A 288,358-nucleotide genomic window follows, 5' to 3' on the forward strand; every position below is an offset into this window, starting at 1 on the left:
CTTTTAGCCAAGTAAACATTTCCGTAGTAATCTTGGCAACGAGGAGATGAAGGAAACAAGGCAGTTATACAAATGGCCTGTCACTTCCACTTGCTTTTAAAGAATGAAATCAACGTAACCATTTTTCCAATAGGAGCTACTGGACATCAGTCATATTTTTTGTGCTAACCCCTGCTTCAAGACTGGAAGTTGTTTCTTTTGCCAAAAACGTTCATTCTTTGTAACGTTGAGTCTTGGAATCTGGAGTGTATTTCTTGATTTGCAGTTTAGCAACTTCCATCCGGGTAAAATATAGCACATTTTTCCACTTCCAAGTTCTCAGGGTTTCATAGATGTACCTATGTAGTTTTCTTGGCAACAGTACATTTAAAAAAAAACAAAAAAAAAACTTCTAGTTTAGTGTACAGCTCCTGCATTTCCAGACAATCAAATACTGAGCAGGTCCAATGTTGCTTAGCTTTTTAAAATCAGCTAAGGAGTATTTGCCTTTATCTCTTCTATTTTAAGTTGCATATCATAAAATACTGTGTTTCCCAAAAAATAAGACCCGGCCTTGTATTATTATTTTTTGCCAACAAAGGTAGCAGGTCTTATTTTCAGGGGGTTTTCACTTGTGGCGGCGGAACCCGCTCCTGGCCCACTTCTTCTGCAGCCGCTTGCCACCGCTTGCGCGTGTCACCCCAGGCCTCTGTTTAGCTTCCAGAAAGGCCTCTGCAACCAAGAAATGAGGTCTGGATTGATGAACGCGTCGCCCCCCTACCCCCGGCCTCCGTTTCGCCATCAAGAGGCCCTTCCGGAAAGCCCTCTGCAGCCAAATCCAGAGCTCTGTTATCAGCTACAGAGGGCTTTCCAGAAGGGCCTCTTGATGGCGAAATGGAGGCGGGCGGTGCGCGCGTCAATCCGAAGCCTGTTTCTCAGCTGCACAGTGAAACAGGCCAGGGGCGATACGCACAAGCGGCAGCACATGGCCTCAGAAGGCTTGGTAAGTAGGGCAGCACCACCATCCCCATCCCTATCCTAGCTTAATTTTTACCTGTGCGCCTCGCCCCACCCCCTGCACCCCAGAGTGGGCGGGGTCTTAATTAGGACTTATTTTGGGGGGTAGGGTTTATATTGGGCACACGTGTAAAAATCAAGTTAGGACTTACTTTTGGGATAGGTTGTATTTTTGGGGAAACGGTAGATTTTTATAGGTAGGAAGCTAGATATATTGTAGCAATCATAAGGTGTCTGGTTACTATATTGCTTGCCAAGGAAGTAGTGGAAAATTTCATGTGTCCAGTTAGATTTTTACATGAATCTTAAGCTTCCAAGAAAACACAAAATATCTCCAGCCCACCTCCAATGCCCACTGATGTGGTCCACCTGGGAAATATTAAGATTGTTCTGCAGTCCCGATCATGAACAAAAAAAATGTATTTTTTAAACATCCGTAGGTTAAAACCTACTTGTGCCTAGGTAACATACACACACAATAACTGCCACAGAATAAAGAGAGATAAACAAATGCTAATGTGTCAATACCAATAGGAAGAAATGCCAACGTCTCTTTATTGAAACATTTCATTAAATATTTCTATGTGTCCTGAAGCTTCATTATATACAATATTTAGCATTCTTGAGAGTTCAAATAATTTTGGTTTAATCTGCAGATCAGAACATAGTGGGCCAATTTTGAAAATTAAGGAAATTTATTTGAAAAGAATGATCAAAGTTAGTTATATAAATGATATGCATACATTACATAACATCTTGCAGGTGGGATCTTCCTAAATCAATGACATTTGTGACATGATAGTAATGGGATCCTTTCTGATGTTATCTTAGCTATTGGCCAAATGGAACTACATCCTACAGATGATCTGGAGATAGGGGATTTATTTCAGCCTGATGTTATTGGTCTCACAGAAAAACTGCTTTAATTATCCTCCTCCCTTTTGCAACAGAAAGAAAAGGTATACTGATCCTATTTTCACATTATATTGCAAGAATTATTTGGGGAAAAGTTGCTCAATTTAACAAAATAGATTGCTCACCATTAGTGTATATATGTATGTATGTATGTATGTATGTATGTATGTATGTATATGTGTGTGTGTGTGTATGTGTGTGTGTGTATATATATATATATATATATATATATATATATATATATATATATATATATATATATATATATATATATATATATATTTTCGTAGATTTTCACAGGTACAGGTATGCAAGTCTTGGTGTATTCGGGTCTTCTCCCGTGTAAGATTGAGAGCACTTTGGCAACGTTTCGGCAGAATCTCATCTGCCATCATCAGGCTTATGCAAGGGGTCTTTTGCAGCAACTGCCGTTACTATTTCAAATCTGGTGCTGGTAGTCTGCTTTGCTGGGATGGCCCCACCTCTTCATTCTGATTGGTTGGAAGTCCCAGTCTGTGTCTATTGGCTTGGCTTCGGGTGTATGGTCGGGTTTTCTCCACCAGGCGGCCGGGCTTCATCTTTGTGGCTGGCTGGAATGTGATTTGGCTGGAGGTCTCGGGGTGTGTCTGTCTGGCTTCTGGGGTGTAGATTTTTCTGTCTGTGGGTGCTGGGACTCGTTTGTTGACAAGGGCTAGTTTCCAGATGTCTGGTAGGCTGGAGGTATCGTCACTTCTCATTGATCGTGGGTCTGGTGGTCATCTTCCATGGGGTATGCTCTTCCGATGACGAAGGATCGGGTCTGCTAGCTGAGAAGCTCCTCCCTTCCTGTAGCCTCCCAGCTTTCAGACTCAATCCGATTTGGATCAAGTCACGGTTTGAGCTGCTCCTTTAAATTGGAAGATATTTTTCTAGCCTGATTGGATTTTTCTGCTAAATTGCTTCCTGCCTTCCTGCCTGGTTTCCCCTGGGGGGGAAAAATTTTTCCCAGCGAGCAAGGTTTCGTCCCGATGCCGCTGAGGACCGATTGATGTGGGAAAGGCTCCCTTTAGGTAGAGCTTTCCCTGGCAGCGAGAGGGGTTTTTCTCCCTATGCCACTGCAGCAGCCCTTAGGCAGGACTTAAGTGATTGTTTCCTCCGCCGCCGCATCGGCTTCAGAAGGGGCGGGGGAGGTCGGAGCCCTCGCTGCTCCGCTGGGCTGCATCGCGCCGGAAGGCGCAGGAGCTGTGAGCCTGTCTCTCAGGCCTGATCGCCCCATTCTCCTCCGGCTCTCCTTTCAGCTCCGACAGGACCGCGTGTAGGGCGGTTCGGCTGCCTGAGCAGCAGCGTTTTCGGCGCCTCCTGGGCTTTCGCCCACGCGCCTGGAGGGAATTTAAGGAAAGAGGCAGCAGAGCATCGGAAGTTGGAGCTCAGCGCTGGCGGCGTAAGTTTTTCCCTGCGGGGGGGGGGGGATTGTTTAAAGAATTATCCTCCCCTCCTGGCTTAATTTGCCCTGATTGCCCTAATTGCCCTTTCTTTGGCAGACGGCTGTGGTAGCCTTCCTAGGCCACTCCAGGGATCCCTCCTCTCCTCGTGGCAGCCGCCATTTTGGCCTTTCTGCTCCCTCCGCCATTTTACATTTCTGCGTGGTCTGGGCCCTTCTCCACGATGGCTTCCACCAGACAGTCCAAGCCCAAAAGACAGGGCCCTTCCTTGGACCAGCCTGGAACTTCAGCTGAGGTCCCTACAAAAAAGACAAAGAAATCCTCCTCCAAATCTTCTGAATCTAGATCAAGGGAGGAGGTGAGGCTGCACCAGGCCATTGAACGTTCAATACAAAAGGCCCTCAAGGAGACCTCCATTAAGGAAGCTGATGTTTCAATTTCTATCCCTGCTCGGGCCTCCTCCCCTGTGAGACCTGAATCTATCCCTCAGGCCCAGCTTCCAGCCTTATCCCCGGATGGGGAGGGGGTTTGTGTGCAGCCACAGCAACAGGTTAATGAATCACTTTTTGGAAATCAGGAAGGAAGGTCCCCTAGGGCTCAATCTCCTGTGGTGCCCAGCGCTTCTCCTACTCCAGCCATGCAGAGTACGGGTGACCAAGTTCAAGAGGGGCCTGTAATTTCCGCAGATTTGGTGGCTTACATACATCAGGCCATACAGCAGGGTATTCAAGCTGACAGGCAGCGAAGAACAGCCTCATGGGTCTCTGACTCACCTTCCCACATAGATGTGGAAGGTTCCTGTCTCATGTCTGACAGGGCTCAACCCTCTGCCAGAGCTCATTCATCAGCTTCTTCTGTCCAGGGTTCTCTCACTGGTGAGGATGTGAAGGATGCTGAATTGTCTGACGATGATGATTTATCCCCAGACCAACCTTCTTTCATAGGTCTATTCAAACCACAAATGTTCAGATCTTTATTGCACAAAACTAAGTTGACAACTGGTTTAGGAACACCCCACCCTAATCCGGCTGGGGAAGGGACTTCTTCTGTACCTCTGTTTGAGGAACCTCTCATTGAAACCGAAGAGATCCCAGGCCCCAAGTTGTTCAGGGATGTTCTCACTAAGCAATGGCTTGCCCCTGCATCGGGGCCTAGACCCAATGCGCTGGACAAGTGCATATATAATATGGCCCCCGAGTTTTCTTCCCCTCTACAGGTGCCCTCGGTGGATGCTCCAGTTGCCGCCCTTTCGGCCTCTTCGTATACTGTGGGCCCTCCAGAGGAGAACCTCCAGCCGGAGGAACGCCGTCTGGAGCACGTATTGGTCAAGTCTCACCAGGCGTCTGCATGGGCCGTCAGATCCACAATAGCAGCTTCTTTCTTCAACCGAGCATCCATTCTCTGGCTCAAGCAGCTGCAAGAACGTCTTCCAGTGTCTGACTCACGCTCCCATCAGGACATTAATAAGGTACTGGCGGCATTAGAGTTTTCGGCCGACGCCACCTTGAATTCATCCAGGTTCACGGCTAAGGCCATAGGGGCGACTATCACGGCCCGTAGACTTACCTGGCTTAGGCAATGGCAGGCAGACGCCAAATCTAAATGGCGTCTGGCGTCATCCCCGTTTGAAGGCTCCCTCCTATTTGGGGCTCCACTGGAACCTCTCCTAGCAGAATCCAGGGATAAACGTAAATACTTACCGGCCATGTCTCGTAGATCGGGCCAAAGATTCCCCTCCTCCTCCTCCTCCTTTTGTTCCTTTCGAGGGCCAGAAGGATCTCCTTACCCTCGTCAAGGCCAGAGGTCCTTCCCATTCAGACAATTCCGCCCCTCCGAGCGCCAGGGGTTCCAATCTCAGCCGGGCCAATCCAAACGCCCCTTCCGTGGGGATCGTAGGCGCTCTGCCCGCAGATCCCGCTGACGGTTCATCAAGCCTTCCCATCGGAGGCCGCCTGGCCCTGTTTGCCAGCCAATGGGAGGCCACGTCCTCGGACGCCTGGGTCAGGGAGACGGTCAGGGTGAGCCTCTCCCTCGAATTTCTCTCCACCCCCCCGACCCGATTTCTCAAATGCCCCTTCTCTCGGGGTCGGGATCGCCGGCTCCTGATGGTATCGGCCATTCAACATCTACTCAAAATTCAGGCCATCGAACCGGTACCTCAGGAGCTGCACGGACAAGGCTTTTACTCCTGCCTGTTCATTATCCAGAAGTCGTCGGGGGGTTGGAGGGCAATTCTAGACCTCAAATCCCTGAACCGACGGATCATATACCGTCGGTTCAAAATGCAGTCCCTCAGCTCCATCTTGGAGGGTATCAGGCCCAGGGACCTTCTGTCATCAATAGACCTGACAGAGGCTTACCTCCACGTCCCCGTCCACACGGCCTTCAGGCAGTTCCTTCGCTTCTGTTATGTGGGTCGTCATTATCAATATCGAGCCCTTCCATTCGGCCTATCCTCGGCTCCCCGAGTTTTTACAAAAATCATGGCCGCGCTAGTGGGCTACCTCCGGACTCTTCCAGTAAGGATCCAGGCCTACCTGGACGATATCCTCATCCAGTTGACTTCGGAGGATCTAGCGCGCCAGGACTTGTAAACCACCCTCCGGGTCCTGGAGAGCCACGGGTTTTCCGTCAACATGGCCAAGAGCCATTTGATACCCACAACTCGCATACAGCACCTGGGGGCCATCATAGATTCAGTGGAAGGCAGGGTTTATCTTTCCCAGGACCGCCTGTCCAGCCTGCGGTCGCTGGTCAGGTCAGTGTCGTCAGGGAGACCAGTCTCCCTGGCATCCCTGTCCAAGCTCCTGGGAAAGATGGTCTCCTGCATCATTCCTTGGGCGTGTCTCCACTGCAGGGATCTGCAGTGGTTTCTGCTCCCGTACCAAAAACGTCAACTAGGGACTTCCGACCGCAAGGTCCTCCTTCCCCACAAGGTTCTCCTCTCCCTCCAGTGGTGGTCTTCAGCAGCAGTCCTCAAGGGGAGGGAGTACAGGGTGTCCCAATACCTTATTCTGATGACAGATGCCAGTCTTCTGGGCTGGGGGGCTCACCTGTCCTCGTCCATGGCCCAGGGGCGCTGGTCCCAGTCCGACCTGACACACGATATAAACTGGTTGGAACTTCGGGCCATCCATCTGGCCCTCCGGATCTTCCAGGATCAGGTGTCAAACAAACATGTACTGGTATGGACGGACAATGTAGCCGCCAAGGCTCACGTAAACCCCCTGGGGGGGACCCGGTCTCACCACCTCATGCAGGAGGCCGAGAGTCTGGGAGCCTGGGCGGAGTCTCACCTGAGGTCCCTCCGGGCATCTCACATATCGGGCGTGACAAACACCCAGGTGGACTGGCTCAGCCGGGAGTCAGTGGACCAGGGGGAGTGGGCACTCGACCCGGACCTGTTTCGGATGATCACCGACCGCCTGGGCCTCCCGGTGGTGGACCTGTTCGCCACTCGGGCCAATCGCCAGACAGAGAGATTCTTCTCTCGCTACCCGGAATCGGGGGCGGAGGCAGTGGACGCAATACACAGCAGCTGGCCGGCCGGCCTCCTCTATGCCTTTCTGCCTCTGCCTCTCATTCCCAAAGTCATCAGAAAGATGCTGTTCCTCCGGGCGGAGCTCCTGCTGATTGCTCCGTTCTGGCCCCGTCGGCCATGGTTCGCGGACCTCCAAGCCCTGTCCGTCCGACATCCCTGGCGTCTTCCTCGCGACAAAGTGATTCTTCGTCAAGGGCCGCTGCTCCACCCGGATCCGGCATGGCTTCAGCTAACTGCCTGGCGGTTGAGCGGAGCTTGCTGAAGAAGGCCAGGGTTCCTTCTCGGGTCGCCAACACCATCCAGGCGGCTCGACGCCCTTCAACGACACGAATTTACGACTCCACCTGGTGCTCCTTTGTGTCATGGTGCAACCGTCGCTCCATCGTCCCTACGACGGCTTCCACGGTGCAGGTACTGGTGTTCTTGCAGGACGGCTTTGAAGCAGGCCTGGCCCCTAACACGCTCCGCCGACAGGTCTCCGCCCTCCACCATTTTGTGTTGTGGTTCTAAACATCCTCTCTTGAGCCGTTCCCTTATCCGCCTATTCCTCAGGGGGGCTTCTAACCTTCGCCCGGGGTCTATCCACTGATACCCTTCCTGAGATTTGCCCTTAGTGCTAGACGCCCTCACGAAGGCCCCCTTCGAGCCCCTAAGGTCCGTGGGCCTACGTTTCCTGTCTTATAAGGTCGCCTTTCTGCTGGCCATAACTTCGGCCAGGCGAATTTCAGAGTTGGCAGCCCTCTCCATCAGGGCTGATCTCTGCGTTTTTCATCCTGACCGGGTGGTGCTTAGGTTGGACCCCACGTTCCTCCCTAAGGTGAATTCCCCTTACCACAGGGCTCAGGAACTAGTCCTTCCGAATTTTTGTCCACGTCCCAGCCAGCCCTTAGAACGAGCCTGGCACTCCCTGGACGTGAGGAGAGCCCTTCGGATCTACATCTGTCGGACATCTGACTTCCGGAGATCGGAATCCCTTCTGGTCTCCTTCCAGCCATCTAGTATGGGCCAAAAAGTCTCATCCATTACAGTGGGGCGTTGGATTAGGGCTACCATAGCCACAGCATATGGGTCCCAGGCTTTGCCAGTTCCACCCAGGATTACGGCCCACTCCACCCGCAGTGCGGCCACTTCGGCTGCCTGGGCCACCCAAGCTTCCTTGGAGGAAATCTGCCGGGCTGCGGCCTGGTCGTCCCCTACCCCTTTCATTAGACATTATCGCCTAGACAAGTTCGCATCTGCGGATGCGGCATTTGGGCGTAGGGTACTCCAACAGGTCCTCCAGCGGACCAGCTCATCGGCCAGGGCAACTCCCTCCCTATAGTTCCAGGCTTTGGTATGTCCCCATGGAAGATGACCACCGGACCCACGATCAATGAGAATGGGCTTTGCCTTACCTGAAAGCCCTTTCTGATTGTGGTGGGTCCGGTGGTCAGCCCCGGCCTGTTTATGCCCAAGGCCGATTCGGCGGGGTTCTGGTGTCCTGTTTCCTTTCTTGCAGCTCACCGTGTAGGTCTGCTACAAATCGAATCTCATCAGAAAGCTGGGAGGCTACAGGAAGGGAGGAGCTTCTCAGCTAGCAGACCCGATCCTTCGTCATTGGAAGAGCATACCCCATGGAAGATGACCACCGGACCCACCACAATCAGAAAGGGCTTTCAGGTAAGGCAAAGCCCAGTTTATTCATGTTATGGGGGCGTTTTTCTAGTTCAATGGCTTCCATAATTATTCTCTTGTTGAAGTGTTCAGTTTTGGAGATTAATTTGGTTTCTTCAAAATCAATTTCATGTCCTGTTACTTTAAGGTGCTGGAAAAGGGAGGAAGTTTTTTCTTCTTTTCTGACTGCATTCTTGTGTTCTGCAATGCATGCATTTATTCTCCTATTAGTTTGTCCAATGTATGTGGCTGGGCAGATTTTGCATGGTATTTCATAGACTCCTTGGTTTTCTAGCTGGATCTTGTCTTTGGGGTTTCTTAAGATGTTGGCTATTTTTTGGTCAGTGCAGAAGGCTGTCTTGATATTGTGTTTGTGGAGAATTTTGCTGATTTTATCTGTGGTGCCTTTGATGTAAGGGAGGAGGGCGATGTCGTTGTCCTGTTCTGTGTCTTGGATCTTGGAGGGTGTCTCCCTTTGGATTAGGTTGGTGATAGTGTTTCTTTGGAATCCGTTAGAAATTAATATGTTTGTGAGAGTGTGTAATTCAGTTTTCAGGTGGTCTTTGTCGGCTAGGCGTTTGGTTCTGGAGATGAGAGTCTTGGCTACGGAGTTGATCTGTGCAGGGTGGTGATGTGATTGTGCGTTTAAGTAGCAGTTGGTGTGTGTTTTTTTCTTGTAGATGGTGTGTCCTAGGGAGCCATTGAGTTTTTTGTAGATTAGGACGTCCAGAAAGGGAAGTTTGTTGTTAGCTTCTGTTTCCATAGTAAATTGTATTTTGGGGTGTAGGTTGTTGAGATGTGTGAGGAAGTTGTCCAGTTTTTCTTTCCTGTGTGGCCAAATTACGAAAGTGTCATCTACATATCTCAGCCAAAGTTTGGGTTTGTGTTCAGATTTATCTAAGGCGATGGTTTCAAAGTGTTCCATGTATAGGTTTTCGATGACGGGTGAGAGGGGTGATCCCATAGGTGCTCCTTCTATCTGTTTGTATCTTTGTCCATTGTGGATGAAGTGTGTGTTGGTTAGGCAGTGGTTGGTCAGATCTAGGATGTGTTTAGGGGGGTTGTATTTGTTTAGGATTGCTGTCAAGGCTTCTTTAATACGCACTTGGGTGAAGAGGGATATGACATCGAAGCTCACAAGGAGGTCGCTGGATTGTAGGTTTTGTTTCTTTATTGTTTCTATGAAGTGGAATGAGTTTTGTACAGATGAGTTGATGGATTCTGCGTAGGGCTGAAGTTGTTCGGCAAGAAATTTGGCAAGATTCTGTAGAGGTGAGCCTATGGAGCTGACTATAGGTCTGAGTGGTGTTCCTTCTTTGTGTATCTTGGGGAAGCCATAGAGCTTGGGGCATCTGGATGATTTCTCTCTGGGGATGAGTCTTTACTGGATCTCTTCACTGATGGGAGAGGCTTTTATTTTGGATTTGGTGGTTTTTTCCAGGTAGGTGGTGGGGTCTGTGTTTAGAGGTTTGTAAGCGGGATCTTGGAGTAGGTTGGATAGTTTGGCTTGGTAGTCAGATGTGTTCATCACCACTGTGGCATTGCTACAGAAAAATCTACACCCCAGAAGCCAGACACACACACTCCGAGACCTCCAGCCAAATCACATTCCAGCCAGCCACAAAGATGAAGCCCGGCCACCTGGTGGAGAAAAACCGACCATACACCCGAAGCCAAGCCAATAGACAGACTGGGACTCCCAACCAATCAGAATGAAGAGGTGGGGCCATCCCAGCAAAGCAGACTACCAGCACCAGATTTGAAATAGTAACGGCAATTGCTGCAAAAGACCCCTTGCATAAGCCTGATGATGGCAGATGAGAATCTGCCGAAACGTTGCCAAAGTGCTCTCAATCTTACACGGGAGAAGACCCGAATACACCAAGACTTGCATGCATACATACATACATATAAATAAATATACACACACACATAAACACACACACATATACACACACACACATATACACACACATATATTTGTGCAAGTGACTTAGAAAACATGAATACAAAACCAGTAACCTGCTACCTCTCCTATCTACCAAGATGTGGTAGAGAATCCAGAGACAGTTTACGCAACAATATTTACTGCTATGCTATTTAATGCAAGCAGCACAATCAGAGTTCATGATTACATGAGATGCTGCATTAAATTATAGATTTGAAAATGAATTATACTGTTCGAATGACTGATTTTTGTTTTCTCAGACTCTGCTAGTGGATCAATAAATAGACAACATAAAAAGTCCAAGACACACATATTTCCCTTCCCCTCCCCCCTCACATACACACTTAAAAAGCATGTTTTTCTATACTTCTAACAGTAAACTTTCCCAATATTTTCAGGTTGTACCTCTTTGAGTAGGTAGAAATCTTAGTTTTGTTGTTTTTGTTCATCAAAAAAAAAGACAATTATAATTTAAATTAAAAATGTTTTTTCCTGAACATTGAATTCATATCCAGTTTAGACCACTTATAACACATTTAGAATATATTATTACTAAAACTGCTCTCTTCTGATTGGAATGAAGAAAGTTAAGAAAGTGCCTTTTTAAATTTTAAAATAGAATTACATATAAAATGAAATATTAGGGCTTGTAATATTTAATTCTTTTAACTACAGTTGAAATGGCATTTTAAGCCATTAGTTAAATACTGCAAAGCAATGCGCTTTTTTCTGTAATAAAATCTAGGAAAGATAACTTTGGTCTGCAACTTTATTGGACTAAAATGTATTCTGAATTAAAACCCTGATGCTGAAATCTTAAGTGCTTTCTATGCAGGCTCCAGTCTTCTCTTTTTCATTCCTTGGCCTCTTCGGTAGGGGCTACGTTCAGCTGAAATAGAAAACAGTCACTCAGAAAAGGATTTCCTTTTAAAAAATATATATTTTTCACCTAGTTTTCCTTTATCTACAATAAAATGTGTCCTCTTTCATTTTTCACCACTGCATTTTAAGCAATTTTACTGACTTGCATATAACACATAGGCTGGAATCACTGGGAAATATAAAGATTTTTTTTCTCTGCACTCTGCAGGATTTAGACATGGTGTAGATTCCTGTCCAGTTTCATGTGCTGAGCTATCCTATTTCATGTATAACATGCCTCATAGTCTAGAAGCGGCATTTTAGCTGCTTTTCACAGAGGAGACAATATGTTATTTGTTCTCCCCTATTACATGCATTCGTCATATATAGCCTAGTTCCATGATGGCGAACCTATGGCACACGTGCTACAGGTGGCACACAGAGCTCTCTGTGGGCATGTTAGCTGTCACCCCAGCCCAGCTCCACCGCGCATGCGCACGCACCTCCCACCAGCCAGTTGGTCTTTGGGTCTCTGCCGTGCATGATGGGGGATGGGGTGCATCTGGGGGACAAGTGTGTGCATGCACAGGGGGCAGGGCACAGGGGGGGTCTAGGTTGGTGCAGGAGGCTTTCCAGGGCAAAAACGGGCTGTAGGCGGGGCTCACGCAGTGACTCCACGCCCCATTTTGGCTTCCAGGTTGGTGCAGGCGGCTTTTCAGGCCCAAAAAGCCAACCCCCATTTGGACCTGGAAAGCCTCCTGCACCAACCTGAATGCCAAAATGGGGGAGCAGGGCGCATGCACAGGGGATGCATGCACATGTGTGGGGGTGGGGTGTATGCACTGGGGGTGCTTGCACTGCATTTGGGGGGTTCGGGCACGGGCACATGCATTTGTACATCCCGTGCGCGCATGCGTTGGTCACTTGGCACCAAAAAGGTTAACCATCACTGGCCTAGTTAATATAGACAAAGTTACTTGTTTTGCTATCTGTTTTACAGTTTACCTGGTAAGTAAGATTTGGGACTGGAGGCCAGGTGCCAAGATGAAGGTTTTATATTTGATTGCTGATTATTTATTCTTTGTGGGGTTCGGCTGCGAGTCATCATGGTATGCTGTCCAAGAGGTGAACGTAAGCATTGGGCTGGCACTGCTGCTGTATTTTGATCATTTGCTTCCAAAGGAAAGTCCCACAGTTCTGGATCATCTGTAATCAATCAGGTATTAAAACTAAAACCTAAACTATTGATTGTTCAATTATGCATGTGATTCTCAATAGCTCTGGATTGTAATGGAAGCCGCGATAATCAGGGTCAAGCTCAGATATGTGAATGTTGAAATCTGAGTTTTTCTAGAAAAAGGGAATGTGTCATGGCCCCGTCAGAGCCTGAGTCCGTGGAAGAGGACGAGGCGGAGCTGGGGCTGATGGAGGAAGAGGGTGCAGTCTCGTTGGCGCCGGAGGAACGACCGGAGGAGCAGGATGAGGCAGCCCCGGGTGTCTCGGGACTGGGAAGGATTGCCAGCAAGGAAGAACGGGTGCAGGACAACTGAGAGAAGGGGGAAGAGAGGGCAGGCAGTGGAGCAGAGGAATGACGGAGCTCTGGCGACGAGCAAGGAATGCTCTTCCTGATCCCCAAGCACAGAGAGTGGAGAGAAGGCAGGAGCAGTGCAGGCTGACACGACGAGTCGGGAGGAGAGCACCCTGCCCCTGGGGTTACCTGGGGACTAAAAATTAAGGAGATGCTGTTGGGAGGGGTGTTTTGTCGGGAACAAGCCTTGAATCCATGGAGCCTCGTGCGCAGTTGGCGACGTCTGGATTTTGCTGTGCTTTGTCTTGTGTGCCTTGTCTGGTTTGCCTGCCTCACTGGACTTCTTGCCTTGGTTGCTACCTTGCTAACTTTGCTTGCTGGACTACTTGCAGCCAGAGGCTGTCGGAAGTTGAGAGAGAGCTTTGCTCTAGGACTTGCAGTAAACATGGGGACGTTTGGGGGAAAGTTGGAGCAATAAAGGCGAGTTAGAACTGTTCTCTGGCTGTGTTGCTTCTGTACCTCGCCCCGGGTCATCACAGAATGTGGGTGAATAGATGGGTAACCCTTTTGCTCCCAGTAACTTTTCACTACAAATGCCCCCTGGCTGTTTCTTCCTTTCGTTACAGTCCTTCCCACAGTCTGCGTTCAGCATCAGACCAGGTGTGTTGGGGAGGAGTTGCATGAGAAAAGGATGCACATTGTACCGTAATAATTGGTGCTGTGAATACCATGAAAAAACCTTGAGCTAATCAACTTAAAGCAATTTTACACTCACCTGCAAGGAATTCATCCACAACAGATTGCGGTTGTACAGAAGAGTTGCCTTCCAAGGCAGTGGGAATGGACACCTCTGTATGCAAAGAACAGAATTGCTGAAAAAAGTGGAACAGGCTACCCGCCTTTCTAATTTGAGGCAGGGAGACAGGATCAAGGTAGGTAAAACTAAATTGGTGATGGACGAATGGCATATGGCGTCTCAGAGTCTTTTCCTTATGGCATCAAAGGAGAATCGGTGGCAACTCAACGGTGCAACGCCAAGTTGCTGCAGATCAACTTCCTACCCTTCTCTTTCTTCCCAGGAGATAACAGATTGGGAAAAGAGATTTTATTCTCTCCCTTTCCCTTCCCAGGTTCCTTTTTTCTTTTGGCACTAAAGGACTAGAGTGGAGGGTCAGTTATCACTGGCCATTCTTGCTAGTGTCTTTGTAATTTTTTTAATTTTAGTTTAATTAAAAGGCAAGACAAGAAACGATGGATGGAAACTAATCAAGGATAGAAGCAACCTGGAATTAAGGAGAAATTTCCTAACAGTGAGAACAATTAACCAGTGGAACAGTTTTGTCTTCAGGCGTTGTGGGTACTGATGTTTTTAAGAAGAGACTGGACAGCCACCTGTCTGAAATGATATAGGGCTGTGATGGAACGGGTGCCACAGGTGGCACGTGGAGCCATATCTGTGGGCACGCGAGCATTGCCCTAGCTCAGCTCCAGCACGCATGTGCGTGCCAGCCAGCTGATTTTCGGGCCTTCCGGTCCCACCGGAAGTTGGGAAATGGGCTGTTTCCGACCTCCGAAGGGCCTCCGGGGGTGTGGGGAAGGCTGTTTTTGCCCTCCTCAGGCTCCAAGAAAGCCTCTGGAGCCTCGGGAGGGTAAAAAACAGGCCTACCGGGCTGACTGTGCCATCGCACAGTGGTGTGTGTGTGTCACACACGCATTGAATTATGGGTGTGGGCACATGCTCGCACGACCCCACTATCTCCCCCCGCTTTTGGCACATGATGGCAAAAAGGTTAGCCATCACTGGGCCATCACTGATACAGGGTCTCTTGCTTGAGCAGGGGGTTGGACTAAAAGGCCTCCAAGATCCCTTCCAGCTGATGGATTGATTTTCTTTGGGGGGGGGGAATCTTCTCAATATTCCTGTTCAGGGGTGGGTTTCACAAATTGTTGCCATTGGTTTGCCTTCCACACATGCACCCGGTCTTCCGTGCATGCACTTTGCTCGCACGCGCGCCTTCTGCACATGTTACTGGCCTCGAAAATGTGCCTAAATAGGATGGCATTACATCCAAGCGGATAGGTGGGCCCACCCGCAGTTGCCGCTACCAGTTCGAGCGAACCGGTCTGAATCAGTTGAATACCACCTCTGTTCCTGTTGTAACTACAACTCCTTATAATTCTCTTGAGTTTCAAGGAAGAGCTATGATAGCCTTTCACTGCCCTCATCTCCCCGCCCCCCTCCCCATCAAATGAACTGTGTTGCCATATTTATGCTTAAATGATTTTTTTCAAGTGAAATCTAAAATCCGTTGGAATACTTTGGGATAGTCATTGTATTTTGTTGATTCCCTCCTCCGCCCCCTTGAATATTTTAATTTAAACACTTATTGGAAAAGGTGTCATATATGTGACCCAACAGCACTTGGGAAAGTTTCAGGGGCAAAAGAAGTCACTGCAACTCTCCGATTCTTTGGGTCCAAGCCTTTCCCAGCCCTCTGAGCTCCACATCATTGTATTTTCTTGCAAAACTATATCAAAATTGCTTCACAAAATCTATTTACGGCTCAACTATTCAAATTTTTGTCAATTAGAATTGCCCCTTATAATTACTTGACCACCTCGTTTAAAAATGCTGATTGTCAGAGTATATTCATCAACTGGAATAGGACATGGTAACAAGGTCAGCCAATGTATAGGCATAGCAAATAAATCAGCCAATGAGGGCTCTTTGGGAGCTGAGACAGACTGGAGCCAGGATGTATCTTAGTCTGCAGCTTCTGAGTCTGTGCAGAGAAAGTAAAACTAGTCTGCTCTGCTGAAATGAAACTAACTGTTCTCTCCTGCCTTGTGATTTGTTTGTAACTGCTACTACGTTGAAGAAGAATCTATATTGGTATTGTACATTTATCTTCATGTATTATTACCTATCTAAAGAAGTTAATGAATCCTGCTGCATCAGTCTGCCTGTGTGTGCTTTCTGGATTTGATTTTGCCACAAACTCTGACACTGATCTCTGCATTCCTAAAATTATTCCAGATTGTTTATTTCTCTACCTCTATTTTCTTTTATGATTTTCTTGTTATGGTAAAAGTGGTTGATATTAACAGGTTATGCGTTTTTGTGTAAAATAACCTTTGTTTAGCAGGTCATTTTCTCCCTCTGATGAAGGCACAATTAACATGGAAGGAATTTATTTATTTATTTAGTATATGGCACATGTTAGCCAGGGATCACCGAGGTGGCTGGCTGCCTCTGTGAAAGGATTTTTTTTGGGTGGTGTTATCTTTACCTGTGGGACATCCGAATGCCAGTGGGCAATCAGGGGAGGCTCCTTTCTTGTCCCTACGCAGTTTATTCACTCACAGGAATCGAGCTGCCTACCTCAGCGGTGCACAGGCCCAGCGTCTTAAGTGAGCCACCGCGGCCCCTATGGAAAGAATTAATCGTACTACTTACATTCTCCTCTATCCAGAGTCAATCAAAATAGAGCTGGAAGGGACCTTGGAGGTCTTCTAGTCCAATCCCCTGTTCAAGCAGGAGACCTTATACCATTCCAGACAAGAGGCTGTGCAGTCTCTTCTTAAAAGAGACCTGTGATGGAGCACCCACAATTTCTGAAGGCAAGCTGTTTGACTGGTTAATTGTTCTCACTGTTAGGAAGTTTCTCCTTAATTCCAGGTTGCTTCTCTCCTTGATTAGTTTCCATCCATTTTTTTTTTCTTGTCCCGTCTTCAAGTGCTTTGGAGAATAGGTTGACACCCCCTCCTCTTCTTTGTGGCAGTCCCTCAAATACTGGAATACTGCGATCATGTCACCCCTTAGTCCTTCTTTTCTCTAGACGAGCCACACCCAGTTCCTGCAATCCTCTTTACCTTGATCTTTAGTTCTGCAAGCTGAAACATCTGACTGGATCTGCTGTTTCTCCTGCATCTGCTGTCTGAACTGCTGTTGAAGCTGCTTCTGTCGTATCTTCCGAAGGTGAGTTGCGTCGTAATCCAAGGGCAGTGAGATCCTGTGATAACAAGAGTATAAACCAAGGGGGATTATCCCTCTAGTTCAGGGGTGTCAAACTCGATTTCATTGAGGGCTGCATCAGTGTTGTGTTTGACCTCGGGGGGGGGGGGGGGCTGGGGGGGCGTGGCCAGCTCGCCGAGGGCACCTGTGGCAGCCCAATTGCTCCGCCAGGGAAACTGGGCTCCTGAGCTCTGTTTTTGGCTGTGATGGCCTCCTGAAGCCCACGGCCCTCCTGAGCTCTGTTTTCACTGGCAGAGGCACCATGAGCCGGTCCTTCGCTGTTTCCAGGGCGGCTCCACGGGCCAGATCTAAGCACCTGGGGACAAGATCTGGCCCACGGGCCTGGACTTTGACACCCCTGCTCTAGTTCATTAATAACCTTCCTTCCTTCCTTTCTTCCTTTCTTTCTTTCTTTCTTCCTTTCTTTCTCTTTTCTTTCTTTCTTCTTCTTTCTCTTTCTTTCTTTCTTTCTTTCTTCTTTCTTTTCTTTCTTTCGTGGTTCGATTTATATGCCGCCCTTCTCTGGAGACTCAGGGCGGCTTACAATGCATTAAGCAATAGCCTTCATACTTTTGTATATACCTGCTTAGTAGGGCTTTCGCCCCCCCCCCCAAACGGTGTTCTTTTTTATACAAAGTCAGCTTATTGCTCCCACAAACCGGGTCCTCATTTTACCTACCTCGGAAGGATGGGAGGCTGAGTCAACCTTGAGCCTGGTGAGATTTGAACTTGTAGTAATTGCGGGCAGCTGGTGCTAGTTAACAGCACTTTAGTCTGCTGCGCCACCAAGGCTCTCTCATGCTGGATGGCAAGGCATGTTTATGGCATATTAAATTTCAATTCCATAATACTTATCTTCTAATAATAGCACTTAGCAATAGCACTTAGACTTATGCTTAACAGTTAACTCTAAGCAGTTTCACAGTCAGCCTGTTGCCCCCAACGATCTGGGTCTTCATTTTACCAACCTCAGAAGGATGGAAGGCTGAGTCAACCTCGATAACTTACTTAATAATTTCCTTAAAATCCAGGAATACCAGTATAAACTCACGAGAGCGGCATTCATGCTGGATAATAAATTCTGAAAGCAGAACGTTAGTACAATCAGCAGACTGAACAAAGCTGCTATAGGATATATGTGCCACTTGGATATGTACTTTGCCAATGTTGTACCCACTTAGGAAATAGGAAACATTTAGACTAACTTTTTTGTGACTGAAATCACAAAATTTTGAATTGTCAATTTAAAATCTGTCAAGATTTTGAAATCCTGACAGAATTCACAAAAGCAATCCTGTATTACTTTTTCTTTGCCTCCTGCTAGAAGAAAAGTAGAATATCTGACAACACCCAAGAATGTCTTGCTGAATTAGAAGTTCAGAATGCATTTGACAGCAACTTTCTGATGTCACGATGAAGTTTAAAATTTCAAAATGTGTGCCCGAGGAGAAAACATCTAATGAAGCTGCTCACCTGTTTTGGTTTTGTTCAATAGCGTTCATGGGAGAAACCAACTTGCAAGATTTGCTTGGGGTTGACAAGGAGAAGAACTTCTGGTCTTCACTTCCTTTTTGCAAGCAGCTATTATATCTTGCTTTCTCTATAGTAGGCTCGAAGTCCTGCCTTTTAACTTTGTCCAAATCTAAATCTGGAGGCATCTAGCAAAAGGATAAAACAAAAATAGCCATTCAAGTAGAGAAGTTCAGAAAAGAGTAGAAGCATTTCACAGAATTTATCAGGGGGAAGCTGCTCAGGAAATACCCCTCACCCCCACCCCAGTCTCCAGAGGTGAAGTTACCAGGGAAACAAGTGGTATTTTGTGCAGAATTTTCATCTTCACATCATATGTTTAGCCAATGCAACCTGAGCTAATGTGTGTCAGGGCGCTGATTAATCCCATTTTGCTTTTGGGTAATCGCACTTTGATTTAGAGACGTGAATCGTGGCATTTTCCTTGTGTATACCTTTGCAAGAAAATAAACCCCGAAGATATTTTTTCTAAGAAAAAAACTCATTTCTTTGTTATAAAGAAAGTAAAATATCTTACTAGTCTAAAAATAATTAAATTGTTACATTTTGGCAAAGTTCCTGCCAGCTACCTCTCAGCAGCCAGACTTCTTGGCAAGAGAACAAAGAAAAGTGTGAAGTAGAAAGAAAGAATGCGGACATGCGTAGTTAGCTTACTGATGACAAAATTGGCAAGCTACGGAAAGTCTGACAGTCCAGAAATAAGAGCTCATCTGGTAAATACAAAAACGCAGTGACAGTGGGTTATTTATCTGATTAAAGCAGGGGTGTCAAACTAGATTTCTTTGAGGGCCAGATCAGCATTGTAGTTCTCCCCGGGCCGGCAGAGGGAGGGACAGCAGAGGGGAGATGGGACGGCTGTCTCCTGCAGCACCCTGCCGGCCGAAAACCAGCCCTGCGTGGCCTGTTTTTGGTCCTGTTTTGGGGCCATTTTTGAGCAGTTTTCAGTTGGCAGAGTGCTGCAGGAGGCCATGGAGTTTGAAAACGAGGCGTGGGGGGCCACACATGGCCCGTTTTAGCTGCCAGAGGCACCACCGGCTGGTCCTTTGATATTTCCAGGCCAGCCCTGCAGGCTGGATTTAAGCGCCCCGCGGACTGAATCCGGTCCGTGGGCCTTGAGTTTGACACCTCTGGTTTAAAGCAAATTACAATTATTCTTAGTGCCGTGTACCCTGTAGATCACCTTTGGCTTCTTCTATTTATTTATTGATTGATTCGATTTATATGCCGCCCTTCTCCAGAGACTCAGGGCAGCTTACAATGCGTTAAGCAATAGCCTTCATACTTTTGTATATACCTGCTTAGTAGGGCTTTCGCCTCCCCCCACAAGCGGTGTTCTTTTTTATACAAAGTCAGCTTATTGCCCCCACAAACCGGGTCCTCATTTTACCTACCTCGAAAGGATGGAAGGCTGAGTCAACCTTGAGCCTGGTGAGATTTGAACTTGCAGTAATTGCAGGCAGCTGGTGCTACTTAATAGCACTTTAGTCTGCTGTGCCACCAAGGCTCTGTTTTTGATTTTTATGACAATTTATTTATTTAAAACATTTCTATAGACAGCCACCTTATAGCAAACGAAGGGCAGATCCCAATCAAAAATTAAAAACCATTAAATGAAGGAGATGCCCAGGCTGTTCCCGAGGGAGGAGTCAAGCACATCATCAGTCTAGAGTCCCTTTGCGCCCACGAGATCTAAATCCAGCCCATCTTGAATTCTGTTGACTCTTATCTACCGCCAATTTGCTTTGACCTCTTGTTGAGGGTGTTAGCATGCAATCATTTGAACCACACTGTCATGCCCCCATCGGAGTCTGAATCTGCTGGGGAAGATGAGCTGGGACAAGAACAAGACAGAGATGGAGAGGCTGGCTCCGTTGGCCTTGAAGGAAACTGGTGAAGGGCACAGTCAGTCCAGGCAAGTTTTTCTGAATTAATAAGGCCTGCAGACAGGGAAAGCTCAGGAGAAGAGCAAGGACTACCTGCTCCTGAGTGAAGAGAGATGGCAAGATCAACGCAGATTGAGGCGGCTACGAGGGAGGATAGTGCCCCGCCCCCTTTCACCAGGCGCACCTGGGGACTGAGATGTAAGGGGGTGCCAGTGGGAGGGGCATTTGTTGGGAACAAGCGTTGAATCTGTGGAGCCTTGTGTACACTTGCCATAGCCTAGAGCCACGATGGCGAACCTATGGCATGCGTGCCACAGGTGCCACACGGAGCCATATCAGTGGGCATGCAAGCATTGCCGTAGCTCAGCTCCAGCATGCAATCGTGCGTCGTCCAGCTGATTTTCGGGTCTTTCGGGCCCACCGGAAGTTGGGAAACAGGCTGTTTCCAGCCTCTAGAGGGCCTCCAGGGGAGTGGGGAAGGCTCGTTTTTCACTCTTCCCAGGCTCCAGATGCTTTCTAGGAGCCTGGGGAGGGCGAAAACGGCCTTCCCCAGCCCCCGGAGGCCCTCCAGAGGGCAAAAAACAGGCTCACTAAGCCCACCATGCCATCGCATGCTAAAAGAGTGGGGAGCGCGGGGGAGGGGTCACGTGCACATGCACAGGGGCGGGGCCCATTGAATTATGGGTGTAGGCATGTCCGTGCACAACCCCCCATGCTCCCTCCGCTTTTGGCACACGACGGCAAAAAGGTTAGCCATCACTGGCCTAGAGATTGCTGTACTGTGTCTTGTGAGGCTTGCCAGTTTGCCTGCTTCGCTGAACTTCTTGCTCTGGTTACTGTTTAGCTAACCTGGCTTATCGGACTGCTGGCCCTGGTTGCTGTTTGGTTAACCTGGCTTCCTGGACTACTTGCAGCAAATAACCTATGCCTGAACCATATAGGGCTATATAGATGCTAGCCAAGAGCTTGAATTGCACTCAGACAAAAAAAAAATTGGAAGTCAGTGCAGCTCCTTCAACAGGGGTGTTACTGGGCAGACTCAGGGACACCCATCACAATGCATCCTGCTGCGTTCTAGACCAGTTGAAGTTTCTGGGTGGTCTTCAAGGGTAGCCCTATGCAGAACACATTACAGTAATCCAAATGGAAGGGGATCAAGGCATAAGCAAGGCCTCCCAGTGAAGAAAAGGATGCAATTGGTGCACTAGACAAAACTGTGCAAAGGCTCCCAAGCTATGGTTGCCACCTGCTTCTCAAGTAGGAGTCCAGGAGACCCCCAAGTTGCACTACCACCTATCCAAAGATGAAATATCATCTGGATGTGGGGGACCAAAAACCCAGAGTCATCTCATCTCACCGGGGTGAATCAAACCCGGTTCTCCCACATCCGGACCCTTACAGCCTTCAAGTACTTGTCCAGCGCTGCCACATCATCATCGGTCTGGCTGAGGGTGGAGATATATCATTGGGTATCATCGCCATTGCAAAGCCCTAGTGCTCAATCTCTCCCCAACTGGAATCGGCCACAGAGGAAGGAGAACCATCATAACACAGTGCTTCCCACTCCCAGCTCTCAAAGCCAAGCCAGGATACCAGGTTGAAGCTATCAAAAGCCACTGAAGGCCAGAATGGTTGCACCGCTTTCATTCTGAGCCCTCCGAAGGTCATTGACTAGTGCAGGGGTCGGCAACCCGCGGCTCTGGAGCCACATGTGGCTCTTTCATCCCTCTGCTGCGGCTCCCTGTCACCGGTCAGCTCCACAAATGATAGGGCTTTCAGTTAGGGCAGGTAGAGGAAAAAGGACGCTTTGCTAGGAGGAGACTTTATGGTGGGGAAACCGGACTTCCGGTCGGCAGAGGAAAAAGGATGCCATGCTAGGAAGAAATTCTATGGTGGGGTGAACCTGACTTCCGGTTGGCTCCAGAATTGAACGGGGGGCTTCCGTTTAGGACCTTTGTGGCTTTTTGAGTGTTTAAGGTTGCCGACCCCTGGACTCCCTACACACAGTCACTCATGCCCTCGTTACCTCCCGCCTGGACTATTGTAATGCTCTCTACATGGGGCTCCCCTTGAGGAGCACCCGGAGGCTCCAACTGGCGCAGAGTGCGGCTGCGCGGGTGGTTATGGGAGCAACATGGCGCTCCCGTGTGACACCTCTCCTGCGCGAGCTGCACTGGCTCCCGGTGGTCTTCCGGGTGCGCTTCAAAGTTTTAGTTACCACTTTTAGAGCGCTCCATGGCTTAGGACCTGGCTACTTACGGGACCGCCTACTACCACAAACAGCCTCCCACCGGCCGGTACGCTCTCATAGAGTGGAGCTCCTCCAGGTGCCGTCAGCCAAACAATGTTGACTGGCGGCCCCTAGGGGGAGGGCCTTCTCTGTGGGGGCACCTACTATCTGGAACGAGCTCCCCCCGGAGATACGGAGGATCCCGGATCTGCGCACTTTCCGCCGTGCTTTATTTACTTATTTATTTATTTATTTATTTATTCAATTTATATACCGCCCTTCTCCTAGTGGACTCAGGGCGGTGCACAGCCAGAACTAAAATACATAACAATACAAAATTTAAAATTAATTAAAAGAATTATATACTTTGGCCCGAATTAAAACAATACGAATTAAAACCCATTAACAGATTAAAACTAAACAATTAATAACAATTAAAAACTAAAAAACTAAAACCTTTGAAGACACTCCTATTCCAGCAGGCCGGCCTGGCCTAATTTTCTCCCCTTCTTTTAAATTTTTAAACTGAAATTTTAATTCGTTTTAAATTATTGGGAGTTTTAAATTGTCTCGGGCAAAAATTATTTAATTGGGTTTTAATCATGTTTTAACTTTTGTATTTATGTGTTTTATTTTGTGCCTGTTCACCGCCCTGAGTCCTTCGGGAGTAGGGCGGTATACAAATTTAATACAATGAAATGAAATGAAAATGAAATGACTAGTACAACCAATGCCGTTTTAATGCTGTTTTCTGGTCCGAACCCAGATTGAAAAGGGTCCAGATAATCCACTATATGCAGGCCCATTTGTAGCTGTCAGTCAACAGCCTTCCCTAAAAGGGGAACATTTGAGACCAAGCTAAAGTTATCCAATTATAAGTTTTAAAAAGTAAATAAATCACGGTTAATGTTGTGGCAATGCTGAGGGATATTGAAAGAGGGGTCTTTAGATGTCTTTATAGAAGCTTATAGTGTAATCTTAAAAACGATTTTGCAAAAATAAATACAAGCTACATTAACCTTACTATTACGCTAAATAAATAAATGAACTGCAGGTTCAAGATCATTTATCCAAAGGGGCATAAGGTAGAAAACAATATACTTGAAGGTCCGCATAAAAATTACACGAAGGCACATGTGTTTTTGTGCAGGTTACAGAATCTTATTCAAAATAAGCCCCCCCCCCCCCCCCCGCAAAAAAAAATACTTGTTTTATAACGCTAGAATAATGACATAATACTTTTGGCTTAGTTCTGAGTAATACTGAACAAAAGAGAGAACATTTCTAATTGGAAAAAAAAAAAAGCCAAATGGTGAAATCTGGTAATTATGAAGAAGAAATGATGCAAGTTACTATTAATTTTACGATTTGTGCTCACTCCAGAATTTGGCATTTTTACTTTCTTTGAAACCTGCTCTCCTCCCCTCTCCCCCCACCACCACCCCAACATACCTGACGGGGAAGCTTATTCACTGAGCGCAAGTAGTCCTTATCCAAAATACAGTTCCCAAGAGCATTACCAAAGCACCTGAAGAGACAGATGGCTGCTTCTTAAAACACAATTCTCTATTTCACAACAACAAAGTATTGTATGCGCTGGTTACTCTTACTTGAGTGCCCTCTTCAATCCATCTGTGACAGCCTCTTTCCTTGCTTTTTCAAGGGACAGGGCCTTCGATTTCAAGCCTTCACTTACTCCATAGCCAACATCTTCATGGTAAGCCCCATCCTGCAATATGAGTAGATTATGCTACATCCCCCCTTACTATAATTACCTTAATAATTCCTTTCTTTTGAAGAAAAAAAATGGATGACTGAGGTGCATTCAGTTTTTCTGGGATCCATAGCGATTTGGATACTTAATCTGCAGTATCACCACTTCAACCTATTTTAATTCTTCAAGGCAAGTGTATCTTTGGCCTATAACCGTGATGGCGAACCTTTGGCACGTGTGCCACAGGTGGCATGCAGAGCCATCTCTGAGGGCACGCGAGCCGATGCCCAGGTCAGCTCCATCGCGCGTGCCCTCTCCCCGGCCACTGATTTTCGAGTCTTTGCCGGGAGACGCATGCGCAGGGGTGAGGAATCGTGCACGCATGTGCGGGGGTGGGGAGGTGCGGTGCCCCCCCCATGTCCCATTTTTGGTCCCAGGAGGCTTCAGGGAGGCCTGCTAGCACCAAAACGGGGATCACGCACGCATGCGCAGGGGGACGGGGGTCACGCGGGGGGCAGGGGGGGTCGCACGGACATGCACGGGGGGCAGGGTCTGTGGGGCAGCATTGCATTATGGGTGTCGGCATGCACGCGCACGCTATCACGCGCACGGACACACCTTTGGCACCCAAGAAAAAAAAGGTTCGCTATCACTGGCCTATAACAAGGGGGGAAAATATAAGTGGAATAACTTCGACAGCATTAAATAATCCCTTTCAACCAGTAACAGAACTGACAATAGTAACAGTTTTATGTAATAATAGGGTCTCTCCACTGACTATAAATAGTACCTTCAAGAGTTCTTATTCTGCACTTTTGGGTATAATTTAACTCAGTGGTCCCAACCTTTCTGGTTTAGCGGCCCAGCGGTGGGGGGGGGGGATGTTTCCATTCAAATGGCAGGCACACTCATGCACAGCTCCATTTGTGTGAGCTGCAGGTGCGCAGGGCGCCATTCGTACAAACTGAGCTGCACATCCAAGCGTGAGCACCTGCCACTCATGCAAGTGGAGCTGCGCGCATACGCTCGCCTGCTGCTTGTATGGCCCAGTTCCGAACGGGCCGTGGTACAGGGGTGAAATGTAAAATTTGTTACTACCGGTTCTGTGGGCGTGGCTTGGTGGGGGTGGGGGGGTAATGTGACTGGGTGGGCGTGGCCAACTTTTTTTTTTTTTAACTTTTCAAAGCATTTTCAGGCAACTCAGCTGGGATCGTCAGAGACTTTTCAAAGCATTTTTTTTTACTACCTCTTCGGCCAAGAGGTTGCAGAAAAAAATGCTTTGAAAAGCCTCTGACTATCCCAGCTGAGTCGTGCGATCATCAGAGGCTTTTTTTTTTACTTTTAAAAGCATTTTTTCGTCAGAAGAGGTTGTAGAAAAAATGCTTTTAAAAGTAAAAAAAAAAAGCCTCTGATGATCGTGCAGCTCAGCTGGGCATGGGGGGGGGCAGGGATTTTTGCTACCGGTTCTCCGAACCACCCGCCACCATCGCTACCGGATCGGGTGATCCGGTCCGAACCAGGAGCATTTCACCCCTGCCGTGGTAGTAGGCCACAGCCCGGGCTTGGGGACCTCTGATTTAACTGTCTGTCCCTAAAAACTCCACCTCATTAGAATCCCCACCCATATATGCGTGCTTACCTTAAGCTGAACTTTCACAAAGGCACAAACACCCACATAGAATTTGCCATTATTTAGATCAACAAAATCTGCAAAAGGAGGAAGAAAATAAAAGTTAAAGACTAAGGCAACAGGCAGTAACAGAAATATATAAAAATGCATATGAGGTTTTTTTTTTTTAATAGGACCTGTGGTAGCTTTTATTTTTGAAAAGAAAACTAAGGTCAAACACAGTATAAATTACATAAAGAGGAAGCAAGAAAACATGCATAACTAAAATTAAATTCAATGGTGTCTGATAATTTTCATTGTTTTTAATAAACAGCTATTTATAATTAGCATTTATTGATTATAATATACCATATTTGAGGTAAACAAAACCTCCATTAATATTATTCTGTGTTAATTAGAAGTACCAAAGAAACTTTACTTTGCACTGTATCATATATCAGTGTTTGACCTTTCCTAATACTGTAGCAAAAAGCAAAAAGATACATTCAGGTAAAATGATGAATACACCTTGTCTTGTACTGTTAAGACAGAGGCGTGGGGGGGAGGCAGGCGATCTGGACGTGCAGGCTGTAGGAAAGCCAAGTGGCAGTGGGCCGGAGCGGCGGGTGGCCACTCGTCTTCACGTCACTTGGGTTGCCTGCAGCCCACGCGACGCACCAGGATCGCCTGCCTTCCGCTGTGCCTTCCACTCTGCGCAGCTCCAGAGTGCGCCGACTAAGGGACCAGCGGATTGCAGCTGCTGCCAGATACCATCAGTTCCCACGCGCTTGCTGGCGCTTGTGTGTGCATCAGGGGCGGGGCACCCAGCCAGGCTGATCACCCTGAAATCTTGTTCCCCTGAAAATAAGCCCTAGTGCTTATTTTGGGGCCCAAAAGAAAATAAGACCGGGTCTTATTTTCGAGAAAACGCAGTAGTTCTTAACTTACAAACTACCAATTTCAAAAAGGGTAAAGTATTGCAGGTGACAGAGGCTGGAGGTGGAGAGAAGCAATCACAGAAGGAATGATAACCCAGGAGGCAGTGAGCACCAATGACAAAAGTGCAACAGAGGGTCAAGACTTGAGAATATTGTACAAACTGGACCTGGCCTAGAGGTGGGTTTCAGCAGGTTCTGGCCAGTTCTGGAGAACCGGTAGCGGAAATTTTGAATAGTTCGGAGAACCGGAAGTAAAAATTCTGACTGGCCCCGCCCCCATCTATTCTCTGCCTCCTGAGTCTCAGCTGATCGGGAGGAAATGGGGATTTTGCAGTAAACTTCCCCTGGATTGGGGACGGAATGGAGATTTTACAGTATTCTTCCCCTGGAGTGGGGTGGGAATGGAGATTTTACAGTATCCTTCCCCGCCACGCCCACCAAGCCACGCCCACCAAGCCATGCCACACCCACTAAGCCACACCCACAGAACCGGTAGTAAAAAAATTGGAAACCCACCACTGACCTAGCCATAGGGAACAATTTTACACATCTATCAAATTAGGAAACCAAATAATAAATAAATATGAGTGCTTGAGAGTATTAGCAAAAGACACATTAAAACTGTAACTAATAGAATAACAGGTTATTGTGGTGATTTCGCTTAAGAGGTAAGAGAACTACAACATAGATAAGCAAATCTGCTTTCTGGCTGGAAAATACAATCTAAAATGATGAATATGCATCAATTTTATTTAAGGTTTTATTTAAGGTATTTAAGCTTGACTCAGCCTTCCATCCTTCTGAGGTGGGTAAAATGAGGACCCAGATTGTTAGGGCAATAGGCTGACTCTGTAAACTGCTTAGAGAGGGCTGTAAAGCACTGTTGAAGCCATATATAAGTCTAAGTGCTATTGCTATTTTATATGCAAACTAACTCAAAGAATTCTTGGCTACCCTCGTACTTCAAGGTCTCAAGTTGCCTAAGGAAGAGAGGCAATTCTATAATTCCTCATAATATTTCTCATCCTCTTCTACAATGGATTTTTATCAGGAACACATGAGAAATAAGCAAAACTGCTTCCTAACTTTCCTCACATGAAATCTATTACCAGTTCAAAGAAGCTTCCACAAGCAGAGCAGTATTGTGAAACTCCCAGCCTTTACTTTTAGAGTTTATTAGAATTGCCTTTACGGTGGGAATACTTTTCTCACATTTTCAACCGAAACAAGTTTTTAATTGGACTCACCAACGTTCTGCTGAGTGACAGAATGAGCCCACCCATTATATCCAAACATTTCATTGGCCAGGCTGATGACTCTGTGCCCCTCTATGTAGCAAACCTGAGAGCAAAAAGAAAGGAAATAAGTTTTGCTATAGCCTATCAAAGATCCATTTTTATCTCATATTCAAGAAGGATCTAAAGCCGTGATGACGAACCAGAGGTGGCACGCAGCGCCCTCTCTGATGGCACGCGAGCCGTTGCCCCAGTTCAGCTCCGCTAAGCATGTGCGCCCGCCTCCTGCTGGCCAGCTGGTCTTCAGGTCTCTGCCATGCATGCACGGGGGGGGGGGGGATGCGTGCATGTGCAGGGCAGTGCATGCACAGGGAACACGCGCATGTAGGGGGGGCACATGTGCATGCGTGGGGGGGCGCTGCGGGAGGGCACACACCAGTGGTGGATTGCCCCCGGTTCGCACTGGTTCTATAGAACCGGTAGTAAAACTGGTGGGAGGCTCCACCCACCGACCCTGTCATCAAAACGTCAGGGTCGCTTGCGCAGAAGAGCGTGCGCGCGGCCCCGCTGCAAACCAGTAGTTAAGGTAAGTAGAACCCATCCCTGGCACACACATGCACAGGAGGCGGGACACATGCAGGGGCCATGCGCACATTGCATTTGGGGGGTTTGGGGGCACGGGGACGCTTTAGGCACTCGGTCCGGAAAAGGTTAGCCTTCACTGATTTATAGCTATGTAATATAGTTTCTAAGTGACATAGCACAGCAAAAACCATAAAGAAGCAGGTAACAATATGCATTTTAACAGGGCTTACTTTTTATGTTTACCAACTCAGAGACAGACACTGTTTTCACCTAAATAGCTCTCTACATAAGAGCTATATATAAATATTAAAGTGATCAAATGGACTCTATTTCAGGAGGAGAAAGCTGGTAGTATCTCAAAATCTAGGCCACAGTGTGGGATGGGATATGTAGGGAACAAGGGTGGGATTGAGCACATTATTTGCGTCATGCGCCTTTAAACGTGTGAAAAGCTGTTAAAAGGTTCAGCGCCACAGAACAAGAGATCCTTTGTACAGCTAGTTGGGCAAAACAGGCAGTCCTGGTCTTACAACGGTTCGCTTAGTGACTAATCAAAGTTACGACAGCACTGAAAAAAAGTGACTCGGGATCGTTTTTCACACTCACACAGCATCCCCAAGGTCACGTGATTTACATTCGGATGCTTAACTGACTCATATTTATGACCGTTGCAATGCCCTGGGGTCATGTGACCCCCTCCTCCTTTTTGTAACCTTCTGACAAAGTCAAAGCCACTTAACAACCGTGTTACTCATTTAACAACTGCCATGATTCACTTAACAAATGTGGGAAGAAAAGTCGTAAAACAGGGCAAAACTCACTGAACACACTTCTCACTTAGCAACCTGAATTTGGGGCTCAATTGTAAGTTGGTCATAAATTGAGGATTATCTGTAGGCACCAGAGGTAAAATGCACTTACTTTCGCTACCGGATCGGAAATGTGCTCATGCGCGCCTCTTCCGCGCATGCACAGAGGGTCAAAAACGGGATGTGATGGCATCCGGATGGGTGGGCGGAGCCTCCCTCCGCTGGCCCTACCGGATCGCACAAGCCGGATAAATCCGGCTGGATTTCACCATTGGTACACACAAAATATAAAATCGGAATAAAAACTGGCATTTAGAGCCATTTTGCCCAGGATTATGTTTATTTTTCCTCTTGAAATCTCTGGTCAGCGGTTCTAATTTGGCAACCTGAAGGTTAGTACTGATTTTCAACAATCTGGTCTGGTGATACTAGCTGTTGACAGCTATATAGTACATGTGTTTTTTTTTTAAAAAAAGTGTTAAAGCATCTTAACATGCTACTCCAAGCCTGCCAGGGTCACATCTCTGGAGTTAAAAGAATGCTTTTCAGTATAAAGTAAAGGAAGGCTCTAATCCAGAAGTCTTCAAATTTGGCAGCTTTAAGACTTGTGGACTTCATAGCTGGCTGGAGAATTCTGGGAGTTGAAGTCCACAAGTCTTAAAGCTGCCAAGTTTGAAGACCTCTGGGTTAAAAGGATACTTTTCAGTATAAAGGAAAGGAAAGCTCTAATCTCTAATTTGTACCTTCTGTCCTCCTCCGGCTTGTCTGCTACTGATGTATTCTGGGCCCAGCCTCTGCCTCAGAGCAGCCTGAACAGCCTGATACTCGTCTGCTGTGTACTGGCACTTCACAAACACAAAAACCAACAGATTTAAATACCTTTCTGTCTTCTTGCCTCTTCTGGTTGTTTCCATTTCAAGATTCGGTTGGCTCACACTTAAGTCTTTTTCAAGATGAAAGAATAAACTGCACTGTTATGGTACTGTCATCAATTATAAAATGATTTTTTTAAAAATAACATCTTTATAGAGTTCACTCCTGAAGTTTCGCTACCTCAATGCAAATCGAAGAGATAATTGTATCAGCATATTGCCTAGTATTCCTCACCAAGAAACAATTTATGAATTCTAACCCCCCACCCCAGAAAAAGACCCAAACGGCACTCAAACTTCAAAATTGTACAGTCTTCTTTGTAAAATAATCTCAATAATACCCGAACTTCACTTTTTCTGTACCTTTTCTGCATAGGATACAAAATACACTGAGATTATTTCAGAAAGGTTGATTAACACCAACCTGATTTTCATCCTGCTTCCATTAAAATTTCTAAATAAGTTTGCTACAGATTTGTTACGATGAAGTAGAAATCATATTCTTATCGTTCTCATCCCGGAGAATAGCTGTAGCGAGATGGGCAGCAAAATAACTAACTAACTAACTAACTAACTAACTAAAAGTAATGATATACTGACCTGTCCAAACCACGTACTGGGTGTGTCACTGGTGTTGCCACTGCCATCTCTTGCCATTTTTACCATGGACATCCCTCCAAAATAAATATATTAGAATTAGAATTAGAATATTCTTTATTGACCAAGTGTCTCTGGTTCGTAAGCTCTCAGTGTACATACAAACAACAAAATGATAGGTCTTCAACCATAAATCATAAGATGCAATCATGAATTGCAAGATACAAATAACAAGTGATAAATCATAAGATACTAATAGGAGAAGGTAAGTTCCATTAATACATTTGAACCAATATTAATCCCAAATATTGCAAAGAATTAATGGGAAGATATTTCTTCAGAATTAGCAAAGCAGGACATCAACATAGAAGCTCTGCAGAGATTTTGTTCTTTTTCCAGAACTTGATTTTTCCTAATAAATGCAAAAGAGAGCATTTTATTTCAGTAAGAGAATAGGATGCACCTGAAACTAAGAATAGCTTTCCCCTTGTACTACGGTACTATGACTCCTTGATCATTCTAATGACTGAGATGAAAGGCAGGGTGTTTTCCTGATTATAAAAATTGGATGCAAATATACAGGCATCAATTTCCATTAAACCAAAGCAACACTTATTTCAGAAAGGAGCAGACTTGCCTATTTCAACCTAAATCTGAACAGAATTACTCTGCACAAATGCTGACAGAAAGACTGCCTAAGCATAACAATCTGGTATTACTGAGTATTTGCACTACATCTGCCATAAATCCTAATAGGCACAGCCTGTCAGAAGTTCAAAAGCTTTGAAAAGCGCTAAGTTGCTTATTCTCAAATGCATGAAAATGCCGCTTTGGTTCTACATACATACATTTCTCCATCATACATACATACATACCCGTGTTTCCCGGAAAATAAGACCCTGTCTTATATTTTTTTGAACCCCGAAATAAGCGCTTGGCCTTATTTTCGGGGAGGTCTTATTATTTTGGGACGCGTGGAGCAAGATGGGGCTCCTCTTGCCATTTTACCTGATATTCAGCTCTGTGTTTAAATATTTTCAGGGAGGGCTTATTTTCGGGGGGAAGCTTATTTTAGCGCATGCACTCAAACGCCCGATTAGGCTTATTATCAGGGGATGTCTTATTTTCGGGGAAACAGGGTACATACATACACATATGCATACACATATACATATACATATGCATGCATACATACATACATACACACACAGAGTATATACTGTGTTTCCCCGAAAATAAGACCGTCATATATTTTTTTGAACCCAAAATAAATGCTTGGCCTTATTTTTGGGGAGGTCTTATTATTTTGGGGTGCATGGAGCAAGACGGGGCTCCTCTTGCCGTCTTACCTGATTTCCAGCTCTGTCTCCCTGACCCTAACCAAAGGAAATGGTGGGGACTGGCTGCGCATGTGCTTAAATATTTTCAGGGAGGGCTTATTTTCAGGGGGGGGCTTATTTTAGCGCATGCCCTCAAAAGCCTGATTGGGCTTATTATCAGGGGATGTCTTATTTTCGGGGAAACAGGATATATATCTCTGTCATGGTGTTTCCCTCCAGAATAGCCGACATTATGCAGAATGCACAAAAAGGGATAAGAAACAGTAAGTCAATTAAAGGCATGAGAAAGAAAAGGAAAGGAAATGCAGCCATCTCATATCAAGAACACGCTCCAAGAGGAACAATTTCCCACCCCAGAAGTTGTTTTTTTTAATGGATCAGAATTGCATATATTTTACAGGCATGCCTTTGATTTTAAAAAGATATGGTTTGATTGACTATCCTTTATAATAACTATGAACTTCATCTACGCATCACAGGCTTTATAAAAATAATATTATAAGGTTTTCATTGGAACTCAGCAAAACAAGCGTTCCCAAAACATGCTTCAATTTGTTTCTCCATAATAGCTTTGCCCAAAGATGCAAATACATTCTAACTGAATTGAAAATTAATCTGCTTTCATCACGTTGCTACTGAAGGACTTGGGCAGTTAAGTTCCAATAGTATTACTTTTCTCAGCATGATGTTTCCACCTTGGTGCATCTTGATCACATTTGGACTACATGTCCCACACTTCCTCTTCAGCAAGATGTCTGGCCTTCCAGCTGGGAGTGATTAATGTTTATCATACAGTGTCAAGTCAAGCTGCTTTTGCATAAAACTGACTGCCATCAAATCGGTGTGAGCTCTTAGCAACCCCACAGATTCTGTAAATATGTTTCATTTGTCTTTGAAGCAGTATAAAATAGTGTTATCATACCAGGAACAGCTAAAAGGCCCTAATTTAGGGTAAATGCTTGGAAAGGAAGCAGAGATAATGATTGTTAAAAAAAAAAGTGGTCTCTTTTACATTGAGATGGATAAAGGTCATAATACAGTTTTCTTGCTGACACTATAGAAGCGGTTAGCACAGGTAGCCCTTGACTTATAACAGTCCATTTAGTGACCAATCAAAGTGACAACAGCACTGAAAAAAATGACTTATCACCATTTTTCACACAACCTTTGTAGCATCCCCATGATCGTGTGATCAAAATTCAGATATTTGGCAACTGGTTCACACTTATGACCGTCGCTGTTTCCCAAGGTCATCTGATCCCCTTTTGCAAACTTCTGACCAGCAAAGTCAATGGGGGGAAAGCTAGATTCACTAAACAAACAGGTTGCTAACCTATCAACTGCAGCGATTCACTTAGCAACCGTGGCAAGAAAAATGGTTGTAAAATGGGGCAAAACTCACCCAAAACAAATGTCTCACTTAACTGCACAAATTCTGGGCTCAATGGTGGTCGTACTTCGAGGACTACTTGTAGTTGTCTTTTTCCATAATTATTTTTGACTTTCCAATCCATGATAATTCCTCCCTCACCCTCCCCGGGGAGGGGGGGGGGAGGATTTCCTAGTGGTCTCCCATTCTAACCATCTCTAGATCTAGATCTCCCAACTCTAGCCAGATCTGGAAAAACAACATGTCCTTAGTGGTTAGTAAGGCTCAACAGAGACTTCATTTCCTTAGAGTCCTGTGGAAAAATCAGGTGGAACAACGGCTGATGACTTCTTTCTATCGGTCTATGATAGGAAGTGTCCTCACCTACTCTATAACAGTATGGCAGGGCTGGGCAATTATGGCCCTTTTATGAACTGTGGACTTCAACTCCCAGAATTCCTGAGCCAACATGCTGGCTCAGGAATTCTGGGAGTTGAAGTCCACAGTTTATAAAAGGGCCATAATTGCCCAGCCCTGCAGTATGGTATCCTGATCTAACAGCTGCGGACAGGAAGGCACTACAGAGAGTGATCAATTCAGCACAAGAAACCATCGGTTGCCCTCTAACACCACTGGATGACATCGCCAGGTCTCCCTGTTTCAGCAGAGTAAGGAAGATCCTTAGGGATGATTGGCGAGTGTCTCTTTTTGCTTCTGTCATCGGGCAGAAGACATCGAAGCATAGCCAGCTGGACCAACAGGTTTAAAAACAGCTTCTACAATTTGGTTTAATTTTGAAGACAATTTAAATTGAGAGATGAAGTTGAAATGTTAAAAAAGTGGGATGGGGAATTTGAGGAATATATCTAGCAATGTAGAAATAAGATCATTAACTGATGTTATTGTAAGAGATTAGGAATTAAGGGCGATTAGTAATATTGTTTATGTATCAAGAAGAAAATAAGATAAAGAAAACATGGAAAGAGAATATGATGGCTGAAATTGGAAACGGAGATGTGATGTAAAATGGATTTGAAAAGAGAACAACACGGCAGAAGCTGAAATAATAAGATATGGTGAAAAATGATTAATTTGTGATAAAGGATTATGTAAAAGAGATGAATATGGAAAAAATGGGAAGATTAGAATAGATTATTATGTATAAGATGTATAAGATGTGACACGGTCAACACTCTGTTCATAAAATATGTATGATGAAAGAAAGAAAAAAAAAACAGCTTCTATCCATGGGCTGTCAGATTCTTAAACACAATCACAATACGCACATATGGAAAAGTATGACTGGTCTTTTTTTCCAAATTACTTGTATAGGGATTATTCTCTATACCAGGGGTAGGCAACTGTGGCCCTTTTACAACCTGTGGACTTCAACTCCCAGAATTCCTGTGGCCCTTTTACAACCTGTGGATTTCAGCTGTTTGTAAAAGGGCCACAGTTGCCCACCCCTGCTCTATACTATTTATGTTGATTTGTATTTTCTGTTACGGATTGCACCAGAGAGGCTAAACCAATTTCATTGTATATATAGAGCCTTGATGGTACAGTGGTCTAAGCACCCTGTTATTAACACAGCTGCCTGCAATTACTGCTGGTTCGAATCTCTCCAAGGCTCAAGGTTGACTCAGCCTTCCATCCTTTCTAAGGTAGGTGAAATGAGGACCCAGTTTGTGGGGCAATAAACTGACTTTGTATAAATATACAAAAGAATTAAGGCTATTGCTTAGTGCATTGTAAGCCGCCCTGAGTCTCCGGAGAAGGGCGGCATATAAATCAAATTTAAAAAAAAATGATGTACAATGACAATAAAGGCTATACTACTATCTGATCCTGATCAGCAGTTTATGATCAGCCTGAGGGGCCCTTGGTGCTCTCAGAGCTTCCTTATTTTCTTGCAGACGTTTCATTACCCAAACTAGGTAACATCATCCGTTACTAGTAAGGCGTGAGCTTCGCTGTCAGTTGATATTACATTCTTTCTAGCACTGATGATGTTACCTAGTTTGGGTAATGAAACGTCTGCAAGAAAACAAAACAAGCTCAGAGAGCATCAAGGACACCCTCATCATGTCACCCCTGAGCCACAAATATTCCACTTTATTACTAATTGTAACAGTAACAGAGATGAAAGGGATCTTGGAGGTCATCTAGTCCAACCCCCTGCTCACGCAGGAGAGCGGTACTAGGGATTCGAACCGCCGGACTGCCGACCTTTCTGAGCGACAAGCTCAGTGTCTTAGCCACTCAGCCACCTAGTCAGGCTATTTGTTGTCAGCCTGTTTGCTATCTAGCTGAGCAGATCGAATGTTTTATTAACTTACGTGAAAGTTGGATTCCTTGAATGCAGAGGGACGGAAGAAATTCGGAATGGCGTTGTCAGGCAGCTCAGGAGGAGGTGGAAGATCGTTGAGCCCCTTTTATCGCTCCGGACAAGGCAGCTGTTAAGGGCACCACCCTCCCGGATAAAAGATAAATCAAGCCCGAGGCCACCTCGGACTCCCCTAATATTAAAAAAAAAAAAAGCAGACGAACTTCCCGCTCGGGCTGACTGCGCTTGCGCCGGACCGCCCGGGAGGGGGAGGAGCCTGGAAGAGGACTGGCATAGGAAAAAGGGGGCATCCGGGACGTGTCTGGGTGCCGCCCAGGCCTTCTCGGAGAAGGCGGGAGAACGTTTCGGCAGGAAGCTTCTATTGGTCTAAAGGTGAGAGGGAGAAGAAGGGGGGGTAAAAGAGCGCCACGCGCCTCTCGTGATTGGCAGGCATGGATGGGTGGGGCGTTCAAGCGCTACGGTGAGCGGAGGGCCGAGGTGAGTCGACATTCGAGAAAAGGGGGAGGGCAGGGCGTGGGCTGCGCGTGCCGCCAATTGACCGTCCGGCCGATCGATTTCCGCCCCCCCCTCACACACACACACACATACTCTCGGCCGGCAGCCTCGGGGGGGGGCGTCACACGCCAGCGGGCGGGGCTGTCGGCGACGGCGGGGGTGGGGTTGAGAGTGGGCGGAGCCTGCCTGATTCCGCGGCTGGAGGCGCGGGCGGGGAGCCGCTGGCTGAGGTGAAGAAGAGGCGCTTGCTCGGGTGCAGCGGGGCGAGGAAGCGGGCTTGCTTGCTTGCTTGCTACGGGACGCCGCTGACAGGTAACGGGAGGCCATTTGGGAGCAGCCTGGGGTGGAGGGTGGGGGAGTGGAGAGAGCCGGCCTAGATCTCTCTGGGCCACGGCCGAGCGGGATCGAGCTGGGCTGTGGGGCGAGGGTTCCTGTAAGGGGGGGAGGGAGGGATGATGTGGGGAAGGGAAGGTCTGGGCGGGGCCTGCCCGCCTTGGTCGTGAGGCTCCCGGAGCCCGGGCTCAGGGAAGAGGAAGGTGGCCCCCCTCAAGGCCTGCCTGGGCATCCAGGATCCCTCGGCCGGGAGAAGGGCTCTTCGTCCTGGCTCCGTGCCTTGGAATTGAGTGGCCGAGCCTCCCCGCCCGGGAAAGAGCTTGTCCGTGTGAGCCTCCCCACCCTCCCCATATCCCACCCCCGGTCCCTTTCTTCACAATCCGTGGAATTATAGTGGACTGGACTGATGGGGTTTTTTTACGGGTTTTTAATAGTATTTGATCTAATTAGGCATTTTAACTTTGCATGATGGATTATTGTGGTTTTATTGTTGTGAGCCGCCCTGAGTCCGTTGGAGATAGGGCGGCATATAAACCTAATTTTATACACACACACACACACACACACACACACACACACACACACACACAGGAGGTGTCCAATTTTACACGGGAGAAAACCCGAATAACCAAAGACCCGCGAAAACCTCAGAAAACATATATATAAACATACATACATACATACATACATACATACATATACACATACATACATACATACATATACACATACATACATACACACACAGTCCCACCTCCTTAAAAATAAAACAACTAGTGTTTTAGGACGAAGCTGTGAGCCACAGCCCATAATTAGCCCATCCTGACAGATGATTGACACAGAGCCTCGAGTTTAAAAAATATATATATAAAAAAAATCTTGACACATCAATGTCAAACCGGCCCCTTCTTCTGTTTGTTCTCTTTGGAAGTTAATGTTGCCCACTGTGATCTCTGAAGGAGATCTGTTTGATCGATTTGAGGTAACAAGTTGTGCATCACTTGAGCAATTGGATCATTTTGGACCTTTGCAGAGATCCTAAGCAGTTAAGCTATTTGATGGGGTTATAGATTTATCCTCACTTAACAGGTACTTGACTTATTCTTTCCTCCACTAATAATAGGCACTTTGAAATAGTTGATGAGATATTAAAGTGGTGATTTTTTTTTTTAAAAAAAGTACAGATTAAGGGTACTGAAAGAGATAGGTTAGTTGGTGGGGGACCTGGACAACTCTTGTCATTTCCTACTTTTAAAAATCCGATTGAAAAGTATGCCTTGATGCCTTTTGTCAATTTAAATAGCACCCTTATAGATACAGAAGTTATCTGTTGAGAATTACTCTTACATCTCCTATTGCATAATGTGATATTAACTTTGACATATGTAGACATCATTTTAAAAACTCGCCGAAATCACTTTTCAAAATTACACAACCATTAAACTTTGAATTAAATAATTCAGAATAATGAATTTGAATGTTTTGATTTGATTAATCCAAAAGAGGTATTAGAAGTGCTTTATAGAGATGTTTGTTGTTTCACATATTTGACTTGGTTTGTAATAACTTATGTATTGTAGACCTTTGTCTCTGTTCAGATAAGATTTTGCTATTTTTGGTTAGCCATAAAGCAGAGCAAACAGTTTTCTTATTAAAAAAGCATGACTAAATGGAGTAGATCCTCTCATAAAAGGGAGATGTCTATTTTTAGTTTACCTTCTAGAAAACAATAGGCGTGGTTTGCTACTTTTAACATTGATTTAGATATCATTTGTTATATTTCAGGCCAGAGACAAAATAGGAAGGAGGGCCACCCTGAATTTAATACCTTTTTGTTCCTACTCTAGCAGCACACTTTAATATGTGATATACCCTGCTTAAGCCACTGCTTAGAACAAGGGGTAGCTGCTTTCTATTAAATGACTCACTGCACTTTATGAAATCCAATGCATTTTAGCTACACAAGAAACAATAAATGGTATTGCGTATAGTATGGAATCGGCAGCTTTCTGCTCTTTGTTCATGAGGAATTGTAGTTCTATCATATTTTGTTTGTAGTGTATTTTGTTTGTAGTGCAAAACCAATGGGGAAGCCAGATTCATTTAACAACTGTGTCAAGAAAGTTGTAAAATGGGGCAAAACTCACTCAACGTCTCACGCAAGGACTATCTGTAAGTGTGGGAAAGAAGATAGCTGTCTCTTCATTTCTTGTGAAAATCTGTCTGAAATTACCTAATGGAATGTGGATGGGTTTTGGTTCTCATTATACCACATTACTGATAGTATCAGTGGCTCTGTCAGGAGTGTATCTTTTGCTGCATAATCAGAATTTTATACCAGTTGAATATTCTATAATCATAATGGTTCTTTTTAAAAGCCTGCTTCTGCTCCCTTTCTTTCAAAGGGAGATTCAAAGAAAAAATTTCATGCAGGCTTGCTTTTTTAATATAGTAACAATTGGTATGCTTGTGTAACATTATGAGCAACTTCTTTTAATCAGTAGTAGAGTAAGTGATCTTGAGAAATCCATACAGAAAACTGGAGAAGTCAATATAGAAATGGCGGGTCAATTTAATGTAGTGTAATTCTGGTGCTGTCACTTCATAAGCTAGATAAGGGGTGTCAAACTGGTGGCCCGCAGGCCAGATGCGTCATGCGCAAACCACGCCCACCCCAGCTCCGCTAATGAGGAAAGTGTAAAGTGACGCGGCGAATTTGACATCCGTAAGCTAGATGAATAAAAATAATTAGCTGACTTGGCAACCAATGTCAAGATTTTACCCGAGTACTCCTGATCATTTCTGAATCTTGACCTAAGATTTTTTTTCCTATTTCTTGCCTTATGGATTTCTATTTCTATACATTGTATATACAATTATTGTGTATCAGTAGTTTAATGGAAATGGTTTCACAAGGTGTTGATGATCAGAACCTGAATATGATTCAGAAGAGGTATAAAGCCTGTTTATACTTTTTCACTTTTGCCTGACTTGTACCTTATATGACACAATATAATTATGAAAACTCTGATAAAAATATTACATTTTCTTGCTGTTTTAATGGATATTTCATCCCCACTTTAACATAAATCAGTTCCAAAATACCATTAATAAAAATGAAGGGCAAATAAATACAACAACAACAGCATTATAGAATTGCTGTTTTCATTTGTAGGTCATAATCTTTAGTATCTATTCAGTGATGAGAGCATACTTGCTTATGTTGTTGCTTCATGTTAGAATAAATGACACTGAATTGCCTCATACTAAATAGTTCTGTAATAAGATTTAGGGTAATCTGTGTTACCTTTACTTTGTCTGTTTCTCCATGAACTATTTGCACATAGTTTGTGTCTCTTTCCTGCTCTTCTCACTGTGTTTTTATCTGGCTCTTGCTTTGCATAGATGTGCTTTTAGCTCATCCTATTACATCAAACAATCTTGGCTTCTCCACCCACAGCAATTCTATTTTTTTAACTAGTGAGTGAGAAACAAAAATGCCTCCGTGACAACTCTAATTTGAATGTGCCTTGACAAACTGTATAATTAAGTATTTTTGTGCAGATCCTGAGAACAAACAAATCCCAGCTCCCGAGAGTTAAAGTCAGGGTCTGTTTTCCAGCACTGACTTCAAGCATGAATCCCCATCTAGAGAGGTGATACAGTGCAGCTTATCCAAAGTGGAAAGAAATAGGGATCTATCTGTAATTGAGAAGGAGGACACACGGACTATTTGAATAATGAGAACAATCTTCATTATAACCTCAGAATGGGACCTTTTAATAATACTGAGTAATTCCAATAGTCTTAGATATTATGTTACTGATATTCTGTCTTACTCTGCCAGTTTAGATTCAGATTTTTTTTTTATTTGGGCTACTGTATGAAGAAATTATGAAATTATATATTAAGTTGAGCAGGTAACATCTACTCTCACATAATCATGTACAGAATCTGCTCTGTTCTACACGGTTGAGGAATCTCTGATTTTCATTCCTACTATAGATGAAGATATTTACTGATATTATTACACCTTGCTCATCTGTATGAAGCAGACCAGTATATAGAAATCATTTTCCTCATGCTAATTTTCTGCAAACACATAGAAACAACAGATAGTTCTTTTCAGAATTCGGTAACTGGAGAAGGCAGTGTTGGATTTGATTTAATCGAGTTGATTTAAATCACAATTTAAATCATGATTTAAATCACTAGTAAAAAGGCTTGATTTAAATCAACTCAATTTAAATCATAATTTTTAAAGAGCAACTGTCATCTCTGCTACTCCTTTGACCCACTGTTGACTCACCGATAGTCCCAGTGTTGCAGAATATACAGCCTCATGCTACATAACTAAGCTCCATTTCATGCTGAATAAACTAAATTATTTATGTATCTTAAATAGAAAACTATCTTACGATAGATTTTTACCCCAAAAGTTTTTTATTAAAATAAATTCGATAAAAATCAAAAAAATCCGATTTAAATAAATAAATCTGATTTTTTTTTATTTTTTAAAAAAAATCATTGATTTTTATCCACTCTGGTTAAGACTAAGTGTTACTTTCAAGTTCAGTATAACATATTCCTATATCTTGCCTGCCAAAGTCAATTTACCAAATTGTAATGAGTAATTGCAACCAGTGCCATTATTTTTGCTTTCCATATTCTCTTGTACTCCAAATGTCCCTCAGGGATATGCAAACATTTTGATTCAAATAGAGCTATTCAAAGCAGTTTGAATCAAAATGTTCTGCACATCATTTCTTTCCCTTCTGACAGTCTAAATATATTATTTCAAGTTCTCCTTCTGTCTGAATTCCATTCTACATTCTTTCTTTAACTTCTCACCAATTAGAAATTCTACACTTTCTACACCAGGGGCATCAAACTCGACTTCATTGAGGGCCGCATCAGGGTTGTGTTTAACCTCGGGATGGGGTGGATGTGCCCAGGGTGGGCATGGCCAACTCGATGTCACTCGTGTCAGGGGCGCCTTTGGTGGCCCGAGCAGTCTGCCAGCGAAAATGGGCTCCTGGGCTCTCTTTCCAGTTGCTATAGCATCCTGCAACCCTCTGCAGCGAAAACACAGCCCGGGAGGGCTACACGCAGCCCTTGTGAGGTCCATTTTCAGCTGTGATGGCCTCCTGCAACCCTGTGCCTGGGAAAACCAAGCTCGGGAGGGCCACGTGCGGCCCTCGCGGGTCCGTTTTTACTGACAGATGCAACACAGGCCGGTCTTTCACTGTTTCCAGGGCGGCCCCACAGGCCAGATCTAAGCACCCCGCGGGCCAGATCCAGCCCCCAGCCCTTGAGTTTGACACCCCTGTTCTACACTTTCACACTTTAATTACATTTTTATACCGGTATATATTGAATAATCTGATACATTTAGTTGATTAGTAGCTTTTCGTTGAACTAAGTCTGTTGCTTTTTATCCTTAACAATGATTTCATTATTTTTTATTTATTTGATTTCTGTAGCCGCCCCTCTCAACCAGTGATTCCGGGTGACTTATATCATAAGTGACACAATGCTATTAACCATGCAGTAGTTGTGGTTTAGATGATGTTTTTAATCTGTTAAATGTTTTGATCCTTTAAAAGGAACAAATCTTTTATTTAGTGTCTTATAAACATCACTGCCATATGTCACTTCTGAGTCTGTTTTACACTATGGTGTCTGAAATATTTCTAGCAGTCTTTCTGATAGATGGATTTTTTTTTTACTTCAATTTTATAACAAAATTCTAAATTTCAGCATTAAAATCTGATGACTGATGCTTAAAAAATAGCACAAATGTTTGTACCACAATTTTTAAAGGCATGATAATTGCATTTATGCTGCTGCTTTTATTTATCATGGTCTTCATATCCGGGCTATTTTATTTTTATATATGTGCGCATAAGGAGCTAATTGATAAATGTTACAGTGCACAAGAGTAAAGACAAAGAGAAGAAAAGTAGATAAGCTTGCAAATATAATATACAGATTTTACAAATCTGTATACTCCTGAAAGAGATTCAAAATAATTTTAAAATATTAAATTTGCTTTCCTAAATAATACACCATGTATTTAAACATACCATGTATTATATATCTTAGTAATATAAGGAAATTTAAAGCATATTGAAAAATGGAATAGATTGTGGGAAATGAGATATTGATACTTTTGTTTCTGTTTCTGTTTCAGATGATTGACATCAAAAAACTATGATTTTAGGAACGAATGCTTGGACCTAATATAAAAGTAACCGGCCTTAAACGGAACCATAGGAAGAAAATTTCAGAGAATCTCAAGTCATAATCAAATTACATCAGAAATTCAATCATGTATGGAAGTGCTCGGTCAGTTGGGAAAATTGAGCCAAGTAGCCAGAGCCCTGGGCGTTCACCAAGGCTGCCACGTTCACCACGATTGGGCCACCGTCGAACCAACAGCACGGGGGGCAGCTCTGGAGGTAGTACTGGAGGTGGAAGTGGCAAGACACTTTCAATGGAAAATATTCAGTCCTTAAATGCTGCCTATGCCACGTCAGGCCCTATGTACCTAAGTGAACATGAAAATGTGGGCGCGGACACACCTAAAAGCACCATGACCCTTGGGCGATCTGGGGGTCGTTTGCCTTACGGTGTTAGGATGACTGCAATGGGCAGCAGCCCCAACATTGCCAGTAGCGGGGTTGCAAGCGATACTATTGCATTTGGAGAACATCATCTTCCTCCTGTGAGCATGGCTTCTACAGTGCCTCATTCACTACGCCAAGCTAGGGACAACACAATAATGGACCTGCAGACACAACTAAAGGAAGTGCTCCGGGAAAATGATATATTGCGGAAGGACGTAGAAGTGAAAGAAAGCAAACTTAGCTCCTCCATGAACAGCATCAAGACATTCTGGAGTCCTGAGCTGAAGAAAGAGAGGGCCCTGAGGAAAGACGAAGCATCGAAAATCACGATTTGGAAAGAACAGTATCGGGTGGTTCAGGAAGAAAATCAGGTTAGTAAACTAAAGACTTAAGCAGAAAAAAAAAAAGGGTGTGTGGGAAAATGCAGTCGTGATAGCAGGTAGATTTTGAATAATTCATTGCTGTGAAATTCCACCATGAAGACAATAATCATCTTATCCAATCGGACTGGTTTTAAAAAGAAAGATTCTGTCTTAGCTTTTTCTATATTACCTGGATAAATATTTAACTTAGGGGCAACTTCTTTCTTTCCCCATTTTCAAAGTCCCAAGCACAGGTAGTCAGCCCAAAATTTTCTGTTACTAGCCAAGACAGTTGTTAAAGTGAGTTTTGCCACATTTTATGGCCTTTCTTGCCCCAGTTGTCAAGTGAATCCCCTACAGTTAAGTTAGTAACACAATCATTACGTGAATCTGGCTTCCTCATTGATTTTGTTTGTCAGAAGATTGCAAAAGGTGATCACATGACCCCGTGAACCATGATAAATATGAGCCAATTGCCAAGCATCTGAATTTTGATCACGTGATCATGGGGTTGCTGCAATAGTTGTAAGTGTGAAAAATGGTCATAAATCATATTTTTCAGTATCCTTGTAACTTCGAATGGTCACTAAATGAATGGTTGTAAGTCAAGGGCTACTTGCAGTATAAATATATTCTCTTGATTTCTTCAGGTCAAAATTCATTGCATAATACAGAAACAGTGTAATTCATAATATTAAGTAATTATTAATTTCAAAGCACAATTAATCAACAGTACCTAATTTGAAAATGTTTAAAATTTGGTTGCTACAGATAGATAGAATCATAGAACAAATACGCATAGATCCAATTCCTACCTCAACAATGATAGAATACACTGCAAATTAGATAGGAAACTGCAAGAGTGGCAAAAACAAATGCAGGTGGTCCTCATTTAATGACCACTTATTCAGTGGCCTTCCAACTTAAAATGGCACTGAACAAGCTGTAGTTGTGACCGGCTTAGTGACCAGATTTGAAGTTCTGATGTCGTTCCCCCACCCACCACCCACCCCTGCTGCTTCTGGTCAGGTGATTTCACCTTGAGCCTTTGGCAGTTGGGTCTACATTCATGGCTGTTTGCAGCATCTCCCAATCACATGACTGCACTTTGAGACAATTTTGCCAAAAACTGGTACTTCATGTTTTCAGCAAAACCGCTCCCATAGGGAGCCATTGATTCGCTTTAATGACCATGACATTTCCTTAACAACCATGGATTCACTTAATGACTGCTGTAATTTTCTTAATGACTGTTGCAAAAATGGTCTAAAGTCGGGTTTTATTTATTTATTTATTGGTTCGATTTATATGCCGCCCTTCTCCGGAGACTCAGGGCGCCTTACAATGTGTTAAGCATTAGCCTTCATACTTTTGTATATACCTGCTTAGTAGGGCTTTTGGCCTCCCCTAAGCAGTGTTCTTTTTTTTTTATGCAAAGTCAGCTTATTGCCCCCACAATCCGGGTCCTCATTTTACCTACCTCGAAAGGATGGAAGGCTGAGTCAACCTTGAGCCTGGTGAGATTTGAACTTGCAGTAATTGCAGGCAGCTGGTGCTATTTAACAGCACTTTAGTCTGCTGCGCCACCAAGGCTCATTTTGGTCATGTGACCAGCCTTCTTTACGACCCTCACAAATTATGGCGCTGATGGGCAGGCTCCATTATGGTCAGGGACTATATGCATCATTAGAATCATGCTTGCTTGTGTTTGTAACATCCAAAAATATTCATACAGAATGGAGGGTTTTTTTAAGAATTTATTTACGGCTTTTAGAATTTTTATTAGGTAACAGTGGAGAGCTTTCCTTAATGGCCCCTAAAGAAGGTTAAAATGAAGAACGGCAAGACTTTCAAGCAGTTTTTTGGCTGCGGATCCCATATTATGGGATAGTTTTAATCTGGAAATTGAGCTAGAGTCCTCATTGCTCACTTCAGGAAACTATTTAAAATAGAGCTGTTCTAAAAGGAATCGGGAATAAATGTCACAACTATGCTTATTGTCTTAAGGTAAGCTATTTGTATATGGAATGAAAGCAATTGGGTGTTAAGTTTTTATTACGTTTTTATGATATAAACTGTCAGGAGTTTTAATTCTGACAATTTTGAATGAATGATCCTCTTATCTAAAAGTATAAGATATTTCTTTTTAATTTAAAAATGCATGAAAAGCTATGGCTTTTTGGTCAGCCAAATAATATTCAACAGCAGAAGTTACAGTGGCTTTTCTATATAATTCTGCACACCCTTTCTAATTGTTCATTTAAATCCCACTATAATTACCACTATAATGATGGGCTTGTGGAACAATGGCCAAAAAGGAAGGGTGTTATTTAAAAGCATGGTGAAATATATAATGACATGTGTAAGCTTGGTGTCCTAATTTGCCAGTTCATGTCTAATTGAATTGTTTTACACCCTCTATACCACTTGCATCTAGTGATTTCTGCCCTTTATACTGAAGATCTGAATAATGAAATTTACTTTAAAGAAATATCCCCACATAGACTTTCAATTATGGTTTATTTGGATATTTTTAGCTGAGCTCAAACCACATTTATTGCTGAAAGTAGTAGTGTAAAGTAGTGTTAAGCAGTCTTGAATCAATCACTGCCCTAAAATGAATTGAAGACAGTTTTCATTGTTTCTAATCAGTGTTGTCAATGTTGAACATGTAGGCTGTGAATTATTGAAGTTGTAATTCAACATGCCTGGTTTGGAAATTTTAGTATAAAGAGTTAATGTTTAAATATGCTAGAAACATTAGATGAGTTAGATCAGGGGTGTCAAACTCGCAGGCCAGATGCGTCACATGCTGCCCCCTCCTGGTTTAGCAAAGGGGGGGGAAAGTCCCGATACATCACGTGATGCCGCTGTGACAATGCGAGTTTGACATCCCTGAGTTAGATACTTTCTGCTAAAGAAAATGAGTTTGCTAACTTATAAGTTACTGTAGAAGTATCAACTATTTTGTATGGGATTGCATTATGATCAATGTGAAGCTCCTCATGTTTTTATACTTTATTTAAAAAGGAAAAGAAAATTATCAGACTAACTTCAGTTTCAGCTTCTTATATGAATGGCATACTTGGTATGTTCAGAAAACAGAAGTATAGGTAGTCCTCGACTTACGACCACAATTTCTGTTGCCTAAAAAGCCTAAAATTTCTGTTGCTAATTGAGACAGTTAAGTGAATTTTGACTCATTTTACAACCTTTCAACCTTGCACCGTTAAGTGAATCACTGCAGTTGTTAAATTAGTATGGTTATTAAGTGAATCTGGCTTCCCCATTCATTTTGGTTGTCAGAAGGATGCAAAAGGTAATAATATGGCCCCGGGACACTGCAACCGTCATAAATATGAAGCAGTTACTAAGCATCTGAATTTTGATCATGTTACCATGGGGTTTCTGCAATGGTCATAAGTGTGAAAAACAGTCATAAGTTACATTTTTCAGTGCCGTTGTAACTTTGAAAGGTCACTAAATGAACTGTTATAAGTTGAGGACTATCTGTACTGTAATATTAAACACTGTTTTTGCATTAGAGTTGTCCGATTTTTAAGAATTAGAACCCTACTTTCCAATGCAAGAGTTCTACATACTTGTGCACCAACAGTATTGGTGTACTGCTTTCCATAATATCATTTATACCTATATTTTATCTAATAAAACTCTTTTTCCTAAGTATCCAAGTGGTAGAATGATATACGGCACAGCTCTACTGGAAAAAAAATTAGCTACCTGACCATAATGAAGCTTTTATTTAGTGGACCTTGCTTTACCCAACTTTCCATGCAATAGACTCTATTTCTGCAGTGATTTACATAATTTGCATGATTATGTAGTGATGCAAATGACATAAATTAATGCTGGTAGGTTAAGCCATCACAGTGACCCACATCATATTTGACAATCATTTGTAAATTACAAATGTAACTTCCTCGCTTGTACACTGAAATGTCATTTCATTGTAATTCACTTTTTTGGGGAGGGCAACTTTAGTTCTTCCAAATTTACTATACAATTCTAAATTTAGTCACAGCATATTTGCTTTGGAATAAAACTAAGAAAAAAAATGGTGCATTCCAGATGATTTAGACTATAACTCATATGATCTGTTGCCAGGAATTGAGTTTTATTTATGAACCAGCTGTTATTTGGTTTGCAAGCTGACCTTTTCCTCTCCTGAGTCCATAATATAACAAAAACCCAGGTGGAATATATCAAAACATGCCTCTCCTTTCCTTGATTATATGTCATGTGCTTGGAGATAAACAAATTTTGATTCTCCATTCTGTCTAACAGTATGTGTTATCCACCTATGCAAGCCCCTTCTTCAGAATCTTCTACCGCTTGAATAGTTCTTTTGTTCATAATTTTAGTGCAGTTTTTAATAAACAGTAAAAACTAACACAAAGTAAACAAAAAGAAAAGAGAGAGAGTCCAGAAGGTTATAGGAAAAAGAAAAGAAAAAAGCAGAAAAGCAAAAGGCAACTAAGATAGTAATAAAGAAGTGGCTTCCAACTTTCATTACACGAAGCATGAACCAGTATACTAACTTTTCATTCTATCTTAAAGTTACAAATACAAAAACGCTTCTCTCCATAGCCTAAGTTTTAGCGACCTAGAAATCATATCTTTTCCATCCTAATTCAGCAAAAAGTCTGTTAGGAGTTACCAGAAATCTCAAACAAATAGTTTAGCCCTGATCAAATAGTCCAACTTTATATTCCTTATTTCTGTTGTGCTCAGTCTTGAATTTTAAATCATTTCTATGGTATTGCAGGATTTGATTTTTTATCAATCTTCGGGGTTTAAAGGGAGTCTTCAAAGCTTTCATCAACTTGTTTTTTTAAATCCCATAATCCTGGGTTTTCTTGTCACAGCTGTTCCATGTCCAGATCCTTTTCTTGATTTTCTATAATGTTTATATCAGGTGAAAGTTTTGTAAAGTTTTTCTCATCTTTTAAAAGTTTATCCACTGAAATTATCGTTACTGAAATATTAGTTATTAATATGTCAGTCAATGTTTCAAAAATCTACTCAGCTTAGCTGTGTTAACTCTTTTCTGCCTGGTCCTTTAGTTCCCTCTAGTGTCCATTTGTAACATTTATCAAGTCTCCATTCTTAATATCGGTTTAGTTTCATTTCCGTCATTTCCTGTGAGTATATTATTTAATTATATTTGTTTTTCAAATCTTACAGCAAAAATAACCAATAATCCAAATTTCTCTGGTCTCCCAATCCATTTTTTTTTTATTTGATTTATATGCCGCCCTTCTCCGAAGACTCAGAGCAGCTTACAATGTGCTCAGCAATAGCCTTCATCCTTTTGTATATTTATACAAAGCTTATTGCCCCCACAACTGGGTCCTCATTTCACCTACCTTAGAAAGGATGGAAGGCTGAGTCAACCTTGAGCCTTGGCGAGATTCGAACCCTGCAGTAATTGCAGACAGCTGGTCTTAATAACCAGCTTAATAACAGGGTGCCTTAAACTCCTGTACTACCAAGGCTCTTGTTAAATCTTTTTTGTTAAATCATTTAAATCTTTCTTAAATCAAAACCCTCTTTTTTTTTTGTTTTTGCCAAGTGTATATTATTTTAAATTCTTAAGTCTCTGTTTAAAAAATTTTAAATCCAAAGAAGGTGAAACTCACCAGATGTCAAATTAAGCTTATCGTTTTGAAGGTCTCTAATATCCACAAAATGGTTAAATTGAACATTTCTGAATGTGATTAAAAAGTGAGTTTGGCTGGCTTAGTGTTCTTATGAAAGACTGTATCTTCTGACAGCAAAGATGGCATCTCCCTTGACTCCTGGCATTCACTGGAAGCCCGGCTTGACCAAATTTTTTTAAAGAGAATTGCCATATCATCTGTTATACATACAATACTTTTGAGCACACTTATGTCAGGCTTTTCTGGTAGCTGCCTGATAGGCATGGAGCACAGGTTGCTTTTCCATGTTACTTCTCAAAACTTTCATATGATCAGTAGTGCTTGTCAACCCTTCAAAGTAGACTAGATCAGAAAACAGACTCTTTTAAGTTATGGACTACTATAATTCTGTTGTTGCTGGAACTAATAATAGAATCTCTAAAGCTTGACAGACTTTCTGCCTGCCTGCACGTATTTCAAACAAAATCAAGAGGGAATAATTTTGAGGGTGGTTTTTTTCACTTCCACTCCCACCCGCCTTTCAGAACTATGCTGATGTTTTGCTCTTCTATTCCTTCAAGAGTATCTCCTTCCTCTTCTACCTGTTCTTACCTTTGGACCAGTCTTGCAGGACAAAGTGAAATGATAGAAATGGCATTGAACTATAGAGCTGTTTTCTGAAATAGAAGCAAATTGATTCCGGTCTTTATTCCGTTTTTTTATCAGGCACATTCAACGAAAATCTCCCTGGTAACATTTTATTTCATGGTTACTGTGACAGTTGGGTATGTTCAACCTTTTGAAAATGAATGATTCATCTTGATGTTGTCACTCTTTTTGGTTGATGGAAAGTCTAACACTAGATCAATTTATTTATATTTGCTGTAATTAATGACGGATCTAACAGTTCCATTAATAAAAGTAAACAGGCATACTGTACACGATGTTTCTTTTTTCACTATGTTCATACATGTTTTTATAATCTTAATTCAAATTTAGGATTTGAATTCAAATTTTAGAATTTAGAAACATTAGAATTAGAACTTTTGAGATGCATTCATTAGATATAATTTTTAGATATTAAAAAAGCATCACATCATTTGTCATATCATCATTTTTTTAGGTTCTAGTTTAAAATCTCTGTTAGTCTTTTTATTGTGGTTTTTTTTTCTCCAAAAGTAATTAGTTCCTAATATTCGTAACAAGTTCTCAGGTTCTCTGTTTTAATTTTGTCTGATAAAAAAATATGCTGATCATGAATAAATGTGAAGTCTGCCCAAACTTCATAGTTATCTTGACTTGCAAATGACATATTCAAGAGCATTCTTGAATGAGCAATGATCAAAAATGGAAGAGAGAGGGTTCAAGCAGGGGTTGATAAAGTTGAATACTAGATTGGCTATGATCCAAGAAATTATTTTCTCAAACATCTCTTAAAAAGGGAATGGAAAATGCAAGTAGAAGCTGCCTGTAAAATAAACAGTTGATCAGTACATCCTTTTCTTAGGCAAGTAGTGGATCCAAAAACGCAGTGTAGGGATTAATTATCTCAATGGATAATTAAGTAAGCCACTTTTGGTAAACCCTTACCAGTCGAGAAGGATACAGCCAATCTGTGGATAATCACTTTTTATGTCAAAACACATTATCTAGATTGGTCATTACAGGTAAATGAAACACCATATAAACATATATCGTGAAAATCATAATATTAATATGACTGTTCATCGAAGCAGAGGTCTCCCTTGCTTTAGGAAGCCCAGAATAATCCAATCCACATAGCTGGTAGTGGAGAAGGAGAATCGAGTCTTAAAAAATCATAATTATTTTCTGATGGACAGAGAATGGGTAAGCCCCTGCAGTCCTTTTGCCAGGTCAGTCACATATCAGTTTTCCAAACATAGTAGGAATTAATCTAAACAGTTTTTCTTCGAGCCCATCAGTTCCGGCCTTCACTGGAAATCTTAATTGCAGGAAATGAGTGGGAAAGCTGTCTTTGCTTGCTGTATGTTGATATACCTCTAAAAGACACATGCACAACTACAAATAATATTGGTCATTTTATTAAAACTAGATTGCTTAGCAACGTATGAAAAGGTATACCAAGTTCTATGCTCTATGTAGCATCATATTTAAGTTCCCTTGTTATGGGTGCAGACAAAAGATAAACTGACATACTTTGTTGGTATGTGACCTCAGAACAGGAGAAGTGAACAAAGGAGTATTTACTGATTTTATCTGATTTAGAAGCTGCAGACCCAATTAACTCTGGCTCACAGCATAAAAAAACTGACAGACGGACAGACAGATCAATCTAGTATTTAGGCATGAAGCTGGAAACCAGGAGACTGCGAGTTCTGATTCTGCCTTATGTATGAAAGCCGATTGGGTAATTTTGAACCAGCTATCCTCTCTCAGCCCAACTTACTCCATGGGGGAAAATAGTAGCAGGAAGGTTTGTTAGGTATGTCCTCTGCTTTGAGTTATTTATAAAAATAACAGGCAGAATATAAATAATTTCCAACACAGAATCTATTCCCCCAACGTCCTCCCAACGGTAGATGTCCATAAAACATATACTAATAAGGGTATATTGGAGCTGCAGCCCTTTTGTTATGTATGAACATGATGTAACAATGTTCATGATCAGGGTTAGTTATTATTGTTAAACTTAAGACAAAGCAGAAAAGTGATTCCTCTTTCTGATTAACAGAACTTGACTCCCATCACCCCCCCCCTCAAAAAAAAATCTGGAAAGTTTTACCATCAGAGAGGAAACAATGAAATGTATATTCTGCATATATGCTTACATATTCTTCACTGCAAATTAGTCAAATATTAATAGAGAAATTTAAACATTGAACAACTTATAAAAATTACATTTGGCTAGATGGAATATATCCTACTGTGCATATTTGAAACAATCCCTGTAGAAGTAAAAGCCAACATTAAATGACCACCAAAGGCGGGATTGAAATGAAAAGGAATAATTTGTCATAGTTGACCTCCAACCGCCACCAGGATATACTCAGGATGTGAGTCTTCCCTGCAGGAATATGTGATCATTGAATGTGTATCTTAAATGTCAGGTCTGTAGTCTGTCTTTTATAAGGGGCAAAGGAAAACATTAGGACTATTTAATTAGTCTTTAAATAAAAATAGCCCAGAAGGAACAAGGAAAAAAATTAGACATAAACTAAACCTGATAGAACAATGGGCCATAGCCCTTAACAGGGGAGCAAATAGTGGAGAATAGAGAGCTGGTCACATTGCAAAAGAGCCCAGGAGCTAAATAGAAATCAGGGTTATAAAACTGTAACTAGAGCCGTGACGGCGAACCTATGGCATGTGTGCCACAGGTGGCACACACAGCCATATCAGTGGGCACACCAGCTCAGCTCTGGTGTGCATGCGCGCACTGGCCGGCTAATTTTCGAGCCTTCTGGGCCCACCAGAAGTAGGGAAACAGGCTGTTTCCTGCCTCTGGAGGGCCTGGGAGGGTGTGCGGAAGGCCCGTTTTTCTTTCTCACCTGGCTCCAGTTCCCCTCTATGCATCTGGGAAGGGCGAAAACAGCCTTTCCCACTCCCTCGGAGGCCCTCCGGAGGCCTGAAACGGCCCATTTCCCAACTCCCGGTGGGACAGGAAGTGATTTTTTTGTTGTCCCCAGCCTCCAGAGATTCCTAGAGAGGTTCTTAGAGACTCCTAGAGAGGCTCCTAGAGACTACTAGAGAGGCTCTGGAGGCTGGGGACAGCAAAAAAGTCACTTCCTGTCCCACCGGGAGTTGGGAAATGGGCCGTTTCAGGCCTCCGGAGGGCCTCCGAGGGAGTGGGAAAGGCTGTTTTCGCCTTCCCAGATGCATAGAGGGGAACTGGAGCCAGGTGAGAAAGAAAAACGGGCCTACTGGGCCATCGTGTGCCAGGAGCAAGGGGGGAGGGGGATTGCATGCGCAGGGCAGGGCACATAGAATTATGGGTGTGGGCACGCGCACGTGCGAACCCCTCCCACCCACCCCCTTCCTGGCACACGATGGCAAAAAGGTTAGCCATCACTGAACTAGAGCTTAGTGTTAAGCAGATGCCAAAGACAAATAAATGTTATGCTTATCAAATAAAACAAATCCTAAATCAAGACTTAAACCAGGGATTTCATAAAAGACTGCATGACTGTGGGTTCACAGAACTTTGGTTTCCATCTTTGGTTCTAAAGTTGCACTTTCCCAGACAAAACTGGATGTGCATGGGGGGGGGGGATTCCAGACACACAGATCCTGCTCAAAGAGCAAGTTGTAGGTGTGGTATTGAAGATCTTTGCCCAGATCCATCTAGTGCAGGGGTATCAAACTCAAGTGCTTAGATCTGGCCCACGGGGCTGCCCTGGAAGGACCAGCCCATGGTGCCTCTGCCAACAGAAATGGCGCTCAGGAGGCCCGTGCACAACTTTCCCAGGCCCCATTTTTGTCTGGGACAGCCTTCTGCAGCCCTCTGCCAGCTAAAATGGAGCTCAGAGGGCTGCAGGAGGCCGTCCCGGCCAAAAACAGGGTCCTGGGGGCCGCACACAGCTCCCCCAAGCTCCATTTTCGCTGGCAGAGGGCCACACCCACCTCGGCCCAGCCATGCCCCCCCTCGAGGTCAAACACAACTCTGATGCAGGCCTTAATGAAATCGAGTTTGACACCCCTCTCTAGTGCATCAATTGTACCCTTTCCTGGATTAATAGTGCTTTCTCTTGGGACACAGGAAGTGAACCTCCTGTGTTGTGGTGCCTGCCCTCCGCGATAGCATTCTGCTGGCATTTCAAACAGCCCTGATCCTATCGTCCTTTGAATGGGTCTTGAAGATCAGGGCTGCTTTTTGCCCATTCGGATTGAACTGTTATGTGTGTCTGTTTTTCTTGATATGTCTTTTTATTTCTTTTGTTGGTCCTGTCGACTATGGTTTTATTTTTAATTTGTGTTGCCCAGGGTCACTGTTGACTTGGGTGTCTATAGAAATCTAAATTAGAAGTAAACAAGCATCTAAAACCCTTGCTGAGATTTATGACTTTTGGAAAGTAATGTGATAGTGGGAACAGAGAAATTTTTCTGCGTGTCTCTGCATTGAGATCAATCTTTTCAGGAGATTCTTTCAGGTTTCTTTGACTGTTGTTCCATTGTGGTCTGTGTCTGACTTGTTTAGCTCATACTTTCTGGAGCAGATGGGGGAGAACTCAGGGTCTTCTTTTCTTTGGAAGCATATGTTTGTCTAAAACCACAGAGCAAGTTGTGAGTACATTCGTGCACATGTTTTATTTCATTGCGGTTAAAGAAAAGATGAAAATCCCAAGCTGAGAGTATTTATATCCTCCCACCTACCAAATATCTCTGTCTCCAGCCTTGATCAATATTGGGATATGAATCTGAGTGTGTTGGAAAGCTTGAATGCGGTTAAAGATAGATGGAGCCAGCAGCGCTTTGCTTTTAAGGTCATGCTTAGAGAGCAAAGAATTTTAGAGAATCAAGGGAGGAGGAAAGTATTTTAGTCATTCAGACAATACCAAAAACTATTTTTTTTAATCACACTGAACTACTTTAATAGCCATAGTGAATCATTGCATGGAAAGAAGCAACTGAAATATGTTAATATGAAAAAAATGCAAAACCCCGATACATTTGCATGAGTCACTTCACCAAAGAATGCTTTAAAAAAAAAAAAAAAAAAAGCTTGGTTTGCTTCAAAATAGTGGGAACCTCCTGTATGGAAATATTAAAGTATGCAAATTTAAAGATCATGCGGCCAGATTTCAGGGAGTTTGAGTAAAATAAATGATACCACACAAATACCTTCTGTACTTACATGCATGTCAGTGTCTGTCTCCCACTTAAGGTGTACGTCTAGTTGAAGAAAAGTAAGAGAAAGAACCATTTGTTTTTCAAAATGATATTATTATTAATATTAATGTTATTACTACTACTACTACTACAATAAGGAAATGCAAAGAAAAAAATCTCACATTGGATAGAAGAAGTTGAATAACACAAGAATTAATTATAAGTATTAATAATACATAAATAAAAACATAGGGAAACTTTCTGGTAACACATTTTCCCTTCTTTTTGGTTTATTTCTCCAGCCACTAACCACAATCTAGATAGATGGATGAATGGATGGATGGATGTTAAACATTAAACATTTATCTTAAACATTAAAAATTATTGCTACATATATTTGAATTCATATTCCAAATGTATAAATTTGCTCTGCTGTTTAACATAATATAGTGGGAAACTTTTTTTGCTGGTTAAACTTCTGTTACAGATATACTCATCAATGAAACCATTGCTTCATGTTCCCCAGTTTTGGTCCTCCAATCTGATACCATCAGCAAAGTTTCTCTTTTCCAATGTTTTATTTATTTATTTATTTATTTATTTTTATTAGTCATATTTCTTGCTGCCCATTCTCCGAGGACTCTGGGCGGCTTACACCAAAGACAGTATACTAAATAGCATATTGCCGCCTAACAATCTGGGTCCTCATTTTACCCACCTGAGTCAACCTTTAGCCAGTGAGATTTGATCCGCTGAACTGCTAAACTAGCAGTCAGCTGAAGTAGCTGCAGTACTGTACTCTAACCATTGCGCCACCTCGGCTCTTGTTGTGCCAAATTTGTCCTTGCTGCCATCAGAATATGTTTTAATAAATTCTGCTAATATTCATTTATTTTTTCTGGAATTATACTTATCCAGAGATCACATTCAGAAAGGAGAGCCAGCTGCTCCACCCCTCAGCCTCCCTATGCATTATGGCGGCTACATGACATCATCCCAGAATTGGGCATCATTTTGGAACAGCCACAATTCATTGCAGCCAGTCCCAAAATGGTGCTCAAGTCTGAGATGGTGCCACACAGGCTTGGTGTTCGGTGAATCAGCTACTTTCTGAAGGAGATCTACAGAACAGGTAAATCCCCAAGGCATGATGGAGAGGAGGAAGATGGGGGAACCAGCGTGGTGAAAAGCAGGCCCAATGCCTGGAAGAACCCAGCAGGGTGGGATGGGGGAAAGATACACAAGTGTGCTGTAGCATCCCTGCAGTTGGTCACAAAGTGGACGGATTGCCAAGTGCCTAAATTTTGTTCCTGTGACTCGAGGGGTCCTGCAGCAGCCATAATTTCCAGCAAGCCCCTCTTAAGTCTCTTTGTTCATCTCCCTCATAATTTCAAATGGTCACTGAAAGAACAGTCCTAAGTCAAAGACTAGTTGTATTTCTTTGGAAGTTTTGCATCTTATTTTATCATACCGTATTTTCTGGCGTATAAGACGACTTTTTAACACATGAAAATCTTCTCAAAAGTCGGGGGTCATCTTATACGCCGGGGGTCGTTCTCCTGTAACCAGGCAGACCAGCCCGAAAGGCTCTGACGAGCCTTAAATGGCTCTGGCGATCCAAGCTCTGACGATCCCAGCTGCGTTGCCTGCTAATCAGGCAACGCAGCTGGGATCGCCAGAGCCATGTAAAAGGAAAAAAGTTTTCCCCCTCCAACTTGCTTACCTTAGCTGCTAGTCGCAACGCTTGCCTTACTTCGCTTGCCTGAATCCACTCCCAATGTAGCAGGCAGGGAGTTGTGGACTTCAACTCCCAGAATTCCTCAGCCAGCTTTGTTTTGCTGGCTGAGGAATTCTGGGAGTTGAAGTCTACAAGTCTTAAAGTTGCCAAGGTTGGAGACTCCTGTTCTATTGGGTAAGTTTTTTTCCCCTTTGGGAGCTTTAAAAAAAATAGTTAATTGGGGTTTTTTTTAGTTGTTTTTTTTTTTAGACCTAGCCATTTAAAGTTTAGGAAGTTTTAAATTTAGCTTTCATATAAAAATAAAAATAAAATAAAATAAAATAATATTTGTGCAGCTTTCTGAGATTTAGTGTGTTTCTGTAGTGTTTCACTCTAACTACAGAAACACACAAAATCTCACAAAGCTGTATGTGGAATTTTGTGTGTGTAAAGTGTGAAAGTTGTCTTTTTGGGCTTTTTGTGGCTGTGTGAGGTTCCTGCTTGTTGCAGGGGCCATTTTGGGTCTAGCACAGCTGCTTTTACATTGTGGGTGAGCCAGTTGGTGTTTTTTTAATTTTTATTTGGTGTGCGTTGGAAGAGGGGTAGTATTACACGGCGAGTATAGCCCAACCCCTATATTTTAACAGGAAAAGTCAGGGGTCGTCTTATACGCCGGAAAATATGGTAGTTTTAACTTATTCCACCTGTTTCGTATTTCAGTCAATTTATATATACACCCTGAGAAATGATCTTGATTTTTTTTATAAATATTTCAAATTCTGTCAGTTTTCTCTGTGTCCTTTTTTGAGATGAGTTTTTATTCTTCTAATAAGCAATTCTTGCTGTGCCTTTAGCCTGTTTCAAGCAGGGTGGATAAAAACTCATGATTTTTAAAAAAAAAAATTAATGGATTTTTTTAATTTAAATCGGATTTTTTATTTAAATCAGATTTTTTTATTTTTATCAAATTTATTTTAATAAAATGCTTTTGGAGTAAAAATCTAAAGATAGTTTTCTATTTAAGTTACATTAATAGTTTAGTTTGTTCAGCATGAATTGGAGCTTAGTTATATAGCATGAGGCTGTATATTCTGCAATATTGGAACTGTCGGTGAGTCAACAGATGGTCAGAGGACAAGCTACTGAGGGACACAGATGACAGTTGCTCTTTAAAAATTATGATATAAATCGAGTTGATTTAAATCAAGCCTTTTTACTAGTGATTTAAATCATGATTTAAATTGTGATTTAAATCGACTTGATTTAAATCAAATCCACCCTAGTTTCAAGAGTCTTGATACACTATATTGGCATATGTGATTACATATTTCTTACTGTAGCTTTCTTTGAAATAAAAGGTATTTGATAGTGAAACTAATGGAGAAGTCACCAGACTTACTCTTGTTTTTAAAAACAAGAGAGAGAATTGTTTCATTTACCACATTAATATTATACATTGTCCATAAAGCATGTATGACTTCTCTCTGGATGGTACTATATTATAAATTCCTTTTTCTGGTAGACTTTGACCTGCTAAAGTTTGTTTTGTTCAGTAATTTTGTAGACTAAGAAGTTAATGCTATTACAATTTGATTACATTTTGTTGAATCTATTATTTTTTTATTTTAAACTGTTCCAAGATGCTATTCATTAGAAAGACAAGGCTCAAATTTCAATATCAGTAAAAATATTTTTTTCTTGTTTTATCAAATCATTATGTGTTTTATGGTAGGTTACATTGGAAGAAATTATATATGGTCTTGTATTTGAACAGTTCCAGCATGTGAAATTGTATTTTTATTTTTTGATAGCATTGGAATATCTTTTCCTATTTGCTTTCATAAACAAAAAAAGTTTTTCCTGTTCTAGGAATCTAATAAAATGCGTTGATGCCAAGGTGTTTCTGTTCTTTCCTATGTGGCATACTTCTGTTCCTTGGGTTTATTTTGACTATTTTCTGTTCATGTAGACATGAACAAAATGTTCTTTGCTTGACCTAATCGAGCTGAGAAATGTTCTACTGACAAGCTACTTATCTGTAAACATTTTTAATCTCTTTTCTACTCTATTGCCTTTGAGATTATTTAGCAATAGAGTACGTTTAAAATCAACTTTTTAATGTAAGATTCTATAGTATCATAGCCTTATAAGACATCTGTCCTTTTTTAGATATTCTATTCAATTGTTCAATACAATATACAATAAATTTTATTGATTAAACACCTCTCCATATCAAAAAGCTCTCCGAAGAATTCTCCAAACACAGTAAAACATATTCATACTAAATTGTTACCTGTGGTGTCAAACTCAATTTGTTTTAGGTAGGCTATCTTCTTCATAATGGTCTTTGATATGAAAATTGCAGCCTTCCTAGTAATATGCAAATTCACTCCCTATAAGAGGTATGACTCTTTATCCTGATTTTCCCAATATTTCTTAGTTTTTAAAACAAGATTCCAAGTAAACATCCATTTCCCCAGAATATAGTTTGCAGTTATACAAGATACGTTTGATACCTTTAGAAGCAAGTGCACCACCATATACTGTTCTGACCCAGCTCCCCAAACACGACAAACCCTCTGAAGTGAACTCAAAAAATTCCTTTATTAGGAGTGCCGGCAGCCCCGGCAAAAAATTTCTCTCTCAACGCAGGCTAACAAGTCCGGCTGGCTAGAAGATAAATAGTTGTCTGCCACATCTGTTCATCTCCACCCCCTGCCTTTTATCCCCAGAGCTAGGGTGGGGCTAGCAGCAGTGGCTCTTCCTTCCCAAGGATCGACCCATGGATTTCCACTGCTCTTCTCTTCTCTGCCTTCTGTGCATCTGCGCATCAGGCACTGGACCCAGCTCTTCTTCTTCATCAACCACCTCCAGACCTGGGGGCTGTTGACTCTCCATCTGAAGGCTGACGGACGGCCCAGGCTGCGCCCCTTTCTCCCTCCCTCCCTCTCTCTCTCTGTCTCTCTCTCTGCCAGCTCCATTCCCTCTTCCCCTTGAACTCTCAGGTTTCCTTGATGCTGACCCTGATTCCCATGCCACCTCCTCTGATTCGGCTGCTGGAGGGGCCGGCGGCCAACAGGCCACAACATATACAATCTTTCTGCAAATGGAACTCTATGGCAGGGGACTCCAGCCCCTGGGCTGTGGGCCATACACGGAGTGTGCGAGTGCAAGCATGAGGGCACATGCACACAGCTCCACTTCTGCGAGCAGCGGGCACTGGCTGTCACATGCAAAGCTCCATTTGTGTGAGCGTGTGCACATGCAACTCGCACAAATGGAGCCGTGTGCATGTCTACCGCTTGCACAGAACTATCCCCATCCTCCCTGCCAAGCCGGAAAGGTTGGAAACCACTGCTCTATGGAATCTGTCATATCTTAATTGTTCAAAACGTGTTCTAAATCTGTTCTAAAGAAAGCTCTTCTAAGATGTGGGGGCATATAAATGATTAAATACTCAGTCTGAAAGACTAATTTGTGCCAAACCAGCCACTTCAAGATCTTAACATTTAAAGATATGATATAGTCTTAAAGCAGTATCATCCAAACCCTTCATTTGAAATTTTTCTCAGCCTTCAGATTGGAGTGGACTAGGAATTAGACAGAGAATTCATGTTGTCATATGGTATTTATAAAGTTGGGCAGCCCAAATATGAGGAGACATACTAAGTGCCTTCAGAGTACATTTTAGCACTTATATACTGCTCCATAGTGTTTTACAGCACTATCTGAGCAATTTACAGTGTCAACATATTCCCCTGAAAATCTGGGTCCTTGTTTTTCTGATTTCAGAAAGATAGAAGGCTGAGTCCACCTTGAGCTGGTTGGCATCAAACTCCAGGCTGTGGGCAGATTTTGTCAGGGTATGTAGATTTAATAGCTGTAAGCTGATGGAAGGTTGTAAGCGGAAGCAACTATAAGCTGATGCAATGGGAATGAAGCAGCAGGGTTACTGCCACTTTAAGAAGCTGGGTAAGAAGCTGTCTATATAAAGGAAGCCATTAGAGGGCGTCTCCCTTCTCATGTTCTCTCTCGTCGTGTATCTCATTGCTCACCTTGTGTCAGTAGGTGTATTATAAGTATTTACCATGTATAAGTCTATATATATATTGCTGTATATAAACCACTGTTAATTATCTAAAAGCGCTGTGTGCTGTATTTTGGCTCCTGGGTTTATCTCATAATACTAGTCACGCTGCCTAAACTCTGGCAGATTTAGTATGCAATATTGCATTCTAACCACTGCACCCCCACAGCTCCTATGGATGAGACAGATTACTCGCCATTCTGGGTAATCTGTCACATCCAAAAATAAGTTCTTGACCCAACAGTTGGACACTTTAATTGCGTGGTGACATTGCATAGTAAACTTGGTTCAGCCATTACTGCTGGAGTTGGCATGGATTTGCCCACCCTTAAGAAGCATTTTAGGTTGATGTGTATCTGTTTCAAAAAGGGATCATTTGTCCTTATAATTCTGCATGATTTGTAATCATTTGAACTATTTTCATATTGTATACTTTGATAATTGGAATTGGGGATCCAGGGTAGTTTTGGTTGGCCGGCGCCTTCGGCCACTAAGTGTAAAGAAGCAACCTAGAACTAAGGAGAAATTTTCTGACAGAACAATTAGTCAGTGGAACAACTTGCCTCCAGAAATTGTGAATGTTCCAACACTGGAAGTTTTTAAGAAGAGATTGGATAACCATTTATTTGAAGTGGTGTAAGGTTTCCTGGTCCCTTCCATCTCTGATATTCTGTAAACTTCTGTAGCCCTTCAGTGAGTTCCTGCCTCTCATTGACCTCTTGAAATGTGGGAGCCAGGAACCTGTTTCCATGAAAATATTTATTATTTATTTATTATTAATTCAATTTGTATGCCGCCCCTCTCCGAAGACTCAGGGCAGCTCACAATGCATTTAAAATCATCATAAAAACATTCAAAAATTAAAGACATTAAAAACATTAAAACTCATTCACACCATTCATGGCCGGATCTTGCCGGATCGCAAGAGCGAGATCAATGGCCCCAGGCCTGCCGGAAAAGCCAGGTCTTCACCGCTTTTCGGAAGGCCAATAGGGTGGGGATGGTCCAGACCTCAGGAGGTAACTGGTTCCAGAGAGTTGGGCAGCCACAGAGAAGGCCCTCCCCCGCGGGCCCACCAGCCGGCATTGTTTAGCTGACGGGACCCGGAGGAGACCAACTCTGTGGGATCTTACCGGTCATTGGGAGTTATGCGGTAGAAGGCGGTCTCAAAGATACCCTGGTCCTGAGCCATGTAGGGCTTTAAAGGTAATAACCAACACCTTGAATTGTGACTGGAGATCAATAGGGAGCCAGTGCAGCTCGCGGAGAATTGGTGTAATGTGGGTGTACCTAGGTGCACCCACAACAGCTCGCGCAGCTGCGTTCTAGACTAACTGTAGTCTCCAAACACTTTTCAAGGGTAGCCCCATGTAGAGCGTGTTACAATAATCTAACTGTGAGATGACAAGGGCATGAGTGACCATGAGGAGAGCCTCCCGATCCAAGTAGGGTCGCAATTGGTACACCAGGCGAACCTGTGCAAAGGTCCCCCGAGCCACAGCTGACAGATGTTGCTCTAATCTTAGCTGTGAGTCTAGGAGGACACCCAAATTGCGAACCTGTTCTGAGGGGGACAATTTCTCCCCCCACCCCCACCCCAGAACCAAGGAACCAATTTACTAAGTATAGGTAAGACCTAACCTGGTAGAATATGAGAATAGAGTAGTAAATGGGCAATTTATTATATCTGATATATTAAGAACAAATTCTTTTTTTTAAAGAATATATAGAGTATATAATGAACAAGTTATTATTTAAAAAAAACTTTTAAACTTTGTTGAAACTGTTGGCTTTAACTTTTAATAACATTAGAAGATCCCTAATTGAACTGGATGAGTAAGGGATGCCTCCTGTACTCGGAGGTGTCCCAAAACTAGGAATGTTTTGGGACACAACATTGTATATTTATATTCTCTCTCATAAATCTGTATTGTATTCCTTCTTACTGAAATGATTATTAATTTGGATGTTTATTTCTCAGCATATGCAGATGACCATTCAAGCTCTTCAGGACGAGCTTAGGATCCAGAGGGATCTGAACCAACTTTTCCAACAAGACACCAGCAGTAGATCCAGTGAACCATTTCTGACCGAACTAACAGAAGAAAACTTCCAACGGCTTCATGCAGAGCATGAGCGTCAAGCCAAGGAACTCTTCTTGCTACGCAAAACCCTGGAAGAAATGGAGTTGCGCATCGAGACTCAAAAACAGACCTTAAATGCTCGTGATGAGTCAATTAAAAAGTTACTGGAAATGCTGCAGAGCAAGGGATTGTCTGCAAAAGCCACCGAGGAAGATCACGAACGCACAAGAAGGTTGGCAGAGGCTGAAATGCACGTTCATCACCTGGAAACCTTACTAGAGCAAAAGGAAAAGGAGAGCAGCTTGCTCAGAGAAGTGAGTTTATTCACATAATCCATCTAATCTTTCACTTTTTTTTTTCTTGTTTTATCTTTTGATAGGAACAAGCCCTTGCAGATTTTTTTCCTAAGCTGTTTAAAGCAACAAGCATCTTAGTCTGGAATCTAAACTTACCTGATTGGCAAATTGGTTTCTTATTCATAATTTATTCTGAGCTCCCATATCATTTGATAAATTCTGTATGTAGGAAGTTGGGGATGTATCTGGGAATAATATCAAAAGTATCAACAAAAAAAAAGATTGGAAGCTGAAATTTGAAATTTTGGGTTGTTAATATCCATATATGTTTAAGTCTGGATTCAGACATGGAGAGGGTATCGATCAAGAACATGTCTAAAAATAAAATAAGTAACGTATTTATGAACTTTACTTTTTTGTTCTTTAGAAATTCATTCTTGCGCAAGAAAAATACTGGGAGCAATCAGGAATTTATCCTATCCTTATACAATAGCAATTTATCCTATCCTTATACAATAGTGCTGGGACGCGGTGGCTCAGTGGCTAAGATGCTGAGCTTGTCGATCGAAAGGTCGGCAGTTTAGCAGTTCGAATTCCTAGTGCCACATAATGGGGTGAGCTCCCGTTACTTGTCCCAGCTTCTGCCAACCTAGCAGTTCGAAAGCACGTAAAAAATGCAATTAGAAAAATAGGGACCACCTTTGGTGGGAAGGTAACAGCGTTCCATACACCTAAGACTAAAATGCTTCTGACTCTTGAAAATGGCTGAACTGACTGGGTATTGCTTGTATGAGAAAAGGGGAAAGTAGAAATAGCATTCCGTGTGCCTTTGGTGTTTAGTCATGCCGGCCACATGACCACGGAGACATCTTCGGACAGCGCTGGCTCTTCAGCTTTGAAATGGAGATGAGCACCGCCCCCTAGAGTCAGGGATGACTAGCACATATGTGCGAGGGGAACCTTTACCTTTACCTTTATACAATAGCAAGTCTATTCTGTGTGTTTATAAATAGAGCCTACCTGAATCATGACAATCTGTACATTATTCTTTTATTTGATTTTAGTGGGAAGCTGTAAATGATTGTCTACTTCTATTTAGAAAACCAGAAATCTGGACAACAATAAAGAATGACAGTTCTATAGTTTCCATAGAAACAATTATTTTACTATGAAGGATGTTTGAAACCATTTGCTGTTTTGCATCATGTTTCAAGTGGAGTAAGCATTATATTCTTCACTGATTTTCATATAACTTTATGATTAAAATTTATAAATTTAAGGCAAAACAGCTGAATTATTTTGGACAGAACACATTCATATAAACAAAATCAGACATTCCATCATATAGGGCTAAGAGACTTTCTTATAGAGAAAACTTGCATTCCAGATTTCTTTTGTAGATTAAAATTGTATTTACAGCAAATAAAAGTCAAATGATGTAAGGAGACCTGACAGCTCTATGGGAGGTATACAGGTATACAGGTATGTAAGAGGGTGCTGAACACTAACAATAAAAATATTGAAGGAGATTTTTGAAGAATGGAATCAGAAAATAGATTCAATATCAACTATGTCAGTAGTGGTATCTGCCTCTGTGGACAGACTGTATCCAAAATATGTTATTGAAGAAATGTAGAAAAAACATATCTGACAAAATAGAGGTGAATATTGAAAATGGATTTACAACTTACAGTCTAAGAGAATGTTTTAGAAAAGGTTGTTTCATTGGATGTACAAAGAAATTGACTTACAATTTAAAAGGGAAATATACATTACAAACCAAGAAAGTGACTTGAATAATTTTCTACTGAAAATTACAAAATAGGTTCTTTAAGCCTTGAAGAATTCTTTGTGATAGGACAAAGAAGAAATGAAGTTAAATCAAATTGTACAACAATATTTGAATGAACTAAAGATTACAACTTCTAAAAGTAAAATGAAGGAATATAAAGTTGGTTTATTTGATCAAGAATAAAATAAGACATGTTATTTCTCCTGGCTCCTGAATGGATTTTCAGCTAACATCAGAACTGAAAGATAATGTTTTATGGATTTGTTCAGAGGTAAGAGATGATGAGATAAATGTTTGTAAGCTTAGAGGTGGTGAAAAGTTATTACACTTGTTTATACTTGTAATTATATTTGGAGGTCACTTCTTTATATATTTCTTTTTTCTCTTTTAGATTAGATTCTTTTTTTTTGCTTTTGCTTTTCTTCCCCTTGCACTTTTTACTCCTCTCTAGTTTTTTTCCCTTTAGTCTTGATGCTTACATTACACCAATATTTAATACCTTATGCTAATATTTAATGTGATTTAATATTTCCGGATGTTTCATTATGAAAATTGCTATAAAAATGGGAGGAAAATTAGTGCATGATTTGTTTGTCATTATTCTAATCCAAGATTAATTGTGGTCTATAGTGCAAAACAGTTTCTAGTGTTTTAATCCCAGGCATTTTCATTTTGCTCCTTCTTAACTACAGACCATTTATGTCAGCTGCACTTTAATTGTTTTGATGAACAGTTCCTTGTTATCACTGTGGAAAGAGCTATCGTCATTAGTAACTAGGTGGTTGCTACTCTGGGAATGTAGGAGTATCGCTGGCATAGATGCTTTATCAGCTTGTTAAGTACATAGCAGATTGTTGCTGTTATTTATTAATCCTGTTTTTTTCAAGTATTTTGTCCTTCTGGAAGACGAAAGTTTCATAAGATCATTGCTAATAGGTATTTAAATTTTTTAAAAGTTCCTTCAGCTATTACTTTTGAGTATGCTTTTTTTTGCGAAAAATCATTGATATGCAGTTCACTGTAGCTATTTCTTGTTTGTATAAAAAATAATAATAACCGTAGCTGTACCAGGAAAAAAGATGGAATCATTTAATACCTATAATACTTTTTCTATGAATCCCAGAAGTTCGATGCTGTTGTGTTTAGGTACCTACCATACTTAATATTTCTTCTTCTTAAATAGGAGATGCACCGTCGTTTTGAAAATGCTCCTGATTCTGCCAAAACTAAAGCTTTACAGACTGTTATAGAGATGAAGGTAAAAGAAACTAATTCTATCAAATGGAATAGTTTTTTCTCTTTTATATTTTGAATTTTCATCCTGACATGTTGTACAATGCACTTTTTACCATCTCTGCTATTGTCAGGAGATTTTAGAGTATTGTTGTATAAATGTGCAGGACTATTTATATCTGGTTTATATTATGTATGTGAAATGAATGTCTATTTTACCCTATTGTCATACTTGCCATCATTAATTTTTTTAATATGTGCCTATTTTGTTATATATTCTAGATAATGGTTTGTTTCATAGGAAGGACTTTAATATAAAATAGTTTCAATAACAAGGAAATAATTGTTATATTTGAAACAGGAAAAAATTATTACAGAAAAAATTAAGAAATAGTACATCTTTTTCTAGATGATATTCTAAGTGAGCAAAGCATAGCTATTTTCATTGAATGTACAGATAAATACTTCTGAGTGTGTTGCAGAAATGTATAAATGTTTTTCTATTGAAGCATTTTTTTCTTATTTGCCTCCAAGTTCTCAGTGTATTCCCAGTGTTATTTCTGGGTTTAAAATGCCGGTTTCCATTAGTGTATATCTGTTTTCTGTTTAAATTGTAGATGTCTGTGAAGATTTTCAGTCATCCAGGTCATGGTTGTCTCAAAGGTGTTTTTTTTCAAAAGGTAATTGAACTTTCTTGTTTTTCCCTTGAAGATGTTTTGCTTCTCATCCAAGAAGCTTCTTCAGTTCTGCTAATGATGGAGAAACCTTTCATTCTCCACCATTCAGTCAGGGAAAAACAAGAAAGTTCAATTACCTTTGGAAAAAGCACCTTTGGGTTAAATTGAAGATGCCTATTTAATAACTGCTACACTTAAAAATTATGTATAGCACAGTGCTACAGGGAGAGGTTTCTCGGACATAAACTCAAATGTTATTAGCAAAATATTGGCTTTTTTTTTTTTTTTTTTTTTGAGGAAACTAAACCATTGTTCCATGTATTTGAAGGATTCTAAAATTTCTTCTATGGAACGTGGACTCCGAGATTTGGAAGAAGAAATCCAAATGTTGAAATCAAATGGTGCACTCAGCACAGAGGAACGTGAAGAAGAAATTAAACAAATGGAGGTGTATCGTAGCCATTCCAAATTTATGAAAAACAAGGTAATAATTAAACAGCATATGTTAAAAAATAGCTTTCAATTCCCCCAAAAACGAATTCATCCACTGAATCACAGAATAGATAAAGGATTATAGTGATCTATTTTCTCTACTAGAATTCCTTCAAATTAAGTGAAAATGCTTAAGCAATGCTGTAAATCTGTGTAACTATAATTTAAGATTGGTGAACCAAATTTGATTTAAGATGTAGAAACCAGTTTAGGAAAATTGAATTGCGTCAGCACAATTAAATAAAACTGTGTGTTGTTCATACTCTGGTAAAATACTCAAGGGACATTTCTTGCATAAATTAATGTAAACAACTGTCCATTATATAACAAAATGTCTTGGAGAAAATGATGACTTTGAAATTTAAGATTCATCAGGGTGGAAGACCTCAGAAGGTTACAAGTGGTCATGCATTGCCCAAACTATAATCAATATACATGTTTTTAAAGTCTGCTTAATGTTAGAGAAAAAGGAGGAAACACCCTGGGCTTCCTTTGAAAAATGCTGAAATTGGGGTCTGCATTATAAATTGTTGATTATATGCTAATTAACTTTGGGCAGTAGAGTAATCAGATTAAAATGCATAGCTTGCCTTATTTATGTAGCTTCCAATCAATTCAGTATTTGATGTGGTTATGATTAAAATACTAAACTGAGCTGAAAATAGTGAAAGGAAGCCAACTAGCAAATCCAAAAAGTTTTTTTTTTTACAAGATTATTGTTTATAAGACATGGGTGAATAATATGGTTACTTGATGCCAAAAAGATATATCTAAGACTTCCGGAAGGGCCCAATTCAGTAATACTATAGCTGAGGGGCCATCATGTGCTCTCTGGAAGGTATGTGTCTCACATCACTTAATGAAAGCACAAAGAACAGGTCTTCCCAAAAACATTCTAAGCAGGGATGGTATTCACTTACCTTCACTACCAGTTCGCAAATGTGAGCGCACGCGCCACCTCCATGCATGCACAGAGCGTGAAAAATGGGACATGATGATGTCCGGGCGGGTGGGCGGAGCCTTCCACAGCTGCCGCTACCAGTTCGCCTGAACCGGGTAGAGCTGGCTGAATACCACCACTGATTCTAAGGGGTAGTTCTACATTAAATCCAGAAATGGACTGGGTACAAATGCAGCAAATAAAGTGTAATATAAATGAAAAAGCACTTCCTTATTTTGGATCAACGGCAGTTTCCAGTTAGTTTTCAAGAGCAGCAGTATTTATTTGGGTCGGTCGGGGAGGGGACGACAGGTCTGGTGATTTGGGAAGAGTTTGATCCTGTTACTCCCGAGGAAGTGGACAGGATCATGGGGAAGCTGAGCGCCACCATGTGTGTGTTGGACCCATGTCCCTCCTGGCTGGTTTATTTGGCCCGGGAGGTTACACGCGGCTGGATCCAGGCAGTGATTACAGCTTCTTTGGGTGAGGGGCACTTTCCGGCTGCCTTGAAGGAGCTGGTGGTGAGACCCCTCCTCAAGAAGCCTACCCTGGATCCAGCTACTTTGAATAACTTTCGTCCTGTCTCCAACCTTCGCTTTATGGCGAAGGTTGTTGAGAGTGTGGTGGCACATCAGCTCCCGTTGGTCCTGGATGAAACATTATATCTGGACCCGTACCAGTCGGGTTTCAGGCCCGGGTACAGCACGGAGACGGCATTGGTCACACTGGTGGATGACCTCTGGAGGGCTCAGGACAAGGGATATTCCTCTGTCTTGGTCTTATTAGACCTTTTGGCGGCTTCCGATACCATCGACCATGGTATCTTACCGTGCCTTGAGGGGTTAGGAGTGGGAGGCACCGTTCTTCGGTGGTTCACCTCTTACCTCTCGGGGTGTGCATAAGCGGTGTTGGCAGGGGAACAGAGGTCGGCCTTGAGGTCCCTCACATGTGGGGTACCTCAGGGTTTGGTCCTCTCTCCCCTTTTATTCAACATCTATATGAAGCTGCTGGGGGAGATCATCCATGGTTTTGGGGTGAGGTATCATCAGTACGCTGATGATACCCAACTGATCTGTCCCCGTCAACACACACACATAAACACAGCCAGCTGAGGGTTAAGGAAGCACTTGGCACACACCCAGGTCTTTATCTCCAACTTGGCAGCGATATACACACCGTCTGCCAAGTGCTTTATTTCCACAGAAACAGAAAGATAATATACTCAGCGTACAAGAGTCCAACAAAAATAAATATTCCTCTCAGCAGTTTCGGACGAGGCTTTAGTGACTATCCAAGGTTTATTTTTGTTCGTCACAGGGATCACTGGCCACCACCCTCTATTATATAGTCTCTGGGGTGTGGTCCAGTGACTCAGTTCTAATCCCTAGCATGCCTCCTGAGCTGCTGCAATCGTTTATCACGCCTTTGGAGGCGTGCGTCCAGGAATGCGTTCCCACAGGGAGGGCCTCCTTGGAGTGCCGTTGGCCAGGCAGTGTCATCTGGCGACTCCCAGGGAATGGGCTTTCTCTGTGGGCGCACCTACCTTATGGAATCAAATCCCCCTGGAGCTCCGGGTGGCCCCTGACCTGCCTTCTTTCCGCTGTGACCTTAAGACATGGTTATTTCGCCAGGCCGGATTGGACTGAAGGGGTTTTTAAGGGGAGTTTTAATGGTTTTTAACACTTAATATTGATTTTATCTGTTTTTATTGCTGTGAGCCGCCCCGAGTCCTTTCCAGAGAGAGGGCAGCATATAAACTTAATTAATAAATAAAATAATAAATAAATAGTTATTCTGAGAAACTGGTGTTTAATCATGGGTGGGTCTGTTAGCTGTTTATATGTTTGTGATGCTTTGCATCTCTTCAAGTAGTGGCAGGTTAAGAGGAAAACATTTTGCTCTAAATGTAAAAGAATTAACAATGTCGTGGCAGGTAGAGCAACTGAAGGAAGAGCTAAATACCAAAGAGGTTCAAGGGGAGGAACTGAAAAAAAAAGTGGCCGATCTCCAGACAGAGGTCTCTGCTGTAAGACTGAAGTTTCTTTATGCGGCGCCGCTCTGCTAGCTTTCTGGGGATGGCTTACTTTCCTTTCCTTTACCCTCTGCAACACTAAATAGCAAGAAAACTAACCCTTCTGCATCTGTCCTCATTCACACCTGGTTGATATATTACGATGTATAATCTACTCCTTTGAACACCCAATATTAGTTGCTCAGTTTAAAAGATCACTACGGTTGCATGAATTGTAATTTTAGCGCTTAGACAGAATATGAAAGAAAATTGCCACAGCATGATTTGTATCTTTGAGATGCATGTATTAAGCTTTTGAAATGAATAATTTGATCTAGCAGAGGTAATCTTGTTTTAATAAGGTTGCATAGTTTTAATGCACTGTTAGGGGCATAAATGCGAATCTTGCGTTGCTTGAACTTCCTGGAATGATGCTTTTTACATATCACGCATGGGCACATTTCATCGTTTTATGATTTATTGTATGCAGCAAATTCAATTTCTAGTTCTAGTAAAATGCAATTCCCTGATATATATTTAAAAGAGGAATTTTACCATTTGAAAATGTGTGAGTTAATCTGTGGTCTTGAATCCATTCTGGGCTCCTTTATAGGTGGAAAAAATGTTTTAGATTTTTTTTTTTATTTTATAAGTAACTCAAAGCAGCAAACATACTTAATACTCCTTCCTCTTCCTATTTTCCCCAGAACAACAACCCTGTGTTGTGTGTTGGACTGATAGAGAACAACTGGCCCAAAGTCACCCAGCTAGCTTTCATGCCTCAGGCAGGTCTGGAACTCACAGTCTTCACCACTATACCAATATTTGTGTGTTTGAGAAGCTTGATTTGTTGATTTTGAAAGTTTCTGAACTTTGTATCCTCCTATAAATGTAATCTAGTTGTCCTATTCTGTAGGAAGTAGGAAACCATTGTATTTTTCATCTTAAAAATTAGGTCTTAAGGCAAAAATGAAGTGAAGTTACACTTGTCTCTGAGGTCAGGTAGTAGATAGTATTTATAACAAAGGAAGAGGAAATACTTTTTGGCATCTTGATATTACTATTAGATCTAAAGATGTTTTTAAAGAGCTGGAAGTCTAATGAAGGATAAAAAGACTTACTATTTATTATTTAAATTCCTTCCATGGACTGGGGTCAGCAATATGATACCCACAGATATAAAAGCATATTTTGCCCTCAAAAGATTTTACCCAAAATGATGGAATGAATTGAGATTCCTAACTTTCATCAGGTTTTGACTTCGTTGCTCAGTTTTATTGCATGAAATTTCATGAGATCTTAATGTTCTTGTATGAAATCTAGCAAGATTTTGCCATTTTCACATAAGGTTTTAAAAGATGGCCAGCATATTATAAGACTTTAGTTACGCTTCAACTAGTAGCTAATTATCCCCAAGCCTTGGAAATAACCTTGGAAATGAACTAAAACTATATTTGCCCGTGTATGTTGCTCTGGTTTACATTTATATTTTATCCTGCGTCTCTTGAGGTCTGAGGAAGCAATTAAAGCTAAAGTGAAAAAAGATGTGAGGTAATAATAGTGCAGGCATGTAAAATGTTCTAGTGATAGTTTTCATCAAATCTGAATAATTTCTGCTTACTAAAAACCAGGGTATCTTTTCCTGCTGTTCACTTTTGAGTGCTTAAAAAAATACCTTATGCTACGACTGATTTCCTTGGTATTTGGGCCTTTTTCAATTTTGGCCTTCCACAATAGTGAGGCTAGTGGTTATAAGAGAAGCTGTTTACTACAACTATATAGTCTTATCGTCTTCCTATCAAGGAGCTTTCTTTTAGAAATGCTTTATTCTCTTTTCCTCAAAAACTCTTTAAACTTACACAAAAGCATGCTTTTTTCAGGTTTACTGTTCCTTTATTCAGATTTCTTGAGCTGGCTTGATGCCATTCCTTTGAGATTGCTGGAAATGTGGTACTAAACATGGAATGAAGCCATTTCCATAATGCTTCTGAATGCATTCTTGCCATTTTATAACATATATTCTCATACTTGGTTCTTCTTATAGATTGGTCAAGTGAAACAGGAACTATCCCGAAAAGATACAGAGTTGCTGGCTTTACAGACAAAATTGGAAACCCTCACAAACCAGTTTTCTGATAGCAAGCAACATATTGATGTACTCAAGGAATCCCTCACAGCAAAAGAACAGAGAGCTGCCATCCTGCAAACAGAGGTAACAAACATATCCCTAATACCGGGGAGTTCTGCACGATGATTGGGTTGGGCTGTGGAATGTGCATTCCTTCTGGGTGTTTTTTCTTCAGTTCTTCTTAAGTTAGAAGGAAAATCTGTGACTTCCTATGTTTTAAAGAGATATTCAAATTCCATACTTGAATATCTCTTTAAATCATAAGAAAGAATTGAGAAAACAAAGAATCTGGTCTATTCAGCAATGTCCACTAGTTCATCTATAAACACAGTACGAAGATAATAGTTCTCTCCCATTGTTTATCACTTGCAGCTCGTGACAAACCCTAGAAGATCTCTGTGATCCCTAAATATTGATAATTCTCATAGCTTTTGTTAAATGGAAATTCCAGTCCCAATTATTGATATTAAATGAGGAATATCTGTCATTTGTTATCATCCATAAGCTTACCTTTCCTGATGTGATCATTTAGGTCCCAATGAGAAGAAATACCATATTTTTCAGAGTATAAGACGCACCGGAGTATAAGACGCAGCTTAGTTTTTGGGGAAGAAAATGGGGAGGGGGGGATTCTGCCTACCAGGTATTCATCTGGCTAGCATCCTTAATCTGGTCAGCTTCAGCACATTAGTTTGCTGGTTTTGAGTGCACTCTCCCGCTTTTTATCTGTGCTTCTAAAGCACGGCTGAGAGGGAGCAGCAATGAGAAAAGCAGGCAAAGCACAGCAATCTCTTCACTCTAGCACCTTGTTAGGGCTGGAAAAAAAGCTTTTAAAGCACAGCTGAGAATCGAAGGGAACAGGCAAAGCAAAGCACGGAAAATCGCTTCACTTGCTAGCACCTCATTAGGGCTGGAAAAAAGCTTCGAAAAAGCTACATTCGGAGTATAAGACACACCCAAATTTGCAGCCTCTTTTGGGGGTGGGGAAGTGCGTCTTACACTCCAAAAAATACAGTAGTTTATTTTCATCCAGAGTTAAAACTGACTCTCCATTCCTACTGCATTTTGTCTTCTTTAACTAGTCTATAAGACACCCGTGTCCTGTTTATCAGCTACTAAACTTGTTTACATCTGCATCAAAATTAAACCTGATTAAAGTTAGTTTCCTCTTAATCACGTTTTGTTATCGTGTTCCAAATCCTCCTTTCAGGTTGTAGTAGAAGACAAATGGTGCTCAATTTAAATGTTCGTATAAGACATTTAGAATTGACACTGAAAGAAGTACGAGATGATTTCACATTGGAAAAGAGATCATTTTAATTGGCAACTTGCTGTCAGTCTTGTAATTAAATGTGTCAAAACCGATACAAATACAGCATTGAACATTTTTTGGGTATTGCTTTTATTTATTTATTTATTTATTTTATTATTCAAATTTCTATGCCATCCCGAGGACTCTGGGCGGCTTACACCAAATACAATATACTAAATAGCATATTGCCCCCAACAATCTGGGTCCTCATTTTACCCACCTCGGAAGGATGGAAGGCTGAGTCAACCTTGAGCCGGTGAGATTTGATCCGCTGATCTGCTGAAATAGCAGTCAGCCGAAGTAGCTGCAGTACTGCACCCTAACCACTGCGCCACCTCGGCTCTGTGTAACATTTTACATCCTGACTGTATTCTGCTTTATCTTTTATTTACAAATGCAGGAAGTGCTTGATTAATGAACACAGTTGGGACCAGAATGTGGATCATTGAGCGAAGTAGAAGTTAAGCGAGTTGACACATAACTGCTTCGCTCAACAACCACAATCCTGGCACTCTTGCTTGTAGTTGTTAAGCAATTGCACGGGTTGTTAAGCAGCAGGAATAAGAACCATGGGGTTCCTCAGGGGGATATGGGAGATCCTGTAAGGCTCCCCTCAGGAGATGAAAATCCTCCCTGCCAAAATCCAAGCAGGATTTTCAACCCATGAGCAAAGAGACACTCACGTACAGCTTGCGCCGAACCTCCCAAGGTCTCCTCTACCCCCTTACCATGCTGACACTGCTTGGATTTCATCTAACTCTTTTTTCTAGAGGCTGGATGAAAGAACTGCACGCTGAAAGAATTCAGCTTTCCTCTTTGCATGGTAAGGAATTCCTTCAATGGGATGCTGAAGGATTTCGGGCTCCATTTCTGGACTCCATTGAAGGAGTTCAGCTCCCTTCCATGCATGGAAGCAAATTCCTTCATTGGGGTGCAGGAACAGAGCCAAAATCTTCAGAATTTTGGCTCTGCTTCAGTGCCCTCCTCCCCCAAAGAGTTAAGCTCTCCTTAGGAGGTAGCTCTTTCAGCCAGCCCCAAAGATGAGAGGGGCAGCAGCTTGCAACTCTAGGCAGCAGCTTTGAATGCCAGCTTTCCCATTGGCATTCTAGGGAAGCTGGCAGAGAACATTGCAGTCACACGATCATTTGTAGCTGGTGACAAACTCTTAAAGATCTCTCTCATTCCTGAATATTGATTCTCCACCATTCAGCAAGGGCTAACAAGTTGCCAAGCACCTGGATCCTAATTACTTGATCTGTTGTGTGGATGTTTGGGTAGTTTAGGGGTGGGGAATTGTGGTGGGTGGGAGTGTGTTTGGGGATTGTTATGTGTGGACCTGGTCTTTGGGTGTTAAGTGAATCTCGTTGTATGGGTATACTGTGTATACACGTACAATGACAAAGTTATTATTATTATTATCATATGACCTCAAGGGTGGTGGTGTGACATTTTGCGATGGCCAGGAGTACTTTATAGGCTGTAAAGTACCCTTTCCAACGCCATTGTAATTCTGGACCATCATTATATAAATAATCATAAATTGAGGACTACTGGTATGAGCAAACAGTACACATAAAATTATCAATTTCATGTTAGGATTCAGATCTTTAAAAGAGTTGTTTATTTACAGAAGTCCTTTAATCTTGACATTGAAAAATGAATGACAGGAAATTGGTTATTTGGTTCTTTGTTTTAAATATACCAATATCATAAATATAAAGGGAAAAATCAAGCATTTTTGCAGCTTTTACTCTAACAGTGGTATTGCCATTGGCAAATATGTTACTTTGACATGTATTTGTGTGCCATAGATTAAATACCGTATTTTTCACTCCATAAGACGCACTCTCCCCCCCCCCCCCAAAAAAAGTGGGTGGAAATGTTTGTGCATCTTATGGAGCAAAAAATACGGGCCACCACAGTGGGGTCCTTTTACAGTGCTAAACCCCACTTCTTCTGTCTTTGTCATTGCCCATTTTCCTCCTCTAAACCTAGGTGCATTATGGTCAAGTGTGTCTTATAGTGCGAAAAAAACGATATATGCAGTGGTGGTATTCAATTTTTTTTTACTACCAGTTCTGTGGGCGTGGCTTGATGGGCATGCCAGGGGAAGAATACTGTAAAATCCCCATTTCCACCCCACTCCAGGGGAAGGATACTATAAAATCCCCATTCCCTCCCCACCCCACTAACCCGCTTTCCAGCTCCGTTCTCCTGTGCAGGGCAACAAAAGAAGACCCAGCCAATCAGCTGCGACTCCAATCAGCTGGGACTCGGGAGGTAGCGAATAGATGGAGTGGGGCCAGCCAGATATTTACCGGTTCTCCAAAATACTCAAAATTTCCGCTACCGGTTCTCCAGAACCTGTCAGAACTGGCTGAATACCAACTCTGGGTATATATTTCTAGAAGACCATGTGTACTGAAAATAATATATATAGGGGTGGGTAAAATTTCCATTACCTTTTTAACTGGGAAATGTTCAATATAAACATAAATAACTATGTATATTTGTGTGTGTGTGTGTGTGTGTGTGATTGCTTCCTTAGGGCTAACTAAAGTTATGTATATTAGCCATAAGAGGGCGCCAGTATATTAGTTATTAAAATTTGTCTTCTGTTAGAATCAGAATTACAATAAGATTAGAATAGGATTAGTTTTCCAATTAGGTTGCAAATACCTAATTGGAAAACAGTTTGTAACATATGAAATGATCATTTTCATAGCTATAAGTTGAATTCTTTCTTATCAGTTAAATAATTGTTATATTTCACTGCTTTGGTTCTGAAAGTTGAAATATCCTAAATTGACAAAATTCTAAATTTCAGGATATTTTTACACATTAACTTATATTATGACTCAAAATGCTTTTTTATCTAACATTAATTTGATTTACAAAATTTATACTGTTCTTTAAATGTTTAGCCTAACAATTTGCAGTTACCTGATTTAAAACTTCCATTTAGCAGTTTGAGGAGGGGCAAGACAATCTTTGTATAATCTCTTACTGAATATTATAACAAAGAGCCTGAAAGAGAAAACAAATTGTACAGGAAATTGTACAATGAAAGTTACATGTAGAGAACTTCTGTGAAGCATCATAATGAAAAAAAAAATGGTCTGTAATGGTATAGGAATGGAGATGACATTTCTTAAATCTTTATTATAAATTATTTTGTGATCCAAAAAAAAATTTTTTTTGGCCTTTAAAGCAGTATGGGCTTCTGTTATTTAGTACATAAATATGCATCTTCAGAGAGAACATGAATTAATAACAGCTGCCAGTATGTTTCACATTTGCCAGTGGCCAAGAAATTCAATATGTTTTCTGCATAATGAATTTCTTTGGGGTAATTAATGAATCAGTGATATGAATTACCACGGATACCATTGGATTTATACATTTACATCTTGGGTTTTTATGTGGCACATCTGTTTTGTTTTAAGTTGCGTAAAGTTGGCAGTGACTTTTGTAACAGTGGTCTGAAATGCAAAATATCTTGAGCTTCTTTATTCCAAAAGGCGAATAGGTAGAGAGGATATTATAGCAAGTTTGAATTCGAGAAAGAGGCTTTATAAATAGACCAAGGAACTTAGAATATTTTTGTAAATAAAGCAACATTTATTTTGGAATAAAATGCTTCATCTATATTTAATTTTATTACTGTGCATGTGAGCCCTTTGGCTTACAAGAATATTGTGCCATATAGTTTTCTTAAAATAATTTTTGTTTGTTTTGGATTTTTTTTTAAGTGCCAGTTATTTGGCCTACTCCTTACCAATTCAGTGTAGAAACATAAATTCAGTGCCCAAGAAATTTATTTTCTCATGTGAAAATATTTACTAATATCCCAGTTTTGTCTATTCTGCACATGTAAAGTAAATCTCTACTTCTATTTGATATTTAAATAAAATATTTAGGACACTCACTGTGATTTTAAATTTAAATTTTACACATACGTACGCACTTATGTACACATAGACAAGTATCTCTTGGTTAAAGACTTATTGTTTAGCAACCATTTGAATTTACCTGTATATCTGATCAGCTCAGATTACAGCTTTTTAATAAATCTCTTTTCCCTGTTTGCCTAAGATACACAAAAGTAATTTTAGGAAATAATAATTTAGTTATATTTCTAGGTGCCTGAACTACAGTGATAATAGAATAGTACATCAGTTTGGTAGTAAAAATTCACTATTGTACCATACAGGATAGAAAGAACATTCAAAGATATATTTTATTCCAATTTCTACTATAATAAGAGAATTTTCCCTGTTCTTACAAATTTACAAAATACAATTTGATAATTCCTTTGTCAAGTTCCTATTTTTTTAACCTTCTCCATCCCTAAATCCTTTTCTAACAGCAATTCTTCATAATTTATTATTTGTTAATCAGATTTGTAAGGCTGCCTGTCTATCCACTTTAAAACATCAAAAGTTAAAAAAAGAAAGAAATCCAAGTCAAGGACCTCTCATTAAAAACACAAAGTACCTATGCTATACATCCTCACTGATATATCCAAATTAGCAGCCTGGCCAGTACCTGGGAGAAGAAAACCCAGTAACATTGGGGTTGTCCGTGTTTCTGGAGGAAGATTTTTCCAGGAACTGCTTCCTAGGACCTATCGGGTTAATATTTCACTGAGGAACCAGGAGCATGCAGATACAATTGGAGTAAATAACCTGGCCCCATGCCATGTAGGGCTTTGAAGATGATAGCGAATACCTTGAATTGCATCCAGCAGCAACCTGATCAGCCAAAATATGATTACTGGATGGCAGTCTGCAGACACAATAAGAAATAAGTATGCCTCCCCCTCCCCCCAAATTGCCACAAGTTAGTCCTTAACACAGACTTTTATATGTGTTTAACTTGACTTGCTCCTCTTTCTCCAGTGGTTTTATGGATGGCTCTTTTGTCACTTCATTCCCCATCGTATATCTGAAAATCGGAGACTCTGTGGGTCTCTGATTCAAGGCCAACATTGTTCATTCCAAGATTGTAGCTTCAGTAGAATCATATACCATAGCTATAGACCGTGATGGCGAACCTATCACACACATGCCACAGATGGCACACAGGGCCCTCTCTGTGGGCACATGAGCCGTCGTCCCAGCTCAGCCCCACTGCACATGCGTGCACGCCTCCCACCGGCCAGCTGGTTTTTGAGTCTCTACCTTGCATGCGCAGGGGGAGGGGGCATGCGGGAGGCGCACACGCATGTGCTGGGTGCACGGGAGAGCAGGGGGGTCGCATGCGGGTGGGTGGGGTGCACGGGAGGGGGCATTGCATTATGGGTTATAAGTGCAGGGAGGCCTACTAGACCCAAAACGGGGCGCAGGGAGGGTGCGGCGCCCCCCCGCAACCCGATTTTGCTCCCAGGAGGCTGCAAGGAGGCCTATTAGGCCCAAAACGGGGCACGGGGGAGCGCAGGAGGGTCACGTGTGCATGCGCAGGGGATCGCACGAGCATTGCATTATGGGTGCAGGCGGGCGTGTGCGCGCTTTCGGCATGCAACAACAAAAAGGTTAGCCATCACTGCTATAAGAACTACTCTAAGCTGGGTCCATCAGTCGCCTGGGATAGACTGAATAAATAGATCCTTCTCCCTATAGTGGGGAACAGCAACAGAGAACCCCAAGCCCAACAAGGAGAGATCTGTGCCCTCAGTTTACTAATTCTTAGTGAGGAAGAGAAGAAGATAAATACAGTACACATGTATCGATCAATTATTTGTTAGTAGTGTTTACTTGCTTAAAAGCATTTTAGTGAAAAGAAACTGGATTTTTTTCCCCTTGTGACTGAATTCAGGTAGATGCACTTCGGTTGCGCCTGGAAGAGAAGGAGGCAATGTTGAACAAAAAGACTAAGCAAATTCAAGAGATGGCTGAGGAGAAGGGAACTCAAGCCGGAGAGATTCATGATCTCAAGGATATGCTTGATGTGAAAGAACGCAAGGTTAACATTCTTCAAAAAAAGGTAGGCTTACCAAACATTGTTTTAAAAACTGAAGTCTTTTATTTTCACCAGAATGTTATTTGTTATTTTTTTCTTGCTGCATAAATACTATAGTTTGATAGGGCCAAAGCACAGTGGCTTTCATTTTTTAAAAAAATCTATGAATTTGAATGCTTACCACATAAAGCCATAAGTAAATACTTATGGAAAGCATGAATTAAGTACAAGTTAACTACTATTCGTGTTAGACATTCAGGAAGTAATGATACTATATTTTGTGTGTGTGTGTGTGTGTGTATTATTATTATTATTATTATTATTATTATTATTATTATTATTATTATTTTGCTATATATAGAAAGAGCAACAGTTTCAATGTCTATATATACAGTGTTATCTGATTACAGTTCGTTTGAAAAAAAACTAATCAAACTAATTGCTTAAACTATATTGTATAATAATCAACCTGTTTCCTTCCAGATTATTTGGGTACAACCCCACCTTCTTCAATAATACAGGCTAAAGTAGTAAGGAATCATGAAATTATAATTCAAACGTCTGGAGAAACCTATGCTTTAAATACTTAATTGAGCAAAAAGTGAAATATAAATTGAACAAATAAATAAAGTGATCCTAGATATTTTGAGCAGCTCTCTTTCTGTAGTGCTTCTTTTATTCCAGTCTCCTCAAATAAATGGTTAGGGTTAACCAGGAGAAGTCTGGGAAAAAATGCTTTCATCAAGACATGCAAAGTCTTAGCTACAAGATCTTTAAGATTTCACCTTGAGTATCGTAACTCTTCCTTGCAGTAGAATGAAAAAGAAGTCTTAGTCACTTTACTTAATTAATTCTCATTAAATTAAAACATGATTTGAATATCAATATCTCTTTGTTGATCTTTAAGTGCCTATCAGTAATTATATTCAGTAATTAGTTTAAGTGGGCAGGATTTTGTAAGAGTGCTAAGAATTCTATATAACATGCAGAAAGTCTTTTGCTTACTGTTATTTCATCTTATTATACTTACATTCTACTATATTTTAACATATATAAGCATTACAAAACTAAATTATTATTGACATTCTTGAAAATGTGTTTTCGAGACTGTTTCACTGAAGTCTGTGAAAACTTCCTGGCTGCTATTTATGTGAACTGTTTGCTAATATTAATTGAGAGAAAATAAGCAATGTGACAGCTTGTACAAGAAATAAAATAGATTTATAGAATAAAATGTCCTACGGAGCTTGAAAGTCTATGTCACGAGCTTTACTCTAATTTTAATAGGTCCTCTTTAATCATCTTCCCAGGGTGTGTAAGAGGGAGAGAGCAGACACAATGGATTGATGAAATATGCATGTGGTCTCCATTACTTTTAGATAGCTGAGACAGTTTTACATTTTAAATTGATTTAAATAGGGTATTTCTCTTAGAAAGAGGTTGTATTTTTATGGCTGTACTGAATGGCATTTTTAGTTTGCTTTTTATTGGTTTGAATTGTACATCATAGTTCTATTGATTTTTAAAGTATACACACACACATACATATTTTCCCAGCAGTTTTTTTCCAGACATATTTAGAAGGATTATTTTTTTCCCTGATCTTTTTTGTGTAATCTTTTTGTATTTGCATTAGAACAAAGTAATTTGAGGTTCCTACACTACAACCATCAGTCCTCCATCAGTGTGTACACATTTTTCCTGTGTTTTTTAAATTTTTCTATCCGCAAGAAATTAAATAGGACAGATTAGACATTTCTCACATGCAATTACGATAAATGCCATTCACTGAAGAATTTCTCGTGTGGAATTCTGTTATGGATTTCTGAACTTTGTAATAAATCATTGACTTGGAAAAAACAATTGATATTTCAATTAAAGTCAGTTTGGGGACATGTGTTAAAATAGTAGAGATTCCCACTTACTTGCTGGTACAAATTCTAAGATTAGACTTTTTCTATATGCCTGTAAAGACCCTTCATATGTATTTTTATTGACTATGTTTCTATTTTAGGCCACCAACTGATTAAAGATACATGTCTTAACTTAGTCTTCTGCTTGTTTAGCTACTGAACTGAAAGGGATTTAGTAAGACTTAACATTAACTACAGTTGAATTAACTGTTCATTCAATTGGCTAATAAAATATTGCAGTTTCCAGGGAGATAGCTGTTGGTCACTTCAGCAAAATACCTTGGGACACTTTAAATTCTTGACAAATACATCATAAACTTTAATGGAAAGGAAATCCTCTAAATCCTAACCCTAACCCTTTCCTGAAAGCCATACTTCTGATACCATTAGTTTGTTTATTCAGAGTGAAGCAGAATAGAACAGAACAGAACAGAACAGAACAGAACAGAACAGAACAGAACAGAATTCTTTATTGGCCAAGTGTGATTGGACACACAAGGAATTTGTCTTTGGTGCATAAGCTCTCAGTGTACATAAAAGCCATAAATGATAAATCATGATCATAGACATGATAAAAATATATTTATCATAAATCATAAGATACAACACTTATGATAGTCATAGGATACTAAATAAGCAATCAACATAAATCATACTAGGAAATTAAAACAATATAAATTGTAAAGATACAAGCAACAAAGTTATAGTCATAAGTAGAAAAGGAGATAGGTAATTGGAAAGATGAGAATAATAGTAATACAGCCTTACTAAATAGTTTGACAGTGTTGTAGAAATTAGCAGAATTAGCAGATTTAGCAGAATGATGGCATTTGGGGGGGGGGACTGTCCTTGTGTCTAGCTGTTCTGGTGTGCAATGATAAGAAAGTGCTTTCTTATTCAGACAAGCATAGAGCATCCTAAGTGCTTCATGTTTTTAGAGACAGAATTGAGCTTGAGGCCAAATGACTGGATTCAGTTGCATAAAGGCAGAAGAAGCCTTAGAGCCTTGGGGGTCTTCCTGTGTTCCTCCTTGTTGCCATTCCCCCTTGTCTCTAGATTCTGCACAATAGAACCATAAAGTCTGGACTTCAAAAATCTGGATGACCACCAGTTATCAACAAGGAGAACTTTCTGTATCTAGTGGTGGTCTGGATTTTTGCTGCCCAGACATTGTGGCTGAATTGCAGGGCCATAATAAAAAAAATGGTCAAAGAGACTAGTGGCTATGACATCTTTCACTGCTACTCTCTAGTAGAGAATAGCAATTAAGATTATCGGATCCTGATAACTGTGATCCCTAACTGTGGCCCCCAAGTTTTATGTTCTGTATCCTTCCCTTAAGATTGAAAATCTTCAGGAGCAACTAAGAGACAAAGAGAAACAAATGAGCAGTTTGAAAGAAAGAGTAAAATCCCTGCAAGCTGATACCACCAACACCGATACAGCCTTGACTACACTAGAGGAAGCACTTGCAGAAAAGGTAAGTCTGAAGGAAAGGAAGTAACATTATTTAAAGATTGTGCCATCATCACTGTAGACATCTGTTTGAGAAGTAATTCTCTGTGTCCTCTTTCATTTATTTTATTGCTTGAAACAAAGAAAAATATAAATGTGTACCATGGCATTAACAATATAACATAAAGTTATTAATCCTGGTAATGATAAATAATTAAAGGAAAAGGAGAAAACGTATGAAACAAGCAGACCCCCTTCTTCTTCCAAGTTGAAAGGAACAAAAAATGAATTGAGATAAGGACATTGTCAAGGTTGCTTATTCAAGTGGAATCTTGGAGTCCCTAGAATTTTGATGGCCTTTAACATTGAATAATGAAAATAATCTTGCATGACAATTTTAGGTTCTCACTAGACCAGGAGTTGGCAACTTTAAGATTTGTAGACTTCCAGTTGCCAGAATTCCCCAGGCAGCATGGCTGGCTGGCTGAGGAATTCTGGGAGTTGAAGTCCACAAGTCTAAAAGTTGTCAAGTTTGGAGACCCCTGCATAAACAACCAGTGATCTGTTGGGTCATTGTTTAGAAATGTTTCCTTGCCAGATTCTTCAATATCATCATAAACCATGGCAGTTTTTAATGTATTGCATTCACTAGAAAAGTTCTTTAAAATTCAAGGAGACATTCAGATATGTATATATGCCTTGCAAGTTGCCGATGTTGACCACAGAAAAAGTTTATGATATTCTGTTGAAAATTATTTATGTTCATTTGATGTCATAAATGTTTTATAAAATTTGCCAAATTTCAATTCTACTGGAGTCATGGGTCCCAGATATTGGACACATTCTCTAAGTTAGTCCATTTGAAGTGCTTTGGTTCAAAAGGTTTTACCCTGATTTTGCCCAGTCAAAGGGTACAGACATGAAAGTTTTAGCAGTATATAGATTTTTCTGTAGAGAAATTATAAATATTCTATATTAGGATTCAGTCACCTATACTCCAAATTGAATTCTAACCTCTTTTGCTTTCGCTTCCCTTTACCTTGGGGAAAGAATTGCAGATATTAACATCTTAGTGTGATTACAGTCACTCTAAAGTGAATTTATAAATTTGTAAATGGCTATTTCAAAGTAATCAGTGATGTTTTTCAATTTTTTTTTAAAAAAAACCCAGAATTGTTATCTTTCCATAATTTGCTTTTTTTAATGTTTCTCATATATAACAAAGCCTGATGCCTCCATTGTGAAGTTCCTTTCTTAGTAACTTATAGCATTATGTTGCATCCTTTGTCATTTTTGTTAATGTTGGTTAATGCCTTTTTTAGAAACAATGAGTCTGCTGTCTCAGGTCTTAGTTTCTGGAAATAAAAATCCTTACAAGTTATTTAATCGTTTATTTCAAATGTTGACCATTTAATGGTTTCAAAATAAAATGATTACAAGCATTTATTTAAAATCACATTTCTCTATATCCTTTAAAATCCAGTAAATTGAATTTACCAAGGCTTGTATTCTGAGTGAGACAGGAAGTCTGGAATCAGCCATGTTTATGTGCATTAAAAGATGATATTTCTTTGACAATAATATTCTGTTTTTGCCAGGAGCGTACTATTGAGCGACTCAAGGAGCAGCGTGACAGAGATGAGCGAGAAAAACAAGAGGAGATTGACAACTATAAAAAAGATATGAAAGACCTTAAAGAGAAAGTCAGCGTCTTGCAAGCAGATCTTACAGAAAAGGAGGTTAATCTCAGAGATGCATATATACGTTTTGGAATTGCCACATTAAAATGGGCTTAGAATAGTTTCTTACCTACTGATACTGGTTAACGATAATGGTTCAACTATGAATTTAGATATTTCAAATGTAGTCTAAAGTCTATTAAGAAAATGGACAAGAGGGAGGATAAAAATACACGACTCTGAAAACAAATAAAGAGAGCATAAAATATACTGTGCTGAGAGTCCTTGGAATGCCGTTGAAATAGACTGTTCCCAGTAGCCACTGGCTGAATGGGAGGGTACCCAAACTAGGCTCTCCAAAGGTTAGCTTACTGCTCTCTTATTGTATGAGGGGGGTGGGGATCAATGGGAAGAGGCATTCCTTCAATCTATGGCGTTTGAAAACTAATTTAAGTTTCCTTGCTGAGAAAAACTTTAGAATCCGTTTGTCTGATTCTAAGCTGCCAACTAAGTTAAATGAGTAATTACATAAGCTTGTGTCAAAAGTAGGGGTGGGCAAAACATTGGCATTTGAAATATTTCAGTTGTTACATGCTCAGAATGAAATGTGCATGTTTTAAAAGTTGTTTTGAGTTCCAAACAACTCATGCTGTTTTCTTCGGTACGTGGAGCAAAACTTCAGATGGTATTTTCAGTATTTCACATGGAAACACTTTCAGTGTGTGTTGCCTGTGCCTTGTGATCTGGTATTTTTTGAAAAAGAAAATCGATCTAAGCTAACATAGTAGCTGTGACCATCCATAAGCTATAACAAAACAACAGTTGCTTAAATCTTAAATTCAGCCTTAAGGCTGAAGAGCCGTTGTGTATTTTGCACTATTGTTAGAGACAATCAGGGCTCCACAACTGAATTATTACAAAAGCTCCAGAATTGCAAGTCATAAATGCAAGGACCACTATTATTACAATACTGAGTTAGTATAGTTTAAGTTGCTCTGTTGAATTTTGGGCTATGTGTGCACTGTTGCTAATGAGTTGCAAATGGATGGATGTAAATGAATGTAAAAGCTTGAGGCATTGGTTTGTTTTGTCTTTTCCTTATTTAACATTAATGATATGCATGAAAGAGTGCAGCAGCCCACAGAAACCCAAAGTAAAACACAAATGTGGGAAGACCAGCAGACCAACTGTTTTTTGCTAGGCTTTAGCTTGTGAGACTGAAAGGTCTCTTACTGCTTGCAGTTGGATCTTATTGGAATTTTTAAAATAAAAATGATTACTTGGTGAATTTTTTCTGCAGAATGGATGACAGACTATTGGGTGGAAAAATTAGGAAAGGAAAGACTCATTCCCAAATCCCATGGTTTTCTATAGCCAGAATACATGAAACATATTCTTTTTTATTCTGTTGAAATGGTTGAATTGCTTCTATATATATTTCACTAGAAAATAATCTATTTAGAATGTTTTGGGAGAAGGCTTATTGTTCCAAAATCAAAACTAATTATGTTTCCCATTTTATACACCTTTACCCATTCTATTAGATGAAACAAACCTTTATGTTGTAAAAGAGAACAATTTCTCAAACTATTTTTTGGATTTACAGCATATTAAAACTTAAATGCATTTAATATTTTTATTAGTCTTGAAAGTTCCTCCCAAACTCCTATTGCTTATTTAAACAAATAGATAGCTATCACACTGGAAATAGTATGATAGCTATTTTTAAATCATATATCCTTTAAATGAGATTTAAACATTAGTAACTAAGTTGTAACTAAAAACACTTCAATTTTGACTCTAAAAATATGACAGTATATATGGAATGGAATGGAATAATCCATTATTGTAGTATGGTACTTAAGCCTGTGAAAGAACACAATAAATATTTGAGAATGAGAGCAATATATGTTGATGCATTTATTGTTTTGTAGACTACACTCCTGGATTTGAAGGAACACGCCTCTTCATTAGCATCAGCAGGATTGAAAAAAGACTCTAGACTGAAAACATTAGACATTGCTTTGGAGCAAAAGAAGGAAGAATGCCTGAAATTTGAATCTCAGCTGAAAAAGGTAAACATTATATTCCTGTCTCCTCATAAATGACATTTTAATTATGACTTTAACCTTATTTCATTGTATCATTGAGTTCATTGCTATGCAGAATAAGATGTAAAATTATTACTGCACTTCTGTTGGGAAGAAGTTCCTGCCCGTTTTCATATGATATTTAAAATCAGATAGCCTGCTTCCTTATAGCACACATAAGTATTCAAAAGGTTATCAACTAAATACCAATAAAGTAGAAATAAATCAGTTGAACATACATATATGTTGAATGAGTGTTGAAAGAGGTGCTGATAATTGAAAGTCTGCAAGTCAGAGTCTTAAGAAAACTCATATTAAGAACTAGGGAAGCTACTGAAAATCTTTATGGCAACACTTCCAAACTGGAATAGTGGCTTTGGGGAGGGGGGCTTTCTGAAATCACCGTATTTAAAAAAGACGAGAAATAGTCCAATTCTGTCCACAACCACAGATTTCTATATTTAGAAATTAGCCAAAAAAATGTATTATAGCTGGCAGGAGAGATGGACACCTGTCTTACTCTAACTAATTTATCAATAGTATTTCGACTCTATCCAGCCAGTAAAATTTTAAGTCAATTTTAAAGACAGTAACCTCTTGGAGAATGTTTGTGGTCAGATGTGTTTCATCCATTTGTTGTAGTTATCATGTGTCCATGCAGAGTTTATTGGGATTCCCAGGAAACTCATAAGGTATTAGGGTGAAATTGTCTGGACTAAAATCTGAGTCTCTTAAGATACCCAAACAAAAATAAAAACTGGCAGCAGCTGGAAAGAAACAAAAATGTAAAAGACGCTCCAGTAGAAAATTAAGAAATATTGTGGTATAATTTATACCAATATTTTTTTTTTTTTTTTAAAAAGACTTATGCTGTTGCTTCTAGGATAGGTAAAAATATTCAGTATAAAAATATGGCTAGTATTGGACACTCACACATTAACAAATCTAAAGAATACTTTATTATGCCACAGGGTGGATTTGATTTAAATCAAGACGATTTAAATCATCTCTGTCCCGCAGCGGCTCCTCCGCTGTTGACTCACCGACAGTCCCAATATTGCAGAATATACAGCCTCCTGCTACATAACTAAGCTCCATTTCATGCTGAATAAACTAAATTATTAATGTAAAATAGAAAGCTATCTTTAGATAGATTTTTACTCCAAAAGCATTTTATTAAAATAAATTTGATAAAAATAAAAAAAATCCAATTTAAATTTTTAAAAATCCATTTTTTCCTATTTTTTTAAAAAAATCATCGATTTTTATCCACCCTGTTATGCCGGTCTATGACTATAATAAGGATCTTATTTTATGTGAATATTATAGGAGATAAGTATAGTTTTTGTTGTTCAATAATTAATGTATCTTCATACTGGAAGAAGAACTGGGCTCCATTTTGTATGCAGTGGCTCTTCATACGTTCTTTTTTTTACTTTCAGTATAGAATATTTTGTAGCGTGGATGTGCAAAATAACTCTTAGAATGTTTTTCTTCAAAAAGGCTTACGAAGCAACCATTGAGGCCAGGGCCAATCCAGAGATGAATGATAGATTTCAGCAGTTCGAAAAAGAGGTGGCCCAGTATCGAGAAGAGTCTACCAAGGCTCAGGCTGAAGTGGATCGCTTGCTGGAAATCCTAAAAGAGATGGAAAATGAGAAGAATGATAAAGATAAGAAGATAGCTGAACTGGAAAGGTGAGAAGGGTGTAAAAGAGTGGGGAAGGAAAGGCAACTTTCATATTTATTGAGCTTCTTTTAAAAAGCTAGGCGTGGGTTATGCACTTGAAAACAATATTTTCTTCATAGTTGAGACATCTGCCATTTTTTTACTATTCTGAAAGATAAATTGAAATTTTGGGATACTGTCTAATGAAGTATTTATTTTATGAAATAAAATTCATCCTTTTTTAAAAAACTAGACTTCCTTAATTTACTTAATATAGATTTGGTGATATATTTTACTTGTGGGCACAGTTTAAGATTTGGTTATTTTTATAACTTGACTACTATCTAAGGCAGAGATCTCCAATTGTGGCAACTTTAAGACTTGTGGACTTCAACTCCCATAATTCTCCAGCCAGCTATGCTATTCTGGGAGTTGAAGTCCACAAGTCTTAAAGCTGCCAAGTTTGAAGACCTCTGGGTTAAAAGGTTAAAATGGGGGGGGGGAAATCTGCCTACCAGGTATTCATCTGGCTAGCGTCCTTAGCCTGGGCAGCTTCAGCACATTAGTTTGCTCACTGGTTTTGAGGTTGGAGCAGGTTGGGGCTAAAAAACAGCTTCTAAAGCACAGCTGATTGTCGGAGGGAGCTCCAGTGACTAAAGCAGGCGAAGCGCGGAAGGGGTAAGAGAAGGCAGCAGCTGATCCAGGTAGCCATTTTGGGCACCACATGTTGTGTTTTCAGCCTCCAAACGTGTCGCATTTTCAGGCCGGTGGAGATGTGCTTTGGTGATACCCACAGCCTTGAAGGGCTCTCAAACGGAGCGTTTAGAGGCTGAAAACACGACGCGCAGAGCCCAAAAACACAACCCATTGTCGGTGGCAATCTCTGCAGCCAGGAAGAGTACGCATGGAGGCCAAAGGGTGGGGGCCAAAGGGTGGGCGGGGCCACATTCGGAGTATAAGATGCACCCAAGTTTTCAGCCTCTTTTAGGAGGGAAAAATGTGCGTCTTATACTCTGAAAAATATGGTATTTATTTCTTAGCATTTTTTGCCTAATGAAACAGAAAAATTAAATAAAACCTATTTGCTTTCAATTTGCTTTTCCATAATCATTTTTCATTGATATTTATGTTGCATTTTTCTTTCTCTCTTTTTCCGGCTCTTGGGTTGATTTATTGTATGGTTCCTTTGGCAATGCTTTTTCTGAATACGCATATTTCATTCCCAGGGCCTGCCCCTGCATCACAGCCTGTAAGGAAAGGTTTTATGGAAGTTTGTAGGATACAGAATTTTGTTCAAGGCTAATTGTTTATTTTCTGTGAGGTGCTTGTTTTTATACTCATCGGCTATAGTTTTTCTTGGGCTTGTTGAGTAATTATTTTGTGTATATTTATTGCATCTTAACAATGCAATTTTTATAATAGTCCAGTGGCATGAAATTACAAGGTCTTCAGAGTGATTTATATGTTTTAATCTCACTCTTTATTCATTTGTGATATTGCTGTGAATTTATAATGTTGCTGTGAATAAAATTCCCAATAGTGTTTCCCCATTAATTTTGAATCCATGTGCAAATAAGTACAAACAATTGAGGAAGCTATTGTAAGAGCATAGTGAAGCTTAGAGCATTTAGGGAGGGTTTTTTTTTTTTACTATAAAAAACAAATATAAAAATAAATAAATAAATTAGGCATTGGAAATGAGAAATGGATGTCTTGAAAATGAAACATAGTTTTCAGGAAATATGAAAAAGTTAGCAAGCTTTCCATTAAATGATATAGCTTTTAGTAAAGGGAATATTATGAAGTAAAGGTTTTGCTTTATTAAAATCACTAGTTTCTATTATTGTTTTAGTTGATATATAAATTAAAATTTCATTATCAAAGTGATACATTTGTTATCTAGCTCATAAATTTCATTTATCATTTTAGAGGTTGTGATAACACAGAATCAGGAAAACTCCCTTGTACATTATGAAAAGTTCAGAGTTATATATAATACGTACTGCATATAATGCAGTACTTTGGAATATATGCACGCACAATGATAGCATATATTTGATTTTAAAAATATAAAGTCCGCATTTAACGTAGAAACGACAAACATAACATTCCTGATTGTTGCAGCCTTTTTGTCATCAGAAGCGAATGATTTATCAAACAGATTGTAAGCTGTTTTGCTATGTAATTTAACCTAATGCCATTTCTTGGCAAAGAATAAATTTAACTTTTCACAGTTTTAAAAGAATGGTCTTAGAAAGTAGATATATACATTTATATTATAATATCTTTTATTATAAGCAAGTAAGTGATGCATAAAAAGGAAACATTGACTGCTATCTCTGTTTTTAAATTCTTCTTGCTTAGATGGGGAGGGGGTAGATTAAAACCTAAGTATCCCAACTAAACTGATTTCCCATGCTGATTACAACAATATTCAGGGAAGAATTGGTGATACGAGAGCAGCTTTCCCAGCACTGAGGCCAAAAGATTGTCAGTCCAGTAATAATCTTAAGTAAAAGAAACTTGACCCATGGAGGTCAACTTGAATCAAAGCTGGAATAACATGGTCTTTTTCTGTTCTACTAGAATTAAAGTGACACTAATATACAGCTTGTCTAAATCCACAAAAAATACGAAGCATATCATCGTACACAACTGTGATAGTTCAGCCAAAAGAAATGAAAAAGAGTATATCATTTATTCAGAATAACCTTTGTGGTGTCTTATCAGAATCCGTTGACAAATTAAAACCACCCAGTCATTGCTTTTTTTTCATGTGTTCAGGAGGTTGTGCTTTAATCGTAAATCCATGGATTAATACCAAATGAGCAAAACAAACATTCAAAATTACCGCTTTGAAAATAAATGAACTAAGATATATACATTATAAATTATTTATTTGAAATGATAAAATATCCTAATTTACAGTTTTAGCTTTGTGTAAAGATAAATTTAATAGCTTCCACCTTTCATTATTATTTACAGTAATAAAAAACTTAGAAGCTTAGAAGAGGTATAACATCTAGACACTATAAAGAATCCGGAAAGCTGTAGATGCTTGAAGAAGAAAAACTTGAGAATAACATGAAATACAGTATTTCTTATGAAGTCTAATATTCATATATTACTTAAGATTTGTTTACTCATTAAATATTCTAAGTTCCTCTGAAGCTTCATGAGCAACATATGAAACCTCAGTTTCATCTAATCTCTGTCCTCTCATTAAATTTGGCTTCCTCTTTGAGATAATCTTTTCAAATAAATATTAGACTTGACTGAGGAACAGCCAAAAAAAACTTGGTATTGTCAGGATTTTAACTTTCCCACTAAGATGTTTAAGATAAGAACATTTCCTCAATGGTAAAATCTTAACTTTTCATTGTGATCCACACAGTGTACTGTGTATTCTTTCAGTGTTACTTTTGGGTGGTGAGCCCTGAAATAGTTTTTATTTATTTATTAAATTATATGCTGCCCATCTCACTGAAGGTGATTCTGGAATCACATGTTATATATGAAAATATATGATCTTAACTAGAAAGCTCTTTTGTTGATCAAGAAACTTTCTTAAATATTGAGATTTGACTGAAAATGTCTTACCTTGCTTTCTGGCTCTGCTTTCTGATGCTATGCTGCTTTTCCGTCACTCTTCTTGATGTGTCAAGTTTGGAGTGTGTTTCTCAATAAATCTTTCTCTGACTTTCTCTTTCTCATTCCCTACCCTGGACTTGCTGCTTGCTTCAGCCTCACTTCAAGGTCAGTATGTTAATTTCAAGATTTTATTAGACTGCTACGTCTGAAATTTGTGATGAAGCACTGCAGCTCTTTTTTCTTTTTTAAAAAATCTCAAACCGAGGATTTTCTGCACAACAGAGAAAAAATATGCTTTATTCATATATTAGCAGTGTTCCTATTACTGTGATAAGTAGGAAAGGATAGAACAGATAGTACATTAAGGATTAGCTTCTTCCCTCATCATCTCGTTGACGTAGTTTTCATGTCACTCACATTCATTTTTCTTCCTTTCTGATCATGGAGAAGAGAGGCCAATAACAAAACCATTTGCCAGTCACTTCAGTTTTATTATTTAGTTTGATTTCTTATTATCAATTGTTTATTATTAGCTTTTGGTTCGGTGGCTTGTACAGTTTCATTTATCATTTCAAAAGCTGTCATACTGCAAACGTTGTAACAAACCCACCCTCATCCCCCGATTTACAGTTTGCTGTGGATTATATGTGGTGTCAGGTCTTTGAAAAAACATTTGGTTTACCTTAAAAAAGAGTTATCATTTTTATTTGCTAAAATATTTGGTATGATCCGGTATCTGAGAGGAATGTTAGTTAATGGCTCTATAAGTGTAATACCACAATGTAATAAATATTTTCTAGGTCTCAATCTTTGAAAAAGCATGTGGATACAAGAAGAGAAATGCATTTATGCAGTCAATCATAACTACTCAAATCAGTTGAGCATCCTTTTAAAAAGAAAGCACGTTGGTGTAATGATGGATGTTTGCAAAATGACCCTCAAGAATATAGACTACTGAATATGATGCCACTCACATGTTTCTTCTTTGCAGGTTTCAAGAATGATTGAAAGGGTATTAATAAAATTCTAAAAATATTTGTATAAGCAGGCTTACAATAAAAGTCTGTGTTGAGCTATCGATTGGTATTAACTCCACTTACTCATATATAGGAGAGGATAAAGTTGGGAAGCAAAACTAACAGTAAAATTCCCTGTTTTCATCACATGTAGTGGGAGAAAATTTAAAAACACTGTTGTGGTAATTTCATAGGCTGCATGTGCCATAGAACTTCCAAACGTTTAGCATGTAGCTTTATTAATGCCATATGGAAGAGGATGGTGAAATATCCCAGTCTTCTGCTAGGTAGATTTGTTTCAAGTCAGATCTAAAATACTTTAAAGTAAAAGGCCGCAAAGGAGAATTTTTTAATCCAAACAAAACAGCACCTTAATTTTCTTAATTTCTGACTGGATAAGAAGCCAGCAGGAAAGAGACCTAATCACATTTCACTAGCTAAATGTGAACAATACTGAACATATATTTGTTTAAAGGCATGTGCCAGAAGTTTCCACGGAAATATAGTTGCTAGGGAATTGTTTGGTATGTAGTGCATATTGTAAAAGTTCTGCATTTTTTTAAAAAAAAAAAACAATAGCCTTATCTCTGGAAGGAAGAGTTCAGCTGATTATTTATATGTAATTATTTTGCAAACATAAAATAAATAACTTTTAAAAGTAAATTACATTTATTATAAAAGCCGTTTCACCTTCCTGGCTGGATAAATATGCTACTGTAAAAAATAAATGAATCATAGAATCAGGAATGGTCTGATATTCATACATTTATTTACTATACAGGTAATCTTTGATTTATAACTTATGTCTTGTTAAAAGGTTCTACAGATGATTCTCTTATTATAAATAGGATAATTGAGTGCCAAAGTATTGGGACATGAGAGATTTCTTTTTTCTATTAAATATACCATTTTTCCTGGTATTAAAAGAAATAGAATCTCATTGGAAAGAACTTCATTAGCTTTATTCTAGTTCTTGTACTGCTTGATGCTTCTTACTAATACTTTTAATTTTATCAATAATCCTAAACAATTGATTAGAATTATACTTTGCCTTCGGTAGCACTTTATTGAAACACCAGTATTTGATGTTCAAAGTAGGTTTCATTCTTGGATTTCTAATATCAGAATTAACTTTTCATAGCTTTGCTACTAAATAAATGTTAATAAATAAATAAAATATTTTTAATATTTTTAAAGTAACCATATTCTTAAAATAACTGTCCAAGGAAAAACCTCAGTGTAAGAAAAAAAAAGTAAGTGTAAACAGTCATTCAATTTATTTTGGTAAACAGTCCAAATTAAGAGTTTTATATCCAAAAGTATAGATTTTAAACCTTGTAAATCAGGATCTCATTTACATGTCCCATCGTGCAGAATTATAGATAGTTCTAAAAGATTTACAATCTTTTTGTCTTCTAATACTGTAATATTAATATAGTTCAGTGACTCCCTTCACATACGAAATTAAGAATTATAGAAATGAAAATGCTTCTAGATGTCTGTACCTTTGAATTTTATTACAATCTTTTTTAAGGATTAAGTGCAAAATTGTCTCCTATTCATGTCTGACCATTTTCAATTCTACTTCCTTTTTCTTTCCTGTATAGTTATCTATATATGAAATTTGTTTTTAAGATTTGAGTTTCCTGGTTTCCGGAAATAAAATCCACCCAATCTTCTCTAAAAACCCATTTGGGACTTCTTCCTGGCACACATACAACAGGCTAGTTATAGTTTTGTGACTTTTAAAGGAACAAACATTGTTTTTATTGGCATTGGATACCAAGTCTTATAAATGCAATGGAAAAAAAGAACATCAGCGTAAGAAAATGACAAGGACTTGTGGCAAAAGCTGAGAAAGAGAACTCCTGTTTGACTTACAAGTTTTCATCTTAATAGGGCCACATTAATATTTGTCCAAAGCACGGTAACTTTGTAGCATTTAAATTTTAGTCTTGGGGATAGCTGAAAAGAAACAGGAGATGGATTTTAATATTTTAACCATATTACAAAGTAGATATTGTCATAAATTCATTTTTTGATACAGGGACACAAGCAGGAAGTTGAGCAGAATTCTGTTTCACTCTTGCAGGGATGTCTTTATTGCTTTGATCTTAACAAAAATGAAGGCTTTTATCTGTCCTACTCCTGTACCTATTTAATTCCTACTTCCTTATCTGGCTTGGTTTTTTTTTTAATCTTACTCACTTATTCACAATGTGCTTGAAGTATATTTTGTTCCCATTTTGAACTTTAAATATGAAAACACAGTAAGGCAGTGGTCCCCAACCCCCGGTCCGCGGACCGGTGCCGGGCCGTGGAGTACCTGGCACCGGGCCGCGCAGCGGCCGGGGGACATGAACGCTGCAGTGCAAAGGCTCCTGGGCCGTGCGCAAAAGCTCCTGGGCCGTGCGCAAAAGCTCCTAGGCCGTGCGCAAAGGCTCCAGGGAAGAGAGCCCCGCGCAGGTACGCACGTGTGGCCCAAAGCCCCCACCCCTGCGCGCGCTCAGCGGGCCACGGTAAAATTATCAAAGGCTGATTGGTCCGCGGCGATAAAAAGGTTGGGGACCACTGCAGTAAGGTATGTCTGAAGTAAGCAGTTACATACTCTCTGCAAAAGCGGTGGTTGCCTCTGTAGATCAAACCTGTGGAATTAGTAGAAGAGCAGGAGCTCATTGATAAATTAAAAATTTTTGCAGGCCACCAAGGAATACCTGGCAAACCGATTGACTGGTAGGTAGCAGAGTGGTCGCAGGGCTGGAGGAGTTGTTGGCAGTGAGGCTTGGAGCTACTCAGCAGCATGTCTTCATATGGGAAGTGAATTAAAAATGCCAACCTTCACAGGTTTCTTGATGGTGCTGCTTGTTGTGTAGGCCTGCTTTAGATGTTGGTGGGCTCCTGTCAGCCATTCTCACTATCCGGCCTCTCCATCTTTTCCCACTGCATCTTCTCCAACAGATTATGTGCTAATCTGCTTATTAGCCTTGCAAGGTAGTCCAGACAAAAAAGCACAACCAGGAAATTACTAGCTCCATGTTTAGGCTGCATCGTGCAAAACTGAAAGTATTTCTCCCTTCCTTTTTTTTTTTTTTTTTAAATTCTCCAGAAAATTAGGGAGTCTTCCTTCTGAAACCAGTCCCATCTCCCTTTCTGTGGGCTGAGACATCCCTTCATGCTAGTTGTCTAGTCTGTGGCTTTCTCTCACTGTGGCGCTCTCTCTTTCTCTCTCAAAGCTTTTCCCAGGCTTTGTTTTTCTATTTTTGCTTTACTCGATAATGGGCTGCTTTTCTTTTTTTCTTAGTTTCCTCTCCTTTTTTTTCTGTCAGTCTTCTAAAGTTCCGGCTTCTAATGTTTCTTGCCATCTTCTTTTACTGAGCTTAAATCTTCTTTCTTCCTTTCACCAAAAACCAAAGATGCACTGTCCAAGAACAGAGATATGCCAGCATCTCTTGCTTCTGTTAGAGTCCCCTTTATGGCTTCAGTGTGTGTGTGTGTGTGTGTGTGTGTGTGTGTGTGTGTGTGTGTGTGTGTGTGTGAGAGAGAGAGAGAGAGAGAGAGAGAGAGAGAGAGAGAGAGAATAGTGTTTCATGGTGCTAAAGCATGAAAATGTGTTTAGGTTAATGAAACAAAATGAAGGAGGAAAGAACGTGCTCATTCTAGAACCATCTCGAGAGGGGGGAATCAGGAGGGGTGAAAGGGTTCCTTCACTGCAATGCATTCCTATTAAAAACAAAATGCAGAAGAGGATGTTCATATCTTCCTCACTTTTCTATCTAACCTTCCTTCCATGATACCTCTCACTTTAAAATCTGGTGCTTTTTTTATTTCTTCTTCCTTGGAACTATATATTTTCATCTCTCAGATTGTTATTGTTTTTCTATGATTGCTAGTACAGTGTCCTTGTCCTACCTTGACAGAAATTCTGCTGTTGAAGTTTGCTTTCCTGTTTTATGCATAAATGACACCCTATAACATTACAGAGCTAGACACTATCTGAAGACATTGATTGGTTATCTTTCATCCATTTGTAGTCATTTCAGTAAACCTCCATTCCTCACACATATATTTCAGGGGCTCGTTCTCCAATTTAGAGCATTTGCCTCTTTCATACTTTTACTATATGAGTACTCTCTTTGCAGCCACTTTGAGAATTCTAGTGCTGGAAGATCATTTTACTTTTGTGATAATGTAACCTCTATATTTGACAGTTCTACATGCAGAGTAAAAGGATAGAAAATTGGGGCTTCTTAAAATTGGACATATATATATCTTTTGTGAATTTGAGTGTTAAAGAACATTCCTGAAAATACACTGAATAGCTAGGAAACATGAATAAATAACGGTATAAATCAATCCAATGTTCTCCTTTGAAGCACAAATTATCATGCTTAGCCTATCATATTTTGAACATGTCCAGCTTCCTTGAAAGGTCCACAGTGCTGGGAAGAGTGGAAGGAAAGAAAAGAGGATAATTAGTAGCAATGCAAATAGGTCCACCTACCTTCCTACTGATCATCCTCTTCTTTTTCCTTCCATTTTTGTAGTCAATTTCAGCAGTAATGAATGTACCACTTAGACACCTGGAAGGTGAAGCTGAGGACTAATCATCTCAGAGAAAATGCATCTAATCAATCAATCAATCAAGCCTCGTGCAAATCTTCAAATGTTTCCTGATATGTCTTTGCCTATCTTTCCCCTATTAGGTTCAGATTTCCTAGCTAAATCTGTAGAAATGTGTGCTAAGATTGCATAATGAGATATGAAATAATCGCACTGCTGTACCTTCCATAAGAAACACGTCACTTATTTTCCTATCTCCAGAAGATCTATTTCCTACTTTCCTCTTTTTTGCTTTTAGTTCTTGGTTCCCTCCTGCAACGAGTCACAGATATTTGAGCTGTTGGAAACAAGGGAATAAAATAATAAACAATGGAAAGAGAGGAAATCCCCAACAGCTACCTTACTGAAAAGAGTAGCAAGAGGCTATGAAGATTGTAAAAATGAGTAAATTTTTAAATCACCTGCTGAAATATTTTAGTTTCCTGATTTTAAAATTTTGTATTTCTTACTAGCATATGGTTAAGACATTGAGATAAAATCATGGGGATAAATTGATTCTCTGGCCACTTTAGAGTTTTGTGCAGATGGTAAAAGTTGTGATCTAAATATGACATTACACTTCTAGTTTCCTTCCATAGATGGCATACTTGCAAAGAGAAGAGCCTTCCATATCTTATATGTCAAGAAACCTCTTCGGTTAATTGTCAAGAGAACAGATAGGATGCAGGCAAGACCGTAATCTTCTCTGGGTCATCTGCCAAAGCAAGCAAGGTCAAAACAATATCTAATCAAAGAATATCCAAATGTCTAATAATGTACATAGCGGAATAGTCATTATTTGGCTAACGGCTTTTAAAGCCTCACTTATCTTAAAACAGCAATTCCTAAATGTTGTTATACTACAGACTACTATTCTGGTTTTCGTATCCTTTGCCATGTAAGGGGCATTCAGAAAACTTCTCCATAGTAGGAGATTCATGATATAACTATAGTATGCACATGTGTGCATGCACACACACAAAGACATACACAATCACATAGACACAACCCTGGATATTCAGGGGGCCCTCCCCCATTGCTTCTCTTCATATAAAAATGTTCCATGAATAATAGTCTTAATTGATGAAAGATCTTAAGGGCCATTGGCATCAGTAAAGTAGCAAACTTACCCACTGAGTGAGAACTCTTGTCTTTACCCTGTTCATTTATTCTTATGGTCAGAAAACAATCAGGAACTCTATCACCATATGTTTGAGTGTACTGCCGAAAAGCAAATCATTTCCACATTGAATTTTATATATATATATATATCAATTTTCTTACTTCTTCGTAGGGTTTATGTGTGTTTTTCTTCTAGCCAGGTTTTCCCTACGTAGCCAAGGTTTTTTTGTAGCTCTTTTTTCTTTTCTAACACCTAGCAAGCTCTCACTGCTAGGTGGGAGACCTAAATAGATCCATTTCTAGCTCGTTAGCTGTCATCAGTAGGCCACACCCATATCCTCCCTGTAAAGGCACAGTATCAATTTTCTTACTTCTTCGTAGGGTTTATGTGTGTTTTAATTTTAATTGGGGTATTTTAAATGTTTGGGGTTTTAAATCGGCCAAATCTATGTAATTATTTTAATTTTTAATTATTGTTGTGTGTTGTGTTTTTAAATTGGCTGTACACCGCCCTGAGTCCTTCGGGAGAAGGGCGGTATAGAAATAAAATTATTTATTTATTTATTTCTTCTAGCCAGGTTTTCCCTACGTAGCCAAATATATATATATATATTTGCTTTTTTGCTTTCCTTGGTGGTCTTGCGGATTGTCTGAAAATTACTGCGATCTGCCATCTTCTTGGCTTTCAATCCAGGTTAGAGAGACCTATTATAAAGGCATTACTGTTAATGGTTATTTTATAACACATTTTTCATGTCATTCTGAAGTATTTTTTTAAAAGTGCTTGCTTTTTTTTTTCACGTTACATTTATTTAATACAGCTAGATTTCATTGTCTTTCACTCCTAACAGAGCAGAAAGTAGTTGTGTCCTGGTTTGTAGGAGTTCCATCTTCCTGACCAGAAGATCCTCCTGACAGTCTGCAAATTTTAATTACTTGCTGCTACATTTGTGTGATTGAGGCAGTGTAGGGATACAGTCAGGATACTGTACATCTTGCTTCACATAGTCACTCTTACTGAGCTAGCTGAGATGGTTTGCCTTTAAACTACATCACACTTATTATCTTTAAGTGACCCTTCTGTTGTTGCCCGATCAAGAGTGGCTCAGAACACCCATGGACCTGTCCCAGCCCCACATATACAGCGTGATAGAAGTTGTTTATGTTACTCTGTTTGGTTGTGTAAATAATATAAAAGTGGGGGAGCTATCTGTAAATCCATTGTCTTGAAAAATCGCTTTCTGGTCAGGTTTGGAATGTAAGCTGTTATGAACCTCTCCAAGGGAACACGCCAGTTAAAATGATCTAGCCAAGGTACTTGATCAATCTGGACTTTAGAATGTGCTTGAGAAATTCCCCCTTATCTGTTGGTGATATTTTCAAAGTCCTGGCTGGTTCTACGGATAGAAGAGAGATAGGCCAAGCAAATGATACTGCTGCTTTTTAAATGATCAAAGGGAATTGAGAGCAACAAAGGACATGGCAGAGGGTAAGACCACAAGTGGAGGAATTCTTGCAACAAATTGGTTCAATCAGTGATCATGGCTTTTCTTCTGGACATACAACATCCTGTGCTATAGCTGTAGATGAACAAAAGAGGTCCCATATCCATGCCTTCATTGCATCTGCAAAGAACAGACTGATGCTCCTCTACCACACTGGTTTGGTATCTTCTCCATTAAGGTTCTGCAGATGGCAGTAGGGATTAATGGAGACCTATTATGATTAATTTTATTTGCTCTTTTCAAAGTTTATCAGATTTTCCTCAATTGGGAATTCTATAACCTTAATTGAAACAAAGTACAAGAAGGTAACTTCTGTAACTTCTTGTTTCGGTGTGCCCAAAGGATCTTTCAATCATGTAAATCCTCATCTGAAAACCAAGAATTATATATTTGGGATCCAGGTTTAATATTTTTTTCCTTTGCTGGAAGAACACAAAAGAGTACAATATAATGTTGGAACTTGATTCCACACAAATACATGTTTAGATTTAAGTTATTTCCCTGTCTAGGTTTAGGGAGTTTTTTTCTTTCTCTTTCCCTGTCTCTCTCTCTCTCTCTCTCTCCTTTTAGTGCAGCTGCTAATGGATTGTGAAGATTAAAGAGTTCTGTAATTTGTGGTATAGGAGCTTTGTTCATGAAGAATTTCTATTCATTTCTCTTTCCCCTTTTAACCTATTGTTCTGTAAGGATACACAACACAGAAAATAAATTGCTGTTTCCTGACAGGTCATTAGAAGTTCTACCTCCCAAGTGCATAGATTTTTTTTAAACTTGTCTTTGATCAATATTTAAGCTCTCCTTTTTCTATTGTGAAGGGATGCACAACTTCTGTAGTTCAACTTAAAGCTCTCTGAAGTGATGGCCATATTTTTAAAAGAATTTAAAGCATCTCTGTATTAGTAAATCAACACAAGTATTCATTTTAAAAGTAAAATGCATTACATGCAACTGTTGACCTTAGCAGTCATCCTATAATTGAATACTACTAGAATTCAATATAATTAAATTCTGCAGAATCATTTAATTTTTCATCAGAGATTTAGTGTAAGACAAGTGGGTTTTCAGGAGTGAGAAGAAATATATATGCTCTGCAACATATGCACTACTCGTGTTACTAGTATGTAGTAAAACTCCAATTATTCTCATTCTTATTCAATAGTAGCACCATGCTTGGACAAATATGTTCAAATTATTTTCTTTTATTGATGCGGCTTTTTTATCCATTTCTGTATTTACTTCATGGAAAGAGTTTTCTTTTTCATTTCGCATATTTATTATGCACAGGGAGGACCCTTCAAAATTCTTGAAGCACCGCCTCATGCAAGTGCCGGTATTCTGAGGTGATTTCTGTCCCTCTGGTAGGAAAGATTTTTAAAAAATTAAAATTAAAAAAAAATACCTATTCTACCTTGGAGATTAGCATACTGTATTTAATGCCATCTGCACTGTCAGATGTTCACTAAACAGGCCAGATTAATTAGACTTTACACCTAAGAACAGTTCTCCGGGAGCAGACAACTAAGCAATTTCTCAGTTCCTCCTTATCAGTCTGGTGTCCCCATTATAAGATCATTGATTTTCCTCTTGAGAACACAAAAGTCACCCTATTTCCTTAGTGGGTCTGCATTTTTAAAATTCTGTTTTCACTTTATCATTATGGAGTACTGAATGTAGATTACTGAGGAAATGAATTTCAACAACTGTAGAATCAGGCTGCCACATAACAAAATGGACAAAAGTGAAGAGAGTCTGAATACAGTGGTGGGATTCAAATAATTTAACAACAGGTTCTCTGCCCTAATGACCGACTGGGTGGGCGTGGCCCTGGTGGGTGTGGCCAGGGGTGTGCGACAGGCAGCACTCGGCCTTCACCCCCCTGGGAGCAAAATCAGGCTGCGGAGGGGGACACGCCGTGCCCCATTTTGTACCTAGGGGGCCTCCCTGAAGCCTTCTGGGAGCGAAAATGGGTCGCAGGGGAAGGCATGCCCCCTGTGGCCCGTTTGGGGCCTGGGAGGCTCCCTGCACTTACCTAGGAACCAAAATGGGGTGTATGGGGACTCCTGGAAGGGGAGGGGAGGGGTCAGCCAGCAATTTAACTACCGGTTCGCCCAAACCAGCCCGAACCAGCTGAATCCCACCACTGTCGGAATACTTTCTGAATGTGCTATAGATCAGGCAGTTAGGCAGCCAGCAGGCCAGCAGACAGTTAAAGGCAAAAATGGTATACGCCTGAAAAGAATACACATTGTTTCCAATAATGAACTACTCTCAAGCAGAAAATTTTACATTAAAAGCTGTAATTTCCCACCGTTCCTCAGTTGATATTCATCAAATTTTATCCGGTTGCAAGATTTCCCATGCCTGTTAAACCTGATTTGGCTGCAAAGCTATCCAGTGTCAGAAGTGTGGTCTTCAGATGTGGACGATGATTAGGAAGACACATTTCAGTAATCACTTTTGTGCTGCCAGCCCCATCAGTAAAGCAACCAGCTGTACCACTCCTGCTCTGGGCCCTTCCAGACCATGAGCCTCCTCCACTCAATTCTTGAGAATATTGCATCTGAAAATAGAGCATAAACGGACAGGCATAAGAATGTTTGGCTGTACCAAGAAATGGTGGGAACTGGCGGGAATTGTTAGGATTTACTGCTGAAGGAGGCACACCATGATCAGGATTACTCAGAAGAGTGTAAAGTCTCCTGGTATTTCAGAAGCAGTCTAGAGAAGTTGCTGGTTCATTAAGGCCTCTGACGGTCCAATCTGTTTGTAGAACCTTTCTGAAACTTGACTCGGATTGTTTCTGGTTCTCTTCTCTTACTCACTCCTTTAGATGCTGTCCTCCTAGTAAGATTGTTTCTGTTTGAATGAAACTTGGATTGCATTCACAGTTTAAAGATAAACCTTATAAAATTTTAATATGATTGTAGCCCAGATAAGAGCTGCTTGTGAGGCCAGGACATCCAGGCATCTTAGGCTGCCTTATTTTTTAAGTTCTCCTCCTTTACAAGTGAGTGTTTCAGTGCCGCTCTGCATTCTCACATTTAACTCATCAAAATGGTGAATTTTGAAACCACACTACCTTAGCAGTGTAGATCAGATTCCTGGAGAGGAAGTTCTGGTAGTGGAGACTAATTCTGGTTCAGGTGCTAAACCAGATAGAGAAAGCTTGATGGCATTGCCTAACCCTCATTTAAAGAATTGCCCTCAGACAAGGTCACAAGCATTTGCTGTCTTGGAAAACTGCCTTTTTAATTTTGGTGGCCAGTTGAGCTAGCATATTATTCAATGTACAGTCTATGTCATGCATGAAGGCAAGCTAATTTTGCCTCCTGAAATCTCATTTCTACCACAGACTGTCTCTCTTTCATCTGAGCCAGGACATTCCACCCACATACAGACACACATCCTATAGCTTGGAGTAATATTTGCACTCTCTTGATGCCTTTAGAGCAGTGGCCTTTTGCTGAATAATTACCAGTTGTGGGAGAGATCAGTTCCTGTTTTGGGGACAAGAGTTATCGTTGTAGCAGTTCTTAAAAGAGTTATAACCACCATAAGGATTTGCTATGATCTAGAAAGTTAGCGGTGCCCAACTCATATTGAGGGAGATGTTTAGACACAGCTGTGACAACCCTCTGGATTTCCTTCAGTACAATCTTTGCCAAAATTGTTAAGCATGTATTTGGTCACAATATCCAAGCACTGTGGATGTCCAGAAAGATGTAACATTTGGGAGAAGGATCTTTTCTTCCCATACTTTGTGGTCACTCACCCATCTCCTAGACCAGTATTGGTGAATCTTTTCTGCACAGAGTGCCGAAATGGGAGTGTGTGCACATGCAGGGGGGGGGGAGCGCCGAAAACCGGAAGAGCAGTTCCCTGGCATGCATGCACGTGCCAGGAAGCTAAGCTTCCAGTTTCCGGTCTGTGCATGCATGCTGGTCTTCTGGTTTCTGACACACAAAGACCATCTGGCATGCGCACACCAGAAACCAGAAGCTCAGCATGCCGGGGAGCTTCTCTTCTGGGTTCCAGCGCTCCCAAACGCACAAAGACCAGCTGGCCAGCACGCATGTGCGTGCCGGAACCCGGAAGACCAACAGGCAACGGTTGGCATGCCCGGAGAGATGGCTCTGCATGCCACTTTCGGCACACATGCCATAGGTTCGCCATCATAGTCCTAGACAGTTCGCTATTCACCCATTCATGAGACTCAACTGGTGAAAGAGTTTGATGGCAGCTAGGAAGATTAGCGAAAAGTGTGCCTGAAGCATGTGGAAGATTCATCAAAATTCCTAAGCTTAGGAATGTTCCAAATGGAGTTCTGCACTGCTAGAGAGTCCATTTGTGGGAACTCATAAGTGGCTACTCAAAAAAACCATAATATTACCATAATAAGTAACCAGTTCTTCTACAAAATTTTACCTTGCTTGGAGTGTTGACAAGATTCAGATTTCTTCAATGAATAGCTTTCCTAATTAGCATCAGTTCTGAAGTATATTTTAGAGGTTCCGTACAAATGAACCATGGACTCCTTTTTTTCCTTTAAAAAAATAAGATAACTAAGTAGGATTTTCCTTTTATTAAATTACCAGTGGTTTTCAAGTAAATTATTAATGTCGCTTTGTAGTAATTCTCAGTGTTTTATCATAATGAGGGAAATTATAGTCTTTTTGCATATTAAAAAAAAATCTGTCTTGGAATCTTGACTAGGAATTAATTGTATAATGTGTTATGTGCGCATGCACGTAGATTGCAGGAGTGATCTGTTTGCATTCATTGGAATTACGATCTGGACATCTGCTGTTTGGTCAAAATCTATAAAAGATAAATTTCAAACCTTCATAGAATTGCAAACAATTGCAAAGTTTGCATTTCAGGGACCAGAATTTGTACATTCAAATGGCAATAAAAAAGAAGCATATTGCTTTCTGTTATAGGACAAATTCCACATATGTGGTTTATAATCAAACAGAATGGTAGAAATTATTAGACTTGGTTACTTCTAGAAATGAGATAGCAGAAGGAACAGTTAGTTATTTCTAAAACTGGAGAGTCAAGTATTATTTAAGTTATCTGTATTGAGTGTGAACATTCTCTTACAGTACTTGCTATTTTCAAATGTATGTGGGTCGCACACATGTTTGAATATTTGATTTCCTATTTGTAGGCAAATTAAAGATCAGAATAAGAAGGTAGCAAATTTAAAGCATAAAGAACAGGTGGAGAAGAAAAAGAGTGCACAAATGTTGGAAGAAGCAAGGAGGCGGGAAGACAATCTTAATGACAGTTCCCAGCAGTTACAGGTAACATCATATCATATATATGTAATGCATGATCATCTGAATTAAACTGCTTTGCTTTGCTTTGCTTTAAAACTTACTCTGAATGAAGGATTGTTTTATACTGAAAGATGTAACTTTGCCCTCATAATATTCTAAGCTTCTGAAAAGAACAAATCATTTGGCTTTAGCATTTGAATCTCTCTCTCTCCCTCTCTCTCCCTCTCTCTCTCTCTCTCTCTCTCTCTCTCTCTCTCTCTCTCTCTCTCACACACACACACACACAGATTATACTGTGCAGTAGTCAGTTTTTAGTTCAGTCAATAATCAGCATAAAACAAAAGCATTCAAACAAAAGTGTTAAAAATACAAAGCATTTCAGGTGACTTCTTTGGTAAAAGAGTAAAATATTGTGACAAAAAGTACTTTAAGTAAAACTTTGAGACTAGAAGTAGAAATAGTAGTAATGCTAAAATACTAAATCTAAAACTACTGCTTCTGATCAAAAGAGAAGCATAAATTTCCTTGGCACAATGAAGTATTTTTTTTTTTATGTATATCTTCTGAAACAGCCAACAATAAAACATTGAACTGAGCTAATGTTAGAGCCCTTCTCGGTTTGGAAATGGAGATAAAATTTAAACATATGGCAAAACAAAAGGAATTGTCTGCTGAGATATTGAGAGATACACAAACTTCAGTAAATATTATCAGACTTACAGAAGTATCTTTCTAAGCATCCTGACATTCCTTCATTTTTATACTTATTCAGTGTATATTTCCTTCCATTCATCACAGAATATTTACAGGTGCTATATATTGTTGTAAACATATACAAAGATGAGTTTATGTATAATAGATGTTGTGTTCCATGGCAAAAATGTAGATCTGATTGCTACTCCAGCAATAATAGTTTAGAGTAGCTCAAAATAGGTTGTCCTATATCTAGGCTTACTTCTGACTGGCTCATGCCAAATTCAGTAAGATAAGGTTTTAGGCAAAAAATCCAAACGTTTCGCCAAAAACCTAATTTAAGGAATTAATGTATAACCTAGACATATGACTGATTCTTAAGTGATGATTTATTGGTAGCTAATTGTTTTCTGATAGCAACAGTTGTCACTTGCATTTCATTAATTTTTCCAGAGGATTTGTTGAATAGTAGTGTAGGTGTTTTTGTGTGTATATTTCTGAATGTGTAATATACAGAATTTATTTAAACATCAAATTAAATGTTCATCTGATTATATTATAATATTAAGGGCCACCAATTTTATGTGAGACAAAATTACCAACGTTCTATATATTTCACATTTTTGAAAGTGGAAATTAATTGAACTAATTTTATTTACAAAAACAATTGCTCCTTTCCACCAATGCAGAGTACATGGAAATCTGTTACATAGCTCTGCTTTTTTTTATTCCTCATGTTTCTACATAATTATTCAGATGTATTGTACTTGGACAAACAATTCTTTGCAGAACTGAAGATAACAACTGACGATACTGAATGTGATAGTCTGGATTCTGATATATGGTAGACAACCTAATGAGTATTTTTCCTGTCGATGTAGTCAGAACAAACAGCATACTATAATTTTCTAGGACTGTCTTTTACAGACTGACTGAGTATAATTCTAAAGCTTTTAGCAGCTTTATAAGAATGTAGTCTAACAAAACTGCAGAAAGCATAAAAGAACTAGTATTCTTGATGCCTTACTAGTTGCTCCATGAAGGTCGTTCAGTTTATCATCTTTGTTGATAAGAGTATTCTGATACGAACACTTTTTATCTGTTAGATCCATGTTGCATTCTGCTCTTGTCTTTCTTATTACACATCCATTAGTAGAAACTAGGAAACGAACAAATCTTTCTACTTCGGTTTCACTTTTTTCATTGTATTCTACTTTCTTACTAGTTTCCCATTTTAAAAAAAAGAACCAAATAATTATATATAGGAATGCATTTCTTCTAATGTTTGGATTTTTTTATATTCAGTTTTGTGTTAATATGTATACTTTTGCCAGCTAGTTTCTCAAAGGTAATAACATTTTTATTATTTGCTGTTAATAGAGTTTAGAAACTGGTACCAGGCTTCAGTTTGCAAAATGATCAAGAATTCAGATTTGACATCCCATCATTTTCCATTTCCTTTTAATTAAAATCAAGGCTTTATGCTCCACTTTTTTCCATGCTGTGTTTTCCTATCTTAATACCATGTTTTGAACATGTATATTTCACACAGCTAACAATATCACTCTTATGGACATATTGTAGGTATCTTTCATTCAGAAAGGCCTAGCAGGCCCTGATATTAAATACCATTTGTGGTAATTACAATGCTGTGTAGGATTCTACAGTTATGGAATTTATCCTGTCATATAATTGGCAGAATCCAAAGCACTTGGTAGATGGCCATTTTATCATAACAGCAAATCAATCAAATCTTTATTACAATCATACAGCATAAGGAAGGTATAACAGCTAGGAAAGGCAACTATTTCTTGTATATAAGTTCAGAAACAGAAAATGATCCAACATTTGCTACAATGCATTTCAAGTTTTCAAGATTTGATTAATCATCTCTAGTTGGTTATATTTTCAGGCATTAAGTGAATATTTAATGTAGCATTTTGATCTGTAAACATGTGTTTTATTCTGAGAAGATTATGTTTCTAGTCATATAGTACAGGGTTTTTTTCAAATACAACTTATCTTATTCCTTTGTCTTCAGATTTTCACCTATTTTTTTTTCAGTTAGATCAACTACCGGTATCTTTATATGAAAGGGGGTTGAGAGATCTTAGTATTGTTTTTTTAAGACAGTTTTTCTTAAGTCATTTACTACATCTCATGCTTCTTCTGATTTCTTACTTTTGAACTGTCAGATTGAGGGTACCTGTGAAGGAAGGGTAATGCTTGCTGTACATCTACATCTTCTGCCTACTAACCTGAATTGCATGTGAAGATGTGCTTTTGCACAAAAAAACTACCCACCAGTCTCTAGCTGTCTTAACACTAATTGCACTGCTATTGCTCATCTCAGTTTGCTAACTTTTGTCTTGGCTATGGATTTACTCCAGCTCTTCCTTCACCTTACATCTGTGATTTTCTTCTGTATGAAAACTTAACTTTGTGGAATTCCATTGCTGGAAACTCCCTTGTGGGTGACCTGGCACTTGACTTATTTGCTCTAGAAGCTACTTCATCTGGTGTCCTATCATTTTCCAGGATAGTTTGCATAAGAAGGATGATCGAATTGAGGAGCTAGAAGAAGCACTGAGAGAGAGTGTACAAATAACTGCAGAACGGGAAATGATATTAGCTCAAGAAGAATCAGCCAGGACACAAGCTGAAAAACAGGTTTGCATGCTTATGGTCACAGGTATTGATATTTCAGGTTAATATTGGTAATACAAGTAAAGGAAATATATTAAAACATGCGATGTATAATCAATTTTTCCAAATATATAAATTGTAGGCCTCAAAATAAGCCGCCTCAGTAATGCCATCACATTTCACTACATAAGAAGCAGATAGAATCAACCTTGTTCTAAGAATGTGTTACTAGATTGTTCTTGAGCATTGTTAGACTGCAACTTTATAAATGGCTAACTGTCTTTGTTTAGAGATGTTATTGTCCAAAATATTTAAAAGCTGCCTGATTGTTCCTGAACTGAACCACATAAATAATGTTTAAGACTGTAAGGTAGAGGGAATGAGCCAAATAAATGAAGTGAAAAATATGACAGGTACAGCTAGCATGACAAATGAAGCAGAGAGGGAGGGGAGAAGAAAGGAAGACACAGAGCGTCAGGCAATTGTTTCAAAAAGATAAAATCCGAACCTTTTTCTCTTTGCTGCAGTAAAGACTAAAACCACAGTAGACCCAGGAACACAGTAGAAGTTAAGAACGGTTATGAGGTCAGATCCCTTTCATAAAGTCGTTTGAAATTTTTTTTCCAAAAACTATAGCTATCAGCTATCAAAATAAATCTCACAAAGAGCATTTTTCCACATATAAATAGAATATTGTATTCAAAGAAGAAATGAGTTTTTTTTGCTTTAATCTTGACCCCACCCCCCCACCCCCACCCCTGAAATGAAGCTGTAATCCAGAGAGGATGAGGTCAGCAACTTCCCTAGCTAGCAGCTGTGTCTTGGGCCAGCTGCAGTTTTCTGGTCATTTTTGAAAATAGCCCCATTATGTATCTCTTTGTGTTGCCGAAGGTTTTTCTTGATATGACTTTCACCTGCTGCTCCAGCAAGAGTCATAGGTCCAAGAAATACTCTTGATCACCCACTGGCTCTTTCTGGGGAAATTCAACCCCATCAAGAACTATTGATGGAATTTCCATGGAATTAGAGAGTTTCTGTACTAATGAAAGCCATTTTATTTCACCTAGTCCCTCACAGTTTCCAAGCACTGGTCAGGACTTCCTGCTCATTGCTTCTTTGGCCTGGAGACATGATATAAAGTTAGGAATCATTGGCATATTGATGTTACTGAAGCATGCTAATGTTAACGAAGCCAAAGCAACAGCTGACTTCTCCCGGTAATTTCATGTAGTTGTTAAATAAGATAGAAGAGAATGAATACCCTGAAATAAGGAGTTGGTTTGACCTTTCCTTCCCCAGTAATACTAATCAGATATGTTTTTCAAGAAGGAATGAAACCTCTGCAAAACAGTATTTTCAGTCCCCAGCCTGCACAGACAATTCAGAACAATACTATGGGCATTTGTATTGAATGTGCAACATGAAATAGGCATGGATTGGTGCTGTACTATAATGTCCTTAGATATGACCACTGTAATATAGTCAGGTCTGTGTGTGTATTTGTGTGTACAGACGCAAAAAGTATGTGCATGTATACAACACATACGAATGCAGCTAGGTCTTCCCATCAAGATGGTATCCATTTATCTATTTTTACTCACAATACTGTGTGTATGTGTATATATATGTTGTGGCCCGCCAGTGGCCTGCACAGATTGTTGCTGATTCTGACGACGAGGAGGCTGTTGTGGTGTTGCGCCAGCAGCCTGTGCAGCCGGCGCTCGAGTCGGACAGCAAGGGGGCTGAAGAAGATGTGGTGCCGGAGGCAGGGATTCAGCCAGGGCCTTCAGAACCTCCAGAGGCTCATTTAAGTGCAGAGGATGAAGTGGAGGAGCCTCTTCTCAATGCACAGGCACGCAGAGCTGCCAAAAGGCAGAAGTGGTTACTCAGGAGGTCTCCTCGAGAGTAAGGCTTGGGGCTAATTGGCCACTCCCTTAGCCTATTTAAGTTTGCACACAGCTTGTAAAAGTTGCAGAAAACAACGCATGTTCGCTCGATCATTGAATCTGGATTTTCTTTGCAAACCTTGCTTCTGGGCTTTTTGCCAACTCTCGTAAGACTTTATCTTTCTGTGGAATTTCTGGCAGGTTGTTAAGAACGTTTTAGTTAACAGCCTGCATTTGTAAAAAACTACATTTGGAAGTAAATTGAGTTTGGTTCATAGTTTGTGTGTGCTGCATTCTCTGGGATCCATAGCTGGGGCAGAACAATATATATATATACACACGTCATTCTGAAGGCCTCTAATATCTTAGAAATAATTAATGAGCAATTTCCATAAGTGATTAGAAAGTGAAGTTTGTGAATTTAGTGTCCTTCAAAAACTAATCCCACCCTTTCTTGGTGCTCAATCCTACCAAAATCTTTGTCCCACAAAGTCCTCAGCTGTCCAGAGCACGTGTGAGTGATCTCCCATCATCTTTTTATCTAGAGAAGTTCCAAGAAACTGATCTTCTCACTGGTTCCTTGGTCTCTGCTGCAGTCATTGGTCCTGCTTTCGTAGAGCCGTCTTTAGTTTGCCATACCTTTCCCAAAAGCCCCTGAAAAACATCTTCTTTAAACTTGATTATTTGTCATCAGTACTTTATTTGTTTTTTCTTTTTTTAAAACATGAGAATTTTTCCCATAGAGGACTAGAAAAGAGACACAAAATAATATTTCTGAATGTTGATCTGCACTCAGTTTTAGGAGTCTTTCCTATAAATATAGCAGCGGTGAAATCCGGCTGGATCTATCCGGCTCGCATGAACCGGTAGCGCCAGCAATGGGAGGCTCCGCCCACCCACCAGGACATTACTACGTCCCATTTTTTACCCTCTGCACTTGCGCAGAAGAGGCAGGCATGCGCGCTTCCTTTCCCGAATCAGTAGCGAAGGTAAGTGGATTTCACTGCTGAAATATAGCCCTAAGACGTGAGAGCTCATCTTCTTTGCATTTCTGGAAAAATGGAGACCCTGTCTGCAAAAGACTTTAGCAAATCTATAACTCTTCAGCTTTCTCTTCTCCATGCTATGCTTCTTTAAAAAGCTCTTGACGGCACATTCAAATTGATATGGCTGACAATACATCAGGAATAACATAAACAACTGCAACCTTTTTCATGAGTTTTGCATCAAAGTCCAGTTTTTATATTTAAGATTCTTCTAACAATTTTACTTTGAATAAGCCATAATGTAAAATTAGCTGTTTAAAAAATTGTCTTCAAACCTATCTTCGCTATTTCATTCTTCAGTGTTTAAATCCTGTTGCCCTTTTCATCACAGTTCTAGCTAAATTTTGTTCATAGATATTTTTTAAAATTATCTTCTGATATAACTCTGTCCCGAAGTTTATCTAACCAAAGTACTCCCATAGATTAATCTATTACATATGGTTTCCTCTGTCCACAGTGTACTATAGCGCTGAATAAACTCAAACGGTGTTATCAAATTATCATTGATATGTAAATTAATCATCTGATGCAAAAGAGGAGTCTACTGGCTCAGACATGGGTGAATTCTCTGGAGGAGAACACAGTAAAGAACAGGAAGTGAACAGAGACGTCTAGAGCATTCTTCATATTTTTTTGAGATGTGTTCCAACAAATTAGGCAGGCAGTGGGACTGAAATTACTGTATTTTTCAGAGTATAAGACACACTTTTTTCCCTCCTAAAAGAGGCTGAAAATTTGGGTGCATCTTATACTCCAAATGTAACCCTGCGCGTTGCCCAAAATGGCTACCCGGAACAGCTGCTGCCTTCTCTTACCCTTCTGCGCTTCGCCTGCTTTAGTCACTGGAGCTCCCTCTGAGGATCAGCTGTGCTTTTGAAGCTATTTTTCAGCCCCAACACGAGCGAAGCGATCTTCCGTGTTTTGCCTGCTTTTCTAATTGCTGCTTCCTCCGACAATCAGCTGTGCTTTGGAAGCACAGCCCCAACCAGCTCCAACCTCAAAACCAGCAAGCAAACTAATGTGCTGGGACTAGCCAGATGAATACCTGGTAGGCAGAATTCCCACCCCTCTATTTTCCTCCCAAAAAACTAAGGTGCGTTTTATACTCTGAAAAATACAGTAGTTTTGGGATGTGTTCTGCTGCTTTTGGGGGGTGTTCCTGGTGTTTTAGGCTGTTGTGTTTTGTTTTTTTTAACTGACATTTTTAAGTTGATTTAGTTCTCTAAATCGAGTTTTACTTTGAAGGACTAGCGCAAATTAAGAATAGAAAAATTTTTGAAGCTTTACAACAGCCTTTCAGCTTACCAACAAACCCATAAATCCAGTTATTGCCTTCATATCAAGCTTCTGACTTTGCATAGAGGAATTATTTTTATTTAAGTAAACGTTTCAATGTTACGAGTTAAATCAAGCATCTGCTTTAGTTAAACAGACAGATTCATTTAAATAGAGGCCCAGATGCAGAGAAGGATAGAAACCTTCTTATTGGTTATAGTATTTGGTGCCAGTTTATTGTCTTTTGCAGTTTTTTTTAATCTCTTCTTTTTTCTATTGCTTAACAAGCTGCAACTGCTATTTCTTCTCTTCAGGTCTGGGAAGGTCGATAGATTTGAAGAATGGTTTCGTTTCTTTTTTTTCAGTGAGGAAAAGATTTTAGGGTATTTTTCCCCCCATGATTCATGCCATAGTTTTGCCACCATATTATGCTATTTGGAAGATCACATTGAGTGCATACATTCTGCACACAGAGAATCAAATTCTCTCTTGCTGAGCTCTTTGAGGTAGTTCAGAAAAGAAACCAAAACCATGAGTACTATTAATACTACCTTGATTGTACGATTACAGTAATATAATCTTGGAAGTCTGAAAGCACTTACGTCCCCATCGCCTATCTTTTCTTTCCAGAGAACTAGGGAAGGTCCCTTCTGAGATGCTTTCTTCACCACCATTCCTTCTGCAAGCTGAGCTATCTCTTGTCAGACTTGGCTGCGGCTCTTCTTCCTGTCTCCCAAGCCCATTATAGCATGTCTCTTCTTAAATAAAACTGTAAGAAGTTAGGAAATGTATCTGTTGAGGTTGCAATACATATCGCATTTAGTCTGTAAACCCCAAAGATTAGTTTCAGTAGCCAAGTCAAACAATCTGTTTCCAAACAATGAAACATACATTGAAAATGAGCATCATCTTCCACTCTCAAAAATATTTTCGTAATAAAAAGCTTTCTTAAACTTTTCCAGATATTTGTACTTCAGATTAGCATATTTTTTTCATAGGAGTCCTTAGTCCCGTGATGGCGAGCTTAGGGGAGGCATGCCCGAAGTGGCGCACAGAGCCATGTCACCTGGCACGCACAGCATCGCCCGTTCCTCTTCCGGGTTTCTGGTGCGCATGTGTGCATGATGATCAGTTGGCCCTTTTCAGCACTCGGTGCCACATCCACGCACGCACACTCGCTCCATTTTCAGCACTTGGCGCCGAAAAGGTTTGCCATCACAGCCTTAGTCTATCTTTAAAAAACGTTGGATATTTATGGATTTGCATTGTTAGTTCTGTCCATGTGACTTCTACTGCATATCTGGAAGCAGGTAATGATTGACCTTAAAACCCATAACTGATATTACAACTTAAACATGTAACAGTATATTTTATGAAGATCCGAAGCAATATAATTTGATAATAACAGTATTTCAGAATATTCTCAATTTCTGTGTCTTTAGTAGTCCATTTTTATTTAAAAGAGTTTCAACACTTGGATCTTAAATCAAGAAGCATGGATTTTTTAATATATCCAGATAACATTATTCTGAAGGACTTGTATTAGATGTTACATAATCTTAAGCATATGGGAGAGAGTGTTTGGGAATTTCTTTGTCAGTTATGCTAAAAGTATCTCATTTCTACATTGTTTCCATGAAGTGTTGGTAACTTGGTGCCCTATAGATTAATGTATTTTGCAGGGTTTGTTGAATGCCCCAATATCTGTGGTTTCCCTTTTTAAACCAATGCATAAACATCTTCTACTTCTGCTGTTAACAAATGCTTTATCGTCTGAGAGATAATATTTCAACATGCTCTACTTCTTGTTGTTGAATGATTGCCATAATCTGAAACTGAGGTTTGTCTACTACCGGTATATGTTAAAGTTTGGGGGATGGCCAGAAGAGAAAACAAATACTTAGCATTGGGTTTTGAGGTTTGTAAATCTTAGTCACTCAGAACTTTTAGCAATTTTATGGGGAAATATTTTCACCAATCATTTTAAAGAAGAGAGATTTGACTTGGATGGATTCTATTTTCAATTCTATTATAGTTATAATTATAGTTCCATTCTCAATGGCTCAAAGTTGACTCAGCCTTTCATCCTTCAGAGTTGGGTAAAATGAGGACCCAGATTGTTGGGGGCAATATGCTAACTCTATAAACTGCTTAGAGAGGGCTGTAAATTATGAAGTGGTGTATAAGTCTATTGCTGTATTTGGGGGGGGGAGGGTTGGGATTGTACTGAATATTGTCATAGAGCTAGAAAGGGTTGAGTGAATTATTCAGCTGAATCCTTTATCCTGACTTGGGATATTTTGCAATAGAACTAAGTAAATGTTGGGTACTATTAAACTAAATATATCATTAGACAGACAAACCAATTTGGCATGGGGCTTAAGGCATCAGATTAGAAACTGATCACAAAGCCAGCGGGGTGCTCTGACCTAGGCTTCCTGAGACAGTAAAAAGCACACAATTAGTCCCAAAAACCCTCTTTTTATTTCAACAGCTGTGAATTCTGTTCATTCACAGCCTGTTCATTCTCATTCTGTTCATTCACAGATGAGTCACAAATAGTTGTAAAGAGTCCGACAGAAGTCTGCCAAAGTCCTTCAGGATAAGGCTGATAAGCACCCACCTTTATCTCCCTTGACACGCTGCCAAGACCTAATTGGCAATTAGTTTTGCAAGACCACACGGAACACAGAGTCAAAACGGAGCTGCAGAATTTAAACCGGCCAGACCAAACAACATTGCTTCCTGCAAAGGCTCACGTGCCTTTGTTCCTCCTTTATGCCTTATGGGAGGGGCCAATCATCTCCAAGCCCTACTCCCCAGTCATCCCTTTTGTTTTAACTGTTCTTGCCTTCTGGCAGCTTTGCACATGCGCGTACTGGGAACAGGCTCCCCCTGTTCCTCTGCCTTGCTGATGTCCGACTCTGGAGGCTCCGGAGTCTGCACATAACTCCCAGATGGCCCTGGCCCCATCTCTGCCTCTGATGCAGAACCCTCATCCGAGCCTTCCCCAGACTCCAGGACTGACCCATGTTCCTCCCCAGCCTCCTCACTGTCTGACTCTGCTGCCAGCTCACAGGCCGCCAGCGGACCACAACACAGGGTGACCTTGCACCAGTCACTTTCTCTCAAACCTAGGAAGGAGATAATGGCAAAATCTGAATTCTGAAAAATCTTGCCAAGGCATTCTCCAGAATAGGATATGATTAAATAAAATAAAAAAATATTCAACTAAATTTGTTGCTATGTGAGCAAATCTCTTGAAGGTGGAGCTCATACTTTCTTTCCTTTTCCCTGATACTGCCCCTCAAATCTATTTAAAAAGAAATCCCTCTAGAGCAGATTTGGAGGACTTCAGGAAGCCAGAGGGGGCAGAATTTAAGTCAACCATGTTACGGTTATATGTTTAATGGTTTGAGCATTTTACTGGTGTTGTAAGCCACCCATAGTTGTGTTTTAAAATGGGGGCATACAAATCTTTTAAACAATGAATGAATGAATGAATGAATGAATGAATGAATGAATGAATGAATGAATGAATTAGTAGCATGCATTTTTGGTCCGTTTTTGCCTCCCGAGGCCTTCGCGCATCCCGTTTTTGGTCTCAGCTTCCAGAAGGTGGGTGGGGGCCAGTAGGTAGGTGAGGTGATGTGGGACGGTCAGCTTTGCGGTCCCATGCGGGCTGGATTAATGGCTTCGATGGGCCCGTAGTTTGAGGATCTCTGGCATAGACAAACAAGACTGTTTGAGAGCCGTTGCTTGAGTGTGCTACAATAATGGTTCTCATTTCATCCCATCTTTACCTTTCCCAGTAGGAGATGTTATTTCACCAGAACTGTTGTTTCACGTTGCTGTCTGCAATGTGACATTAACAAGGAAGACTTCAGGGGTATCTGTGGTTCTAGCCTATTGAAATCATCCAGGCTCTAGGAAGAGCCTTGACAAATAAATTTGCCTCTGCATATCTACCTTTCTTTTATTGGTTTTAGGTTTAGTTAGATAAGAAGGGGTTGTCTTTTTGTCCTGTTTCTGATTTCTTCAGACTAACTTGTGCTGGTATCTTTCTCCTTTAGTAATCTACACTTTCTTGCAATATATTTTGAACTGTATCAGATCTGATGGTCCAGCGAGGTCCGAGATGGTTCAAGAGCTGATAGATAAATAAGATGGCTCCATCCACTGCCTTTAATCAAACCATAGAGAAAAGCAAAACGGAATAGAGTTCCAGCACAAATACAAAACTTTTCAATTAGTTAAAGAACAACCTTCACTCCATATAAACGAAATCTTTGCTCTGAGCGAGAAAGATCTATTTGAATATTCTGAATATGATAGGAGAATTACTTTAATGTATTTGAGAATGTGTTAGTACAGTTTTGTTGAGATGCTGAAATTAGGAATATTGGCTTTGTAATTAAAATTTTGTAATGTAACTTTTCTCTACATTTTAATGAAGATAGGGCATAAAAGATTTATTATCAGTGATTATAAATTAAAACCCAATATTGAATAGACATATGTGTAATAAAGAAGTGCTGCCTGTAATTTATAATAGTATCAATATATGTTATTTTAGACTAACCATGTTATTTCAACAGGGATAAATTGACCATTTGCAATATTTTTGTTCCATCACGCTATAACTCTGGTGAATGGCAAATATTGTTTCATAATCACATACTTTCTCTCTTCCTCTTTATCATTCTTAAATTCCTTAGGTAGAAGAGTTGATGATGGCTATGGAGAAAGTAAAACAAGAACTGGAATCTATGAAAGCAAAGCTGTCCTCTACTCAGCAGTCTCTGGCTGAGAAGGAAACCCATTTAACCAACTTGCGGGCTGAACGGAGGAAGCATTTGGAGGAGGTGCTAGAGATGAAGTATGTCTTTGTTTCTCTTAATATTTCATTCTGACTTCTCCTTTAAGAATGATTGGTTAACTCCTGTTCAAGTTATTGATAAAGAAAATTACTTAAATAACTGTTGTCTTCGATTGTAATGACAACTTTTTAAAAGTGGAGTTATGTATAAAAAATAGAGGTTATCCTGGTAGAAGTATATTTTTCCCGCCTGGCACCACACGCATTCTTATTCATAGATAGCATTATTTGAATTAGCCCTTATCTGAAATTCAAAATTAGAATAGTGTGTGTGTGTGTGTGTGTGTGTGTGTGTGTGTGTGTGTGTGTGTGTGTTGACGATATGATAATAATAAGAAAAAAGAATGGAAAGAATAAAAAGGAAAGGAAAAAGTAGGAATACAATGAAAGAGAAAATAAATGTATAAAGAAGTGACTTTCAACTTCCATCATAAGTATAAATAAATTTAGCAACTCTTCACTGCCTCTAAGATTATAAAGGTTTATATCTTCATCCCATATCCCAACTGTCATCTATAAACAAATCCATAAATCATCTTCTGGGTCAGCAGAAGGTCCATTAAGGATTTCCAGAAGTAAGATATCTTGCTTTAACTTTAACCAAATAAACCAACTTTATATGCTTTCCTTTTACTTCTAATAATCTTAATTTTTAGATCATTCAAATATCATTGTCCAGATTCCTATTTACCAATGGCATCTCTCTTGCCTGGATTTAATTTCTGCGTGTTCACTCTCATACAGACTATTTTTAAACTGAATGCTTTAGTCAAGAATGCTGTTCACATCGTTGGAATTAGCTGGTAAGGAACAATAGAGTTGGGAGACTTGTATACCGTTCTACAGTGCCCTCCAGCATTCTCTGAGTGATTTACAACATCAGCATATTGCCCCTAACAGTCTGGGTCCTGATTTTACCAATCTCGGAAGGATGGAAGGCTGAGTCAGCCTTAAGGTAGTCAGGATACTGATAATACCCATTCCAAACCTTAAGTCAAACTCCATTAGTTTTAAATAGATATTAAATAATATGGGGAGAAGATAGAATGGGAAACAAATGGGATTTCTTTAAAAATCTCAGTGACAATTGCATTTTTTCCCATCCCAATGTATCTTTTTTAACTTCATACCATACCTTAACATAGTTATTTTGAAACAATATACAATTCGAATTAGTCAAATAACACCCAAATATTTAACTTTTTTTGATTTTAAAACTATGTTTTTTGGTAAAATCAAATCCAAATTATCAACAAATACTCTGAATTTCAAAGTCTAATTTTTAATTTTTAGATCCACTATCTTCTCATCTTGTTTAATATCTATTCAAAATTGAAGAACCAAAATAAACAGAAAAGGGGACCAAGGACAACCTTGTCTTGTCCCCTTCTGGATATCACAATGTTTAGTCAATTCATTGAACCATTAAACACCATTTAAGATATATATACTACTTGATTCCTTGAATAAAATTATTATCAAAGCCCATATCTTCCAATGCTTCAAAGAGAAATTGCCAGTTCAAATTGTCCATAGTTTTCTCAGCATCTGAGATTAGTGCAGCTTGTTTTAATATTCCACATACTTTATACTCCCCATTTAATACGTTGTTTGTTCCATGTGATCGACGAAAAACAAATTCTTAAAAATGTGACTAGCAAGTTACGTTATAGAGATTTTTTTTTTAACATGAGTATATCTCATTATACTTTGAATTCCAAGATCCCTGAGAATCATCCTTTGGAAAAAAAATGTGCTATTCTATCTAAATGAGCCATGACAGTCTTGGAAGGAAAACCAATTGCTGAAAACAGGACCAGGGCCTTGTTCCAGTCAACAATTGCTCAAGATGTTAATGATGTTGGAAAAAGAGATTCTTTCTGCTGTTCACTTCTTAAGATTTGGCTACTACTGTACTCTTGTTTCCATTCTGTTTTCAGAGTAAACTCTTCTTACCACTGCCACTCTTCCTGAGTTTGTTTACAGAGGGAGTGTTATGAACAGTAAGATGGTGCTGTAAAAATTTAGTTCTCATTCTAAGGCAACCCCAGAAAAAGCTAGCACATCAATTCCAGTTGCAGGTTGTAGAGAATAAAATCTGTCTTATATTGTTTTAATTGAGTTAAAAGCTAAATATTTATAGTGGGATGGAGGACCCCTCTCAGGAAGCTTTTTAATCAGAACAGATGTCTGAATTCCAGACAGCTATACACAACTTTGGAGTCATTTTTCCTCTCGTATTATTAGATTATAAAATGCTTATAGAAATGTAGTTGGGGAGAAAAATCTCATGTGCTTTTGGAATGCTACATTTGGTGCTGTTGTTGGAAGTCTCAAAGGGACATTCTGGATGAGCAGAAGTTTTATTCTTTGTGGTAATTTTTGCAAGGAAAAAAAAAGCTTTGGATAGGTGTTACTTGTCTGAAAGACAGAAACTAATAAACGACATCAACTAACTAAATAATAAGATAGTGCCAAGAACCAGATTTGAAGACTGCAAAACTGTGATTCAGAGCATCTGTGGGTGTGCCCATAGCCCTTGTCAGGATCATCTGAAAGCAGCTGCATCTTCTCCTGACCTCCCACAACTGCCTTCCCTTTGAATTCAAATTGCTATGCAGCCCTGTATGTCTCTAAAGGTATTTTTGTTCATTTCTAAATACAGTAGTTGTCTTTTCTAGCAGCTTGATCATAATATGAAATTCTTACTCTGCTTCATAGGTGGCAAGGAGAGGGTTGGAGGAGTACTGAAAAAGAGAAATTTAGTTGTTGCCTAATCCTATTTTTCATGCATCCAAGTGGAATAGCCTCTGTAAAACACGAAGCATTGGAGAAGGGATGACGCAATTATATAGCTCCTGCTCAGATATGTAAACTTAGAATTTGGTCCTCCTGAGCAAATTAATGTTCTGCTATTTTTTTTCATTCCCTTCACCTACTTTCTATGTGTGTCAGTATAGCTGAAGGATGTTCTGATTAGGCTTCCCAAGAGCATGAAGCAGACTCCTTGTCCTGACAAAAACACCTTTTTATTAAGTTACTGTGAATTCCTCTCATTCACATCCAGCAAAGTCTTTCAAGGGAAAATTTACAGTCACAGACCTTATCTGGCTTGGAAAGCTGCCAGGCCAATATCTTCAAAACTTGGCAAGAAGTCTCTGAGAGTCATGAACCAATTAAGTGAACTAATTGTCTCCTGCAAACTCCCCTCCCCTTTCGCTCCTCTTTATTCCCTATGGGAGGGGCCATTCACCATCCAACTGTAGCTTTACTCCTGAGTCGACCCTTGTTCCTTAGCTGTTCCCTTTTCCTGGCAGCTCTGCGCATGGGAACAGGCTCCAACTGTTCTTCTGCCCCACTGATGTCCGACTCCGAAGGCAGCTGACAACTGTCAGGTGGCCCTGGCCCCATCTCTGCCTCCGACACAGAGCACTCATCAGAGCCTTCCCCAGACTCCAGGACTGGCCCATGTTCCTCCCCAACCTCCTCACTGTCCGAATCTGCCGCCAGACCCGCTGGCTGCTGGCTGGCCACAACAAAGGAGGCCTGGACAGGAGTTCAGCCATGACAAGAAGTTTCTCAGATGGAACCATATTTTCCAAGAGGCAAAGCAGATACCTTTTAATTAATGTTTTACTGAGGTTATTAGATCATTAGAAAAAGGAACAGGCCCTGAGCAATAGACAGCTGAAGCAATAATAAATGAATATTATTAATTTACAGGATATCCCTTTCTGAGGGGTTCGTTATTTTGATGCTAGGTTTAGAAGGGAATCAAAATTGTCCAAGAAAAACTGGATAGTGACCTACATAGGTCACTCAATCACTGGATAGAGTGATGAAATCAATCAAACTTACTCTACTGTTTATATACTGTAAATTGGTAACTTGTTTTTGCAAGTGCCCTGACAATAACATGGTGATGCCCCTTTGACAACACTTCATTTTCAGTAGCACAGTCAAGTGTCCTTCAATATTGAGTTCCACTTCTCAGTTTTTAGTATCAACTGAAGATTTATTTTTTTTAACCTAGATTTTGAATGTTTGTTGGTGTGTCAGTAACAGTTATGGATGAATTACTGTTCCTGCTTTCTTGCATAATATTTAACCATCATATGTTTTCATTGTTTTAATTTATTTCTACTCCAGCTTTGAAATTATTACAATGAAAATTGAGTTGTGCACTTCTTAAATAAGTAAAAATGGTTCATTTAAAGAAACTGCCTGGCTAATGCCAGCAAAAAAGTATAAAACACAAACGACGCATGTTCAGAGCCAAGGCATTTGACTTTGAACTCTTCAGTAACTTTCCATAGAATATGGATTAATTTCTTTGGTCTGATCCAAAGATCGTAGATCAGAAAAACATTCCGCTGTAGGCCAGCTTTCCATTTAGGTTATGTGTGAACTTTAAGTGCCAGGATCAAAGTTTGCCACGGCTGGTTGCTGTAATCTGGCCCACTAGCTGCTCCAGCATTTCAGTGTAGCTAATGAACTACAACCGGTTGTGCTGTGGTTTGTTGTATCTATCGTCCAAAACATGGAATTCTGCGGAGTTTTTTTATGTGTGTTTGGAACAAGCCTAGGAGCTGTGCCTGGTTGCAGGAGGGAATAGCGTTTGTGGTTGTAGCCACATAGACCACCAAACTGCATTCCTACATTGAGAAGCAATAATATTCCAGCTTCTGGAGCGTAAAAACAATATTGCTGCCAATTTCAGGTGATACTAATAAAGGAGAATATTTGTAAGTGCAGGGTTGAAATGAGGGGTCCTTGGTGCCCTCTGAGCTTGCTTGTTTTCTTGCATATTTACCCAAATTAGGTAATACCATTAGTGCTACTAAGGAATGCAGTTTGTTGTCAGTTTATATTCTAGTGGCTTGCCTGTCAGTGTTGGTGGGAGTGGTGTTAGAGATTTATTTTGGGGGGGGGGGCTATTTGCTTCTTGGCTTCTTCGGCAGTTTTTTGATTGGAGTATTGTTTACTTGATTGCTGGTCTAATGTTAACCTTGGAGTTAATTTGTGCTGATCTGGGTTAATGATTGCTGGTGGAGGGGTGCTTCAGTCTTTTTGTTCCTTTTTGGGCTGGGTGATAGTGTTTTTTGCATAATCTATAGATGTTGTTAATGTCCATGTGTCTCTAGTGATGGTTGATTTGTCAGAGTGCCAGGCTTCTAGAAATTCCCTAGCATTTTTTGCATTGGTCTAGGATGGTCACATTTTCCCAATTGAAACTGGTTAAATCAGTCTATATGTTGTGAAATTAAATTTCAGGTGAAGTAGCAGAGTGGGGATACAGCACAGCATAACTCATGATTGATGATTTTAAGTTAATTTGAAATATCAATGGATATGTGCTGCCAACCCTCTATTAATGAACCTCTGCCTTTGGTCTCAGTAGAAACCAATTTATTTTCATAAATATTAGACGAACATGAATTTTTAGGACATTCACAATATGTTCTTCTAATAGTGCTTCCTGGATTGGAATTCAATTTTTTTTGTCTTTTGCTTGAGAACCTTTGATTGGTTCTGGCATCTTTAGCTACTTCGAGATTTTTGTAAGAGAAGATATAGATATTTTAAATGCATGAATAAAAATTGCCAGAATTGTTTCCAACTCTTTTACAGAATCTATAGTAAAACTCTGCAAATGCAGAAGATTATGTTACTTATTCCTGATCTCTCTTTTTTTTTAAATAGACACTTTCACAAAAGATATCTAAATGCAGTATTATTTTTGTTTGTTTTATGAAGTCTGAAAATTTATGCACAGACCCTTGAGAAAACCTACCGAATGCCAAGCCTTCCTCTGGCTACTACAATGCATGAACAGAATCAGTATTATTTTTTAAAATAATCTGTATTTCATTACAGCAAATAGATGCTTTTGAAAATCACTCATAGCAAAGAGCTAGTCTTTTATCTTCTCTGTTTTGTTTTCCTCTGTGCAACAACTGAATGATTACTATGAAGCTTTCCTTACATCAACATTTCTTCAATTACTGACAGTTTCCTTCAGAGGCCTTTCAAAAGAGATTTTGCACAATATGCAGCAGCTGAAAGATAGACTAGCTGCGCTTACTGTATGCTTCCTTAACTTTTGGCAAAAGTTCTTATGTTTACTTGTGGTCCAATTTAATCAAACGGAAAAATTGCAAATCACCTTGGACTTTTGGCTGCATTTTTTGAGGAAGTACAGCATGTAGATTTAAGCCCACATCAAACTAATGCACATTTATGTAAGGACACCACAGCAGTTCCATATATTCCACATTCAGATGTCTTCACTCACAATTAAACTGGTCCTAATACTTTAGGACTTCCATAGACTTTGTGTAATTTTACCAAAGCCATACAGTAGTGGCCAAAATTGTGGAAATCTTTTTGGAAAAGTGTATTTTTGAGGTTTGATGGCTAATAACATCACTTTTTTTTGGAGTTTCAAGATAATCATATTCCACTGTGGGAATGGCCTGGGAATAGCCTACACCTTAACCCAGTTGAAAATCTATGGAGCCAACTAAAGAAACTTGTTAGTCAGAGGTGACCCGGCAATAAAACCCAGTTAATAGAAGCAATCATTCAATCTTGGTTTCACATTATAACAGCTGCAGAACTAAAGGACTTGGTTCACTCCATGGGAAGGCATTGTAAGGCCGTAATTCATGCTAAAGGTTACCCAACTAAGTATTAACTGACGTGATAATTTTTGTATATCTCATTCTTTTCCTGTGTTTCACTTTTCTTCTTTAACTGTAACTGCTACTCTAATAGCAAATCCTTCATAAAAATTACTGCATTACATTCTTGATTAAATTATCTTTCCATTAATATATAATTTTGTGGTATCACTCTAAAAAAAGTGGTGTTATTAGCTAGTTTTAGAAAATACACTTTTCCCAAAAGGTTTCCACAGTTTTGGCCACTACTGTAGGTAAAGAAAAACTACCTGTTTCCCAGGGTATCCTTCCCTTTCTCATAAATGTTCATAGCACTTACTAGTATATATGCATTGTTAATCTGCTACATATTTCATTAAGTATAGACCAGGAGTCTCCAACTTTGGAAACTTTAAGACTTTGTGGCTTCGCTGGCTGAGGAATTGTGGGAGTTGAAGTCCACAAGTCTTAAAGTTGCCAATATTGGAGACCCCTAGTATAGACCTTGCTCTATTTAACAGAATTTTCAAGTAAAATTAATTTACTGTATTAAGGTTCGTCATTATTGATTTAATATAGAATTACAATAAATACTAGCTTTTAGTAGTTGCCAATAGTTTATTTTACACATATAATTTTTTTACGGTGTTTTTTTTTTAAATGAGCAAAGTTGCAGAAAAGGGAAAATGGAAAACTACACCATATGCCCATGATGGCGAACCAATGCACACATAGCCATATTGGTGGGCAGGCAAGATCAGCTCTGGCGCACACCAGCTGATTTTCGGGCCTTCTGGGCCCACCAGAAGTAGGGAAACAGGCTGTTTCCTGCATCCGGGGGGCCTCGGGGAGGCTGGGAAAGGCCCGTTTTTCTATCTTCCCAGCCTCCAGAGCCTTTCTAGGAGTCTGGGGAGGTCGAAACAGCCTTCCCCACCCCCCGGAGGCCCTCCAGAGGCCGGAAACAGCCCATTTGCCAACTTCCGGTGGGACCAGAAGGCCCATTTTTTGCTCTCCCCAGCCTCCAGAGCCTTCCGGTGGGACCGGAAATTGGCAAACGACAGGGCACATAGAATTATGGGTGTGGGCACGCGCACACACGACTCACCTACCCCACTCCTGGCAAAAAGGTTAGCCATCACTGCCATATGCCATATCAAAATTAGCTTGCAATCTGTTTTGAGTTATATATTAAGTGTAGAAAGAATTTTCTAATTAATATCTATTTTTCCTCAGATTCTTTAAAGATATGGTGCAGTAGTTGATACAGATTTTGTAAAACAGAGGAATATTAAGCCTCTTTAATAGGAATCCACAGAAGTGTTTAATAGGGGGAAAAAACAATTTTTGGATATATTTATTTACAACTGTGTATGCCACATGCAATCACTAGGACTGGGGTAGAATACAAGGCAAAAAAAGAAATGAGAAAAATGCCATGAAATTAATCACAATCATCCTTTGGTCAAAAAGTTCATTGAATTAAAACAATCCTTTGGCCAACCGTAACTTCATGGACAGCATACTCCATTGCATGGTAGGAATAAATAATTGATATTGATACATTTTAAAAGGAAGATAAAAACTAATCCAAATTATTACAAAGTAACTAAAACAAAAATCAAAGAGAAAGCTACCAATGCAATGTTTTACTGTAATATACTATAATATATTCATCAATATTATAAATTTTTTCTGTTTTACACAAATAGTTCACAAGAGGTTTTCAGTCGTCAAATAAACATAGATCTTGTCTTTCCTCTGATCAAAGAAGCCAATTTAGCCGCCTCAGCAAGTTCTACAGTCTTCACCAAACATTCCTCCATTGTAAGAATTGCTGAGCCTTTCTATCTTTGCACATTCAATATATCTGGTTATCATACACAAAAAAAAAGTTCCATTATTTTTTTTCCAACTTTTTGTCCATCAGTCACAAAACAAAGACCTCTGATCTTAATTGTATGCTACTCTTTAAAGTCCTCTGAATTAGACATATAAAAAGTATTTAATTTTCACAGGAGAATTGACAAACCGAATAAGAAAAACAGAGAAGGCTAAACTGACTTCTTTGATCAGAGAAAAGACAAGATGATGAAGAGAATAGGTGCCAATCAAATTTTATTATTGTTGTTTAAAATAAATTTTTAAATTGTCCTCTGCATGCAATCACTTTTATGATAAGATGCATGCTGATATCTGCTGGCTCAACCAGCAAAGTACGTGTATTTATAATGAAAGAAATGTGAAATAATTATGAAACCTTCCATTTCAGCTTACTAGCTACATAATACAATGAGCCTTTAAATAAATAAAAAAATGATCTCTGGAAAAGCTGCAAGATAGTTTTATCTTGGTACAATTTTAAAGTACCTTGAATATTTTGCCTTAATTCTGAAAATAATAATCTTATCTAGGAAATGTCATGGAAATTTTGCACGCAAAAAAAAAATCATTCGCTCATTCAAGATTGAAGATCTTGACTGAGAATATTTGTGCTTCCTGTTCTATATGTTTACATGCCTAAATAAAATTTTCAAAGTGAATATGTGTTCAATGTACTCCTCACCATCTGTCTGCCTTGTCTTCAAAGAGGTGGTCTAAAGGGCTGAGTTAGAATTAAAGGCTGCGGAAAGAGAATAGTTTTAACCACTGGCATCTTCACAAACTGCACACAAAATGTGCTAATTTGGAGGTCTTGGCTTTGAAAATGGAGAGTTGGTTTGGGGTATAATTTCATAGCCTTTGTGTCAAATGAGGCATGAAACAAACTGGCAAAAAACGGTAATGGAGCCAATGGAGCTCGTTCTGTGTTTTCTGCAGACAAGTTGTCAATGAATGGTACAGCTTCAAGAACATTGGGATTAATCAGAACTGCAGTCGAGCAATATTCAATGCCTGTTTGAGCTGCAAGGCAGAATAAATAGCTCAGTGTCAAACTAAAAGTATAATAAAATCCTGTAAAAGAACCCCGAATCTCCATATATGGCTAATCAAGTAGCTCTGCATATATGACTTAGATATTTCACAGTATGATAATGTTGACCACTATAGTTTACCATTCCTTTGCAACATGGAGTGTGTAAAGTAATACATCATTTGTACAGAAAACTTAGATTTACAGTCAGCATATTTCGAAAACCATTCTTGGCTGATAATTTGTTCTTTCTTGAGAGAACAGTCACAGTGTCTGATAAACCCAGAAGAATATTTGTAGCTTACTTAATAGAAGTTGGCTGCGTATTGTTATTCTAAAAATGTATACCTGAAACATGAAAGCCACTTAAGAGATTCACAGAATCAATTTTAAAAAAAGTAATCTGCTTTTGGGCACTATTGCTATCACCACCTTGATCCTGATCCCTCATCACTTATAGAAAATAATTGTATTTTGGAAAAAAATCCCATATATTCTCTTCCAATACAATATGTTCAGAAATGAGATGTGGCCATAGCCTATACTTTAAAAACTGTTAAACTTAAAATATATCAAAACATTTGAATCAAAGATAAGATAAAAACTAACAGAAGAGTATTACTGGATCTCTTTTTTCCAGTTCTGAATCAATTGGCACCTGTTTTGGAAGGTTGTTATTTTTCCAGTTCTGTCTGTGTTCCTGTGAATCAAAACTCTTTCCTGCTATTTTTTTTACACAAATACAACCATGACCATACAGGTACGCTCCATGCTATAGGAATATACTTCCCATTCTATGGGAATGTTCAGTTTAAAGAAGGGTATGGGAAAATTTAAAGTCAGCCTGTTTATTTTCTAATGCATATCATGCAACAAAGTTTCAAGATTTAAAAACTGCAGGAAGTAATTCATCACAGTGCTGTATGCATACAGAACATTATTCTGTTAATTCTGGAATTATATGTTGCAGATTCATCAACAATGTTGTTAAAAGATATAAGAATATTATTTGTTTACTTATTAAAATTTATTAAGAGCAACTCTGGGTGGTGTACAATAATCAATAAAGCAACAAATATAAAACTACAAAAATCCACATTGAAAAATAAATATTACAACTAAAAACAAATATCTTGGTGGCGCAGCAGACTAAAGTGCTGTTAAGTAGCACCAGCTGCCTGCAATGACTGCAAGTTCGAATCTCACCAGGCTCAAGGTTGACTCAGCCTTCCATCCTTTCGAGGTAGGTAAAATGAGGACCCGGATTGTGGGAGCAATAAGCTGACTTTGTATAAAAAAGAACACCGCTTGGGGGGGCCAAAAGCCCTACTAAGCAGGTATATACAAAAGTATGAAGGTATTGCTTAACACATTGTAAGCCGCCCTGAGTCTCCGGAAAAGGGCAGCATATAAATCGAACCAATAAATAAACAAACAAACCCTAGGCAAAAAAGAGAAGAATGACCAGCCCAACAATGGAGCCATCAAAGCATATCTTTGGTTCCCAGGAGCCTCAGGCCTGATAACATAACCAGATCTTGAGGGGCTTCCGAATATCAAAAGGCATGGAACTAATCTAATCTTGGAAGTAGGTCCCATGGCAGAGAAGGCACATCTCTCTGGACTCACCAAATGCAGGTCCCTAATCCATTTACAGTAATCAATTCAGCTATCGCCACCTTTAGAATGACTGTCTCCGGAGCAGAATTGACTTCCTAATTCTGGATCTATTATGCTGCTGGGGTTTGAAAATAAAAATTTCCTACCGTCCAAGAAAACAAAATGTTTTAGGGTGGAGTGATTCATCATGGCATGTAAGCTCTTGGTTTGCTTTGAAGTTGAGCTTTTATTTTAGCCAGTCTTAAAATTATAGCTCTCTGTTTTGAAGAGAGGTACAAAACCAGGGTGGTATTCTAGTATTTTAAGTGACAGAAATGTGGAAATAGATAATGATCTGCAGAGTTGGCTGATCGGTTATAAGTGTTCACTATCATTTTATCATCTCCATATATATTAGCAACATGTACTTCGTAAGTTTTCAGATACGTCATCTATGGACACTTAAAAGTAATCGAGCTATAATGAGTATCAAGTATTTCTCCTGTGCATTGCTTGGAGAGTCCAAGCATGGGTTCAATTCTGTCTGATTGGCCAGAGACTGAGCTGTAATTTCTTTGGCCACACCTCTTCAGCCCGGCTCAGCTCCAGTTTTTCAACTCAGTCAGCCTAAAGAGACACAAAAACAGGTGCTCCTTTGAATTTAGTCTACAGGACAAGAAAAGACGGGTTAATGAAGATTGCAATTCTTTATTGTTAACTGCGGAGCGTGCAAATCATTCTCCCGCACCAATATCGGCAAAGCAACAGCTGCCATTGCCATGCCACTGGGAAGGTCAGAAAACCCAAGATCGGTCGCTCCATGCAGGTCTGTCAGCTAGGAAGAGAGCACTGGAGCTTTGAAGGACCTCAGAAGACCAAGGCTTCAGTCGGATGTGAGGGAAGGCGGCCAGGCTGTGCGCAAAGTAAAACTGTGTTGTCAGTTTTCACGCTCTTCTACTCTTTGTGGCACTTGTGACCATGTTGCCGGTTTCACACTTTTTTTTGCCTCTGCTGCATCTGCTGCTGCTACCCTATTTCCCTGAAAATAAGACATCCCGATAATAGGCCCAATCAGGCTTTTCAGCACATGCCCTAAAATAAGCCCCCCCTGAAAATAAGCCCTCCCCAAAAATATTTAAATGCCAGTCCCCGCCATTTCCTCTGATTTCCTTCATGTGCCCCAAAATAATAAGACCTCCCCAAAAATAAGGCCAAGCAGACGAAGCAGGACCATCAGATTTCGGTCCAAACTCTCCAGAACCACGGTTTCTCTGGGAGAAAAGCCAAATGACACCCTCCACCAGTCTCATACATTTAGGAGCAGTGATCAATACACACATGTCAGGTTTTCCTTTCTCAGGAGAGCCGATCCAGCATAAGAGCCATGGTGATGCAGGTCAAAACTCTAAGACTAGTACCATTGATTCTTCTTTCCCAACTATTGGGAAAGATTATCTCCTGCCTGACAATCATCCCTTGGGCTCGATTTCATACACAGACCTTACAATGGCTCCTATTGCCCAACTAGAGATCAGGGCTCAGCAATTCCAACACACGGATCCAGGTTCCTTGACGGGTGCTCCGCTTCTTGGACTGGTGGACATCGGCAGCCATGGAGAAAGGCTGTCTATTCAAAGAACCCACCCGGCTGGTCTTGACTTTTACCTTTTCGGCTGGAGTGCCCACCTGGAATCCCAAGTGACCAAGGGTCAGTGGTCACCGGAGGAACTTCCAAATGACATCAATTGGTTGGAACTAAGAGCGGTGCATCTGGCGCTATGCCATTTTCAAGAGGCATTGTCAGGTCATCACATGCTATTACTGACAGACAATGTGAAAGCCAAAATGCATGTGAACCGACAGGGAGGCACCTGTTCCAAGGTCCTGATGTGCGAGGCAAGGGAATTAAGTCTTTGGGCAGAGAGGCACCTGTTGTCATAATGAGCGGAACACATCTCCAGAGTCTCCAACACTCAAGTGGACTGGTTGAGTAGGACAACTGTTGACCAGTCCGAATGGCTACTTCACCCAGACCTATTTCACCAAATAATAGAGAAGTTCGGTCATCCAGCCGTAGAAATGAACACTCAACTTCCGAGATTTTTCTCCAGGTTCCGGACGCAAGGGGCTGAGGGCACCAATGCCCTTCCGACCTGTTATATGCCTTCCCTCTGACCCTTCTCATACCGAGAGTCATCAGAAAGATCTTGGAGGAGGAGGAGGTGCTGCTAGTGGCACCTCACTGGCCACGGCACCCGTGGTTTGTGGACCTAGTGAGACTTTCCATCTCTCGTCCATGGAGGATACCCCCACACAGGATCTCCCTCAGCCAGCGGGCTGTGAAACACCCGGACCCTCAGTGGCTCCAGTTGGCAGTTTGGCACTTGAAAGGGAGATCCTGAGGAAGGGTCAGTTTTCTGGTAAAGTAATTTTGACTATTCTATCTTCTCCACGCCCATCAACGAACAGGATATATGAAGCCACATGGACATCCTTTTGTCTCTGGTGCGCTAGGGAAAAATTAGTTCCCACATCAGCGACAGTTCCCAGGATGTTACACTTCTTTCAAGGGGGATTTGATAAAGGATTATCCATGAACACTCTCCGCAGGTAGGTGGCTGCCTTGGCCACAATCCTACCAGGCGGGAGGAATGATCCCTCTTTTCCAGCACCCCAGGGTGCGTAGTTTTTTGAAAGGGGTGTCCAACCTATTACCCCCAATGGTCCATAGATTTCCAACTTGGGACCTGTCATTCATCTTACAGGCACTCACATCGCCTCTGTTCGAGCCTTTAGGGTCCGCCAACCTCAGGCTACTGACCTTCAAGGTAGCCTTTCTGGTAGCAATCACATCTGCACACAGGATCTCGGAACGAGTGTCCCTTTCTGTACGACAAGATTTGTGCATTTTTCACCCAAATAGGGTCATGTTCCGATTAGATCTGACATTTGTCCCTAAGATTAACACCTGGTTTCACAGGGCACAAGAAGTCATTTTACTGGATTTTTGTCCAAATGCCAGACATCCAAGGGAACGACGATGGCATACCTTGGACATCCGGAGAGCTCTTCGCAAATACATCAAACGAACTGCCTCATTCAGATGGATTGAACCTCTGTTCGTTTCATTTCAACCCAGGTCTATGGGAAAGAAGGTATCCCCACCCATCATTGGACACTGGCTAAAGGCATGTATTGCATTGGCCTACGAACATCAGGCCGGGCCTACACTAGACCGTATCATGGCAGCCACCATGGCAGCTTGGGCTACGCAGGCTTTGATTCAGGATATTTGCAGGGTGGCTACCTGGGCTTCTCCTTCGCCATTTATCAGGAATTACAAATTAGACATGTTTGCCTCAGCTAAGGCGGGGTTTGGACGACGTGTGTTACAGCGGGTTCTGCCAGCTGAGGGGACCCTGAACCAGTCTGTTTCCCACCCTAGGACGATTTAGCTTGGGTATATCCCATGCTTGGACTCTCCAAGCAGCACACAGGAGAAGGAATGTTGGACTTACCTGAACGTTCTTTCTATGTGCGCTACAGAAGAGTCCAATCCCACCCTGGTACTGGAATGGTCCGGGGTCCAGGACTGATCGATTTCATCAGTTTGGCCACGTCCTCTCCAGATCCAAGTCTTCGTCAAAAAACTGGAGCTCAGCCAGGCGGAAGAGGCGTGGCCAAAGAAATTACAACTCAGTCTCTGGCCAGTCAGACAGAATTGAGCCCATGCTTGGACTCTCTTGCAGCGCACATAGAAAGAATGTCCAGGTAAGTCCAATGTTGCTTTCATTAATCAATCTTGGTCCCTACAGAAAACATGCTTAAACTTCTTAAATGGATTATTTAAACTATCAGTTTCTATCATAATCTTTGTTTTATTTCTGCTGAGAATACATACGCAGACAGATTTCATATATGCACCAGAGGAAAAACTGGCAAAGGAAATTTAGGAACAATCAAATAGATTAGGAATACTTTCCTTTTCTGTCTGTCTGTCTGTCTGTCTGTGTGTGTGTGTGTGTGTGTGTGTGTGTAAATGTAAGTGTAAGAGAAGCTCTTGGCTTTGGACATCAGAAATTGGATAAAAAAGTTAGAGCAATTCTATCAGAGAAAAGAAAAACACTAATACAGTTCAAGGAATCTGATTACAGGCCTTGGTTACAACTGGGTGGAATTGGCAAGCAGGAGGCAGGGTGATGACTCTGTTAGTAACAGTATCACTTTTGAAAAAAAATAACCTCTTAATGTGGTTACTTGCTTCTTGGCAAGAAGCCACTGCCTGTTCTTAATTTCCCTTTTTGCTTAATTTGATCCTTGAATTTCACATTTTCCTAACTGCCCATCTAGTCTTCTCCACTTCTATAATGAATGTTTAGGATTATTATTATTTTTTTTTGTAGCAATGTTTGTTTTGGGGTTGTCTTTGTTGTTATTTGTTATGGACAGCCATGCTTTATTACATAGCTCATGGATGGATGGATTTGTTTGTTTGTTTGTTTCACTTTTCCTAAATACAATTCTCTACAAAACAACAACCCTGTGAATAGGTTTGGCTGAAAGAGTAGGTTGGCCCAGAATCGACATGTGAATAGCAATCGCTGAGGATGGACTTGCATCTTGGTCTCCCCAGTCTTAGCCAGAAGTGATTCTGCTCTTCCTAAATGAAAACATAGTCTATATTAGAAGGGGAAGAGTGATCTGGGCCATCGTGATTCTAGTATACAATACCTTCAGCCCTTTTCTGTATTAACATTTACATTATTTTCAATCCATCCTCTCCTAAAAGATAAAAGACGTGGGAACTCAGAAACAAAACTTCTTGGTAGCTGCCCTGGCCTTCTGGAAGAAACTCTCTCCCCTAAGATCAATGCTGTCTTTTAGAATGCTATAAAGTCTTGACTTTTCCAGAAAATATTTGGGGGCTAAATATCTTGGAATTTACATTGCTATTTTAACCTAGAGCAAAGTTTCTGATAGGTGGCACACAAGTAAAACAGTACAGTAATAAGTGACCCAAAATAGCCCAATTAGGGTCTATTTGTTTTTGTTGTGTTCTTGTTCTAAAAGAGGCAATGCTGGTATGTTTGTGCACCTTTCTTCCTTCCCCAAAGTGATTATATAAATGCTGCGATTGATCATTTTCTGTTCTGAACTAAACAGTTGGATATAAAGCAGGGGTGTGTCCCACCTTGACAACTTTAAGACTTGTGGACTGGTGAATTCTGGGAATTGAAGTCCCCAAGTCTTCAAGTTGCCATGGTAGGACACCCCTGGTCTAGAGCAAGGGTCAGCAACCTGTGGCTCTGGAGCCGCATGTGGCTCTTTCACCCCTCTGCTGTGGCTCCCCATCACTCAAAATATGCGTCACAACCCCCAATGTGTGATACCCGCCGGCACATGATTTATTGAGCTTTTCAACCCCCGGTAGGCCAACCATGGATAAATCCAAGGAAAGAAAAGTTTCAGAAGAAAACAGAACATTTAACTCAACTACATATGCTAGTTTTGTGGCCGCTCAAGAAATAGTCAGGTACGGGAAGGGTTTTGTGGCTCCCGGTGTTTTCTTTTTCTTTTGAGTGTTTAAGATTGCAGACCCCTGGTCTAGAGGGTTAAAGAGTGTCCATCTGTTCCATAAAGTGTTGCTTGAGAAGACAAAACAGCCAGAAATTAGTGGATGGCTTGGTCTTTTGTCTCACCATTGGCAGCTGACAGAAATGCTGATGAGGTGACAATGAAGAAAACATCTGCTCCCCTGCTGGATAGAAGAACATGGGCAAACCTTATTATTCTCTTTAATAGAATCTTGTTAAAGAAATAATAAGTATCCTTTCCTAGATGCATATCAGTAATTTAACATATATTAACAGATACTTGAGGCAATATATTTATATATATGTAAAATAATATTTCAATTCTGCTGCATACAATGTGGGCATCCATCGGCTGGAGTTAATACCAGACAGTCTAAACAAGTAGAGGAAAACAGCAGAAGTGATTTTAATTTGTGCAATTGTTTATAAAAGACAGATGTGGAAAGTTTATTATTAATTAAGCGCATCCCATGTGATGTGTGAGAGGAAAAACATTGCGTTTAGCATTGCTAGTGTATTTGCTTCACTGAAAATCACATTGCGTGTTTCCTGTTGTATAGATCTGTATAGCTTCAAAGCCGGGTATTTTAAGAGGAACTCTATACATAGACACGTTTGTGTATATTTTACTTCAAAAGGAGGCCACAATGGTTATAGGAAATGGGATTTTTCTTTATAAGAATCTGAAGTCTCATGTTGGGACTGAGAAACGGTGGGTGAGCAAAGACCCTCTAAAGAATTTAATATCTGAATAAATTTGAATCTGAAGTTATGTTTTGGTTTCCTTTTCTTTTGTTTTTCCATACTGTCCATCGTGATTCTTTCACATTACTTCTCCATATGGCTGAGCTGAATATGAACCGCATAGTACAGTGGTTTTTCAGCCTTGGGCGATGGTGGTGGTGGTTGTTAGGTAATACATATACAACATGAAATCACAGCTGCCAGTTCTTTAGCTGGCTTTCATTTGCATGGAGTTTTTCCCAAGAACCTAGGAGGTTGAAATGTATCAGCATAATAGATCCAAGCATTGTGGCGTTTTGTAATTGACAGATGGAAATGTTGTCGATGTGCAGTTTTTCGAAGTGCTGGCAAGGCTTTTTGGTATGGTACCCAGTGTGTCAATAACCACTTGGGACTACCACAGCCAGTTTATGCCATAATCTTTCCATTTCAGTTTTCAGGCCTTGATTGTTTGTGATCTTTTCTATTTCTTTGTCTTCTACTATCCCGTGGTCATGCCACACCAGTTATTTATTTATTTATTAAATTATTTATTTATTTATTAAATTTATACGCCACCCCTGTCCGGAGACATTTTCTTCTTTTCAACCACAGACAAAAGTGGTGTATTTTGCACCAGGATTGTCTTAAGTTTGTATTTGTAATTATTAATTTCTTATAGCTTTGACCTAAAGCTTACACCTTATCAGGGCTTCCAAACATCTAAGTTCATTTTCCCATTGCCATTTGCTCTTTGCAGAATTTTTAAAAATCTGCTTTGCCTTTTTTTTTTTACTGCAAATGTTAGCATTATATCCACAGTTATATAATATGTGAAAACCTGTGCTTACTTTCATTTACTAGTTGTTAGTACTGCTTTCATTGAGGAGTAGTATCCTTGCCTTGTTGCTGGCATAAAACTCTACAGTGGTACCGTGGTACTCAATTACTCAACTGCTTTGAAACTCATCAAATTTGGTACTCAACATATTTTGACGCAAATATTTTGTCATGGTATTCATCGTTTGTTTGGTACTCAACGTACAAGCTAAAATGTTAGTTGCCTTGTGACTCATTACATTATTCCTTATGGGAAAATTTTGTTTGGTACTCATTGTTTTTCATCATCGTACCTCCCAGAGCCAATTAAAGATGAGTACTGAGGAACCACTGTAATTTTATTTATGGCTTTTAAGATGTCATATTTTGTTGGATTGGGCATGCAGATCAAGTGGCAAGTAGGAATTCACAAATTGCGAGTTCATAAATGGGAGCATATAGTTGTCATCTGAAGAAAACAACTTTCAGTTTTGGATTAATTTTTTTTTAATTTTATTTTTATTGCATTTTTCTCTTTACATATCTCTATTACATATTTAACGATCTGACATTATTCATACAGCGAGAATCAATATTCAATACATTATATACATTCTATTTCTAAACATTCTATTTCTTTATGTACATTTCCATTCCTTATTTCTATTATCTATCTATTTATACCATTTCTCCCATACTGCATAATATTCCGAGTCATCCTTTCCCTTTAGCTCTAGTGTGAGTTTATCCATTTCCGCGCAATCAAAGCTTTGGATTAATTTTTAAACAGAAGATGGACATTCACCAATACATATTTTCCTATTACTTTCAGTGCAAGGTAGGCACACAGCATGCCTGTAGACTGGCTTGAGGGGGGAAAAAAGAGGAAAACTACATATTTAGAAGAATTAGGGAAAACAGATGACTCTTAATTAAAAGAATTTGTCAGCACTCCAGAAGTTTATTTCAAAATTTATTGCCAAGCTTTCAGAGTCCCTTCATATTTTGCTTCCCGTGACATATTTCAAGGAAACCAGAGTGTGCTGTTTTTAAACTTGATTATAGGTTGAATACTGCCAAGTAATTATCTGCCCAGAAATTGCTTTTCTTTCTCTTTTTTTCCCCTCCTTTTTTCTTTATAAGTATGCATGAGAGGAAAGCTTGCTCAGAGTTGCTAGTATAATTAACCATTTCAGGCTGGCCAAGTTTCTACCTAATAAACATTAGATTTCACTTACATTACCTGCTATAATCTATAACTTTCTGTACGTTTCAGTCTGGCTTCACAACTTATTGAAATTCTGACCACTTCTTTACTTTTATTGTGAGTAGGTCCTAAATTACGTTTAGATGTATTTTAAAATGTGGTAGGTTTATTAATCTAGTAACTTATTAAATGATGTAGTTGATTATCGGTTATTAAATTGATATACATTATGTAATTAATTACAAAAATAAATAACTCAGTGTAGCAACATACTGTTAAATTTCAGCTTTCAACTGAGAATTTGAGCTCAAATAAAAAAGAATTCAGTTGACCAGTTCAACAAAGTTGTATTGAAGGTCTTTACCTTCATGATGGGAGAAAATTTGCAGACTTGCTTGCAGGATGAGACAAGTTGGCCCTTTAAAAAGGGCTCTGCTACATTGAACCAATGTGGGTCATTGCCGCAAAATGAACAGTGGAGAAGGACAGGAAATAATGAACCCCAGAAGAACAATGGTGCATAACAAAACTGATGGACAGGAGAGCAATGTGTCATAGAAAATAATGGAACTTGCTGACAGAGTTAATGAAAGTGTGGTGGTACCTGAGCAGCCTATCCTGAGATGCTGCCCAGTTGTTAGTGGAAGTCAAGGATATTGACAGAGAAGAATCAGGGAGTTGGAAGTCAATTGGGAGCCCATGGCACCAGCCACTGATTGAGGAGGTCCAGGATGCTAATAGTGAAATCAGAGCTGGCTGAAGACCTAGAAACAGTGAACCAGCTCACAGTAGATGGCAAAAAGAGCAGGAATCTCCCAAGCACCACACCCTCTAAATCCCCAGAAAGCCAAGTCATGAGTCTTTCCCAGGACAACAGTTGAGTGGTGACTCTTAACAAGCAGCAGCAATTTTCTTCCAGAAAGATTCCTCCCACATCCCAAAAGCTGGATACCCTGTTTATTGGACCGTTCTGTGTAATAGTAAGGATCAGTGCTGTGGTCTTTCACATTCAACTGGCAGACACACTGAAAACACATCCAGTTTCCTATCAGTTCCTCCTAGTCCTGCAATTTTCTTTTTTATCCTTTGTGCATAGCTGTGTAAGAACGCTTGGTGCTGGAATATTGGAAGGAGTCTTGGATGCCTAAGCTATCCGACTAGCTACTCTGTCAGTTTCTGCACCTGCTAGCAGTTCTAAATGGGAGAGGACGTTGTTTGAGGAGAGATGGGGTGGGGGCACTTTGCACAAATGAGAGAGGACCTGTTCCCATTGAAGATGTGAGGGAGAATTCTATGAATTCCTGGCAGAGAGACAGAAGAAACCAACATTCCCCTTTCCTGCTATCCTTAATCAGGAAATAGAGGGAAAGAAGCCTGAAAACGGAAGTAAAAAATAAGAGGAAGTGCTTCGTCTGATTTTTTTTTAAAGAAAATTGGAAGTGCAAGAAATGGCGTGATATTCTCCAGCTACCCACAACCAGAAAGAGAAAGGAAGCACTTGACTTTCTCAAGTCAGACTCCCTTTCTGACCTGCTTTCCATTGTTTCTGAGTTTCTAGCTCCTGGTGGCCCCCTACCTTGGGGATGATCACTGCTTTTTGACTCCTAAAGTGGTTTATTTGAGCTCCCCTAGACCAGACTTCGGAATTTATGACTAGCATCCCTAGCAGTGTCTCTTCAGATACCCCCCTCTCTCTGCTACAGCACACGGGCAACGCTCTCCTCTGCTGCAAACATACTCTTGCCAGATTTACAACCTCTAGTGTATGTGTTATCTCTTGTTTATGCTACCTTGTTGAATTGATTTACAGTTAAGCTAATAAAAGTTCTGAGAACCGGTATGCTATTCATTCTTGCCTGTTCACAGCTGGACTCGCAGGAGGAAGAAGCCCAGAGCTTAACCTGTGCTCTGAAGCGTAGATTTCTGACTCTTTTGCACTGCAACAGGGATCATTTGTTCATCTCGAGGCTTCATTCTTGTCCGCAGTAAAGATGCTAATCTAGCTGAGTTGTGTCTGGGAGTCTTCTGCCAAGCCCAGCTGAGACCTGAATTAAGTGTTTGATTTATTACCAAAACTGGGTGTGAAGCCTGAGATGAAAAGGAGTAGCTCTGGGTTTGTATTGATTTGGAAAGTACAAATCAGATAATATTCACTGAACTAATTTTTCCTTGTTATTTAAAATATGGTCCCTCCTCTTTTTTTTTTCTTTTTTTTTGCCACACAATCATGATCTACTATTTTGGCCTAATAAACTGTTCTCTAATTACTTGTTGCCGAGATTTTTCTGTTTTGTTTCATGTACCTCAAAACTTTCAATTGAATCCCTTCCGCATATTAAGGGGTAATGGTGTCCATGTTGTCCATTGCCCCTTGCATTTTTTCTGCATTTTACTTTTAGAGAATTCTATAGCTTCTCTCTCCTGAGTCAGTCCTGTTTGACAACAACAATGATTTTTTCACTAATTTAGAAGAGGCAGTATGAATTGGAAGTATTGTTATATTAACTGAACTGATACAGCATGTTTCCAAGTGTAAGGACTTCATTCAAATATGGTCTCTCTGATTATGTGTATCTGATATTCCATCTCAGATTAAAAAAAACACAAATTTCTGATGCCCTGACGTGCACTGATAACATACCACAATTACTAATCTTTTGAGAACATCAATAACAACAACAGAAATAGTGAAAGGTAGAAGGGAAGAAGGCAACAGAACCCTTAAGCGGTGTCTCTCCAAGAATCTCAGCTACAGCATAGGAAATTGGATCTGGAGCTCCAAGCTCTCCTCCCCATTGATTTTCATACATCTGGAATTGTAGGTAGGTAGGATAGACAGACAGATAGACAGACAGACAGACACTAGATAATAGATAGACAGACAGACAGACAGACAGACAGATACTGCTAGATAGATGATAGATAGATAGATGATAGATAGATAGATAGATAGATAGATAGATAGATAGATAGATACCCGTAGGTAGGTAGGTAGACAGACAGACAGACAGACAGACAGATACTGCTAGATAGATGATGATAGATAGATAGATAGAAAGATAGATAGATAGATAGATAGATACAGGTAGGTAGGTAGGTAGATAGATAGATAGATACTGGTAGGTAGGTAGGTAGGTAGGTTAGGTAGATAGACTGATAGACTGACTGATAGATTGATACAGACAGACAGACAGATACTGCTAGATAGATGATAGATAGATGATAGATAGATAGATAGATAGATAGATAGATAGATAGATAGATACCCGTAGGTAGGTAGGTAGACAGACAGACAGACAGACAGACAGATACTGCTAGATAGATGATGATAGATAGATAGATAGATAGATAGATAGATAGATAGATAGATAGATAGAAAGATAGATAGATAGATGATAGATAGATAGATAGATAGATAGATAGATAGATAGATAGATAGAGGTAGGTAGGTAGGTAGGTAGATAGATAGATAGATAGATAGATACTGGTAGGTAGATAGGTAGGTAGGTAGGTAGGTAGGTAGACAGACTGATAGACTGACTGATAGATTGATACAGACAGACAGACAGATACTGCTAGATAGATACCGATAGATAGATAGATAGATAGATAGATAGATAGATAGATAGATAGATAGATACATACATACATACATACATACATACATACATACATACATACATACATAGATGGTGGATCGACTTAACCATAATGGAGCCCAGTATTTTGATCATAAATTATTGTGATTGTAAGTCAAGGCATCATGTGGCTGACTCAATTTTAAAATAATTTTACAATGGTCATAAAGCGAATCACGCAGTTATTAAGCAAATCCATCATATCCAATGGATGGGTTTTGCCATTTTCTACTGGAAAGTGATGAAAACCCCCATCATAAATCATGGTCATGTGATCACAGGTCACTACAATGTTTCTAAATAAAACTTTGGTTTCACTTGGTACACTCTACACTGAGTTTGTGAGTTTCTGGCTCATTTATTTTAGACATCAGAAGCTGCAAACGTTAATTTTATTTTTCATGTAACCAAATGTGACAAATAAGAGAGGCTGATGTTAGATAGTAAAGAAGGGGTTTAGTTGTATAGTAAGGACAGAGCAGAGTATCACTTGCAAAGTGAGATGTGCTTCATCTTTTTCTAGCAATATTTGAATACTTCCCACAAACTGCTCTTAACATTGTAATACTGAGTAGAGTTACAAAGATAGAAAGAAATTATCAAAAAGTTAAACAATTGTCTGCAGTTTTCCAGGTTTAACCCAGTGAAATTATAGAATAAATGGGAAGCATGGAAAACACAGACAAAAGGAATAGAGACACATTAATCTTTCATTAATGACTGTATGAGATGATGGTGATATGAACCTTATTTCTTTAGCTCTAACAAAAGGCAATCATTACTCTGCAGAATTTCAGAATAAGTAATGGCATTTTATTTTCCACCTTATTTTCCAGAATTGAGGTTTTTCCTGCAGCCATGGTCAGCCATTCAAAATCCATAGCTCTTCAACGTTTGCCAGCAATTGCAATATTTTAAATTTGATGACATAGCTGCAAAATTGATTCAGATCTATTCTGTTTGTAACCTAGCAGTCCTTCCTATTTGTTCCAACCCAATGAAACCTTGGAAAGAATTTACAGTACGCAAAGGGACTCCATTAGCAAGATTACTCTCTGAAAGCAGAACAGAACTAAATGTGGTGTGCAAGGAGAAGCCAGCAAAAGCAATATAGAGTTCAAAAATAGGTTGGATCAAACCAGGAGCTGTCAAAAAATAAAATGAGAGAGGGAAAAAATCACAGTGCATCACTATGGGAGAAACAATTGGGCAACGGCTCAGAATATTGCTGGCTGTTCCATTCAAAGCTCTACTCCATCATTGTCATTTACAAATCTACACATAATTCAGAACTCTAAATTGGGGGGGGGTTAATAACCTCAAACAAATATAACCGATTTTGAAGTCAATTTTCCCCTTGCTCTATTTTACACAAAGGGGGAAAAAAAATATGACCAGTTGATTTTTTGGCTTCTAGTAATTTTTTTGAGCAAGTTAATCCAGATGAGCACTTTTAATATGATTCCTATTCATTTAAAGTAGCTTTTTTTAAAAAAAAAAAATTACAGAAGAATTCTAAACTCTCCATAAAACATCTCCTTCAAGTACAACTTGACTTTATGGATATGTCCATGTAATTTTACAGCAACTATACAAAAGTGGTTTGTAATTGCCTTCATCGGGGGAGGTGGGGTGTTGGGGTGTTGTTTTTTCTTACTTCCCAACCTAGCCTATAACCCCAAAAGTCCCTGGAGGGGTCTCATTCAAGAGGCCCAACCTGTATGGCTTCCAAGCCAAGACAAGGTCAGCCACTTGCTGAGAGAGATATTTATAGGTAGCCCATAAAATGGTTCTCAACTTCCTTCATTTATAAGGAGTGACCTATTAAAGTTAGAGATAGAATTTACCAGACAGTCTTGATCTGATAAGTATACAATCTGGAAATCATACCTGCTGTTTTTAAAATACCTTTTAAGGTTCCTATTAATCATACTTGTCAGGTGGGAAAATGTGGATAAAATCTTATTTAAAGCTTATATTAAGGAGCTATCCTATTGGTATTTCTAACATTCAGTAAACATCTTCAGAGATTAAGAGTTTGAAAGTTGGACTCCTATTTGATCATTGTGAACACTTACGTGAGAAGCTATATCTAGTCTGTGAAATTGTGGGAAAGAGAATACTGTCATAAGAAAACTAGTAGTACAGGTAGTCCTCAATTTACGACCAACTGAGCCCAAAATTTGTGTTCCTAAGCGAGACAATTGTTAATTGAATTTTGCCCCATTTTATGATCTTTCTTGCCACCATTGTTAAATGATTCAGTACAGTTGTTAAGTTAGCAACACATTTGTTAAGTGAATCTGGCTTTCCCCATTGTTTGCTTCAGCGGTGAAATCCAATTTTTTTTACTAGCAGTTCTGTGGGCGGGGCAGGGGAAGCAAAATCCCCATTCCCTCCCCACTCCTGGGGGAAGGATATTGCAAAATCTCCATTCCCACCCCACTCTGGAGCCAGCCAGAGGTAGTATTTGCCAGTTTGCCGAACTGCTCAATTTCCGCTACCGGATCTCCAGAACCTGTCAGAACCTGCTGGATTTCACCCCTGCTTTGCTTGTCAGAAGGTCATAAAAGGTCTCCCCAGGACTCTGCAGCTGTCATAAATATGAGTCAGTTACCAAGCGTCTGAATTTTGATCACGTGACTATGGGGATGCTGCAACAGTTGTGTGAAAAACAGTCATAAGTCACTTTTTTCTAGTCCCATTTTAACTTTGAATGGTCACTAAACAAACTGTTGTTTAGGACTACCTGTATTTTGAATTATTTCAGCCATACTGTTTTGAGATTTTGTTTATAATCTCATTTATTCTGTCCAACCAAACAGAAATGTTGGAAAGAAATTAAACAAAGCAATTTTATCTGCCTATCCACTAGCAAGCTAACTCTCCAAAAACAGAACAAAGGTAGTATCAAATATAGTGAGATGGGAGAAACCAACAAAAGGTACATTTTGCTTGAAAAACTGCTGCGACTGTTTGGGAAGATAGATAAAAAAAAATCTAAGAATACTTCTCAATGCTTTCCTATGGCAATGTCTCAGGAGGGTTGCCGACTCATCCATCCTAAGCCCTCTTTGTTCAGGTGACCTAAAGCAGAACTTTTTTTTAAGGGACTGGAAAGAATTGCAGAAGATACACTCTGCACAGTTTTTCTGACTGTTTAACAAAAAAAAGTCATCAGTTCTGTTTTGTTTGTTTCCTGCTGGAATATTGTCCTATATTAAAGCCATGTAGGTGTTTTTGATTTCAATTTAATGCTACTGTAGTTTTTGCTTTGTCGTTTATTTATTACTCTTTTGTTACAGTTGCTTTTATTACATTTTGATTTGTCTTTCAAAGCAGATTAAACTGAGATAAACCCTCCCTTAAAATAAGGGAGGAGAAATAGATGGAAATTAATTTTTCAAGGCAAGATGATTATGCATGGTAGAGAAGTATAAAGAAGTATAGAGCGGTATATAAGTCTACGTTCTATTGCTGTTGCTATTTCTTCAAACAAAATCTAAATACAATTTTAACAGATAGATGGGCCTACTAAACAGATGACATTTTGATCACGGTCATGCTTGGAAATGAATGGATATTGTAAGGTAAATCAAGAGCATTGCCTGAGAAATAGAAACCTGAGGAATACTAATTAAAGTGAAGCATTTGTTGTGAAAAGAGATAAAACATTCCAGTACGTTTTACACAGGGGTGGGTTCTACTTACCTTTACTACCGGTTCGTATCGCACCCGCACACTTGCTGCACTTACCTGCGCTCTTCTGTGCATGCGCAGTTCATTTATGATGATGTCCGGGTCAGTGGACGGAGCCTTTCGCCGGTTTTGCAACCAGTTTTTGTGAACCAGTCCAAACCGGGGGCAACTCACCACTGGTTTTACAATGGGAATTAGGAAACTGTAGTTAAAGATACTTTCTTACTTGTCCATTGTCATTTCCCAACATGCAACACTCAGAATTTTTTTTTAAAAAAAAAAAGTCCCCTGAGTGCTAACAGAAATTTTAAGAGATTTGTTGCTATAGAGTGACATGGCGGATATATCTCTTGCTATGACCTCATGCCCCCCATTTCCTTCCATAGCATGAAGCTTTTTAAAAACCTCTAATTTGCTCGGGTATAACATAAGGAAGGAAGGAATAAACTTTTTTCCTGTAATTGGGAGTTAAAAGTATGGAGTATTTGTATGTCTAACTCCCAATTACCAGAAAAGCTTTGATGTGTAAGCTATTTTTAAAGTAAATAGCCACAACACCTTATAGCTATACTGTACAGTTAGTGCTGGGAGCTAAGATAGAATGTCTGGCTTAACTTCCATGGGTGTTTTCAGACAAATTTAATGGCACCTTTGCTAGAACCATTTCATTTGAATGAACTTTTACCTCCAAAACAAATGAGAATTGGTCTTGTATGTGCCATATTTGGACTTAACTGTTGTATATATGCCTCTCAGATATTTTATAGTTCAAAAGCAAAACAAGAGTTTCCAACATATGTTAAGGTGGGCTTGTAATGATGGAAGAAGATGTAGAAAGTCCCTTACCCTGGACAACATAGTGTCTTTGTAATTTAAATATCCTCTAGGTTTCCAGGGCTAACAAACATTTTCTTCTTTTAAACTTCTACCTTTGTCTTACTGCAATCCAACACAGCACTTCATGTTGCTCACAATTTGAGAATGGATTTAAGAACCTGTTACTTATTTGAGATGCATAGCTCCCAGGTGATGCTTGCATTCAGAAAATGGGTGTTGAAGACACTGATGAATTGAAGGCTACACTATGGCTAACAGTTACTAATTCCTGTTTATATCAGTCTCCTATGAATTGCTCATTTATACCTTTCCAAATTCCGGTCCAATTAAAATAAGGTATTCTTTTTTAAAAAAGGAAGAAGAGCCTTATATGAATATTTATTTATTTATTATTTATTACATGTATTTATATGCCGCCATTCTCCCGAAGGACTCAGGGCGGCGAACACAAGAAAAGAAACAAGTACAATAAAATCCCATTTTAAACCAAATAACTAATTAATAGTAAATAATAAAACCCGGAATCAGAGTCAGACTATTTGTTTGAACAGCCAAGTCTTCAGGTCCCGACGGAAGGAACGGAGATCAGCAGCCGTCCGGAGCTCAGTAGGTAATTCATTCCAGAGGGTGGGAGCACCCACAGAGAATGCCCTACCCCTATATAACAGTTTGTATTTAATGCAGTTCATACCTTGTTAAGAATGATTGAAGTGAAGCATAATAGTTGCATTCTGCTAACAGATAATAAAAATGTATTTGGCATTATCTCTAGGCTGTACTTTTGATCATCAACTTTCTCCCTGTTCTTTTTTAAACCATTTCTTACTTTCAACGACGTCTTTTGTACTCAGGTATTAACGGTCCTTCATTTTATCCATTAAAAATATTGATCCTTGTGCTTTTTTAAATAGTGACTACAACCAGTCAATTTTAGGGTGCTGCTTTGGGGTCACTAGTATGGAATAAAATTGTTAAGACACTTTTTTTTTTTTAAATTTGATTTATATGCCGCCCTTCTCCGGAGATTCAGGGCGGCTTACAATGCGTTAAGCAATAGCCTTCATACTTTTATATATTTTTATACAAAGTCATCTTATTGCCCCCACAATCTGGGTCCTCATTTGAACTCATTCAGTTCACACTGAACATTCAAAATATTTTACTGTTACAGAAAAGTTAATGGGGGGAAAAAAACTAAAAGGGAATTCTTCCTTTTGACAGTTACATATTTCGTGAGCAGCAAAATCAGAGATTCTCTTTGGTAGGTTGTTTGTTCATGTCTGAACTTCTTTACACTTCCCACATCAGGAACCCAGGCATTATTTGTAACAATTCCTTCCTGTTGCTTTCTTGTTCTGCTAGAACGGGCAAGATTTTTCCTCCCTCCAATGTAGTGTTAGTGTCTCTCTGGGGTACGTTAACTAAATAAAAGTTCAGTGTCCACAGACCATCAGTCTTACTCTGTCCCTCATTCACCCTTCCCATCACCCGCCCACCTTCAAGCTAATCAACCCAACTCCGGAGGCTTTGAAATGTTTAGTAAGAAAACAGTTCTGTTTTGACAGACAGCAATTACAGCAGCTGGCTGAAGGCAGATTTTACAGCTCTTTAGGGGATCCCTTATGAATAGTAACTGAAGTTGATGTACTTTTATACAAACAGGCTCCTTGGTTCAGATTGAACAGTGTCTCTAATTGGTTGCCTATAGACTTTGGGAGAACTAGAACTATCACAAAGTAACCTCAGACTGCCTCTGTAGTAAAGTCTGTGATATGAGGCACCCTACCCTCCACCAAGTAGCTGCCCCTCTCAATGGAACCGTATTTATTTCCATAAGTATGTTCTTGATTCCCCAAGCTAAAAAAGTAATTGAGGTTATGTACGCAACAGCTGTCATTAATCTTTATTGTTGCAACAACTTGTTTGCTCAGGTGACCCGTGGGTTCCAGCATTTACCATCCATTTGTTCTCTACAATTATTGGAAGAAACTGTTAGTCGTAACACCTAAATATGCAAAAGCAGTGCAACGAGCCACCAAACACCAGGAATAATCACTCTTGAGCTTGCTGGTTGTGTAAATACTAGCTCATCCCTCTCTCACATACAGGTTGACAGGAAATATGGCACTTGTAATTAAAACTTCTGGGTCTGTTTTTATTTTAGTTCTGTTTCTTGAAATATCCTTTTGGAAAATTCAGTGATTAAAACTTTCGCTCTTTGTCTTAAAAAAAAATCTTGTCATGGTGTTCATAGACTCTTAATCTTTATTGATCCCCAGAATTTAATTCTTGTTTCAAGAATATGTTACTCTGTTTTTCAGTTAACCTCTTAACCCGTGTCCAGGGGGAAAAAAATCAGCATGATTTCTGTTAAAGCATGCATCGTTCTCCTGTGAAGTTGCAGGAAAGAGAAAAATTTCTGTTGCTCCTTTGAGAATTCTTCTGCAATCAGATGAAAAAGCAATTATCTTTCTAAGAAACACTGGCACCACGTGAAATGTATTAAAATTGATCCCTTAGAGTCCTTGTAATAAAGTTTGGCTGCCATGCTACAACAAACTTAATGTGTTCTTGTTGTTGCTGTATACTGTTTCTTTTTGGTAGATTGAGAAAATGTATTCAATCTTTAATGCTAATTAACAAAGAATTATAAATATCTATGTACTGTGGTTTCTTGGAAACATTTTTTGTTTTGTTTTAGGATTTTAGTAAATGAGCACAACTCAAACTAATGGAAGGCTGAAATAAATATTATGTTTTAAACATATTGATGCATTTAAATGACCCTAGTCCCTAATGATGGGTTTCATTTTTCAGTATTGCTATCTAGGAATGCATCAGTCCTGGCTACAAGAACCTCATAATAGGATTTGGGCTGCAAGGAAGTTTTTGGGGTGTAGTATTTGTATTAGGATTTTCTACTTTCTAAATTATCCCATTTTGATCAGCACTTACAACAATTTACTACATCCTAACTGAGTTCTTGACAACTCTATAAACAAACCATTTAAATGTTTTTTAACATAGCTTATAGGAATCATATTATATTAAGAGAAATGAAAAGCTTTCTAATAAATTGTCACATTTACTTAACATATTGTATATAAATGTAGCCCTCTTTATTGCATACATGCACACACATGCACAGAGAGAGAGAGAGAGAGGGTTGGAGTGACTGATTTATATCCTTTATGTAAGAATAGTGAAGTATGTCCTTATGAAAATACATTTTTGTTCTGCACAGCAGTCAAGATCTTATCTTAAGAGTAAGAATATTGTATTGATTTAACAGTTTTAAAAAGTCAAGTTACTAGCAGCCAAAGTACAATTTTTTTGTGTCACAAATTTTCTGTACCGTCTTGATAATAGATCCAACATATAGGTTTTCTTAATGTAGTATTAAATGTTTGCCAGTCTACTTGATGGGCATATAGAGTATTTTAAAAGTTAGCAGCTGTAGGATGCGAACACCAGCAATAAGTTGCACCAGTGTGGTTCAGACCTATTATTTCACTTAAATAATTGCAAGGCTGTCCAGGTGTCTTAATGTAAAAGCTGTTCGCTCAGACAGGAAATTGTATCTTGTTCTGAGGTTTATTTTGTAATAAAATCCATAGACCTGAGGAATGGAGCTGCTGGGCCATAAATCATTTTATGAGTGGACTGTTCTGACCTCAGGCCATTGAATTTTTTTCACGTCATTGCACTGTGGGAATAATAGAAATGTAACCAACACATGGGCTTGACCCTTGATGTATCTTTAAGTAAGAGACCAGTCTATAAAGTCATATCTGAGATGTCTTTGTAGTATTGGTTACACATCTGAAGGGACTCCCTCAGTGGCTCTACAGGGAGTTCAGACTTCATCAGTATCTAGATAGTTTTTCCAGAAATGTGGAGGTGATTCTTAAATAGTTGTGGTTTTTTTAAATCCAGAAATAATTCATGTCTAAGGTTTCATATAATTTCAATGTTTTCATTATAAATGAAAAATATTTAGCTGGGTACCTGTACTACTATTGCCTCTTCTGACAAACATCCATTATAATTTATAGTAAATATTCAGACAGTAAAATAGATCTGCAATATGGCAGTCCTTTGAAATTATTTAATAAGTTGTTGAAAATGTTTAAAATCTAGAAGATGCAAAATTATTTGGTTTTTTTAAAAAAAAAACATTTAAGTGATTTGTACCGCTTATGTATGTGTTTTTGGAACCTAGAGCTCAGTAGCATAATATCTGTGGCTCTGAAAAGTAGATTCAGGAAACATGTAGACCATGGATTTTCCAGCTGTATTTTAAATGTGAGCAATGTTTAAAAGATTCTTAAAACATTATGCATATATTATTTGCTTAATTTAGCTGTTAGGCAACTAACTAACAAATATAAAAACCTCTAAAAGCAGAAATAGAGCTAGACATATTTCCTAAGGAAGCACAATCAGTTGCTTAGAAGTTACATAGAAGGTTGTATCCCAGGTGCCCAGCAATTACTCCTCTAAAAACGGGTGAAAACATGAGCATGGAAAAGCATTTCTGGCCTTTTTCATGGAGATGTGATGGAAGGAGAAAAAGAAACTTTTGGAATATATATAGAAATGTTCTGAATTCTGGAAACAACCATTTTCATGAATTCCCTCCCTCCCGCTTGCAGATTTCATATCAATAATCAACATAAAGTTGTCCAGAAGGTGGTTTTGCAGAATCCAATCTGAGTTGGTCACCGGGACCAGAGGTTTAGTCTTCAGAGCTTTTGGACTTGTGTGACACATTGTGGTGAGAGAGAAGTTCCCTGAGGATGGGCTCCGGCATGAGTCCGAAAACTCAGAAGACTAAACCTCTGGTCCCGGTGACCGACCCAGATTGGATCCTGCAACACTATCCTGGGATATGTATATTTGCCTTTATTCATGAGAAGGTGATTAAAGTAATACAGCTAAAGTAATACAGACTGCCTCCATTTTCACCTTGCCAATTCCATTTGAACAGAATAACAAATCTAGAACATACGTTGCTGCATGGGTAGGCTCAGATACAACTTGAGAAATACCCACAGTTGAGTATTAATCTGTGAGCTGCTTGTAGTAGGACCATGCAAGCAACCTGTGTTATAAGGTACTGCTTTAAAGCTGTGATGACTAAACTGGTGAAGTAGAGAGTTTCCATGCATTTGCTGCTACCTCGTACACTAATCAGTGGCTGCACATGCTGACAATTTTGTTGAGCAGGAGGAAATATTCAGGCATGATCTCTCTTGTTGAGAGTTCTTTTTCCCTTTGATATGCTAAGAGTTTATATTGCATTTAGTAAAAATGCAGTGCGTTTTAAGTTGAAAAATGAACTGAAAATTCTTTTAAACTTAACTTTTATAAATTATAAGGTAAACTTATTATTTAACTTGCATGTAAACTTGCTCTGAGTTTAACTGGATATACGTTGCTTTAGGAAGCTGTCGATGTGTGCGTGTGTACATACAACTTTCTTGCATAAAGGGGATATCTAGGATATAGTCATATATTTAAAAAGACTGTCAGTTCTCTGATAGAATCTCATTGCTGTCATGAGCTATCCCAATAGATTTATTTAGCAAATACTTCTGCTATAAACTCCAGTGAATGCTAAGCCAACGGGGCTTATAGTTCCCTCAACATATCATCACTTTCAGAGTCCTAAAATGACCATAGCTTTAACTAGATGGATCCTGATATTTTAAAGGGAGCACAAAGCAGGAATCGGCATTAAATTATGAACAGGGCAAGATACATTTGCATATTTTGAGCAGGGTGAGTGAAATTAATCAGTTCTTTTCTTTCTTTCTTTCTTTCTTCTCTTTTTCCAGACAAGAAGCCCTTCTAGCTGCCATTAGTGAAAAAGATGCCAACATTGCTCTCCTGGAGCTTTCGTCCTCTAAGAAAAAAACTCAAGAGGAAGTCGCTGGATTAAAACGTGAAAAAGACCGCTTGGTTCAGCAGCTGAAACAACAGGTACTTTTGCAGCGCTCTGAGGCTTTTAGCTTATCAAGAGCAAATGCTCGATTCCCGCTTCCTCCAGCATCTCTTTCTTCCAGAGCAGAATATCTCAACCTTAGACGTTTTAAGATGGGAGTTGGAAATCTGGGAGTTGAAGTCCACACATCTTAAAATGCCCAAGGTTGAGAGACATTGCAATAGATGACTTATGCTTTTCAAATTTCTCAGAAATGGAAACACCACTACACCAAAGAGCCAGGCATTCTTTTTTCAGTATCCGCTACAGTTAGCAGAGAATTTACTCAGAAGGCTTTCCTGCCACTAGAGTGAGAACCAAAGGCTGTTCTTCTGCTTTCTTTCTCTTTCCTTTTGCTCTGTTTTATATGGATTATGCCCCTGAGCATAAAGTCGCAATATACATGATTCTCAATGAGGTGCCTTCCAGAAGTGTTGGATTTAAATTTCGTTCCCAATCCAGTGGCATGAAGGTTGTCATAAGGCAATTCTTTTACAATGTAACCTCTCTTAACATTGGTTTCTTTTGATTTTAGATTTATTTATTATTATTTTTGTATCCTTACAATTCAGCATTACCTCCAATATCAAGAATTCTCGTTCTGGACAAGTTATAAGTTCTACTGTACTCAGAACTCAGCTGATGATTTCAGAGAAGTTATTTTTCAACTGAGTATGTTTGTGATAGCCACCTTGGAAAAATGAACAGATTCTTATTAGTATTTTTATGGAAAGAAAGTAATACATGGTTGGTAGATTAACATCCTTAATAAGGAGAAGTGTTTATCTTTTCTGCTTTTTGTGTTACCCAACAATTGCACTGATTTTCCTGTGTGGTCCTTGCTTGTGGGTTGTTATACAGCATATGGCTAATTGTGAAGGGGCCGTTTTAGTAAGAGTCCACTATTTGTGAAATATACTTGGCAGAAAGAACCATTGGGGGCCTAATTTACTATGTTTAGTGCCAACATCCCTTTTTTTTTTCTTTTAAGATTTTTAAAAGTTTTAAAAGTTTTCTTAAGTTTGTTCTTCTGTTGTAGTTATAAGATATTTGATACTCTTGATTTTTTGAAGACATTATTTTCCCTTCGTTGTTTTTAATTAATTTTAGAACCCCTCTAGTTGCTTTTTGCAGGTGAACTTTTGCCATTTTTCATGCATTATTTCCTAAAGAGGAAATATAATTGTTACCATATATTGTCACCTCACAGTAGCTACTACAATCCTTTCCCAAAACATAGATGGCTTATCTTCTCAGCTGGTTCATGACAGAATATAGATTGAGAAACTGATTCCTTATAGGTTTGAAGAATAAATAGGACTGCTTCAGGAATATAATGCGATCTAACGAAGCCCAGATATTTTGATGAGGATAAGATAGTATACTCATCACTGAGCCCTACTTATGTGCGGTAATAAGTCCAAATAGTTGGAATTACTGTATTTGTATATAATTTAACTATCAAACATGTGTCACAATATATTTCTGTTATGCCTTGTGGCAATGTAAAGTATAATCTTCTGTTCTGCAGATTAATAATGAGAGAAGCCAGTGCAAATTGATTTTCCTGTGATACCTTCAATAGTTTAGGTTTCAAAAGTTTTGTATGCTCCCCCCACAAGTCACCTTGTTTGAGTTGGGCAGCCTTATAAAATTAGTACAGAAAATAAATGATTAAAAATAAATCTTTAGGAAAAAAAGCTGTGGTTTCCACCTTCAACGTGTTTATTGACATTCAGAGAGCTCTTACAGCAGTAAGAAAGTCTAGGAAGAAATAGAGCAGTAATTTGATGCACAGTCAAGTTCAAAGACACAGGTTTTGAACAGGAATGAAAGAACCACAATTTATGGATAAAACTTAATTTCTCTTAGTATGATCAGTAATGGAAGTATTGTGCCAAGTAAGAGTGATAACAACTGCATAGAAAACATTTTTGGATAATTGAACATACCACTGGAATTGGATAAAATTCACAGGAACATTTCAATTCAGAACAACTTCATTAATAAGTACCGTAGTTGTTACAGAGAGTTGCAAAGGTACTAGCAGGACCCTGAAAATTGGGGCAGAATGGAATTATGTAGCTGATGCACAGTACATGTGGTTCTTTTGGAGGTAATGGAACTGGGGTAAGAATTGTGGCTATTGGAAAGGAAATGGTGGTGAGGACACTGCGAATGATCTGGTTCTTCATGCTGGAGATGGGAAGAAGAATTAGACTAAGAAGACAGTTGTTCTTGGAATCAAAAAAATAGAGAAGATGATAATGGCTGTCAAACTACATTGCATTTCGGCAGTTTTAGCTGTTTAAGAATCACTGACTTCAAGGCTATCAAAGAGTTCTTGGCTGCAAGGAAGATAAGGATAGTGTGTATCTACCCAGTGGGAGAAGAAGACCCAAGGAAAATAAAACAATACTTTGCTAGCCCTGAGTGTTGGCCAACTAAGCATAATTAATACCCTTGATTAACTCAAAGGGGGAGATTCACTAATATAAATTATAACTTAATTTAGCCATCCTCACCATAATAATAACATGAGATGTAATATTATAGGCGGTGACCGTTTTAATCACTGAATAGTAGAAGCACTTGTCAGAAAGTAATTTTCTATTTTACTGCATGTCAAGAATGTCCGAAGTTCAGCAAAGAAGAGAAAAGGGGGAACACTAGATGCTTAAGGTAAATGTTACTTATGTGATTAGCCTCAAGACTGAAAGAGAAACTAATATTTTCTATTTTTGACTTATATAATCAGTAAAATTTGGTTCACAAGAAGATATTCATATGCTGGAGTTTATCTGACTAGATCCTCAATAAATGCATTGGTGGCCAATAAATTTCCAGGCATCCTTGAAAAATGTTGGTTTTAATCTGCAAAACTGAATGTGGCTTTGTTTCTAGAAGACCACTTCCTCCCTGTGGAATTGTCAGCACGTTGAGGTAGGCCAGATCAGGAGACAGACTTTACAAGAACTACTGGCGCTCTACTTTATTGATGTAGGCTATCTATAATAATAGAATCTCGAAAGCCTAGAAGTACAGGGGGTCAAGGTGTGGGGCAATGTTAAGTTTCATTCTAATCTTTCTCATTTCTTCCCAGGTTTGCTCGCTTCCTTGCTCTCTTGCTTACTTCCTATTAGCCTTTGCATTCCTTCTCCAAGGTCTTTTTTGTGGTTCTCTATCAGAACTGACCTGCATACTTGTCCCACTTGAGGATTCTTTCTCTTTTTTCATTTATAGTAGGTAAGATCGGTGGAGATCCAAAGTCAGGCTTTTTCCAAGACGTTCTTCCCTTGATGTCTAACCCTGGCCCATTCCATAAGACCTTCAAGACAAAACTGTTTCACAATGACTTTGGAAATTAGAATAGTCAGCGTCGTTGATGTTTGTGCTAAATTACTATCCTGTTGATTTGGATTTTTAATTTAGATTTTATTGGTTTTTTTTCTTTGATTTTAATCGGGATTTTTTGTTATTGCTTTATAAACCACCATAGATCATTTAGATTCATACAGTGGTATGTAAGCTTAGTAAATAAATAATTATTCCGGCCACATCTGTTTCTGAGAGCACCATTCCTGGTGTGAGTTTACATATCTGCTTTAAATCAGTGAATATATTTTACAAGCCATTACAATAGTAATGCATCTCAAATAAAAGGTTTCCACTTGGTAACATATAGAAGAAGGCACGTTTGATCTGCCAAGGGAAGAAATTTTAACAGCATGAGCACTCAAGCAAATAAAACTCTGCTCTGGAAGCAGAATTATAGTTAACTCTGTAGTCTAATAAATTGAATTTTAATGTAAGAAAGAACTCTTTCTGATTGGGAGGACTGCATCTTGCACAATATGGATATACCAGCTTTACATAGGTTTATTTAATCCGCTTCAAAAGCATGAGTTGTTTTATGGTCTCTCATGATCTCCATTTTTTTTAAGATAGTGTCACTATTTTTCTTTTAATCCCTTCATACCTAATACAAGTAGTCCTCAACCACAATAGGAACCAGAATTTCAGTGCTAACTAAGCAACACTGCTAAAGCAAGTCATCACATGACCAGGCCCAGTTTTACAGTTGTTGTCATCATGGTCATTAAGCAAATCACATGGTTGTTAAGTAAATCTGGTTTACCTAATAGACTTTGCTTGTTGGAAGCTCATTGAGAAGGTTGCAAATCCCCATCATGGCTGCAGGACACTGCAAGCAGCCTAAATGGAAGCCAGTTGCCAAGTACCCAAATTACAATCATATGACGGCAGCGGTGGTGCAGTCGTTGTAACTCTGAGTCTTTGGGTCATAACTCATTTTTTCTGAGGCTTTTGTAACTTCAAACCATCATAAAATGAATGGTTGTTAAATTGAAGACTACCTGCAATTGCAAAGTTAATACAAATAAGGGAGAATATGTGTAGCTCAGGGTTGAAATGAGGGATCCTTGGTGTTCTCTGCCTTGGTTGTTTTCATGCTGACGTTTCATTAACCAAACTAGGTGATGCAACCCATATATCCAGTATGTAGAAGTTGTGAGAACTTGATACATTATTTCGGTATGCTGTTGTAACCTGGAAATTTAAAGTCGCAATATACATGATTCTCAATGAGGTGTCTTCCAGAAGTGTTGGATTTAAATTTTGTTCCCAATCAAGTGGCATGAAGGTTGTCATAAAGCAATTCTTTTACAGTGTAACCCAAGGGTGGGTTCTACTTACCTTTACTACCGATTCGCATCATGCCCGCGCACAATTCTGCATGTGCAGATCACCTATGATGACGTCCGGGTCAGTGGGCGGAGCCTCCCACCGGTTTTACTACAGGCTCTTGTGAACTGGTCCAAACTGGGGACAACCCAACACTGGTGTAACCTCTCTTAACATTGGTTTCTTTTGATTTTAGATTTTTTTTTTTTTTTTTTTTTTTTTTTTTGTATCCTTACAATTTAGCATTACCTCCAATATCAAGAATTCTCATTCTGGACAAGTTATAAATTCTACTGTCCTCTACTCAGAACTCAGTTGATGATTTCAGAGAAGTTATTTTTCAACTGTAGCACATTCTTTCATGCGGGTCATGCTATGCTACCTGTTAGGACAGAGGTCTTCACACTTGCCAGCTTTAAGACTTGTGGTCCTTAACTCCCAGAATTCTCCAGCCAGCTATACTGTCTGGAGAATTCTGGGAGTTGAAGTCCACGAGTCTTAAAGCTGCCAAGTTTGAAGACCTCTGTGTTAGGACTTTTTAAGATATATGTTCAAAAAATTGTTTTGTCTAAAACACGATATATAGTTTGTAGCATGATGCGAAACAAGACTGCTTTTTAACAACATTTAATATGCCTTGGTAATTTCTCAGATTGATGTTCTCTTATCAGTATGTCCAAGTCTTACACTAAATCTCCCTCATCTTTATCTTTAATTCTGAAAACCAGGATGCTTAACTTCTGCCAAATAAATTCTGAGGTTAATAATTCTTCATTTCCCAAGAATATACAAATATGTATTAGTTAAAATTGAAGATGTTCTGTTTTATGTTGTTTGTTTCTGTATCTCAAAAACTGTCTGCTGAGGTTTCAGCCTTACACCAGATTTAGAAGAATCTGACTTGGAAAAACTGGATTCAGATCAACTTCTTCTTGATTATCTGTTCTTTCTCATTCTTTCCAGATGTTTAAACTGCAGCAAAATTCTGATACATTTGTTTCCTCTTTAAAACCTGATTTCTCCTTCCTATATTAGATCCTCTGCCTATTATGATACCACTGGGATTTTATAAACTTTTGGCTTTCCTGGTTCTCCCTCAAAACCTCCAGTTGTCAATAAATCAAACTAAAATTTGCAGCTTTTTTCTATTACCTCCTCTCCTCTTACCTTTCTGACTCTGCTTCTGACTATGATTTCTGATATTTCTTCAACTGAACTTCCTGACCTACAGTAATGCCATCATCTTTGACAAGAGAGGGACACGTAAATGGGGAAAAAGGGTCAAATTTCTCTTGGGGGGAGATTCCCCCCCCTCCATTCCTATAGACTTTATATATATTCTCTTATTTTTCCACAATCTTCTTTTTTTGGGGGGGGGGTGGATTTGAGTAGTAGTTTGCTGTCAATTTATACAATAGTCCAGTCCAGGATACTATTATAGCAGAATGTTACAGAGAAACTGATACCAGCTGGGATTGTGCAAAATGAAGTTAGTTTGGCCTCTACAGCAGTCATTTCTGTGGGTCAGAGCAAATGCAGGATAAACAGAAATAAAATTGGCAAGAGGAAATAATTTTTTTCCCCATCTTCAGTAGTTTCAGGAAAAGGATGAGTGAGGGGAGTGACAGAGAAAAAGTAACTTCCACTTCTTCCAAATAACTACTTACCCCATCCATATATTTTGACATGCAGATATGTAATTAACAATAAATAAGAAATTGATGCTTGGTGAAGTTGGGCTGCAGAAGCATCTTCACAATGATTTAGGAAGTGATTCTTCTGAATTTGCACATCTAAACGTAACAAAGGGGAGTGTAATCCCCCAAAATTAAACAAATAAAATCTAACTTTTGCCAATTGTTTTTTGCAAAAATATCTTTCATGTATTGTTGAAAGTTACTGTCATTGAATCCCCAATAGGATCACAAACTTTATTATACATACGTAGCAGGCAAGTCAGGGTAGGTTTTTTGTTTTGTTTTTTCCTTTTACATAACTTGTGACAAGTTGATGTGTCTGGGCAAAATGCCATCAAACAAAATCATCAAATGGTTTTCTTACCAGTTTTTGGCTGATTTGAGAGACATAGGATGGGATAGGATAGGAATGGAATGGAATGGAATGGAATGGAATGGAATGGAATGGAATGGAATGGAATGGAATGGAATGGAATGGAATGGAATGGAATTCTTTATTGGCCAAGTGTGATTGGACCAGTCGTGGGTTTCAAATTATTTTACTACCGGTTCTGTGGGCATGGCATGGCTTGGTGGGCGTGGCAGGGGAAGGATACTGTAATATCTCCATTCCGTCCCCAATCCAGGGGAAGGTTGCTGCAAAATCCCCATTTCCTCCCGATCAGCTGGGACTTGGGAGGCAGAGAATAGATGGAGGTGGGGCCAGTCAGAATTTTTACTACCAAACTACTCAAAATTTCCGCTACTAGTCCTCCAGAACTGGTCAGAACCTGCTGAGACCCACCTCTGGATTGGACACATATAGAATTTATCTTTGGTGCATATGCTCTCATGTACATAAAAAGACAAGATACATTCATCAAGAATCATAAGGAGAACACTTAATGATAGTCAAGGTTACTAATAAGCTATCAAATCGTACTAGGAAACAAATAAAAACAATATAAATTGAAAGATACAAGAAACATGGTTATAATAATAAGTGGAAAGAGATAGATACTAGTAAGGAAGAGAAGAATAATAGTAATACAGTCTTAGTAAATTATTTGACAGTGTTGTGGGAATTAGTTGTTAAGCAGAGTGATGGCATTCGGGAAAAAACTGTCTTTGTGTCTAGTTGTTCTGGTGTGCAGTGCTCTATAGCGTCGTTTTGAGGGTAGAAGTTGAAACAATTTATGTCCAGGATGCGAGGGGCCTGTAGATATTTTCACAGCCCTCTTTCGTGCAGTATACAGGTCCTCAATGGAAGGCAGGTTGGTAGCAATTCTTTTTTCTGCAGTTCTAATTATCCTCTGAAGTCTGTGTCTGTCTTGTTTGGTTGCAGAGCCAAGCCAGACAGCTTCATTGTTTCATTACTATTAATTAAAGTACAAATAATTAGCAACATTAAGAAAATACTTAGGTATTTTTAGGTACTGAAAGTTTATGTCCGAGGAAGAATAGGATCTAGATGTCAAGTCAGAAGATGGCTAAGAATTGCCCTGATTTCCTGAAGACATGAATAAAATCAAAGTCAGCCTTGAATTCTTGGTTCTAAAGAAGGAGAGGAGTGGTGAATGAGCAGTGTTTATTCATCAGGAAGAAATCCACATCTAATATTGTTCATAAGCTACACCCATGCCTCTTATTTCCATAGCCATCTCCTTTGTCTACTGGAAGACTAGCCACATTGAACTTCTGCATCAGATAACAGCGAAGGCTCTTGGCAATATTAACCAGCGGGCTTAAGGAAAGTACTAGTTTTATAATTCAGCCAAATTTTATTACTTTTCTGAAAGACACAATAGCAAGGCCAAGTAGGATTCTTTCCTTAAATAATGTTGCTATCAGCAGTGTTTACAAGGTGCAGACAAAGGGACATTCATGTGTGCATGCATAGCTGTTTCAGGGCTCTTGCAGACAGCCTGTGTTAAGCTGACACTGAACAGTCCCCATCACTTTAGAATTCAGGAATTTTGAAGTATTGGGAAAGGACTTTTTTTTCCCCCCTTGCAAAAAATAGTTCCTGGAGTTGGGGTGAGAGGGTGGTGAGGAATGGATAATACTTTCTGCCTATATATCACTGAAATGCAATTGATATACTGGTATATATCAGAACAGCAACAAAGGGATTATGGGATTGGAGGCTAAAACATATGAAGAACGGTACCAGGAATTGGGTATACCTAATTTAATGAAAAGAAGGACTAGGGGTGACATGATGGCAGCCATGTTCCAATATCTCAGGGGTTGCCACAAGGAAGGGGGGGGTCAACCTGTTCTCCAAAGCACCTGAAGGCAGGATAAGAAGCAATGGGTAGAAATTAATCAAGAAGAGACGCAACCTAGAACTAAGGAGAAATTTCCTCACAGTAAAAATAATAAACTAGTGCAGGGGTCTCCAACCTTGGCCACTTTAAGCCTGGAGGACTTCAACTCCCAGAATTCCCCAGCCAGCAAAGCTGAAGTCCTCCAGGCTTAAAGTGGCCAAGGTTGGAGACTCCTGAACTAGTGGAACAGCTTGTCTTCAGAAGATGTGGGTGCTGCATACTGGAGGTTTTCAAGAAGAGATTAGACAGCAATTTGTCCAGAATGGTATATAAGGTCTATCTGAACGGGGTTGGACTAGAAGATCTCCAAGGTCCCTTCCAACTCAGTTATTTTGTTATTCTGATGTAGCTTTGAACTCCGCTATATAAAAGCAAATGTATAAAGTAGCTCTGTTGAAGATAGGTTGATTAGTCTTGGTGAGATTGGTTGCCATTTCAGTTAATTTCAGAACGGTTTAAAGAATTCTTTAGTGCCTAAAGGAAGATTTTTCTTTTAAGGCAATGTGTTGACATTCAGCAGCTGAATAAATCTAAGTCCATATGATCCTGAATAATTCACTTACACATCTTTGGTTAAGAATCAGGCATCCTGCTATTGGGTGTGAAAGGAGTGATAATGTAACACAATTGAAATTCTCTCAGCCTGCTTCACTGTGCTTTTATGATAAAGTCCTTTTCTCATTGTCTCTCCACAATTCTCACTTGTCAAGTGCTGCCTCCTGGACTGTCATTACAGAAGCTAGTCTGGTTTTGAAGTTTCAGATAGTAAATGCTAATAGATATAAGTTGCAGTTTCAAGTGTGCAAAATTGGAATGCCGGTCTTCATAATGTCATAATTAAAAGACAGTATTGGCTGATATAATTGTATTATACAATTGAAATATAAGACCTGCTCTAAATTGGGGGGGAGGGTGTAGAATCCTTTACCTATAGCAGTGATAGCTAACCTTTTTGCTGTTGTGTGCCGAAAGCAGGGGGAGAGCGGGGAGATCGTGCATGTGCGTGCCCACACCCATAATTCAATGCCCACCCGTGCTCCGCCCTCCCGCGCACATGTGCGTGCTCCCCCCGCTTTTGACACATGATGGCACAGTGGGCCCATTTTTCACTCTCCCCAGGCTCCAGAGGCTTTCTAGGAGTCTGGGGAGGGCAAAAACGGCCTTCCTCAACCCCCCTGGAGACCCTCTGGAGGCCAGAAACAGCCCATTTCCCGACTTCAGGTGGGCCCAGAAGGGCCGAAAATCAGCTGGCCAGTGGGCACATGTGTGCTGGGCTAGGGCAATGCTCGTGTGCCCTCAGATATGGCTCCACGTGCCGCCTGTGGCACCCGTGCCATAGGTTCGCCATCACAGACCTATAGGATGTGTGCAATCCTTGAATCCATTTTTGCAACTTGCAGTGTCTTATTCAACTGAATACTGTTGCTGACTTCCCACCATGTTGTTTGGCCAGTTAGTCATCACTATCATCTAATGAGTAGGGTTCTTTATGCCAGCTCTCAGGCCTGCATCTGTTCCTCTTGGGTGTCTGCCTATTCCCATGTCTCTTCCAGCAGGTGAGAAGAGCAAGAGAAAGATAAGAGTATTCACCATCATTTCTTCCCTTTGGACAGTATTATGGACTTGAATTCAGTAGGAGATTTGGTAAAAAACCAGAAAACTAAGATATCTTTCTTTAGATCAGTGATATTAGAAATAACAATTGTTGAATAATTGAGTTTGGGGTAGCTACTCTTCAAGAATGCTTAAGTTAAGGATTGTTTTATTTATATTCATATTCACTTTTTACTATATTAGAAAAGTAATTTCATTCACTTTCTTGCTCTATAGAAAATATGAATATGGATATATAACATCTAGTATGTCTCTCCTTAAGATTAGAAGAGTATTTATACTCCCAAACTATGCAAATTTCTTCTTCCATCTTTCTAAAATTGGCTGCTTTTAAAAAAATCTCCTTTTTATTCTTTGTGATATTCTTCATTTGCAGTGTTTTGGTGTACATTTAAATAAAAATGTAATTTATAAAAACAAGATGGGAGACAATTAGGAAGATAGTTTAAAAATATTATTTTGGACATGCCCAGAGGGGAAAGGACATTCAATAGCCAGTGATGACAGCAGTGAGAAGGAGACTTATTGAGGCCATTTTTCAAATAGCTTTAGTGTATTTGTTGCAGTATATCTGTTGCAAATAAATATTTTGTACATACCAGTAATTATCACTTAAGTATGCAAGACAGCTGAACTATATCTTGTACCTGTGAATTTAATTGTACTTCTCATCTTCCCTTCAGTTGGCGGAATAAATTGTCTTTTCTTTCCTCTTATTCTCATTAAAATAATAGACTTGAAAATCTATATGAAGTAGTTAAATTTTTGGCAACTCTACTGACACAATTAAATGGTAAAGTTTAAATCTTTTGTCTATGCTCCATTTACTCCAGCAGTTTGTTTTGTTTTTTTTTGAGAATAAAATAAAATAATTTATCTATTTATTAAACTTGTATGCTGCCCATATTGCCATAGGTGACTCTTAAATGAAAGAGTTACATTAAAATATAATATTGTGGGTATATAAAAGTACATTAAGTGAACTGTTATCTACTACCAATTCTTCTCCAAAATAGTATGTTATGAACAGTTCTTAATAGAATATGAGTATGAACAATTATTTTAATAGCCTTGAACAATACACCCAGCATATTTTAATACTTTCATTTAGTACAAACAGGATATTCGTATAGTGCTATAGTTCTGAACCTTTTTATGTATTGATATTACTAAATTGAAAACTCTGTACATTGTTATATTAATTTCTTCAATTATTCCTAAAAATATTAATTCAGAAACGTCAATCTAGCATAAGTAACACTCATCGCCCCTCCCATCTGATTTTCTAAATCCAACCTAATAGTTTGTAGCCTTTCATATGTGATAATCTTTCAAAATATTGTGCCTGTTAGGCCTCAAATGAATTATTTATGCCCTAGAATTAATATTTAATATTTCCTAAGAAATGTTTGGCATGGCAAATCTAACAAAATCAGCTTATCAAGAGTCTCTCTTGAAAATGAGATAGACGGCAAATAAATTTAATAAATAAATAAACATAATATGTTGCTAGTTACTTTAAAACATGGTAAATCAGTAGCAGAGCCTTGCCTTTGTGGCATTTGACATTGAAATTGAGGAAAGGACAATTCGAAAGAAAACTTACAGACAATTTAGTGTGTTAATGGAAAACTTGAAGGAGAGATGGAGCAGGATCATCTGTAATCCAGGGAAACTTTTTACCCTCAGTTTCTGGCAATAAAGGGACATTACACAGAGTTTTTCAGTGGAGGTTGTGTATTTAGTTTATACATTTAGTTAAACATGATAGTTTTTCCACATCTGCTTGTAAAAACATCAAGCTAGTAGCTACTTTGAGGTAAAAAAGCTTTACCTTTCTTGCCACCCAATGAGAGCATGTCCCTTCAGCACTGCAGCATCAGTTACACCCTGCTCTCAGATTCTTCTAACACATGGGTGTCAAACTCAAGGCCCGGGGGCTGGATCCGGGCCGCAGAGCTCCATTTTCACTGGCAGAGGGTTTCAGAGCTCAGGAGCCTGTTTTCTCTGGCAGAGCGCTCGAGCCACCACAGGCGCCCCCGACACAAGTGATGTCGAGCTGGCCACGCCCACCCCAGCCCCCCAAGGTCAAAACACAACCCAGATGCGGCCCTCAATAAAATTAAGTTTGACACCCCTGTTCTAACACAAGCACAGACGTCGAAGTAAAATAAAGAAGAGGTATTTCCTCTTTTCCTCAGAGGAGGAGAAAACCCACAACCAAAATAGATGATGGCAGGTTATCATAGAGAAAAAAACTGCTGCATAGGAAGCAGGGTGGGTTTGATTTAAATCGAGTTGATTTAAATCACAATTTAAATCACAATTTAAATCACTAGTAAAAAGACTTGATTTAAATCAACTTGATTTAAATCATAATTTTTAAAGAGCAACTGTCATCTCTGCTACTCCTTTGACCCACTGTTGACTCACCGATAGTCCCAGTGTTGCAGAATATACAGCCTCATGCTTCATAACTAAGCTCCATTTCATGCTGAATAAACTAAATTATTTATGTATCTTAAATAGAAAACTATCTTACGATAGATTTTTACCCCAAAAGTTTTTTATTAAAATAAATTCGATAAAAATCAAAAAAATCCGATTTAAATTAAAAAAAATCAGATTTTTTGATTTTTTTAAAAAAATCATTGATTTTTATCCACCCTGATAGGAAGGTACATAGGTACTCTTTGATTGACAGACTGTAAGCGAGAGAGGATATGGTTCACCTACTGCACTCATGATAATAATGTAAAACAAAGCATATGGTTTTTCTTTGGAAACTTTCTGGGCAATAAAGCTTAGACTAAAAGGCATAGTGAAAATATTTTTCCATCGTGATACAATAGAGGCAGTTCTGTCTGATTGGATAATGATGATTGGATAATGCTGGGTTCTTACAAGAAGCTGTAATGTGCACCATTTATTTGAGATACTTCCGCAAAGGGTTCAAACTCATATTCCTATTAAAATATCACATGCCCATTAAAACATTCTACATTCATTCTACAGATACAGAATTGTCTGTGTTAAGCTCAGTAATCAATTGTTGATCATCAAATTACTTACCAACCATATCAAATTAATACCTATTACTTTCTCCTTTAGTATATTTGACTATGATATGGATATGTATTTAAAGTACAGCATTCCTCTACAGAAGTGTTCCTAACCTTGGCCATCTCAGAATTCTTTTCAGTGGTCAGGCTAGCTGTGGAATTCTGGGAGTGGAAGTTCACACATCTGGAAATGGCCAAGGTTGGCAATACTGCCTTATAAAAGTCAAGAAGATTTTTTTTTTAAATATGCAATTTACATTATTCAATAACAAGATGTCCATTGAAACCAGAAAACAACTTTTCTCTCATATTGATAATACTTTTTAAATTAGGCCAACTACATCATCTTCTCCATCTGCCACATTCATGAACCAAATATGTACTAACCTTTCCTCATCACTGCAATCTTAATTTTAGCTAGTTTTCTTTAGGCCTCTTAGATTCTATAGCCCTAGATTCAGCTTTTAACTTGCTTTCTATCATATCTCTGTCTTAAAATAATTTTTTTCTTGTTCTCGGGCAATTTACTTGAACACTTAATATTTGAACGTTTTAAACAAGTATAGGCAGAAACAGCTCCACTTCTATGTTAATATTTAATTTTTAGTTTAATTTAATTTAAATTGGTTCTTAAATGACAACCCAGTAAAGTGTGCAAAGTGTGCAAATAAACAGCAAATATTCTGTTCAAAGATAATCTGCTGGTAGTCTGCTTTATATTCCAGATCTGTATATGAACATGGAAATCAAAAGAACTTGAGTTATATCATACCACAAGCTGCTATTTTCAATAAAATAATTATCCTATTAGTTTAGAGGATTCTTGACAAAGTTTTTGAGACATTAATAGATTTGTCAGAATTACTTCTCATCCTGTTACATCATCATATTTTTTCGCAAAAGCTTAGAACATTACAGTAACCAATTTTATATTAATGCTGTTTGACCTCCTTCTGTAGCTATATTTTTAAAATAGTTTCTCACAGCTTATTTTGGAAGTGTACAGTGTCTAATTTTTGGCATCACAGTAACAAATCTAAATGTTCCAGAAAACAGGGAAAGAAAGAAAACCTCTCAATAAAGATGAATAGTGAAAAAAGTTCATTGCTGTGCCAAAGCATTAATAGCTTCTTCTTAATCGCCATTAGTCTCCCTTATCAGAAACCAAGAAACATTCATTTATCCAGGGGTTTTCTTCCTCTTTATTCTTGGGAGAGGAAACAAATTATTAGTCAACATAGGCCTGCTTTGGCATTGTTAATTTGGAAGCAACACTTTATCATATAGATATGAATATATAGCTGTACGTTATATTGTATATTTTATATATACACAATATATAAATTATACACGCACACACATGCGTACATAAACTGAATGTTGTCTTTCAACATTACATAGGTTATATTTTAAGATCAAATTACTCTTCTCTAGTAACACTGTGCCTCGTGTATTTATGCAAAGTTGTAAAATAGTAAAGATTGTTAAAAGATTAAGCATATTTCACTTAAAGCAATTATTTTTAAATTCCTAATTTTATCTTCTTTTAATAAATGCCACTCTAATTAGCTCTGCCTTGTTCCATAATCAGACAAAAACAATTCCCAGGAAAAATCTCATTTTAACTGCTGCCTTCAGATGGAGACGTTTCCAACTAGCCTCTATGAGCACATCCAGCTGTGAAGTGGCAACTTGCACTATCAGTCTAATGTCACTGAATTATGTCCAGAAGGCCTTTACAAAACATCCCTGCATTTCATCTTTCAGCACCGAGTTTTCTTCAGCTTTGCTTCTTTACGCTGGGAAAATGGAAATTCAACTTGGTTCTTTAAAGTGAGACTTTACATTAGGTTTTGGGTGGGCTTTATTGATGGTATTGATGGTAAGAGCTGTGGTGGCACAGTGATTAGAATGCAGTATTACAGGCTAACTCTGCAAACTGCCAGGGGTTCAATCCTTACTCTCTCGAGGTTGACTCAGCCTTCCATCCTTCCAGGATCGGTGAAATGAGGACCCAGAATGTTGGAGGCAGTATGCAGACTCTGTAAAACCTCTTAAGAGAGAGCTGAAGAGCATTATGAAGCAGTATATAACTGCTATTGTTATTGCTATCTGCAGTACTAGAAAATGCATCAGAGACATAAAAAATAACCTACTGATCAAGAATAAATGCAATGAACTTGTATGTGACTAATATCAGATTATAGGTTGCTTTCACAATCCTTCACAATTTAATAAAGGAAAAATACTTATTTTCAGAAGGGAAGAATTCAGTTATGACAGAAAGGCTTTGTTACTTACTTAGACCCATATCAGAAGGTGCCAAGCAATTAAATATCAAGCCAAAATGTTTCTCTACTCCAAATTATTTGTATGGTTAATTTATACCTAAGTGCTCATATTACTCTGAATAGGCACTCACTTTTACATTTTTACTTTCTATTTTCTTTTTCTACTATATCTTAGTGTATATACTTTTTTTTTTTTTTGCTTTGTTATTTTTTACTGGTTCTGGTATTTTAAGTCACTGTTTAAATCAGTGGATTCCAATAATTGGCTAAGTTAAAAGGACATAAAATAAAAATAATAGTTTCATTTCCCAGTACATTAAAATACAAGAGTCACGGATTGTATTAATTGTCTTTTATAATAGGGTTGGTTCTGGTTAGTGCTTGCAAGGGGTTCATCAATAATCTGCAGGATTATAAAGGAGAAGTCAGTTACAAACCAGTTTCTTTCTTTTGTGAAAAAAGCTATTTGGCTGTGTTCATAAAACCACCAGGAGTTAGGGTTAAACTGGGAGACTTTATCTTTCAATGAAAACCGATCCTCATCATTTCAAGATTAGTTTGTGTTTATTTTAGCTTTCCAGCTGTAATTACTTCCATAACCTAGACTGAATAACACATTAACATTATATATGAAATGTGAAATATACAGATACATAAGTGGAGAAAAGTTTAAGAAAACTGCAAACCCTCAGAGCTGAATAAATGTAAATCTATTTTCTCAGCCTCCTACCCCATCTTCATGCTGTCAAATTTCTACCTCTGTCGTTTTTCTGGAAAGGAAAGGGAGCAGATGGGCTAGAGACAAAGAAGGGGAACAGAAAACCAATAAATTTTCCATTCCAAGAACTCTCATTCTGGCTTTATAAAAAGTTATTTTGTGAAAGGGCTTTAGATTCTTGCATTGCTTATCCATTCTCAATATTTTAACTTTCTTTAGCATGTCACTTAAATTTAGTAACTCATCCAAGTTTTGTCTGAGAAACAAAAACATCCTGGTTCGTTATGATGAAGTGTGATAATAAGGGAGTAACTATTAGATTCAAATTTGTAACAAAATTAATAGTTTCTAATAAATTTGTAAAATGTACTCGAGAACCACTAATTATCTGCTTCCTTGTTTTCCTCCCTAACCCACCATTATCTTAATAACAATCTGAGGACTCAAACAGGTATTTGTTCTTCCTCTGAGTTTAAGAGGTTCATGTCTTTAGCATGCATCTCCTAATCAGTCCACTTGAACATACTAAGTCATACTGCAAGATCATTCAACCAATTAGAGAAAATGGAAGGTGGTCTTGAAAGGGTGGAAAGTCCACATCTATCTAATATGACAATCGCTGAGAATTCTGAGAGCTGAAGTCTACACATCTGAAAGTTGTTCAGCGGTCTGACTTTATGATGTATATGTCATTAATGATGATGATGATGTTATCCATTCAGTCTTTTCCAACTCTTGGCGATTCTATGGGCCAGGTGTCTCCATGTCTTTTGATCTTACACTAGTTCTTTGAGTTGTTCTGTGCTTTGGCTGGTGTCAGCTTTGATGGTGTCTAGCCACCGTGTTCCTTGGTGGCCTGGTTTTCTTTTACCACTAATTTCTTCCAAGTATAATTGCTTTTTCCAGTGAATTCTTCTACATGACATGGCCAAAATATTATCAGCCATCTGTTTTAATTTTTATGTTCACATATGCAATGTACATATGTGAGAATAATTTGGGCTTTCCTCTCTGGAAAGAGCATAATGTGGGCATTTTAGTGTCCCTCATTTCTTTCCCACAGAATTTAGTAATCAGCCAGATGCCCAACCAAGAAATAGTAGTACAAGATTGTTAACTGTAGCTAGTAACTGGATCTAAGTAAATAGGAATAGTTCCATGGAGTGAAATAAGATAAGACAAACAGGATAACCGAATAAAGTTCTACAAAGTAATTTTCCTTATTCTTTTGCTTTTCTTAGTAACTGTGTGTGCTTATGTTATATTGTATTTTATGAGTACATATAATTTTTCCAACTATAAAGTCAAGACAATGCAATGTTGTCTGAAATATCTCATATAAAAGCCTCACAATAATATTTCAATTAAATACAAAGCCCTTAAAAGTTAAATAAATGAAAATTGGCTCCATTGATCCTCTGTCAGAAAATAATCAGTTCTATTTTAGGAATATTGGTATAACTTATTCATTTTTAAAACTTACTTTTATAAATCCTGGAGGTTTTCTTCTATGACGATACCTGTCTATTACAGCAATATATCATATTTTGTAGCTAGGACTATACATTCAAATGTATGTGTCCTTGAAAAAACATATTTCTCTCTTTACACTGTCTTTTCCAGGCAAGACTGGGAAATTAGAATGGGCCAATTATGGTGTGTTAACTATAATGTTTGTCCTGAAATTTCAGTCAGTTGCTATCTTCACTTTTTGAACAATTCAGTCAGTCCATAATTGCAGCTGTTATTTCTTAAATTATACCTAAATTATCCCCTGCTTTCACATTTTTGATTGTCGTCATCCAGATAGTACCCTATCCATGGGCTTACTCAAACTTGATGATTGCCAGATACAGACAATAAAATCATTTGCTGTAGATAAGAATTCATATTTATTTTAATAACAACGATATTTATCTGAAATAAACCCATCAAATATTCAGGCACTATGTTTAAAATGTTATCCTTAAGAAGCTATTGTAACAAATTGCCTCCAGTGCTTTGTCAGCAGAAAATAGTTTTGAATTTTAGAATTTCAGAACATTGAGAAGATATATTTATTTGGCTCTTACATTACATTTATTTATTTATTTATTTATTTATTTATTTTATTTATTAAATTTTTATACCGCCCCCTCTCCCGAAGGACTCGGGGCGGTGAACAGCCAGAATTAAAAACACACAATACAAATATTAAAATATATTAAAACAAAATTAAATTATCTTAGGCTTCTCCAATTTAAAACCCCGTTACCCATAAAATTCACCCAATTAAAATTTTAACCCAGCCCGGCTTGCTGAAATAAAAAAGTCTTCAGGGCCCGGCGGAAGGTCCGGAGGTCCGGGATTAGTCGTATCCCTGGGGGTAGCTCATTCCAGAGGGCGGGTGCCCCCACAGAGAAGGCTCTTCCCCGGGGGGTCGCCAGCCGACATTGCCTGACAGACGGCACCCTGAGGAGACCCTCTCTGTGGGAGCGTGTTGGCCGGTGGGAGGTTATCGGAGGCAGAAGGTGGTCTCGTAAATAACTGGGTCCTAAGCCATGGAGCGCTTTGAAGATGAGAACCAACACCTTGAAGCGCACTCGGAAGACCACTGGAAGCCAATGCAGCTCGCGCAGGAGAGGTGTCACGTGGGAGCGCCATGTCGCCCCCATAAGTACCCGCGCGGCCGCATTCTGCACCAGTTGGAGCCTCCGAGTGCTCCTCAAGGGGAGCCCCATGTAGAGAGCGTTACAGTAGTCGAGGCGGGAAGTAACAAGGGCATGAGTGACCGTGCATAGGGAGTCCCGATCCAGAAAGGGGCGCAACTGGCGTATCAGGCGAACCTGATAGAAAGCCCCCCAGGCCACGGCCGTCAAATGCTCTTCTAAAGACAGCCGTGCGTCCAGGAGGACACCCAAGTTACGCGCCCTCTCTGTGGGGGCCAATGTCTCGCCCCCAATAGTCAGCGATGGCACCAGCTGACTATATCGGGACGCCGGCAGCCACAGCCACTCAGTCTTGGAGGGATTGAGTCGGAGCCTGTTCCTCCCCATCCAGACCCGCACCGCCTCCAGGCACCGGGACATCACTTCAAGGGCATCGTTGGGGTGGTCTGGGGTGGAGATGTACAGCTGGGTGTCATCAGCGTACAGATGGCACTGCACCTCAAAACCACGGATGATCTCGCCCAGCGGCTTCACATAAATGTTGAACAGGAGAGGCGAGAGGACCGACCCTTGTGGCACCCAACAAACCAAGTGCCTTGAGGTCGACCTCTGCCCTCCAGCCAACACAGACTGCGACCGGTCGGAGAGATAGGAGGAGAACCACCGTAAAACAGTGCCTCCCACTCCTAACCCCTCCAACCGGCGCAGCATGATACCATGGTCGATGGTATCAAAAGCCGCTGAGAGGTCTAATAGGACCAGAACAGAGGAACAACCTCTGTCCCGAGCCCTCCAGAGATCATCAACCAACGCGATCAATGCCGTTTCCGTGCTGTACCCAGGCCTGAAGCCGGACTGGAACGGATCTAGATAGACGGTTTCATCCAGGTACTGCGGGAGTTGTCGCGCAACCACACTCTCAACAACCTTCGCCAAGAAGCAAAGGTTGGAAACTGGACGATAATTTGCTAAAACAGCTGGGTCCAGAGAGGGCTTCTTGAGGAGGGGCCTCACCACCGCCTCTTTCAAGGCGGGAGGCAAGAACCCCTCACTCAAGGAAGCATTTATAATCCTCTGGAGCCAGCCTCGTGTAACCTCCCGGGTAGCCAGCACCATCCAGGAGGGACACGGGTCCAATAAACATGTGGTTGCGTTCAACCTCCCCAGCATCCTGTCCATGTCCTCGGGAGTCACAGGATCAAACTCATCCCAGATAACCGTCTCAAGACAGACCTCGGACAACCCGCCTGTACCTACCCAGTCAGAGTCCAAGCCTTCCCGAATTTGAGCGACTTTATCGTGCAGATAATGCGCAAAATCCTCAGCACGACCTTGCAAGGGGTCTTCCCGCGCTCCCAGATGGAGAAGGGAGCGAGTCACCCTAAACAAGGCAGCTGGGCGATTTTCTGCCGACGCGATAAGAGCGGAAAAGTAATTACACTTCGCCGCCTTTATCGCCACTAAGTAGGTCTTGATATAAGACCTCACTAGTGTACGATCAGATTCGGAGCGACTGGCCCTCCAACTACTCTCTAGGCGTCTTTTCCGGCGTTTCATCCCCCTCAGCTCCTCGGAGAACCAAGGAGCTGGGCAGATTCGGCGCCGGGTCAGAGGCCGCAAAGGCACAACCCGATCTAAAGCACCAGCGGCCGCCCTATCCCAGGCGGCCACCAGGTCTTCCGTCGAGTCGCGCGCCAGAGTCTCAGGAAATGGCCCAAGCTCCATCCGGAACCTATCAGGATCCATCAGGCGCCTGGGGCGGAACCACCTGATCGGTTCCGCCTCCCTGCGGTGGGGCATAGCGGTCAGGAAGTCAAGTCTAAGGAGAGAATGGTCTGACCATGACAAGGGTTCAATAACTATATCCCCTGTATCTAAGCCATTCAACCACTGACCAGAGACGAAAACCAAGTCCAGCGTGTTTCCTCCTATGTGAGTGGGGCCCTGAATTAACTGGGTCAGGTCCATGGCCGTCATGGAAGCCATGAACTCCCGAGCCACCCCAGATGCTTCACCGATGGACGGCAGGTTGAAATCCCCCATGACTAAAAGACTGGGGGTATCAACCACCACCCCGGCTATAACATTGAGGAGGGTCGCTGCCACGCAGCAAGGAGCCAGGTACGTAACCAGCAGGCCCATCTGCTTCCCATGGCCCCACTTCACAAGGAGAGACTCACAACCGGCTATCTGAGGTACAGTGGCCTCCCTAGGATCAAGACCTTCCTTTACAATGACCGCCACCCCTACCCTGGGCCCTTGGCTGATGGAATGCGCGGAAACCCGGTGGGCACATTTCTATGAGGGGGACCCCCCCCTCCAAGCCCAGCCAGGTCTCAGTAATACCCGCCAGGTCCGCTCCCCCCTCCTGAATCAGCTCACAAATGAGGGGGGCTTTATTAGCCACGGACCTGGCATTGCACAGCATCAGCCTAAGACCCAGGCTCTGAGACTCCGGACAACCCAGGAAACGAGAAGAGCATTGGGGGCCGGAGCATGTCACCGCTCGGAGACAGCGGGTACGTGCCCCCACAACATGATATGGCCCCCTACTCCCACCATACCTGCCCCTCCCACCTACGGTCCTGATGACATCGCCCTCCTCCCTACCAACACCAACCCCCTCCGATCCCCGCTCCGCACCTCCCCTAGCGCGACCCTGTGCCGGGCCTGGTCCCCTCCCCAACAAATCACCCTCCCTATCCTTTGCCAAACAACCCTCCCCCCTCCCAAAACCCCTTAAAAGATTGGCAAACGACAATTTTAAAAAACCCCTCAACCCCCTCTTCGCCGCATGCCACCTCTCGGGATTCCAAAATCCGTCATCGAGGTAGGCCCTCGATAGAGTGGAGGGCCAATCCTGCGAGAGGGGGGAGTCTCGCAGAACAAGAAGCTCAGCTGCCGTATACATGTTGCCACAGAGGATAAGTGACCATGTCCCAAGGGTCAGATGGAAAATAAGAGGTCCAGAAGGGAACAAATAAAGTGGGGGCATCCAAACCGAGGTCCAAAGTCCACTGTCCCCTCACCACAGTGGGAAGGATCTCTTGCCAAGTCGACACAGTTCAAGGGGGATACGATCCAACCACCCTCTCACGGTGATTGGTCTGATGGTCAGTCCCCTCTACTGGTGAGATGAAAGTAGTGAACCTTTGCAATATCAGTTCAGCAGGGGTTAAGGTCCATAGCCACCCTCTCACAGTGGCTGGTCTAATAGTCCACAACCACCCTCTCACGGTGGTTGGTCTGATGGTCAGGCCCCTCTGCTGGTGAAGTGCAGATGATACCATACCGACACCGCTCGAGGGGCACAAAAAAACAAAACCACCCTCTCACGGTGGCTGGTATGATGGACAGTCCCCTCTGCCGGTGGGATGGAAGAAGTGAACCGGCTCCCATAAGCTCCCAACACAATTTACAGTCCCCCTCCACGGCAGGGGGAAGGGCTCTGATGGATATGAGCTGGATTTCAGTGCCAGCGAGTCCATAAACGGCAACCAGTCCGAGACAGGCATAATGCCAAGGGGAACGATGGAAAATAGAGGGAGAAATCTCCCAGCCCCCAAAAGTCAGCGGGGGCCTCCAAAACGTGAGGGACTAACCCATCAACTGGGCAGCCCCCCCCGCTGGTCATAGCCTGTCCCGGACGGACGATGTTATAATTTGTTGTTAAGTCCGTCAAGCACCACAGCAGGGTTGATGGCTGACGCTCTCCTTCCCGCCGTCGCCAGACGGCCGCCATTGCAGCCGCAGCCGCCGCTAACGCCGCTTTCAACTGCCGCTGCCAAAGAAAAAGACTCTGGCAGCGTCCCCGAGCTCACCAGGGAGTCTGACGGCCCCAAGGCAACTGGGGAAATCCCTGGGCCTGGGGCCATCCCCAGGACCACCGACGACCTCCACGGGCCCGTCGCCGCCGCTGCTCCGACTTCTGAGCTGGCTCCGGCCCAGAAAAACGCCGCCGCCGCCCAGCTGACGCGCCCGAACACTGGATCTTGCCGACGCCGCCATCCCCCCCAGCCTCGATCTTCCGGGGAGACAGACCCCTCAACTGACTGGTGGGGAGCTCCCATGACAGGGCGGGGGGTCAAAATTGCTCAAGGACCCCCGAAACGGACCCGTGGGGCAAAAAGCCCCCATCCTCACGCCGCGGCTCAGGCAGACGCCGCCATCTTGGACATGCGCAAATAGGATAATTTAATCTAATACTGATTTCATTTCACAAGACTCTTGTGCCAATATGTCAAAATCTACTTACCCTAAATCAGGGGTCAGCAACCCACAGCTCTGGAGCCGCATGTGGCTCTTCCGTCCCTCTGCTGCGGCTCTCTGTTGCCGGTTCACTCCACAATTGATAGGGCTTTCAGTTAGGACAGGTAGAGGAAAAAAGACACCGTGCTAGGAGGAGACTATGGTGGGGGAACTGGACTTCCGGTCGGCTCCAGAATTGAACGGGGGGAGCTTCCAGTTAGGACTTTTGTGGCTTTTTGAGTGTTTAAGGTTGCCGACCCCTGCCCTAAATAGTAATGAGGGCCTTTCGCAATCTGGCATTTTATGAAAAACTGTTATTTTCTTAATTTTCCAATAGTGATTTGTCATTATATGAAAACTATTTTTCCCTCTGTTGTGTGCTGGAATATGCCTATATCTACTTCTTCTAATTTTTCAGTATTTATGTTTAATTTACAATCATCCACTTAATTTTCCTCTTTGAGTACAACTCCATTTTTGTCTGACATGTTTAGATCCATACTCCTTATTTGCATTCTCTATAAATCACTTGATCACTCAGATGACAAAATGGTGTCTGCATACAAAAATACACACATTTTCAAATCCCCAGCCCACACACTCGTGTCATCAAGAAAAGGTTAATATGTATTAATCTCAACTGAGCTTCTGTGGAACTCTTGGGTTCCAGGAGAGGTCGCTGAGGGTTCTGCAAGAGATAATGGTAAAAAGAATAATAAACATTGTTTTTGAACTTTGCTCACTGTGGAATGCTAGCTATAGATAACCACTTTTCTGTAAAGATCCTCTGAAACCTAAAAAATATTTGAAATGTTCTGCCAGGATAGAGGAGTTAAATACTACATTAATCTTTAAATATATCAAATTCCTAAGGAGCACTACACATCTTTGCCTTACTCACAGTTCAATTTAGAACTGTCCGCTGAAGTTTCCATTTATTCTTGTGCTTGCTTAACTACAGGTAGTCCTTGACTTACCACAGTTCATTTAGTGACTGTTCAAAGTTATAAAGTCACTGGAATAAGTGACTGATGATTGTTTTTCACGCTTATGACCATTGCAGCACCCCCATGGTCACATGGTCAAAATTCAGATGCTTCACAACTGACGTATGCCAGTTGCATTGTCTTGGGGTCATGTGATCCCCTTTTGTGAATCTCTGACAAGCAAAGTCAATGGGGAAGCCACTTAACAACCGTGGCTTCTAACGGTTCTAACAACCTAACTTAACGATTGCAGTGATTCACTTAACAATTGTGGCAAGAAAAGTCATAAAATAGGACAAAACATACTTAATAAATGTATCAATTAGCAACAGAAATTTTGGGCTCAATTGTGGTCTTATGTCGAGGACTATCTGTACCAATATATATTCATTTTCCAGGATTCACCAACCAATCTTCAACCTCATATTTGCCCGGAACATTCTGTTCAAGTCTATTATCTATTATCAGCACATGTATTAATGGTGGCTCAGTGGCTAAGACACTGAGCTTGTCGATCAGAAAGGTCGGCAATTCGGCAGTTTGAATCTCTAGTACAAGTCTCCTGTGTGAGCAGGGAGTTGGACTAGATGACCTCCAAGTTCCCTTCCAACTCTGTTACTGTCTCATTCTTCATTTTATTCCTTTCTCAGCAATTTGCTGAAGAGTAACAAATTGCATTAAAGAAATAAACTTTCGAGATCTACAGCTCACTTCACCAGATATATGAAGTGGCTGAATCGATATGAGATTTAATTTGGTGTGAAGCAGGAGAATAGAACGGAAAGGAAAACAAAGTGATTCTTCAAAGCAAGATATAAATACCCTATCAATTAATGGATTATGGGAGTGATGGGGCACTCCCATGTGACTCCTCTCCGCGAGCTGCATTGGCTTCCGGTGGACTTCCGGGTGCGCTTCAAGGTGTTGGTGATCACCTTTAAAGCGCTCCATGGCTTAGGGCCGGGGTACTTACGGGACCACCTTCTGCCACCAATTGCCTCCACCAGCCAGTTCGCTCCCACAGAGAGGGCCTCCTCAGGGTGCCGTCAGCCAGACAATGTCGGCTGGCGACCCCCAGGGGGAGAGCCTTCTCTCTACCCCCAGAGATACGAGTGATCCCAGACCTCCAGACTTTTCGTCGGGCCCTTAAAACCTATTTCTTTCAGTTAGCCGGGCTGGCCTGATTTTATATTGGTTTTTAAAATTGATACTGATTTTAATTGAAATGTTTTAAATTATGGGCCAAACTTTACTTAATTATTTTAAAACTATTTTAACTTTTGTGTACAAATGTTTTATTTTTGGCTGTTCACCGCCCTGAGTCCGAAAGGAGAAGGGCGATATAGAAATTTAAATAAATAATAAATAAACAAACAAACAAACAAACAAACAAACCATTGTAATGTGTTTTTAAAAATGTATTTGTTGAGATGGCCTGGAACCATTTGATATATGTGTGTGTTTCTTCTGCTTAATTTTGCTGGTAAAGTTTCTTTGTTCCAAAATAGCTATTTTGAATTCTGAAATAATTGATACCCTGGGAGCTGAAATACTTGTTTTGAATCCTGATGTGAAATGTGTATCCATTAATTCTTTTTACACAATCTGGTCCATTAACTATTTTAGCCAATTGCCACAATTGCTGTTTTACCAAAAGCATGTTCATGCTATTCTATGCAAAGTAGGATTGCTGATTTATAGACTACCTTGAAACCCAACATTCTGTTGTCAGCATCCCACCAAATAGGAGGTATATAAACTAAACCACTACTCAGGATAAAGTGATGTATGTGAGAGGAAAGTTCTCCTCTCTTACTAACTGTAATGGACTACAGCAGATTTCTGGGTAGGAGGGACCATATTCCAAGGAGTGGGGTGAGACAGGCAGCAAAGGATTGTGGGAACAGGAAGAGATTCAGCATAGCCATTCTCTAGAACAGGGGTGTCAAACTCGCGTCATCACTGCAGTATCACATGACATTGCGACTTTTTTCCCCTTGCTAAACCAGGCGTGGGCGTGGCCAGCGTGTGATGCATCCAGCCCACAGGCCGCGAGTTTAATCTCCCAGGATATAGCCATTAGGTGAGGCCAGTATAGGTTTAATCTGACAAGATTCTGTCTATACGGTATATTCAAATAAAGAACTTTGACTAGATTGTGTCAAATCATTCTTTAGATAGGCCTGACACTTGGTAATGTAATGAATTTATTAATGTAATGAATGTATATTATAGATTTAAAAGTGTAAATTAATGTTTTATGAAATTGACATTTCCTTTTATCTGTTTTGTAGACTCAGAATCGCATGAAACTGATGGCAGATAATTATGAAGATGATAATCTGAAATCATCTCATTTCAATCAAACTAATCATAAACCCTCCCCAGACCAGGTAAGATTATAGTTGTTCCTTTTTTTTTTTTTTTACTAATCTGTTACTACTGAAATATGCCCGTTTTTTAATTGTATCTAAGAGCAGGATCAGTTCTTCTGAAATAGAATCGAAGAACTGTTAGTTGCAGTTATATCATGATTTTCCTTTTCTTTTATAAAGTTGGAATTCTCACTAAGCAAATTATTAGATTTCATTGTTTCAGAACTCTTCTTGGGACTGTATTGGTGGACTGATTGTTCTTATAATAATAGAGTTTATCTTTATTATGATGTCTGACAAATTGTATGACTAAATAAATAGCTAAATTAATTAGCGTCTATTTCAAATAAAAGAAAATATAAAATTGTACTAGGTCATTCAGGTAATCAGAATGTAGTGTTACAGACATTATAACAAAACGTTACTAAATTCAAGGAAATTAAACTAATGATCTGATAAAAGTAATTGTAAATAAAGTAGATCAGAATTTTCAAGACACTTCACCAAATCTTATAATTATATGTGAGGACTATTTGAAACTGCCACTTCATTTGGAAATATATATATGCTCAAATAAGATCTGTGATTTATTGCTTATTCTAAGGCAGAGATTGGCTGTCTTCCCCATGGCAAAATCTCAGTTTTTACACTAAATGATCATAGGCTCCTTACCTTACAAGTTTAGTAAAACTTGATGTAAAAGAAATTAATTTATAATTTCTGATGCATGGGCTAGCTTTCTATGTTGCTGACTAAACTAAAACATGATTTGGATGATATCAAATGGCTTAGCAAACACAATAGCTAATGCAAGAGAACTTTCTAACTGGAAAAACATTAGCAGTAATATAAGATGGCCAGCTTACTGAAAATATTAATACTGGCTCAAAGAAAACTAAGAACTCATGGATTTTTCCACTATAGTTCTCAATGGCCTGGGGAGATTAATGAGGTTTTAGCCATTCTAGTTCATAAAATATGCTATAATGATATTTAGATTATCATGAATAAGTAAATTATCCAAACATACAATGATTCAGAACAGTAGAATAGAAAAGTATGCTAAAATATTGCTCCCTTTCCTATTACATTATTCCTTTGAATGATTTAAATACTAACCAGATCTTTATTTCATTCCCATGCTTCTCTGGTGCTTTTCCCCCTTGTCTTCTCTCAACCAATAGGATGAGGAGGAGGGTATTTGGGCATAGCCAATCAGATGCTCTTAGTTCAGCCATTTTGTTCAGAACGGTGAGAATTGGCTTTATTTACCAGTAGAAAAATATCCAATGGTCACTCTTGCATCTTGCTTCTGTGTGATTATGTGGTTTAAGTGTCTTTCCTTTCCCTTTTAAATGTGGTCTTTGCATGTAGAAGTTATTCCTACTTTTTGTTGTAGCTTTATTGTTTTGTAATTTATGTTAGCTTTGAATTGTTTTGTGAGAATACTCTACCAGAGCATGCGATTGGATTTGCAGCAAAGCAATAGCACGATTCATGAAGGAACAAATATTTCCATTATAATTTAACAGCACAATTTGAACATTGTTTCCCAATATTTATGTCTAGAAAACTTTTCTGACGAAGTTGTCTGTTCCATCTTTTATTATTAAATTACACATAAATAAAAATATTTTATTTCCACTGCCTATATTATAATTCATGAGCAAAATGAACTATGCTGTTGACATTGCTGTATGTAAAATTATGTAAAAGGTTCATTATAATAAAATTAGATTGGAAGATGAATAATGCACCAGATTCTGTGTACACATTTTAATTTACTAAATCTATATATTGTTATCCTATTTCAGACACGCAAGGTTAAATTTTAGTAAGACAATCTGAGAATTAAATAAGTAATCCCCTTCGTACAGAAAATTGTTTAATTCAAGCTTCTTTGTGATTTCGTAGTGTTTGAAGTTGCTTTTGTGTCATGTCTCTATGTATGTTTAAATGGGTTGTAATAATAAGTGAACTATATTGTTGAAGAATGCTAATGAACAGGAAGAGATGAGGTAAGTTAATTAGTTCAGATACATTTTTATTGTAAAAAGTAAGTAGCAGGCAGGGTTTCATGAATAATGAGAAAAGTGCAGTTGAAGGAACATACTCACTTTTCTAAATCTAACTCATTGATTTTTATCCACGTTGGTTGGTTGGTTGGTTGGTTGGTTGGTTGGTTGGTTGGTTGGTTGGTTGAAAAGTGGAGGTCCCAGGGTCAGATATATCAAAGAATAAGCAGGAAGATAACGAAAGGATTAAGCGATTAACCTCAAAGAGAAAATGAGTTTGTGCTGAATAGAGGAAATTGAAAAATTAGAAGAACATCACAAAGTCACAGATGTTGGAAAGATGACTAACTGGCAACAAACTGGAGAGGTGGAAATATATTGAAGTATATGAGAGGAATACCATTTAGGAAAAATGTGTTAATGAAGATGGAAGTTAACTAGACTGTATTAGTTATCCTTGGGGGGAGAAAACAGTCAATTATTGTGTCAAGTACAATAGAATATATGCCTTTTAATGTAGAAAATAGCCAATGAAAGGTCATCAGTTATATATCATCTGTTGAGAGCATACCTTTGGCACCTAAAAATCTCCTCACCTGATTTGATTTTAATGTGTATGTTTTTGACATACTTTTATTTTAAATCAATACATGGGAAGCTAGCATTCTGTATGTAGTCTCATCTTTACTTACAAGAATGCCTCTGGGCCTGTCACACAAGTCCTATAACTTTCTTATTAAATAGTGAGTAGGTGAGTAGTTTCACCTAAGTCCTTTGTTTGGGCATGTTCTCATCTGCCCGGGAAAAGAAAAAAGTAAAGAGCATCCTGAGGGATAAAATGGAGACAGGTATCAACCTCACCCATTTGCCGCCTTATTTGATATTTGGGACCTGACCACACTTTTGCACCATTTTGTAAGAATCCCCTCATATGTTCAAAAAAAAGCCCATCTGTATCCAATGGGCAAAGCTTGCTTATGACTATTTGAACACTTTCAGCAAGTATTAATAAGTTTTTTCTACTATTCTTTAAAAAAAAAGTTCATAATTAAGTTAGAGCATGCCCTCCAGAACAGCTTTCCCACAAATCCTGGTGGTTCCAATTCTATTTTGCTTTTGCAGGTCTCAGAGGACCTGGCCCTTGGATACAGTGAGTTTATGATCTGTTTTTAAACATTGGAATGGAATCCTTTTTTTTATTATTATCCTATGACCATTCATTCAGCAAAGTTATAATGGTGCTGAATGAATCATGGTGACAAACAGTCCTTGGCATTCCAGCCGTCCCAGCACCTTCAGAGTCACATGATCACAATCTTGGATCATGGCCATCCCCTACACCTTACTTATATCCCCTACACCAGTGATGGCTAACCTTTTTGCCATTGTGTGCCAAAAGCAGGGAGAGCATGGGGCGGTTGCGCGCACGCGTGCCCACACCCATAATTCAATGCACCCCACCCCCTCCACGCATGCGCGCGACCCCCCTGCACTTCCCCCGCTTTTGGCACACAACGGCAAAAAGGTTACCGGTGGGCCCGGTAGGCCCATTTTTCACCCTCCCAGGCTCCAGAGGCTTTCTTGGAGCCTGGGGTGGGTGAAAACAGTCTCCCCCACCCCGCCGAGGCCCTCTGGAGGCGGGAAATGACCGACTCCCGACTTCCAGTGGGCCCGGAAGGCCCAAAAAGCTGGCCGATGCGTGCTGGAACTGAGCTAGGGCAACGCTCGTGTGCCCACAGATATGGCTCCGTGTGCCACCTGTGGCACGCGTGCCGTAGGTTCGCGATCACAGCCCTACACCTTCCACTCTCCCCAATCTGTGTCACAACTCTCACAGACACTCTTGCACCCGACCTCTGCCACACTTCTCACATATCCCCTTGCATCCCGTCCCTGACCCTCCCCCATGTACTCCCTTTCTCCCTCGGCAACCACCTACCTGCCTGCCAGGTAGGTGCAACTTTCTTCCAGCTTCCCCACTGATTTTGGTTGTGGGAAGTTGGCAGGAAGTTGCCTGTGGGTTTGGGTTAATGATGGCACCTGGGACTGCAGGGATTACTGTCACTAAGCAATGCCATCGTGTTTTATGACCACATTGGTTAGTGATGGAAATTCTGGGCTCGATTGCCATTGTAAGTCACGGACTACTTGCATTGGTAATGTATACTGGGGGAAAGGTTCTTCTACTTCCCAATGCACTGTTGATTATCATTATTTATATTATTATGTTGCCGAGATTTTTCTTTTTAGAGACCAAACATATAAGCTGCATTGTGATTGAGGCAGCAGACCAGGCTTTCTTCTTGTAAAACAAATGATGACATGGTGTGATATGCCATGTGGTGTTGTTTATCTGAGGTTGCATTTACCTATTTTTACAAACTGCTAAGGACCAGATGATTTTTACTATGTCCTGTATGTAAAACTTTAAAACTCGAAGAGGATGTACTTTCTTTTTCACATAACATGACTGTAGTTTAAATCTAAATACTGAGAACTAATGAAATTACCATAAAAAGTATCCACTACTTCTGTACAAAAGCATAACACGTCTGTTATCTTCTCATTCTTTTGCTCGAGTCTTCAAATACCTGGTTCAAAAGAATACTTGCTAATAACTTGGAAGAGAAATCAATTCTCTTGCTGCTGAACTGCTTAAATTCGCTTAAATACTGCTTAAATATACGACTTACCAGTAATATATTGTATATCATTTTTTGATATCTATCTTTACTCCAGGATTTGTTATATAGGGTTCATAAAACATTTTTCTTTTAGAAAAAAAAACCTTAACTCCTTATCTGTTGTATCTTAGAAGAGCTGATATCTAGGTCTTATTGCTTCTTACAAGCAGCATAAAATCACATTATCACTATTTGTGGTTCCTTTTTTCTATTTAAGGCCTATAAGTATTAGTGCACTTCCAGTTTCACAAACATTTTAAGAAAAGGAAAAACTAGCACATAAAAAACATTTCATGCTGCCAGTAAGGGGAGAGGAGCAGAGAGTTAAAGAATCAACACTTGGGTGGCAGAGAAAAGTAGGCCGATAGGAGAGGAATTAAGTGTGGATAGCAAGGGAGGTTACTAATGAAAAAATCCTATGTGAAGGTTAGCACTGGAATGATAATTTATGAAAGATGTTCCATGAAGATAAATTCTTACCTTGGTAATTTGAGTGGATGAGAAAATCAAACAAAATTGTCACCTTAGTGGTGATTATACTACTTGGGATGGTTGGCTTCTAGAAATTTATAAATTTGGCATGCCTATCAAAATCATGGAATATAAAACTTGTACCAAGGGCCCGAATCTAATTAGAAGTCTGGGCCTCAGATTCTAGTCCTCCTTTAGACATGGAAGGCAACTGTGTGACTTTGGGCTAGTTACTTTCTCTGAACCTTCATCAACATTAGACTGTAAGACAATATAGCCGATGAACAAAACACATCACATCATATACTGAGCGCTTTGTGGTAAGAACTAGAGGAAGCACAGTGAAAAAAACAAACATATCCTGCAACTATATGAGACCTACGCTAAGAACAATCCCATAAGATAAATTAATGAAGTTAATAAATTTCAATCCTTAGCACAGCTGAAATTCTTCTCCGCATTGAGATTTAAAACGTGTAACTAAATAATACTTTGTGATAGTCAGTTTCTGCAATTCACTTTGAAGCAGGGTGGAGAAAAATTAATGATTTTTTTTAAAAAAATCAAAAAAAAATCAGATTTTTTTTATTTAAATCGGATTTTTTTTTATTTAAATCGGATTTTTTTGATTTTTATCGAATTTATTTTAATAAAAAACTTTTGGGGTAAAAATCTATCGTAAGATAGTTTTCTATTTAAGATACATAAATAATTTAGTTTATTCAGCATGAAATGGAACTTAGTTATGTAGCATGAGGCTGTATATTCTGCAACACTGGGACTATCGGTGAGTCAACAGTGGGTCAAAGGAGTAGCAGAGATGACAGTTGCTCTTTTAAATTATGATTTAAATCGAGTTGATTTAAATCAAGCCTTTTTACTAGTGATTTAAATCATGATTTAAATTGTGATTTAAATCAATTCGATTTAAATCAAATCCACCCTGCTTTGAAGCAAGTTTAGGAAATTCAGCAGCAAGTTATATTCAAAAAATATTTAAAAACAGACAAATGAAGAGATGCTGCTAGGGCAGAATCACTTTTTTTAGGTAAGGAAGCCTCTTAAAAAAACATTCCTGCCTCTTGGGAAGGACCCCTCTCGTTGATGGGCGCTCTAGAAGGCATGTAGGTGGTGCAAGGACTTGTGATCTGGTCCATCAGCCCTGTCTATTTGGCAGGTGCTTTTGTATCCTCTCAAGATAAGCTCTGCCGCTGTGGGAAGTGGTGCAGCTCTTGCTAAGTGGTCAGCTCAAATTAGATGTGGGAGAAGTCTAGAGATAAGACATACTTACTGGTGAGGCAAATGAGTCCCAAGAGAAATAAGCAAACTCTTCAGAGATCTCTGCTTGGCTCCAAACCAGCGGGGTCAGCACATTTCAAAAGTAAACTATATACTGATCAAATTAGGAGGCTTCCCACAAGTGATAAAGATGTTGATAACAACAACTCCTATTAGTTATTAATATAGTCTCCTCTTCATCTGCAAAGGCAAAAGTGAAAGAGGCAGAAAGTATTTAGGCAAAAAGTTCCACTTTCAGACATGTAGTGTGCTTTTGATATATTTTAGCTGTCAAGAAGGAGATACTCCATGGGAGAAAGATATGTCAATCATCTCAATAAAAACATATTTGTTTTAATCAGTGAAGACCTATTCAAACGCTCCCTCGTGTTTTAATTTTTCTTCTGTAACCAAAGACCGTTGATATTTTCCACCTAGGTTCCTTGTGCTGTTATTCCATGCTGCCTCTTTATACAGCGCTAAAATGTTAATCCCAATGTTGTACTATAAACAGGGTTCTACCAGGGAAAGGATTTTGACACCACTAATCTAAAGCTTTCAGCTCCTCCTATTGCATGGCCATTAATCCATTCACAGAGTGTTGGAAACATAGCAAAGGAGCCAGAACAATTGTGTATTCATCGACACTGTTGAAAGTAATACCGGCACCTGTTTCTGTTGACTGAGAGATTATCACACTTCCACATTCATTATTAGGGTTAAAGGGTATGGTTGGAAAGATACCTTATGCCTGCTGACAAGCAGCAGGTGCAGCCATAGTTCTGCTTGCAGTGAACGTTTAGGCAGCTAGAGGTTTGCCATTGGTAGTCTTTGCTGAAGTTCTGTAGATCATTTGTCAAAAATTTCATTTCATACTGCCTAATGTTTCATTGGTCATGATCAAAAAGAAATGTGGCTCCCTGCATTCAAAATATTTGAAAGTAGTATTCTAGGGTACAGTAATTTGGTGGGGAGGGGTTGTTGTATGAAATGTTCATTTCCTAAAACTAATTTTTAGTTAAACAAAAGTTGACTGCAAGTCTTCTGAGACTGGATCCACACATACCCTCCCCTTGCCCAGTAGTTGGTGATTTCTCTCAGCTTTCCTCCAGTTTCTTTTATTAAATTTCATTAAACATTCCCTTTGTTTCTGTTTCAGGATGTGATTGAATTATTTTCTGTTATTTTAGGTAATTCAGCCTCTTTTAGACCTTGATCAGAATCGTAGCAAGTTGAAGTTATATATTGGACATTTGACAGCCCTATGCCATGACCGGGACCCTCTGATTCTCCGTGGACTCACTCCTCCCACATCGTACCACCTGGATGAGAATCGTGCAGCTTGGGAGAAGGAGCTGCAGAAGATGACTCTGGAGCAGGTCAGAATCTGAGGTTTTCGTTGGGATGCTTAAACTAGGAGCAGGTCATGGCAGTTCCTTAGTTATGTCTGAATTTGTTTTATTTTCTAAATGAAAGTGTGCAGTTTTTTACTTCAGAGTATAAAGGGTACTTCAAGGTGTAGGTACTGCTTATTCTTAAATAATAGGAATTCAGAAATATATTGTCAATGCAGGATTCAAAGGTAAATTCCATGTTTCTTTCGGCAGAATGGATAGAAAAGCCCCCAAATTCAGTACGGTCAGCTTAACCAATATTAGAATAAGTAAAATAACATCTATTAAAGAGAAAAATTTTGTGAGGACATTTTATCCAGAGTGTAAAATTACTTTATACACAACTTCCAAGAAATCCTAGCTGATCTATGTCACATTGCCCTAGACATTGCCCTAGACATGCCCAAAGACCCAATTAAATTTTTCCCAGGTCCACCCTAATTACAATTAACCACCGTTTATAGAGTGTAAAATAGCTTAAAAGCCTGAGATTCGTTCATATATTACTGAGCTATTAATCATTACATCCAGACAAGGCTAAAGTATACCCTTTTTTATAAGATTGGTTCCAAGGATTTCTGGTGCTTAAAGTATAAATGAGCAAATCTGCCCTTGAATTAACCTGGAATAGAATCTTCAGTGTGTTTGTATTGAATCTATATAAAAGGGATTTGCAAGTGATTTAGAAATATGCTACTGCAGTATTTCAGCAAAAAACAATATTCTCTTTATAAATCCGAAATATCCTAGTTGGTCAGACTGAAAATTACTATTAATCAATCATTAATTTTCTTCCTGTTTTTGTAATCTAGAAATTCTAGATAATATTTTTCTTATTCTGTATATGAAAAGCTTTGTTTTCAAGAGGGTTTTTTGTTAAAATACCTAAGTGAAACCTCAGCAATATGTAATGAATTCAAAATAGCATAAAACACAATATATATCAAGAGGTTGACAGATAAGTATTAAATCTGGAGTCTTTCATTGAAAAATTATTGTATGGCTAAAACAATGCAAGAAATTGTTTGGATCTTGAAGAATGGATATGGTTCCTAAAAATACATGTGCACATTTATTTTGCTGATAATAAGCTTTATGTTTCAGTTATATTTCTTCATTCTCCTTATAACTGCTAGATAACTAATGATGTGGAAAGTCTGTTTCACCCCAGATTCTTGTTTCTTTTACTTATTGCAACAAAGCTTCTGATATGACTTGATATCTTTTCAGAGTATGTATGTTTTTTACATGCATTTATGTATTTATTTGATTTCTATCCAACCTTTATTTGTACAGCTCAAGAAAGCATTATATAGTGCTGTACAAATAAAGGTGGAATAGAAATCAAATAAATACATAAATGCATGCAAGAAACATGCATACTCTGAAAAGATATCAAGTCGTATCGGAAGCTTTATAATAGTCCTATTTTCCTCAGCACAACAATCCTCTGGGATGCATTGGGCTGAAAGAGAAGGACTAGCCCAAAGTTACCCAACTATCTTCCCACATTTTTCTAGTCCAGCACCTTAACCAATACATTAAACTAAAGAACTGCTTGTTTCTCTATCTCCGTGATGGTGAACCTATAGCACGCGTGCCACAGGTGGCACGCAGAGCTGTATCAATGGGCACACGAGCTCAGCTCCGACAGCTGATTTTTGGGCCTACCGGGCCCACTGGAGGTTGGCAAACGGGCTGTTTCTGGCCTCCAGAAGGCCTCTGGGGAGGAGGTCGTTTTCGCCCTCCCCAGGCTCCAAGAAAGCCTCTGGAGCCTGGGGAGGGCAAAAAACGGACCTACGGGGCCCACCGTGCCATCACATGTCAAAAGCGGGGGGAACCCGGGGGGGGGGTTGCATGCACATGTGTGGGGGGCATTGAATTATGGGTATGGGCATGCATGTGCGTGACCCCCCCCGCGCGCGACCCCCGCTTTTGGCACGCAGTGGCAAAAAGGTTAGCCATCACTGCTCTATCATGTACATTTGAATATACATATATAACCATGTATTATATTTGCGTACTTAGAAAAAACTTTTGTGACTTCCAAACATAAATTATACGGAATCTTTCTTTTACCATATTATATACCTAATGCTGCTGGATTTTCTATTATTAACTGTTTGTATCCCGAATATCTTTCTCTTCGTGCTTCAGCATGACTCGGTTTAGTAACTGAATTTAAATCCTATTCTTTGTGAAACAAATCTTTCACGATCTTGGGCCTCAAACTGGAGCTTCTGTATCATTTTTGATTTAGTTAAATTTGTCAGTCTGATTTTTACAGGAGTTGCTATGATCAGTTAGTCAGCATAAACATCACCTTATCAGAATTCCTTTTGTATATTTTAGTGGAAGGAGGTTTTCATGCTTTGTAGCTATTACTCTTAAACTAATAGAAAAAAAGCATAGATTTGGCATTAGAAAACTTATATAATTTTAAAATTAATAATCACAACAATAATAAAAATTGAAAGAAAAGGGCAAAATCTTACCCTGTTCATGAGGGGGGGAAAATAACATATATTTACCCAGAAAAATATTTTTTCTTTTTTTCCAACTTTTGACAAAGAATAAATACATCAGTAGTCTTTTGCTACAGATGTAAATTTCTCTGGTATTCTATTTTAATTCTTTTAGCTAACCCCCCTTCCTGAAAAATCCACAATGCTATGTCCAAATCCTGACAATATAAATAATAAGAACATACACATGTATAGTATTAGAGGAAAAAGAGATATCTGAAGAACACAGAACTTGGAACACGGTCTCTTGCATAGAGTAAATTTCAGATACATATCTATTTTCACTTTTCTTACAAATAAAGCATGCTGTGGCCAGAAAGGTTTAATCCCCAATGTATATCCATAGTTGGTTCCTTATTTAAAAAATCACCCTTTTCTCAAGTAATATCAGCTGCTACTACCTCAGAATTCATGAAATAATACTTCTTCCTGACCTCTAGATAACTGTATTCTTCAGTTACTTGAATAAATCAAAACATCTGTTAGCCAGTAACATAAAGCAGAACATTTAAGCATATAGATAATCATATTCTAATCCCTATACAAATATGTAACAGATAAAAACATAGGAATCATATTATTCCAAATCAGTAACCTGTTACACTTTTTAAATCATATTTGCTTTCTATATCAGGAGCTCAGTTCCATTTTGTTTACTTTCTTATATTGAACATTAATGCATAGACAGTGAAGGCTGTGAATGTAATGAGCCAGTGTTCCAATTTTTTTCATTAATAGGCCTCATTAAAACAATACCCCTTCTTCCTTCTCAATATATCCATATTTATCTGAAATATATATGTCAGGGCTCTGTGTCTCCAAGAGTCCAAAGCCCTCTTAATCAAACTTGGCCAAAATCAAGTTTGCACAAAAACATTTTTACCAGTTCCTATGACATGCAACTCATCTTGTGCCAGCAGTCCACCCAGAAAATTCAGACCATGTTTCCAGAAGCCAAATATCTCCAGTCAACTCATTTGGATAGTCCGTCATTCACTTGTATTATTATTTTTTCCCTGTACTGGTTGTCTTCCATGAACTAAGTTTTTAGCTTTTTTCATAGTTCTTAAAAGTCCATTATAATTTTGTGTCTGTTCTATTCAGTGTAAATTATTCCCATGTTGATTAGCAAGAAATAGTCAATATCAGTGGGTTTTAAGTTGATTAAAAACACACCCATTTATATGGTTGCTCAGTATTCAGTGCTGAGTTTAGCAAGCTTCGTCTTGGGTTAGGACGAGTGCAATTCCACCAACATCAGGCCTATCAAACTCTGGAGCCTGGTTTCCAGAAAAAGCAATTTCTCAATTTCATTCTCCAATACCTTATCTTTACCATCTGGAGACCGCCAAAGACTTTAGAAATAGTCAACCCAGAGCTTCCAGAAACAGTTGAAAACACCTGACTCCAAACTCCAAACCTGCAAACAGTCCTTCCTGATGGCTTCATACAGATATTAAATAAGATGGAAGATGACGTAGAATTTTGCAGGATCTCCAAGACAGGTCCCAAAGGGTTAAGTAAATGTTTTTATTTATACGTATATATAAATAATATAAACTCACACACATGTGCGCGCACACATATATATATATATACACATACACACACACACACACACACACGTATATAAATATATAAATAAATTTGTGTGTGTATGTGTATATATAGGGTCTACCCCAATATGGGAGGGAGCATACTGTTTTCCTTTGGCCTTTCAGCTCCAATCCAGGAGTCCTCAAACAGTCGAATTCCCGACAAACCATTTTATACCAAATTTATATTTGCTGATAAAGAAATAAAGGGAGACTAGTATAGATCTATTTCAAGCTATTTAGCTCTCATCAGCTAGCCATACCCTTACTGGAGATGCCATATTTTCATCAGCCATAATTTAAAATTGGTCAAAATCATAGATGTCTTTGCATAAAATACTGTGGTCCCTCCGTGTAGCTTGGCTTTACTTTAACTATACCAATTTTTCAATATAGTATCACTTCAAAATATTTATGAATGCCATAATAAGATTATACATTTAGAAATATATTTTGGACTGACGTGTAGATACTTCATACTTCTTAACACTGTTTTAAGTACATTTTACGATCTTTCCTATCACAGTTGTTATCATGGCAGTTACTAAGTTAGTAACATGGTTGTTAAGTGAATCTGGCTTCCCCATTGTTTGTCAGAAGGTCACAAGGGTGAACACATGACCCCAGGTCACTGCAACCATCATAAATATGAGTCAGTTGCCAAGTGTCTGAATTTTGATCACATGACGATGGGGATGCTGCTTCGGTCGTAAGTATGAAAAACAGTCGTAAGTCACTTTTTTCAATGCCATTGTAAGGTTGAACTGTAGCAAATCGACTACCCATATCTAATGGATCAAGGAGCTGCAGTTGATTTCAGTGTATATTCAGATTATATGATTGTCTCCAAAAAAAACATTGTTTTTGGAGACTTTTATTTTTTTAACAACTCTTAGAGGGAAAACTGAATCTTGATTTGGCCGTTTAATGAACCCGAGTGCAGGAACTGAAAGTTTTCTTTTTTCTTTTTCTTTCCTTGCAGCTTCACAACGAGCTGGAAAAGGCCGAGAAGGACAGCGCAGAGCTACAAGAGTTTGCGAATGCCATTCTCCAGCAGATAGCCGATCACTGCCCAGACATCCTGGAGCAAGTTGTCAATGCACTTGAGGAATCATCGTGACTGAAGCCAGCACTGCTTCTCCACAGCAGCCTGTCACGGGGTCAGGCCCTCCCAGTTCAAGGAGTCATGAGAATAATAAAGCATATGAAAAGGGGAGGGGGAGGAAACACTCTTGGTGCACCTTTTTATAAACAAATGAACATAAACTGGTAATTCCTCCAGTCGATAATGCCTGCATTCATCTTCTTACTGCCTTTCTCCGTCGGAATATATGCCGCACAGTTACTTTCCGGTTGGCTCTGGGTTGTGTCTGCTCTGAAATTTGCCAAGACTAGAAAGTGTGACGAGGGCACTTGCCTTTATTTTACTTTCCAAGTAATGAAAATCTTTGGCCTGTGTGAGGAATTTGATGTCCTCTAATAGTGTCTTACAATTGGCCAACATCCGTTCAGCTAGGTTTGCTGCTTACGTGTCTACAGGAGGGTTGATCCTAAAGGAGAGGTGGGAAGTGTCCCCCATTCTTAGTGATGCATTCTGTTAAATAAGTATGTGTTCCTGTGTTTTCCTTATTCTGTTTATTGTGAGCCTCACTTTTTGTTTACCAAATGAGCTATGAAATCTGGTAGCTGGTTTCTTCAGCTCGTTTTCTTGGTATTTTAGTCAATTTTACTATAACACTATGTTGCATTTTTAGATCAACTGTGCCCTTTCCCCCCCCCCCCACTTCTCTCATTTTATCTGTTTTTTGGGTTCTTGGGGAGTTGCATCATATCCACTGTGGTATGTTCCAGAGCCTCCATCAGCGATTGAGAGATCAGAATAGTTTCTCTACATGGTATTAGGTTAACATATTGCAATTCACAGCCTAATTAGGAATCTGAACATTCATTTGAATTATATTAATATTGAAAGCACATTTTGACTAAGGGCGCGACTACTTCTATGCATAATTTATTCTTAAAAACGTTCACGGGAACAAACTTTGGTTTTGCTATATTCCTACCTTCATTAAACTAATTTCCTTATTTCAGGCTTCAGGGTCATGAGGAACCTTTAAAGCAGTGTTTCTCAACCTTGGCAACTTGAAGCTGGCTGGGGAATCTGGGAGTTGAAGTCCACTCATCTTCATAGCTGGCTGGGGAATTCTGGGAGTTGAAGTCCATTCATCTTCAAGTTGCCAAGGTTGAGAAACACTGCTTTAGAGCATAAATATGCACCTTCTTTGACAAAGAATGCAATGTCTACAATATAGTCTCAGTCTTAAAAGATTTTTTTTCCCTTCCTTTCTGGATGCTATACATTTCATTCTTCATCGCTAAGGTCCCCTTTTCCCCGCTGCCTCATCTCTACCCAGCACATGCCTATGTTCAGATCTGGAAAGCCAGCTCACACAACGTCATGCATTCAATTTTGGAAGAATGCAGTCAGGCAAATTAGGTGTTCACGTTGTCTTGTAGATGGTTCAGAAAACGGGATTGGGCATAAATAAGCTTGGTTTTGAATTGTAAACAGTCTTTCATCCTATGGGTTTCCTAATGAAGGGTTCGTATTGCTCTTAGTTAGCACCTCCATGGTTTTAGAGATCTGTAATGATAGCTTAAAAGCAACTAGAGCCTCTAGTTAATGCTTTTTGACATAAAAGAGAAGAGACCTGAGTGATCTTAAGTTGGCAGTTGCCTTCACCGGAAGGCATATAGACAGCAACTACACATACTATTCACCCATGTCTCATATCAAAGCCACACCTTTGGCCCTATTGCTTGAATGGCATATTTTGGTAGGACCTGCTGCTTTGAAAGCTTCCTTTCAGGTTTTCCTCCTTCATCCCTAATTACTCACTGTAGGAATTTAATGCTGCCTATAAAACCATCTCAGCCTTCAGGCCTAACATTTGCCACCAGTGCTTATCCTATTGAGTTATATGGTTGGATCTTCAGCTGCCCTTGTTCCCTGCTGTAAAATAATCCATTCTCTGTAGGAAAAGCTCTGGAATTTCCTTATCTCTGGTTGAAATTACTTCTGCTTGTAAACTTAGCTGAGATGCTCCTTGATAGCTTTTTCTTTTGTTTTGTTTGAAGGGGGAATTTTTCTGAAAAATGGAGAAGATAGTTTGTGGTTGTTCCTGCATTCTCATGTGCTTATTGCCCTGTTTATGCTAATGCTTCCTGAGCATTTAACTCTTCCCCTACATTTGGCTACACTAATGCAAAACAGGATCTGTTACAAAAAATATAATATTCCGAGAACTTCTTAAAGGTCCCACTGCAAAGAAATGGTGATAGGTACTATTGTTTGCATTCCATTCACTACATTCTGGAAAGGGGGGGGAGAAATTTGTTAAATTACTCTTAGTAGTATAGCAGCTGTTGAACCCTTGCCATTCTTACCACAGATCTGGACTGGAACTTCCGTGTTGCTCTTCTTTTCCTTCTTGTTTAAAATCTCTTCCCTCCACCGTGGATTCTCTTGCATTTTGAGGATGGATCTAAGCCTTCAATAAAAACTTGGGAGAGAGAAAAATGCACAAAAAAGTTCTTATCTGCAAACAACGATCTAATAGCAGTAAAATATTGCAGGTAATCTTGATGCCATTTGGAAAGAGGGCCTATCTTTTTTCACATCTCTAGGAACTGTGGGCCTTAAATACAAGGTGTTGGCCATGACTTTGTAGAACAACAATCCTATTCCGGTTAGCCATGTCATCTGGGAATTCTGGACGCTCCAATCCCGACCTCTCTGGAGGTTGTAAGGTTAGAAAGTAATTCTGGAAGAGCATGATATTCTTATTTCCTTTTTACTATAAGGTAGAAGATGGTTAACAATCTTGTAGATTTAAACAATATTGGCTTCATTGGAAGACAAAATGAAATACTCAGATCTATGTCTGGTAATCTGATATTTCATTGAATGAGTCACAGCTTTCCTCAGTTTTGATATCTTTATGGTCTGCTACAAGTAAGACCAAGCTTTTGTGTCCAGAAAATATACCCCGAAAGGTTTTTCTGGAAAAGCATTCTTTTTTTTTTATGTGCCTTGTTAAGCGTTTCAGTTTTACATGAATTTTATTTAGATTAGCCATGTTAATAGATTTTTATTGGGCAACGAGGCTTGTCCGTTTTGAGAATTGTTTTCCTTTTCTTTCAAGCTCTGAAAAGCTGGTTTTCTGTTAATAAAATATGTTTTGTGATCTCCAAAGATGCTACACAGAAAGAATTTGAACATATTAAGAGTTTCTTGAAAGAATAAGGTAATTTCTTGTGCCAGCCTCATTAGATTGTTTAACGATCCAGGTTTTCACTCTGATTTTATCAAAACCAAATTTCAAACATTTTTTTAAGAGGAAAAGGGAACTTCAGCTTCAGAATTATGCAGTTATAGACGAGACATGTCAATGTAAAACACCTTTCTTTTTTAATTATTTGTTACAATGACTACTTTTGGCCCTTGTTTTTATGTAGGAATGCCAAGTACTTATCTGAGAACTCCCAAAGACTTGCAATAGCTAAAGAAACAAAGAGTACAGCAAAATAGATACCAATTTTTTTTTAATGTGGTTGGGGAGGGTTAAAGATCGCTGGAAATATATACACATCCACGTTCATCAGTAGTATTAAACATCTGTTTTATCTATCAATTCTAATATTCTGTCAGGAAAATTTCTGTATCTGAACATAAAATAAACTTCTAATCTCATATGAGTAAATGATCGCCATAGCATAGAATCCTGGAGTGACCTTATCAAATGGAAATAGGATGCATTTTTGCCACAGTTGTTGGAATCCAAGAGGTGCTACTTCAGCAAAAGAAGTGAAAGCAGATTGCTGCATATCTAATACCTTCTTCTCTGAAAAAGGTGACAGAGCAGAGAAATTGGGCAGTGGGGTGGTTGGGGGCTGCCAAAGTTACCAAGACAAACTCTTCTCTTGCCAAACACTCAGTCTTTATCAGTGCAACTGGTGCTGTTTTTGTAATAACCGTTTTTTACTTTTTTTCCATTTATAAAGGAAGCTGTTACCTTCTGAACAAAATGGCTGTCTGTCGACATTTTTTTAAAAACGAGAATAAAAGCATTTCCGAACTTTTCAGTGTCAAAGCGTAAAACATAAGAATACTGATTTTTTTTTCCAGTGCGTGTGGTGAGTGCTGTAACCCTGTCATCATTGGTATTCTTAAATCTTTCAGGGTTGGGTTTGTTTTGTTTTTTTAATTTTATTTTTCTGTTTCGTTCTCTGCTTGTCAATTTACTGTCTGTGTGATCCTCTGGCTGGGGCAGTTACTGACCGTGTGTCTATTGTCTGATTTTAAATAATAATAAAAAAAAGGTAGAGTAGAAATCGAAAAGTTGTACTTTAAAAATATAAACACTAAATGTATTGTCCAAAGGAATTCAAATATGAATAGGCAAAGTTGTGACCTCCTCCTTTTACAGTTATCTTAGGCAGTTCCCAATCTTGTTCGTTTTAAGCATGGTTGGTTGGGGAATTTCTGGAAGTTGAAAGTCCTTAAAGTTGGCAAGATTGGGAAACTCTGGTCTAAGGAAATGGATGATTTAGGTTCAGGTTACCTTTTAGTTGCCTTGGTCAGACTTGAGGAAGACCAGACCAGTGTGGCCTTCATAGGAACATCACTAACCCTTGGATTTCCTCACTGTATCACTACGGTAATATATATGGAGTCCCTTTACAAGAGAAAAATAAACTAGTCCTGCAGTTGTGGGTTTTTTTCCTCAAGTTTCCTAGTTTTTTTAGTAGTACAAATTTAAATTGAAGGGATGCACGGAAGCTGGCATTCATATTTTGATTTTTTTTTTATATACATAAGTTATATTTCCAATTCTTCTGCCAAGAGTTCCATTGTTTCTTTGAAAATATAATCTTAAAGGGCTTGTCATTGTGGTAGAAGATTTCTACTACTGCTCCAGGGTTTGGCTAACATAAATATGCATAGCATCATTAGATTTATTATTGCTGCTAATCATATCTTACAAAACATGAATGTACTTTCGAACGTTTAAACCTGGTTAGTTTGGGGAATACCTATCAACCTTTTCCATTTGAAATAACCAGTGTTTCAGCAGAGATGTATCTGATTTACTATCAAGTGTTCCTGCCAGAATAAGAACGCTGAATTTATTGCAGATGGTTTGTAATTTCACCCTTGGGACATTCTTATTAATGCTGCATCTTAAAAGATTTGAGCCAAGTTTAATTCGTAATTGCCTTTACTTTTTTCCCCATCTGTTTTTGGCTTAGATGAAGTAATGCATCTTTCAGGCATTCAGCAAATAAACTAGAATTTGTCATGAGCATCTCCTTAAATACAAATGGCTCATAAGCCTCACTTACCTGTATTAGCAGTCACATTACTGGTGGCTTGTACATACCATTTTAAGGATATGATCACATTGGTTCAAGTGAATGAGATGCTCCTATATAACCTGAAATGCATGCTGTTAATTCTTCCCGGCCAAAATAGTTGGTTATTTTCATCAGACTTATAGTTCATGATGAACTTAGAACACTAAGTTCTGTTCCATCAAATTACTCACAAAGACAGCATAGTAGGCTGTTATAGGGGTGAAAAATAGTGGGATGGCTCCCCGTGTTTATAATACTGCAGGTGGGCATAGTAAAGATGGGATATTATTTTTTTGTCTACTTGGAAAGTGATGTTTTGCACTTTAATAGAGGAGGAGACAACTTTTGCATATATAGTCTGACATATGTTGAGTTCCTTTTGGAAGGACTAGCAGTGGGAGATAATAGATGTCTGTAATACAAGTGCATATGCTGCCTTCGACATAAATGTGTTTAATTGATGGAGTTATGTTACTGACAAGATAATGAATTGCAAAGAAATTGTGTTATATATTCAACTTTGCCTTGATAATATAAACATTTTTGTTCAGTTGTTTCTTTTTTTATTAACAAAGTTCATGAGGAGATTATAAACTTGTTTAAAAATTAGATGTTATGTCCTTTTTTATATATACCGTATATTTAAAAAAAAAAACATCTTTGTACAGTATACTTTAAAGTCTCCTATTCCAAGATGTGAAATGTGCAAAGTAATGAGTCTTCTGACGTCACACTTCTTATAATATCTCAGATGTGGTTATTACACAGAGAATGTGTAGATCTGGTGGGAACCATCTTGGGAGAGAGTTGGTGAGCAGCATTCCTCCACTTAAGGCATGTTGATTATACCAGTGCTTAATCATAGATGACACATTGATCTTTATAAAAAACAAAATGTCTGTTGGATGGAATTGGCTTGCCTTTTTAGCGCAACAAAGGATGTGTTCATCTGTATAGCTTTATGAATATAGTTTTTACAACACATGGTCCCCTATGCTTCTGGTTCTCACAGTCAATTTTCTTCACCATGCAAAGCCATGGCTGCTAATATCTCTCCACTTCTGGTGCCCATCACACATCTATTTACTTTGTGATACTTGCCCGAAAGAAAGAAATTTTTTTCTACACAATTCTACCCAGAGAAAATTCACAGGGCCTTAGATTGTGGCTTGTCCCCATTGTTGTTGACAATGTCCATCTCATAAACTGACAGTGTCAATTGCATCCTCACTTTGTGTACTAGAACAAAATTAGTTTCGTTAGTCTAATGGTATTGCCATGGTTTCAAGAGACATGTTGAGACTCTTAAAAATGTGCAGAGAGAAGAGAAACCAGGATGATTAGAGGACTGGAGACTAAAACGTATGAAGAACGTTGCAGGAACTGGGCATGGCCAGTCTAGTGAAGAGAAGAACCAGAGGAGACATGATAGTAATGTTCCAATATTTGAGGAGCTGCCACAGAGAGGAAGGGGTCAAGCTATTTTCCCCAAAGGCCAGACAAGGAATAATGAATGGAAACTGATCAAGGATTCAACCTAGAAATAAAGAGAAATTTTCTGAGGGGAGAACAAACAACCAATGGAACAGCTTGCCTTCGGAAGTTGTGGGAGCTTTGTCAGAAATGGTGTAGGGTCTCCTACTTGGGCAGTGTTGTGACCTAGGCCCAAGTAGTTATTACCAGACACAATCAGTCCTAAACAAACATATTTTATTAGAACAGCCGAGAATTACTTCATTTTCAGCTTAGTCCAAATTAATTCCAAAACAAATTCTTCATAAACAGTCCTTTGGCCTTATCACCAACCTTTGTCTTCTTTGGCACCCTGCCAAAGGCTTTTCTTAGCAAAACCCCACAAAGTTCAGAAGCAAGAGATGCCGACAAGAAACAAATGTAGCAACGTTGCTTAACTACAAAGATCCCAAGAGCCATTGCTGCTCTTTTAAGCCTTCTGGGAGGGGCCAATCATTTCCTGGCCTTACTCTCAAATCGTCCTTTTTTACTTTAGCTACTCTTGCCTTCTGGCAGCTCTTTGCATGTGTGCACTAGGAACAGGCTCCTCCTGTTCCTCTGCCTCTCTGTTATCCGTCTCTGGAGGCTCCGGGGTCCGCGCATCGCTCCCCTATGGCCCTGGCCTCATCTCTGCCTCCGACGCAGAGCCCTCGTCCGGACCCTCCCCTGACTCCAGGACTGGCTCATTGTCCTCCCCAGCCTGTCCGACTCCACTGCCAGCTCCACAGGCTGCTGGCGGACCACAACAGGTGGGGTTGGACTAGATGATTTACAAGGTCCCTTCCAACTCTGTTAATCTGTTTAATTTTCCCATTCGCACCTAACTATGGCACAAACACAGCCTGGCAATTTTTTCCTGCCAAGTTTCCATAATGATTGTCCCCAGGTTGTTTAATAATACATTTCAGCTCAGCAGTTTGAAAAGGCCCAAGGTATATAAAACGTATAATGCTTGGCACCCACTATTTAGAATTGAGGTCTGTCACAGATGGAAAATATTCTAATTTGGCTTAGAGTTCTGATTCAATTCTAATTTGGACCTCTATTTAGAGATGTATTGGTGGGGGGGTGAGGAATAACATTAGGGCAGAGAGGAGAGAAACATGCTACATGCTGATGGTATGGATTGAGAAGCTTGTGGGGCAAAACTACACTTAAACTTAATTGTTTCTGGCACACTTAACACCATTTTCCAGGAATTTAAAAGGGGGTGGATAGCTGAGCCTAGGGAAGGAGACATTCTTATGCCAGCATGAAGTACTCTAGAAGCCCTTTGCTATTCATTACTCCCTCACCTTTAAGGCAACTTGAAAAGATTCCCATACCAAAAGTACGTGTGTTGCCAATTACCCCTCTATTAACCTGTACAAGAAATGGGAAAGTAGCTAAAATCCACCACCATCACCCACAAAAGAAACCGGGGGGGGGGGGTGTCCAGTTTTTTCATATAAAACCGACTTGTGGTGCTTTTTCCCACTTTAGGATTGTATCTCCTTAATGACAAAAGATCTGAGCCATTGTTAAAGTCAGTTTACTGAAATACCCAGAGGTATTTTACAGCAAGAATGTGGAAACCAGTGTTCTCTAGTGCAGGGGTCTCCAACCTTGGCAACTTTTAAGACTTGTGGACTTCAACTCCCAGAATTCCTCAGCCAGCTGAGGAATTCTGGGAGTTGAAGTCCACAAGTCTTAAAAGTTGCCAAGGTTGGAGACCTCTGCGCTAGTGGATGTTTTTGACCCCAACTGGAGATGGAATTGATCAAGTGGTGGCTCTGACTGTGTTGGTGCTGTCACGGTCAGCCATCACTCTTAAGCGGTCTTGAACTTCTGCCATTCTGCAAATCAGAAATATTCTTTGCATACCGATACAATTTATTACTGTTCCATGGTGTATTTTGGCTTTGTCTTTATTTGCCTTACTGTAACTGTCAAGATAATCAAGACAAACTAATTACACAGTGGCCTAGGGATCACCTAAGGAGTGCTCAATTGAGTCTGAGAAACGTAACACCCAAAGCAAGACAACCAACGTGTTATTCTTTCTGGGTAACCAGCTGAGATGAATGCAGTGGTTCTCCAAGTTTTGGGGAAAGAAAATGGATGCTTTTAACAAATGTGTTTCTAAATTGCCGGTGGGCAGCAGCCCAGGAGGAACAGCTGTCCTCTCTCTCATGGTTCTTGAATCTTGGGAAGGGATGCAGTTTGAGAAAAAGGCCCACAGTGGAAGAAGCTGTGTCCATTAAAACAGTTGTTACCCAAGTTAAATTCCACTTTTTTTGCCCCGACACTTGACAGGACGACTGATTCCAAACACATTGACTGGAAAATAAAGTACTTTTCGTTGAATAGGAGCCTCCTTAATTGAAGGCTCCCTGACTTAATGGGAGCCATGCAATTTACTCCACTGCTCCATTTTGCACTGTTTTATTCATTATTTTGCACACAGTTCTGCCTATGTGGGAAGAGCAGGAATGCTGTGGTTATTTCGCATGTTAGCATCGTTTTACCCTTCAAAAAGACAAAAAAAAAAAAAAACAGCCTCATTTTCAGTTCCATCCTAGTATCAAGGGTTGATGACTAGGACTGGGAGATTTCCACCATATTCCTTTTAAGGACTTCAAGGTGGAGAGGAAGGCCCTTGAGCCCCGAGGAACAGGACTTCCTGATTCGTACAAGCTAGACAACCCACACGCCAATATTATATACAACCTCATTTCTCTCTGAGTAAGGGACCTTATCCAGGTCTAAAGAAATGAGAGATGACAAGATGCTTTAGTTTTGAAGGCTGAATCTAGCTTCTTTTTTTTTGCATAATCAAAGTTAGCAGCCCTAACTTTGCTGCCTTTTGAAGACAGCCATAACTAGAGCAACATGGAAAGACTACCGTGTTTACCCCAAAATAAGACTGGGTCTTATATTAATTTTTGCTCCAAAAGACATAAGCATTATGGCTTATTTTCCAGTTAGGTCTTCTTTGGGGGGAAATACAGTATTAAACGCCTCCATCTGGTTGACGATCTTAACTGGGGCTTATTTTTGGGTTAGGGTTTATATTACGAGCATCCTGAAAAATCATGCTAGGGCTTATTTTCCAGTTGGGTCTTATTTTCGGGGAAACAGGGTTCATACGCAATGATATGAAAGGAAAGTTCAGGTCAGCTAACTAGCCTAACTTGTCCTACTCCAGAATAGGCAATGGAGTCTACTTGAGCCAGAACTGCACCATCAAACAGGAGTCAGAACAACTTTTACATGATCCTGAGAAATCTGATACTGAGGGGGTGGAGTCAGGGAGCTTTAAAGTTCATCTGAGGAGGACCATAGCACGCTAAAGAAATTCATGTATCCAGGAAGACAAAACATAAATTGAAATAATAGATGGGACCCAGGAGGTGAGCCTTCTCTGCCATGGAATATCATTCCCCCAAAGAGACTGACATCCAAGCCTTCTGATTTTTCAGAAATCCTTTAAAACCTGGTTTTGTCAGGCTTAGACTATGAAGCATGGGGATCCTGTGAAAAGGCTATATTGTATTTAAGTAAGATCTTGAAATCACTCTCCTATGCTTTAGTTATAGAGGGTTTTGTTTTGTTTTGTTTTTATTGTACGCTCCCTAGAATCAACATTTGTAAGATGGACAGCTAATATAGGAGAGTAGGAGGCTAATGCTTCCTACTAAGGCAGCATTTAACATCCAGCTGCCTGCAATTACTGTGAGTTCAATTCTCACCAGGCTCAAGGTCGACTCAGCCTTCCATCCTTTCTAAGGTGGGTAAAATGAGGACCCGGTTTGTGGGGGCAATAAGCTGACTTTGTATAAAATATACAAAAGTATGAAGGCTATTGCTTAACGCATTGTAAGCCGCCCTGAGTCTCCGGAGAAGGGCGGCATATAAAAATAAATAAAAATAAAAAATAAAATAAATTTGATGCATAAAATAATTTAAACAAACAGCATCAAATGACCATTCCACACGTGAAAGCATTCATAAATCAAAGGTCACCTGTCAGTCTTCTGTGATCTAAGCCTCCAAAGGTGAGGATTTCCCAGTGTGGGTTTAGGCATCCTGACACTGGCAGCCCCATTTCCAACAGCCACCAAGTTGGAGAAAGTTATCCATCCAGCAAGCCATCCTATTGACTTCACTATTTCTACCTTTCAAAACAAGCTGCTTGTGCAGTCTAGATCAGGGGTCTCCAACCTTGGCAACTTTACGACTTGTGGACTTCAACTCCCAGAATTCCCAGGAATTCTGGGAGTTGAAGTCCACAAGTCGTAAAATTGCCAAGGTTGGAGACCCCTAGTCTAGATGATCAACCAACAAGGTGATGTCACGTTGGGTGATGAATAACTGAGAAATGGTTCTCAAATGCCAGGTATTGTTGTATGTTCCTCTGCAGAATAGCAAAATGGAGTAATAACAATGGACGAGCTAGTCCTAGATGTTCCAATTAGAATAAACTAACGTCATAGCCAGCTTTATTATCTCCACCCATGTATTCAGTGCAACACAGTAACATTGAAAGCTAAATAAGAATTTATCTTTCCACCAGCTTGTTTGTTTTGGTAGAATCAAGATCAACGTTTGCTACAATGCTGTAAACTATGCCGGTCTAACAGATCTGATCTGAATTAATCTGATATGATATGATACTGTTTATTGTTCTAGGCACCTTTAAGCATGAAACTGATTTATTGGAGAATTATGTTAACTCCAAATGTGCAACATTCTGCAGCAAAGTTTGGGCTGTTTTTTTTTTCCAAGCATGTATTTAAATGAGTGTGGGTATTGCAAAGGCTTATATTGATGGAGCTTGGCAACCTTTTTTAATTTCAGGTTTTGTCACCTTTAGCTATCCACAGCACTCTTGACAAAGTAAATATAGAACTTCTAAAGGGAAAAAAATGGGGAAAAATCTATAATATACTGTGCGATGCATGGTGGTACAAAATATGGATCCACCCTTGGCCAAACTTAACTATTTCAAAGGAGATATTGTAGTAGAGAACTGTGCTAGTCTAAGAAATCTGGAAGTACCTTTTCAAACCAAAACCTTTTATTAAAAAGCATACACTTCGATGAGCTGCAGCTGCTTATTTTTTTAAAATAAAATGTGTTAATCAAAAATGATGCTACCAGACTTCTTTTCACTTCAATGGAGAACATCATTACATCATTTTCTACAAAGTAATTGGGTACCACCACAGCCATTTCCTAGAGTTCTACCAATCCAATTTATTATTTCAATGAAATGATTAGAAATTACTCAAAGTTACTACAGCTTAGATAATTCGAGAGCTTGAACATCTGGCAGATGGATTTAAGATTTCACAGAGCATCTGCGTAAAGCTTTAAGTATTACTACATCAAGGAACACCCACTGGTACTGCTGACCCAAATGAGAAAGCTGGCCTTCAAAAATGACCTTTGGCCAATTCTCCTAACCATGGACCTCCTTATACCATCAGCCTGGTTTAGGAAGCAGAATACCATTTGAATATCATGCAGTGATGCTTTTCACACTCGGAATGGTAACCTAATTTACTAACAAACCATCAAAAAACCATATTAAGCCTAACACAGCAGGCTAAGACAAAGATACAAAGCATTCATTTGGTTTAGATTTAACCATTGTGGTTTTCAAACCTCTGTGGTTTAGCATGATTTGTGAACACAGGTTGAAGATGCATCAGATACTCAAAGCAATTTAAGGTGGATTCCTAGTCACTGCCTACTACTGGATGAATCCATGACAGAGGAGCAGATAAGCCGGTAGAGATGTCAGGTCATGAGCTTGGAAGCCTTATCATGGAGTAACTATACACCAGCAATCATTTGCAGAAGCCAAGTCCTGATAGCATTTAAGAGTTTACTTCAAGTACCCTGTTTCCCCGAAAATAAGACATCCCCTGATAATAAGCCCAATCGGGCCTTTGAGCGCATGCGCTAAAATAAGCCTCCCTCCAAAAGTAAGCCCTCCCCGAAAATATTTAAATGCAGAGCTGGAAATCAGGTAAGATGGCAAGAGGAGCCCCATCTTGTTCCATGCACACCAAAATAATAAGACGTCCCTGAAAATAAGGGCAAGCACTTATTTTGGGGTTCAAAAAAATATAAGACAGGGTCTTATTTTTTGGAAAACATGGTAGGTAGTTATTCCGCAAAAATGGGGTTCCTATCATCCTACTTGGAAGTAAACCATCTTTATTTCTTGAAGAAAAACATAGCAAGCAGTTGAGCAGCTTCTTCTTGCTTCTCTTAAATATGTGTTTTTTTTGTTGTTAGTTGCGAAGTCGTTTCCGACCCATCGCGACCCCATGGACAACATTCCTCCAGGCCTTCCTGTCCTCTACCATCCTTAAATGTGTAGAGGCCCAAAATTATGGGGACAACTCCTCCATTGTTACCTGATTTGCAAAATTTCCGCAGGATAGAAGTTTTTAAAAACAAAAGGCTTAATAGAAAATCTCCAATAAGGATCAATTGAGACTTTTGTTTCCTTTTAGAAATAGAAAGAGAGAAGATTTAGAAATCCAGTATCCATGACAAAGTCTTTCTGCATCTTCAGCTATGAGTAATGGTATCCATCAGGTTCAAGATGCTGAATCTAAAGTAGTATTTCTCAAGCTTGACTTCTTTAAGATGTGTGGACTTCAACTCCCAGAATTCCTCAGCCAGACATGCTATGAAGCACTGGTCTAAAATAGCCTAATAACAATGAATTATTACTCATTCCTAATTTTAAAAACTCTGAAAAAAAATAAATATGGGTTACATGCATTTAATAAATTATGAAAGGTAGATTTAGTCTAAAGTAACACACATTGAGAAAATATATCCTCTCTCTGGCATTACTCCACCTAAGATCAGAAGAGAAATAGCAGCAGATGCTGAGAGAACTAAGCAAAGGGTGATCTTTGACATCTCAATGGGCATATGCGCCAAGCCCGCCGACTCAAAATTAGGAACAGTTTTATGGCAAGAACAAACATATTTGAAGGTACACAAGAACAAAATCGAATTAAAAGATGGAGGAAGAAGACCATCAAGCAAGGAATAATATTAAAGGAGGATATGGCTGAAGGATCTGACCAGCCTTGTGCTACTTGGAGGACCCTGTGTAGGTTGAGAGTTGGAGTGCCTAAATGAAAAACACTCAAGTGGAGATTCTTAGCGGATAACAACATGCTATATGAATATGGAGAGGCACAGAGCCCAGCCAATCTGCTGGCATGTTGGCTATTACCAGAAACATGTACCAATAATGACTTCATTGGGGCCAATGACAAAGCCAAGAAAGTGGCTTCATTCTGAGAGTTTAACGTTTGATCTAGACACAGAAGAAGTCTAAAGTAATTGACTGTATAAAACATTCCTTGAAATCTGCATCAGCTCCAAATATAGCTTTTCATGCTTAATCCTGTGAGGTCCTGAATGACTTGCCCATGCGTTGAAGAGCCTACTTTAAAACAGACCCTTGAAGCTAACTTCCACAGAAAGAGTTTCTATCCCGGGTGCAGCAAACCATAATTCATTACAAGAGTTGAAAGATGGGATGGATGCTAAGAGCAAGGCCGGCCTGTCAATGGAGACACCCAAGTAGCCTTTTTAAAAACAAAATGGAGAGAGACAGTGCTCTGTTTGCATGTCTCTTGGAGATGGATGGTTTCCCACTTAATGCCGGAAAGTATAAACAACGTGCTTTGTTTTTGTTTGCTTTGAAAGACTTTCAGATAAGTACTAAATAACAAGGTCTGCAGCAAATGCAGCTAAAAGCCCAACAGTGCATTTAATCCCAAAGCTAACTTTCAATCTGATTCAGGCCATGCCATGAAAGAGAATGTGCTTTTTGTTTGGGGTGTGATTTGGTTTTGTATAGGTTTGCGAGAAGGATTTACAAGGAAGCTACAATGTTAAGATGCGGCAGGCAGAGCTGGCAATCAACCTCTGGCCCCATTAGATGGGAAGTGGGACCAGATTGGTAGAAAGAAGGTGGAAGATGCAATAGAGAAATGGGTTTCAAAAAAAGTGTGTTCCTGTCACTGAAGTAAAATTTCATGACGGTATCTGCATTCTTCAATGAATCCCTTCCATTAAAACAATGAAGTGCTGCTATTGTAGCATTTTACTCTTGGTTTTGTCGTTAGAATAGAATTGACTAACAGAGTTGGAAGGGACCTTGGAGGTCTTCTAATACAACCCCCTGCCCAGACAGGAAACCCTACACCACTTCAGACAAATGGTTATCCAACATCTTCTTAAACATTTCCAGTGTTGGAGCATTCATAACTTCTGCAGGCAAGTTGTTCCACTGATTAATTGTTCTAACTGTCAGAAAATTTATCCTTAGTTCTAAATTGTTTCTTTCCTTGATTAGTTTCCACCCATTGCTTCTTGTTCTACCCTCAGGTGCTTTGAAGAATAGTTTGACTCCCTCTTCTTTATGGCAACCCCTGAGATATTGGAACACTGCTATCATGTCTCCCCTAGTCCTTCTCTTCATTAAATTAGACATACCCTGCAGTTCCTGCAACTGTTCTTCATATGTTTTAGCTTCCAGTCCCCTAATCATCTTTGTTGCTCTTCTCTGCACTCTTTCTAGAGTCTCAACATCTTTTTTACACCATGGCGACCAAAACTGAATGCAATATTCCAAGTGTGGCCTTACCAAGGCATTACAAAGTGGTATTAACACTTCACGTGATCTTGATTCTATCCCTCTGTTTATGCAACCCAGAACTGTGTTGGCTTTTTTGGCAGCTGCTGCACACTGCTGGCTCATATCTAAATGGTTGTCCACTAGGACTCCAAGATCCCTCTCACAGTTACTACTATTGAGCAAGGTACCACATATACGGTACCTGTGTATTTTACCTGTGCATTATGAGGATAGCCTTGCTGCCCTTCTCCCCTGCACAGCTATTGTTCTCTCTCTGTTGCTTTACTAAATTACTCAAGAGAACCAAAACCATGAGTTGTGTAGACTAGGGTTTTTCAAACTTGGCACCCTTAAGATGTGTGGTCTTCACCTCCCAGGCTGGCTGATGAATTCTGGGAGTTGAAGTCCACACATTTTAAAGTTTCTTGGTAATCATCATCATAATCATCATCAATTATTATTAATAGCAATATCAATTATTAGTGATATCAATAAATTATATGCTTTGGTTTTCGACAACTGATATCTGGATCGTCATTTGGAACACAACACACCAGATATCACAGTTGTCGAAAACCAAAACATACAATTTATTAATATTGCTGTACCAGGAGACTCCAGATTCAAAGAAAAAGAACTGGAAAAAAGCATGAAATATCATGACCTGGCCATTGAAACTATGCAATTATGGATGAAACATGTAACAGTGATACCCATTGTCATCTATGCACTTGGCACCATGTCCAAAAATTTTGCAAAATACATCAAGAAATTGCAGCCTCTTGCTGTAGCACCAGTGGAGCTGCAAAAGACTGTGCTACTTGGAACAACATACATTTTAAGAAGATACTTGGTTGATACCTAGGATGCTGGCAGCAACCTGTATCAACCATCAGAGCCAGTCAATGATATTTGTGATATATTTTTAAATGTCCAGTTGACCGAGTTTCATGTTTAATGAATAAAAGAGATGATAATAATAATACAGACCACTCCAAACACCTGCTTATAAAAGTAATTGCTCCTATACCAGGAATAAATGTATCTGGTTATGTAAAATGCTATGACATCTCACAGAAAGGCTACTCTTGAAATAATTAAGAGGTCATTACAAGAATAAGCCAGTGTGCTACATGACTAAAGGGTATGCCATACAGTATATATCTTTTCAATGGATAAAATAGCTTTTCCCAAACTTGATGGCCTCCAGATGTGCTAGACCTCCGCTCCTATAATTCCACAATCAGCGTGGTATTTGGCTGCGCAATTGAGAATTCTGGCATTTGAAGTCCAACACCCCTGGAGGGCCTTAAGTTGAGGCATGCAGAAATAAATGATTTCTGTGGATTTACTCTCTCCTAGACACAGCTGGGACTGCTCACCCACTTCTTCCTTTTCATCATCCATCACAGCTGTCCTTACATGAAGAATAGTCTGCCGTACTGTAAGAGTGATATCTAAGCACATCTTAGATAAATCTTTGGGATGGGGGGATTTCACCCTTCCCAGCTTTTAACTATCCTTGGATTGATAGGGTGGAAGAATTTGTATTGGCGGCCAGAAATAAATCTGTGCTTGCAGAATACCAGTTATTTCTGAATATTCAAAACATACTATGTTCTTTTTTTTTTATCGAGGGAGCTAGGCAACATACATTTGCTTTGATATCTTCTCTTCCATTCTCTATTTTGGCTTATTTATCTTGCATACTGGTTACAGTTCAGCCTTGGAATACCTGGTACTAGGAAGTCTCTGCCACATGATAACTACATCTAAAGGTAACCAATTGTTTGGGAAGCCTCCTCTCTATTACTGGAATTAATCATTAATTACTAATACTGTATTGGTATCAGCGACGGCATGATAGACCTTTACGATATTTCGTAAACTGGATAAGACCAAGGGCTTTTGTAGTCAAGTGTCTTGTTACTTACCATTGTCAATCAGCATCCGAGAAGCCTGCAAGCAGGTCTGGAGAGCAAGAGCAGAATATCTTCACTAATAATAATTGGTATTCAAAAATGCCTCTGATACTAGAAAAAAATATATAAGCAGGCTTTTAAAATCTCATCTATTGGGTTATTCCTCTTCATGTCCTTCATGTTCTAAAAAGTTAGTGAGATAAAACTTAAAGAAGATATCTCAACTGTTCTTCAGTTGTAATTCTTCAGGAAACATCTTCGATTTCATGTTCCATTCCATCTCAGCGAAGTGCATTGGTTAGTAAGAAAACAATATGTCCCAACCGATCCTGTTAAAAAAGCCAAAAAAAAAAAATTAACAGAAGCATATATTTTAACTCATAAGCAAAGCCCCCAACAGATGATAGTTGGTGGAGTTGACGATACGCAAGACTGATTAATATGAAGAGCTAAGCTGGTCTCTAAGTCAAATCTCACTGTTGCTGTTCCCATAACATACTTAGTCCATCAATCACTTAACTCAAATCTTGCCTCCATTTCTGGCAGAACAGAATCCCATTGAGCCAAAAATTGTATCTAGGAAGTACCCAGTTTCCCATGAGCCTTTGTACTTGCAGAATACGAAGAAGACTTGATGACTTCACTGCTAGACAGACAGCAATAAGCTTGGTTTGAACAGGGTAATCAATCAGTGATTGGGAGGTGTCTCCTATGCTGCCAAGCATGTAGATAGGTCAGTTGGGTTCCCACAACACAATCAGGTGGAGTTGATTTGATTTTGTGTGTGGTTGAGACCATCTGAACTCTCAACCCTAAGGGTATTTTTCCTGGTATTCTCACAACTCACTAAACTTCCAATTTATTCAGTTAACCATGTCGTTAAAATAAGCTCGCTGGGCTTCTCATAAGCCATTCTCGGCTTTAGTGCTTCCATATGAAAAAGATAATCTTGGCTTAAATATTATTTATTTAGTGTATAATGAGAACATGACAGAAAAGAAATAAACATATACACACAACCTAATTCTGTTCAATTTCATCCAGACACAACAAGGCAGGTCAAAACCAGGTGGTTTGGTAGGAGGATCATTAATGGTCATGCCAAAAGAAAGTACCTTTGGACCAGGGGTCTCCAACCTTGGCAACTTTAAGACTTGTGGACTTCAACTCCCAGAATTCCTCAGCCAGCAAAGCTTCTGGGAGTTGAAGTCCACAAGTCTTAAAGTTGCCAAGGTTGGAGACCCCTGCCTTGGACCATCCCTCTCTCCAAGCATTCTTGGGGTTAAACTGGCTAGAAGTTAAGTGAATAGCTGTTTTCCATGCTGGCCTATGGGATTTAAATCTTGACTTATTACTAGGTTTTACAAGTGAGACTCTGCCAGAGTGTTGAGCTTCGTCTCTCATAACTCACAGCCAGCATTCTTTAACTCTGTCCTTTTGATGTGGTTGCTCTTTTACCATCTCAAGTTGCTGTTCTAGGATGCTCCGGACTGGAATAGATAGAGGAAGCTGCTGGAAGGGGGAGGGGGGAGAACAATGATCTTCATCTAGAAGAGCGTTGGGAACCCTTCATAAGCATAAGAACACATGCAAGCACAGACCCAGTCTGGCCAGCAGGCCCTCGAGCTCCGGAAAAAGTCAAAGGTCAATTTGAAAAGTGGTTTATTGCCAACAATTTCTGAGAATTGAACCAGAGGAATAGGACTGAGGAGGATATGAATCAGAGGAAGAAGAGCACAGATCTCTTCTATGTACTGTTTTAACTTTACAAGACCTCCCAGCATCTCTGCCTTTAATGATAGCAATAAAAATAAGGACTGAGGATGGCGCCCACTGAGATTGTATTATGGCCCTCCAGCCATGTAATGTTGGTTAAAGCTGATAAAACCCTAAAACAAGGATTTTAAAACTATTTGTGGTCCACCCTCCCCGCCTCAACTAAACAAACAGAAACCAGATACTCTTCTTTTAGTGTCTGTCATAAGGCCTCAGATGACGGTATTTAGCTCCTTCTGTTGAGCTGGAGCTTTCATGTAACTGGACTGGTTTTCTCCGTGGGCCTTTAGTGGAACTCAATAACAACTCCATTATTCTTTTTAAGTACTAGAAGTTGTAGTTGGATACTCTGCATACAATGTGTATATTTTTCCAATGACACTCCCCTGCTCAAAATGGTACTAATACTTGAATTACTAGTTACATATATTTTACCCTAGACTTGGAAAAAATATACCTTGCATAACTATTTTTTCAGGATCTTGTCCCGCTGTTAAACATGCTTTTCAATCCATATTTTTAGTTTTTAATCTGATATACCCTTTAAGAGAGCATCACTGGGGTTATAGATTGTAGCGGAAGATTAAGATACAGGCAATCGCTTAGTTATGCTTGACTAAGATCATCACCAACAAAATGGATTAAATTCAGAATTCAGAAATTGAAAACGGATGCTTTGGTCTCTTACCTTCTTTCATGTGTAGGGTTCAAAGGACCGTTACATTGGTCTACTGGAACAACAGCAAAAAAAAAAAAACCCAAAACCCTGTCTTATGATGCCTTGAAGGTTAACACATTCATTATCTTCTGTGTTTTTTTTTGTGGATCAAAGTTCACGGTTTATGCAATATTAAATCAGACTTTAAGGTGCCACAAGACACTGTGTTCATCTAACCACCAAATTCACAAACGCACTGGTCACCCAGTACATCCTGATTGCTCATCAGTCTTTACCAAGACTTGCATAGGAACCACAGCTTATATATACTGACACATACTTTCAGCCACTGAAGTATTTTGTTAATACCCACACCATACCCCTTGTGTTTAGCTCACAAGGCTTTAAAGGGTAGGTTAGCCTAATACAGTTACTGTCAATAGCTGTTAGTTATGATAACCAAGCAGGGAAGACCACTTTAAAAGGTTGGGCCAATTGCAGGCAGTCAAATGTTTAAATCACTACATGTTTCTCATTAAGTATATCTACTGAAGAATCCAGTTCAGGGAAATTCAGGGAAAAACAGTTGTAAAAGTTTAGTTTAGTTTAGTTATACTAACTAAAACATCTAGTAACTCACCAAAGCAAGCCTGCAGGTACTTCTGGACAGTGGTGGGATTCAAATAATTTAACAACCGGTTCTCTGCCCTAATGAATTCTTCCAACAACCAGTTCACCAAACTGCTCAGAAAGTTAACAACCGCTTCTCCCGAAGTGGTGCGAACCGGCTGAATCCCACCACTGCTTCTGGACCTTATACCATAACAAGGTCTTTGGAATTGAAACATCTTGGAATCTATCTGAAGGCAAAGGAGATTTCAAAATAGAAACCTGTTCCTATGAGAGCTGGGTTAATCCTCAGATAGAAAAATGACAATAGATGAATTAATATTGGAGATGATCCAATAATAACAATAGCAATACCACTTAGACATATATACCACTTTACAGTGCTTTACAGCCCTTCCTAAGCGGTTTACAGAGTCAGCATATTGCCCCGCAAAATTTGGGTCCTCATTTTATCCACCTCGGAAGGATGGAAGGCTGAGTCAACCTTGAGCCTGGTGAGATTCGATCTGCCAAATTGCAGGCAGTCGGCAGGCAGCAGAAGTAGCCTGCAGTACTGCACTCTAACCACTGCACCACCGCAGCTCATAATATTTTCCCCAAATTACAAGAGGAAAGGCCACATTGTCAGTAAGCAGATCTTACTGACATTTGTCTAGTGGACTCAGATGTAATTTGAGGTAGCATTAAAAATCAAGTTAGTCGTGCTGAAAAAGAGATTACCCAAAAGTTTGATTGCAAAGAACTTTCCAGTCCAGTCCTAATTCAGTGCTCTAGCCCAGGATTCAGAAGTTTGGGTTTTAGTTTTTGAAATTCTCAGCAATGGCTATTTTGGCCGGAGAATTCTGAAAGATGAAATCCAGACATCTAGAAAGCACATATTTCAGGAAAGGTTGTTCTAATCGCTATACCAGTCTGGCTGTTAGACCTGGCTATGAAGTGTGATGCACACTCAATGATTGTGATAAACCACTTTGGTTCAACCTAAGTTGTCTCAAGAAAGCCTTTGAGGTGAATACCGAGCTAAAAGAAGACAAATATATGATATACCACACAAACACACATCTAACAAGTTAAGCAAGATTAAAGAACGTTTCAACATTCTTTCTTATGGCTAAAAGCTTCTGCTGTCTTATGAGAAACTGCTTCCAGAAAAAACGTGTTTGTGTGTGTCTGTTCCCTGCTTAGCATCATGCTAATTGTCTAGTTAAAATGAACAAAGTCCCGCTTTACTCAAACATTCGTTCTCTAAATATTTGCAACATTCCCCAAGTGCGATTTGGATGAATGATACTGCCTCTCTGTCTTTGCAATTGCACAATTAAGATTAAACCCAAAGAAAATAGAAACCCGGCCCTTAGGAGATCTATGGATTCTATAAAAGCTTTGCATTCTTGGCAATGTTGCCTCATATTTGTTTGGGATAGATGGGGAAAGGCCTCATCGTAAGGCCGTAGCATATAATCATTCTGTAAAGCAGAATGGTCAGATGAAGAGACTCTGGTTCAGTAAATGATCGAGTCTTTTCTTCATATCAGTTCTCCAATCTTTAAAGGGCCCTAATTTGGGACTTCAGACAGCCACCGCCAAGCAGAGTGGATTACGTACTCCTTGGGTGTGGTTGTGTGATGCAGTTGAACTACAGCTTATACACCTGGGGAGAGGATGTAAACATCAATTTGTCTCCCGGGGGAAAAATGAGAGAAGGTAAATATTATGAACTACTGTATATCTGGCTTTGCTTTGAAGTGCACTTTGAATAATGGCTCAGTAACTCCTGAATCATGAAGGGTATCTTCCCCACATCAGTGATTCTTTGTGGCTCCCAGATCTCAAAATGGAAGGATCATGTTGCCTTTCATAGCAATTCTTTCTGCAGATCTGGTATACAACCTGAAGTAGGATGAAGGTTTGGTATTATGGTATTCCCATAACACATTTGACTGCATGAAGTTAGCTTGACTTGGGCTTTACAGCATCTGTTTGGGGTTAAACCTGTGTATTATTATGTTTTATATAATTTTTATTAATATATTCTATACACCAATACACAAATAAAATATACAATCCTGCCACCATGGTATAATGTGATTACATTGTCCATAAATATAAAGTCATTCCTTTATACATACATATTTGCCATCATATATATACATCATCCTATATCTATTCTATCCCACCTTTTCTGGACCCAATCGTACCATAATTTCCAACTGTTATAAAATTCTGAATCTTTTTTACCATTGATCAATCTAGTTAACCTATCTGATTCCACACACTCATTAATTTTATAAAAACACCTGTGTGTTATTGATTGGGTCAACTGGGTCAACTGTCTTCTATTTTAGTATTTTCATAACACACAATCCTTTGTCTCAAAGGTGCTTTTTCAAGAGGCAACTAGACTTTCTGTTTTTTTTCTTTGAGGACTTTTCGCTTCTCATCCAAGAAGCTTCTTCAGAGCTGAAGAAGCTTCTTGGATGAGAAGCGAAAGGTCTTCAAACAAAAACCAGAAACCAAAAAAAGTCCAGTTGCCTTTTGAAAAAGCACCTTTGGGACAACCATGACCTGGATGACTGAGAATCTCCATAGACACACAATCCTTTGAGAAAACTGAGTATGTTTTTTGAGAACAGGGCCCAAAACAATCTTGTGGCATTTTATAATCTAACACACTCATTATCACACGAACTTTCTTGGACAGATAATTCATTAGTCCTGTAAACACTTAGATACAAGTGAATACCTACATATAGAATAGAATAGAATAGAATAGAATAGAATAGAATAGAATAGAATAGAATAGAATAGAATAGAATAGAATAGAATAGAATAGAATAGAATAGAATAGAATAGAATAGAATTCTTTATCGGCCAAGTGTGATTAGACACACAAGGAATTTTTCTTGGTGCATATGCTCTCAGTGTACATAAAAGAAAAGATACATACATATATACATACAGCACACACAGGACATAGCGTGTTTTATATTTCCCAGTAAGTAGGTTTCCACATGGCACTAGAGCACGTTTTTCTGGAAAAAGCTACAAATTAAGCTGCAGATCAGAGATGACCGATATTTTGGAGGCTGCTGTGTGCATTTAAGATATACATGTTTCAGAGCCAATATGGTACAGTGGTTAGGTGATAGTCTGTCATGGAAGTTCATTGAATACTTTGGGCCAGTTAACACATGCTCTCTTTCTCTCTCCTCCCCCCCTCTCTCTCCGTCTCTCTCTCTCCCACTCTCTCTCTCTCAGCTTTTGAAGGTAATCCAGTTTGGAAGCATGCGTAGATAAACTAATTCTACTTTATTGTTAAGTTACATTAACATAGTTTTGCAAGTCTGAAAGTACATTCCTTCCCAGTCACCTTTACAGCTCAAGAAACTAGGGAGGATTTCTTCTGAGAAGTTTGCTATGCCCACATTCCTTCTACGGGCTAAGCTGCCTCTTTATTTGACCATGTTGCTGTTCCCCCTTTCTCCCAAGGTCATCCTCACATACCATTAAATTCTCAGCTCAACCTTCTTCACAGGTTGCTGTGATGGTGACAAAGTGGAGGAGGGGGTATTGTGTACTGCTCCTTCAGCTTCTAAAGAAAAGGTGGCATGTAAAATAAGTAGAAAGCATACAACATCTAGGCTGCAAAATTCAGACAACTACGAGGTGGTACTGAAGAGATACAGGGCACCCCATTTTTCACCATCTACTGATCATCGATATTTTTATAGCCCTGATAAACGGTAAGTGTGTATCTTGTCAAGGTCAGGATTAGTCAGGTTTGCTTCTGTTTTACAGTGGGATGTTTGAATAGGGAGATTTCTTTACTGCTTTAAATTACAATAATGGACATTGCTCGCTTTTGTTTTACCCACATCATGTCAGAATGCTGTGAAATTCTATCATTTCTTTTCAACAACTGCTGTTGAAGGAAGATCCTCAGGCCTAAAAAGGAATAGAATAACAGAGTTGGAAGGGACCTTGGAGGTCATCTAGTCCAACCCCCTGCTTAGGCAGGAAATCCTACACCACTTCAGACAAATGGTTATCCAACATCTTCTTAAAAACTTCCAGTGTTGGAGCATTCACAACTTCTGCAGGCAAGTTGTTCCACTGATTAATTGTTCTAACTGTCAGGAAATTTCTCCTCAGTTCTAAGTTGCTTCTCTCCTTGATTAGTTTCCACCCATCCACACCATTAACCACAATGACTGAGTTCATACAACACGCTAAACCCAAACCACAAAACCACACGATGGCTTACCACAATGTATGAATCCAGCTTCACAACCACACATATGAAAGATTTAGATTTGTTGTATGATGGCAAGCACCGAAGAAAATGTTGGGATTGGGGCAAAAATAGACCAAAGACTGTTTGATGTGGCTCTGATCATACCCCCTCCAGCAACAAGCATTTCATCAAGAGGAAGTGGGCAGATACTTCCACAATACTGCAACAGCTGCCTTTTGATGCCAAGTCTAGCTTCTTATCTATACTTAAAAGTTTTTTATATTATTTTTGAGAAAAATAAGACTCCCGTTGTCATACGGCCAATCATGCTCAACTGGACAACTTTTTAATCTGAACTAGGTAATTACACGTTTCGCTGGTTGTAGTAAAGTACATAATAATTTAATGTAAAATAATATTTATAACGCCCTTTGTACTCACATGCAACCACTTTAAACTGAGCTTTCAGAATAATGTATATCAACTCAATGTCAAAAGTGCTGGAAGAGTGATGAAAGAGCCTCAACAGTCTTCTCCAACCTGGTGCCCTCCAGATATGTGAACGGAGAGATCTGGAAAACATCAGGTAAAGGTAAGCTTGTACTTAACGATAACAACAATATTGTTCATTGTCAGGATGAAGGAAACACAGTAGAAATTAATCAGTTATCAAGGGATCATTTTAATTTTACAGATAGTCCAGTGGCAGGTTCCTCCTGGTTCAGCCTGGTTCTCCTGAGCCAGTAGCAGTGACGATATGACATCACCGAACCGGTTCTGCCCCCAGCGCCCCCCCCCCCGCATTATTCTTACCTTTTATTTGGCCCCACCCCCAATCTATTGCTGCCTCCTGAATCCCAGCTGATGGCTAGAGGAAAAAAAACTGTTTAAACTCTTGCCACGGGGCTTCAAAGGGCCGCCCTACAGCTGATCAGTGTTAAAAGAAAACAAATGAGTAGACCAGTGCCTGCAAAAATAAATGGGTAAATCGGTACAGCTCTGCAAGTAGTTAAAAGCCTGGTAGACCAGTACCTCTGCTAAATCCTAAATAATTGTCATATGACCATCAAGCCACGCCCACAAAATAAGCCATGCCCACAGAACTGGTAGTAAAAAATTTTAGAACCCACCCCTGAGATAGTCCCTTGACTTACAAACCAGTTGTGGGTTGCCCCCGGTTTGGACCGGTTCGCAAGAACCGGTAGTAAAACCGGTGGGAGGCTCCACCCACCGACCCCGACGTCATCAGGGAACTTCTGCACATGCACGCGGCCCTGTTGCGAGCTGGTAGAAAAGGTAAATACAACCCATCCCTGTTACAAACATTTGTTTAGTGACCATTCATAGTTGTTTTGTGACTGTTGCAGCAATCACAAGATTCATGGGATTAAATTCAGGTGCTTGGCAACCAGCATGTTGGTTGCAGCGCCTGGGATCATGTGATCCCCATTTGCAATCTTTCCAGCCAGCTTCTGACAAACGAAGTTAATAAGGGAAGCCAGATTCTCTGAACAACCATGTGATTCACTTCGTTGCAGTGATTCACTTAACAACCACAGTCAAGCCTGACTCACTTAACAATCGCCCTGCTTAACACATCAGTCTAATACAATGTAATATTCTAGTGCAAGGGAAGGACTACTTCTACTAGTAAAAGAAACATGTTGAGTCCCACATTTTAGAATATTTGAGTGGGTGTTGAGTTGGTGTATCTAAATGGCCCAAGACAATTTTAACAATGACGTGACTGCTGCTGATGATGTTACCTAACTGATGACATTACCTAGTTTGGTAATAAAATGCCTGCAAAAAACTCTACCAAGGTCAGAGAGCACCAAGGCCTCCATTGAAACCTGTGTATGTAACAATAATGCCTTTAAGTAATCGTACATTGTCTTTAAGGCAAACTCTTTTTTTAGAGACTAGCAACTTATTTGTTTACTCCAAAATACTTCTTTCCAGAACTTAAACAAGTTCTTTTTTTAAAAAAAAGTTTTATTGGATTTTTATTTTTAAATATACATCAATATCAATACATGAACAGTGTGGCTTCTGGGTATAATTCATTTTGATACAAATAGCAATAATAATAATAACAATATTTGTTACACTAATCAAATTTATATAATCCTAGTATTAATATACATGTTTGTTTTAGAGTAGTTATTCAATATTTCAATGTTCCATTTTAATGCCAATGATATTATTAAGCATACACAGTAATGCCATCTTTCAACCTCTAATCTTTCCATCTATTACATTCTATTATATAAAGATTATATTCCCCCTATTTCTTATTTCTACCTCTATTCTAGCTTCTAGTCAGGCCACCATTACTAATCCTACCGATATGAACTTAAATAAGTTCTGATGTACCTAGCCTAGATGGTTCTGTTGATTCGGTTGAGTGGAGGCCTGGATTTTCCCCCAATGAAAGAAAGGCACATGTTTCGGATATATAGAGGAATAAGATGCAATTAGAGAAATGATAACATTTCCATTGGAAAATGGAAAGAGCAAATTACATTACAGCAACCTTTCTCAAGGTTGCTTTCTCAACCTTGGCAACTTTTAAGTTGTGTAGACTTCCACTCTCAGAATTCTCCATGTAGCTACTTGCATTTTAGAGTATAATTTAGTACATATGGGCTCGGGTAAATCTCCGGCTAGTTTTCCAAATGCACATCGTAAGGATGAAGCTTGTACCGAGAACTTACAAAAGTCAAGAAAGGGAAGCAAAAAAGTTGCCCGACTGAGGAGAAGCTGTAGTTCAAAGCTAGATCTGAATGCCGAAAGTGCCAATCAATCTTTGCTCTTTCCTGTTGAAATGATCTGGTTCCTACCATTATAACAATATAAAAGTAAAACAATTCCATGATAAGTTTCCTAATAAGCCAAAGGGTCCTCCTGGGGGAGGGAGAGGTGATTAGGATGATGCTGAATGATTAACCACTATGCTACTCTCGTTTCAGGAGACGCTTTTCTGACCGGGGGGGGTGGCCTGTCGGGCCTGGAAGACATCTTTGGTGTTAGGCCTTTAGGCTTGCCACGTTTACACTGTGGGAAATTGGGAAAGGGGGAATTGTATGGAGCATGGGTGATATATAGTCATAATAACATTCCTTTCTCAAGATGTCAAGGACATCTTGCCCTGCACCTGGACAAATGGAACTGGGAGGAATCTCCAGTTGGGACGATGCTTGGATTGGAACATGTGATGGATTTGTGGGTGTTGGGCAGGGACTTGAACTTTTCTTTGGGTGGGGAAAACCTGGAAGCTTTTAGATTCGGGTTTTCCCAGATGTGCCAATATGACATCTCTAATAAAATGGAACTTTGAGGAACTTCAAGCCTTGGAGTCTTCTTTCGTTGGGGGTGTGACTTGGAACCCTGACATTGACTCTACTTTAGAATTTCAAGCCCTACCTCTGTGGTCTGAGAGGGATGGGAACTGCAATTACAAAGTCCTAGGGGGCAAGATGTTGTAGAAGGCTAGCTTATTCCATTTATAGTCATCAGGAAGTGTGTGTTGTGCTTTGTTATTGATTAAAAAGGAATGCTGCTCTCCCAGGAAACTTGAGTGTCTCATCATCGGTGTTTCCCAGAAATCGGACCAGACGGTTTGCCTTTCGTGATCCAGTATAATCTAAGAAATGTTTTTTAACTGAGAGCAGATGAGAAACTTTTCTACCGTGTCGGTGTTCTGGAAATTCCCACGAGCCACATCATGCCAAACTATTAAACTTGGCTAAACCGGAACATCATTTTCCATGACTCCACAGGTCAGCGTGGAAAAAAAAAATGTAGACATGAGACATGTTTGGTCCTCCTGATTCCAAAAGCAAAAAAAAAAAAAAAGAGCCAATCGGTTTTATCACACCGGTAGACAAACCACTTTGGCACTTTAAAAGCATTTGGGTTAGGAGGTGTCACTCAGAATTACCCTTTTGGGGTCTGCCAATCATCCCCAGGTCACAGGAGCTTTTACCAGAGTAGAGATTGGGAGGGGGGGAGAGGCTGATTCCCACACAGAAAGAGTTGAAAATGGGTTGTTTGCAAGGCCAGATAAGAGTGGATGCTAATTGCTGAAGGATTTCTTTAAAAAAGAAAAAGGAAAAAAGGAAAAGAAAGTGGGGGAAAAAAATCAACACCAGGGTACTGATTAAAAAAATGGTCCTTTTTTGTTGTTGTTTGTCTTCCTGATAGAGAATGGAAGGGCTTCCTCAGTTCCTCAGAGTCTCTATCCTGTTTGGATGTCTTCCAATTTGGGGAGTGGGGGGGAATTAAGTGATTCCTTATCTTTTTCCCAGCCTGCTATTGCCTTTTTTAAAAACAAGAATGAGGAGGATGGCACAGAGTAAAATGTATGTTTAAGTACTTTCCATGGCACTTGAAGCAATCTCTCTTTCTATCTGAGCTACCGGTGGACTTTAGAGGGTCTTCTTCAAGACCCCTCTCTACAAAGACGGTGGTATGTGCCACTTGAGGACAATGCTTTTAAATGGCCGCCCCTCCCCTCCCCCAAACTGTGGAATTCTTCTCCTCAAAGTAGATATTTCACACCTATTCTATTCTCAGGCCAAGGCCTTTTCTTTCTCTAAAGCCTTTGGGTTTTCATTTTTGAATATAAAGCGGCTATATAAGGTTTTATCACTTTAAGGAAGATCTTGCTTTGAAGCTTTTATGTGGTTTTTTTAAAAAGTTATTTTCCCCATGTTTGTATATTGCTGTGGATTCATATTTCTGCATAGTTTTTTTTGTTTTTTTTTTGTCATTTTAAAAGTATTTGGTCATCACTGGAAGCCCAGTTTGAAAAGCAATATGTAGATTCTAAAATAAATGACTAAAAAGAAATAGAATTTGTTTTTTAAAAAAATACTGGATATAACTGTTGGAAAAAATATCCTTCTGGGTCAGTGGTAGGTTGGTCCCGGTTCAGTCCGGTTCTATAGAACCGGTAGTAAAACCGGCGGGAGGCTCCACCCACCCGCCACGACGTCATCATGGGTGATATGCGCATGCGCAGAAGCACGAGCGCTCCTGCTGCGAACTGATACTAAAGGTAAGTGGAACCCACCCCTGTTCTGGGTTCAGTTCCAGGTGGGGAAAAAGACACTGGAAACATTTAGATTTTAGATTTTAGATTTTACTGAACTTCTATACCGCCCTTCTCCCAAAGGACTCAGGGCGGTGTACAGCCATATTAAAACACATATAAACCACAAAATTTAAGAACACTTTAAAACAAATATATAAAATTTGGCCCACGAAATTAAAAACTAACAAACACCCAATTTAAAAATTCCTATTAGGCCAGCCCGGCTTGTTGGAATAAAAGAGTCTTCAGGGCGCAGCGAAAGGTACGCAGGTCGAGCATCATACGAACCTCTAGGGGCAGCTCATTCCAGAGGGCTGGTGTCCCCACAGAGAAGGCTCTCCCCCTGGGTGCCGCCAGTCGACGTTGTTTGGTCGACGGCACCCTGAGGAGGCCCTCTCTGTGGGAGCATATTGGCCGGTGGGAGGCTATCGGCGGCAGAACATGGTGGCTGTTTGGAAAAATGGTTTTAATGGCGGACAGGATCACATGCCTTGAAGATCTTGGGTGAAGAGAAAAAAAAAGGGGGGGAAGAGATGCTGAGAGTGCCTGAGTTTTATACCCTCTCTGGGCTTTTGAATTTGAGCTTATATTCTGATTGGTTGTCAGACTCCCATGGGGCCATGCAGGGGTAACTTTGTAGGTTGTGTTTTTGAGTCCCAGGTTTGGTTGACTCTTGCTGGGTGATGACGTAATGAAAGGGCTTTGGGATTCCTATTATGGCTCTGCCTGAAGGAGGTAGATCTTTGTTATGTAGAATAGACTGGCCCAGGCCTTAATGGCCCATTGGCAAAGGTGGGGGGGGCTGAGTTTCTGCCTCCCTTTTAGGAGAAATAGTCTGCCCTTTTAATATTTCCTAAAATATCTCATTTTCCTAGGAGAAGGGGGGGGTTGCTAACTTCCTACATAACAATAGAAGCAATTACCTAGACAGGGGGTGGACTCCATATCGCTGGATGTATTTAAACAGAATCCAGATAGCCATCTATCATGGATGCTTTGTATTCTTGCAACAAAAAATAGGGAAAGACTTCAATGCTCTACAAGGCTCTTTCCAACTCTAGAACTCTCAAGTTGTTGCAATATGGTAATTGGTTCCATCTCGGGACAGAGAGCATAATGCATACCTGTAATTTTGATTATGAGCTGATAGATTTCTAGGCTGCAGGGTTCAATCGTGGTAGAGACATAACTCTTAAGTTGCTAGAAAATAGAGAGGACTACAACATACAATGGCACCTTGGTACTCAACTGCTTAGAAACTCATCAAATTCAACTCATCAAACTCAACACATTTTGAAGTGAACATTTTGTCCCGCTATTCATAATTTGTTCAATACTCAACACACAAGCTAGAACTTGTCAGTGTTGTCTGCCTTGTGACTCACTACATTATTCCTTGTGGGAAAAATTTGTTTGGTACTCATTGTTTTTGGTACTCATCACACCTCTCGGAACCAGTTAAGGATGCATACCGGGGTACCGTTGTATCCTTATGAGGTTCTGAGGTCTATTTAAAAAGTGGGTTTAGACTGGGTTCTTTTATATATTTCAGATCTTGTTTATGATTGAAGAGAAAAGAAACAGAAGGACATATTCTTTCACAAGTGAGAATTGTCTTCGTTATTATATAAGGAAAGCTATTGCTACAAAGTCAAGACTATTTCTACCCCCACTATTATCCAACCCCTTTATCCCTCCTAAAATCTACCTTGGGTGTACAATCAAGGTTAAAATCACAACCAGAAAATAATCTCATACATGGACCCTTAGTACTCAATTCCATTCCAAATTTAGGAAACCTTAGATGAGGTTTATTCACTTTTGTATATTTTTGTATATTTTTATACAAAGTCAGCTTATTGCCCCCACAATTTGGGTCCTCATTTTACCTACCTTAGAAAGGATGGAGGGCTGAGTCAACCTTGAGCCTGGTGAGATTTGAACTTGCAGTAATTGCAGGCAGCTGATGTTAATAACAGTTCTTTAGTCTGCCGCACCACCAGGGCTCTGTAATTTGTTGTAGGAATCAAATAGGATTGTGTTCCCTATGTCCTTGGGCCATCATTTCCAGGAAAAAAGTATTTTAAAGGATTGAAAACTATACAGGGTAGTGTAAGGACATCAAATCTCATCTACTTATGATTCCTTACTTAGAGAAGTCCTCTCTGTTACAACTGTGCCATAGTTGAAATATATTTTGAAAAAGTGACCTCCAGAGAAGCATTTAAGTCCTGGAAATTTGCAATCCTGCAAATACATGAGTAGAGTAGAGTAGAGTAGAGTAGAGTAGAGTAGAGTAGAGTAGAGTAGAGTAGAGTAGAGTAGAGTAGAATAGAATAGAATAGAATAGAATTGTCAGATGTAAATGCCTTATTCTCTAATGTGTAAATAATGTATATATGGAACATCAGGGGTTAACTTATTCTTTGGACTTTAATGTATTCATAATTTACCACTCCCATTCCTGGCTCCACCCTTTGTATATATAAGGAGCCATCCTCCCCATTTTCCTTGCTTCTATCTTGAATATTCAGCGAATATAGAATGCCTATTATGATTAAAGAGAAATATATTTAAATCTCTAACTTCTATTATCTTTATTGAGTCTGATCCTGAAAATATTGCAACAAGCTGGTAGCAGAGGATGGTTAATTGACTCAATAAGTAATTAAAAATGTCCAAGAAAGATAGGCCCAACACCAGGGCCTACAGCAAAGAAATAGAAACTGATCAAGAGACGATCAACGAATCCACTAATGCGATTTCGAGAGAATCCGAAGAATACACCACTGAAGAAGAAGAACTGATGAGTGAAAATAACGACCAGGAAGAAATCGAGATAGAAAATAACGAACTCAGGTCAGAGATATTAAAGATACTAAAAAGCCAAAAGAATGATGAAAGCCTCATCGCGGACCTCCAGGAGATGCTGAGAAACAGCGGAGCAGCGAGAGAGAAAAACGTCATTAAAGAAAAACCCAAAGATCAAAAAACTGTGAGTGAAATGACTACTGAGAAAATAGTTGTAAAAAAGAAAAGATGTGACATCGCGCGAAATTTTGAATGGCAGCCATCTTGGTTTCAACGAACTTCAAAAGAGAGTGAAGCAGAGCCAATCAAAACGCTCAGTTCAAAATTTCTGGCGCGAAAAACGCTATCAGACGAAGAAAGTGAAAAAGAAGTCTCAAACTCTTCAGATGAACCAAAATCAGAAAGTGAAGACGATTTAACAAAGTCTCAAGTAAAGTCAGCAATGAAAACGCTTTTTGCTGCTTTTGGGCCAAGATTGAAAATTTCCAAGACATCAACAAAGAAGCAAGAAATCAAACCGACAACTCAAGACCTGCACGCTCCCATCCTGACTTCGAAAACGACGACACCCGAGCCCAGAGAGCCATGCCGATTCCGTCCTACACCGCAGACAGAATCGAGTGCCAGCACACACAAGAGAAAGAGAAGAACCGTCGCCATCACCAAAGCCCCAAAAACCGAGCCAGAGACCGACTCATCTGAAGAGGAGCGGATCGAGAGAGCTGAAATGGAGAGAACCTTCCACAACGGCGCCAAAGAAGAAATGAGCAACGCGCATGTGCAAAACTACGTAGACGGCCCCGAAAGACTTGAACTGGCCAGAGAACCGCGCAGACTCGTTACAAGCATCCCAATGCCGTTCTGTAATTTCCTGCACTTGAGAGACCACGGACTGCCTCAGGTTGTAAGTAATGGACAAAATAATGTGGGGAATTTACCCAGTGACTTCCCAAAACTTAGAGTTGATGGCATTAATTTACAAGAGTGGTACCAACAGCTTCAGGTTATTTTTATGAAAGAAAATTTACTATTCTTTATAACTAGTCCTCCAAGAAGACCTTGGACTTTAAAAATAGATTGTTTACATCATAGAGCATTTTTCATAATAATTTCTAGCGTGTCTCCTGCAATGTATCATAGCATCAAACCAAACCTAACTGTATCAGAAATAATTCAATGCATGTTTAATCTATTTCACAGCGATAGCGTAGCCACAACCACAAGAATGTCTAAGGATTTCTTTTCTTCTAGAGTGAAACCAGGGGTTTCTATAAGTGAGCATTTGATAAATCTAAACAAAATAAGAGCTGAGCTGCAATTGAGGGGGGAAGTGATTTCAGATCAAACAATGAAAAGTGTTATTATCAATGTCAGATGTAAATGCCTTATTCTCTAATGTGTAAATAATGTATATATGGAACATCAGGGGTTAACTTATTACTTGAGCTTTAATGTATTCATATTTTACCACTCCCATTCCTGGCTCCGCCCCTTGTATATAAAAGGAGCCATCCTCCCCATTTTCCTTGCTTCTATCTTGAATATTCAGCGAATATAGAATGCCTATTATGATTAAAGAGAATTATATTTAAACCTATAACTTCTATTATCTTTATTGAGTCTGATCCTGAAAATATTGCAACAAGCTGGTAGCAGAGGATGGTTAATTGACTCAATAAGTAATTAAAAATGTCCAAGAAAGATAGGCCCAACACCAGGGCCTACAGCAAAGAAATAGAAACTGATCAAGAGATGATCAACGAATCCACTAATGCGATTTCGAGAGAATCCGAAGAATACACCACTGAAGAAGAAGAACTGATGAGTGAAAATAACGACCAGGAAGAAATCGAGATAGAAAATAACGAACTCAGGTCAGAAATATTAAAAATACTAAAAAGCCAAAAGAATGATGAAAGCCTCATCGCGGACCTCCAGGAGATGCTGAGGAACAGCGGAGCAGCGAGAGAGAAAAACATCATTAAAGAAAAACCCAAAGATCAAAAAACTGTGAGTGAAATGACTACTGAGAAAATAGTTGTAAAAAAGAAAAGATGTGACCCCGCGCGAAATTTTGAACGGCAGCCATCTTGGTTTCAACGATCTTCAAAAGAGAGTGAAGCAGAGCCAATCAAAACGCTCAGTTCAAAATTTCTGGCGCGAAAAACGCTATCAGACGAAGAAAGTGAAAAAGAAGTCTCAAACTCTTCAGATGAACCAAAATCAGAAAGTGAAGACGATTTAACAAAGTCTCAAGTAGAGTCAGCAATGAAAACACTTTTTGCTGCTTTTGGGCCAAGATTGAAAATTTCTAAGACATCAACGAAGAAGCAAGCAATCAAACCGACAACTCAAGACCTGCACGCTCCCATCCTGACTTCGAAAACGACGACACCCGAGCCCAGAGAGCCATGCCGATTCCGTCCTACACCGCAGACAGAATCGAGTGCCAGCACACACAAGAGAAAGAGAAGAACCGCCGCCATCACCAAAGCCCCAAAAACCGAGCCAGAGACCGACTCATCTGAAGAGGAGCGGATCGAGAGAGCTGAAATGGAGAGAACCTTCCACAACGGCGCCAAAGAAGAAATGAGCAACGCGCATGTGCAAAACTACGTAGACGGCCCCGAAAGACTTGAACTGGCCAGAGAACCGCGCAGACTCGTTACAAGCATCCCAATGCCGTTCTGTAATTTCCTGCACTTGAGAGACCACGGACTGCCTCAGGTTGTAAGTAATGGACAAAATAATGTGGGGAACTTACCCAGTGACTTCCCAAAACTTAGAGTTGATGGCATTAATTTACAAGAGTGGTACCAACAGCTTCAGGTTATTTTTATGAAAGAAAATTTACTATTCTTTATAACTAGTCCTCCAAGAAGACCTTGGACTTTAAAAATAGACTGTTTACATCATAGAGCATTTTTCATAATAATTTCTAGCGTGTCTCCTGCAATGTATCATAGCATCAAACCAAACCTAACTGTATCAGAAATAATTCAATGCATGTTTAATCTATTTCACAGCGATAGCGTAGCCACAACCACAAGAATGTCTAAGGATTTCTTTTCTTCTAGAGTGAAACCAGGGGTTTCTATAAGTGAACATTTGATAAATCTAAACAAAATAAGAGCTGAGCTGCAATTGAGGGGGGAAGTGATTTCAGATCAAACTATGAAAAGTGTTATTATCAATTCACTTGATCCATCATGGGATAGCTTTATGTCACACTTAGATACCATTAATTTGGGATATTTATCAATAGAAAGTCTATCTAACAAATTGATAGCAGAAGACAATTCAAGAAAAAATCGTTCCAGTAACCAAACAGAACACAAATCTTTTAGGAAAGTAGTCTTTCAAGATAAATATAATGAAGCCTTTAGATGCCACAATTGTGGATCCAGGGAACACAGTAGAAGAGACTGTCCCAAAGTCCCAAGGGAGAGACATAGGCCAGAATATAGGAGCAAATACAATTACAGACAATCTTCCACAGATAGACACAAATATAGAAGTCCACCAAACTACAGAGAAAGTAGAGGGGGTAGAGAAAATTCAAAAGAGAGAAAATCTGGGTCACTAAATGGGCTAAATAAACAAGACAGCACCAAAACACAACAAGATGAGAACAATAATTGGCTTATTGATTCTGGTGCAACAAATCACACCACTAATAACAAAAGTATATTATCTTCATTTACAGAAGATAAGTTTGTGATAAAGGTAGCTAATCAAGAAAAGGTTCAAGTATTAGGCAGAGGAAATGTGACCTTGCCTGGTTTAGGGAAAATAGAGGGGGTATTATTAATCCCAGAAATACCTCACAACATACTAAGTGCTATAAAACTAAGCAGAGAATCTGACATCAATATAGTTTTCTCAAAGGGGAAAGCAACTATAGAAAAGAACAAAACAAATGTAGGCACTGTGATGATAAAAGGGGGTCTACCCTATCTGATAACCAAAGAAAGATGGTTACATAACATTGATTCAAATATGGAAGATTGTATTGAAGCAGATGATGAAAATGTCAGTAACAGTGACAATGATGAATGTAAAATAACTCATGATAACAAAAATACACACAATGAGAAGAAACCAAAAATAGGTAAACCAATTCATGATGAGTGTGCTCATATCTTACATAGGAAGTTAGGACATGCAAGCTTTCCTGTAGTACAAAAAATGACTGAACACGCAGAAGGTGTAAAAATAAAAAATTGTGAAAATTATTTAGAATGCTCAGTATGTAAATCCACCAAACTAAAAACCAGTCCTAGACCAAAAAAATCTAACAGATCAACTAACAATATTTTTGATTTGGTACATATGGACTTAGTTGGTCCATTAACTCCATCAATTACCTATAGAAAACGTTACTTCCTAACAATAGTGGATGATTACAGTCGCTATGGTTTTGTTTACACATTAAAGCACAAGGATGAAACCTTTCAGAAATTTAAGGAATTCTACAAACGCATAGAAACACAACATAATATCAGAATAAAACAAATTATGACAGATAGGGGATGTGAATTCATGTCTAAAGAATTCTCCCAATGGTTAAAGGATAGAGGGATGCTACATTTCACGTCCAATCCATTTTCTGCCTTTCAAAATGGGATTGCAGAGAGAAAGAACTCCACACTACAAACCATGATTAGATGCACATTAGAGGATGCTGGTTTAGGCAAACAATTTTGGTCAGAAGCCTTACATTATTCAAATTACACTCAAAATAGAACATGGTCCAGTATTGTGAATAAGACACCATATGAGGTGATGTACAATAGAAAACCTAAATTAGCACACATGCACATATTTGGAGTTACTGCAGACGTGCACATACCTAAACAATTGAGGAGAAAGGGAGAAAACGTATCCAGGAGATTAAGATTCATGGGATACGAAACTGGAACCAAAGGGTACAGATTCATCGATAATAATAACAAATTTATAGTATCCAGAACAGCTGTGTTTCATGAGCAGGCCAATTGGTCTAAGTTGCACCTTAATGAAATTTTTCCTAATAAAAGCAAAGATAATATATCTTGCGAGGAAGGAACAACAGAAAATCAAAATATTAACAAAAGTAAGAACAAAACCAAAACTTGGACAAATAGTCAGCATAAAATAAAGACAGACACATTAACAAAAAAGGAAGCCAGATATTTGCATGACAACCATAGCAAACCTGAAAGAAATATTAGAAGTAATAGAAACCAAATACCAAATAAATACAAAGATTATATTATGCATATGGATGGAGAACAAATAACACCTAATACATATGAGGAAGTATTGAAACTTCCCCGTGAAGAAAGAGAAAAATGGGAACTAGCTATGGAAAAAGAAATGAAAAGTTTACAAGGATTAAATGTATTCACACCTGCGATCGCACCTAAGGATAAAACAATTATAGGTACCAGGTGGATTTATAAAATTAAGAATTTAGAAGGAGGTAATACCTTATACAAGGCCAGACTAGTTGCACAAGGTTATGCACAAAAATATCCAGAAGACTATACTGACACATATTCACCCACAGTGAGAACAGAGAGTGTCAAAACAGCTCTTGTAGTAGCATCTGCACTCAATCTAGACGTGTTTCAATATGACATACAGACTGCATACTTACATGCAAAATTAGATAAGGAAATATATGTAAGAGCACCACACAGTCAATACACTAATAAGAACGAAATTTGGTTACTAAATAAGAGTCTGTACGGATTGAAGCAATCTGGCAAAAGATGGTACGATTGTTTGGTAAAAGTACTAAAGACCATGGATTTCAACGCCACCACTGCTGATAACTGTTTCTTTGTAAAAAAGAGTAATGATCATATTGAATTTGTATTAATTTATGTGGATGATATTTTATATATTGGAAAGCACAAAGAGAGCAGGGAAATCTTTGTAAATAAGTTAAACGAACACTTCTCATTGAAATCACTAGGTAGAGTGAATAAATACCTTGGTGTACAAATTAACAAAACAAAAAGGGGATTCAAACTTACTCAAAAAGATAAAATCATTGAACTCCTAAACAAATGCAACTTAAATAATGCCAAAACATGTGACACACCTATGCAAACTGATTTTCTTAGAAACAATGATGAATCTTCCCCTGAGTTTAAAGACAACACATTTTACAGATCAGTTATAGGTTCACTCCTTTATATATCTAATTGGACTAGGCCAGATATTGCATTACCTCTCAATTTATTGTCAAGATATGTTAGCAAACCAACCTTGTATCATTGGGAAGCTGTCAAAAGAATTTTAAGATATCTGAAAAGTACATTAGATTTTTGTTTAATATTGGAACCCAATAATGACAAAGAACCAAAAATTACTTGTTATGCTGATGCAGATTGGGCTGGTGATACATCATGCAGAAAGAGTACCTCTGGTTATGTTTTTCTATTGAACGATTGTCCAGTTTACTGGTATACTGGTAAACAAGAACTGGTAGCCACCTCTACCACAGAAGCAGAATATGTTTGCTTGTCTAAAGCTGCAAATAACCTTGTATGGTTCAATGATTTGATCACAGATGTTTGGAAGAAACCTACTTTACCATTTATTATGCATGAAGATAATAAAGCGGCCATTGAAATTTCTAGATCCGATGCAATTGGACAAAGGTCCAGGCATATTGATATAAAATTTAAGCACGTGAGACAACTATCTCAAGACGGATTCATCAAAGCAATACATTGTGATACTTCTGAACAATTAGCTGACATATTAACAAAACCCTTACCTTCTAAACAACACAAATATTTAACTTCTAAATTATATGTATTATATTGTCCTGAATCTGAATGTAACTGGTGTTGTATAACGAACCGGCATTTAGAGGGGGATTTGTCAGATGTAAATGCCTTATTCTCTAATGTGTAAATAATGTATATATGGAACATCAGGGGTTAACTTATTACTTGAGCTTTAATGTATTCATATTTTACCACTCCCATTCCTGGCTCCGCCCCTTGTATATAAAAGGAGCCATCCTCCCCATTTTCCTTGCTTCTATCTTGAATATTCAGCGAATATAGAATGCCTATTATGATTAAAGAGAATTATATTTAAACCTATAACTTCTATTATCTTTATTGAGTCTGATCCTGAAAATATTGCAACAATCAATTCACTTGATCCATCATGGGATAGCTTTATGTCACACTTAGATACCATTAATTTGGGATATTTATCAATAGAAAGTCTATCTAACAAATTGATAGCAGAAGACAATTCAAGAAAAAATCGTTCCAGTAACCAAACAGAACACAAATCTTTTAGGAAAGTAGTCTTTCAAGATAAATATAATGAGGCCTTTAGATGCCACAATTGTGGATCCAGGGAACACAGTAGAAGAGACTGTCCCAAAGTCCCAAGGGAGAGACATAGGCCAGAATATAGGAGCAAATACAATTACAGACAATCTTCCACAGATAGACACAAATATAGAAGTCCACCAAATTACAGAGAAAGTAGAGGGGGTAGAGAAAATTCAAAAGAGAGAAAATCTGGGTCACTAAATGGACTAAATAAACAAGACAGCACCAGAACACAACAAGATGAGAACAATAATTGGCTTATTGATTCTGGTGCAACAAATCACACCACTAACAACAAAAGTATATTATCTTCATTTACAGAAGATAAGTTTGTGATAAAGGTAGCTAATCAAGAAAAGGTTCAAGTATTAGGCAGAGGAAATGTGACCTTGCCTGGTTTAGGGAAAATAGAGGGGGTATTATTAATCCCAGAAATACCTCACAACATACTGAGTGCTATAAAACTAAGCAGAGAATCTGACATCAATATAGTTTTCTCAAAGGGGAAAGCAACTATAGAAAAGAACAAAACAAATGTAGGCACTGTGATGATAAAAGGGGGTCTACCCTATCTGATAACCAAAGAAAGATGGTTACATAACATTGATTCAAATATGGAAGATTGTATTGAAGCAGATGATGAAAATGTCAGTAACAGTGACAATGATGAATGTAAAATAACTCATGATAACAAAAATACACACAATGAGAAGAAACCAAAAATAGGTAAACCAATTCATGATGAGTGTGCTCACATCTTACATAGGAAGTTAGGACATGCAAGCTTTCCTGTAGTACAAAAAATGACTGAACACGCAGAAGGTGTCAAAATAAAAAATTGTGAAAATTATTTGGAATGCTCAGTATGTAAATCCACCAAACTAAAAACCAGTCCCAGACCAAAAAAATCTAACAGATCAACCAACAATATTTTTGATTTGGTACATATGGACTTAGTTGGTCCATTAACTCCATCAATTACCTATAGAAAACGTTACTTCCTAACAATAGTGGATGATTACAGTCGCTATGGTTTTGTTTACACATTAAAGCACAAGGATGAAACCTTTCAGAAATTTAAGGAATTCTACAAACGCATAGAAACACAACATAATATCAGAATAAAACAAATTATGACAGATAGGGGATGTGAATTCATGTCTAAAGAATTCTCCCAATGGTTAAAGGATAGAGGGATGCTACATTTCACGTCCAATCCATTTTCTGCATTTCAAAATGGGATTGCAGAGAGAAAGAATTCCACACTACAAACCATGATTAGATGCACATTAGAGGATGCTGGTTTAGGCAAACAATTTTGGTCAGAAGCCTTACATTATTCAAATTACACTCAAAATAGGACATGGTCCAGTATTGTGAATAAGACACCATATGAGGTGATGTACAATAGAAAACCCAAATTAGCACACATGCACATATTTGGAGTTACTGCAGACGTACACATACCTAAACAATTGAGGAGAAAGGGAGAAAACGTATCCAGGAGATTAAGATTCATGGGATACGAAACTGGAACCAAAGGGTACAGATTCATTGATAATAATAACAAATTTATAGTATCCAGAACAGCTGTGTTCCATGAGCAGGCCAATTGGTCTAAATTGCACCTTAATGAAATATTTCCTAATAAAAGCAAAGATAATATATCTTGCGAGGAAGGAACAACAGAAAATCAAAGTATTAACAAAAGTAAGAACAAAACCAAAACTTGGACAAATAGTCAGCATAAAATAAAGACAGACACATTAACAAAAAAGGAAGCTAGATATTTGCATGACAACCATAGCAAACCTGAAAGAATTATTAGAAACAATAGAAACCAAATACCAAATAAATACAAAGATTACATAATGCATATGGATAGAGAACAAATAACACCTAATACATATGAGGAAGTATTGAAACTTCCCCGTGAAGAAAGAGAAAAATGGGAACTAGCTATGGAAAAAGAGATGGAAAGTTTACAAGGATTAAATGTATTCACACCTGCGATCGCACCTAAGGATAAAACAATTATAGGTACCAGGTGGATTTATAAAATTAAGAATTTAGAAGGAGGTAATACCTTATACAAGGCCAGACTAGTTGCACAAGGTTATGCACAAAAATATCCAGAAGACTATACTGACACATATTCACCAACAGTGAGAACAGAGAGTGTCAAAACAGCTCTTGTAGTAGCATCTGCACTCAATCTGGACATGTTTCAATATGACATACAGACTGCATACTTACACGCAAAATTAGATAAGGAAATATATGTAAGAGCACCACACAGTCAATACACTAATAAGAACGAAATTTGGTTATTAAATAAGAGTCTGTACGGATTGAAGCAATCTGGCAAAAGATGGTACGATTGTTTGGTAAAAGTACTTAAAACCATGGATTTCAACGCCACCACTGCTGATAACTGTTTCTTTGTAAAAAAGAGTAATGATCATATTGAATTTGTATTAATTTATGTTGATGATATTTTATATATTGGAAAGCATAAAGAGAGCAGGGAAATCTTTGTAAATAAGTTAAACGAACACTTCTCATTGAAATCACTAGGTAGAGTGAACAAATACCTTGGTGTACAAATTAACAAAACGAAAAGGGGATTCAAACTTACTCAGAAAGATAAAATCATTGAACTCCTAAACAAATGTAACTTAAATAATGCCAAAACATGTGACACACCTATGCAAACTGATTTTCTCAGAAACATTGATGAATCTTCCCCTGAGTTTAAAGACAACACATTTTACAGATCAGTTATAGGTTCACTCCTTTATATATCTAATTGGACTAGGCCAGATATTGCATTACCTCTCAATTTATTGTCAAGATATGTTAGCAGACCAACCTTATATCATTGGGAAGCTGTCAAAAGAATTTTAAGATATCTGAAAAGTACATTAGATTTTTGTTTAATATTGGAACCCAATAATGACAGAGAACCAAAAATTACTTGTTATGCTGATGCAGATTGGGCTGGTGATACATCATGCAGAAAGAGTACCTCTGGTTATGTTTTTCTGTTGAACGATTGTCCAGTTTACTGGTATACTGGTAAACAAGAACTGGTAGCCACTTCTACCACAGAAGCGGAATATGTTTGCTTGTCTAAAGCTGCAAATAACCTTGTATGGTTCAATGATTTGATCACAGATGTTTGGAAGAAACCTACTTTACCATTTATTATGCATGAAGACAATAAAGCGGCCATTGAAATATCTAGATCCGATGCAATTGGACAAAGGTCCAGGCATATTGATATAAAATTTAAGCACGTGAGACAACTATCTCAAGACGGATTCATCAAAGCAATACATTGTGATACTTCTGAACAATTAGCTGACATATTAACAAAACCATTACCTTCTAAACAACACAAATATTTAACTTCTAAATTATATGTATTATATTGTCCTGAATCTGAATGTAACTGGTGTTGTATAACGAACCGGCATTTAGAGGGGGATTTGTCAGATGTAAATGCCTTATTCTCTAATGTGTAAATAATGTATATATGGAACATCAGGGGTTAACTTATTCTTTGGACTTTAATGTATTCATAATTTACCACTCCCATTCCTGGCTCCACCCTTTGTATATATAAGGAGCCATCCTCCCCATTTTCCTTGCTTCTATCTTGAATATTCAGCGAATATAGAATGCCTATTATGATTAAAGAGAAATATATTTAAATCTCTAACTTCTATTATCTTTATTGAGTCTGATCCTGAAAATATTGCAACAAGAATAGAATAGAATAGAATAGAATAGAATAGAATAGAATAGAATAGAATAGAATAGAATAGAATAGAATAGAATAGAATAGAAGGGACCTTGGAGGTCTTCTATTCCAGCCTCCAGCTCAGGCAGGAGAACCTATACCATTTCAGATAAGTGTCTGTCTAGTTTCTTCTTAAAAACATCCAGTGATGGAGCACCCATGATTTCTGAAGACATTTGCATTGCTTGTTTGTTGTTTTAAGACACACTGGGCCATCTCATGTAGCATTACAAAAAGCCCAAATTCCAAATATTAGGTCCATAGATTTGCATGATCAGAAACTGATTTCTGGTGGATGAAAGTGTTTTTAAGTGGATCCCATGGAAATTCTCCCTTATTTTGCTTTCTTTCGCTTTCTAATTTTGTACTGTACCATGCAGTTTGTTATCTATTTACACTGCAGTGATGAAGAAAGCTGTTTCCAGCCCAGAAGTTGAGTCCTGTCTTAATGGAATAATCCTGGATTATAACCCAACTATAGTACTGAAGGTAGACTTCTGGTTCTGGTCACCTATCCTTTATTAAAAAAAAATTTCCCCAACACGTTCTGTATCAGCTTTTACTTTTTGCTTGAAAATTTCCCAGACTAACTTGAGGCACTGCTCTCATGGTTAAGGCATTCTATTTAATGTTTAACTTTTACATACCTTCCCTATTTACATCTGCACACAATGCTTCTTGACTTCTTTTTGGCACATACATCCAACTATTGTTCTCCCTCTTCTTTCTGTGAAAATATTTATAGATGCTCAGCGTACTACATTCCAGTCTCCTTAATCTATTTGATTCCTGAAGTACACCTAGATTCCTTTACTTGCAATGCAGGCTTAAAGAATTATTCTGTTGTTGAAGGAAGCACAAAATGTAGTTCAAGCTTTTTGCTATTTTAGGAAGAAGCTTCCCCAGTTCATGGAAAACCTACCTCTGCTTCTCTCTCACATACTTCCATCTCTCTCCTTCACCTGTACGATGCTCAATCTGGCTTTCTGGGCATCCCAACAGTGTCTCATACAGGATAGAGACACAAAATTGACAAGCTGCTAAAACCTGTGGTTGCAAATAAATGTCCCTTCCTTCCTTCCTTCCTTCCTTCCTTCCTTCCTAGTTCTAGGTTGCTTTTAGAGAAGCAACTAGAACTAAGAAGAAATTTCCTACAGAACAATGAACCAGTGGTACAACTTGCCTCCAGAAGTTGTGAATTCTCCAACACTGGAAGTTTTTAAGAAGAGATTGGACAACCACTTGTCTGGAATGGCATAGGGCAGCGATGACTAACCTTTTAGGCACCGAGTGCCGAAAGCATGCGCCGGCACGCACCCATAATGCAATGCATGCATGACCCCCCCTGCATGCGCCCCGCCCCCCTGTGCATGTGCTTGTGACCCCCACATGCACCCCACCCCCGCACATGCACATGCTCGCACAACCCGTGTGTGCGTGACCCCCCACATGTGCCCCGCCCCCTGCGCATGCAGCAAGGCCCCCCGTGTTCACCTCCCTGCATGCGCCCTGACAGAGACCCAAAAACGAGCTGGTTGGCAGGAGCTGCACGTGCATGCGTAGCAGTGCTGAGCTGGGGTGGCGGCTCACGTACCCGCAGAGGCTCTGCATGCCACCTGTGGCATGCGTGCCATAGGTTCGCCATCATGGGTATAGGGTTTCCTGCCTGAGCAGGGGGTTAGACTAGAAGACCTTCCAAATCTGTTATTCTATGTGAAATATCTATCTATCTATCTATTATCTCTATCTATCTATCTATCTATCTATCTATCTATCTATCTATCTATCTCTATTATCTCTAACTATCTATCTATCTATCTATCTATCTATCTATCATCTATTTTTTTTAAAATTTGATTTATATGCCGCCCTTCTCTGGAGACTCGGGGTGGCTTACAATGTGTTAAGCAATAGCCTTCATACTTTTGTATATTTATACAAAGTCAGTTTATTGCCCCCCACAAACTGGGTCCATCTATCTATCTATCAATCATCTATCTATCTTTCTATCTATCATCTCTATCATCTATCTATCTATCATCTATCTATCAATCATCTATCTATAATTATCTATCTATCTATCATCTCTATCATCTATCTATCTATCATCTATCAATCATCTATCTATCTATAATTATCTATCTATCTATCTATCATCTCTATCATCTATCTATCTATCATCTATCTATCATCTATCTATCATCTCTATCATCTATCTATCTATCATCTATCTATCAATCATCTATCTATCTATCAATCAATCACCTATCTATCATCTATCATCTCTATCATCTATCTATCATCTATCTATCTATCTATCTATCTATCATCTATCTATCTATCATCTCTATCATCTATCTATCTATCAATCATCTATCTATCTATCATCTATCTATCTATCATCTCTATCATCTATCTATCATCTATCTATTATCTATCTATCTATCATCTCTATCATCTATCTATCATCTATCTATCTATCTATCTATCTATCTATCTATCTATCATCTCTATCATCTATCTATCATCTATTTATCATCTATCTATCTATCTATCTATCTATCTATCTATCTATCTATCATCTCTATCATCTATCTATCATCTCTATCATCTAATTTAAAAGCTCCCAATCTCCTTCACAAAGGAACTCTGGATGGTGTACAAGTAAAATATTTAAACCTAAAAACTGTATATGAAATTTAGATAAGAGGCAAAGTTAGTTAAATTCAACAATTTAATTAAAAGTTAATTAAAGGGCAGGGGAGGGCCTGTGGGGCACTAAGCAGCCCCATGGAAGCCCCCAAGTGAGTTAGCAGAGCCAGGACTTTAGATATTTCTGAAAGGCCAGGAGAATGGAGCCCACCTCACCTTGGGGGAGGTGGGGGGGAGAATGGTCCAAAAGACAGGGGCAACAACAGAGATGGCTCTCTTCCCAGACCCCACCAGTCAGAATTCTTCAATTGATGGCATCTGCAACGTATCTTCTCTGCCTGATGGGTGGAATGGATTGATGTGATTGGGCGAAGATAGTTCCTTATGTAACCTGGTCCCATGTCATGAAGGAGTTGAATTGGACCTGGAAGCAAACCATCACCTTATGAGATTTGCGCAGCAATGGTGCCACATGTGTCGTTCTTTGGGTCCTCAAGATTGCTCACACAGCCACATTCTCTACTGGCTGAAGCTTCCAGACACTTTTCAAGAGTAGCAGCTGCCCTATCTCACTAACTCACTTTTTCTCACACAAAAAAGTGGGTTTCTCAGTAATTCCTTGGACATGAGAAGAATGCTGGAGTAAACTTCCTTTTGGAGCAATGCTGTAAGCCTTAGTAATAACCACATGTGTCTAATATTATATGGGCAACTTAGAAAGCGCAGATGTGCTACAGAATGACAGAACGCAATTTTGAAACTGAGTATGAGACAGAGCTTTGAGATCTTCATTTCTCATCAAAATAGTCTATGAATGAAACAGATGCACATTACTCTGTTTGCTCTTCCGCTACTCGGTGAAGTAACCTGTAATTGCCCCAAGACAATCAGATAGTAAATATTTAAGTATTAAATTACCCACACAATTGGACTACCTGTCTAGAAGAATTCCAGCAGGAAGGGGTGGTTTTAGCTTTGCAAGAGGCTTCTGCTTGAAGCCTCCTAAACACAGAGGCCTCGTCCTTATGCATCTTAGCCATTGGTAGCCAAGCTGCACATACCAAGGAATGATATTCTGGTTCCTCTAGATATCTGGGAGCTGAAGTGTTAAGTTTTTGCAGACATGCAGGGAGGCCAACATCCCATCTCATAAACACAGTTACCTTGGGGTGAGAATTCCTGGCACCAAGCACTTGCTCTAACCAGGGCAAAGCTGAGGCAACCGTTTCCCTTTAATTAGCTGGCATTTGCTTGAAAGCTGTTGCGTTGTTGTTGGTATAAATTTCTGAAGACAATGGTTCCTTCTTTCTTGCTCAAGCATGATGAAGTAAAATACTAATTTTCCCTGTCAGGTAAAAAACCCTTCACTGTACAGAAAAGAAGTCCAGCTGAAGAGGGCAAAAAGCGAAGAGCATCGTAGCTCGAAAAAGATGGACAAAAGTTGCAATTATTTTTATTCTGATCATCCACTTGGTATTAAGAGTCATCTATTCAGTTCAAAATGTCAGGATCAATAGTTCTGGGTCAAGCAAAAAAGTGAAACTCAGGAATAATGTGGATAACTGGAGGATGGAACTGGGACAATTCATATCCCAAATCATCAGCCTTTTGTACAGACAAGAACTTGTGTGTCACACGACACCAACTTCCACACATCATGCAAACCAGGGTCAATGAACCATGCAAGATCTGGGCAGAACTGGTTCGGTGATGTCATATCGTCACCGCTACCGGCTTGGGAGAACCCGGCCGAACCAGGAGGAACTCACCACTGAACCAAGCTCTCTGCCCAATACTGAGTCTGTCCTATCCAGTTTTCAGAAAAGTCTGCATGCTTACTCTTCAGTTACTACCATATTTTGTCCTACTCCTCTTCTCAGATCTTTCTCTCCCATTTTTGTTACATTAGGATTTGTACTCTTGCATGAAGATCAGGGAAAGAGAATAATCTAGATCAGTGTTGGCAAACCTTTTCGGTACTGAGTGCCAAAATGGGAGTGTGCGTGGCGGAAACCGGAACAGCAGCCATCCAGCGCTCATGTGTGTGCCGGGAAGATGATCCAGTTTCCAGTGTGCGCATGCGTGCCGGCCACCTGGTCTTTGAATTTCTGGCGTGCATGCATGCATGAAGACCAGTTGGCTGATGCGCATATGCGTGCCAGAAACTGGAACAGCAGCCGCCTGATGCGGATGCGCGTGGCGGGAAGATGATTTTCCAGTTTCTGGTGCATGCATGCGCACCAACCAGCTGATCTTCACACATGTGCTCCAAAAACCAGAAGACAAGATGGCCGGTGGCTGCTCTTCCAGTTTTCGGTGCTCCAGCGCGAGTGAAGACCAGCTGGCTAACTTGCCGGAACCCGGAAGACCAAGGGCAACAGCTCGTGTGCCCAGAGAGAAGGCTGTGCATGCCACTTCCAGCACACATGCCGTAAGTTCACCATCATGGATCTAGATCTAGCAAAATTGTCTTTCTCATAATCAAAACTTCTGTCTAAGCAAGTGTCTAGACTCTTGTAGATGTACAAGCAATATGTTAAAATTTTTGACTCTTGTTACTTATTTCCTAGTTATGCAGGTAGAAAGCGAAACTAGGCAGTGAGTGAAAATAGATGGGGATTTCCAAAATAATTCCTATTGTGCATCCATCCTTCTTCCTTGAAACATAACTCGTTTCTTACAAAATGATCCCAACTCCCCTCAAACGCTACAATGCATACGCCATTTACAGAATTACCGATTAACGGAGTTATAAAGGACCTTGGAGGTCTACTGGTCCAACTATACCCGTGATGGCGAACCTATGGCATGCGTGCCACAGGTGGCACGCGGAGTCATGTTGCCTGACACACCAGCTCAGCTCTGTCAGCTGATTTTCGGCCCTTTTGGGCCCACCAGAAGAGGGCCTGGGGGGGGCACATAATTCTATGTGCCTCGCCACGCACATGCGAGTGCAACCCCCCTTCCCCCCCACTCCTAGCACGTGATGGCGCGGTAGGCCCGTTTTTCTTTCTCACCTGGCTCCAGATCCTTTCTATGCATCTGGGGAGGGCGAAAACAGTCTTCCCCACCCCTTTGGAGGCCTGAAACGGCCCGTTTCTCAACTTCCATCCTGAGGGGGTGGGGAAGGCTGTTTTTGCCCTCCCCAGATGCATAGAAAGGATCTGGAGCCAGGTGAGAAAGAAAAACGGGCCTACCGCGCCATCGCGTGCTAGGAGTGGGGGGGAAGGGGGTCGCACTCGCATGTGCGTGGCGAGGCACATAGAATTATGGGTGTGGTACACACAGGCAAACCTCCCCTGCCCCCCCCCCTCCTGGCACGCGATGGCAAAAAGGTTAGCCATCACTGAACTATACCATTGTAGACAAATAGCTGTCCATAAGCAAGTATAATGTTTCCACTTTCAACACAATTAGAACCAAATTTTGTTTTATTGACAGGGCTTGCTTACTAATGTCATATTTAAAAAACTAGTTAAACTTACCTCTAATTAGAAGTCATAAAATAAACCAGTTGTTTAAAATTGGCAGAGTTAATAGCAATGGCATAAAAAATTGCCAGTAACAGTTAGTAAAATCTCAGAGTCTCAGGAATCTGAGATTACTTAGCATACTTTCCATGCTAGAATGGATTGGCCTGAAGTCAGAGTGTCTGTTTCTAGCTTGCACAAATTTAATAAGGACAGAAATCTGAAGGCAGATATATCCAGATTGTTGGCACATACAATGCATTACAGACGGATGCTGTACACGTTAACATGCATTAGACACCGAAGCAGCTTTTTCCTGTGTGCTACAACTCCCAGCATCCCAGCCACAAGGTTCAGCCCAGCTGTGGTCTTCAGCTGATGGCCTGCTCTTCTCTATTGCAGGCTTGGGAAATCGGTGGTCCAGGACCACATCCATCCCCCATTGTCTTTTCAGTTTTTCATCCCTAGGAAACACACAACTATAGGATAAAAACAAAATGCTCTCTTCCCGAAAGTGGGTAAAATCCTAAAAAATTACTGGTCCCCTGTAAGACTCACTTTTCATTACTGTACTCCAGAATTCACAGAAGTGCTTGGTTCTCAAAAATGTGGAGAGAGAGAGGGAGAGAAAGGGGGGGAGGGAAGGCAGAGGGAGGGAGAGAGACTGAGGTTAAATTTAGAAATAATTCTGGAGAAAATTAGATATGACAATCTATGGGGGTTTTTTTTAGAATCCTAGCACCACATCATTTGGCTGTTTAAAAACAACACCACATAATTTTGGAAGTTAAGGAATTGAGTGCAGAATTAGAATTACAACTTTACATTAGAATTATTTTCTCAGATGCTGACAACTACTTTAATCACAAAATATCTGTGTCATCACAGAAGAATTAAGGATATAAAAAATAGGTTTATTGAAGTATAATCTGTTTATCACTATAAGGATGGGATGCAACCAAACATATTTTGTTGTTGCTTATACAAAGTAAACGACAAAAAGTAAAACACATTCACTGTACAAAATTCAGCTAAAAAAAACCCTCTGAAAATTCACCTGAAAAAAAAAAAATGGAAAAGCTGATGTTGTAAATTGCTATGTGCAAGTAGTTACTAGCACAGTGCATCAGTTCTGTATTGTAAAAGTAAGAGTTGATAGTATGCTGTCATGATGTAGAACAGAGATCAGCAACCTGCGGCTCCGGAGCCGCATGCAGCTCTTTGGGCCCTCTACTGTGGCTCCCTGTCAGGTGAGCCTACCATTGGCTGGCCCCGCCCCTCACCCTCCCCTCCCAGTCACTCCTCGCCTCCTCTTGAGAAGGTAAGGGCGACAGCAGGGGATGGAGAAGTGGCCAGGGAAGAGACAGAGAGATACAGAGAGAGAGGGAGAGAGGAGGGGAGCGAGGGAGGGGAGAGGGAGGGAGGGGAGAGAGAGAAATGTCAAAAGGATTTTGTGGTTCCCGGTGTTCTTTAACAAATGGGTCTCTGCCCTAACGACCGGCTGGGTAGGCGTGGCTAGGGGGGGTCATGTGACTAGTGGAAGTGAGTGACATCGAGTTGGCCACCCCACCCAGATTTTGTGACTCCTTGTGTTTTCTTTTCTGTGGGAAACGGGTCCAAATGGCTCTTTTGAGTATTTAAGGTTGCAGACCCCTGGTGTAGAATATACAGTACTTCCATTTTATTCAGGGTATTTTTTGCTGTGTACATTTGAATATGTTTATATGTATATGGCGCTGATCACGTTTCAAAATAACAAACCACATTAATTCTCCCCAGCTATCTTTCACACATAGATCCCTCCATACTGTCCTGAGCAGATCGCTGGAAACAATGTAGGCACAAGGGGACTTTCCCTTCCTAGCCAGCTGCTTGGAAACCACCATCGTCCTACAAAATCAGTAATGCTTTATTTTGTAGCAGGTAAATGGAATCCTCTCATCTGTTACCAAGCTGAGCCCAAGTACCTGGGCGTAAAGTGACACAGTGCTACCGGAGTTGTTGCAGGAACTTAAGCTGTGAAACACATCAGTGTAGTGGAGAACACAAGAAGACACTTGCTTTAAGTGCATGTGGTAAGAAGATGTTCTCTGCTTATAATTTACATGCTTCTTTGACAACAATAATGGATTCTGGACCAAAAAGTACCTTAAACATTGACAAGTGAAATCAGAACAGATTTTAACATTCATTATTGTCCAGCATGCTAACATGCCCATGAAAAAGTGACTCCAGTTAAAGTTAGACATGCTTATTTAGGATTGAACATTGCCTAGGACTGCCAGGATAGTCTCAAGTTCGTCGTTTAGGGCAGCTGGGACCCTGGGAGTTACATTTGGATTTGTCACTGGTTCTAACTGCAAGCAGTATCATTCTAATTTCCCAATAAATTCTTTATTTGCTATTTTACGAATCATTAACTTTTATTTCTATTGTTGCTGGCAGGAGAATGGCTGCTGAGAGGACATCACTATGTGCTGTCCTCTTCCAACATGGTTTCTTTTAAAGTGCTACATAATCCTTGGAGTTTGTACAGTACTTAAAAATCATTGTCACCACCCAACATTTAAACAAGTTATCTTCTCCAATGCAAGAGGAAGAGGAAGAGGAAGAAGAAGAAGGGGAGGAGGAGGAGGAGAAGGAAGAAGGAGGAGGAGGAACGTTTAAGCAAGATATCTTCTCCGATGCAAGAAGAAGGAGGAGGAGGAGGAAGAGGAGGAGGAGGAGGAAAAGGGGAGGGGGAGGAAGAGGAAGAAGGGGACGGGAGGGGGGAGGAGGAGGAGAAGAAGAGGAAGAAGAAGGAGGAGAAGAAGGGGAGGAAGAAGGGGACAGGAGGGAGGAGGAGGAGGAGGAGAAGAAGAAGAGGAAGAGGAAGAAGAAGAAGGAGAAGGGGAGGGGGAGAAGGAGGAGGAGGAGAAGAAGAAGAAGGAAGGAGGAGGAGGAGGAGAAGAAGAAGAAGGGGAGGAGGAGGAAGAGGAAGAAGGGGAGGGCAGGGGGGAGGAGGAGAGGAAGAAGAAGGGGAGGGGGAGGGAGAGAAGGAGGAAGAGAAGGAGAAGAAGAAGGGGAGGGGGAGGGAGAGGAGGAAGAGAAGGAGGAGAAGAAGAAGGGGAGGGGAGGAAGAGGAAGAAGGGGAGGGGAAGGGGAAGGGGGAGGAGGAGGAGGAGAAGAGGAAGAGGGAGAAGGAGGAGAAGGGGAGGGGGAGGGGAGAAGGAGGAGGAGAAGAAGAAGGAAGGAAGAGGAGGAAGAGAAGGAGAAGAAGGAGAAGGAGAAGGAGAAGGAGAAGAAGCAAACTATTTTGTTAAACTGCAGTTTGTGCAGCTCTGATCATTAAGCTAAGATTGGGGGGAAATCGTGTCCCTGCCGCCTTCTGCTCTGAGAAAGAGCCGAGCAGAGAGCCAGGTGGGGTCAGGGGCAAAAGACGGAGGGGGAGACCCCCGGCTGTTGCCTCTGCCTGCATCAACGGTTCCCCTCAAGACAAGGACCAGTTGCCTGTCCCAATGGGGGAAATCAAAGGAATCGGAGACGGGTTCGTGGAATAAACTGGGTGGGGGGGGATCGCTGGGGTGAGTGGCTGCGTCTGCGTGAACCTGTTGCTGTTTCAAATGAGACCGGGGGAAAGGAGAGAAGATCCCACAGGAAGAGCGGAGAGGATCCAGGAAAGGAAGCCGGGCGCTGCGGACAAGGAGAAGAAAATGAGGGATTGGCCAGGAGAGCCAAAAAACGACAGGCGCAGGCAGCAAACACTCCAAGGATTTGGAAAAAACGGTGCCCGTTGCCAGAGGCGAATGAGTGGGGAGGAGGGGAGGGGTCGCAGTTTGCTCCCTGGACAGCAGGGGCAGCATTCTGGAGCAAGGGCTCTTCAACCTTGGCCACTTTATAAGCCTGGAGGACTTCAACTCCCAGAATTCCCCAGCCAGCAACGTTGGCCACTTTATAAGCCTGGAGGACTTCAACTCCCAGAATTCCCCAGCCAGCAACGTTGGCCACTTTATAAGCCTGGAGGACTTCAACTCCCAGAATTCCCCAGCCAGCAACGTTGGCCACTTTATAAGCCTGGAGGACTTCAACTCCCAGAATTCCCCAGCCAGCAACCTTGGCCACTTTATAAGCCTGGAGGACTTCAACTCCCAGAATTCCCCAGCCAGCAACCTTGGCCACTTTATAAGCCTGGAGGACTTCAACTCCCAGAATTCCCCAGCCAGCAACGTTGGTCACTTTATAAGCCTGGAGGACTTCAACTCCCAGAATTCCCCAGCCAGCAACGTTGGCCACTTTATAAGCCTGGAGGACTTCAACTCCCAGAATTCCCCAGCCAGCAACTTTGGCCACTTTATAAGCCTGGAGGACTTCAACTCCCAGAATTCCCCAGCCAGCAACCTTGGCCACTTTATAAGCCTGGAGGACTTCAACTCCCAGAATTCCCCAGCCAGCAACGTTGGTCACTTTATAAGCCTGGAGGACTTCAACTCCCAGAATTCCCCAGCCAGCAACCTTGGCCACTTTATAAGCCTGGAGGACTTCAACTCCCAGAATTCCCCAGCCAGCAACGTTGGTCACTTTATAAGCCTGGAGGACTTCAACTCCCAGAATTCCCCAGCCAGCAACGTTGGCCACTTTATAAGCCTGGAGGACTTCAACTCCCAGAATTCCCCAGCCAGCAACTTTGGCCACTTTATAAGCCTGGAGGACTTCAACTCCCAGAATTCCCCAGCCAGCAACCTTGGCCACTTTATAAGCCTGGAGGACTTCAACTCCCAGAATTCCCCAGCCAGCAACGTTGGTCACTTTATAAGCCTGGAGGACTTCAACTCCCAGAATTCCCCAGCCAGCAACGTTGGCCACTTTATAAGCCTGGAGGACTTCAACTCCCAGAATTCCCCAGCCAGCAACGTTGGTCACTTTATAAGCCTGGAGGACTTCAACTCCCAGAATTCCCCAGCCAGCAACTTTGGCCACTTTATAAGCCTGGAGGACTTCAACTCCCAGAATTCCCCAGCCAGCAACCTTGGCCACTTTATAAGCCTGGAGGACTTCAACTCCCAGAATTCCCCAGCCAGCAACGTTGGTCACTTTATAAGCCTGGAGGACTTCAACTCCCAGAATTCCCCAGCCAGCAACGTTGGCCACTTTATAAGCCTGGAGGACTTCAACTCCCAGAATTCCCCAGCCAGCAACGTTGGTCACTTTATAAGCCTGGAGGACTTCAATTCCCAGAATTCCCCAGCCAGCAACGTTGGCCACTTTATAAGCCTGGAGGACTTCAACTCCCAGAATTCCCCAGCCAGCAACCTTGGCCACTTTATAAGCCTGGAGGACTTCAACTCCCACAATTCCCCAGCCAGCAACCTTGGCCACTTTATAAGCCTGGAGGACTTCAACTCCCAGAATTCCCCAGCCAGCAACGTTGGTCACTTTATAAGCCTGGAGGACTTCAACTCCCAGAATTCCCCAGCCAGCAACGTTGGCCACTTTATAAGCCTGGAGGACTTCAACTCCCAGAATTCCCCAGCCAGCAACGTTGGTCACTTTATAAGCCTGGAGGACTTCAATTCCCAGAATTCCCCAGCCAGCAACGTTGGCCACTTTATAAGCCTGGAGGACTTCAACTCCCAGAATTCCCCAGCCAGCAACCTTGGCCACTTTATAAGCCTGGAGGACTTCAACTCCCACAATTCCCCAGCCAGCAAAGCTGGCTGAGGAATTCTGGGAGTTGAAGTCCTCCAGGCTTAAAGTGGCCAAGGTTGGAGCCCCCTGTTCAGAAGGAACCGGCAGCGACGGGGCGGTGGGGGTGGGTGGGAAAAGGAAGAGCGATTTCAGGTTGCGCTGGGAGGACCTCAGGATCGGGCGGGGCAGCGGGAGGGCGAAGGTGCCTGTTGGGGACGGGTGGGGAGGGAAGGAAGGACTGCCCGGGCGGTGTCCATCGCTGGCGAGACTGCGGGACGGGCGTGTGGTGGTGTGGGGGGGGGGGGCGGGGGCGCCGCTCCTGTGGGAAGGGAGGAGAGGCGGGCGCGGGGCGTGAGGAGAGGCGGGCCGGAGCCTCTTTTCGGAGCCCCCGGGATCGCCACGCCTGCCTGCCTGCTGCCTGCCTGCCTGCGATGCAAGCCACAACTCCGCGCGCTCCGTCGCGGCTGCAGCAGCGGCTAAAACTTCAGCGGCCCGTCTGAGCTGCGTGCCGGGGGTCGAGCGGGAATCCCTCACGGGCAGAAGCCAATCCGGGGCCCAAAGCGAGGCGATCGGGGCAGAGAAGAGCTCAGCCAGAGGCGGCCCAACCCGCCGGCTCCGCGGCCTCCCGCCTTGACCTTGCCTCGTCTGGCCGGGCGCCCTCCTCCTCCTCCTCGTCCGCCCGCCCAGCCAACGACTCACCTGCCGCGCCGCACCGCCGGGACTAATTCGAGAGAGGCGGCCGAAGCAGCAGCATCGCCGGCTGGGCGTCGCCAGATACAGGTAGGGGCGCCCCCTCCGAGCAAGGCAGCTCCAAGCGGGGACCTGGCCGGCTCCCATAGCCGGGGTCCTCGAGGGGCGGCGGCGGCGGCGGCTGGGGGTTGTTGCGCCGCGGTTTCTGGAACCGAACATAGCCGAGATGAAGCTCTGCCCGCGTTCACACGTTGCGCTCTCTTCCCGGGAACGCAACACGTGTTGGCGTCCTCTCGGGCGCTGCACAGGAGGCAGGGCAGGCGTGGGGGGAAGGGGCTTATTCAGGATCTGGCTTTGGATCTGCTTTTCTTCGGCGCGCATCTTTGTAGGAACGTGCGAGTTGGGATGGCACTCTGGAAGGTGCGCGGAGTTGGGAGCAGCGTCTTCCCGTTACGGGGCGGGGTGGGGGGGAGGGGAGGAGGAGTTGTTGTTCCCGTAAGGAAGGTCTCTGGATACTCTCTGTCATCCACGTTTTGTCCCCAAAGGTGCTTTTTATTCCCCAAGAGGCAGCTGGACTTTCTTCAGAAGCTGAAGAAGCTTCTTGGAGGAGAAGCGATACGTCTTCAAAGAAAAAAAAACAGAAAGTCCAGTTGCCTCTTGTAGAAAAAAGCGCCTTTGGGTTCCCGCAAGGAACTGTTGCGTGAGGGGGGTGGGTGGGAAACGACTCGTTCCCGAAGCGGAAAACTTCGGTGTGTTTGCAAAAAAAAATCCCGCAGCTGTTCTCACTTTCGCGGGCGAGGCGAAATCTCTGCACCTTTGTTTGGGCGCAGTAAAGCTCCACGGGAGTCCCTGGGAGGGGGCTGGGCTGAACCGGTGAGTCCGGCGCAGGGAAAGGGGCTGACGAGTAGGGCTTTTCGGGATGCGGGGGACGAACGGAGTTCCCGGGATCTGGGAATTGAAGTTTCCCTTTAAAATCTTACCACAAGAGGACCTTGTAAAAACAGCCCACCTGAAGCCCTTTGAATAGATCAGCCTTGAGTTCTTTCCCTTGTGTGTTTGAAAGGGATCCTGACAGGGATCCAGTGGAGAGCAGGTGCAGGATTTGTCCCAAACAGAAGCAGACTAGCAAATATCATTTGCTGTCATTTACCCCCATCCCATGAAACTCAAAATACTTTGGCCACTTACTGAGAAGGAAGGACTCACTGGAGAAGAGCTTCATGCTGGGAACGATGGAGGGCAAAAGAAGAAGGGGACGACAGAGAACGAGGTGGCTGGATGGAGTCACTGAAGCAGTAGGTGTGAACCTAAATGGACTCCAGGGGATGGTAGAGGACAGGAAGGTCTGGAGGAATGTTGTCCATGGGGTTGTGATGGGTCGGACACGACTTCACAACTAACAACAACCCCATTCCCAAAGTACCAAGAATCTATAGCCAAGCCTTTTTTTTTTCTTAGAATTAAAGTAATTATAATTAGTTCACTCAACATATAGAAATAGGACAATATTTTGAGTATAGAGGAGTGACTGTTGGAGGGTTCTGTCCTTAAGTGCAGGATTATAATAAACTTCAGGTCCTTGTTTGGGTTTCCTGATTGAAACCCGATTCCTCTGTTTCAAATTTCGATGCATGTTAGGGGACTGACAACCCGTAAACTCTTGTGTCCTAATGTTAAAATGAGGAGCATTGAGACAGCTGGCAAGGCTGGGTTGAGCTCCTGTCTGCTGCTTAGGGCTTCCCTTCTGTCTGGGGGTGATGGAAGTGGTCTCCAGCGTTGAGAACTATCCTGAAGGACAGTTTGCTCTGCTTGGCCTCTTTTCATTTTGGGTGGTCCTTCTTATCCCATTTTGGGTGACGTCCAGAATTTCCAACAGGATGATGACTTGACTTGACAGATGAATAAAAGCAGTGCCGCAACCTTTGGATACAGTGCAGCTGTTTTTGAACGACGCTGTAAAGATGCTTCTGGATCAGATCACGAGATCAAGGTAGAGCAGGGGAGATTGCTAGAGATTCAGCCTCTAGAGCTATTTCTCCAATTTTCAGGCTTCCAGTAGAATCACAGAGGTCTGTGCAACCAGTTTGTGGGTTTCTAGACATCCCATCTGGCCTTTGGCAACAGAAGGATGCTAGCCTAGAACGAGCCATTGCCTAAATTGAGCAAAGCAATTTATTAGGCCCTAGGGAACTAGTCCTTTTTTACTTTTACAGTGAGAACAAGGTTAGCAGTGTAGAGACCTCAGGTTAATTTAATTACTGAAAGAGCCCTGTGGAAAAACAAAGGAAGGGAGGAATCTCATCTGTTATACAAATAAGATCTCAGTTCAGGAATAGGTAATACCCAGCCTATAAGCATGGGGAGATGTCTAAATACTATTCAGATAGCATATATCAAGCCAGATCTGGTGCTCTTTGGACCTCAGTCATCTAATTCCCTAACCAGCAAGACAAAAATATGGAATCATGTGACCTGATTTTGGGACCACTTAGGTTCTAAATTTTTGTAATTGCAAATAGTTGACTGTTTTCCTTTCTATTTTCTTAATAAGTGTCCATTCCGGAGGTCAATAACCTTTATTTATATGCTAGTATCAGTGTGTGTGTGTAAGCACTGAAATGGTATTTGGGGAACAGAGTTAAGTGCCCTTAAACTTGGGAATTATTCCCAGAACCTAAAGTATGATGGCATATGACAACTCAGACCTGATTGTCTTTGATAAGGGGTTGAGTTGAAGAAAGTCAAGAGGCCAATTGCCCAAAGCTACTGTCCTAACTTACCTCTTGTGGCTGCTTTAAAAATGTATGATTAGAAATCCAGCTATAGTTCTTGTATATACATAGGCATATATTTCTATATTTTGTCAACTTTATATCCCACTTTTTTGAAACCATCTACAGCAGAGGCTGCCGATCTCAAGCTTTCCAAAGGATGGTCTTTCCATTTCTATAATTTCCACACAACACAGACAGCAATTACGTGAGCTGTACTTCTGGAGGGTATCCATTGCTGATGGATATTGTGCTGAGAAAGTCAAAATTATCTCTGTGTTGTAGCAGTGCTGGTCAAAGATAAAATAGGCCCCATTCAACCCAACCATATTTGGTTAAATGAATTGGGGTGGGTTTTAAATATACAGCAGAGCTGGGCTTGATATATGCCATATTATTGCCCTGTTTGTACAGCAGTGTGTATACGCATTATGACAGGCTTTTGGCTACTAGACTTAAGTACAACTTCTGCTCTTCCCCCTTATCTGTACTTATATAGATAGTACTTCTTCTCATATATATGCAACAAGCAGCTGTATTTGCCTTCTCAGCTTTGTTGACCCAGTTGTAAACAGTATGATTGATGCTGCTTGTGATAGTGTCTCAACAGATGGCACTTGTGGTGTGTGTTGCAGGCACAACCAACTTCCCCCTTGCACTGAAGTGGAATATACTTCCCATTTCAGATTAAGTTATTGAATTAGGGTAGTTTAGATTGCTGTGGTCTTTGAAGCTGCATATGGCCTCTTACTGGTATCGTAATGACTTAGACATACTTTTTCAGGGCAGTAAAACTGTCTTTGGGCTATAATATGTCAGTCTGGGAATCTTCTCTACAGTATACAAAAAACACTGCCTGCACAGGGAAATCCAGAATGGAAAACGAAGGTTTACGGTTGTCTTGATCTCTTGTTTTCTTTAGGAAGGGATGTTTTATATGAAGGGGCATTTTGCTATATCAGCCGAGACCCTGCAATTTGAAGTGGAACCGCTCAAGTCTTTGGAGAGAACCAAATCTTTTTTACAGAGCTGCAGGATTATTTGGTCTGATTTATAGAAGCCTTTTGTTTCCATTCCGTGTTGCATCTTCAACGCTGTTCGCCTGCAGCTTTTAAAACCGCCACTCTATAGCTCATTTGAGCGTCTGGCTATGAGAGAAGGTTCAATGGCTCTTGAGTTAAATAGGGCTAGTAGATGTTTAGAAGGTTCGAAAGAGGAGTTGGGTTGGAAAGCAAAACGTAGCGAGCAATAGATTCAAACCCAGAAAATGACTTCTGGGGTGAAAATTTGGATCAAGAGAAAAGAGAGATTGAGGGAAACTTCATTTAGTGATACTGTATTTATGACACTCTCCGAGTGATACCCCCCCCCACCAAACTCTATATATTAGTATATTGGAGAGTCAGTGAAGAACCTGAAACTCCCTTCTTTGTGTAGGAATATTTTGAGCAAGGTCACTCTAGGTCAGGGGTCCCCAACCCCTGGTCCATGGACTGGCACCAGGCCGCAGCATGCCAGAAATCAGGCTGTGCAAACAAGCGAAGCTCCATCCATGGGATGCAGGCAGCACGCAAAGCCATGCCCCCTCCGGGCCATGGAAAAATATCTCTCCACCACGGAAGCGGTCCCTGGTGCCCAAAAGATTGGGGGCCACTGCTGTAGGTGGTGTATGAAAGCAGCCACTGGAGCAATGCAGCGGTAAAATGATGCACAATGAAAGAATTACTTGTGAAGATGTCTATGGAGATTCTCAGTCATCCAGTCATGCTTGTCCCAAAGGTGCTTTTCAAAAGACAACTGGACTTTCTTGGGTGTTTTTTTTTCCTTAAAAGCATTTTGCTTCTCGTTCAAGAAGTTGAACTGAAGAAGCTTCTTGGATTAGAAGTGAAACGTTTTCAAGGGAAAAAAAAACTCCAAGAAAGCCAAGTTGCCTTTTGAAAAGCACCTTTGGATTAGTTGTGAAGGTGGCAGAACCTGCTGAAATGGCTCCATTGATTTGTTCAATTAGAGAAAGGATAATAGCTACGTCGTTTATCAGTTACTGGAAAACCTTTGTGGACATTTTAAGGCAAAAAGAAAAAAAAATATGAACTCGTGATTTTTGGTTTTGTTGATAGGATAGATTAGGATAGATTATAGAAAAAAGGGTCATGATGAAACTTTAGATAACTGCTGTGGAGAAGTTCAAAAGCAACTTCTTTATATCTTTCTTTACATATTGTTAATTTTTTATATACTTTTTTGCACTTTTTGCTTTTTCATTTCTTCTTCTTTGTTCTATTTTGGTTTCTTTTAGTTTACTTTGTTAAAAGTTTCCATAAAAATCAGGGTGGATTTGATTTAAATCGAGTTGATTTAAATCACTAGTAAAAAGGCTTGATTTAAATCAACTCGATTTAAATCATAATTTTTAAAGAGCAACTGTCATCTCTGCCACTCCTTTGACCCACTGTTGACTCACCGATAGTCCCAGTGTTGCAGAATATACAGCCTCATGCTACATAACTAAACTCCATTTCATGCTGAATAAACTAAATTATTTATGTATCTTAAATAGAAAACTGTCTTACGATAGATTTTTACCCCAAAAGTTTTTTATTAAAATAAATTTGATAAAAATAAAAAAAAATCCGATTTAAATCAAAAAAATCTGATTTTTTATATTTTTTAAAAAAAATCATTGATTTTTATCCACCCTGATAAAAATACATGAGAGAGAGAGAGAGAGAGAGAGAGAAAGAGAGAGAAGGCGGGAGGGAGGGGCAGAGATAGAGAAAGAGAGAGAAGGCGGGAGGGAGGGGCAGAAACAGAGAGAGAGAGAGAGAAGGCAGGAGGGAGGGCCAAAGAGAGAGAGAGATGATTTACAGTTTAAAAAATCACAGTGAATTAATTTGACTGGCTCAGTCTAAAAGTGATCATATAAAGTATAAAAACAAGCTCACCTTTAGTAACATGGGCATTCTTATCCACATCTTAAGTTTTGAGAAACTAATTATATATTTGCGCAATGATTTTTATCTCTGAGCACTATATACCTAACAGCTATAATTTCTGCTTTGCTGAGGAGCTGTTTGGTGAGATCATATTGTTTCCTTTTCTATATTGGACAAGCCAAACATTTCAACAGATACATAGGCTGTACACCGATTGTGTAGTCCTGTCCTCTCTCCAGCTAACATTGCCTTGATTTTCTTCCATTAGCTTTAACTTAACGTGCTGTAGAAAAACCTCAACTCTTCTAAATATTTTTTCCACCGATGATAATATATATCTTCACTTGCCAAAACTGACCTAAAACGACTTGACCTTTGTTATGGAATAAAGTGTAAGTTGTTATCCTACCCTTTTTATACATAGATGTTCTATGATACTCCAAAGAACTTTTAAAATAAAAATATGATAATGTGAATTTCTCCCATTGTCCTGGTTCTGGAGAAATTGAAGAAATTTAGTGTTTCCCAGTTTCCATTGCAAAGATGTAATTGATTAAATACCATACCTGGCTGCATGTCTTGAAAAACCAGGTAGGAAAAAGAAGTTAGATTGCTTCTATTAAAATAATTAAATAAACTAGTATTAGATAGATATTCTGGAGCTACAGTAATATACCAGAGGCACCTAACAATAGGAAATGGCAGTGTGTTAAAATAAAGCAAAATACTCACAAAATATTAAGAACGGAGTAACATACATAAATGGCATCAGTGTGTAGTCTGCGAGTAAATATGCTTCACAGTTCTATTCCATGGAATAATCTCGGTTTGGAAGAAGGTTTAGTGCCATCACTGAGGAAAAATATTTTGATCATATTCAACCAGATAGTTTAAATCGGATTGTTGGAAATAAACTGATGTTCGTTTCCATTTTTGCTTTCTAGCCATTGGTTCTTTGTGGAGTAGCAGAGCTAAAGGGGGAAAAAAACTACAGATAATCATAATCAGCCATTATGTGAGCACAGGGGGAACTCAGACTAGTGTCTATTCCAAGCAACTACTTTCCTCAACATCATGGATAGCAGAAGAGAACAAATGTAGCAGCAGGTGATCCATGGAAAGGATAGAATCCTTGAGTAACCTAGAACCCTGTTGGTTCAAAATGATGTATTTTGACCCATTTTAGAAATTTACTCCTGTTACCAACTTTCAGAGGGATGCAGATGGAGGGAAGAAAATGCTTTGGATGATTTGGTCTTCCTAATATAGCAATAGCACTTAGATTTATATATCGCTTCATAGTGCTTTACAGCTGTCTCTAAACGATTTACAGAATCAGCATATTGTCCCCAACAATCTGGGTCCTCATTTTACCGACCTGGGAAGGATGGAAGGCTAAGTCAACCTTGAACTGGTGAGATTCGAACTGCTGGCATTCAGCAGAATTAGACTGCAATATGGCATTCCAACCACTGCGCCATCACTGATAATGTATCACGTTCTTCCTGCGCTGATAATGAAGGCCCTTGAAGAAGGCTACTCCATTATAATTTTCAGGGACCACCTCAAACTTCAACATGAACCCAATCAAGTTCATGGGGTGTCAGTTGCCATCTCCCTTTTGAATATCATATAAATCATAAATTCTTATCCAGATTTCATAACTACTTTTTGGTGTGTCCATTTTACTCATAGCCTCTATATATGCAATATCTGCTAAATAACTCTAGTACGTGGATACTCTTCTGGTCTGTTAGGTAGAGAATTCTTACCTAATCCAGCCACATGGACATACCCGATGGGGAAAACTGATATATCTATCAGTTGATGTGTGTCACTCAAACTGAGATGTTACAGACGTGCTTATGGAAGTAAAGATGAGAAGCAAAGCTGTGCGTGCAAAACATTAAGCTTTTGGTACCCATAGAATCAATGCAGCCAATCCATATTTCACACATGAAACAACATGGAACAATAAATGTGCCAATTATTAATGAAAGCAGGTTTTCATTACTTCTATAGCAAAAGTGAAAAAAAAATATCTGAAGAGATCCAAGTGCCAATTCAGAAGAGGAGGCAGAATTGGACAGGCAGACTGGCTTCATTCCAGACCTAGATTTCCTGCATTTCTAGGCTTCGTATCTCATGTTTCTGTGCCCAAGGGGGCCAAAAAGAGATCCCCCTTCTCTTAGAAAGGGGTACCCTCCAGTTCATCTAGTTCATGTAATACTATATAGCACATTCCTTTGGCTGTTTTATACTTGCTCAATTCATATATTTTATTTTTAGATTAACTCTTAACTGCAGAGTGAGTATACAGTTGTGGAGGTTTTGTGCAAAGCTTCTCGTTCTCATTTTTTATATATATTCTTTGCATATTTTGTCCCTTAAATATGCAGCATAAAAGTACTTCTCACTTCCCATTAGGCCAAATCAAGTCCTTTCCCCATGGACATTTTTCGGTGGCATGCACCTCTCTTTTGCATTTAGCATGTGCCTCGCCAGCATACTATGTTGCAGTGCATTATTTCGATGGAAGGACTATTGCACATTTCCCACAATCATGCCAAAAGATTCTGAGGTCAGGTCCTGATTGCGAATGTTCATGGATAGTTCCATCCTTACATTGAGAATCCCATTGGAAGATTCTCATACTTCACCCCATCCATATTGCAGTTCCAAGGATTTTCTAAGTGGACAATCATTATGGCCATAAGTAAAGATGTGATATTTTGCGTCACCGGGTGGCTATTTATTGGACACAAAACTGCACAAATTCCAGCTGTGTCAATCTCGTTCTCGTACATCTGTTCTGAAGATCTACAATGGTGCTTTGAAACTCATCAAATTTGGTACTCAACACCTTTTGACACGAATTTTTTTTTATCCCGGTATTCATTGTTTGTTTGGTACTCAACACACAAGCTAGAAGTTGTCGGTGTCGGCTGCCTCATGACTCACTACATTATTCCTTACTGGAAAAAATTGTTTAGTACTCATTATTTTTGGTACTCATCGCGCTTCCCGGAACCAATTAATGATGAGTACTGAGGTATCTCAATAATTAGGTAACTCAAATACTTTGGCCACCTAATGAGAAGGAAGGACTCACTGGAGAAGAGCCTAATGCTGGGAACGATTGAGGGCAAAAGAAGAAGGGGACGACAGAGAATGAGGTGGCTGGATGGAATCACTGAAACAGTCGGCATGAGATTAAATGGACTCCGGGGGATAGTAGAGGACATGGAGGCCTGGAGGAACGTTGCCCATGGGGTTGCAATGGGTCAGATACGACTTCGCAACTAACAACTACACCACCGAGGTATCTCTGTAGTTAGTGAAATAAATTGGTGGCTTCCAAAGATTGAATCAAATTGGTTTGTTTTTATATCTTCTGTATAATTTTGTATCATATCTTGCATTGTTGTTAGTCAGACCGAATGGCATTTGTAGGTGAAAAGTTGGAATTTAAATAGGAATAATTTTTAATTTTCAAAAAATGGTATGAGTTGACATTAAGATGTCCTGTGTCCAGGGTTTGGATACTACTTGCTATAGATGGGGAAACCTAGAATCAACAGTTGTCGCAATCACATTTGTGTGGCTCTGCACTTTTTCTGAAAGTTAGATCCTTGATCTTAATGTTTTTTCCCTTTGAACCCTGGGGTGGGAGGCTGGATGTGTTTTTCCTGTAAATAGCCTAATTGTTTCTGCTTAACAGCTTACCTGAGTAAACTTGAATAAGTGCCAATTCTTCCAACTTGCATGTTTACCTATCTAAATTTAAACTATCCAGGCAGTTTTATGCATCCCTGGTTGACATATTGTGAGGTTTGAGTTGTGGTTCTGGCTGCTGTTGCAGCGTTTTCTGGTCTGTTTTAGGTTGACCGTGTTTGGCTGTTGCTACAAACTTTTTCTCTAGGAGATCTTAGGTTTTGGTTCCGTTGTGGGCTTTGAGATGCCAGTTCTCCCACTGTTTGTTGAGTTTGATTTTCCTTTAAAGAAAAACTGGACTGTTTTCTGCCTTCAATTTGCTACCTCCTGCTGAATAAATTTATCACAGTGGGAACTGGAATCCTCCCACATACCATATGAAGTCTACAGCAACTTGCAATCCAAGGCTAATGATTCCACAATGGGAATAATATCTTTTTCTCGTGATGTACAGCCTGGACTGAAGTGATTAGATTTGCAACTGCTAAATTTTATGCCTATTAGTTTATAACTTGGTATTCTCTTTCTGTTTGGCAATGGTAGCTTTGGAGTTTCATGGAGAAACATTTACAGTGCCATCTAGGAGAATGTCTGTGTTTAGATCTGCTGCTCCCTAAAAATCCATCAGCTGCATGTCTATGGAGATTCTCAGTCCATCTGCAAGGAGTATAAATCCTTCCATTCCCCATCATCCAGTCAGAGCTGAAGAAGCTTCTTGGATGAAAAGCAAAACGTCTTCAAAGAAAAACCAGAAAGTCCAGTTTCCCTTTGAAAAAAAGCACTTTTGGGACATCTATTGCGTGGTTAATAGCAATAGCACTTAGACTTATATACCGCTTCATAGTGCTTTACAGCCCTCTCTAAGCGATTTACAGAGTCAGCATATTGCCTCCAACAAACTGGGTCCTCATTTTACCCACCTCGGAAGGATGAAAGGCTGAGTCAACCTTGAGCCTGGTGAGATTTGAATTGCCAAATTGCAGGCAGCCAGCAGGCAGCAGAAATAGCCTGCAGTACTGCACTGTAACCACGCTGCACCACCGTGGCTCATTAATGCTGTGATTTGCCATATGGGCTAATTTGTTTGATAACTGTCCTGTTCCACAATTCTGTTTTGACATTGTGGTGAAGGCTGTCAATTCAGTGCAATCAAACCAATGTTTGATTCTGAAAAGTACTTCTATGTATGCTACATAGTCCGAAGGTGGATATTTCTGAAGGTGGATATTTGTAATTTTAACAAGAAAATCAAATTAAAAAGAAATCCTTTTGAGGATATTCTGGCCATACCCAGTGAAGAACAGGATAAATCTTTCTGGATCAAACCAAAAACTTTTTGTAGCTTTTATTTGTTTATTTATTTATTAGTTCAATTTATATGCTGCCCTTTTCCGGAGACTCAGGGCGGCTTACAATGCGTTAAGCAATAGCCTTCATACTTTTGTATATACCTGCTTAGTAGGGCTTTCAGCCCCCCCCCAAACGGTGTTCTTTTTTATACAAAGTCAGTTTATTGCCCCCACAATCCGGGTCCTCATTTTACCTACCTCGAAAGGATGGAAGGCTGAGTCAACCTTGAGCCTGGTGAGATTTGAACTTGCAGTAATTGCAGGCAGCTGGCAGCTAAGTACTACTTTAACAGCACTTAATCTACTGTGCCACCAACGCTTCCATACAGATGGTTCTCCACTTACAGCCGTTCAGTGGTGGGATGCTGCCGGTTTAACAACCAGTTCGGTGAGCACGTGCATGCCTAAGGCGCTTGCGCTTGCACTGAAAATGGAGCATTTAGAAGCTCAGCTGCTTACCTTCCAAGTCAGCAACAGTAAGTAGAACAGTGAAGGGAGGGAGAATCAGCTGTGCTGCAAGATTGAGATGAGCTACAAAGCAGGAAATAAAGGACAAGATAGAGCGTGGGTAGGTGGGCGGGGCCAACTAATCGTCGGAGCTACCGGTTCGCCCGAATCAATCCGAACCGGCTGAATACCACCTCTGCCGCCTTTCATTTAATGACTTTTGAAGTTACAACAGTGCTGAAAAAAGTGACTTATGACCTGTGCTCACACTTGTGACTGTCATAGGGTACATGCAGTCATGGAATCAAAATGGTTGGTGCTTGACACCTGATATGTATTTATGATGATTGGAGTGTCCCAGGTTCACGTGATTACCATTTGCAACCTTCTGAGGAGGCTTTTGATAAGCAAAGTCAGAGGGGGAAAGCAGATTGGCAACCGCTATGTGATTTGCTTAACGACTGCAGTGATTTATTTAATGACCTTGGCAAATTAAAAACCCCGTAAAATTGGCATGACTCGCTCAATAACCACATCACTTAGCAACGTGTGTTCTTGTCCAAATTTTGCTGGTATTTCAAAGATTACAGCCTTTGTACCATTATCCTACAAAAGTATTAGAACTCAACTCTTGCTGAGGTCTAGACAACTGGTTGGGGAAAGTTAGCCTGTATTTTGTGCTTGTGTTAAACTGACAATATCAATAGCCTGGCATTAGGCTGATTTAACTGTTCTTTTGCAGCCAGAACATTGCTTAACATTGCAAACACATTATCTGAAAGTAAGCTCCATGAAAAGAAGAGTGTTTTATGCACAACACTGGAAAGCAGAGCAAATACCTTTGGAAGGAGAAGTAATTAAAAAAATGTTAGATTGTGCAGAAATGAATAGATTGACTTTGATGATTAAAGAAAGAGAAGATTCAGAATACTTTTAAGACATGGAATCAATTCTACTATTGGTTAGAAAAGAGATACAAATAAGTAAATGAATAGTTATGTATAAAAATGCTATTATCAGAATATTTTGTTAGTGATGAATTGTTGTAATTGATTCGATGAGAACGAAGACAGAAGAAATAACAAAAAGGAGAACGATTAGAGACAACACCGAGATGTCACATGGAAGGAATGACTGATGTATTAAATGTTTGTTTAAAAAATAAAAAAACTTTTTTAAAAAAAGAAAAGAAGAGTGTTTTGAATCAGTTTGTAAATGGGACAGCTTTTCCAAAATGTTTGAAGGAAAAAGGCTCTTAAAAGAAGTGCTAAATTAATCTAGACAACCAAGAGGATCAGAGCAATCTCCAAGGAATAGCAGAGCTAATAATTACATTGTTAAAGTAGCCCCTGAATACCTTAATCCGGAATTAAAAATAAAACGGCTAATAATTAGTGTCTTTATTGAAATCCATAGAATTCTGTAGAGTTTTTTATATGAGATCCATCAGCTTCTTTATTCTTTATTCTTCTTGGAGTGAAGTGCTCAGCATATTAGAAAAGTCCATGAAAAAAAGTTGAAGAATCTTCCTTTACAGCAGGGGTGTCAAACTCGATTTCATTGAGGGCCACATCAGCGTTATGTTTGACCTCGGGGGAGCTGGGGTGGGTGTGGCCAGGGTAGGCGTGGCCAGCTCAATGTCACTCATGTCAGGGGCGCGTGTGGTGGCTCAAGCACTCTGCCAATAAAAATGGGCTCACAAGCTCCATTTTCAGCTGCGACGACCTCCTGCAACCCTCTGCCAGCGAAAAAGGAGCTCGGGAAGGCCATGGGCCGGTCCTTCGCTGTTTCCAGGGCAGCCCCGCGGGCCAGATCTAAGAACCCTGCAGGCGCAATCTGGCCCGCAGCCCTTGAGTTTGACACCCCTGCTTTACAGCATCACATCTCATCCTTCTAATGGTCCACGTGCTGTTTAGAACAATTTATAGCACATTAGAAACTACAGTGCAAAGTAAAACGATGAATTGACATTTTAAAACACAATCAAAAGGAGAAGGCAGTTAAAAACAATGTTGTAATTCCATCAGCATCTAAAACCAGATGATTAGCCAATTGAATTAGACTGTCTGCATTGCCATTTGTTGTATTCTGGCAGGGCTACATGCAGAGCTATATATCAGTGATGGCTAACCTTTTTGCCGTTGGGTGCCAAAAGCAGGGTGGAGTGCGGGGGGTTGAGTGTGCGCGTGCCCACACCCATAATTCAATGTGCACCGCCCCCATGCATGCACGCACGACCCCCCCGCGCTCCCACCACTTTTGGCCCATGATGGCACGGTGAGCCCGGTAGGCCTGTTTTTTGCCCTCCCCAGGCTCCAGAGGCTTTCTAGGAGCCTGAGAAGGGCCAAAACAGCCTTCCTCACCCTCCCTGGAGGCCAGAAATGGCCCATTTCCCGATTTCCGGTGGGCCTGAAAGGCCCGAAAATCAGCTGACTGGCGTATGCATGCACACTGGAGCTAAGCTAGGGCAACACTCGTGTGCCGACAGATATGGCTCCGCGTGCCACCTTGTTTGTTTGTTTAAATTTTTTATACCGCCCTTCTTCCAAAGGACTCAGGGCGATGCACAGCCAAAACTAAAACACATATATACAAAAAATTAAAAAACAATTTAAAAATATATTAAATAATTTGGCCCCAGTCTTATTAAAAACTAAAACAAACATTAAAATTCATGTTTAGGCCAGCCCAGCTTGTTGAAATAATAAGGTCTTGAGGGCACGGCGAAAGGCGCCTAGGTCAGGGATCATCCGTATCTCCGGGGGCAATTCATTCCAGAGGGCAGGTGCCCCTACAGAGAAGGCTCTCCCCCTGGGGGTCGCCAGTCAACGGTGTTTGACCATTGTATGTATATTGTCACAGAAATAATAATATTTGTATGTTGCCCAGTGGCTGTCCCAATTAGAAGATGATGATAGGAAAATAATATTTCTTTTGCAGCTGTAAATCATAAAACATTGAACAAAATATGGCATCCCACTAGCAAAGTGAAGAATCCCTAATGTAAAAGAACCAAATCGTTTATTCCAAAGAATATTCAAATATAATTCTGTCATGGTTTCTAAAATGAAAAATCAGCTTATAAATAGAAGTAACAGATTTTTCTACTGACTCTTAGATTTTAAGGGCCCTCTGAGTATCACGAACTTACTTTTATGTTATTTAATATTCTTGTATCTAGAATTAACCTAGTGCCATCTTTATATTCTCTAGCAATATACATACCCAATATTTACTGTTTCTGATTTCAAACATAGAAAGTTTGAACTTTTTTTTTTCTTTTTATGATTCATATTTGGAAAACAAACAGAATATGCCATGGATAAAAATGGTTGTTGGCTAATTTTGTAAAATGAAGCAAGGTATGATCAGGCTACTATCTGGATGGGAAGTTATCAATAAATCCTGGACTATATGCTAGACTACAAGGTTGACACAGGGCAAACTATTTCAATTTTATCGCAAACGAAACATGGATGTGTCCATAGAATTACCAGGAATTTTTATTTTGCTGTTTTATTTTATTTTGTTGTTTTATTTTGCTATTAAAACAAAAGTGCATGTAACAAAAATTGGCTTTCCACCTCATTTATTTTTTTAATTGTAATTTATTATTAAATATTGTAAATACAGTAGTAGTAAAAAGAAAGACAAATTAAACTCAAAGAGAAAGAATAGAAAATGCAAGAAAAGAAAAAAGAAAAGAGATTTCCCTTTTCAAAAAAAAAAACTCACTGTGTTTGTTAAGACCTTTGATGTTTGTGTAAGTCTCTCACTCTGTTGTAACTTCATTGTTGCAAAACAGCTACCTGGGATCTGTAATTGAGTATCCTGAGAGCTTACTATACTCTGATACTCCACATACTTGATGAAAGAGCTACAATTCATAAAACTCTAATAACATTTGTATGTTTAATAAGATTTGTTTAATAACATTTGTTAGTCTAAAAAGAGGTCATTAAAATCCTTCTGGTTTAAGGTTTCTTTGACTTACAACCACAATTAAGCCCAACATTTATACCGCTTTATAATGCCTTGGTAAGGCCATGCTTAGAATACTGCATCCAGTTTTGGTCGCCACGATCTAAACAAGATGTTGAGAAGAACAACAAAGATGATTAGGGGATTGGAGGTTAAAACATATGAAGAACGGCTGCAGGAACTGGGTATGTCTAATTTGATGAAAAGAAGAACTAGGGGAGACATGATAGCAGTCTTCCAATATCTCAGAGGCTGCCACAAAGAAGAGGGAGTCAAGCTATTCTCCAAAGCACCTGAGGGCAGGACAAGAAGCAATGGGTGGAAACTAATCAAGGAGAGAAGCAACCTAGAACTAAGGAGAAATTTCCTGACAGTTAGAACAATTAATCAGTGGAACAACTTGCTTCCAGAAGTTGTGGATGTTTCAACACTGGAAGTTTTAAAGAAGAGATTAGATAACCATTTGTCTGAAGTGGTGTAGGGTTTCCTGCCTAAACGGGGTTGGACTAGAAGACCTCCAAGGTCCCTTCCAACTCTCTTATTCTATTTCTTTTCTATTTCTATTGTTCAGTGAGACATTTGTTAAGTGCGTTTTGCCCCATTTTACAATCTTTCTTACCATGGTTATTAAGTGAATCCCTGCAGCTGATAAATTAATAACCCGGTTGTTAAGTGAATCTGGCTTCCCCATTGACTTTGTTTGTCAAAAGGTCGCAAAAGGGGATCACATGACCCTGGGACACAGCGACCGTCATAAATATGAACCAAGCATTTGAATTTTGATCAGGTGATCACGGGGATGCTGCAAAGGTCGTAACTGTGAAAAACGGTCATAAGTCACATTTTTCAATGCTGTTGTAATTTTGAATGGTCACTAAATGAACTGTTGTAAATCGAGGACACAGATTATAGATTAATATGCTTCTCCTTCCAGTATGAAAAAAGTGTGGCATAACTTGCAACTTAGTTGTACGTTAAATATGAGATTGATCATAAAAGAATAAAATAGAATGCCTGTTTGTTTATTTTATACAGCCATCTATTATATGGCACTGACTCTGGAGATATACGAGATTTCATGCCAACAAATCAACAATCCAAAGCACAAAATGGCTGAGGTTGCAGAAAACATAAAATAATAATAAAAACCAGGCAGCAAATCTTGTCAACTTTAAAAGATGTTGCTGTTCCCCAAAGTTGACAAGATTTGCTGCCTGGTTTTTACACACGGTTACAGAAGACTAGCGAAGTTGGGGAGATCTCTGAGGGCATGTTATTCCACAGAGCAGCAGCTGAGGGCATGTTATTCCACTGTTGTGGCCCGTCAGCGGCCTGTGAGGATTGTAGTTGATTCCGACAACGAGGAGGCTGGTGTGGTGCTGTGCCAGCAGCCTGTGTAGCTGGCATTCGAGTCAGACAATGAGGAGGCTGGAGAAGATGTGGTGCTGGGGGGGTGGGGATTCAGCCAGGGCCTTCAGAACTTCCAGAAGCTCCTTTAAGTGAAGAGGATGAAGAGGAGGAGCCTCTTCTCAATGCACGGGCGCGAAGAGCTGCCAAAAAGCAGGACTGGCTCCTCAGGAGGAGGTCGCCTTGAGAGTAAGGCTTGGGGCTAATTGGCCACTTCCTTAGCCTATTTAAGGAGGAACGCCAACTGAAGTAATTTGTAGGGAACAACTTTAGTTCACTCTACTTCGCGTCTGGATTCTCTGCAAAATTGCTTCTGGGCTTTCTGCCAACTCTAGTAAGACTGTGATTACCTTATCTTAGAATTCTGGTAGGCTGTTAAGACAGTTTATTAATAGCCTTTGATTGATAAAGACTAAGTTATTTAAGTAAAATAAGCTTTGTATAGAGTTTGTGTGTGCTGCGTTCTTTGGGGTCCGTAGCTGGGGCAGAACATCCACAGAGAAATCACAGCTCCTGGTGTTGGTTACCATCAGTAAAAACCCGACAATGATATTTATGGCTAGGCTAGTTGTAATACTGTCGTAATACTGTCCATCTCAGATTGTCACTCATAGAGGCTCCATTTTCGGCCACAACGGCCTCCTGCATCCCTCTGCCAGTGAAAATGGACCTCAGGAGAGCCGCAGGAGGAGGGCAGAGGGCTGCAGGAGGCCGTCGCAGCTGAAAACAGAGCCCAGGAGGCCCACTCATTGCCCTCCTGAGCTCTGTTTTTGCTGGCAGAGGCATCATGGGACAGTCTTTTGCTGTTTCCAGGGCGGGTCCGCAGGCCAGATCTAAGCACCCTGTGGGCCGGATCCAGCCCGCAAGCCTTGAGTTTGACACCCCTGTCCTATTGGAACTCAAGGGAAGGTGCATGCTCCAGGTCCCATCCATCGAGCAATGTTATCTAATAGGATCTCAGGAATATAATCTTCTCTCTTGCAGTGCTTGTCCTTTGGAAGAGCATCTCCCCAGAGATTCGAATGAGCCCCACCCGTCTCTCCTTCAAGCAATGACACAAGATGCTGTGTCACTGTGGTTAGGGATGGACATCTATGTCAAAGGATGAACTGGTTAGCTGCCAGTCGTTCCCTCCAGGCTAACCACTGTATTTTATCTGAGCAACTCTTCCATCCTTGGCTTTTACTCATGTTTGCCATCCAACTTCATCTGGAATTGAACAGCCCGATAAATGATTTTCAAATAAATAAATATAAACTCCTTTTACCTTTCAAAGTTGTACAAGCAGAGCAGAAGAGCAGAATCTGTTTCCCTTTTCTGAAGGTAGATTGATTATATACAGTCGTGGCCAAAATTGTGGAAACCTTTTGGGAAAAGTGTATTTTCCAAAACTAATAACACCACTTTTTATGGGGAGTAGTACCATAAAATTATATATCAATGGAAAGATAATTTAATCAAGAATGTAATGCAGTGACTTCTATGAAGGATTTGCTATTAGAATAAACAAGTATAAACAAGAAAAGTGAAACACGTAGAAAAAACGAAATATACAAAAATTATCACGTCAGTTAATACTTAGTTGGGAAACCTTTTATCATGAATTACGGCCTTACAACGTCTTCCCATGGAGTGAACCAAGTCTTTTAGTTCTGCAGCTGTTATAATGTGAAACCAAGACTGAATGATTGCTTCTATTAACTGGGTTTTATTGCTGGGTCGCTTCTGACTAGCAAGTTTCTTTAGTTAGCTCCATAGATTTTCAGTTGGGTTAAACTCTGGGCTCTTCCCAGGCCATTCCAGCAGTGGAATATGATTATCTTGAAACTACAAAAAAAAAAGTGGTGTTATTAGCCATCAAACCTCAAAAATACACTTTTCCCAAAAGGTTTCCACAATTTTGGCCACTATTGTAGTTCTGTATTGCAATAGCAGCACTGGCAGGACGGAAGAAACCACGGCTCTCGGTGACTGCTAGTGTTTCTCATTGTCCACTATCTGTTTCTCACTGTCCGCTGTCTCCTCCATATGCCATACTCCATAGGCCCATGATGGCGAACCTATGGCACGTGTGCCACAGGTGGCACACGGAGCCATATCTGTGGCCATGCGAGTGTTGCCCTAGCACAGTCCTGTGCGCGCCAGCTTATTTTTGGGCTTTCTCGGCCCACCGGAAGTCAGGAAACGGGCCATCTCTGGCCTCTGGAGGGCCTCTGGGGGTGGTGAGGAAGGCCATTTTTGCCTTCCCCAGGCTCCAAGAAAGCCTCTGGAGCCTGGGGAGGATGAAAAACGGGCCTACCAGGCCCACCATGCCATCACATGCCAAAAGCATGGGGAGCATGTGGGGGGGGCTGTGTGTGCATGCACAGGGGACCGGGCACATTGAATTATGGGTGTGGACACGTGTGTGCGCGACCCCCTGCGCTACCTCCGTTTTTGCCACGCAACGGCAAAAAGGTTAGCCATCCCTGCCATAGGCGGTACATCTTGAGTATCAGCTGCTGAGCATCAGTAAGGGAGGAAAGCTACTGTCTTGTGACGTCGTTTGAGCTCCCTAGACACATTGGCAACTTTGTGTGCTTGTATTAGAAGTTTCAGGTGATTAAGTGCCATCAAATCAGTGTTGATCTTAAGAGGCCACAGTCTGCCTTCAGCATGGCCTTTTAGGTCTCTGAGTGATGCATTTGCTCTTGTCAATAATTAGCAGGATAATGTTGGAAGAAGCCTTGGAGGTTTTCTAGTCCAATCTAGTCCAAGCAGGAAACCCTATAACTTTTCAGACAAATGGTTGTCCAACCCCTTTTTTAAAATGTCCAGTGTTGGAGCACCCACAATTTCTGGAGACAAGTCGTTCTACTGATTAATTGTTCTAACTGTCAGGAAAATCCTCCTTAGTTCTAGATTGGATCTTTCCTTGATTAGTTTCCATCCGTTACCTTTTGTCTAGCCCTCAGCTGCTTTGGAGTATAATTGCTTAACGCATTGTAAGCCGCCCTGAGTCTCCGGAGAAGGGCGGCATATAAATCAAATTAAAGAAAAATAAAAAAAAAATAAAAATTGAGTCTATCCATCTTGTGACTGTCTGTTCTCTTCTTCCAACAGCTAAGGATTTCCCAAGGGAACTGGATCTCTGCATGATGCATCTGAATCAGGGGTGTCAAACTCATTGAGGGCCTTATAAGGGTTGTGCTTGATTTGGGGGGGCCGGGATGGGCGTGGCCAGCTCAACATCACTCATGTTGGGGGCGCCTGTGGTGGCCCGAGTGCTCTGCCAGCAAAAATGGGCTCCTGAGCTCCGTTTTTGGCTGTGACGGCCTCCTGCAACTCTCTGCCAGTGAAAACAGAGCTCGGGAGCCCATTTTTGCTGGCAGAGGCCCCACGGGTTGGTCTTTTGCTGTTTCCAGGGCGGCCCTGTGAGATCTTTGTGGGCGGGATCTGGCCCCTGGGCCTTGAGTTTGTCAACTTTGATCTAAATTATAATAATTAGAGCCTGGTCCTTAATGCTTCAAGACTCAATGCATTGCACTGACATTTACTCATTTTTATCCCATCTTTCTGCTCAGATGAGCATTTAAAGTGGCCATCGATAAATTAAAAAACGAAACATCCAAACTAATAGAAAGCTTGGTGAATCAGAGTAGTAGTTTCAGATTTTTTCCAAACGCCAAGCAAATAAGGACCAAACACTACTTCAATATAATGCATTGTGTAGCCTGGGAACCATGCAAGAGCGAAAGGCCTTTCTGCCAATTATGTCTCTTTATGGGATTTGCAAAGCAAGAAGGGAATTCTATCGTTTCCACATGTCCAATTTTCTATGTTCTTTTATACATTATTTTCATGAAGACAGGTTCATAAAGGATGACTTAGTGTGTGTTCTATTACCCACAAAAGCTGTGTATCTAGGATCATTAATTCTTGAGGAAAATCCACATGGAGTAACAATTCCTTTTAGACTTAGCTTCCAGTGGCAGGCAGCTACATTTGGCAGATCTGGCAAAGCAGATCTTACATCAGATCTTCCTCCACAGTCTGTTGTCATTCAGATGTGTTAGACTTTATCTCCCAACACATGTGGAAAATATTAGACTGGGATAGCTTGTTTTGCCACATTGCAAGGTATTTGCCTGCAAATCATTCCCAGTACACCGTGTAGGAGCCATCTTTCTTCCACTTAGTCTCATGAACTGTGAACTGAATGGGTTGTTGGGCAGATGGGATGGGAGGTAACGAAGGGGAAGGTTGCAGGCATGCCACTAAAATTTACCTTCCACTTTGCTGCAAGCCAGATATGCAAACCATGGTGCCATCCGTGGCAAGGTAGCAGTCTAACTTTCTACCCTGACATTTCTGCCCAGGCCAGGCTGAGAAATATGAACCAGAAAGTGAGGACGTAGCCAATACACTTAAATGCCCTGGCTGTCAAGCACCGGGGAAATCGGAAGACGCAGGCAATTCAAATGGGTATATTTATTTATTTATTTTTATTTTATTTTATTGAATTTCTATACCGCCCTACTCCCGAAGGACTCAGGGCGGTGCACAGCCATGAAATAAAACACATAGATATACAAAATTTAAAATCGAATAAAATGAATTAAATAAATTTGGCTGAATTAATACCCATAATTTAAAAATACCCATAATTTTAAAATACATTAAAAATTTAAAATTTACACTTAAAAGGGAGAAGATTTAGGCGAGGCCAGCTTGATGAAATAAAAGCGTCTTCAACTCGCGGCGGAAGGTGCGCAGATCCGGAATCCTCCGTATCTCTGGGGGGAGCTCATTCCAGATCGTCGGTGCCCCCACAGAGAAGGCTCTCCCCCTAGGGGCTGACAGCCGACATTGTTTGGCCGACGGCACCTGGAGGAGCCCCTCTCTGTGGGAGCGTACTGGTCGGTGGGAGGCTGTTGATGGTAGTAGGCGGTCCCGTAAGTAACCAGTATAAGGATTTATTGGAAGCTTAAGCTCTCTATAAGAATCTGATCTACTAACAGTCCAAGCTAATTGGTGGGAGATGAGAGTCAGTAGAATTCAGGGTGGGCTTGGACTTAGATTTCTTGTGGGCGCGAAGGGACTCGTGACTGATGATGCATTTGGCCCCTCCCTTGAACTCAGCCTGGTCATCTCCTACACCTGTGACGGCGAACATATGGCATGCAGCATCCTCTCTGTGGGCACACGAGCCATCACCCCAATTCAGCTCTGCTGCGCATGCACACGTGCCTCCTGCGGAGGGCTCACGCGTGTGTGGTGCATTAGGGCATGCATGCGTGGGGAGTGGGGCATGTGTTTGTGGGTGCATGTGCATGCATGGGGCTGGGTGCATGCGTGGGGGCTGTACACCCATTGCATTTTGGGGGTTCGGGCGTACCTGCTTTGGGCACTCTGTTTGGAAAAGGTTAACCATCACTATCCTACACTGTCATAGCACAGCAGAAGAACACAAGCTTACTCAAAGGAAGGTAAACCCAACCTACTATTCTTATGTGTGGCTCTCATCTGTTGCAATCTGTAGGCTGGGAGGGAGGGTCCATAGCCATGATCCAGTCTCCCCAGTTAGATACTAAAAAGATGGGAAAGACTTAACGATAGTCTATGCTCCTCCTGAGGCTGAAATCAGAAACGTCTCATTTGCAAAGGATAGGAATGAAGAAGCCGGGTATTCCCTGTTTGTGGTAGACCTCAGTTTCCTGTGCTTGTGATGCACTTTAGCTGGGTTGCTTGCTAACTATGTCTTGTAATTGGTGGGATTTGCTCAGCCGTCCTTGGAGTAATTTTATCATGTGGCATTTTAAAATGTGTAGTTGTAACTAATGAGTTATTCACCAATGAACTTGACAGGGTATCAGAAATAAGTCTGTATACAAACCATACTTGCCTTTGCTTCTTTAGCTAGCACAAATCATCACCACCTTCTTCTTCTTCTTCTTCTTCTTCTTCTTCTTCTTCTTCTTCTTCTTCTTCTTCTTCTTCTTCTTCTTCTTTTCCTTCTCCTCCTCCTCTTCCTCCTCTTTCAATATTTTTTTCTGTGATTCGTAGGTTACTAAAAGGTGCCTTCAGCCCTCGTGGGGATGTCTGTATATGTATGCCCATGAGTGCGGCTAATTGTCAGGGCTGAGAATCATAGTTGGGATTGAACTTTATTAAATGTTCTTTTCTCTCCCTCTGCCCAAATTCTAGATGTGTTCTGCTTGTTTCATCATATTTCTGTAGCTACGTCAGGGTGAATAAAGTTGCTAAGTCTCTCTTAAGACAGGGGTCTCCAATCTTGGCAACTTTAAGACTTGTGGACTTCCCTTGGAGTTGAAGTCCACAAGTCTTAAAGTTGCCAAGATTGGAGATCCCTGCTCTAAGAGATTTAAAATGATTGTTCATGCAAAGTTGTAGGAACTGGCTTGGATGGGTGAGTTTTATTCCTCTCCCTCATATTCTCCTGACTCAGCCTCCTTTTGTACTATCGTCCTTTACTCTTGGAACACCCTTCTCTTTCAAACAGTAAATAAAACAGAAACCTGTGCAATAAAAATTCCAAGGGTGTTTTGTGACCTTGCTAGATTTCAAGATGAATTATAGCTCTAAATGCATTTTAAAGCCTTTTAACCAAGAAGATTGTTCAGGGGTAGGATTTTTTTTAAAAAAAACATTGCATTGCGTTACAACACAGCTGATGCTGTAGAAAAGAAGCCATGAATAAAAATGTTCTCTGTGCTACGAGAGCCATTTGACCTTGGTTGATTGCAGATTTTAACATGGAATGTGCTAGCAAGAGATCAAGGTATATTTTTGTTTTGGTTTTTAATATTCTTAAATTTCACTTTGGCAATCAGAATACATGATGCAATTGATCTAGGTCACAGACCAATTTCTTTATTAATGCTCTGGAAAGCCTTGGAAAAAAAAGAGTTTATAATTAATGAAGTTCTTTATTAATAAATAATAAAGAAATGTACTTTGCGTACCTCAGAAGAATATTCAGGATACAAAACACAGCAGCTTAGAATTTGCTAGGAAACACTTTTTGAAATATAGAATAGAATAGTTAATTTTTGGCAGCTCAAGCTCTTTTTATGGACAACATAAAAACATCAGTTTGCCTGATTATCTCTCCATTAAAAGTTTTAGAACATTGTTTTCAATGTACAGCTTCATTTAAAGTTACAGTTAAAGTTAAAGATCATAAGCAATTCATACTCCAAGCATAGATATATTAGATATATTATCCCCATACAATCTAATGACAAATATAATTCCCTCAACACTGTCAAGCTATTTACTAGTTTACTAGTGGTGGAATTTAATTTTTTTTTACTACTGGTTCTGTGGGCGTGGCTTGGGTGTGGTGTGGCTTAGTGGCCGTGGCTTGGTGGCCATGGCAGGGGAAGGATACTGCAAAATCTCCATTCCCTCCCCACTCCAGGGGGAGGATGCTGCAGAATCTCCATTCCTACCCCACTCTGGGGCCAGCCAGAGGTGGTATTTGCCGGTTCTCCGAACTACTCAAAATTTCCACTACTGGTTCTCCAGCACCTGTCAGAACCTGCTGGATTTCACCCCTGATCCAAAGGTCCAAAATATGGAACAGTGGATCAAGATGCATTCCCAAGAATTTGGAAATCATTCAGGAATTAAACAGGACTCCAGAATCAGCTTATAGCCAAACAATATATCATTTGTTCTTGCTTTCTTAAGATTTAAATTAATTGAATTTTAAAAATTTGAAAATTTGAGTGTGACATGAAAGGAAAGGCCTTCAGTACTTTTATCCCATTGTGAATAAAAAGTTGCAAGCTTCTGAAAGGAATGATAATTGAAGCAAAAGCTAGAAATCTTGTTTTTTTTCCATAGCAGAGTTTCAATCAGATTTATCTTCACAGATTATATTTTAGAAAAGAAGAATTTTGCCTGCACAGGAGCAAATGTACATAAGAAACCTTACTACTATGGCTCTGAAATGAAATTTTGCACTACTACATTTCTGCCAGAGTGATAAAAATGATCCATAAGCGTTTCTAAACTGTCCTTGCCAGTTTGGCTTAACCCTCAAATTCCAATCAAGTCATATCACTAGTTTTGTAATGTTCTTGTGGCAATTGAAAAATGAAATTATATAGATTTTATATTATGTAGAACAGTAAACATCATATAGAGTGCTCATCATTTGATTTAAAGGCACTCTGCCTAGGGATTTCCAGAAAGTTTTACAACATATATTCCAGTAAAGGCTATTAAATATCTCAGATATCTGAAGCTATAGTGATAATTGTAATCTTATTTTTATCATTTTTGTTTTGGTAGAAAATTGTCTTAATCCCACTCTCCAACAAATTGGAAACATAGTACCCAGGGATGGGCATCAAAAATTTTAGCAAGGGGGTTCTCTGTCCAGTTGCTGGGTGGGCGTGGCCATGGTGGGCATGGCCTAGTCGGTCTCCTGCACCATGGCTGGTGGGGGGGCGTTTTTGCCCTCACTGGGCTCCAGAGGTTTTCTTCAAGCCTCCGAGAGGGTGAAAACACTCCCCCAGGCTCCGGAGGCCCCCTGGAGGCTGGAAACGGGCCCATTTCCGGCCTTCCCGAACTTCCGGTAGGCCCGTTTTTCACCCTCCCCAAGCCTCCACGTCCACCCTGCACTTACCTGCAGCCAAAATGGGCCATGTGGGAACTCCTGGGAGGGGTGGGGTGGGCGGGGCCAGCCAGGAGTGGGATTTGGGGATTCTCCAAACTGCACAGAATCTTTGCTAGAGGTTCTCCTCAACCCCTGCAAACCCCCAGCAGCCCACCCCTGATAGTACCAGCTGTAGCTATAATTCAGATTCTAGTTCAAGTAATTGTTCATAGAACTGATATCTCAAAATGATCCCAACTCCAGAATGGAACCACCATTTGGATTTTTCATGTTAAAACACCTCCCCCCCTCCCAAATACTTCATTCGGCACGCAGTTGACAATTTGATAACATCTCTAAGATATTGATGGTTCCAGGCAACATAAATGGAAGCTGCCTTGATTTGTTGCTAAACCATAGCAAATACCAGTGTTCTGGAAAGTAAGTGAAGTATAATTCTCTCCACAATGCAGGGTCAGGAAAAAATTTGCAAGGAAAATATAATTATCGCTCCAGGAATTTGGCTTTATTAATGATCAGGGCTCTCTACCCTTCCCAGTTATGAAAACTGACTCTAGTTCTTATGACCACAAGTGGCCAAATATCCGTATTTCTCTTATAGAAAAGAAAGACCACTTCCTAGCGTCCTCGCACTGTGGCACTGATTCAGGTCTGACTCAGAAAGGAAGCAGAGGCCCTCGTTAAGTCACCTACGTCATCACTTCCTGTGCCCCCCTTAAGTTTACCTTGGCGCTCAAGCAAGATCTTGACTTGAGACATTTAATCGCGTAAAGAAAGACTGGTATCAAAAAACAACACATGACTATGGTGAACTTGGTCACTTTTTTTTTTTTTAGCAATTTGGTTTCAGCATGCACATTTATCAGAGATAAAATCATCATCCTCAACAACATAAAATTGGCAGCGATGGCACAGTTTAAAAGACCTTATTGGCCTGAGTTGACTACATGCTTACACAATTATCCCTGGTCTGGAAAAAGATCTAAAACCACAATGGCTAAGTATAGAGGCTTCTAAAATATCTTCATATATACAGTGGCTGAATACACAAACATCGCCAGTCTCTCTTCTAGTTACAACAGCAATATTTTCCATAGGACTCATGTTGACATAGGTTTTCTCCCTGCAGTCCTGCTTATCTACAGAAATAAACTCTTGGGCCTGGATTTGTTGAATCTCACTTCATCTCTATTTGAAACCCAATATTAGCAGTGGCAAACTTGTTCTAATATGTAAAAAAGAGAAGTATTTTCCTCCCAACAGTATAAAAAGTGTCCAGTTAAACACAGCATCTATTAACGTCAAACATCCTAGGAACATATCGGTAATAAGGCATGCCCATTCAGATTTCAGATGAATTAAATCCAATAAAGTTATGGATATAGGCAAGATGATTCAAATTGTGGCAATACGGGGCTATCAAGTTAGATGTAAAATTGCAGTTAGTCAAAAGCTGTTGGATGATTTAACCATCACTTGGTCCATATATCTTATTAAAACATGATTTACTTATCATGGATGGTTAAATACAGGCTAAATTTTAAGGCTGTGCAAAGCATTCAAAACAGGGATTTGCAGAACATTTCTCCGAGTGTTAAAGAGTCAGTGTCCTTTGGAAAACTTAAACTATGAGTAACTATGATTGCCTACAATGGTGCACACACACCTCTTTTCCAATGACCAACAAAGTAGCATCAGCTATAAACATGTATTAATTTGAGGAAACATTGAAGTCTTGATATTAACTAAGCTCAGCTCCTTGCCAGTCCCAGTTTTGTATCCTCTGTAATTGCTTCCATGTGAAATAAATGTGATGTTGTTTGAAGCTGAATGAGAAAATATTTATGTTTGCAATACAAAATATCTGTAATGAAAATCTGATTGGATCTATGGAATCAAGTACCTAATCAAGTAAATGGCACACATAGTATACTCAAGTTGTATTAATGGAGTGGTTTGCACGGGAAAAAAAAATAACTAGAACAAACCAAAATCCAAGCCTTTTACAACTTAAATGTTAGATTAGATCCATAAGAAATCTATTTTTGGAATGCTTAATGGTTTTTATAGGTAGAACCATATAAAAAATATAGATAGAACCAAAATATAGGTAGAATTCTATACTACATTAAGGAGAGAGGTAAGTTGTTCAAGATAATTTGATTGGGTCTTGTCCTACCAAAAGTTTAGATTTCTGGATAAATCTTGAAGACCATAATTAGTCAGCATCTTTATCTGGAGCCAGTTCTAGATTTCTATTGCCCTTGCAGATGTCATGCCGATCAGGTGTAGCTTGAACGTATCATATACTGTATACTGTATATCTTTTGTGCAATAGTTGGCTAACTTCTTCTAAGACCTCTAGTTACAAACATACTACCCAAGTGTCAGCAAAGGAGCCCTTTGTTTAAAGTGTCTCAGAGCTTGAAGGAGGTGTAGCTTTTACACTCCACACTAACCTTGAGAATAGCATGTTGGCATATCTGCAGTTCCTATATTTTGGGAGGGGTACTCTAAATACAAGCCTAGGTTATGTGCCGTAAGGAGGAACACCTGTAATTGTGAGTTTTCCCACAGATGGAACTAGTATTTGGATTCTATCCCCCCTCTGTGCTATTATGGCGCTTCCCTCAGGAATGTCTGTTATGGCCATAAGTTATAAAAACTGGCACAAAGTCAGGACAAGAAAAATGAAGCTTTCTCCCTTCTTGTAAAGCCAAAACCTGTATGTGTTTTTGCTGTTAATAGGGATCTGGAAACATTTTGTACTCGGTTCTCAGAAAGGCACCAACCTATTATGTACGGAACCCACACAAGGCCATGGAACAAATAACAATATAACAAACAACAATGAATTGGGTAGCTTGGATTATTTTGACTTATTTCTATATTAGTAATAATCAGAGCAATTAATATGAGCATATTGATATTTGCATTAAAATTTTTGCATTGCTCTTTTTCCCCCCCATCATTGCAACAGATCTGATTACAAGTAAAAATCACTTTTAGCAATATTTCTAGTGATCCTTGATGATAAATCAAAAGGTTAGTGTCACCTGCGCCCTACATTAAATCCTCCTTCCTTTTTGTGTTTTTAGTTCTGCCTGAGGATGTTGAAAATCAGAAAAGTCTTTATAGATGAGATTGAATAAAATCTGCTGAAAGCTGAAAATCCAGAGAAGAAGCTGAATTAGATTTTGAAGAGGCAGGCGTACGTTTTGTTGCAAAGCTGTCTTAGGACAAGTAAGCCCCAAATGATACATGAAAAATCAGAGGGAAAAATATGCAAAATGCCAGAAATCCTTTAGTGAGGGTTAAAAATTCTGTGCTTGTTGATGAAGACTTTGGATTTCAAGGGGAAAAGAAAAGTGTTATTTTTAACATGTCTTCAGCTTCTTGTGTTTCTTCAAGTCGCAGGAATGCTGCCTTGGGGATCTTGAGACCTGAGAGAGGTTGCATATTACCTGCATTACAACTTCTGGGCCTGTTTACCTAAAACATTTATATCCTGTCTTTCCATGATGATAGGCAAAGGTTAAGCACATACATGTACAAAATCCAACCTGATACAATGAGAGTACAGCAGCTGCCATCTTGCCCCTGAGGTAAATAAAATACAGGTAGTCCTCAACTTATGACCACAATTGAGCCCAAAATTTCTGTTGTGTTTATTGACTTTATTGAGTTTCGCCTCATTTTACACAGCGGTGGGTTTCACATAATTTTACCACCAGTTCGCCACACATTGAAAATGTTCACACGCGCCTTCTGCGCATGTGTTTTGCTCGCACGCGGAAAACATAGCTAAATAGGACGGCATAGCGCCAGGGCAGCACCCACAGGTCGTCACTACCAAACCTGTCCGAACCGGCTGAATACCACCTCTGATTTTACGACTTTTCTTGCCACAGTTGTTAAGCGAATCGTGGCAATTGTTAAGTTAGTAACACAGTTGTTAAACAAATCTGATTTCCCCTTCGACTTTGCTTGTCAGAAGGTCGCAAAAGGTGATCACATGACCCCAGGACACTGCAACCGTCATAAATAGGAGTCAGTTGCCAAGAGTCTGAATTTTGATCATGTGACCCTGGGGCGGTGCTGCAATGGTCATAAGTTTGAAAAACAGTGCTAAGTGACCTTTTTTTCAGTGATGTTGCAACTTTGAAAGGTCACTAAATGAACACTTATAAGTCGAGGACTTACATCATAGGACTTATACCTATAGTTTTCCTTAACTGGGGGTGGGGAGGAGATATGATTCAAGATGGTGTTGATCTACAATTTGCAAGACCTGCCCTCTGAAAGGAGCATTCCTCCAGAAATTCAAATGCTTTCTACCCTACTTGCCTTTGTCTAAAATGAAATGAAAGCATCTTGGGTTTCTTGTATCACTTTAGGTTGAGAGTGATATGGGATGCTATCCTACAATTATTTCCTCAGGGTGACTCAGTTCTCTTCTTATATATAAGTTTTCTTCCTTTGTCATCTTGTGAAGCCAACCAGAGTCTTTTTTCAAGATGGGCAGCCTAGAAATTTAAAAAACAAACAAACAAACAAACAAACAAACAAACAAACTTACTTCCAGGCTTGCTGGGCAGCAGCTGAGGATTTGAAGAGCTGTAGTGCCAGTGGACTTGAGGCACATTAGATTGGAGAGAAGTTCCTTAAAGAGAGGGATCAAATATGCTGAAATGATTTTCATATGTAGAACTACAGGACTTCAACGAGCTGATCAGTGTAAAATGCCCAAAGCGGTACAGTTAAGAAGGGGCCGTGCAAAAATCTTGACTTTCAAAATCATCTCTAAATTAGAGAGCTGTCAGCCATATCAGATAGCTTAGACTAAGAAACAGACACTGTGTAGAGCTAAGGCTATTTTTAATAGAGCACCAATAGTGACAGAATCTTATCAAGTTGAATGGGCTTCTCTTCTTCCCTAGTTTATCTGTATGAGAATTTGGAGGGGGGGCTGTTAGAGGTGTTTTCATGAACCAATTTATAGGGCTGGGTTCAAGCCTCATTTATCTGAGTGTTGGCTTGTTAATGGATCTTTCCTCTGTCCTTCAAGGATATTTTCTACATTCACTACAAGATTCTGGCTTGTATTCAATAATGTAAGCATTTTGGAGGTAAAATTGAGATTATTTTTTTTTTTTGCCATTTTAACATACTAGCTCAAATGTACCAAAATTGACTAATGAGACCAAGAAAAGTGCTGCATGTGACAGTTAGTATAAACTAAAGCCATAACCTAGCCGACTTCTTTCCTTCTGTTATTAAAAACAATCAATGGAAAAATGCATATAAGATTGAAGCAAAAAAAAAAAAAGGAAGTCAAGAAACATGGTATAATTCTCTAAGCAGGGGTCAGCAACCTGCGGCTCTGGAGCCGCATGTGGCTCTTTCACCCCTCTGCTACGGCTCCGTCACTTAAAATATGCATCACAACCACCAATGTGCGACACCCGCCGGCACACAATTTATTGAGCTTTTCAACCCCAGGTAAGCCAACTATGGAAAATCCAAGAAAAGAAAAGTTTCAGAAGAAAACAGAATGTTTAATTCAACTACACATGCTAGTTTTGTGGCCGCTCAAGAAATAGTTAGGCACAGGAAGGGTTTTGTGGCTCCCGGTGTTTTCTTTTCTGTGGGAAACGGGTCCAAATGGCTCTTTGAGTGTTTAAGGTTGCAGACTCCTTCTCTAGTGTAAAAAGATAATTGCTACAAATGTAGTTAGAAAGCAATGAATACTTATGCTGAAAAAAGATAGAGAAACTACAGAGAGATTTTGATGGAAATCGAAGTGTTTTATACGTGGGTGGAAAAAAAACAACTTGCAGCAGAGTGAATGGGATTAAAAGTGAAAGTGATGAAAATTTAGGACAAAACTGAAGTGACCAAAATGCCAGAAAGTGTATTTAAGACATATATTTTTAAATCATTTTAATATGTTTGAAATGAATGCTATAAATAGCACTCACGAAAAAAAAATGATGGAAAAGAACTCATACATGGTGGGAAAATGTTGAAAAAATGTAGAACTGCATGTAGAATTGATAAATGTGGCTTGTTTATGGAGTGTTCATGCTTGTTTAATTTGTGTGTGATGATTGATCCATGTATAATAATTGAAACAGTGCTGTTATTGTTCCTTTATACAAAGGAGAAGTTTACAATACTGAATGCAAACATTACACTTGATTAATTTATTAATTAGATAAAAGTCTGATTGAATGCAGGTAAAAGATTACAAGCAAGTAAGATTTAGGAAGCATTGGGTGGCGGATGTGCTTACCAGATCAGCAGGCTAATGAGAAATTTATAAAGATGAGGAGAATTTAATGCATGTTTGTTGATATAAAAAAACCATATGATAAAGTGAGTAGTTTGCATTGTGCAATTTTTCTGTGACTGTTGGGTTGAAGCTTGTTTTTTGAATGGGATAAGAATGATACATAAAGGAAGTGAAGCATGCCTGAGAATAATTGGCATCCTTAGCTAACAATTCAACATTGAGCAAGAATTTATGACGTCCCCTTGGTTTATTAATATGTTTGTGGATGAATATGTAAGGAAGGCAATATTACTTTTTAATGCAGATGATGCTATGCTATTAGTTGAGAATCTTAGTGATTTGCAACAAATAGACTGTAGAATTTAACAAGGAGTAAGTATCGGAAAAGAATGTATTGAAAATCATTCTCCTTGTGTTTGATAAGAAAATGGTGTGAATGACAATTATTCATCAATGTAAAAAAAAACTAGAATAGGCAGGTGAATTTGTGTAGCTTGATAAAAAGTTTAATAAAGGAAGGAAATGAAGAAATTTTGATGTATGAAGATGTATGAAGTCTGTAGTGAAGTATTCATGATTCTCCCAATTTATTAGGTAGAAGTTCAGTATGTCAGCAGGAACATCAAAGTAAATGGGACATCTTAAGAACAAACAAGACATAGGATCAAGAATAAATGGGTGATGTATGAGCATGGATTCATTACAAAAGTAAGTGACTAGTACAGAAAGTAGTATTTTGAAGAGGTTTGGTAATAAGGAGAGAATGACTAAATTGCAAACTACATGAAGAAAGAATGAACGGATTAAGAGGAAGGAAATTACTGAGAAGATAGTGGTTGTATAGAATTGATGATCCAGGAAGTTTAAAGAATAAATAATTAGTCTGTCAACATAGGGGAAGCAAGGATGGCTTGCAAGGGCAGGAAAGATATACGGATACTGTTGTTGCAACTCAGTTTAGTTATATTTCCCACTATATATTGATCCTTTTCCGTATATTATTGCATAATATTGCTTAACGCCAAAATAATTTTATCTCAAAATATGTCAATATCAGAGGTGGTATTCTGCAGGTTCTGACCAGTTCTGGAGAACCAGTAGTGGAAATTTTGAGTAGTTCAGAGAACCGGTAAATACCACTTCTGACTGGCCCCGCCCCCATCTATTCTCTGCCTCCCGAGTACAGGAGGAAATGGGGATTTTGCAGTAACCTTCCCCTGGAGTGGGGTGGGAATGGAGATTTTATAGTATCCTTCCCCTGCCACGCCCAACAAGCCACACCCAACAAGCCATGCCCACAGAACCGGTAGTAAAAAATTTTTGAATTCCACCACTGGTCAATATGTAATTCTTTACATCAGTGTACAAATAGATCTTGACTTGTGACTGGTTAAAGTTACAGTGGGCTCCCAAAAAGGATTTATGGCCCAGTTTCAAAGTTCTGACTTGTGTCCCAGTGGTGGGCTGCTCCCGGTTCGCGCCGGTTCACAAGAACTGGTAGTAAAAATTTGTAGTAGTTCGGAGAACTGGTAATAACCTTGGCTGGCCATGCCCCCGAACCGGTCCCTGGCCCGGTCGCTGCTTGCTTACCCTGCCCACCTCATCAGAGGCTTTTTTTTTTTTACTTTTAAAAGCATTTTTTCTACAACCTCTTCGGCAGAAAAAATGCTTTTAAAAGTAAAAAAAAAAGCCTCTGATGATCGCGCAGCTCAGCTGGGACCGTCAGAGGCTTCTAAAAGCATTTTTTTCTGCAACCTCTTCGGCCGAGGAGGTTGTAGGAAAAAAAATGTCTTTAAAAGCCTCTGGCGATCCCAGCTGAATTGCCTGATCGTCAGAGGCTTCTAAAAGCATTTTTTTCTGCAACCTCTTAAGGTTGTAGAAAAAATGATTTTAAAAGTAAAAAAAAAAAAAAGTTGGCCACGCCCACCCAGTCACATTACCCCCCCCATCAAGCCATGCCCACAAAATAAGCCACGCCAACAGAACCGATAGTAAAAAAATTTAGAACCCACCCCTGGTGTGTCCCCCCACCTAGTCACATGACTGCATTTGGGCACTTGGCAACCAGCCTGCATTTACAGTTGTTTTCAGAATTGCACGATCACATGGCTGTGATTTATGGAGGAAACCAGCATTTACTTTTGATTTCTGACAAAAAACCTATAGCAGGAGTGTGAAACGCGCAGCTGCAGGCCGGATGCGTCACGCACTGGCCATCCCCACCCCCGTTTTAGCAAAGGAGGAAAAAGTTGCAGTACGTCACGTGACAACATGTCGCGAGTTTGACACCCCTGGTCTATAGTGAACAATGGGTTCGTTTAATGTCCACAGCATTGGCTTAACAACTGTTGCAAAAAAAAAGGTCATAAAAGCAGATCTGGTCACACGGAACTGCCGGTCTACTTTAAAGGCATTACAACAACAACAATAATAATAATAATAATAATAATAATAATAATAATAATAATAATAATTTTATTTCTATACCGCCCTTCTCCCGAAGGACTCAGGGTGGTGTACAGCCTATTAAAAGCACAAGACAAACATCAATTAAAATAATTTAAAATTATTAAATAATTCGGCTCAATTTAAAATCCCAGAAATTTAAAACACCCAATTTAAAATTATGATGTTGATAGCCCGGCCTGGCGGAACAACAGGGTCTTGAGTGCACAGCGAAATACCCGGAGGTCGGAGATCTTACGCATTTCCGGGGGCAGTTCATTCCACAGGGCTGGGGCTCCCACAGAGAAGGCCCTCCCCCTGGGTGTCGCCAGCCGACATAACTTGGCCGATGGCACCCTGAGGAGACCCTCTCTGTGGGAGCGAACTGGCCAGTGGGAGGCTATTGATGGCAGAAGTCGGTCTCGAAGGTACCTGGGTCCTATGCCATGGAGCGCTTTAAAGGTGGTGACCAACACCTTGAATCGCACCCGGAAGACCATAATTATGCCAGGCTCAATTATGTTTGTAAGTTAAGGAGTACTTGTTCATGTAATTGTTTCTATTCAGATGATAAAGGGCTGTTATTACTTCCATTGGACAGACCAGTACAAGGGTAACTGGCTAAGAAAGCAATATCAGGGATTGAAAAAGCAGTGAACTTAATATCAATTTGATTAACGTCGTTTGTCTCGCTTGCAATCTCCGCCTTGAACCAGATAAGTTCCCGAACCATTTTTCTGCACCTGATTACTTTTTCTCCCTGCCCAAAACAGTTTTACCTGTGAAATGTTGATATCCCAGGATTTTGGCCAAGGCAAAGGAACAGATCGCTTACAAATCTGGCAGCTGTCTTTTCAGCTAGTATCCTATTCAAACTGGAGTTTATGATTTCTATTCTTCTGTTTAAAGAGAAGTGAAATAATTACTAGGACACTTGATTCTTCAGCTGCAGCTGTGGAAGGTTCTTGCTGAATCTATCCAAAGCGGCATCGAACAAAACATAAAGAGAGACAGAAAATGAGGGGATAAATGCTAAGCGCCTCCAATTCTCTCCAACTAATCCCTTAAAATAATTGCAGCCCCAAACTTCTGGTCTCCAGCAAATTTTCCACTTGATTAGAGGCTTTTGTGAGACTGGCAAAAGACACCCACAGACTTTCACATTGTGGTGTTCCCTGAAATTTCCAGCTGGGATTCTTTCCCTTCAAAACAGGATTTTAGTAAAACCATTATAATGGGCTTAGCCACAGAAAAGCATCTCAGCTGCGAGACAGGGTTAGATTAGCATCAGCAGCCTTGATTTTGGCATATATCTGTGCATCTATCACATTACTCTGTTGCAAGTCATCCTTGTTTCCATCATTCATGCACTGTACCAGACACTTTTATATTAGGACCACATTCATTAAGCATCCATTAATTCTTGACCTTTTATCTTTTTTTTGAACGCCAGATGCTTCTTAAGGCCCCCGTTCCTGCTGAATTCAACTTACTTTTAGGTTTACTTACTTGACGTGTCCAGATCTCACTTCATAAAACAACGTAGGCAGAAGCTCTTATACACAGCTGGTTTTGTTCCTTTCCACAAACTAATTCCTCACAACAGACCACATACGGTGCTAACCATTACCTTTTTAACCGGTGTTTATATATCTTAAAATGTCTCCATCTATTTTGCCATTTTAAGTAAACATTCTACCAAGGAACACGCAATTCATTTATTTGCTCTGGTTTTTTTTTCCCCTCATTGATGCTTAATTTACAATTGTTCCCTCCATTTTCCTTTCAAAAACAACCACCACAGTCCCCGTATTTAGTAAAAATTCAACTGAGGTACACAAATTCACCTACCTGTTTCAATTTTTGGCACTGTAGGTGAGTGGTTACACGTGTGATTAGTTGCACAAATATTAACACATAGATGCTCCTTGGAAGGGTTGTTAGGCTTCAAGACGTAGCTGGCAATTTCTAGTAAACTAATTAATTAAGTCATTCAATTGAAGTCATCACCTTCTGGACTCTCTTTTACTATCCTAAATGGGATAACTCAAATAGCAATAGCACTTAGACTTACATACTGATTCAGTGCTTTAGAGCCCTCTCTAAGCGGTTCACAGAATCAGCATATTGTCTCCAGCAATCTGGGTCCTCATTTTACGGACCACAGAAGGATGGAAGGCTGAGTCAACTTTGAGTCGGTGAGAATCGAACTGGAGTGAGCAGTGAGTTAGCCCTGCAGTACTGCATTCTAACCATTGTGCCACCAGGGCTCTAAATAGCACTCACATGTATACTTTGCTGGCAGTTTGAGCATTTAGCCAAATCAGAGAGAAAACTTGATAGTTTAGTTTAAACCATCCACCGAATCTCCAGGTTTTCACTGGAAACACTGGAATGCTCTTTCAGCACAGGGAGCTGTCAGAAGCTTCTGAAACACAAGAGTGTAGAGCACGCTGCAAAGATCACACTTAGAGGGATTTCTTTGCATTGTGTGGCTTTTTAAATATAATTATTATCATGTTTTGCATGGGATCCAGATACCCATTTTAAGGCACTTTTTCTGGAGGATGGCAAGCCAATCAGTGGTGGGTTTCAAATTTTTTTACTACTGGTTCTGTGGGTGTGGCTTGGTGGGCGTGGCAGGGGTGCACACACCCATAATGCAATGTGCACGTGTCCCCTCCATGGGCCCACGCACATGCACGCATGACCCCCGCGTATGCCACCCCGCACATGTGCGAGTGACCCCATGTACACTCTACCCCTATGCATGTGCACACAACCCCCATGTGGTTCCCCCCTGTGCATGTGTGCGTGACCCCCAACATGTGCGTACATGACCCCCCCACGCATGCACTCTGCCCCCCCCCGCACATGCGTGCAGTCTCCTGCAACAGAGACCCAAAAACCAACTGGCTGGTGGGAGGCATGCACGCATGCGCAGCGGAGCCGAGCTGGGGCGACGGCTTGCGTGCCCACAGAGTGCCATAGGTTCTCCATCACGGGAATAAGTGGTATGTGGCTCAACAACAGTAACTGGGAGAGGGATTCAGGAGTCCCAGTGGACAACCACTTAAATATGAGCCAGCACTGTGCTGCAGTTGTCAAAAAAGCCAATGCATCCCTAGGCTGCATCAAGAGAGGGAGAGTATCAAGATCACCTAAGTGTTAATACTGCTTTCTACTGCTTTGGTAAGACCACATTTGGAATACTGCATCCAGTTTTGGTCCCCACCATACAGAAAAGATGCTGGGACTCTAGAAAGACTGCAGAGAAGAGCAACAAAGATTATTAGGGGGCTGGAGGCTAAAACAGTGGTGAAATGTAAAATTTGTTACTACCAGTTCTGTGGGCATGACTTTGGGGGGGGGGGGGGAAAGGTAATATGACTGAGTGGGCGTGGCCAACTTTTTTTTTTTACTTTTAAAACCATTTTTTCTGCAACCTCTTCAGCTGAAGAGGTTGTTAAAAAAATGCTTTTAAAGCCTCTGACGATCCTAGCTGACTTAGCAGAGGTTTTCTTTTTTTTTTTTTAAGCCTCTGACGATCCCAGCTGACTTGCCTGATCGGCAGAAGCTTTTTTTCCTTTTAAAAACATTTTTTCTATAACCTCTTTGGCTGAAGAGGTTGTAGAAAAAATGCTTTTAAAAATTAAAAAAAGAAAGCCTCTGATGATTGCACGGCTCAGCTGGGCAATGGGGGGGGAGCAGGGATTTTTGCTACCGGTTCTCTGAACCACCCGCCTTCATCGCTACCGGATTGAGCGATCCGGTCCGAACCAGGAGCATTTCACCCCTGGGCTAAAACATATATTGAATGTTTGTAGGAACTGGATATGTCTAGTCTAACGAAGAGAAAGACCAGGGATGACATGATAGCAGTCTTCATATATTTGAGGGGCTGTCACAGAGAAGACGGGGATCAACCTATTCTACAAAGCACCTGAGGGCCGGACAAGAAGTAACAGATGGAAATTTACGAAGACGAGATCCAACCTAGAACTAAGAACAAATATCCTGACAATGAGAACAATTAATCAGTGGAATGGCTTGTCTCCAGAAGTTGTGGGTGCTTCATCACTGGAGGTTTTCAAGAAGAGACTGGACAGTCATTTGTCTGGAGGTCTCCTGCCTGAACAGCAATTTGGACTAGCAGACCTCTGTCCTTCCAACCCTAAGTAATTTTATATTGTGGGATAGTTTGTTTTGCTGTGATTCTATCTATCCATTGCAACAGTTCCATAGTTGCATGCAGTGGCTCCTTTCTTAAGCTATATGCTGTGTTGCTGGTGAATGAGGGATAGGAAATACATATTTTTGCCAGGTATTCTAAACAGCTGTAGACATTCAGAACAACTCAGAAACTCTCCGGTGGTTTCCTTTCATTCTGAGCCTTTCGAGATATAGTTCTATGCTAGGCTTGTGAGTGGAAGAAACTAAATTCGATTTAAAATTCAGCTACTACCAGGAAAACATCCACAGTGCAGTTAGTTCCAGCAGTGAAGTGTTGTTGAGAAGCCACAGTATTGGCTTTAAAAATAACATTTGAACATATTTTACATTATAGGAACAAAAGATTAATCTGCCAGATGTTTCGCTGCAATGTGTGTATTTATTCATGTTGGTCCATAAACATTTGGGTTCTACTGAGCATATTAAACCTGAATGGGCCATACAAGGCTCTGTAGTATTAAGAAAACCAGCTTGTTGGGAATAGATTTAATGCCTGAAATCCCCAAAGAAAGTTTTTTTTTTTTTTTAAAGATAGGAAACTTATCAGACAGACTGATAGTACGGATAATGTTATTTTCATTCGTTGCAGGAAATAAAAAAGTATTCCGTCTGAATGCCTGAGAATCTACATTCTTGTTTTTGGGGAAAAAGCAATTTGCAATGCTTTTGTCCCTGATTATAATGACTTCTGGCACAGGCTGAGGCTGAGAGAGCCAGGAGGGTTTTTTTTTTTTTCTCTTCAGCACTTAATCTCTTGCAGGTGTGGTTTACAGACAATATGGAAGGATAACATGCAATCTTGGGAGTTATGAAGGTGATTTGGATTCTCTTACAGGCACTGCTGGAAACTTCCATGGTGATCATAAGCATGCCCCACAGATTGGGATGCTGCTATCATTCTGTTAATGCAGAGGTCTTCAAACTTGGCAGCTTTAAGACTTGTGGACTTCAATTCCCAGAATTCTCCAGCCAGCTATGCTGGCTGGAGAATTCTGGGAGTTGAAGTCCACAAGTCTTAAAGCTGCCAAGTTTGAACTCTGTGCTAATGTCTTAAAAGGCTATCAGGAAAAGAGTAGGTGAATATTGCATTGCTAAAGGCTGTTTTATTCTACCTCAAGCCAATCAATGGAATAAGCCGGAGAGCACCAAGAACAATTTAATTCATAGGGCTATGCATAGGACTTTGGATCAGAAGAGGTTGTGCATATAGTCCCAGTTGGTGACTCCTTAAAAGTTTCTCAGTCCCAGCAACTATGTGGAATTCAACATCCAAAATTCTGGCAGTTGAAATACAGATATCTTAAAAGTTGCCGAGACTGAGAAATACTGTCTTAAACCAAGCATGGCTTCTCATGGAATCTGTCATCACCAATGCACAAGGCTTAAGAGTCTGAATCTGAAGAAGTTTCTCCAGTTGAACCTGTGGAATGCTATCTTTTGGAGCCACAAACCCAAGAGTTACATGGGGCTGATCAAAACAGCTGATCACCTGGACACTTGGAGCAATCAGATGAAGATGGCATAAGGCTTCCCAGTCCCTGAACCCAACAAGTAGAGAAGAATGCAGAGCAGAGACATTCTGTGAGACTTTTTGTCAAGCAAGGGAATAAATCTCAAGTTAGTGACACTGGCTGCAGTCTGATTTAAGACGCAAGCATAATTGAGGTTCCTTTTACTGGAAACAATTTTCTGATATTTAGCTCTTCTGTGATATTCCTGTTTGAATCCTGTTTGTGTAAGAAGCCTTCAATCTCTGGACTGGCTGAGAATCCTGAACTGGCTCTCACAACCTTGGAATGATTTTGGACTATTCCTCTGTGTGTTCTTGTTAACATCAAATCATTCGGGCAAGTGTCTGAGACTCTACTTTGTTTACATGCTTTGACTGTTATCATCTTTTGACTTTGAATGAACTGTGAATTAACATAGCAACCTGTGTGTACAGGTAGTTGAAACCAGAAGTAGGACAGGATCTTACTAGGACAGCTGCATAACCCTGAGAAAAAGAATCAGGTCTCTTGCAGAGTTGAAGACTGCTGCTCTTAATCACCTTTGGCCTTTGAGCCAAAAGTACTGCATAGTCCTTAGTGGTTCACATACTGCTCAAAAACATTGTTCACCTAATCAAAATTTAACAATTGCACAATATACTGCACTATCAAAACCAAACAGACAATTTGATGTCTTACATGATATATCACATTACGTCTGTATGTT

General features: G+C 40.0%; 2 protein-coding genes across 3 annotated transcripts; one reads left to right on the forward strand and one right to left on the reverse strand.

The window, feature by feature from the left end:
• Nucleotides 1-11,301: 11,301 nt before the first annotated feature.
• On the reverse strand, nt 11,302-30,955 carry RAD52 (RAD52 homolog, DNA repair protein). The gene is made up of 11 exons (XM_070947372.1): nt 30,884-30,955; nt 30,155-30,256; nt 28,030-28,123; nt 25,875-25,942; nt 24,132-24,250; nt 23,974-24,049; nt 18,352-18,536; nt 16,737-16,876; nt 13,639-13,713; nt 12,341-12,541; nt 11,302-11,363 (listed from the first exon to the last, which is right to left on the reverse strand). Exons 1-11 carry the CDS (start codon nt 30,953-30,955, stop codon nt 11,302-11,304), a joined length of 1,194 nt encoding a protein of 397 aa, XP_070803473.1.
• Nucleotides 30,956-43,008: 12,053 nt separating this feature from the next.
• ERC1 (ELKS/RAB6-interacting/CAST family member 1) lies at nt 43,009-191,782 on the forward strand. 2 transcript variants are annotated; one of them, XM_070946610.1, is made up of 18 exons: nt 43,009-43,764; nt 63,009-63,425; nt 66,383-66,457; nt 67,438-67,593; nt 70,475-70,567; nt 72,597-72,764; nt 79,810-79,977; nt 83,209-83,346; nt 84,920-85,060; nt 86,935-87,075; nt 88,594-88,787; nt 105,762-105,897; nt 109,105-109,236; nt 118,138-118,298; nt 151,828-151,972; nt 178,545-178,643; nt 186,264-186,452; nt 191,570-191,782. In XM_070946610.1, exons 1-18 carry the CDS (start codon nt 43,096-43,098, stop codon nt 191,705-191,707), a joined length of 3,360 nt encoding a protein of 1,119 aa, XP_070802711.1. In that variant the 5' UTR covers nt 43,009-43,095; the 3' UTR covers nt 191,708-191,782. The 2 variants fall into 2 exon arrangements, with proteins under 2 accessions (XP_070802711.1, XP_070802714.1); XM_070946613.1 differs by lacking the exon at nt 70,475-70,567.
• Nucleotides 191,783-288,358: the final 96,576 nt, after the last annotated feature.

The sequence above is a fragment of the Pituophis catenifer genome, unplaced genomic scaffold (genome assembly GCF_029215685.1).
Source record: "Pituophis catenifer annectens isolate HBS135680 unplaced genomic scaffold, rPitCat1.0.hap2 SCAF_7, whole genome shotgun sequence".
Taxonomy (NCBI): domain Eukaryota; kingdom Metazoa; phylum Chordata; class Lepidosauria; order Squamata; family Colubridae; genus Pituophis; species Pituophis catenifer.

Bases quoted from the DNA above. Each gene is read 5' to 3' on its own strand.
- ERC1 (XM_070946610.1), top strand. From the start codon at position 43,096: ATGTATGGAAGTGCTCGGTCAGTTGGGAAAATTGAGCCAAGTAGCCAG. The intron at 70,568-72,596 runs GTAAGACTGAAG...TTCTTCTTATAG, and splicing joins TCCAGACAGAGGTCTCTGCT to ATTGGTCAAGTGAAACAGGA. The intron at 72,765-79,809 runs GTAACAAACATA...GACTGAATTCAG, and splicing joins CTGCCATCCTGCAAACAGAG to GTAGATGCACTTCGGTTGCG.
- RAD52 (XM_070947372.1), bottom strand. From the start codon at position 30,955: ATGTCCATGGTAAAAATGGCAAGAGATGGCAGTGGCAACACCAGTGAC. The intron at 24,251-25,874 runs GTAAGCACGCAT...CTCATATTGCAG, and splicing joins TTGTGAAAGTTCAGCTTAAG to GATGGGGCTTACCATGAAGA. The intron at 12,542-13,638 runs GTGAGTGTAAAA...GATTGATTACAG, and splicing joins TGTGGATGAATTCCTTGCAG to ATGATCCAGAACTGTGGGAC.